At 41.0% G+C, this 245,167-nt stretch overlaps 4 protein-coding genes across 7 annotated transcripts in view; 2 read left to right on the forward strand and 2 right to left on the reverse strand.

The window, feature by feature from the left end:
• Positions 1–25,350: 25,350 nt before the first annotated feature.
• Positions 25,351–146,372, reverse strand: UMAD1 (UBAP1-MVB12-associated (UMA) domain containing 1). Of its 3 annotated transcripts, none has more exons than XM_026649437.1 (4): positions 146,198–146,372; positions 134,448–134,557; positions 59,075–59,160; positions 25,351–27,042 (listed from the first exon to the last, which is right to left on the reverse strand). In XM_026649437.1, the coding sequence occupies exons 2-4, from the start codon at positions 134,527–134,529 to the stop codon at positions 26,785–26,787; spliced, it is 426 nt and encodes a 141-aa protein (XP_026505222.1). In that variant the 5' UTR covers positions 134,530–134,557; positions 146,198–146,372; the 3' UTR covers positions 25,351–26,784. The 3 variants fall into 3 exon arrangements, with proteins under 3 accessions (XP_026505222.1, XP_026505221.1, XP_026505220.1); XM_026649436.1 differs by having other exon boundaries at positions 134,448–134,553; positions 146,191–146,372; XM_026649435.1 differs by having other exon boundaries at positions 146,191–146,372.
• A 106-nt stretch (positions 146,373–146,478) lies between these two features.
• RPA3 (replication protein A3) lies at positions 146,479–157,197 on the forward strand. Its single transcript, XM_024212906.2, has 4 exons — positions 146,479–146,653; positions 153,591–153,665; positions 154,960–155,068; positions 156,470–157,197. The coding sequence occupies exons 1-4, from the start codon at positions 146,555–146,557 to the stop codon at positions 156,550–156,552; spliced, it is 366 nt and encodes a 121-aa protein (XP_024068674.1). The 5' UTR covers positions 146,479–146,554; the 3' UTR covers positions 156,553–157,197.
• A 19,978-nt stretch (positions 157,198–177,175) lies between these two features.
• On the reverse strand, positions 177,176–197,556 carry MIOS (meiosis regulator for oocyte development). Of its 2 annotated transcripts, none has more exons than XM_024212875.3 (11): positions 197,517–197,556; positions 195,307–196,678; positions 193,709–193,807; positions 192,052–192,309; positions 191,326–191,495; positions 187,095–187,160; positions 185,824–185,982; positions 184,207–184,359; positions 182,728–182,932; positions 179,947–180,076; positions 177,176–178,461 (listed from the first exon to the last, which is right to left on the reverse strand). In XM_024212875.3, the coding sequence occupies exons 2-11, from the start codon at positions 196,601–196,603 to the stop codon at positions 178,365–178,367; spliced, it is 2,634 nt and encodes an 877-aa protein (XP_024068643.1). In that variant the 5' UTR covers positions 196,604–196,678; positions 197,517–197,556; the 3' UTR covers positions 177,176–178,364. The 2 variants fall into 2 exon arrangements, with proteins under 2 accessions (XP_024068643.1, XP_024068642.1); XM_024212874.3 differs by lacking the exon at positions 197,517–197,556 and adding an exon at positions 197,243–197,480.
• Positions 197,557–223,433: 25,877 nt separating this feature from the next.
• Positions 223,434–245,167, forward strand: part of COL28A1 (collagen type XXVIII alpha 1 chain) — a 143,847-nt gene continuing 122,113 nt past the window's right edge. The window contains exons 1-10 of the mRNA XM_024212907.2: positions 223,434–223,513; positions 224,349–224,511; positions 225,039–225,598; positions 227,934–227,954; positions 228,868–228,924; positions 231,465–231,518; positions 232,762–232,803; positions 233,619–233,645; positions 238,665–238,709; positions 243,231–243,275. Coding sequence (XP_024068675.1) covers positions 224,385–224,511; positions 225,039–225,598; positions 227,934–227,954; positions 228,868–228,924; positions 231,465–231,518; positions 232,762–232,803; positions 233,619–233,645; positions 238,665–238,709; positions 243,231–243,275 — 978 coding nt within the window. The 5' untranslated portion in view covers positions 223,434–223,513; positions 224,349–224,384. The remainder of the gene's footprint in view (positions 223,514–224,348; positions 224,512–225,038; positions 225,599–227,933; positions 227,955–228,867; positions 228,925–231,464; positions 231,519–232,761; positions 232,804–233,618; positions 233,646–238,664; positions 238,710–243,230; positions 243,276–245,167) is intronic.

Here is a 245,167-nt window from a genome sequence, read left to right on the forward strand (position 1 = left end):
GGTCAGGGCAGAGAGCTGGGGGGAGTGTGGGGGGTGCAGGGCAGAAGACTGGGGTGCTCGGCTTGTGGGGGTGCTCCCAGCCCCCTGCCCTGAGCGGCTCATGGCAGGGGGCTGGAAGGGATATGCCCTGTTCCACCCCCTTCCCCCAGGCTCCATCCCTACCTCTCTCTGCCTGCTCTACGGAGCAGCGAGCACGCTGCCACATGGCTCTGCTCCGCTCCCCCTCCCCCTCGCAAGGGCCATCGCCGGCAGGGAGAGGGAGGAGGAGGGACCGGAACGCACCTAGCTGTGGGAAGAAGCGGGGGAGGGGGAAAGCTTGGCTGCCACAGGACCAAGCTTCTGTCTCCTGCCCCCGCAGGGGAGAGCGGTGGGCGGGGGGCTGAGTGGGGCGGGGGGCCGAGACCACCCCCCACCGCTCTCCCCTGCCGGGGCAGGAGGCAGAAGCTTGGTCCTGCGGTAGCCAAGCTTCCCCCCTCCCCCGCTTCTTCCCCCAGCATGGCGCTTTCCGGCCCCTCTGCCCCTCCTCCTCCTCTCACCGGGCAGGCAGTGTGCCACTCAAAATCGGCGCGCGTGCCGTAGGTTGCCGACCCCTCGTATATCTCCATAAGATGCACCCATTTGTGTAGGTACTTCACTTCCCCAAGAGGCGATTGCTGTGTCAACAGGAATGCTTATCAACATAGCATGGTTTACACCAGGGGTTAGGTTAGTAATAGTGCATCACTTGGGTGTGGATATTCCACACCCTGAGCACCATAGTTATACCAAATACATCTGTAGTGTAGAGCAAACCTTAGTCAATGAACATGCTGTCTTCACTTCATATGTGGCTGGACTAATGTGTATGCTTTAAGCCTGAGAGTGCTCTGTTGTCAAAGAGGCATTGTGGTATGAAAAAAACTTTTCATATATTACTATTTTAAAGAGTGTTTTACCTTTTGTTGATCTAGAAGTTATGTATTTTTAACAAGCATATTCCATTTTGAGAAATTCAATATATATAACAGGTTAAGGACTAGAAGACAAAGCCCTAATACTGAGAAAAAAATATGGAAGACAATGATTATTTCCAGTCAGGTAATACATTAGTTTGTGGAACAAATATTTATTTGTAAATGTGGTTTGTTGGTGTGATAGCAATAAAACGTACTTTAATAACCAGCCTTAATACTAATTTTTATACAATAGAAGTGCACTTACATAACATTAAGGTACAAACCAGGAAAAACAAAGGAATGTACAGTTAACTCAAAAATGTAATACTGAGATGGCACCACATGGTGACTAACACATATGCTATCTTTCTGCTTTAACTGTGTGTTTCCTTGCTTTTGTGCATTTACATCACAACCTTAATTGCATTTAAAACTAGATTTTAGTATGTGAATTTCCTTTTCTTACATTTAAAAACTAAATAGAATGAAAATGTTAGGAATTGTTAAAAGAGACAAGGGAGGGGAACTGTAAGTAAGTTTTAGTATCTCCCAAGGGGAGAGGTGGGAACCTTGTTGCTTGAGTCATTTAATACCAATTGAACAAAGCACTGGAGAATAAACTGTAGGGCACAATTCTTCATTGACTGAGGGAAGACTAACTGGATGAATAGGTTTTTTCCATTTCTATCTTCTGTGATCATGTAGAATGTGTATGGCACTATGGGCTACGTTACAGATTATTTTTAATTGGCATGCAATATAGTAAAGAAATGATAGCAAAGGTAGCCTCTGTATTGTAAAGTAAAACTTCAAGTGCCAGGAGACAATATTTATCAGCAAACAAGGGAAAGACCTGTAAAGGTTAGTTACCAGCAACTAAGTTGTTTGATTGTATTGCCTTTGCATATGTACACATATGAGATAGATACCTCTAGTATTTCCGAGCTTGAGGATCTTTCTAGAAAGTTGTGTCCACTGGGACTGCATAAGAGCCCTCCAAGCACTCTGAGCCAAGGCTATAAAAGAGCAGTACAGATCCAACTACCTCAATTCCTTCTATTAAATCTTAGGTTACTAGAAATAGTTTTCTAGGGAAGTGTGAATCCTAGTGCAGGGATAGTACACTTGAAGAACTAATTTTCTGACCAGCAGTGGAATCAATGAGATTGATATAAAGGCATAAATATGATCTTTATATCAGTGTAATAGGAACATGTCTGTGATAAAGTACTGCCACATCATCCACAGGTGGAGTGTTATTCATTGCCAATCAATGTAGTAATGGTCTCATCTGTAGTTAAGCATAAGGTGTCACATGGAGGAGACCGTGAGATCTATTAATCTAAAGAGTAAACCTGATGATGCAGGTTTTTGGCTCTCCCTCAGGAAGAAGTATTGTTTAGGAAATATCCACAAGTCATTTCTTTGAAAAGAAAGACTTAGCTTTTAGGGTCCAGGATTGTTCCAATTAAATATATTTTCTGGATATTTTCCCCAGATTATCCATAGTATTAGGGTCAGAAGGGGTACATGGTACTATCAGAAATTCCTCCATGGCTTGTCATGTGCAAGCTTGAACTAGCCAGTCAGCCAGATATGTGCACATGTGGTTTCCTTGAGGTCTGAGATATGAAGTGAAAATATTTTTACTGAGCTGGTCTGACTGAGATTTTAAATCATGCATTTTAGGAGCCTTGAAATGGTCTTGGGGGAAAGGGTAAGAATAACAGAGACCTGTGTCAGCATGCAGAATTTGAACTTCTTGATGTAATTGTTCAATTTCCTAAAGTCCATGATGGAATAAAGGTAGAGTCTTTCTTTTTTCTGACAGAGGAAATATCTGAAGTGGAAACCCTCAGCAAATGGGAGCTATATTGATGAAAAGAGATCTGCACTCTCCTCCAATTGGTTGGGAGTGTTGGGTTAGCTTTGTGAGTCATCAGTGTGGAGATAACAATCGAAGCCATGCAAACAAATGAGATAATCTAGAGAAAGGACACAAGGGGAAAGGGAAGAGATCCAAGGATAGAGCCCAATGGAAACTCCATGAAAAGTGAAAGCTGGGAGGAGGAACCCTGCTGAAAGAGATGTTGAAGGGATCAGAAAGATAGAAGAACTAAGAGCAGACAGATTTGCAAATGTCAAGGAACAAGAAGATTTCAGAGTGAGAGTATTATCACTGGTGTCAAAGGCAATGGAGAGTTTGAGTCTGAAGATGGAGTACAGGCCAGAGATTTGATCAGAGAAAGAGATCTTGATGAAAGCAGTTTCAGTGGAGTGAAGACAGCAGAAACCACATAGGAATAGACCAAAGATGGAGTTGATGGAGAGGAACTTGAGATGTTTGTAGATGGCACATTCTTTGAATTTAGAAGTGAAGGGGAAGAAAAAGAAGAGATAGTAATGGAAGAGGGCAGTGGATCAACTGTGGGATTTTTAGAAGCACACTATGATTATTCCCTATCCTATTATGATGGGAAGTGACCTGATGAGAGTAGAGTTAAGAAGAGTATGGGAGGTGGGAAGGAGATGAGATAATGGAATCACTGGGAAAGGTGGCATGGTTAGAGGAGAAAAACAGGTTAAATTCCTCAGTGTCAGTGATAGGGGGAAGGAGGAGAGGGGACAGGCAGGTGAAAGGAAAAGTAGGAGGGGGCTTGTCATGTCTGATCTTGTCACTCTTCTTGTTGAAAAAGTCATCAATAACGTGGAAAAAGAGGACGGCGCATGAGTGGGGAAGGGCTTTAGGGGAGAGTTAAGTCATTCATTGCAATTTGGTAGGCAAATATGTTCTTAGATTATAAACAAGCCAGTAGCAAAAGAAATAATTTAATCCTAATTCTGCATAATTTTTTGTTACAAATGTATAGCTAAAGAAAATTTTTACAATCTCCATTTTAAAATTACATTAATTTGATTAGTCATTAGAATCCTCCTCAGTCTTAATGAATGGTTGCATGATGCTTAAGTGTTGCCCGGCACTTAAAGAACCCATTAATATTGAAACAACTATCAAAGAGCTCTTCTTTGTCTTCAGTTACACAGGAAAAATTGTGTGTGTAGATGAAGATGAGATGACAGCTTCAAAAGTGTTATTTTCTAGTATAAATATGACTATATAAACATAGAATGAATCAGCAGAGGTATCACAAAGATCAATTTTTTTTACTTTGACTATGCAAGTTTTATACATGTGTTTATACAAGTCAAGGTTCATTTTTCCTATTATTACTCTGCCATTTTCCAGCCATTTCCCACTTCTTCAGCAAAAGTGTGATAAACACCACCACACTAGTGACAAAGTTCTAACACTAGAGACTCAACATGCCAGTCCAGGGGTGAAAAGTCATTCAGGTATTATCAGTTTTATTTTTACAAACCTATAAAATTAGTTACTTACAAATGCCTGCATTGGCAGCAATGAGAATCAAACGCATTCTAGCTGGAAAAGATGCAGTATGTCTTGTCTACCCTACTGTCCCAAACCTGGATTGTTCCCTTCAGTATCCTGTAGAGTATTACATTTCTCTAGTGATGGAGAAATTAATTCCTGCAGAGAGTACTCCACAAATTAATAGATCTAACTGATTATATATATATAAAGAGAGAGAGAGAGAGAGACTAGCTGTTTTCCATATGTACAAATTAAGTGCAGCATCAAAGAGTGAAGTATCCTACTTTACTGTATATAAGTTAAAATTTTTAATCAACTAGCTTGGTATTAGCTTCTGTGGAATTGTTCAAGGTGTGTATGTTTGCAGCTGTGCAAATACCCTACATTAACACACTGCAAGAAATAAGTAAATATGGCCTTTATGAGGACAAAGGTCAAACTAGACCATGAGTTAGTCTTCAAGTCATGATCACTTTGATCCAGACATTGGAATGCTTTTAATCGACATCAGTGGGAGGTCCATGCATAGACTTAGAGCAGTTTGTCTCTCTCAGTTTTAGAACTCTATGATGGCATGCACACTGTATGGACTGTGTGCACCAAATTCTTGGCTGCATTAAGGTCGCTTTGGACTGATCTTGCAGTGCAAAAGAGATGTAAAGACCATAGATCCAGCCCTTTGAAGATTTCCCTTGTGCTAAGGGAATCTCTGTTTGGCACAGCGACTCTCAGGCCCAGATTCACAAATGTACTTAGGCACCTAAGTCCCAGTTTTAGGCTCCCCTGTGATTCACAAAATCCCCCCTCAACTACCACCTAACCTTGTAGGCACCTAAACTAACTTGGTCCCAGATCTACAAAGGTACTTAGGCATCTAAACCCCAAGCCTATGCACCTAAGTCTCAGGTTTAAGTGCTTAAGTCCCAGTTTTGGCTCCATTGTGATCCACAAAACTCCCATTGAACGTTGTAGGCATCTAAACTCACTCAGTGCCTACGTTTTCAAAGGAAAAGTTCCTAGGTGTCTAAGTTTCTGCCCCTGGACATATGCACCACTGCCTCCCTCTATGGATCTGGATACTATCTCCACCCAAGCCCCAGAGAGATTCACGAACTGGGGAAAAATATGCATTCTAGCTGCCTAAATTGCATGCAGGGCCCGATCCCATAGATGCTAGATGCTGCCTACTGGATTGGGCCCCATTCAAAATTTGGCTTGAGGAGGATGTGGTAGTGGTGTTACCCACCTTATAACCTTTAACCCAGTGGTTAGAGCACTTGCCTGGGATGTGGGAGATCAGGTTAACTTACCCCCTCTCTGCCAGAGGGGGAGAAAGGATTTGTATAGGGGGTATCCTGCCTCCCAGGAGAGTGCTCTAACTACTAGACTATGGGATATTCTGATGCAGGTCTTCTGCTGTGTGTAAATAATTAAAGAGTAGAGTCACTGGAACAAGGGCTGAACCCTGGGTTTCCGAAGGGGTTTCCTAACAATCAGGCTATAGGGCCATTCTCCATCTCTCATCCCCTCTCAGGCAGAGGGAGGAATTGAACCTGAATCTCCCATGTTCCAGGTGATTGCTCTACCCACTGGGCTAAAAGTGGATCAGGGCCCTAGCCCCCAACACTGGGAGTATTTCTAGAGGAAAGTGGGTTTGGTGGGGCATCCCTACGTCCCAGCCTATCAAAATGGCCCCTTGAGGTCACTCGCAATTGGGCTTATGTTAGAACAGCCCCAGACCAAGAGAATGTAAAAGTAGCTTAACATCACTTTTGTACCCCTTGCTTCTAATCCTGCTGCTGAGTGCAGTTTGTCCAATCAAGAGAATTTAGCCCTGTGAGCATCAGGTCGTGCCCTTCTTTCTAATCCTGGCTAAACCCTATTGTCTTGGTAAAAAGTAAAGGGATGTGCAAAACTGGCTAGTGGCTGCTTAAGAGCTTTTTTTCAGGGAAATAGCAAACTAGGGATTTCTAAATCTTCATGTTCTTTGTTGGTTCTTCTGGGTCCTAGGTGCATAACTCCTAAAGACCAGTTGTGTGTCAGCTATTCAGAGTAAGCAAACACCCTTACATTAAGAAATGAACCAATTAATCAAACCTTTAATTGACCTTAACTTTTAATAGTTGTGGACTTGTCTTGCTTCGAAGAGAAGAGAGGGAGTGAGGAGGGATGGTCCAGAAAAACTCCTGGTACAATACATATAAGCCACTCTGAAATATGAAGTGTCAGTCCTCTTTATTTCAGAGCACAACTCATCAAGCTATGTATGTTGCAATCACATAAATTCAGTTCCCACCTGTAGCAAATTGTAGCATGTAATGTCTCAGTGTCCCCAGCAACTTTACATGCCAAATACCATAATACAGAACCAAATGTTAGTTTAGCAGTCTTAACACTGTTCAAAAAAGAAACAAGGAATTTAGAAGTACAGATCAAGTTGTTTTAATACATTTAAGTTTGCCCTTAAGCCACCCACTTCCTTTACATAACCGCAGTCTACACCTGTGTACACAGATGTAACTGTGAAAAGTGCCATCTTCCCTTCCCCATCCCCCCCAAAAAACAAAACCTTCCCAAAATGCTTTTGTAGACATTTTTGTTTTGTTTTAAAGGATTCTGCAGTAAGTGAACTTGAGTTTTTAATAGAAAAACATTTGTAATAAAAGAGAGCATTGTGTGTTAAGAATTCATAAATATTCACAGGCAAGAAGGGAGATGTTTACAGCAGTCATATGGGGTGGGTTTTTGAGAAAGGTAAGGAAGTCAGTTGATTTGTTAAAGACAATACACCACTACCTAGCAAATATGAAAAGAAATATCCTCTGTATTTAGGGCAGTGTATAAACTGTTGCCACAGTTCTGGGCTTAACTGCATCTCTGCTCCCTCCCTAGTCTGCTCAAAGGCACCCCTTTTAGATCTCAGGCCTCCAGCTGTCACCTCTTTGTTGGTGGGGACTTATGTCCCTTTCCCTCCAGACGGGATTTAGACTTGCAGTCCCCCTGCAATTAAGAACATAAGAATATCCATACTGGGTCAGACCAATGGTTCATCTAGCCCAGTATCCTGTCTCCTGATAGTGGCCAGAGCCAGATGCTTCAGAGAGAATGAACAGAACAGGACAATTATCAAATGATCCAGCCCCTGTCATCTAGTCCCAGCTTCTGGCAGTCAGAAGTTTAGGACACCCATAGCATAGGGTTGCATCTCTAGCCATTTTGGCTAATAGCCATTGATGGACCTATCCTCCACAAACTTATCTATTTTTTTAACCCATCTATATTTTACTTAGTATATACACTATAGTACTTGTAGTTCACTGTGACTATCCCAGAAGATTTGACCTTAGTCCAGCACCCCATGGTTCTGCTTTCTCCCAGGGACTATGACAGTGTTTTCCCAGTGAGCAGCCAACTTTCACAAAGTACAGTACATTTATTTAGGACAAAAACATTACAGAGAAAACATATCATAAAATAATAAATAGTCTACATGCATGCTAAACTTACCAGGTGTTACCCATCTTCCACATGGAGAATCTGTCAGGTCACAGTCTTTCAAACCCTTCCAGCAGAGTTTTGCCCTTTAGGTTACAATCTCGTGTCACTTTTTGGATCAAAAGAGGATCTTTGAGTCAGTTCACGCTGACCCTTTATACCAAAAGCCCTTTGTCTCCTGGATCTGTTCCATTTCCCCTCCCCAGTCCCACTTTAAGGTGGTACTTCTCTGGAGTGGTTTGCCTGTCCCAGGAATTGCAGTAATTATTCCCTGCTGTTTTTAGTTCCTCGAGGAAGCTCAGTAACCCTCACCATGGAGTTATCATACAATCCTTTGCTCACAAAGATACATATAACATTTATAGGTACACACATTTAAGAATAATCCCTGGGCCCATTTGGCACATCTCAGCAAAATAGCCTTTTGAAGTTTCCATGCTTCCAAGGTCTCACATCTATCAGATGTATGCTGTATCAAAGGGGTAACATAGTCTCAGGATAGAACTATAATATAATAGTCAAGATTTGTTATAGTCTATGGCTTATTTGCGGAATTTTTTTTTTTTAAAAAGATCATTCAAACTCATATAGCCCAGTTCAACTCTTTTGAGTTTGGATGTGCACCATGTGTACTGACTAATATGTTATATGCATAGGTAAAATGTACAGCAGTGGATCTCATTTAAGAAGCATTCTGATTTGAATAAACGTTACCAAATCAACCATATATGGACATGTGACTACCCATTTTCTCCATTATGTACATCTACAGCTGACACCATGAGTGACTTTGGCACTGGTAACTCATACTGTCTATTTTGGAAGGGTAAAGAACAGTTACTTACCTACAGTAAGCATCTACAGTGGTCCTGTGGAATGTTTGTCTGTGTACATCCCCACTCCTGGCATAGTGTCCCGTCGGCGTTTTTTTAGCCTTAGTTTTCCCAGCTTATTGGTCAATGTCAAGACCTCCTTTTACCTCTTTGCTGAGGAATACACTACCCCACATGCAGCAGATTTACATTCATTATGGATGGACACATAAGGTATCTATTATGCCTTGGAGAAGGTCATATCCCTGATCAGTGTAGCATCTGCCCTTCTCCAATCTCATCCGTCATGCTAGAAAGAATTACCTCAAATTCCATCTCTTTAAGCAGGCTATGGAAAAAAAACATCATACTGTGAACAACTGGAGGTTCATCCTCCTAATCTCAGACCCATGACCAGCGCTTTGGTAGGGGCTTCCATTTTAGAAATACATCACAGTACAAATGCCTTCAGCACTATTAATGTACACCATAGGGGTAACTTGCACTATAAGAAAGTAACAAAGGAATAACTTGGTTGTTGGATAGCCTATTCTTATTTTCACTCTAATACCACCTCTTTTGTCAGTGAATTTTGTCCTATACATACTTCATCATCCTTATGGATATTTAAGTGTGCAGGAGAATTCTAGCTAATTAACAATACCAATTTACATGAATTGTAAACAACAAGTTAGATGAATTTACTCATCAAAACTCATATGTGGCATATATTTGTTGACACATGTGGGCCCATAGTGGCAACTTTATCCATCAGCAACCAGCACCTATCTCATAGGAGTTATCAGAGCTATTGGTCAAAGTCAGATTATTTTAATGGAAAAAAGGTTGTTTTCCTAGTTTAGGAAATTACAAGCAATTAGGTCTCTACAAATTAAGTGTGCTCTATGATTTTTGCAATGTTGGTCCCAGGATATTAGAGAGACAAGGTGGGTGAGGTAATAATTTATTGGATCAACTTCTGTTGGTAAAACAGACAAGCTTTCAAGCTTACGCAGACCTGAAGAGCTCTGTGTAATATTAAAAGCTTATCTCCGTCACCAACAGAAATTGCTTGCATAAAAGATATCACCTCACCCACCTTGTCTCTCAGATGATTGCTCAAATAAAGAGTTGAGTGACTTTTCCAAGATCAGGATGGTGATTCCCTATGTAATCCCTTATCAAGACCAGCAGGAAACTTCCCTCTTCCATAGCTAAAGCCCCTTTCCTGCAAACTCTAAGAGTATGTCTGCATTTGAACTGGAAGTTGCGATTCCCAGCTCATGTACATACCTGTGCCAGCTCTGCTCAAGCTAGCACCTAAAAATAGCAGTGTGTCGGTGGTGGCATAGGCAGCTGCCCCAAGTACAATACCGTCCAACCCCCTCGGTATGTACTTGAGCTGCCACCCATGCTGCCATCAACACACTACTATTTTTAGGCGCTAGCTTGAGCGGAGATAGCATGCGTATATCTATGCGAGCTGGGAAATGCACCTCCCAATTCAATTGGAGACATGCCCTAAAAGGCAGGTATAGATTATAGAATAGAATTTCTTATATTTAACATAGCAAATTAGGTCATCAGTTACACCTGTGCAATGTACAGTCTTAAATTTCAACTCAGTTATACCTGTGCCACTCCTTTGTTTTCAGTGGGGTTGCACAGGTTGAAAATGAAAACAGCATTTAGCTTTGGTAGTTAATTAAAGTTTTGTTGTTGATGAGCAAAAAGGAACACTAGAAATGACAGGTGAATTGGTTTAGAGAATCAGAACATGAAGCAATGGCACCCATGCTTCCAACCCCCTCATCTGAGGAGAGAGAGAAAAAGAATACTGTTCTCAGGCCTCTGAACCCTACCAGTTGTGGAGGTAGAAGGTAAATTCAACATGACCCATCACTGCCTTACACCTCCCTCAGAGGTTCCTATTCTTTCCTTTCCCTGAAGACTGCCTCCTCAGTCTGATGCTGTTACATTGTGTTACCAAGACCAATAAGGTCTATTATAATGGTTGTGTATTAAGACTAGTAGCTGGTAAGAGGAAGGATTTAGTTTCTCAATCTACATAGTGTTACAGTTGTTTTCTCTAGGTACACTCCTATTGGTTCAATCTTGCTTTTAGATGTGATCTCTGTAAACAATAATTCACACTACTACCGTTACTCATCTCCATAGATCATTCTTTCTGATGAAGATTTATATTAATTTATGTTAATTTGCTTAAAGGCCCATGTGACTAAGCCTGTAATGGGAAAAAATTAAGAGTGTAAAATGATCAATACACTATGGAAACACGAACATGATCTTTAGCAGTGCATTTCAACAACCTCAACAAAATGTCAGCATATAAATTTACTGGCATGTTAAAACAATTAAATATTTTTGGGAAAAAATATCAGCTTTGAAGAATAAGTCATTTGGCTAGAGGAAGCTATGCTGACAAAACTTTATAAAAAGTGGGAATTGAACCTACATTTTAAAGCCCTATCTTGCAAGCAGTTTAATGTCTAAATGTGTAACATGTAACATTTTAGTTTTCTTTAATCTTATCCAGCTTTGCACATTTTACAACCTATTATTCTTATTTAGGAAAGAATCATTTGAAGGTCAAAACAGACTTTTTGATATCTTAAACCAGATTATTGAACATATTTTTGATATATTTCTCATGGTAATTTTCCACTTGACTTCACTTTACAAACTATTTATCACTTTTATTCCTCACTGACACATTTACTTGGTTTCTGCTTTTTTTCTTTTTGGGGGCAGGAAGAAGAGGGGGGTAGTTATTGACAATAGCAATATTTAAAGCTCTCATGTTTATGTGCCGGGATATTACTGTTATTTTGTTTTATAAAAATGCCTTTCAAACAAAGCCCTGTAACTCGTTTAATTCTTCCTTTATTTTCACCAGCCTTAGGATTTAACAAAATACATACATACACACATCCTCCTTTCATACTTATAAACCATGGTTTCTGCAGCCTTGTGTGCACTTCTGTGCCTTAGACACTGGACCCCTTTAATTTGCTAATTAGGGTCCTTTCTTGGCTAGAGTAGCACTTGGCTTCTCCACTTAATAATTTTGGCTTTTCTATGTACAGAAGCCTCTGTATTTCTATTACTCGCTCAGAAACAGGCCGATAGGAACAAAGTATTGGAAAACTTTGTCAGTTCTATTTTTGTTTTCCATGTTTTTTATCCTCTAGTAGTTGGTGGCATCCCACTCCCTTGGGAGCAACCAATAGATATAATTGATAGGATCAAGAAGCAGGCCAGCGGGAAGTAGGAGTACAAGGGAAAAGCAAAATGAGATGCATATGCAGTCTTCTGTGAAGGTGCCTGTGGGCCCAGAAAATCTTTGAGAAGTAGAAAAGGAGGATGGAAGCAGCATGCAGAACACGAGAATACTGGCAGAGCTGAGCAGCCATGGACTAACGGTTTAAGAGTATGGAGGAATGACTGGGGAAGGAAGCATAGTTGAGATCCATGGAAGATGTCTGTACCAGAAGAAGTCTTGTCCTTCATCATAACTAGTGAGGATAGCTAATTCCAATGTAGGGTTGGTAAGTAGATGGCCAACATCTCAGGGCGTGGTTTGCAGCAGAATAGAGGCTCTATGAGGAAGCAGCAGGGGGACTAGAGGCCACTAAGAGAGAAACAAAGATTAAAATGGAAAGGCATCAAGGGTCTGGTGGGAAAATGTAAAGGAATGGTAACAACAGAGGCAAGGGGCCAGATTTTTAAAGGTATTTAGGTGTCTAAAGATGCAGACAGGTACCTATCTGCATTTCTAGGCACTTAAATATCTTTAAAAATTTGGCCTTAGGAAGTAACTGGCAAAAGGAAACACAACTTCAGATTAGTTCCAAAGAACGATTAGACATAACATCAACTTAATTACACTTCTGTCTGAAAACTTTATGTAGCTGATCCAAGTAACACTTGAGATTACTGTAACTAAAATATCAGATCCAAAATATTCCTCTATTTTATCAGTCTCTTTACTTTGAGCATTTAATATCTCTTTTAGTTTAGGTAGTTTCATTGTTTCTTCTTTATAATCACTCAGTTTCCTTTGTGGGTCTTTCACACAGCAACAAAGAAGAAATAAAAAAACAACCATAGGAAAATGTGATTGTACAACCACAAAAGTTGGCAGAGTATTTCAGAGGCAGAATTAGTCCCAGATCCACAAAGGGATTTGGGTGATGAAACTGAGCATTGAAACGACTAACTTTTAGGCACCTAGAAAATCACTGGAACAACGTGATCCACAAAATCTGTGTTAGGCACTTAGGCTCCCTATACAATGAATGGGGAGAGATAGGCACCTATTCTACTTGCGCTACATTGATGACATCATCATCTGATCCATGGAAAAGAAGCCCTTGAGGAATTCCATCATAATTTCCACCCCACCATCAACCTCAGCCTGGACCAGTCCACACAAGAGATCCACTTCCTGGACACTACAGTACTAATAAACGATGGCCACATAAACACCACCCTATACCGGAAACCTACTGACTGCTATACTTACCTACATGCCTCCAGCTTTCATCCAGACCACCACACCACTCGATCCACTGTCTACAGCCAAGGTCTACAATACAATCGCATTTGCTCCAACCCCTCAGACAGAGACAAACTGTCAAGATCACTACAAGATCACTATCAAGCGTTCTTACAACTACAATACCCACCTACTGAAGTGAAAAAACAGATTGACAGAGCCAGAAGAATACCCAGAAGTCACCTACTACAGGACGGGGCCAACAAAGAAAGTAACAGAACGCCACTAGCCATCACCTTCAGCCCCCAACTAAAACCTCTCCAGCGCATCATCAAGGATCTACAACCTATCCTGAAGGACGATCCATCACTCTCACAGATCTTGGGAGACAGGCCAGTCCTTGCTTACAGACAGCCCCCAAACCTGAAGCAAATACTCACCAGCAACCACACACCACACAACAAAAACACTAACCCAGGAACCTATCCTTGCAACAAAGCCTGTTGCCAACTCTGTCCACATATCTATTCAGGGGATACCATCATAGGACCTAATCACATCAGCCACACTATCAGAGGCTTGTTCACCTGCACATCTACCAATGTGATATATGCCATCATGTGCCAGCAATGCCCCTCTGCCATGTACGTTGGCCAAACCGGACAGTCTCTACATAAAAGAATAAATGGACACAAATCAGATGTCAAGAATTATAACATTCAAAAACCAGTTGGAGAACACTTCAATCTCCCTGGCCACTCGATTACAGACCTAAAAGTCGCAATATTACAACAAAAAAACTTCAAAAACAGACTCCGAGAGACTGCTGAATTGGAATTAATTTGTAAATTGGACACCATTAAATTAGGCTTGAACAAAGACTGGGAGTGGATGGACCATTACACAAAGTAAAACTATTTCCCCATGCTTATTTCCACCCCCCCCCTAGTTCCCCCCCCCCCCAGTTCCTCATATCTCCTTGTCAATTGCTGGAAATGGGCCATTTTCATTACCACTACAGGTTTTTTTTCTCTCCTGATGATAAAAGCTCACCTTAACTGATCACTCTCCTTATAGTGTGTATAGTAACACCCATTGTTTCATGTTCTCTGTGTAGATATATATCTTCCACTACATGCATCCGATGAAGTAGGCTGTAGCCCACGAAAGCTTATGCTCAAATAAATTTGTTAGTCTCTAAGGTGCCACAAGTACTCCTGTTCTTTTTGCGGATACAGACTAACATGGCTGCTACTCTGGCACCTAAGAATGCGATCCACAAAAGTCAGCAAGGTTGGTAGGGAGCTGCCTAAGTTAGCCAATGGGAGATGCTGATAAGAGGACATGTCCTAAGCCCTCCCCCTCTCATGAAGTTAGGTGCTTAAGTCTGGGCTGCAAGGAGGCACCTATCTTTGCTAGCATTCCACAACCAGATCCCCTCTCCTGGAGTCATGTGGCTTAAGCATCTAAGTCAGGGGTGGGCAAACTTTTTGGCCCGAGGGCCACATTGGGGTTGCAAAACTGTATGGAGGGCCGAGTAAGGAAGGCTGTCCCTCCCCGAACAGCCTGGCCCCCGCCCCCTATCCGCCCCCTCCCACTTCCTGCCCCGACTGCCCCCCTCAGAACACCTGACCCATCCAACCCCCCCTGCTCCTTGTCCCCTGACCGCCCCTAACCGCTCCCCGGGACCCCATCCCCTATCCAACAACCCTGCTCCCAGTCCCCTGACTGCCCCAACCCCTATCCACACCCCCACCCCGACAGGCCCCCCGGGACTCCATGCCTATCCAACCCCCCGTTCCCCATCCAACCCCCCCGTTCCCCATCCCCTATCCTCACCCCTCCCAGAACCTCCGCCCCATCCAACTGCCCCCTGCTCCCTGTCCCCTGACTGCCATCTGGGACCCCCCCACTCCTTATCCAACCCCCCAGCCCCCTTACCATGCTGCTCAGAGCAGTATGTCTGGTAGCCACGCTGCCCGGTCGGAGCCAGACATGCTGCTGTGCTGCTCGGCAGGAGCACGCAACCCCGCCGCCCAGAGTGCTGCCCGCGTGGCAGCGTGACTATGGGGGAGAGGAGACAGCAGGGGAGGGGCCGGGAGCTCCCCGCCCAGTCAATCATAATTCTCCATCCCCACCTATGCCTCTCCCTCACCTCCTACCTCTGCCCCACTGGTTTTCAGTCCCAATCTCCTTTCCCAACCTGTCTCAGTCTCTCCTGCCTTTCCCCTCACCAGTCTCTAATCTCAGTTTTTGTCTCCCCCTCTAGTCTACTCCTTCCACTCACCTGCACATCTGGCTCTTGTCTCCTCTGCATTTAGACCAGGCAGCTTCATCCTCCTTGCTGCCTGGGCCAAGAGGGGGTTACTGAGAAAACAGATAGAGAAGGAATGCTCTTTCCTAAATTCAGATGCTCAAACCCAGATATGCCAAGGCCTGTGGCAGCCCAAAACTGCAGTTGCAGAAAAAGTCCTGCTCAGCCCTGGGCTGGTGTATAGTTATACACATGGAATCTTCAAGGAATTTAGTTGTAAAAATCGAAGTCTCTATTGAGCATGTGCAAATTGTGATTTTTCAAAAGCTTACAACTAGTGAAATTTGGGCAGATTTTCATGGGGACAACAGAAGCCACATCCCTGACATAGAGGCTGCCATCTTGACAAATTTTAAATCCCTGTTCCAAAATGGGGGGGAGGGGGGGGGAAGGGGACAGAGGGGGACGAGAGCTTTTTAAAGAAATGATAATCAGAATTTTTTTAAATGGGCAAAACAATGTACGTTTCTCTTAGCTTCATTCTTGGAAATAGTGGAACTATTTTGGCTGAAATTTTCAACACATTCAGCCTAAGACAAATACTCAGCATGGAAAACTTCAGACCAAATGGTTAAAGTTTGGCTAAGTTATAAGCAACTGAAAACTTATCATGGGAAGTGTTGGGCAACCTTAATAATAGGCGCTGATCCTAGCCCTGCCATTAATTAGTGAGCACTGTATCCCTGGCCAGATTCTGCAACTTTTACTCACTCTGAGTAGCCCCATTGATTTCAGTGGTGCAGTATGAAGAACAAACTATTACAGAATGTTAGTAAAGGTGGCAGAATTTAGCCCTCAGTGATCAACTTCATTCCTTGGTAGAGAAGTGTCCCTGCTCTATACACTGGCATAAATTGATAATTTTGCAGTTAAACAAGTGTAAATTTGGAGTAACTTTGCTGAAGTCAAAATTTGAGCTAGAATGTTTTGCCCTTTTGGAGTTGCTCCTCTATCTCAAAAGATCTCCTCTAGAGTGAAAAAAAGATGCAAGAATCTTTTGCATGATTTTCAGAAGTATTGAGCAAACCCAGCTCTATTAACATAAATGGGACTTGTGAGTGCTCAGCATCTTTGAAAAAAAATCAGGACACTAAACTGCAAATACTGTTTGGTTGGTTTCATTGTCTTTCAGTTACACACAGTAATGCAAATTTTTTTCAGATGAGTCCATTTCAGAGATATAGATCATTAGGAATTAGTCTTCCTCCAAACCATTCCATCTTTTAGTGTTGTCCACTGCATTTTGAGTATATAGTATTAATGAATGGAAAATCTGTTTTACCTGAGAATTTATTTTCTTGGAACAGTGTTTGAGTGATTTTCTCCTCTCCTCTAGGTGGCTGGCAACAGACCAGGCCTTTTATCATATTGAGGGCAGAAGATCATCCCACCATGCTTTCCCAGAATTGTAGTTTTCAGGGGTACAAAATACTTAAACTTCTTGTTATCAAAATACTTAATTATAAATAAAAGTAAACTAATTTCCATTTTTAACAGGGCCTTTCATTATCAATAACAGGCCTGAAGACATGGACATTAATTCTGCAACTATTCAGAAATAATCTTCTGTGGGAATCTGATTCTAGGACATGAAGGGTCTAAGCAAGGAAATTCTCAGGTAAGAAATGTTCTCTCCTCTCTGTTCCCTTAATGTCCCATCATCCTAACAATGAGATGTTCACAACAGTAAAGGACATTTCTGGCTCAGAAAAGGATAGGATCAATAGTTATGTACAATAATGACAGAGCAGAAGAAGCCAAGGGATTACGGAGCTACCACATACTTGACTCTCCTGATAGATGCTCAATCCACAGGATACCTACTTTACAGTGTCTCAGACATGTGGACAGAAAGTCAAGTTGCTGCCTTCCATTTGTTTTCATGCAAATCATTTGACATTGCTGCCAATAATGTTTCAGCTCCCCCAGTTTAATGAGCTGTGATGATGATGTGTGGAGCTGCTACTTTCGCCTTGTATGGTCTCATGATTCAAACATTGATCCAGATCGCTGTGGTAGTCTTATAGGGTTTCTTGCCCAGATATCAGTTTTGAATGGTCTCTCAAACACCGTGGGCTACTGGTTTGGAGGCCAGTGAATAAGTCACTAACTTCAGAGTCCAGGGATATATCTGTTGCAAATGATGCTTCAAAGAAGATATTTTTCAGCATTGCCTTCATTTTCTTGTTCTTTGGGGAGGTAGACTGTCAATTTGTCCAAACCATGACAGCTCTTTCAAACGTAATTCGTAAGTGTGAATGGAAATAATTTAGAGCTAAAAGACAATTTTGGGTAAGCAAAGGTTTTATTCCTAGAGTTGCTCTTAGGTATGTACAAATTAACAGCTAGGGAAATTTCTAGTCAGATTAAGTTATTATGGTGATAAATTTAACGAGGGTAGAAATAGTTTCACTAGATATTCTTTTAATTAAAAAAGCTCATTGATCACCTTTGCTCATCTAACATAATATTTTAATCATGTATATAAACGTAATAAAGATTTAAAACTTACTTTCATTTTAAAATTTGGAGACTATTTTTGTTGAAATTCATAGGTCTATTACTTTTTAGTGGTATAAAGCATTTTAAGGTCTATACTCAAAATGGCAATTTTACTAACCAACAGTAGCATCTATTATTCTCACATTGGGGAAAAAAAAGGTGATCACAACTTTTTAAAATCACTTTTAGTTTCCAGAAATCTGTTACTTCGTTTACTTTATCTGTGGGGAAGAATGGATGCATCTATTGCACAGTACATGCAACATAAAATAAAATACAGAAATGCCTATAGTGAAGAGTGAGGATTTTTCTCCCAGTTATTCTAATTCCAGAAACACGAAATCTAGGAAGGTATTTTAAATTCCTTCCTTAATGCCACATCTGTTGCCACTATTTCCCCCCTCTCCCAGAACATTAAAAAGTTAAATAATACAGATACAGGGCTAATACCGTAAGCCAGATTCTAGTCTAAATTACACTAGTAACATCAGAATCTGACATAATATCTATAAATGATTCCGTAAAATTACGTCAGAGTAAAATGCCATAGTGTATTAAAAATCTGGCTTTCCTTTTTATAGTAGATATTTAAATCTACTCCACACTACCATTTAAAAGGAGGCCATACGTAGTTTAACATTAAGCAACATTAATTTAACGGAAGGTAAGATCGAACAAGAGCGAACTATATTTTGACATTATGGAAGAGACAAAAAGCAAAACAAGTAACAATAGAAAGATCCACAATACCACTTAGCCAACAAGTCTATCTAAAAAGTTAGTGGTGCAACCAAAACTGTCTCAAATCTTTGGGCGAGAAGAACAATTTATGCTGATACATTAGTAGCTCATAATGGCAGCTGAAAGGAAGGAAAGTATGGCACAATCCAAAAGCATCACATATTGTGCAACTTGCTTGAGGGAAAGCACCAGTGGGGATATTCTTGCTAAAGTGATCATGCAATAGCTAGTCCAGCAGAAATAATAACTGGGTGGGTAACAGTCTCTTACCAGGATCCTAGTACATGTCCTTATGTCTACTTTATGGACCTTATACAATTCTTTAATTCTAATAAGACACCTGTCTCTTTAAATAAAATATTTTCCATACCACTTCTGGAGGCCTGTTTGCTTGGACTGTCTAGACTATCTAAATGCCATCCTTCATGAGCCTAAGATTCTTTGAATGCTGTACTTCATCTTTTTTAGAATTCTTTTCCAGTGGATTTAGATGAATGCCCAGAACTGACCTTTACAAACTGCTATATAAATATTTGAGTTTGAATGGATGCACTGAATGTGTAATGATTTCTACAAATGGTTGCATGTGAGATGTTAATTACAGAGGTTCATATATTTGTTGCTTACTTATAAGCAGTTTTCTTTACGTCTTAATACTGATGTATATGTGTCAACTGACTTAACAGGACATCCTTGCAAGTAAGATCTTTGATCTCAAGAGTTTATTTTATCTCTGCAACAAAGATAAAACTGAATTGAACTGGCTGGCTGAACTAAGCCCTCTATTTTCTCTGCACTACAGCTACTGCCTTGTTCTGGGGATATCACAACTTCCACCGACACCACCAGATGTTGCATTTTGTTGTAGAACTAGGAAAGGTCTTTCCAACTTCTTCACATAAGCTAGGCTACACACTGAAATCTTCACAACTGCTTGTTTATTATAAAAAAAACAATTCTGAGCTGCCCATAAGCCTTTGCTTCTCTGAAAGAATCTGTCAGATTTGTGCCTACTATGTACCATGATTAAGGAAAATCTAACTATCTTTGAGCTACTCCTTCATACTGACGGGTAAGTAGTAAACCTTATTAGAATATTTACCTTCATGTTTTGGTATGTTGAAAGCATTCAGACCACAAGCCTGCAACAGAGAGGGCTAAAGATAAAAACAAAATAACCAAAAACTCTGTTGACAGGATATATGCAATCAATTAAATGTTAACTCCATACTCTATTATTTACATTACAGTACTGCCAAAAGGCCCTAGCCAGGACCAGGAGCTCTTTGTGCTAGGTACGGTGCAAATACATAAAGAATCTGTCCCTGTCCTGAAGATCTAGACCAGTGGTTCCCAAACTGGGGTTCATGAACCCCTGGGGGTTCACGAAATGTTACAGGGGGTTCTTGGGAAAAAATTCCCTAATGGCGGACAGAGCTGTCCATAGGGACCCCATAGGGCCAGCAGCCCAGAGCCCCTGGACTTCTAAGAGCTAAGCAGATCAAAGCAAGCATATCTATCACACTGAGATTTAAATTTCAAGACGCATTATAAGAAATGGAAAGGGAAGTGGATATTTTTTTCTGTTTTTAAAATTAAATAGGCAGCTAGTGTTCTTCATAATAATTTTAAAAACAATAAGTTTAAGCTTTGTTGTAACATGCGTTGTTTGCCTGGACTGCTCAAGACCTGAATGCTTGTGTAGGAGGAACTCTTCAAGTTGTCTTCTTAAATACCTTCATGCTGTTTCACATCTGATACTCCTTGATGAAACATAGGAGCCTTGTCTTATAACAGGCTTATTCAAAGTGATACAAGCTACGAAAGGAAAGTGAGGTCTTGGAAGAGTGTTTCCGTTTTCATAATGTAATAAAATACTGTAATGATGAATAATAATTAATAATAAATAGTGTGTAATAAGCATGTCATAAAAACAAATTTTATATTTCCAAGATCACTACTTTTATAATTTATACTCAGGTAAAGGAGAAAATCCCTGGATATATTCATTTTTAGGAGGGGGTTCGCAAGACTTGACATTTTAGTGAAAGGGGTTCACAGGTTGTTAAAGTTTGGGAACAACTGGTCTAGACAGAAACTGTGGCAACAGCAATTTTGGTATAATGAACAGGAGGATGATAGAAGGGAGGCTATAGCTGATATTGCTAATTTTCTCTTTGAAAAAGCCTTCAAGATCTTGTTCACAGAATGAGGCGGGGACAAATGCCCCAATTATTTTCTGACTTTAACCTCCCATATGCCACGTTCTGTCCAACTGCACTTAATTTCATTCGTACGTTTCAGTTTTGGTTAGTTATGTCTTCTACAGCAAAATGATATGCAATGAAAATTGTGTCTCATCTGTTAATTTCTTTTCTTCTATCTTCTGACACTCCTACTGTGCATCCTCCTTTCCCATGCAGTTAAAGGACAGAACAAGAGGTGCAGGAGAAAGCCTTGTCCTTTCATAAGAAGCTCCAGACAGCATTGCACTCAAAGCTGTAACAACACTTAACTGTTAAATATGAATTAATTCATAACTATCTGTAAAGAACCAAACAACATTTTAATATCCTGAAAGTGAGTGAATGGAAAAAAACAAATATATCTAAGGATATCCCAGAACCCATAACTAAGGTGGGGTAGATTCTCAGATATGGCAGTAGGAGAAAAGAAATTAGAATTTTCAGACACTCCTACTGAACGATTTAAGAATTAGTGAAAAGCAACAGAGGGTCCTGTGGCACCTTTAAGACTAACAGAAGTATTGGGAGCATAAGCTTTCGTGGGTAAGAACCTCACTTCTTCAGATACAAGTGAGGCTCTAAAGGAGAGGGAAATTCAGAGCAAACCAGTTGTTTTTGGTAGAGTAAATCTGGATAAGAGATTAAACTACTGAAGGCACTGCCCATTGCAGAGTTCTTCTATCAAAAGTTGCATCCACAGAGGACATCATCTATTTGGTAGTGCTTTGGATCTCACTGCTTCTTCAGGAAGACTGTCAGACATGAAAGTGTAGAAGAATGGAAATGTTGTTTTGCCTTTAGCCTAACATAAGTGTGAGCAGAAGAGCAGCCTTGCAAATACCGACAAAGATTTCATGAGATCTCTCTGCCCCAGAAATAGCCAGTGACCTGGTTGAATGAATTGTAATTCCTGGAGGACGAGATTTGCCTCTGACCTTGTCTGCTTCTGAAATACACATCTTAATCTTGAATATCAATAATTTAGAAAAAGGTTTCTAAAAATAATTTAGAAACATCTTCCCTATAACTGACTGGCAGTACAAAGGGAATCTGAACAGAGAATTTGCTTCCCTTTAGATATGCATATTTGCTTCCCCATAAAGTTCACATCTTTCTTCTTTACGTTGTTTTAGATCCAGACAAAAGAAAGGCAAAACAGTAATGTGGGGTCTGTGCAAATGGATCTTTTTGGGGAATGAAGGCTGGGATAGCTCTCAGGCCTGAAGGAGACCGTGTCATTGTGAAAGATGCTGAGTTGTGGCTCACTGACAAGGTCTCCAATTCTGAAATTCTTCCGAGGTGATTCAAAGGAAGAGGATAATTACCAGACTTAATCACCAGGTAAGGAACATGCAAGATTAATGGTGGAAATATTGGGGAAATAGGGAAGAAGACAAACTCTGCCACTTCAAGGAATCTTTTTATATATTGATAATAGTAAAATCAGACCCTGTCTGCCTAATTCTAGTAGTTTATATAAAGTCGCTACATGTAGCTTCAGAATGTTCAGCCTAAGGACCTAGGATAGATACAGAAATGGAGAGGCATTGAACATGCTTTGCTTTTTGTAGTCCTTTGCTTAGCCCTGTTAAGCCTTCTTCCCTGCTAAAGCATGCTAGAAGAACCTTCCTTTGAAATGGTTTATGAAGGGGGAAGTTCTTCTTTAATAGTTTGGTCAATATCTTAAGAACTTAAAAAAGTTATACTTTTAATTTTGCTACCTTGTTAATGTAACAACACTATATCTGGCAATGCTCGAGTGGGGGTGCAGGCAGGAACTGTTCCCCATCCAAAAAAACCCTGAGAATTTGGAATTGTTATGTTGCTGTTGAATGGGTGGAACAATCTGTAGCTTCCTATGAAGGAAAGGGCTTATATCCCCATAGTTTCAGGTCTGATTCTTCCCCATACTAGGTGTAGAGAGAAGAGAAAACCCAAAGCAGGATTGTCAGACGTTTAATTCACAAAAAGTTGTTTCTCTGATATACATTCTAGTCTTTTGTGCAAACAGCGCAGTCCTCCTGGATAAAAACCTTGTAGCTCTTAAGAATTTACATTTTTTTCATCAATTTGCCTGTTATCCATGAAGTTAAAAAATAAACTATATATAAATCGTATATCAGTTTGAAACACTAGTAATTACACTCTTGAATATGCTCTTTGCCTTCTTCCTTTTATATTTGTTCCAGGACCAAAGCCTATACCTGTAGTCACACAAAGGGTAAACTTGGAAACTACAGCACTGAGATGTCAAGCTTCAGATTGTACTTTCCAGGAAATAGCAGCAACTGTGTCTGTGGCTGTCTCCTTGGCAGATTTCTTGTACACCCTATTATCTAGTTCCATTTCTGGTTTTGCTTGTCGCTAAAGAGCTGTTTGTAGGGGCTGGTTCATGATCAGCCTGCTGTCGGGCTGTTCTGGATGCAATTATTCTTTGATTTACCACTGAACATGTGGACTTCGCTCTTTTTTCCTACATTTTAAAATTAGGCCTTTCCGAAGTCTTAGTCACATCTTTTTCAGACGAAATAAAAGATGTTTTGTTAAGTTTGATTTATAACAAAATATTCATAAGGAAGCCATCACACATTATAGAGGATATCCCTTGCAAAATGAGGTTATGTTAACCATAGATTACACTCAAAGCCTCCCCTGAAAAAAAACAAAAGGGACTCTGTCTAGGTAAACTGTTTATTAAAAAATAAAGGCCTGTTACTGCACCTACTGAAGTCAATGGAAAAGCTTCCATTTTCTCCAGTGAAACAGGATCAGACCCTAAATGTCTATAAACATTAGCTTTTGAGATGACAACTCAATTTCTCTTGAGAGATTATTGGTACTGTAAATGAAAAACTTCAAAGCTATCAAAAATCGGCTCAGATACATAATACACATAAAACATCATTTTGAATTGTTCCAGAATTTTTTATATTGAACGTGTAATAGAGCAACTATGATACCTTATGACACTTAAAATATGTTATTAACTATCTCTGCTTAGAAATTATTAAAATGATTATTTTTGTATGCTGCTTTAAATTAAATTTCTTCATTTATGGCCAAATAAATATTCAAGCCACACTGTATAAAACAGTTTGGTATTTGTTAAATTGACAAACCAGTGACAAATATAAATGTATTCCAATGTATATACATCCATCTACTAACCATTTAACATGTATGCTCATTAAACACATACATAAATACGTATGACTCTCTTCAGTCTAAGGTTTGAATGGAAACAGCTATATTCTAAAGCATTTAATTTTCTAATGATGTAATGTCGTCATCATGTTAGTAGTGGGCAAGTGCTCAGGAGCTAATGCACATAAATCGAATTATTTCCTAATAGATTTTTTGGGGGTGTATTTTCCATCTCCCAGTGGGAAAATTTACTTTGACTGTCTGGATACCATTAGGATTCTGTATACACTTTTTATGGATGATGTCAAGCAAGAGAGTGATTTGAGCCCCTAGGCTTTTTAGAGAGAGGGTAATGAGGAATATTGCTAGCAGGTTTGTTGTATGTAAATTTTACCCTTCCAAAGAGATACTGTTATGGCTGTAGGTGAAATGTTTGACCTACTAGCTGTATTTCATGTCGTGGCTGTGTACTTTCCCCTCCTGTGCTCATCTGCTCTTCTCCTATGCATATAGAGGCATATTGGTCTGTGAGCATTTGAGAGCAGGATTCTAGTAAGGAATGTTTTAATTTAATAAAATATCTTGTAGGCGAGTGGAAAAAGTGTATTTACAAGTCTACTAATGTGGAAAGAACCAGTTCTATGGGTTTGTTGGATACTCATCTCTGTTTTGCAATTCTGCTCTTGGAATGGCCGAGTTGAGGACAAATATCAGTTATGGGATGAAAAACAATATGAACAGGAATATGCCATTTTCAAGATAGGTAAAAGTTTAAAGGTTAAATGCAAAAGAAACATGAGAATTGAGTTTAGCACTGAAAACCAGAACTTAATTAACGTCCCCACTAGCCAAGGAATTCGGCACAGAAATAGGTTCTAACCAACTTATTAAAAATCTGTTTTCCCTCTCTGTGAAATCTTAGCACTTCTTGGATCACAAAAGGTAACCTCAGAATACAGTGTCATCAGTGCCAGATGTGCCACTGGAATCTATGGGCACAACACAGAAAATATAGTATAAACTAGATTATTCATAATGTCCCTTATGTGAAACTCCATTTTGTTAAAAAAAAAAAAAAAAAAGATCATACCCCTGATATTTATTAGTGACACTGAAAATTCTCTTGGTTATCCAAACTTATTCAGTATCCCCCCTGTTGTTGGGATAATCCTGACTGTAATGTACTATGTATGTAAGGATTAGATAATAATGGCATTCTCTTATATGTTTAAAAAGAAAGACCCACCATGTTAATATATTATTTAACCACAGCTTTTATTTAAGTGCAATATAGATACTTTCCCTGAAAACAAGTAGCTCAAAACATATTTATAAACTTAACAGATACAGACTGCAAACAAACTAATGAAATGCATAGGTTTTCCAGAAAAAAATCTGAGAAAATATGATCATTTTAACAAACCAAAACGTAATTACAACATAGCTTCTCTATCGGTTGTGGTATTTATTATCCCAAACATCTTAAAAGCACACAAATGTGAAAACCTGTACATATGTTTTTAAATATCCTATGTCACACATTTCTTATGAAAATACCCACTTACAGTTGGCACAGTAAATATATTTTTTCCTGATAGTCAAAACAAATTTAATCTTGCATATGGCACAGAGAATTATTTACACACACCACAAAAGACTTCAGTGAGCAGTTCATTGGGCAACAGCAATTTAGTTAGGGTTTAGCTATAATAAAATATGCATATTCAAGGCTTGAAATGAATTTTTAGGTATTTAGTTGGGTATGGAACAATTTAATGTTTTGTAGTAGTTAAACACTGCCATCTGTATCTTTGGGCCACAATTAAAAAAACAAGGGTATGACCATTAAAAGTACATATCCTGAGATTTCTTTCTTTAGGGGGCACAAAGGTTAAAAAGGAAAAACTGATCTATGCATAAACCAGGAACACATGTGGCAATGAGAAAAAACAGCAAATGCAGGGCAGTTAGAGAGAAAACCCTTGAGAAAGACAGAGAAAGAGAGAGACCGAAGTGACATGGTAAGATGAACAGCAAGGTCTACTGGAAAAAGGAGAAGCTGACTAGCTTTATGTTTTGAGTATGGTAAAATCTACTCAATCATACTAACAAAGTTAAACCTGTAAACTTTCTTCAGAAGTTTAAAAAGCAGCATTTAAGACTGGAGCATCAGTTGCCTATTATAATGCAAAATAGCATGACTTCATTTACAATCAGCATTCATTTCCATCCCTGGAAAAAGCAAAGACAGTCTAAAAAGAAATATGCACAACAGGCTTTGCATTTGTGGCATCAGAGTAAAATATCAAATGCTGCAGAAGTCCATGACATCACAGGTAAAAATAATGAAATGTGTGCATATACAGTCCACTTATTGACAGTCACCAATTAATGTATTAACAAATGGATCTCTTACTCAGGATTAAACAAAACTAATAGTTCTGCTTGACTATTTTAGGAACAAATTCAGTATTTCTGAAAAGTTACTTAAGTGTAATGTAAGATGCTATGTTAAGGAATAAAACAGTATGAGATTTTAATTATTTTTGTTTTTATGCATGTGTTATATAAATGGCATACCACAAAAACATTTAAGCAGTTAAGTTACAAAACAAAATATTTGTGTAATTATCTTCAAGTTGTTACGGTGCACATTCAAAGGGACAGAAAGATAAAGACATATTACAAATCACAAAGCACTGAATTTTCAAGTGTAAAATCATACCAAAATCTTGATAAATTATCATTGATGTTGTAGGAGAGCAATTGGTCTGGAAGGCCATTAGAGGTGTCCTGTGCTGCTAGCACATGGGGTGCTAGGGTGAAGGGTACATCACTGAGGAACTCTGACATGAAATGATTGCTTTCCAAATGTTGACTTGTCTCATTTCCCTCCTCAGCACCCACTACAGTCAAATGTGAATGTTTTTCTGTATTTGGCTAAAGAAAACAAAGGAACAATAATTTAGACACTACAAATTACAAAGTTTAAGCTTTACACTTGAAAACATGATGACCTACTTATAATATGCAGTAGTGGTGTTTGGTTGGGGTAGACTACAAATTGAATTCTTAATGCCTACCATGGCAATTCCTTGAGTCAAACTTAGTTTAGCCAAGGCTGTATTAACAATGGATTTTTCTGAATGAATAATGGCAGTTTTTCTGGCCACATAATTCTACTATACAATTGTGAACACTGATTGACAAATATACCAATGTAGACTAATTTAAAATGGAAATTGCCCAACTAGTTGGGTGTGCCTGTAATGACCACATAAAGTGATTGTTTGTTTTTCTTGTTACATGCACTAACAGTTTTTGCACAATGTGACCATCATAGATTATTGAGCAAGTACTGATAAAAAGAAAAATCTGGGCAGTTTACTTCAAAATCCTGCTATGCAGATTAAACAAATTATATGGTCCATTAGATAGGGTACTGGATTAGGGGAGACTTGAGTCCTGACCTGTTGTGACACCTTGGATAAATCACAATCTCTATCTCAAACTATGGTCCACAGACCACTCCTTTCAGGTGGTCTGCGGATAGATCCCTCTAAAGTGCGCGCCTGGGTGGCCGCACATGAGAGAATGAGGGGGCACCCACCTAATTAGTGGAGCCGCGCTGGCGTGGCTCCACTAATTAGGTGCCTGGACCCTGGAGAAGAAGCACATGTAAGGTGAGGAGGTGGCCTTGGGGGGAATAGGGGGTAGGTGGGAGGGGGAAGTGGGGTGAGAAGAGGGGGTGGGGGGAATTTAGGATGTGCAGGGCTGCGGCAGCCCGAGAAAGAGGCGACTTTCCCCAGCTCCAGGGCTGGGGCTGCCAGGGAGAAACAGCCTTCCTCTCAGCCCCAGCTCGGGGGCTGCCACGGCGGGGGAGAGAGGGAGAGACGGAGAGACCCTCACCCCTCCTTCCCAGTCCCATTTCGGGGGCTGCCGCGGCGGGGGAGAGAGAGCGCATCCATCACATTAGAAAGGTAAGACTACTGATATTAAAACATGAGTTGTGTGCTTTTATATGTAGAACAAAAACACATTATTATTAAGCTTTTTTTACATCGCGCTTTACAATAGTTAGCTAACAGTACAAACAACATTTGGAAAGATCATTAAGTGGTCTGCTGAGACCCTCAGCAATTTTCAAGTGATCCGTGAAAAAAAAAAAAAAAGTTTGAGAACCACTGCTCTATCCTATAGTTTTGCCATATTTAAAACAGAGACACTAAACCCTCCTTCCTTTGGAAAGCACTTTGAGATCTATGGATGAAAAATACTCTACAGGAAGTAAATATTATATTGCTATTTATATCTTTAAAGCACTGTACAAACATTTGTTAATAATTCACAGCATCTCTGCGAGGTAAGTGATTACTGTATCTCCATTCTATAGAAGGGCAAACATAGAGAGAGATGTTAAGTGACTTGTTCAAATCCAGTTAGTGATAGAAGGGCATAGAACAGAGCTCAAATTCGATTCCCAGCCCCGTGTTTACTCCTTTAAACCACTCTCATATACAAGTAAATGCAAATATAGAAAAAACTAAAGAATATTTTTATTACTAAGGAAGGAATGTAAAGTTATATGATCAGCGTGAACATAAATTTTCAAACAGTTGGACAAGTTTTTAAGATGCATGACTCCCATTAACTTTAAAGGGAGTCAAAGCTAAGATGAGCAATGCCAGATTTCTGTGTCATCTGCACATAACTATAGTTCTTGTGGAGAAGCTAAGGGTTGTGGCTGCTGGCAGGGGATAGTTCGGGCTTTTGGTTCCAGCAAAATTATAAGAGGCAGTTGAGTCTTTTGGCAAGGGGATGGGGAGGGGTGACATTTTCCCCTTGTGGGCAGGACTGGAGATGTCTTGAAAGCAATCTGATAGCAAATAGATGATTCTCATCTAGTAATGATGGATAAACAAACACTAGATAACTGTCTACTAAAATGATCAGCAGTGAAAGAGTTAACATTTACAATTCATTAGGTTTCAGAGTCATCACACTGCTGAGATTAATAAGGAAATGCTGACCTCTCAGAACTACTGTTTCAGAATAAGGAAGGAAGTACTCAAACACTTACATTTGGTTTGCATTTGGAAGGCTTTCTTTACAATGATAAAGGCTAGACATTTAAAACTTAAGATCTACCGCACAAAATCCACAATCACAGAATATATATGAACACTCTCCTTGGGTTTGGAAATTTTATGAGATATCTAATATCCAGATGAACAAACGTAGTAGCCAAAATAGATACAAAAGATGGCGTTCCACTGTCCATAGGCAATGCCCAGGTGAAAAGAGAACCTTCCACCCAGCTGATGGGATTCACTCTAGGTGGCTACCTTTGAACTTAAGTTGTGGTCTCCCTCTTTCATACCAGCCTCTGGTGTCAAAGCTGAAGGCCCTATCTCCTTGAAAAGAAGGAATATTCTCTCTCTTCTCATATCTCATTCTAGAGCCTCCTGTCAACAGAATATGCCTATGGTTGGGTTTCTGCTTGTCTAACCCACTCTCACCCAGCCCCTTGGCTGTTGCAATATGGGTGTGTGTCTGCTACTCAGCTCTTCCCTCTGCTTTCTAGCTGCTACAATGGATGTGTTTCTTTTATTCTTCATCCCATCCCCAGACTCCCTTTTCGGGTTCTGCATTCTTGTGAGTAGCTCCAGTACTTGCTTGTGCTGTTGCTCATGGTTTTGAAAAGGATTAGCAGAATGAAACAGACAGGGTCCTGGTCAGTTTCTTTCTTTTGCCTCTGGGATCTAAGTGACAGCAGTGAAAATTAATAAAAGAGTATGTTCAATTTTAACTCTGCTGAAGGTTTCCAAAGCTGCAAGGAACAGCTGAGACAATGGAGCTGTATATCTGCAAGCTCAGTAAGACGTTCTTGCACCTGTTTATACTCCATTCCATTATCTTTGCAACTATCAAGGCCAGCAAAAAAAAATTTATAAAAGGAATCTTAGATTATACAGCAGTTCATCTCATTGGGAAAGCTTCCTACTTGCCGAGAGCAAACAGGAAAGTGGATTTTCAAGCTCTGCACGATAAAAGAATTCATACTGAAATACAACTATCCTGCCTATATAGACACTTTCTTTTCTGAGAACTTTGATTATCAGAAGGAAGCACACTAGTTTAACAATTCAGTTTCATTTAGAAAAGAAGCAATAAAAGACCAGGTATCTGTGCCTTTAATTTCTAACCTCTAAATAAAAAGGCATGTTTACCTTTAAACTGTACCCTGCACAAGCATCACAGTCACTTTATCTCTCCAGATAATTGTCCTATTTGGGCTTTTTTAGAGGTGCTGGTATCAGCTTGCATTACATCAGCCTCATGCTGGCAAGCACAGATCTGAGTCAGAGACAGTAAATGGAGGTTAGGAAAAGGTGGTATTGTAAGAGTTTGGTTATAAGGGGTCTTCATATAACATTTTTTCTCACCTTCCTAGGGAAAAAGGAGCCCTCATTTGCTGTCCTGATCCTATGGCCTAGATGATAATCAGAAATCCCTAGACTCCTATGTTTGTTTGGAAGACTACACTCTTAAGAACATCTGTTTACATCCTAATTGGCCCACAAAGTGGATGAATTCAATTTACAATGCAAATTAGAACATTATGTGCCAAAATTAGTTTAAAATAAGATGAAAAATACAGGCACGTGGTACACAGAAAGACAGTTACATATCCCCCCTTCTTCCATGTAATAAATGTCATGCCTGTGAAAGGTGCAAATTGGTAGCACTGGAAATGTTAGTGCAAGATTAAAAAAATAAAATAAAAAAGGACTGCTAATTTACTTCAACCAGTGGTTGGATTAAGAGGAAAATAAATTGACAGTATTTTACTCTTAAACCCCATTTTCACCATACTCCCAATCCCCACAATTGTCATTCACCAAATCCACCTTGTCAGGTATTTCTGTATTACATAGATATGCATGCTATTTAACTTATAAAAACAGAATTAAAGAATAGCTCTGAATAGCTGGGAGCAAAGCAGCATGTGAAAGATAGGAGCTGAAAGAAAAAATACTGGGACATCAAACCTGTTACTGGAATAATCTGATCCCTGGCTTCAACAATGCCGTGGAGAGAGAGCCTCAAGTTCTATATGGGTAAATTGAGGCTCAGAGAGGTGTAAAGTGGTTTGTCCAATGTCACAATGCGAGCCAACGCCAGAGATGGGAACAGTGCATGTACCACTGGAACACAGTCTCCTCAGTGAAAACAAGTATGTGTTTTTACTATTTTAAAATGTTCACATTCATTGGTTTAGAGAGAGTCACACAATACACTAATTTGCTGAAAGAATTCCCACCTCCTGCTGTTGTGGAGAAATAAATGTCTCAGGGGGATCACTTCTCTGCAACACCTAAGCTAAGGTTAGGTGCCATGGATAAAGGGGGGCTTACAGAGACCTGGTCACTGTTCCCCGATTCCACTCTGCTGGGTCCTGGCATCACTTAAACCTGAAGGGGGATTCTTTACATTGTGCTGCTGGTATGACGCCTTCTGCCAGCAGAGAATCAGATGGAATGGAGCCTGGTTCTCCCCCCCGACATGTCTTCTCCTTATGCCAGCTCCAGTGTAGAAGGTGGTGGCAACGCATGATAAAGCCACCACTGCCGGTTTTACACTAGCTGAAAATAATCCCTACAAAGGGGGAAGTCCCCAGGGGATTTCTCAAACAAGGGTAAATTCACTTTACATTGTGTAAGCAGCACAAAGTGAACTTAGTCAACTGGAAAATCCAACCCCACGTTTGCACTTTTTAACCCCTTCAGTACTGTTGAATACATCCAGGTATCTGGTATAAAATGCAACTCCATTCTTTATCATCATTTGTTTTATGATAGTTCCCATCTATGTACTACATACTGTACACACATATAAGGAAAACAACTCTCAGCTCTGAATAGTTCACAATTTCAGAAATGTTTTTTTCCTATATTTTTCCTACATGTAATCATGGTCCTTTGCAGTAAAGAAGTTGCATCAGAATGCATGCAAGAGAGATTAGGTAAGATCTTCCACATACAACTATTATAAAGCTAGGAACATTTTTATGCCCCAGAACCTTGACAGTGTCCTTTAACATTAAATACATTCCTCTCTCTCTCTCTCTCTCTCTCTCTCTCTCAGACTCTGGACAAATAACAGTAACACCTAGGATAATGCCCTCAACACCCAGATTTTATGCCAACTACAGCAGCACAACAAAGAGAACTGGACTCTCTAACAGAGCACTTTTTCAGTTTGTTAAAATCACCAAGCCAGTTACAATATGCATATCATTACAAAACTGTAGTATACAATCAAAGTTGAGGTTATAAAATGGCTTATGTTTTCATGCATGTATCCTTCAACTACATTATTTACAGCAGCAAATCTGAAGAATTTGATATCCCACATTAGTCACACTGGTTTCTATTTAAACTTCTAATTTGTTTATCCAGTTTACACAATTTCTGAAATACAATGCATTTCAAAGAATATTCTCTGGACATTTCCTAAAGAAAACACTGCCATATTGTGGCACATCATCCTACTAAAACAATATAAATTAAATGCATTCAGAGTATCAAACAATGTACGTTTCATCAAATGAATTTACAGGAGGAAATGGTTACACAGAATTAACTCACATAAATGGGGCCTTTTCTTCATCAGTGAGCCAACATATTTTTTTCAACATCAAAAGGCATAAAATAGATGGCATTTGGACAGGAAAGAAGAGATACACAGTATACAGGTATGGAAAATGTTTAGCCATCATGAGTTAGCGAACAGGAGCAGCAAACAGGGGAGTTTTGCAATGGTTTTCGTCAAACTGGAGCAGAAGGAAACAGTCCCAGAGTTGGGATCCTCCTTCCAGATGCTGTCATGGTATCCTCTCACACTAAGGATACCTCTCTAGGGGATGGGACTCTTGTTATTAGGGGGGGGGCAGGGAGGGATAGCTCAAAGGTTTGAGCATTGGCCTGCTAAACCCAGGATTGTGAGTTCAATCCTTAAGGGGGTCATTTAGGGATCGGGGGCAAAAATCTGTCTGGGGATTGGTCCTGCTTTGAGCAGGGGATGGACTAGATGATCTCCTGATGTCCCTTCCAACCCTGATATTCTATGATTCTAAGAGACAGGTAATAGTAATGGGGGATTTGATTGTTAGAAATACAGATCGTTGGATTTGTGATGACTGGGAGAACCGCATAATGAATTGCCAAATGGGTGCAAAGGTTGCAGACCTCTCAAGACATCTAGATGGACTTATGTGTAGGGCTGAGGAAGAGCCAGTTGCCAATGACATACAGAAAGATAGCAGAGAGGCCCTGAAGACCAAATTTAGGCTGCTAGGTAAGAGACGAAAGTCCAGAACGTCCATGATAGCATTCTCTGAAATGCTTTCAGTTCCACGTGCAGGGCCAGTTCCACCTAGGGTGAACAGACAGCAAGTGTGAAAAATCGGGACGGGGGTGGGGGGTAATCGGAGCCTATATAAAAAAAAGACCCAAAAATCGGGACTGTCCCTATAAAATTGGGACATCTGGCCACCCTAGTTCCACAGGCAGAACTGCAGTGTCAACACATAGATGAGACGACTGTGTTCAGAGGAGGAATTTAGGTTTGTTAGGAACTAGGGAACCTTTTGGGAAAGGAGGAGCCTACAGAGGAAGGAGGGGCTCCTCCTAAACCAAAACAGAACCAGATTAAAATTAAAAAGGTGGTAGAGGAGTTTTTAAACTAAGAGCTGGGGGAAAGCAGATTGTGCAGAGGAGCACACAGTTCGGACAGACACATCCCTTAGGGAAGGATTTATTAAAGGGGATATAGCCTAGTAAAGAGAAGAGGACAGAAGCTGATAAAGTACAGGGCAAGAACTGAAGAGAAACAGTCAAACGAACGAGAGTCCCATTTAACTACATCACATGCAGGCAGACGCAACTAAATATTGACAAATTTAATAAGTGCTTGTATACAAATGCAAGAAGTCTAAATACTAAGATGGGTGAACCTTGAGTGCCTAGTGTTAAATATTGATATAATAGGTATCACAGAAACTTGGTTGAATGATAATAGTCAATGGGACACTAATACCAGAGTACCAAATATAAAGGAATGACAGAGTAGGTCATGCTGGTGAGGGAGCAGGATTATATGTTAAAGAAAGAATAGAGTCAAATATAAATCTTACATGAAACAAACAGTACCTACCACAGAATCTCTATGGATAGACATTCCATGCTTGAATAATAAGAGTAGAGCAGTAGGACTATACTACTGCCCACCTGATCAGGATAATGACAGTTACTGTGAAATGTTCAGGGAGATTAGAGCGGCTACAAATTAGAAAACCCAATAATAATGGGGGATTTAAACTATCCCGACATTGACTGGGAACATGTCAACTCAGGATGGAATGCAGAGATAAAATTTCTAGACACCATTAACAACTGCTTCTTAGAGCAACTAATCATGAAACCCACAAGGGGAGAGATCATTCTTGATTTAGTCCTAAACGGCGCACAGAATCTGGTCGAAGAGGTGAATATAGTTGAACTGCTCAGTAATAGCGACCATAATGTAATTAAATTTAACATCCTTGGGAGTGGGGAGGGAAATAGGAGGTAAACCAGAGAAACCCACCACAGTAGCATTTCATTTAAAAAATGAGGAAGATAGTTAAACGGAAATTAAAAGGAACAGTCACAAGAGTGAAATGCCTACAAGTTGCATGGAAACTTTTAAAAAACACATCATAATGCAAGCTCAAATTATATGTATACCTCAAATTAAACAAACAAACAAAAAAAAGTAAGAGGACCAAAAAGATGCCAACATGGCTAAACAACAGACTAAAAGAGGTGGTTAGAAACAAAAAGTCACCTTTTAAAAATTGGAAGTCAAATCCTACTGAGGAAAATAGAAAGGAACATAAACTCTGGCAAGTCAAATGTAAAAGTATAATTAGGCAGGCCAAAAAAGAATTTGAAGAGCAACTAGCAAAAGACACAAAAACTAATAGCAACATTTTTTAAAGTATATCAGAAGCAGGAAGCTTGCTAAACAATCAGTGGGGCCACTTGATGATCGAAATGCAAAAGGAGCACTCAAGGAAGACAAGGCCATTGTGGAGAAGCTAAATTAATTCTTTGCATTGGTCTTCACTGAAGAGGATGTGAGGGAGTTTCCCACATCTGAGCCATTCCTTTTAGGTGACAAATCTGAGGAACTGTCCCAGACTGAGGTGTCATTAGAGGAGGTTTTGAAACAAATTGATAAATTAAACAGTAATAAGTCACCAGGACCTGATGGTATTTGCCCAGGAGTTCTGAAGGAACTCAAATATGAAACTACTGAACTATTAACTGTGGTATGTAACCTATCCCTTAAATCAGGCTCTGTACCAGATGATTGGAGGATGACTAATGTCCTATCAATTTTTTTTTTTTTTTTTTTTAAAGGCTCCAAAATCGATCCTGGCAATTACAGACCAGAGTGCCTAACTTCAGTACCAGGCAAACTGGTTGAAACTACAGTAAAGAACAGAATTATCAGACACATAGATGAACATGATATGTTGGGGAAGAGTCAACAGGGCTTTTGTAAAGGGAAACAATGCCTCGCCAATCTATTAGAATTCTCTGAGGGTGTCAACAAGCATATGGATGAGAGTGATCCAGTTGATACAGTGCACTTGGACTTTCAGAAAACCTTTGACAAGGTCCCTCACCAAAGGCTTGTAAGAAAAGTAAACAATTATGGGGGAAGATCCTCTCATGGATCAGTAAGTGGCTAAAAGATAGGAGACAAAGGGTAGGAATAAAAGGTCAGCTTTCACTGTGGACAGAGGTAAATATCTGGGTCCCCCAGAGATCTCTATTGGGACCTGTGCTATTCAACATATTCATAAATGACCCGAAAAAACGCTGAGCTGACAAAGTTTGCACACAGTACAAAATTACTCAAAATAGTTAAGTCCAAAGCAGACTTCCAAGAGTTACAAAGATCTCACAAAACTGGGTAACTGGGCAACAAAATAGTAGTGTAGTTGGGATCATGTTTTCCAAAGTGCATTACTTTGCATTTATCAATATTGAATTTCATCTGCTATTTTGTTGCCCAGTGGAAATAGAACCCAAATCTCTTGAACCAACTAAGCCACAATTCCTCTTATTTGAAGAATGTTTGATTGATCATATGCCTATTCCCTCTTTGTACACAGGAAGGAAGTGCCAAGGGGGAGAGTAACAGGGCTAGCTGAGCCCAGTCTCACAGAGGCCTCAGGGAAGAAAAGACCTCTGCTCCTCTCAGGTCCAGAGGAGAGGGCCTAAAGCACACGGGACACTGTAAAGAATACTGTTGCACAGGACTGTAAGCATGTCGATGGAGGGAACTGAAATAAATGATGGATATACTACCAGCAGAATCACACAGTTTCTGTAATGGAGGCAGGTGCAGGGTCCATCCTGCTACACGCGCACACACCTAAGTGTACCATGGAACATTTCCTCCACTAGGCACATTAAGTCCTCCGGCACCCCATACTGGGGGTAGCAGTATCCTCAGTGCTGCCAGATGCACTGAGTAAAAAGCGACCATAAAGTCCATAAATGCGATGTTACCTTCCTCCTTTTGCTGCTCTAATAGTTTTTCAATAACATTCTGTAAGTGACCTGTGCAGAAACCACACTGGTTAGCTCTCATTTTTGGGCTGAGACAGTATTTTACTTGGTTCAGTAGTATGAGCATAAACACCTTCCTTGGGACAGACAGCAGCATCATTCACCTATGCTCTCCTTAAAAAAAGGATGATGCAGCCCTTTTTCCAAACTTCTGGAATGTAACTGGTTTCTCAAACTTAAGACAATGCTATGAAAACAGTGAACTAAATCTGGACCTCCACTCTAACAATTCTGCTGCAATACCGTCAAGACCAGGTGCTTTATCCTTTCATAACTGTTTAGAAGAAATAATGTTTGTGGTCAATGTCACTGGCCTGTTTTCTGCCAGTAAACAGGATTTTGTCAGGGGTGTTTGGGGGAGGATGTACGTGTGTGTTTTTTCATGTCAGGAGTTTAGGGAGGGAAAGCTATGACAGCCACAGAGACAGCAGTGGTAGTGACCCGAAAAATGGAACAAACACTTAAGATGACTGGATTGTGGAAGCTGTGGGGTGTACATTATTCTAGAAAGTGTACCTGACAAGTGCTTCATCCAAATGAAGTGCCACCTGCTAGAACTGACGGAAGAGAAAATCTGAGGTATGGAGATGCAGCTAGAAACTATGGCTGAATTTATAAGAGGATTTGAGCAGATGGAGGAAAGGAGAGGCAACTGAAGGGAAAACCCAAGACTTGCAGATGCATTCTGGATAAGAAAACTGTGAGGGTAAGACTGCTGGATGAAGAAAGTGGTCTATGGAAGCATGTGTCTATAAGAACAAGGCAGAGGAAAAGACCCGCTAGTGAAGAAGAAATAGAGCTGAGGAATAAGTTTGCTGAGTTCCAAATGAAGGAGAGAGGCAGGCAGGGAAAGGAAGAAGAGAAAAGTAGTGAGTCCTACAAGAAGAGGGAAGAGACAATGGAGATAGGTAGACTTTGGAACTGCCGGAAGATAGAGGATGACTCACACAAGATTGCAAGTGAGAACAGAAGACAAGGTGACATGCAGCCAGAAAGAACAGAAGAGGGAAGGCCCGAGAATTGCATGAACATGAGGAAGAGGCAGGTCTACATAATTGGGGACTCCCTATTTAGAAAAACAGACAAGCCTGTCACCTGATCCGCACCCCCTGCCACCTATAAAAAAAAAAAAAGCCGCTCAGACTCCAGCCCGAACTGCCAAAGCAAAAAACAAACAAACAAAAAAAAAACCAACGCTCCTCCTGCCGCGCACCTCCAAGGATCCTTTTGCGCACCCCCACTTTGGAGACCACTGATCTATAATACAAATGGACAAGAACTATTATGGAAAATATAGAGATGTGTGAATAAAGTGGAGATAGTTATGTCTCTTTTTGGCAGACTTAAGTCTGGTTGGTTATAAACAGATGGGAATGTATTTTTCACTCTTTCCTTCAGAGATGAAAAATTTGTGGATGCATTAGGCAGGAGCACATCCCAAGTCTTTCTTTTAGTATTATTATGCTGTGGGTATTGGAATGGACATGAACAACATTTCTTGAAGAACAACAGTTACAAGAAGGTGAGTAAGCCTTTTTTCTTCTTCGAGTGTTTGTTCATGTCAATTCCAATCAAGTGACTCCCAAGCCTCAGTTCTGGAGGCGGAGTCAGAGATGTCCACTGATTGGAGCACTGCTTTACCGAAGGCCGCATCGTCTCTGGCCTGCTGGGTAATTGCATAATGTGCAGTGAAAGTATGTATGGAGGACCATGTCGCCACTGTGCATATTTCCCGAGTGGGAACCTGCACCAGGAATGCAGCTGGAGAAGCCTGAGCCCTGGTGGAGTGCGCCATGAGCAGAGGGACAGGTACCCCTGCCAGGAGGTAGCACTCCCGGATGCAGGACGTGATCCACAACGAAATTCGTTGGGAGGAGACTGGAAGACCCTTCATCCTGTCTGCCATGGCCACACACAGCTGAATGGACTTTCAGAACGGTTTCGTTCTCTCAATATGGAAGGCCAGCTCTCTGCGGACATCCAATGAGTGAAGCCTCTGCTCCCTGACACCTGAGTGCGGCTTAAGATAGAACACAGGGAGGAAGATGTCCTGGTTGATGTGAAATTGGGAAACAACCTTCGTGAGGAAAGCTGGATGTGGCTTGAGCTGAACCTTGTCCTTATATAACATGGTGTAAGGAGGCTCTGATGTTAGGGCCTTGAACTCGGATACCCTCCTGGCTGAGGTTATCAGTACCAGAAACTCCACCTTGTAAGAGAGAGGGAGCATGTTGCCAGTGGTTCAAAGGGCAGTCCTGTCAGTCTGGAAAGAACCAGATTGAGGTCCCAGGCTGGGACCAGCTGTCGGACTTGCTGGTATAGCCTGTCAAGACCTTTTAAGAAACAGCTAACCATAGGGTTGGCAAAGACCGACTTGCTCTCAGCACCTGGATGGAAGGCCAAGGTAGCAGCCAAGTAAACCCTTATTGATGACATGGACAGCCCCTGCTGCTTGAGGTGGAGAAGATCATCCAATATATGCAGTATAGAGGCGAGGGTGGGTAATGAACCATGTTGCGTCGACCAGATTGAGAATCTCTTCCACTTGGCCAGGTAGGTAGCCCTGGTGGAGGGCTTTCTACTGCCAAGAAGGACTTGTCTGACCAGGTCCAAACAGGAAAGCTCTATCGGGTTCAGCCATTGAGCTTCCATGCCGTGAGGTGTAGCGACTCGAGGTCCAGGTGCTGGAGACGACCATGATCCTGGGTCAATAAGTCCAGGAAGAACGGCAAGGTGGCTGGGGCTTCCATGGACATTTCCAGGAGCGATGTGTACCAGTGCTGGCGAGGTCAGGCTGGAGCTATCAATATCACCGAGGCTTGCTCCCTTTGTATTTTGAGCAGTACCTTGTGAATGAGCAGAATAGGCGGAAACACGTATAGGAAATGGCCTCCCCATGGGAGGAGGAACGCGTCCACAATGGAGCCTGGGCTGTGATTCAGGAAGGAGCAAAACTGCTGACACTTCCTGTTGCAGAAGTCCCAAAACATGAGGACTTCCTGGCACAGGAGAGTGTAGCGTGCACCCTCCTGTTTGTTAATATAGAACATTGCCATGGTGTTGTCTGTCATTACTGACATACATTTCCCTGAAATGTGGGTTTGGAAAGTCTGGCATGTCAGGAGCACCAATCTCAGCTCCCTGACATTGATGTGGAGAGTGAACTCTGCCCGAGACCTGAGGCCTTGAGTCCTGAGATCTCCCAGATGTGCTCCCCAGCCCAGTGCTGACGCATCTGTCACTAGTGAGAGACACAGCTGAGGACTGGTGAAGGGGACCCCTGTACATACTACATGAGGGTCAAGCCACCACCAGAGGGAGTTGAGGACCTGGTGAGGCTGGGTCATGATCCTGTCCATGCTGTCCTGAACTGGCTGATACACCAATGCTATCCACGACTGGAGGCAGAAGTCTGAGTCTGGCATGCTGCACCACATAGGTACAAGTGGCCATGTATCCTAGAAGTTTCAGGCAATTCCATGCTGTGTTGGTGGGGAACTGCCTGAGACATCAAATGATGTCATGCTTCCGGGAGATATGCCCTGGCCTGTGTAGAGTCCAGCACCGCCCCAATAAATTCTATTCACTGAACTGGGGCAGCGTAGATTTCCCCACATTCAGGAGAAGGCCCAGTTTGTCGAACATCATTCTTATGAAGTCAACCTGTGCCTCCACTTGAGCCCTGGTGAGGCACTTGATGAGCATGTCATCGAGGTATGGGAACACCTGTACCTGCTGCCTGTGCAGGAATGCAGCCACGACTGCCATGCACTTGGAGAACACTCGAGGTGTCGCTGACAGGTCGAACGGAAGGACTGTAAACTGATAGTGGTTGTTCACCACAAACCTGAAGTTCCTTCTGTGGGACGGAATGATTGCAATATGAAAATACGTGTCTTTCAAATCGAGGGCGGCATACCAGTACCCTGGATCCAAGGAAGGGATGATGGAGGCCAAAGAGACCATGCAGAACTTGAGTTTCTTCATGAACTTGTTGAGCTCCCGCGGGTCTAGGATGAGCCTGAGCCAGCCTTTGGCTTTCGGTATTAGGAAACACCGGGAATAGAAGCCCTTGCCCTTCTGCTCCTGAGGAAACTCTTCCACTGCCCCTATCAATAGGAGCAAGTGCACCTCCTGTACAAGGAGCTGCTTGTGAGAGGGGTCCCTGAAGAAGGATGGGGAAGGGAAGGTGGGGGCACAGAATTGGATGGAATATCCCCTCTCGACTGTGCGGAGCACCCAACGGTCCAATGTGATGCGGGACCACGCAGGGTAGAAAGGGGATAGTCGGGACAAAAAGGTAAGGCAGGGGGATCCAGTCCTTGTGCCGATATACTGTCCTCGATCGCACCTTCAAAAGGCCTGTTTCGGACGCGAAGGTGGCTTGGATTGGCCAGAGCCCTTACCTGAGGACAGGTGTGGCCTCTTCTTACAGTTCCTATTCCTCCTCCTGGAATCGTCCTGTTGGTTCTGTTGTTGGTAGAACCGCAGTGAAAGTTGCGGCCTGAAGTGTTTCCGCTGCATGGCGGGGGTGTGAAGGCCCAAGTACTTGAGGGTGGCTCTTGAGTCCTTCAGGCTGTGAAGCCTTTTATTCATCTTTTCGGAAAACAGAGTCACACCCTCAAAGGGAAGGTCCTGTATTGTCTGTTGGACCTCGTAAGGGAGACCAGGAACCTCTTCTCATAGCCACCACCTTCATGGCTGCATCAGCTCCGTCCAGCACAGCCTGCAGGGAAGCTCGGAAAATGAGCTTACCCTCCTTGACCAAGGCTGACAATGGCCTGCTGATTCGAAATGCGAAGCTGCAACCCGCCTGTAGAATAGACCTTCCTCCCAAAAAGGTCGAGTATTTTCGCCTCCCTGTTCTTAGGGGAGGGTCCCTGGTAGCCTTGCCACTCGCACTGATTGGCAGTGTCCACGACAAGGGAATCAGGCGGCGGGTGCGAGTACTGATGCTCATAGCCCGGAGATGGCACAAAATCAAGCACCTTTCATTGCGCTTAGCTGTAGGGGGCAACGAAGATGGGGTCTGCCATAAAGTTTTGGTCATGTCTGATACAATCTTGATAAGAGGCAGGGCAGTGCGTGCAGCTCTGGAGGGGGCGAGGATATCCACCATGGGATCCGCGTTCTCCACTACCTCCTCTGCCTGAATACCCAAGCCCTGGGCAACTCGCCACAGCAACTGCTGCAACACCATGTTGTCCTCTAGGGCTGAGGCTATAGCGGTGCCTGCCAGCGCCTCATCTAGCGAGGAAGCAGACCCTGAAAAGGGCGGTTGTTCACTTCAGTCGGCACCCAAAGGGTACCGCGAATCGTGAGGATCCCGGGCTGGTGACAACCCGGACAGTGCCATGCCCCTCGGTGCCGGGACAGAAGACACCCATGCCGGGGCTGTAGGTGGCGCTGTCGGTGCCGCTGTAGGCGTCGGTGCCGCTGTCGGTGAGCAGAACTTTGAGCCACTGCTTCCTCTCTTTCAAAGTTCTGGGGCGAAACCTGTGGCAGATTCTGCAACGGTCCTTTTGGTGATCCTCACCCAGGCAGCTTAAACATGCGGTGTATGGGTCACTTTTTGACATGTGCTTGGCGCAGACCTCACAATTTTTGAAACCCAGGGACCACGGCATACCACGGCTCCGGGGAGTCGGGGGGGGGGAAACCTCAACGCACTCTAAACTAACTGTAAACTACTACTAATTACAGAAGAACTATAAACAAATGACACAGATAAGGCCCTTGCTAAAGCAAGAGCTATGGGATGTTCCAGCTAACAGTCACTGGTGGTAAGAAGGAACTGAGGGGGTGGTGGGGTCGGCAGGCCTCTATATTGAGTGCCATGAATGCACGACACCAGGGGGCGCCCAGGCTGACCTGACGGATGCTGTTACAGGAAAAATCTTCCAGCTGCCGTGCATGCACGCACACACACACACCTGATTGGAACTGACAAGAACAGAATTTTCTATTGGATTTTATTGGTGAATTTATCAACAGCATCTAAGTGTGATATATTGTCATCCAGTGGCTATATCTGTTCAAGAGAATAACTGTGCATCAAAAAAAATGGTGCTTACTTAACCGCATTGTTCCAACCAATAGCCTATGCAAAGTGGTTTTTAGGAAGGTGAAACCACAAGAGAGCAGATCTGTCCACTTGGAATAACTGGCATTTCACCGATCCTTTCAATCTATTCTTTTATACCTCCACCCCACTTCCTAATCTGTGCTGAAGCTACAACATAGCACTAACTGTTGTGGCAGGAAAAGCAGAAAGCCTTCGTTGAAGTGGTAAATCTGTTTTATGTCCAGTTATTGGAAAGGAGACCTAAAGAGTGATGTATCCAGCATTCTCACCTTCATTCCACTGGACAGTAAAAAGTCCTATATTTGGACTGTACAGAAAAAGTAGGGTGATTATTTGAGAAAAGAACTATGTAAGTAAAAACAATTTCACAATACAGATGTAAGAGGAAAATCTTTTAGTTAAAATGTTTTAAGATAGGGGAAGGGGGAAAAAAAACATCAAAAAATCCATTAGCAACTGCACCACGTGGAAAGTCAACTACTAACCTCTAGTTTAGGCTATGGTTTCAAGAAAAGAACTAAATTTCTCCTGAATGACCTAATCTAGATAGCAAGTTATAAACTAATGAACAACATCCATTTGGGTCTCTCACTATGGAATGTGACTATCAGAAATTGCTCATTACACAGCCAGTCACAGAGATATTACAAATATTACCAATATGTCTATCAAGAACAAAGATAAAGTTAGAGGAAACAGAAAAATTGTCTTGGACTTTTCAAAAGTGCTTATAAGCTTGGAGTGATTTACAGACTATGTTGACTCCTTTGAATCAAGGAAAGGCTTGTTCAAGAGATATTTAGTGAACAATCATCTCTAGGCTATGAACTATGGATGAAAATAAGTTTCCAAGGAGAAACTAAATATGTTCAGAAAGGACAAAAAGGAGGAAAAAGCAGCTTAGTTATCTTATGGTTATATCAGAAAAACCACCATTTTCCAGACCTTCTTTAGATATTTTTTCTATTAGAAAAGAAGATTACCTACTATAACGCCATTTTCCTAACAATACTTCTAATCAGTCTGGAAATGACTAAATAGTTCTCTGAAGAGGATACATGAATAGAGAGATGCTTTTCCAAATGTTTTAAGCTAGGATTTCATTTAGCACTTTTAAATCCAAAATACAAGGGTATAGAGCTGTCATGACATCTGTTGGTTGCAAGCTTAGACATTTCTGAAATTTGATTATTTGAGCTGCTTCAAACCTCAATCATAAAAGGCTATACTTTAAGGGTACCACAAAGATACTCCTTAGAGATTAAGGCTATGTCACATGAGTTAGTATTGAACAGAGACAACTCGCAAGTACCACCTAGGGACTGGAGTTATAGATTCCTTTATTGATTAGCTTTAAGAGATTAACCCCCCTAACTTGTGGCTTCTACTTTTTCCAATTCAAGACATACAAAATATTTGCTTAAGTGAAAAGCATTAAGAAAACTGCCAGTTATTATTTCTGAGCAAAGCATATGACTCTACATTCTTGTAATATTTGAAGGCATTGTTGTAACTCACTGTAGTTCAGATTTCTCACACGTTTTCTTCATAGCTCTCAGTTTTCATTTGCTCATAACTTTCCAGAACTAAGCTTTAGGGCTGAAATTTTCTAAGCTTGATTTCTGTCCGAAGATGAATATTTTGGATGTTTGATCAAGCATTTCAGCCATTTTGGAATATGACAAAAGGAAAATTAAACTTTTTGAAATCAATGAGAGTTAGGCATCTAGGTGTTTTTGAAAATCTCTAGGCACCTAAATACCTTTGAAAATCTGACCTGTAGTCCATTGCCAAGCATAATTTTGTTGGCAGCTGAATCCTACAGACCAATACTATGTTGGGAGGTGGGGGTTGGTTTTTGGTTTTGTTTTTGCTCTGCTTGTGAACCAAGGAGTTATAAAACAACATGAGCTGCAATTACTTTATTAAAAATACACGATATTTCAAACTAATCAGGATGTTTATGAGGTAGTGTGAGACTACAATGTTTTGATTCTTTTACTTGGCACTAAATTTTTTCAAGTATTTTCAAGACTATTACTATAAAATAATACCAGAGGGGAGATATATAAAAGAGTATGTGTGTGTGTTGGGAGATTGTCAGCAGTAAGACTGGAGAAAAAGCTACCACACAAGAGAAAAATCCATTTTAAAGAAGAGTAGAAAAACAACCAAAAAAGCTACCCTTTTAAACTGGTATCAGCATTTCTATAAAGACCAGTGAGTGCTGGGGCAAGCCATATGTAACAAAAAAATTACATTTGTCTAGACATATTCTGTATCCTGCTAAATAGAGACCTGATCGTGCAGCCCTTACTCATGTGCATAATCCCACTGGAGTGGGACAGCAAATGTGAGTAAGGATTGGAGGAATTCTCATTGTGTAAACTGAAAAGGGCACATGCTGTTATTTAATTGCAAACATACATAGGGTGACTACCTAGATGAAATAAAACAAAGAATGCTCACACACTGCCAAGTCAACCAGGTAGAAACCTGTTCTCTCTATTTCCTCCCTACCCTGTGCATAGGTAAACGGAGGGAGAATACAAGTGAAGCTGCAGCAAACAGACTCCCAGAAACCAAATTGTGTAAGATTTACAATCTACAAATATTTTCAATATAAAAACTGTTGTTTACAGGCATTACAATTTAGACTTAGGAGCCAAAGGAGTAAAAATATGGTGATTTTGGAAATAATTAAGGAACACGGGATTAGAACAAATCAGTTGCCATCATATAGGTATCTCTCTCAGCCTACTGGTTCTCTAATTTGAAATGTAGGCTACTGAACCATGAAGAGAGAACAGAAGCATCTTTTTCCCTGTGGCATTGAAATTTATTTTATCCAGAAAATATAAATACAATATTTATTAAACATTAAAATATCTTGCATTCAATTTCAAATAATGTGGTCATTAAATTAAACCAAAAACATACATAACAAAGAAGTGTTAAAGTGTGAAAAGTTCCACACAATACAAAGTCCTTTACAACTCTGAGTAGACTCAGAACTTTGATTGTGTTCTTACAAGACTTTTTGATGGACTGTAGACTGATATAGCTGAGTAGATATTAGCACAGTCATATCAACTTTTTGTTTTTTTCTGGCAGAGGTGCAGAAACAGCACGTTGGCTGGGCTGCGTTTCTGCTAGCAACAAACTGCATACAAGAGTAGAAAACTCATACTCCTGGTTTACCAACACCATATGGATGTTTTGGATTGAAACATGCCTAGTTCTCACTGAATTGCTTTTTCCTTCCTAATGCAGTGGAATGAGCAGTGCTGCTTCCTTTTACTTCAGTTTTCCCTCAACTGGCAGCAAACATTGTGATTCTGTTGTTCAATTTCTGTTTAGGGTTGTGTTTCAGTCACCATTTTATGCAGATGTGTCATGTTGCAAAGGTCATTGTAACATGATGTTGTATCATGACATCAGGCTGTGATGACACTAACAGCATGTATGTATTTCAAGACAGTTCAAACATTTGGAAAGCCTTGCGGGCACTTTCAAAATTCACTCACAAAATCAGGATGGGTAACAACCTGACTGGTCTGCAGCAGGACAGTGAGCCAGCACTACGGGGTTGCTCCCAAATGTGAGGAATACCACAATCCATATTTCGGAGAAAAAAGAAACTACTGATATTGGGGAATTAATCCTATTTGGTGATTAATTTAACTGGAAGTTTCCAAAGAGGCGGCAAAGGCAGAGAAGGTTCTGGATCAAATCTGTAGAATTATACAGTCATAATTTGGGTGCTCAATAACTACAAATAAGCATGCACAGTAATTTGCATAGTTATATGACTATTTAGATTCATAATGGGTCATTTGTGCAGATATGCTTGAACCTTTGAATGTAATATTCTAAAACTTTGGTTCATTAATTTTTAGCACATCAATTCCCCCGTTCAAATTCAGCCTTCACAATATCTGTTTTGTCAGAGAACCGAACACTCTTTGACGACAGCTACCTATCAGGTTAATTATTACTGTGTGTGCTTAATATATACACATAGAAATGTGTTGATAGGCACAGTGTACAAGCCAAAACAATGAACAAAACATGTCTCCTCTAAGTAGTAGTGCAGTCCAATAGTCTCCCATTGCTCAAACCTGTTCTCTCATATCAACTGTGGAGCTGTCTCACAGGTTCAGTGTCATAACCATTGGTGAAGTAATTAATGTCAGTCTCTCTCTACACGAGTCTCTTTTCGTTTTTATACAGTTTCAATTTATAAATCACCTAACTAGATAAAGGGTTCTTAAGACCCTTCCAGGAAATAATCCAAAAGTTTAACATTGACTGCAGACTATCTAATGATTGGAAGCAAAGGATAAACAAGTGAACCTTAAGTTTTGATATAAATAAATAATAATAATACTTCACACTTATGCAGAACACAACAGCTTTGCAAAAAGGGGAATTGTCGTTATCTTCATTTTATAGATAGGCAAGTCACTTCTCCTCATTAAGGACACAGAGCAGGTCAGTGATGAAACCAAAATACAAACACAGGTCTCTGGACTGCCAATCCGGTGCCCTATCTCTTAGACTATGTTGCTTCCCATAAAATACTTAATGGATGCTTTACATCACTATATAAGGAGCTTCAGAGAAGGGTTGCTAAATGACTGAGGCAACAGTGTAGCATATGTTGTCACTAGTGAAATAAGCAGTCTAACATCCATCTCAGACTGAAAAAACAAATGGTTTTACTCTTCCAAGATCAATTCACTGGTCAGTAGATTTTGTTGATCTTTACAATATGATTGTCCCTCTTTCTTGCATAGTTTGATCAACAGTAAAATAGGTAATAATGCACATATTTAAATTATCATTAAGATTCATAGTTAATACTACAGAGAACAAACATGAGCAGTTCTTACCTCTCAAAGATATAGTAGAAGACTAGCTGCAGAATGAGACACACATGACTGCATTGGTTTACATTCACCTCATATTTTGAATGCTATTCTCACAGCCATACAAAAAAAAAAGACAGTGGGACAAATCCTCAGCTGGTGTAAATCAGCAAGGCTTCATTGAAGGAAATGGCAATATGCCAATTTACAGCATCTTACGATCAGGCCCTATAATTTTAAAAAGAAAGCTGTGATTCTGATTCAGAACATGATATCATTCAGAGAAAAGTACTGGGTCACTGAACTGTTGTAGGTGGGCCCAATTCAGCCCATTCTAATAGCAGATGACTTCAGCATGTAGTTTGTGGTGTAAGGAATAACCAAAGCATAGACAATTTGGACCAACATTCTGAAAGACTTTGTAGGTCAAGAGAAGCCCTAAAAGTTAATATGGCATATGACTAGCTAGTAGTATAACCTAGCCAGAAACAGAATTCCATTATATGCTCAATCATGCTTGTACCAGACAGAATCCAAGCACACTACTTTCTACCGTCTTAAGTCAATTAATTGTGTTTGTATGGGTAGTAGCAAAGCCATTACAGTTGTCTATAATGGGGAAAAAAACAAACAAACGACATCAGACAGTAGTCCTCAGACGGTAAACAACGTATTTAACCAGAACAGATGTCTATTATTAAAATGTTACAGCACATCCAGGCTAGGACTTTCATCTTAAAGTTAACCATAGAAATAGGCCGTATAATCATCAATCATCATCATCATCATCCCATTATGCCTCTGAAGTTTAGGGCAGCGACGAAGTTCCTCCACTCCTGTCTCTTTCTGGCAAGTCTTTCAATGGTTCCCCAGCTGTGGCTCAGGTATTTCAGCTCAGCTTCAACAGCTCTTCGCCATGTTGTTTTCAGGTGGCCTCATTTTCGCCTGCCTTCAGGGGTCCATTTTATTGCTACTCTGGTGATGGAATCAGTTTCCAACCGAAGCACATGGCCAATCCATCTCCAACGCCTCCTGGCAATGATGGTGCTTATATCTCCTGGCTGCACTGGGTCAATAGATCTTGGTTTGAGATTGTTCCTGGCCAAAAGATACAGAGGATTTTTTTCTGAGGCAGGTTGTATGGAATGAAGATAGTTTGGACATGTCATACTTTCTCATTCCCCAGCATTCTGCACTATAAAGTAATGTTGAAAGTACGCAGCACTGATAAATCTTGAGTTTGGTTTTGGATGTTGATGATTTCCAGACTGTATTTAAGCTCCTGAAGGTGTTCCTGGCTTTATTGATTTTGTTCTGGATGTCCTGGCTTGTTCGACCGTCCTGGCTGATGGTGCTGCCCAAGTATGTGAATGTTTCTTCATTGGTGAGAACATAATCCTCTATCCATACTGATATAATAGAGCTCCCAAAAAGGTAGGCTAAGGGTATGTCTACACTACGAAATTAGGTTGAATTTATAGAAGTCTATTTTTAGGAAGCGATTTTATACAGTCGATTGTGTGTGTCCCCCCACTAAGTGCATTAAGTCAGCGGAATGCGTCCACTGTACGGTGGCTAGCGTCGACTTTCGGAGCGTTGCACTGTGGGTCGCTATCCCACAGTTCCCGCAGTCTCCGCTGCCCGTTGGAATTCTGGGTTGAGCTCCCAATGCCTGATGGGGCAAAAACATTGTTGCGGGTGGTTTTGGGTACATGGTCGTCAGTCACCCCTCTCTCTGTGAAAGCAACGGCAATCGTTTCGCGCCTTTTTTCCGTGCAGACGCCATACTGCTTTCAGCAGATGGTGCAGTAGGACGGCTAACCGTCGTCATCCAACCACCGCTTCCGCTGCAACTCTACTCTCCTGGTGCCATGAATCCACCTCGCAGGTCCTCTCGTCGTTCTTTATAAATATCTAATCATGTGGCATCCCGTCGTCATCCACTGCTTCCGCTGTAACTCTGCTCTCCTGCTCTTGCCTCGATAGTGAATTTCTCCATGTTGTCTGTCATGGGCTCCCGGGAACATGTGTTCTTCATCGGGAAATGTGCACAGTGCTAACCGTCGTCATCCACCGCTTCCACTGCAACTCTGCTCTCCTGCAGATGCCATAACACTGCAAGCATGGAGCCCATTCAGCTCGCCACTGCTGTTGTGAGCGTTGTAAACACCTCACGCATTATCCTGCAGTATGTGCAGAGCCTGCAAAAGCAGGCGGAGGCGGCGATGACAGCGCGATCACGATAGTGATGAGGACTTCTCTCAAAGCATGGGCCCTGGCAATTTGGACATCATGGTGGTAATGGGGCAGGTTCATGCCGTGGAACGACGATTCTGGGCCCGGGAAACAAGCACAGACTGGTGGAACTGCATAGTGTTGCAGGTCTGGGATGATTCCCAGTGGCTGCGAAACTTTTGCATGCGTAAGGGCACTTTCATGGAACTTTGTGACTTGCTTTCCCCTGCCCTAAAGCGCAAGAATTCCAAGATGAGAAGAGCCGTCACAGCTGAATTACCGTTGGGGATGTTGAAATGCCTACAGTTATTCTTGGGGACCCAGCCTACCCCTTAATGCCATGTCTCATGAAGCCATACACAGGCACCCTGGACAGTAGTAAGGAGCAGTTCAACTATCGGCTGAGCAAGTGCAGAATGGTGGTAGAATGTGCATTTGGACGTTTAAAAGCTCGCTGGCGCAGTTTACTAACTAGGTTAGACCACAGCGAAACCAATATTCCCATTGTCATTGCTGGTTGCTGTGTGCTCCACAATATCTGAGTGTAAAAGGGGGACGCGTTTATGGCGGGGTGGGAGGTTGAGGCAAATCGCCTGGCGGCCGATTATGGTGTGACAGTTCTGTTTGTTTCTCCTTGATGAAAACCCACCCCCTTGGTTGACTCTACTTCCCTGTAAGCCAACCAACCTCCCCCCTTCGATCACAGCTTTCAGAGGTAATAAAGTCATTATGGTTTCAAAATCATGCATTTTTTATTAATTCATCACACAAATAGGGAGAAAACTTGCAAGGTAGCCCGGGAGGGGCGGGTGGGGAGGGAAGCACCGGGTGGGTGGTGGATGAGGAGAGGAGGGAAGGACAGTGCCACACTACAGTTCAAAACTTATTGAATACCAGCCTTCTGTTGCTTGGGCAATCCTCTGGGGTGGAGTGGCTGGGTGCCCATAGCCTCCCACCCCCCGCGTTCTTGAGCGTCTGGGTGAGGAGGAGGATGTGGAACTTGGGGAAGAGGGCAGGCGGTTATACAGGGGCTGCAGCGGCTGTCTGCGCTCCTGCTGCCTTTCCTGCAGCTCCACCAGACACCTGAGCATGTCAGTTTGCTCCCACATTAGGCTCATTAGCCTCTGGGACGGAGATGATAGGGGGAGCGTAGAAACATTTGCAGCTGCAGGAGGAAAAAAAGGGAGAGTAATATTTAAAAAGATACATTTTAGAGAACAAAGGGAAGACTATTTCACACTGAATCAAGTGATTCACATTACATAGCACATGTGCTTCACTCCCCCCACCTCCACCGCGTGGTTAGTATCAGGGAAGATCCCTCTCAGCCAAACGCAAACAGCTCAGCATGAAAGGGCCTCCACCCACTGCGTGGCAAAGGCTTTTAGAGTACCTCCAGGAGAGTTTCATGGAGATGTTCCTGGAGGATTTCCGCTCCATCCCCAGACACGTTAACAGACTTTTCCAGTAGCTGTACTGGCCGCGAATGCATCCCAAGTCTTCAGGGCAAATTAAACATTAAACACGCTTGCTTTTAAACCCTTTATTATATTTACAAAGGTACACTCACCAGAGGTGCCTTCTCCAGCTTCATGGTAAGGGAGTCCGCTTTGGGAAGGTTGGGAGGGTATTGGCTCCAAGATGATGAACAGTTTCTGGCTGCCGGGGAGAAAGGATTCTCCACTTGCCTGCTGTGCGCTTGCCTGCTGCATGGATTCTTCTCCCCATACAGCGATCAGATCCAGTACCTCCCGTTCGGTCCATGCTGGAGCTCTTTTGCGATTCTGGGACTCCATGGTCACCTGTGCTGATCAGCTCGCCACGCTGGCCAAACAGGAAATGAAATTCAAAAGTTCCCGGGGCTTTTCCTGTCTACCTGGCCAGTGCATCTGAGTTGAGAGTGCGGTCCAGAGCGGTCACAATGGAGCACTCTGGGATAGCTCCCGGAGGTCAATACCGTCGAATTGCATCCACATTACCCCAAATTCGACCCGGCGATGTCAATTTCAGCGCTAATCCCCTTGTCAGGGAGGAGTGCAGAAATCGATTTTAAGAGCCCTTTAAGTCAACAAAAATGGCTTCGTCGTGTGGACGGGTGCAGGGTTAAATCGATCTAACGCTACTAAATTTGACCCAAACTCGTAGTGTAGACCAGGGCTAAGAATTGAATGGCTGAATCTAGACACCTACATCCTACAGGCAATAGCTCTTGTTTCTTTCATTAACTCATTAAAAAAATAATCCAAACAGCCAAACCTGGATATATCATTTAGGCAAGCTGACAGCCCAGTCTCATTGCTAAAAACAAACGGGAGAGATAATGATAGCACTGTCCAGCCTCTGAGCTTAAATCAAACAAATGATTAAAAAGGTGACCAGCTTAAGCAAATGTGAAAGTCTATCAACTTAAACACCACGTGCTATTACCCCTAAGATCCAAATAAAATGGACGTTAACAACAAAAATCTCACTTTGTCCTTTTTGGGTCTCATGACATCCAGCACAAACTAATCATATTTGGGACTAAGCCAGACAAGCAAGCACAGTTTACAGAAGTCTCAGAATCCTGGAAGATCACAATGCTGACAAAGAGCTCAGCTAAATATGTTTTTTATAATATTGTCTTGTTTTGCAGAAGTTCTCCTACTGTTAATATATGCTCCCCAAAACGTTGCACATTGCATTACCAGCATTTGACACACAAAACTATAGACAGTTTTCCACTTGTTCCAGATCAGAGAGGATTTCTGTCTCTGCCATTTTCATAGTCTGCTGTACCAAATGCTCCAAGGAAGTTCCAGTGAGCCATACTGTAGTCTTCCACATGAATTGTGATACCTAGCTATAATTATGATTATAAGTATCTTACAAAGGTATATAATTAAAAATGTCTAACAATATATAAATTGGATAACTAGGGATTAAGCAATCCCCCGAGGGAGTCATTTCCCCCCACCCCACAATAAAAATGTACAAGAAGCTCTCCAGACATAGGGGAATAGACACTAAATATTTGAAGGGAGTATGAAGCCCATGAAAGGGGAAATCAGCAGAACAAACAGTATAAAATTAATATGCAAAATTCCTTTAATTTACAGACCCAACATAGCTCACTTTTAGTAGTTTCTTTTAATACAATTACTGTTATTACAGCTTCTGCCCATTAAATTTGATGACATCTGTTGGGTAAAGAGGGCCTATTGGTCATCAATAAGAAGTGCAATATCAAATAAGACATGAGCAGCTTTACAAGATGACAGTAGGGAGATATGAAGAACCAAAGTTATTACTATAAATATCTCTTTTGTTTCTCGTATCAATTTAACCTCAGGGTGTCCTCAACACCATAGACAGAGAGTAATCTTTATAAATCCTAATTTACAACCATACCATCTGTCAAATAATATTTTATATCGGTCTCCACAAGTACATACTAACATAGTTGTCAAAGAGCAGCAAAAAAATATCTATATAATTTTACTACCTTTCCCTGCCAATGGAATATTACCAAAGCTTCAAAATACTATTAATATATCTAAATAGTCTAACAACAATGCTGATGCTGGGATGCATTATAATCTTAATTTTAGAATCCCAATGAAAATAGGTTAAGACTGAATATTGACAAATTTTGTAATAAAAATGCAAAAGCTACAAACTGAAGTACTGTGAAAACTGATAAAATCATGGTATTTCCTATCACTGTAATACTGCAACTAAACTTCATGTTTCAGAAGCAAAGATTATTTTATGGGTACAGTTCTGAAAAATTCGGAGAACTCTGGCCCTTATCCAAAGCACAGCATTTAGGAATGTGTTCAACTTGAGGTATGTGAATAGTCCCACTGAAGTGACTTAGTGAGACTACACAGGGTGAATTGGAAGTGCTCAGCACCTTGCAGGGTCATGCCCCTGTACTTGAAATTCCTCTGGCTGCATTTTACATAGTGTTATGCCACTTCAGAATAGTGAAGACTGGGAATTGCTGAAATCTAAACAAGTTCCCTTGTGATATGTTGAGGACAGAAAATAGTTATCAAGATGGTTGTTTTTATTTAGCTCTCACTTATGCACTATGCAATTAAGTTTTATATTAAGTTAAGCAAGAACTATGTAAAGTGGATATCATTTAACTGACATGATTTAGAAATTTGTAGTCTTGTACCATAGTGTTCCCAGGATCTGACCGATGTGGTGGTTAGGTAATATCTTTTGTTGGACCAACCTCTGTTAGTGAAAGAAACAAGATATGAAGGAGAGCTCTGTGGAGCTCGAAAGCTTGTCTCTTTCACCAACAGAAGTTGATCCAATAAAAGATATTACCTCACCCAGCTGGTCTCCCACAAGATTTAGAAAGACACACACACACACACACACACACACAAATCTAAACGGAGAAGGAACAGCAAAAAAGACAAAAAGTTAACGGAGAATCTGTAAAAGGTATTTGCTTCAAGAACCAAACTTTTCATAGTTTCACCTCTGAATAAGCAAGTTACCTATGGAAAATGACATGAAAATAATTTTCATATTACCATTTTCCCTGTTCCCCCAAGTACAAAGCCCACATATTTTAAAATCTAAATCAGATAGTGTTTAAAAATAAAAGCCAGTTTGCAATGAGAAAATAAGGCTTTGATTCCTTTAAACAACTGAACACCCCATGTCAATTATGCACAACAACTATTTGATGCCCATTGTAGTTTAACTGACAAATAGCTTTAAATAAATTACAATATCTTTGCAGAATATTCTTCGAATTCATGTACTATCATTAATGCAAGAGTAAACAAGTTGTGTAATACTGTGTCTCTCTCTCACTAACACCACATTAAGTATATAAGATGGCAATCTGCAGTACAGAGTTAAATACAACAATTGTATAGTTTTTAGGGCTGTCAAGCAATTAAAATAATTAATCTCTATGCCTTAATATTTAAAAATAAAATAAAAGATTTACTCCCCCAGTAAAATCCAATATTTAATTCCGGAAACTTCTCTCCTCCTTCCTCTAAACACGTAAAACACTTTGAAATAATGCAAGATTGAAGGCACATTTTACATAGGTTATTAAGAGTTATGTTGTCAGCCATTGTTGAGAGAAAACTTCAGGAAGGTTTGTTTTCTCACATCCCAGCCATAATTTACTGAATCTTCTCCAGTAGAGACAACATTGTGCATTTGACCTAGAAACCCAGATGGAACAACACATATTAAGGGTGAAATTCATCTTTTTGCAGGGATCCCTCAAACCAGGGTTTAAGTGGAACTTAAGTGGTGCACAGGTCTTGGGCTGCACTTCTTCACAGGGATGAATTTCATGATAAAGGTAATTTTCCCAACATCATGCTCAGACGATCTGCATGGCTCTGAGATCAGAATAGAGCCCAGCAATGATGTATATAGAGTCCAACCCTTGTCTACTAGAAAGTATGTTAAAAAAAATATTTAAAATATATACTGTTTTACATACTGCATTTCTTTGTCAGTTGACACAGAGAATCCTAACCTGAGATGGAACCATTATATTTGTTTTCATTCTGACCATTGATCGGTACAAGAGCCAGATTATGTTTTAGGAAAGTTTACAGACAACTCCCTCTTCCTCCAATGGCCAAACTAAATAAAAATGTGCACTTAAAATACACAGATAAACTATATATGTCACAATAGGTCATACAAGTAGCATCTGTAGCATAAAGGGAGATGAAGAACATTCCAATGAGCAAATTGCAAAGAGAATAATCAAGCCAGGGGCAGATGTGACACTCAAGAAGAAAGATTCCATTGTTTTATTAGAAAGGGAGTAAGGATTCATTGAAATGGATCCTCGTTAGATGATTTAGTTTGGTTGATAAACCTCAAAAGGACCATAGTTTTAAATGTCTTTTTCCTTTAAGAATAAACACAAGATCAGTTATCAAAAATAATCAGTAGTATGAATAAATTATAAATCAAAGTTATACTACATTTTCAACCTTGGGACTCATGTTTGTTTTCTTGCTTAATCTTCTTCCAGCTCTTTTCCAGAAGCCTTTTCTACCAGTTCAGCAAATCAGTTTTTGGTTGCTCATTATTTTAAGCTAAACAACACTCACTAGTGACGATGAATTAAAGATTACCATATCAGGCACAGTTTTTAATCCAGATTTTAAAAAACCTGCAGACCTTATTTAGTGTCACCCACTATTAAACGAACAACACTAACATCATGCAGACCTCCAAGATACCAAGGAATTACTCAGACCAAGGCCTTCATGGTAATAAATGTCACAATGACACACAGAAAGCAGAAGGAGAAATAGTTCCAAGGCTAAATTAGATAGCTTTTCCTAAACATTTTATGTATGATGGTTAACAGGAAAAAAAACCAAAACATTTCATTGTGGTACTGCATATATTTAAAACTATAGGACTATGCAGAGTAGGTTCATGTTTAGAAAAACATCATTTATTTATGAGGGGGAAAACTGAAGTGCTTGAGTGCGTACCATGTACAACATTTTTGGGGTGCAAATGCATTAACATGACATATGGATAGGTTCATCTTGTTTATCTGTAATTGCTTCTGTTTCAATGCCTAACTTATCTCGTTATAATTAATTACACCAACATATTTATAACTTGTACCTTACCATTACCAGAGAGCCATCTTTAAACTTTGCTAACAGGTTCCCTTTCAAAATCAATACTGGAGTGCATGCTGAACATAGTATCACAGTCTTAGCTATGTCTCCATCTAATTACTAGTAGTATCATTCTTTTCAAGCTGGAAAACAGGTAAGGGCTGACAATTTATGCCCAATCACAGAGGATACGAGTCTGTTACAGCTCTTCTCTACAGAGCTCATTTGTTCAGCTTAAACTGTAGTTGCTCAGGCTTTCAGTTCTGGGTGACTCTGATTCAATTCTTAATGTGTTAGCTAATATAACAATTGACACATTTTCATATTCCACACCTGACAAAGTTAGTGGGAAAGATCTTCTGATCACTTAGCCACATGTAGACAAGACTTCAAATTTGATTGCCAAAAAAAAAAAAAAAAAAATTGTTAGATTTCTCTGCATTCTTCTTGTTCTTGACTATTGTCCTAGAGTTTCTCATTTTTATTTTATTATTTTGGCTTATGTAAACCTTACTTGATCTTAAATATTTTCTTTAGTCTTCACTATTGTATAGATTAAATGTCCACTGCTACCAACAGACTAAGACAGAGTCAGAACTATTATGATGTAATAATTTATTTCAAATTCTAGTAAAAATTTTCAATACCTAATACCATGTAGGTTTCTAATCAGTTTTTTTTATTTCAAACCTATCATATCAAGCTGTACTAGATTAGTCCTTCGCTAGTGCTGTCTGTTGTTGCTATCAAGTGTTCATACTGTGACTGGGTTCATAAAATACATGGTGCTCTTGGTCCATCTTCAAGTCAGTACCATATAACCAGATGGGGCTGGAAAAAATCTATACTTGGGCCATTCACTTATAATGCATCACGTACTGGAGCGTGCTTTGCTGTATATGTGGGTGCGAGTTTGTTTTGATTAAGTTCATTTTGAAAAACTCACATTCTATCTTTGTGGCGTTTAGGACAATGAAAACAGTATTTGCATCAAGGCCTATATATCATGAAAGCTTTGTTAAACCTTTACTTGCACTATCATTTGTTGAGGATTTGGTGGTATTTACATAAACTTTTAGATGCACCACTGATGCAAGGCATTCTTTTCTTTCTCACTTAACACTACTCTTCTGGGTGACACCCCAAGACAGTTTGGGCATCAGCTCTGCCTAGCCTGCTTGCTGGCCCATTGAGGACCATCAGCTATACAACTGACCCATTGAGAGAAGGCAGATAAACCTTATGACTCAGCAAGGCATGCAGGGGCATGCCTATGGACAGAACTCTAAGGCTTTCAAGCCATGTGCTGGGCAGCTTGTGTTTGAAACAAAGGAAGCACAGGCCACATGGCAAAAAACTATAAAAGGCAGCTGCATCTTCTCCATTTTGTCTTCAAACCTGCTTCTTACCTCTGAAGGAACTTTGCTAAAAACTGAAGCTCTGAACAAAGGACTGAATGACCCATCCAAGCTGTGGATGTGTTCTAGAGGGACAGCAAACTCACCAGTACTGCTAGGAACCTGATATACGGACTTTGAAGTTTTTGTATGTATGTGACTGCTTTACCATTTAGCATCTCTCTTCTTGTTCTTTTTTCTTTATTATAAACCTTTAGTTTTAGACACTAAAGGATTGGCTGGCAATGTGGCATTTTGGGTAAGATCCAAACCTATAGTGAGCTGGTAATGTGGCTGACCCTTTGGGGTCAGAAGAACATTTTGTATATGTGAGCAGAGTTTAAAATAACTTCTCACTGTACTGGACCTAGGTGCTGATGGGGAGCCAGAGACTGGAATGCAATAGATGGGGGGCTGTGTGATTTCTTTTTTGCTTCTTGATAACCAGTGTGGGAGATCAGAAGTGCAGTTGTGACTGCTTGGGGGGAGTTTAACTTCAGTGTTACTCCCAAGACTGGTGGGTATCTCTCCCTTTCACAGTCTACCCTGACCTTGGCTTTTCCAGCAAGGGCTGCCCCAGGCAGATAGTTCAGTGGTTTGGGTGCTAGCCTGGAACTTGGGAGACTCAGGTACAATTCCCTACTTTGGCAATTCATGTGTGACCATGATCAAGTCATTTTCTCTGTGCCTCAGTTCTCCGTCTGTAAAATTGGAATACTACTACTTTACAGCTCCATGGTGAGGATACAAAGATTACAGATTAAGCAGCACTCAGATGCTATGCTAATGCAGGCGATATAAGAATCTTAGATTGATAGAAAAAGGCGTGAATGCAACAGCGCTATTACAGTTGTGTTTCTCTACCATACTGACTCTTCTTTGACTCTCAGCAGGACCTCAGTTTATTTAGTTTAAAAAATTCAATCACATCTATGCCCTTGTCTGCAAAGCTAGAGCAAAATCTACTACCTAATATCCTTAGAAATCTCTGAAACAGCAGCAGTTTATTCAATACTCTTCTGCTAAGAAATGTCACCAAAGACACTTAAGGAAATGTAGTCTCTTTTACCTGAACAGGTTGACTGTATGTAGGTCCTGTCTCAGGAAATGAGTTTTTATCTTCAGATGCTCTTCTCTGTTCATTAATTGTATCACCTATCAAAGCAAAAAAATAAATTTATTTTAGTGAAAGGTTTTCCATTTTCCACACAAACTAGTAAATCAATTTCTAGAGTACTACTCTGTAATTATATGATTCACTGTACAAGGGAGAATTAAGTCTACATATAATATGTCATTTCCACATTTATATTTTCCAACTTGAAATCAAGGGGAAAAAAACATACACATGCATTTTGGAAAGCAGTCCACACAGTCATAATTAGTGGTGGTCCATGAGACAACAGATTAAGATGAGACCCAAATTATGAAAAAAAATCTAGAACCCTTGTTTTAGATTGTTCTGGGAATATTCCAGCAGAGCCAGTCTGGAAAAAGCAAAAACGCTGTCAGCCTTTGAGAGGCAGCAGCAAAGTGGGGATCTGGAGCCTAAGCACATCACACACACACAGTTAAAAGGCATGCACCAGCCAGTTGTCTTCAAGAAGATGTGGTGGATGCCACAGATGTAGTAGGCAAAATCACAGTAAAATTCTAAAGACTATGAACTTGAATTGATCTTGAGGAGCAAAAGTAAAAATAATAATTTTAATAAACAATATAAGAATGGTGAGGAGATAATTTGGAAAAGTGCAAAAATTATTTTAGTCAGATTATCCTGTATACGCTCAATTATCCAAATAGCATATGAACATAAGAATGGCCATACTGGGTCAGACCAATGGTATATCTAGCCCAGTATCCTGTCTTTCAACAGTGGCCAGTGACGGATGCTTCAGAAGGAATGAACAGAATAGAGCAATTTATCAAGTGATCTATCCCCTGTAGTCAAGTCCCAGCTTCAAGCAGTTAGAGGTTTTGGGGACACCCAGAGCATGGGGTTGCGTCCCTGACCATCTGCGCTAATAACCATTGATGGACCTATCCTGAATGAACTTATCTAATTCTTTTCTTAAACCCAATTGTACTTGCGGCCTTCACAACAAGTTCCACAGGTTGACTGTGTATTGTGGGAAGAAGTACTTCCTTATGTTTGTTTTAAACCTGCTGCCTATTAATTTCTTTGGGCGACTCCTGGTTCACGTGTTACACACTTCCTTATTCGCTTTTTCCACACCATTCATGATTTTATAGTCTGCTATCGTTTCCTCCATTAGTTGTCTCTTTTCCAAGTTGAAAAGTCCCAGTCTTATTAGTCTCTCCTCAAATGGAAACTGTTCCATTCCCCTATTCATTTTTATTGCCCTTCTCTGTGCTGCTTCCATTCTAATATATATATTTTGAGATGGGACAACCAGAACTGCACACAGTATTTAAGGTGTGGGCATATCAGGGATTTATATAGTGGCATTATGATATTTTCTGTATTATCTGTCCCTTTCCTAATGGCTCCTAACATGGTGTAAAATTTTTGGACTACCACTGCACATTGAGCAGATGTTTTCAGAGAACTATCCACAATGACTCCAAGATCTATTTTTTGAGTGGTAACAGCTAATTTAGAGCACATCATTTTGTATGTGTAGTTGGGATTATGTTTTCCAATGCGCATTTCTTTGCATTTATCAACACTGAATTTCATCTGCCATTTTGTTGCCCACTCACCCAGTTTGGTGAGATCCCTCTGTAACTCCTTGCATGTTGGCTACTTTTGGGGGGCTTGTTAGGGCTTTTAAAGTAGCTTGTTGCTTTTTTTTTATTGGCTCCCAGGCCCAGCCAATCAGAAAGCTTGAATGGTGATTGGCATTTGGCTCCAGTTGCTGCATCACCTGCGTACCTGTGTGTGGTGATATGAAGATAGGGTGATCTGAGGTGCATGTGGACCCTGTGCTTTGTTAAAAAACAATTTAAAGATCCTGCCTGACTCCCGTCCCAGTGCCCGCCACTGTGGGTTGCACAGCGGCTCCGTGCACCATGCCGGACAGTGCTGGGGCAGGGGAAGGGTGAGGCGGGCCAGCTGTGCTTGGGGGGGGGGAAGGGAGAAAGAGCTCAGGGGAGGAGCTGGGCCAGGGGCTGTGGCAACAATTGATGCTGTGCTGCAACTTATCCAGGTCCAGGAGCGAAACTTTCTGCATAATCCATGTGAATGGGGTAGGTGAGGTGGCAGGGAAAGCCAGGCCGGGGCGGCAGGGGGAGCCAGGCTGGGAACAGAGCCGTGGGATACCCAGGCTGGGAGAGGGGGGGAGCCGAGCTCCAGGGGCGGGAGGTAGAACAGGGCACAGGACTTCGGGGCAGGGAGTGGAGGAACCAGGCTGGGGGGAGCCGGGCTGGGAAGGGAAAAGAGCGGGAGGGGGGCAGAAGTAGACAGGGATGGCTGGGGGGGGGAAAGGAGGAGGGAGGGGCAGAGCCAGGCACAGGACTGCTGGGAGGGCAGAGCTGGGCTGAGCTAGGGAGGACTGGAGCATGGCTCAGGGGGCAGCAGAGGTGGGCAGGGATGGTGGGTAATTGGCAGGGGGATGGGGATTAGCTGGAACACGTCACAGTTCTGTTACCTAAAAATGGTGGCTCAGGTGTGGGAATCTCCCTCACATCCTATTCAGTGAAGACTGATACAGAGAATTCACTTAGCTTCTCTGCAATGGTCTTGTCTTCCTTGAGTACTCCTTTTGCACCTCGATTGTCCAGTGTCCCCACTGACTGTTTGGAAGGCTTCCTGCTTCTGATGTACAGTACTTATATTTTTATTTTTTTGCTATTAGATTGTGTGTCTTTTGCTAGTTGCTCTTCAAATTCTTTTTTGGCCTTTCTAACTATATTTTTACACTTGTCTTGCCAGAGTTTATGCTCCTTTATATCTTCCTCAGTAGTATTTGACTTCCAAATTTTAATATCTTTTTGTTTCTAACCACCTCTTTTACACATTTTTGGTCCTCTTATTTTTTTTTATTTGGGCTACATACATATAGTTTGAACCTCTGTTATGGCATTTTTAAAAAAAGTTTCCATGCAGTTTGCTGGTATTTCACTATTGTGACTGTTCCTTTTAAATTTCCATTTAACTAGTTTCCTCATTTTTGTGTAGCTCTCCTTTTGAAGTTAAATGCTATTGTGTGGGTTTCTTTGGTATCCCCTTCCACTCCCCATGGAAGTTAAACTTAATTAGATTATGGGTGCTACTTATGGTTACTACTTATTACTGCACAGAACCTTATTTTAGCCAGTTGCTCAACTGAATCACTCCCTTCTTCTTCCAATACTTTAGGACTGCTCCTTGAACCAAAAGGGCAGGTCTCTCTAGAACTGCTCACTCTGAAGTTCATATTACTAGAGTCAATAACTTCAGCCCAATGGGTGGAGAACTGAGGCACCTTATTATCTTGCCACCATATATGCAGTTTTTCCAGATACTGTAAGGTTAAATTATTCCTACAGTGTTTACCGAGTTTTATTATACGCTGTCCTTCTATCCCAACCCTTTAGAATAGGCAACTGAATTATCTCGGTGTGAACTCAAGGTTTTGTTTGTTTGTTTTTTCCATCTCATTCTCAAGGTTTAGGAAAGTTATTTGTCTGTTGGATAATCACCAATATGGAAAAGCTATTTCTAAGACCCCCATTGATATACAGTCTAAGCATTTGTCTAACCTATGATCAATCTTATTGTCCTTATCACCTGAGTGTCAGGGATCATTCCTCTAGAAGCATTCTCTGGTTCCTGGGCAGTAAGGACTGAGGCATCTGTTGTAGAAGTGTGTAAGGTTGTCATGTGGACTTCCCCACACACCATTAAGTCTCATCAGCTGGACCTTCTGTCTGTGCAGGATACCCTCTTTGGGCAAAAGACACTACAGGCAGCACTTTAAGGTAAGCCCTCTTCAATGGATACTGCTTCCTACACCTGTCAATTGTCTCTAATTCTTTTCCCTAGGGTTGGAGAGAGGGATACATGATGACTATTTCTCACTGGCAATATATATATTTTTTTAAAATAGCTCTCCAGCATCCTCTTGATTTTTGATGAAGGGTGACACTGTTTTGCCCTCTCTACTCTCTGATTCTGCGTTGGCAGTACTGTATCTCACAGAAGAGAGGAGGGGTTGATATACTGAGCTCATTGTCACAAAAAACCTTTGCCTCCTTGATTCCAGGTAAGGGGGAAAAGTTGATGGGAAGAATGGGACTCAATGCTTTACTCTTACTGTCTTCCAGTAGGAGAAATAACAACAGAGTATTATCTGTGAGCAATATCCCCTTGTATTTACTTTTTAGTTTTACCATTTTATGATTTCTCATTTTCTCTAATTCAACATTCTTTGAAATTAGAGTTCTACAGCCCCTACCTTAGTTTACAAGGCACAGATGTTGTTCAGCAAAGAATACAGGTTATCGTCATACAACTCTATATTTCACCACAAGACAATTTCTACAAAATTCAACAGTACAGATTTTTTGCTTTTTAATGAAGTCACTTTCTAAGTGATTAATTCAACTGCAAGACAAATCAACTGATCAACCTGCAAGACTTGTATGAGCTATTCCACAGAAACTACATTTTTGTATATTATAACAACCTGAGACAGCATGGGCTTTGCCAACTCTGCACTAACTGAATTTAATCCTAATGCAGTAGAAAAACTTTCTACTGTGCACATCTTTTGGATCTCTCTCCCCATCTGTGCAAATTGCTGTGTCTCTCCCCATATATACGATGAGTAATTCTCAAAAATTTCATTTTAAAGTTCAACTTAAAACTGTATCCAAAGGACAATGACATATACACATGGAAAGGCTCTCAAAAACTCACTGACATAATATTTATGGATGGCAATATTTGTAAACAAATATACAGTTCAATTTGTGACTCTGAACTCTGAAAGTGGAAATTCTGAGGCTCATAATCATGATATTCTTATCCAAAATTACATCACTACAGTACACACTTTCATATGGACGGGATGGTACTTTCCTAGTACCATCTAATCAGATCAGAATTCTTGTACCATCAAAGATCAGAATTCTTGGTTTCTATCCTTGGTTCTGTTATGAGTCACGGTGTTACTGAGGCCAATCATTTAACCTTTCTCTGCTGTTTTTTGTAAATGTACGTAAATATGAGTTACCTATCAAACAACAATGTTCTAAAAGTGTTATGTTTATACAGTATTTTAAAATTTTCATATGAAAGGAGCTACGCAAGTGTGAATTATTATGAAGTTAGACATAAATTACAATGCATTTTAAAAACACTTTCCTTGCCAGTGCTACAAATTATGAAGTGCTTAGCTTGTTCATGGATTAAATAGCATCAAAGAAGCAGGAAAATAGGAAGATATATAGTAAAGAGAAAGAAAAAACCACAAGAAGGAACCACAATGAGTTTAAAGGAAAGACAAACTAAGAGAGGAAGATTTTTTTTTAAATTAAAAAACAAAAACAAAACCCCCACATCACTAGACAAGAAAACTTAAAGTAGTGGTTCTCAACCTTTTCCAAATCAGGGTCTCCCTGGGGCCCTTCTTTTAGCAATATGGGAAGGAAAGGACAGTAGCAACCACCTAAAACCTGTTTGTGGTTCCCCAGGTTGACCCATGTTCTGAAAAAAATATTAGAAGACAAGAACAAAAGGGAAAAATGTGAGTGTTGTGAACATTGTACAAAATATGGGAAAAAACATGGGCTAATGAAACTGAGGGGATACAACTTTGCTCAAATCAGCTAACTATTTAGACACTAGACAGGTCTTTTTTAAAGCTCTCACTGACCGCTTGTACATTCATCCGAACAACAAACTGGGGCGGCTTTGCAGCACCACAAGGAGATACTTGCACAGCGCCTCATTTGATTTAGTACTAATAGATTAAAAATGACCTATTATACTTGCATGTAGTTGCTCAACTTTTTCCTTTAGATATTTTAAAATTAACAACATAATGATATATCTGGAAGTAAGAGAAGAATATACAATAGCATAATTCGATCAAACTGAGGGATGAGAATGAAGAATGAATCTTCTAAATAGGCAATATTTTTATATGAAATACTGTATAAAAACCTCTCTCCCCACAGTTATTATCCACTATAATTTGAAAAGAACTCTCCTACCCTACAGCCAGCTCTCCATACATGCGCCACAAAAAAAATAAATAAATAACGCAATAAGCTTTAGAAAAAGCAATTTAAAAACTGATACACTATAGCCTGTAAACCAAGTCTATTGTCTACATTTCCCAGGCAAGAATACTTGTAGATCAAGAGATTGTGTCCCTTCCTACCTACTACTTAATACAATCTCTCTCTAAATTGCAGCCTCTTTCAAAATCATAGGATTGCAGTGGTGAATCCAGAGATCTAAGATTCTAATGGAAGGTTTATGTTGCACCCATTGCAGCATTTGCATACCATCACGACTTTCTTTGTGGGAAGATCAATGTTACTCCCAGGTTTAGAACCCCAAGGAAAAGCAGATTCTTTTCCTCTAACATAATATTGCACAATAATCTACTTCTTCCGCCAATAATAATCTCCTGAAAACTCCTGCGTGTCCTAAATGGTATACAGTAACATGAAACCATTACACAATGACAACATATGAAAAAAGGAATTCCGAACCGAAGACAATTTTACTAGACAGAGAGAGGGCATAACCTTTCCGCAGTACCAAAAATATATATATTTCAACAGCTAACAAACACTAGTCTTGGTCTCCACAATAAAATTAACAGTAGTAATACACTTACTAACTTTAGTGACCTGATGTACTTTAATTTGTGTGAAAAACTGGCTATTTTTCCCTATTTTCATCACCAAAATTAAACATGTGTGTCTAACCTGTGCTCAGAAACAGTGAAAACAACATCCAAAACCAACAGAATAGCTAATCTCTGGATCAGACTTCTTTCCTGCATAACCAGCCCCATACAACAAAAGATTAAGTGCTACATTTTTTAAAGAGCAAATAGGTCAATAATGTGTATTAACTGGGATTAGTGTTATTTTCAGATTACTTTTGTGCTTTAAAATGGTTTAATATTTCTAGGAACTTCACTTTAAGGCCAGTTTTGTAAAGGAGACTCTGAACCAGGGAACTCCTCATTTACTTTTATCCTCTAATATAAATTTATTTCCATATTGTTTATCAATTTAATTTTATAATTAAGGGTTTTTTTAAAAAAAAACATTTAGTAAAATTAGTTATGAAAAACCCACAGATTTTTCATATTTATCACTTTGATACATAAGAAACTTGCTAAAAACTGTTGATTCATTCTTTTTATTTTCTTGTTATACTTGGAAATAGAACAGTACAACTTCCTTAGAAAAAACTCTGACCTTTAAAATACTGGGATTTTACGCAAGTCTGCTGATCATTTTAATGGAAATCATACAAAGATAAAAACAAACAGATACTTCTTAACAGAATCAAGGAAAATTTATTATAATTTCTCTGTAACTAGACAATTACCATAGACAAGCTATAATTTAGAGAGAAAATCAAGGTGAATGATCACTAGAAGGCTAGTACACTAAAAATCCATGAAATACAGGCACCTTTTCAGCTGTGTCTTCCAGGTAAATGTGAAACAAAAACACCACAAAGTATGAGCTGCATTTATTTCATAGCTTTAGCAACAAAGAGTTCATACAACAAAACAAATGCATTTATGGATTGTTTGGATACTGCATAAACAGATATAGCAAAGTTACTACCACCAAAAGCTTTATTACTTGTATCATTTGTGGACAAATTGAAAAGCTACCATAACCACAAATCATCGAACACTTATATTACAGTGAAGTATAATGACCACAAAGAGCCTGACCAGAGTCAGTTGGAAATTTTCTGATGGAATACTTTCAGTCGGAAAATGCCAATTCATCAAAATCAAAACATTGCTGGAATGTGCTGATTTCAATTACACTTACGATGGAAACCTGCCTAATTTCCTGCCAGTTCACCTATCCCACCTTCACAGACTGACAAGGCTTCCAAGCTCCTGGCTCCTCAGCAGCATGCTTTGCTGGAAAGCCTGAGCATCCAGGCTCCACACTCTTTGGACGCATGGGATCCTCTAATTTCCTGGCTCCCAGTCTGTTTGGCAGAATGTCTGGCAGGCTATTGGAGAGTCCAAGTTCCTTTACAACAGTGGCTCTCAAACTTTTTTTTTTTAACCGGTGACCCCTTCCACATAGCAAGCCTCTGAGTGCAACCCCACTTATAAATTAAAAACACTTTTTATACATTTAATTCCATTATAAATGCTGGAGGCAAAGCGGGGTTTGGGATGGAGGTTGCCAGCTCGCGACCCCCCCCCCCATGTAATAACTTTGTGACCCACTGAGGGGTCCCGGATCCCCAGTTTGAGAACCCCTGCTCTACAAACCACCTGGCAGGCTGCAACTGAGTAGAATCTCCCAGGGCTTTCAGACTCCTGGCTGCTTCATAGCCCATCTGACAAGCTAGCAGGGAGACAGGGCTCCCGGACTCCATGGCTCTCAGCAGACTGGGGCTACGAGGGCTTCTAGTTCACCAGGGTCTGCAGCTCCTCAGCAGCCCAAGCAAAGGCTCCCAAACTCCCTGACAGCCTGCCTGTAGGAAACCACTGGGCAGACTCCTGGCTGCCTGGCTCCCAGGCTCTGCTCCTCCACTCTCCAGACTGCTCTTGTCCTAAGATGACCAGCTGGCAGGATGCTACGGAGCTCTGGCTCCCAGATTCCAGGGGCTGCGTTGCAGGCTGGCTGGCCAGCTTCATAGGCTCCCAGCTGGCCAGTTCCCTGGCAGCTAATCTGGTGAAATGCCAGTTAGCCAGGGCTCCCTGAGCAGCCCAAGGAGGAAGCTAAAAGATTTCTGTTTTGGTTCTCCCAAAAGGTAGTAGGTCCTGTTAAAAGAAAAAAGAAAAAGAAAAAGAAAAAGCTTCCATCACAATTTGGTACAAATGTTTTTTCTTCAAAATATGAATGAGCCTTTTCACACGACAGAAAAATTGTTTCCCTGTCATCTCTAAACCTGATCTCTGGAGGAAAGTCTTCTTCTATATATTTAAATTAGGCCTGATCTTAGTTGCACTAATTTCAAGGTTTGATTTTAAACCAGTTCAATTAAACCAACACAACATTGTATATGGACAGTCTTAAAGTCCACTTAAACTTGGTTAATAATGATTTAATCTGTGTTAGTAAATTACAAGTACAAACTAAACAGGACACTACCAGTTTTTAAACTAATTTATGTTTAACCATGCAGGCATTTACACCCATTTAACGAAAACTTCTCTTTAAGAAAATTCTACCACCATAACATTTAACAATTTATTTCCTTACTCTCTCAAAAAAGTGAAAGATTAGGTGGTTTCATAGTTTAGAACCATGAAATATGCTACTGGTTTGCATATGACATTATTATATAGTAAATCAGAGGATCTTATAGTGTACATCACATCTCATGCCATACATCTTAATACTGTGGATCTGTAATTTGTAACCAAAACTGATGTTGACAGACAATTAACTTGCATGCAACTGAAGGAGAGAGGAAATGCATGATATGAATTAAAGTATTTCACTGCTTCAAATGGAAGAAACATTCAGCCCATCATCTATTTGGTGGTATTTAACTGTTAACAGAAATGCAGGGGAGGTTTGGAGTTTCCAGTTCATTCCTCAAATGCAAGGAACAACTGACCAGCTTTAAATTTTGGTTGTTCATTTGGGTGCAAACTAGTATTTTTCTCCTTGTCATGTCTTGTGGGATACTTAACATTGTTCACTTCCTTCTCTGAGTCATTAATAGCATTGAAACTACAGATATGGTAGTACTGGGAATTCAGACTGTGATGAGTTTTAGTAAATTCAAATCATGTAGATTGTTTTTTTTTTCCTCCCTCTAAATGAGATCTTCATTCCTATAAATATATGTCAGAAGATCGAACACACTAAGCCCGAGATTACAGTTCTTCAAACTTAAACCCTTGCTTGTGATTTTTCTTTTTTCATTTTCTCTGCCAGAGACTTTATAGGACGATACCATAAACACATTGCTTGATAGTTATCTTAAACAATATCATCTTTTATTACTAACATTCTAAACAAAACAAGTTTTGTGGTTTATTTTGTATGTGGCTAGACAGCCATTGTTTTAACCCAAGGGTAGGCAACCTATGGCACATGTGCCGAAGGTGGCGCACGAGCTGATTTTCAGTGGCACTCACACTGCCTGGGTCCTGGCCACGGGTCTGGGGAGCTCTGCATTTTAATTTAATTTTAAATGAAGCTTCTTAAACATTTTAAAAAACCTTATTTACTTTACATACAACAATAGTTTAGTTATATATTATAGACTTATAGAAAGAGACCTTCTAAAAACGTTAAAGTGTATTACTGGCATGGCAAACCTTAAATCAGGGTGAATAAATGAAGACTCGGCACACCACTTCTGAAAGGTTGCCGACCCCTGTTTTAACCACACCTATCATGTTACATAATGAAAATATAATAATAGAATCTGCACTACAATGATATTTTTTATATTGATTCATCAGTCTATTTAAACAATTAAAGCTACACTACCAAATGAAACCGCTAACTTTGGAGAAGTGCTCCTGGCCAATTTGTACAAAATGAGATTAAACAGTTGCAATTCTGTTTTACTGTTCACATTACCCAGTACAGCAGTGATCTTTTAATTTTCTTTGTTGACAGAAAAGGTTCTAAGTTTCTCAAATCTCAAAGAGCCCTGCATCCCAAAACTGAAGATTCCATTACTCCATAAAGCTTTTGAATTCTCATATTCTTAGTCATCTTCCTAAGCATATTTGGTAATATCAAGAAACTGCAATACACCTAGTCAAACCTGCAACCACTACCACATTGAGACAGATCTAAACACTAAAAGGGTTAACTATTTGCACTTTAAGAAAGAACATTAATTTTGAAAAATTTGTTTCAGAACTTCCAGAAACCTACTGTAAGGGTCATTATAAGCAAAGTCTCAAAGCAAATCAGTTTACCTAGAAGTACCATTTCGTTTGGGTCTGAGTGCAGATGACAACAGAAGGAAGAAAGACAGAAAGAAAGAAAGAAAAGGGAGATGACTGAACTTCAGTGCGAAGAGGAGTACCATAAAAGGTACCTACACAGATAGAAATGGATGCACTCAAATGAGTATCTGTAGAGTGGGCACCTTTTACAAGTAAGACTAGAAGGGGAAAGCATGGCCATACATATCTCCCTTCCTTTGTTCTGAACTTAGTATCTAGCTGGACAAAATAGGCCAAAAACTGCCATCCAGTCATGTCTCTCTAGTACAAGCTAAGTTGGGCATCGTGTCCACAACTGAAAGATGGAAGTCTATGTAAAATGATATTTGAGACTTGGGGTGCATGTGCATATTCCAGTGCACCTGCTTTGGTCCTTTAAAACTGGAAGCTGAAGTTCTAGGTCACATGCCAACTTCTAGTCATGTGCCCCAGAGGAAATTACTGTAATGGATGGATATGTCTGTGTCAAATTGTGAACTCTATCTTGTGTTGGGAGTATGATTTTTGTTCAAGGGCTCTACTTTATACTGCAACTTTCATTTGGGGGGTATGACCATAGAATCATAGAACCATAGGGTGAGAAGGGACCGCAAGGATCATCTAGTCTAGTTGCAATCTCCTTTATGGATTAGAGCAGTGGTTCTCTACCTGTGGTACACGTACCCCTAAGGGTACATCAACTCATCTAGATAGTTACCTAGTTTTACAGCAGGCTACATAAAAAGTACTAGCGAAGTCAGTACAAACTAAAATTTAATACAGACAGTGACTCGTTTATACTGCTCTATATACTATACATGTAAGTACAATATTTATATTCCAATTGATTTTTTTTATATAATTCTATGGTCAAAATGAGAAACTAAGCAATCTTTCAGTAATAGTGTGCTGTCATACTTTTGTATTTTTATGTCTGATTTTGTAAGCAAGTAGTTTTTAAGTGAGGTGAAACTTGGGGTATGTAAGAAAAATCAGACTCCTTAAAGGGGTACAGTAGTCTGGAAAGGTTGTCTCTCTCTGGATTGGAACATCTAGTTTGTAGTGGAGACTTAATATCTAGTAGGAAGACTATGTCTGACAAGATACTGTGACATTGCACCCCATATTCTTCATAGTTGAATGATTATGATGTAATTATGGCACAATTATGACATTTTGTACAAGATGGGTCATATAAGGTGCCATTGGAAAAGTTATGATTTGCTGAATATGATTATCTTATTTGTGTACATGTATCATTTTTGTATCTAAAGTTATGAATATTGACTAGGTATTTCTGTATTTCAAATGTAGTTATACCTGGGTCACATCCACTAGGCAAGATGCTTCCAGTCTAGATAGCTGGTTGGGAAGGACCTATTCAAGGTAATGGGTTATCAGGGGAAACAACAGGCCTTATAAGAAGCTTATCCCCCACCTGGTGAGCCTTCCTGAGAATGTCCTCCAGACAGCCTGTAAGTAATGGCTGCTATGACTCAATAGGGCATGCAAGGGCATGTGACCAGACCACATGACACTGATCTCCATTTTGGGTACCTGTATTGTTCCACAAACTGGTCTGGAAACCAAGTTTGAAACAAAGGGTTCCTGCCATATGGAAAAGCTATATAAGGCAGGGAGTGACATCATCTGGGGTTCTTCCCTCCCCACAACTGAACACCTGAGAGAAGCTCCAAAAGAAAAGGACTTGGAACGGGGGTTGGGATCCCAAAATGCAAAGCAAGTGCAGCTTGTGCCTTGAGAATCTGCAAGCCTGTTTGTATCATCAGTCAGGGTGAGAAATTGCTAATTCATATCCAATCTTTCTAGTATTGTAGGCTTAGTTTGCAGTTTTGTTTATTTACTAGGTAATCTGCTTTGATCTGTTTATCACTTTTAATCATTTAATCTATCTTTTTGTAGTTAATAAACTTGTTTTATGTTTTAATCTAACCCAGTGTGCCTTTGACAGAAGTGTCTGGGGAAAATCTCGGCTTCGTTTAACACAAGCATATTGTGCATATTCTTCTCCACACTGAGGGAGAGGTGAACTGAATAATAAATTCATACCGGTTGTGGTTTCCATCAGGGCAGGACAGTACAGCTCTGGGGTCCTAGGCTGGGGGTTATTTTGGCAGTAGCCTCTCTATTGTTGGTTCATGCAAAAGTGGTTGGTCAGCATCATGTAACTGCAGCTGGGTGTGTCCCTGAATGTGTGAATGCTGGTGGAAGTGTAGGACCAGGAGTGGTCTATAGCTTGTCACAGCAGCACAGTGCTGAGAGGGAGCCCAGGCTGGTGAGTCAGAGGGCTCAGTGGTACCCCAGTTCCAGGTGGCACCCTGGGGGAACCCATCACAGCTATAACAGAGCAATCAACCATCAATGTTGAATGACTCTCCCCTACTGGAATAAGGGGTCTTCTACCACTGAAGCCATTGATTTTGAATGACTCTCTACACAGAAGCTGATGGGCAGAGATGGAGACTGGAATTCCCCCAGAGGAGGCACATGGGCTAAAGGGAGACAAGGTGTTTTTTTTTTTTTTTTTTAGTTAAAGCAAGGGTGACTACTGCAACATGCAAGAAGACCAAGCTAAAGAAGACAGGAAGAGCTACATAGCATAAGAATGCTGACCAAACTCAGGATTCACAGGAGGGTTTGAGATCAGATTTGTGGGGGGATGGGGAGGTGTGTTCATGATTTGCTGTTTTTCAAAGATCTGTAACCCTCTAGTGTGCTTTGTGGTTAAGAAATTCCTTTGCTAAGCTTGGGTTCCTAGTTGTCCCCGAAGGGTTTACCAGAGAGCTTCCCACTGCTAGCTAGACTCTGGGAAATTATCTAAGCAACTGAGGGATTGGAAGGGGTTCCAGAGTATAAGGCAACAAAACTTAGGGCTGGTCTATACTTAGCCGCTAGTTCGGCGGCTGGAAATCGAACTTCCTGGTTCGATTTATTGCGTCTGGTCTGGACGCGATAAATCGAACCAGGAAGTGCTCGCCGTCGACTGCGGTACTCCAGCTCAACGAGAGGAGTACCGTGGAGTCGACGGGGAGCCTGCCTGCCGCGTGTGGACCGCGTCTGAACCGCGGTAAGTTCGAAGTAAGGTATGTCGAATTCAGCTACGTTATTCACGTAGCTGAATTTGCGTACCTTACTTCGACTTGGGGGGTAAGTGTAGACCAAGCCTTAGACTCTGTTTGTCAGAGGGTGGAGATGGATGGCAGGAGAGATATCACTTGATCATTACCTGTTAGGTTCACTCCCTCTGGGGCACTTGGCATTGGCCACTGTCGGTAGACAGGATACTGGGCTAGATGGACCTTTGATCTGACCCAGTACAGTCATTCTTATGTTCTTAACTATGGGAATCCCACTGCCCAAGAAGGATGTCAGACAGGAGATCTGCACTTGGGAGCGTGCCTGAGAAATCCAGAGCATTACTCAGACCCAGGTGGGCTTAGAAGCATGCGGGATCCAGCTGTTAATGGACACACAATGTACTGGTATCCATCCATCTAAAGATGGTGACTGGACCAGGTTGTGAAAACTGCATATATGGCTTTCTGCCTCTTGGGAAGCAGAGAAGACAGGAGAGATCTAAGGGCATGGAAGGATTTGTTTGGGGTACTCTGCATCGGTCAGGCGGAAGACCTGCAGGGAACAGGAGCTGGCTAGGGAGAAGCCTCAGGTGGGGAAAGTCGTGAAGCCATGGAAGAAGGGCTAAGACAAGACTCTGAGATTGCTTTAGTTTGTTTTGATTTTTTGTTTCTAAATTAATAAAGAAAATCCTGAGAAAAGGAAATGGAATTGTACAATTGCTTGGAGCATGATTTCGCCTTCCCTGCATGGTAGATCAGCCCATTGGCCTATAGTCTTAGTCACAACCAATTGTGTACTGAAAGCATAAACCACAGATTAGGGTCTCTGCTTACACTGTCCCAGAATCATGATTTAAAAGCTCAGGAAAGACTAAAATATCAGAAATACCTACCACCATGTCGATACCTGGCCACTGATCTTCTCTGGCATCACTTTCCCATGCCTTTTGTGATAGAAATATGAGGGGTCTCAACTCCTAATTGGTGCATTATTTAAGCTCTCCAGATGCCTAGCTACAGGCAGTGTTCTTTCATCTTTTAGATCAGAATACATGGCCCTCAGAAGAGCACATCTAACGTAGTGAGCCATAGAACAGAATACAGAGGACAACCTGGCATACCCCCAACTGACATCTGCCACGTGTGATCAGTTTGAAATTATAACCCAGCACTACCAATCCTCCCAATGAGTCCCTCAGCCTAGAGGTCCAATTAGGGAACAGAATTTCTCTCTCATCTCAACCCACATGACTTAGATATGTCTTACTTGTATTAATCTGTGATCAGGCTGTTCTAAGTCTAAGCCAGCCCTGGCGACCCCTTTAAAATGGGGTTGTGACCCACTTTGGGGTCCCAACCCACAGTTTGAGAACTGCTGTTCTAACCTATAGAGATCAACAGTGGACCCAGCAAATCTGTCATGCATATAAAGATTGCAGAGTTCAGAATGAGGCATACAGCTCCAAGTTCAGAACTGGTATTAGCTTTGACCACAAAATGTTTAAAAAAAACCAAGAAAACCCTTTTAAATGTCCAGACAGCACTTTCTGGATTGTGATTTGTGATGCGAATCAAGGTATTTCTATTCTTAGCTCAGACAAACATTGCTGCTTAGAAAAAAATATACCATTCCCTTCTAAAAACAAACGATCAGTCTGAGGCTTCACATTTTACTAGATGGAATATTTTGCCACATTGTTTACTTACACATATAGCATTAATTTTTATTAACTCGCAGAGGCACATATAATTTAAGTTACTACTGCTCTGGGAAGCACTATATACTCATATTTAGAAGATAAAACATGCAAGTGTCAGTATAAAAGTTCAGTGTACATCTTTCCCTTAAGATAAATGATGTATCCCAAGTGATTAAAAAAAGAAAAGAAAAGAAAAACAGACTTCCAATATTCTTGTAATTACATATTTTGAGGAAATTGAAACATGTTAATCAATTTCCCAAAATACTGGATTATCAAAAACATTTGTAATAAACTGCTGTCCTGAAAAACTGTTCAAGATAAACAGACCTCTATAAAAATTATTTTACCATCACAGCATAACATTTGTGACAACAGCAAATGCTCACTAGTAAGCTAAATTTATAAGCTTTTCATGTTACAGCTAATTATTTTAAGAATTCATTTACATAGTTTTAGTGAATATTCTGCTTTTCAGAAGTAAATTTATTTTAAAGTATTTAAATTTTCTTTCACATATTCTCTCAATTATACTACAGCTGTCTTGCATGGCCCAACTGACCACTTCCATCATGAAAACAAACTGTACCACAAAATCTGAACTTCTTGATTAAAGAGCAAATGTTTTTGTGAGCCGAGCTAAAACCAGTGCAGCTGCTCCATTTCACTAAGCAAGCACCTCTTCTCCATTCAGCTGTGAAGAATGGCACTGACTGTAAATTGTTCTCCCTGATAGGTTCCACAATAAAAACAAACCACAATACTTTCAATTTTTCAAAGCCATTTTTTTAAAAAAGTCTGCAGTATACTGGAAACAAGTGTTTTCTTTTGATTCACAGCCTTTGATTTCTACATAAACGTTCCTGTATGCATGCAAAAACAGGTCCCTGCAGGATACTCATAGTGACCGTTTATATTAACTTACCAGATGTACGTAACTAGACAGAAACTATACTGGCTAATTTAAAACAGGCTACTATTTAGCAACTTAAATAATCTTTGACTAACTGAAAAGTATGATTGTGTTGGCTTATAGGATAACTCATGAAAATGTTACTATGTTACAATTTTGTGTGTGTGTGCAATTTCTCAATTATTCAGGGTTTTGTCTGAAGCATAGGCTCCAATTCTGTAGAGACTTACACACATGTTTAACTTCACACATTGTAGAACAGTCCCACTGAAGTCCATGTGCAGATATGTTTAAATCTTTGCAAGACTGGAGCCATATTTAGTAAAATCTGGAATGAATTACTTTTGTATGTATTTTATTTCACATAAAAATAATTTCATTATGACCTGTGGCAGCACTGATGTGCAGATGCATTTAATAAGTCATCAACAGTAGAACAGAAAGGCATGAAACATGGTGTCTCATAAAAAAAAGTCAATCTACTTGAAAAGCGTTTTCTTAAAACTGATTTCTGCCATTTTAGAGGAATAATGGTTCTCATAGTGGATCTTCATTATCCTATTACCACCTTCTTGTGGAGCAAGGCAATGTATTATCAGGAAATCCTTCACAGCTGGATTCATTTCTATATGCTAAGAACAGTATGAATGGTTATAACAAAATTACAACTAAATGTGTAATCAGAGAGAAAAAAAATAAATAAAAAGGGTAGTGATCAGAAATATTTTTATGTAGCAGAAACACTTTTCATTTTAACATAGTGGAAAGATTTGTTTTTTTTTCCTCTGTAAGCTAAGATCAACTATAACCCAAAATTTAGGGCCTAGTCCTGCAAGCCACTGAATGCCTTCATCTCCCATGGAAGTCTGAGAAAGTGTTAAGTTCCTTGCAGGATAATGCCCATTAAAAGTAATTATTTTCTCAGTATGCAAATCATTAATTTCTTCCCTTCATCTACTATAATAGTGACATTTGAGATGGATGATGAATACCAGGTTCCTTACACACTGCCTTGGAACGTTAAGTTTTTAGCATTAGACCCTTTTTTCCACTTGACTCCCAAAGTTAGTCTTTTTTCCCTCCATTCTTGATTTTGCACCCCATTACTGACTAACATGTTTTAAGTTTTGAACCACCATAATGCTTTAAACAGTCTAAAAGTAAGTTCTGCAGGAACTGAAAGAACAGTACTTAGTTTGCTCAGCAAAGTGTTTGGGACAGATAATATGTCAAGAAGCAAGCTGTAATTCTATGTACAATGTGAAGTCCATTTTGAAACCAATGTTTTCAATTTAAATTAACATTTCTGGACTCTTCTGCTGGAGCCACCCTATAAACTGAGTTGGGCCCGATCCAACTCCCACTGAAGTAAATGGGAGTCTTTTAACTGACTTCAATAGGAGTTGGATCAGGTCCACTGGCACTATGACATGATAGTGTCAGATCTGAACCACTTTCCATCCTGCTGTAATACTGACACAATCAAATAAATATGTATTCTAAATATTTTACTTTCTTACATAAATCTTTATTATCTGCAAATAACTGTCTTGGTAACCATTAGAGTCAATTGTGTCAAAGTGGTTTGCCATGCACTAGTACAAATTGCCAAACACAGCCTGTCATGTAAGAAGGAACAAGTACCTTAACTTCAAGAGAGCTGCTTCCTCATGTACCATTGGCTAAATTCAGTCCAGCAGCTGCATATTTGTTGTTTTCTCTTTATGCAGTTGAGTTTACTGAGTAAAACATTATCATCTCACCAACATTTGATATCTATTAAAATTAATGTTCATTTGGCAAATATCAAAATATTTTGTCAGAGAAAAAACTATAACATACAAAGAAGTCAACTGGAAAACCTCATTATACATGATAATAGGAATTATTTGCTTAATTTCACTTTTAATCTTAAACTGCTTTGATGTAATAAACAAAAACGTTAATATATATAACTTTCAATTTTTTTCACCTGTATAACTTAAAACCACAAATTTATTTAAATTAGTAAAAAAAAAAAAAAAAAAGCAAAAATACAGAAATATTAAAATTTTTAATTAAAAAAAAAAAAAAAAAAAAAATTTTATAAAAAATAAAAAAAAAAAAAAAAAGGCAACATTGCTGCCACACTGAAACCTTATATTCAAAGTTTCAAGCTCAATCAATTTTTATGGACAAGTTCTGAACCCCTGAAAAACAGGATTTACAACAGAAGTGCTGACCTAACTTTAATGACATGAATGGTGCCATTATGCTACTCTCAAAACTCTCTTACACAAAATTAAGTTCATGTCCTGAGACAGTTGATTTAAAGCCTTGCTTTAAGAAATTAAAAAAAACACTTCTACTGGTTTCACCTTTCTTATGCCTCAGAGCAACCTCAGTATAGAATTTTCACATTAATTACCATTATTTTGCACAAGTACTTACGTATGGGAAAGTTTACTTCTAGCAACAAGGGTTAACATTTCAGTTTTACATTTAATGGTTTGTATATTTTATTTGTATATCTCAAGTACTAGTGAAGAGAAAAAAAATTGTTCTCCCCCAGCACATTTAAAACTCTAATATTTTATTTATTTGAAAAAGGAGGAAAAAAAATACAGTCTCTAGACCAGGAATCTGATGCCAAGAGAGACAACAAAAGAGGAGTTACATGAACCTGTAATTCACCTTTCAAAATTCAGGTTGTGAGTATTCTTCTGGTAATTTAATGTAAGCCTTTAGTCTTTCTGTACAAGCTACCTATTTTACCAAGAATGCACTGTATTTTCAGTTCTGTGTACTCAGAACACAAACATGAATGATCAGTTGGGATGGAAATATTTCTTTCTGCAAAAGTTTCTCAGTGGAGCAGAGGAGCAGCCTCTACTTGGCTGCTACTTGATAGAGCCTTGACTCCTCCACCCCCCCGCAAATATGCCAGCCAGTGCAGCTTCACTGGCTTTCTATAGTTTCTACTGTTTCCAGTAGTGCAGATTATTTCCTCTCTTTTAGTGGGGTAGAGCGAGGCAAGGAGGAGAAGAAAAGAGGGAGGAACAGAAAGCAGATGATAGGATGAGGAGCTCCAGCATCTTCTCTGGTTTAATTTTCTACTTTCTGTATTAAGAAAATTTCCTCTGTAAAGTTTAAAAATATTCATGATCCATGTTCAACTGTATGTCATCCAATGGATGTCTGTGTAGTTGAAATTTCCTCTGAGACCAGTACTGGTAGTTTCCAACTCAGAGGTATTCAAGAAATCACCTCTCTTCTATCTCATCAACACATCATTTGGCTTCCAGCATTAGTTTTTTCCTCTTTGTTTGCCCATGGCACTGAAAATATCTCTGGAAAAATCATATATTTGACAAGTCGCTCTTTAGGTCTCTTCCCAAATTCTTCCTCAAATCATCCCTTATTTTACAAGTCTCTTGATATTCATATTGTCATTGCTTCCCACGTTGGCTACAAGTAGAAATTCTGCTGAATTCTTCAGACTACCATTGGCCATTTTGTCATTTCTCATTCTGTCATCTGAGAAAGTAATATTTTTTTTTCAAATAGTCCAATACACATTTTTTACTAGCAAATCACCATTTAAGACCACTGTCAATCACTGATGGGACTACTGTCCATCTAAACCTTTTCTTAGTGTGATAAAACGAAGTTACTTACTTGTAACCAGAAGTTCTTTAAGACATGTGGTACCTCTCTGTATTCCAAGGAGGATTGTGTGCATGCACCATGCACCCTGAGTCAGAACTTTTGACAGTAGTACTCCTCTTTGGCAGTCCATCCATGCATCCCTGCATTGCCTCATGGTTTTGCCCGACAGGATAAAGGGTCGGGCGGGCCGTTGAGGTCTCCAGTGTCTTCTCCACCACAGACCTATCAGATCCACATCAGAGGGTAAGGAGGGTAGGTTTGGAATACAGATAGGGATCACACATCTCAAAGAACTTCCAGTTATAGGTAAGTAACTTCATTTTCTTCTTCGAGTGATGGTCTCTACTGTATTCCACTGAGGGTGATTAACAAGCAGTACCTATGTAGGAGAAGGGTGCAAGGAGAATGACGGGACTGTGGATCGGAGGACTGCTGCTCCGAATGAGGCATCTGTCATGGAATCATGCACTAGAGCACAGTGTAAGGAAAAGATGTGTACTGAACTCCACATGGTCACCTTGCATATGTCTGCAAGGGGCACGCTATGGAGTGCAGCTGTGGAGTGGGCCCAAATCCCGTCTGGTGGGGATGTTCCTGACAATTGGTAGCCGCGCATAATGTACCTTGAGACCCATTTAGCGATTTTCTGGGTAGAAATCACTTGTCCTTTAATTCTCTCTGCTATGGCTATGAATAGTCTGGGAGATTTCTGAAACAGCTTTGTCCATTCTAGATAGAAGATCTGCAAATATCTAGCGAGCAGGACCAGCTCTAGGCACCAGCAAAGCAAGCACGTGCTTGGGGCGGCACATTTCCAGGGGCAGCATTCCGGCCATCCTTTTTTTTCGGGGCAGTTGTGCTCTCGGAGCTGCGTCACTTAGACAGGGCGAGGGCGCTGCGCCCCCGTCCGCTGCGGGAAGGGGAAGCCCCAGCCCCGGGATGCTGAGCTGCCAGGGCCCAGCCACTACCTGGGGAGGAGAGGGCGAGTCCTGTCGGGGAGCTAGGGCTCCGCCGCCTCATCTGTGCACTGGCTGCTGCGCTGCCTCGTGCCACCCCTTATATCGGGGCTTCTCTGCGCGGCCAGGCGGGGGAGGGGGTAAAGCCCCTGCAGGCGCTGGGAGAAGATGACATCACTCCCTCCACTTCCAGCATCGCCTGCGAGCCCCAACCCCACCTGAGCTTGGGGCGGCAAATTTTTTGCTTGGGGCAGCAAAAAAACCTAGAGCCAGCCCTGCTAGCGAGTGAAGTCATCGTTCCTCATTAGAGCCGTGAGGCTTGGGGAAGAAGGCAGAATATATGGATTGATTGAGGTGGAATGGGGAAACCACCTTTGGTAAGAACTTGGGGTGCAGCCGTAATAAGACCATGTCTTTATGAAAGGTCGTGAAAGGGGAGTTAGTCATCGTGGTTCCCAGTTCACCAATCCTCCTTGCTTATGTAATGGCAACGAGGAAAGCAACTTTCATGGAGAGTAGGGACAGAGAGCAGGAGGCTAGAGGTTCAAAGGGAGCGTTCATTAATGAGGTGAGAACTAGGCTGAGGTCCCACTGGGGAGCGATAGGCTGAATGGGTGGGTATTTCTATAGAAGGCCCTTCCAGAACTTACATCAAGGGGTGGGTAAAAATCAAATGGCCTTCCACTGGAGGGTGGAAAGTGCTAATGGCAACTGCATGCACTTTGATGGAGCTGAGAGCAAGTCCTGAATTTCTTTAGATAGAGGAAATAGTGTAAGAGCATTGGGATGCTCACAGCTTCAGAGATGAGGCCTTGTTCAGCCCAGGAAGTGCAGCATGTCCATTTGGCTCGATACAAGGCTCTTGTGGAGTCTTTTCTGCTGTTTGAAAGGACATCTCACACTGCTAGTGAGTACTGTAGTGCTAGTGGAGGTGTCTATCCAAAAACAAAGCTGTCAGTTAAAGTGTGCATGGATTGGGGTAACTGAGTCTGCCCTTGTGTTGAGGCAGCAGCTCTGGAAACATCCAAAGTCTGAGTGGAGGGTGCTGCAACATGAAGAGGAAACCAGAATTGGCAAGGCCAGAAAGGGGCGATTAGGATGGTTGTTGCTCTTTCCCACCTGACTTTGTGGATGACCCATGGTATGAGAGGTACGGGGGGGGAGGGGGAGAAGAGTAGTTCATCTGGTCTGACCAGTCAATGACCAGAGTGTCGCCCTGCAAGCGAGCCTCAAGTCTTCCCCTTGAGCAATACTGGGTGCATTTGGTGTTGGTGTGTGGTGTGAAAAGGTCTCTTATTGGGGTCCATCATTGACCGAAGATGTCGCCGATTACCATTTCATGCAACTCCCATTCATGGCCAGTTGCAAAGTTCCTGCTGAGAGTATCAGCAATTACGTTCTGGATGCCTGGTAGGTAGGCTGCTGTCAAAAGGATATGATGTGCAATGCACCATTCCCAGAGGCATACAGGGCTTGGGACCTCATGCCGCCTTTTTTTTTTTTTTTTTTAATTAAATGTAGTAGACCATGGTAGTATTGTCTGATATGTTCAGGACGTGGGGGCCATGAATGGCTGGTGGGAACATGCAGCAAGCGCTGCACACCGACCAGAGTTCCAATATGTTTATGTGCATCCTGGCCTCTTGTGGGGTCCAGGTGCCTTGTATCATGCGGTCTCCCATGTGGGTGCCCTAGCTCATGACAGACACTTCCGTTATGAGCATCACGCTCAGCAAGGACGGAAGGAAGATCATCCCTGAGCAGATTTGTAGTGGGTCTGTCTGCCATTTTAGTGAAGAGATAACTTTTGGCGGGATGCTAAACAAGATGTGCATAGGTTGGTGCATAAGGAAGTAGACTCTTTATAGTCATAGTTGTAGACAATGCAGGTATAGTTGAGTGAAGGGCATGACATATGTGCATGCCGCCATGTGCCCCAAGAGGGAAAGGCAGGTCCTGGCTGAGACCAGAGGGTTGGCAGTCAATAAAGTTACTGTTTCTCGCAGTGTCTGGAATCTGTCCCATGTCAAATAAGCTCGAGCGGATGCTGCATCGATGTGAGCTCCTATGAACTCCAGGACTGTGCAGGACGTAGTTGATTTTTTGATATTGATGCTGACTCCTAGGGAGAAGAGGAGTAGAAGCAGCTGGGACATCGATTCCTGGGCCTCTTCTTTGGATTGTGTTGCTAGCAGCCACTCATCTAGATAGGGAAAAATGAGGATACTCTGATGTCAGAGATGAGCTGCCACCACGGAGAAAAAAAAAGCTTTTGTGAATACTCGTGCGGCAGTGGTAATTCTGAATGGGAGAACCCTGTATTGGAAATGTCAAGGTCCCGCCTTGAACTTCAGGAACCTTTTGTGAGTCGGGTGCATGTCAATATGGAACTAGGCATCTTGTATATTGAGAGCCATAAACCACATGCCTTTTTTGAGGGAGAGAATGATTGCTGCAAGCATGACCATGAGGAACCTTGGTTTGCAAATTGAATGGTTGAGGCATTGGAGATCCAAGATAAGTCTCCATCCTCCTTTCTTCTTCGGTACTAGGAAGAAGTTTGACTAGAATCCTGTGCCTTGAAAGGGTACAGGGACTGGCTCCTCTCCAAAAGAGGGACTCCACCTCTATGTGGAGAATCTTGCAATGGAGCACTCCCACAACATGAGGATTGTGGTAGAGGGGGTGTGTGGGAGAGAGGTGGGGTGGGGTATGGCCAAAAACTCTAAGGTATAGCTGCTTTGGGTAACATCTAGGACCCAGTTGTCCATTGTTATAGCTTTTCATGCTGGCAGAAAGAGTTTGAGGTGGCCACCAAAGGGGGTAGCCGGTAGGGGCATTGGTGTATGGAGTGGGTGACTGCTTTCTTGACTCAGAAATACCGTTTACACGATAATTGGGTGTGTCGCGTGGATGACTTAGTTGTTGATGCAGACGGATGGGTCTTGTGTACCAAGAGTTCTCACAACAAATTTTTGGGTGGCTTCCGAGTGCGGCCACCAACTCTTGCTGGTGGCTGCTCTGACAATTTTTCCTAAAATACTTAATTAACTTTAGGAAAAACAAATAAATATGCGCATATAATGTGCAAATCCTCAATTGTGTTCTCCACCTCTGGGGAAACCTGAGGAGTGTAACCAGGATTCCCTACTCATGACAATTCCTGTTGCCATCAAATGCGAGGTTGTGTCTACTGAATGCACTGCAGCTTGAAGCATGGACCTGGCAAGCAGCGTGCCTTGCTGTAAAACTGCCTGGAACTGGTTGCGATCTTGAAGGGGTAATTGATGTAAACTCAGCCTCTGTCCATAGCTGATAAAGTCAAAACTTGGGCATTAAGGCTAAGTAGTTGGAGATATGGAATTGGAGTCCAGCCAAGGAGAAGACCTTTCTGTCCAAGAGGTCCAGTATCTTGCCCTCCCTATCTGTAGGGGTAGAGCGCAGGTGATGTTGTTGACTGCTCTGATGCCGCCTGGATGATTAGTGAGTTGGATGGAGGATGAGAGAATAGAAACCATATGGCCAAGGTGTGCTATACAGTGCATGCCAGTTGAAAGATGGCATTGTTGATTGGTAGTGCCAACCTCTCTGGTACTGATGTGTGTAGGATGTCAAGTAGCTGGTGTTGACACTTCTGTACCTCTTCTAATGGGATCTCAAAAGTGTTGGCTATTCTGCACAGTAGCTCCTGGAACTGGTGAAGTCATCTGGGGGAGAAGAAGGGGCTGATGAGATGTCCACATCTGGGAAAAAATGATGGGAGTCTCTCCGGATCAGTCAGAGATGGGCTGATTGGTGAATCATCATCTAATGCTATGTCTGAGCATCTATCTGACGAGGATTGTGGGTGGTGACGTGGAGGACTCTTCCTGAACCAAGTAGGACCATTCCAGAAGTGACTACTGTGTCCATGAGCTCCAGTATGACCAACCCGGTTGATCCTGCTGTTGTTGAGCATGTGTCCAGGGGGCCGGGTACCAGCCTTGCTGGTAAGGCAAGGTGGGGAACTGCCACAGTGCAGTCGGAACCATGCAGTAGTTGTGCTTCCGGAATGGGAACAGTGGGCTGTGTCGAACAGCCGTGTCTCCAAATCGGAGGAGTCAGAGTCTTCCATGAATGGTAGAGCCACCGGAATGGGGGGTGGCAGGAACATAGAAGGAGACCCTGGTGGAGCCAAAGTAGGCAGAGTACCAGGATCTGTGTTCAGTATTGATGGATCTGGTGATCAGTGCGGCCTTTTCTCACTCTTGTGGGACTTGGAACATGTAGTTCCTTCATGGCTGGAACTTGTGGATGGTGCCAAGTCCTTCTTGGACTTGGAGGAAGACTTACTGCCATGCTTATGCGTATGCTTCCTTGGCCCATGGCTAGGCTCTGGCACGGGGTCCTTAACATTGGTACTGGCGGAACCTGATGGAGGCTCTGTGGTAGGGTGAGAGCTCTTCACTTGCTCAGGCTAATATACGGGGGGTGAGGGAGTTCCCTGGGCAGGATCTGATGCCAGTTCCATGGCATCCTCTATGAGTTGCTTCTTGAGACGGAAAGCACAGTTTTCTCATGTATGGGCAGGAAGGAGAGGCAGATACTGCACCTAGACATGATGTGGAATTCCCCCAAGCAGTACAAACAGTGCTGGTGGTCGTCACTAATGGAAAACAAGCCAGGGCAGGAAGCACAGATTTTGAATACCAGCATTTTCGGCATGATCCAGTACCCAGGCCCGGGTACTGGTGGGGGAATGTTTGGAAGGAAAACCGCTGAAGTGGAATCCCAAGCCCTTAATCGTATAAAAACAACTTGAAACTAGAAAGTTTAGAACAAAAGCAATACAATCTTAACTATCAACAATAATAAAAACAGGTTTCTAAAAGATTTGGAAAATGAGTCACCAAGGACAAGAGAAGCTCCAACTTGAATCATGCGAAGGTGAGAAAGAACTGGAGACACCTCTGGCCCGGCCCGACTTTTATCGCCTCGGACGAAACTACAAGCCAATGCAGGGACGCATGTGAAGACCATCCAACAGTACTACTTTCAAAAGCTCCGGCTCCAGGCTCATGGCACATAACTCTCAGTGGAATGCAATAGGGACCATCACTCAAAGAAGAATCTTTTAATTCATCAACAATAGAAAAATCTATACATACGTATATATCTATAATCTAGATTTTGATTTAAAGACTCATCTGAGTCAAATTCTGTCTCTCTGTAATCAATGTCAATTTTTATACAGGAGGAACTGTTCTTTTGGAGGTTGGACACTTTTGATTTGAAGGGAAGGAAAAGGTTAAGCTATCACTCTATACTTTAATATCGTAATGGCTGTCTTTTACTCATATCCCTCTCCCCCCGGAGATTTTGAGTACAAGTGCAGAATCATCATGAGGATGTAAATTAAACAAGCTCTCTGTAGCTTTAAGCATTGTACAGTATTAGGAAATAGCCTTTTCAGATTTTTTTTCATTTGATAAGTTTTCAATTAAACCACATATGAGATCCAGGCACTAGAGCAATACTAGTAAGAAAAGTCAGGTGACATTCCTTAAAGGCTCAGAAAGGAAGCTTATAAAGAGCATTTAAAATGAGGTCAAGAGTCACAAAATAAGTTCTTCATGAAATAACTGTATCAATGAAAGCATTTCATATTTTGCTGACTTGCTTCAGACACAGGGAAGAAATTAATACTGAAAATTGGTAAGGCTCAATATATCTACTGGAACACCAAAATGTACCACGTACAATAGTCAGTTGTGGGGTCTGAAGAAGTTTTATTTATCTTGGATGTCATAAGGACATAAAATACTTTTTCTGAAATCTCATCTTTTTCAGCTTGATATGGATTTGTTAAAGTACAAGGCACAACATGCTGAAGTCTAGATGCTAAGTCAGAAATAAGCAGAGCTGGCAGAAAGTATTTCAACAAGATAAAATGTCTTTGGATTCAACTTCCACTGAGATAAGATACCCAGGCTGTCAATTGGATACTCTGATGAGCTTTCATATGAAGTAAATCCTGAAGGCATACCTAACCACTGTAAAGCATTTGTTGTTTATGAGGAAAATTTCTGCTTTTCAGGGTCCCATCCTCTGCTTATGATGCTATATTACCAAATGGTCTCATTTTGATTTTTTTTTTTAAAAAGGGTCCAGAATTAAAATTTATTGTTAAACATGGTTATTTAAAGCACATGGAAGACTTTTTTCTCCATAATCTGCACTTTGCCTTTTACCTCTAATTTGAATGCATATAATGCTGGCATCTGTTATTTGACAAAGTATAACAGTCTCACAAATTCAAATGTCAGAATGTAATTTTCCATTATAAAAATCCCTTATAACTTTACAAAAATATTTCTATGTTGGACCAATTGAGAGAAGACCATAATTTCATGAGGTGATAGTTTGTCTTAACACTACTGAAGCTAATGCAATTAGACTGAAGTAATGACAAATATAGTAAAAAGTTCTGCGACAAGAGAAGTTATGATACTGTGTAATTGTTATCTAAATCCCTACCCCCCATCGCCTGGTTTGTTATTATCACCAGTGTATTCAGTGTTATATGGTTGAAGCCCCAAGTTTACAGCCTAAAGCAATAATCAGTTGGAGACTCAGAGGGAGGCAGCAGTGGGGGAACAGAAAGATGGGGCCCAGTTCAGTTTTTTATTGTGAGCCCTCTGCCCCCCAACATTAGTGAGTATAACACTTATAGAAAAGCATGCCAATTCAATTGTTCAATACTTAATATTTAATTTTCAAAATGTTCGCATGTGAAACAGTATATGACAACATATAACATTAAAGTTTTCTACTTGAATCACCTTTTGCATGCCTTTTGTTCTTCCAGTCTTTTTTTTTTTTTTTTTAAATATGTACCTCAGATGCAGGAAGCCTCCCAAACAGTCATTTTCTGGGGAGCCATGTCAACTGGGGACATTCACACCCTTCTCCCATTCCTCTCTCTGTGGGAATCAAACCTATCCAATGAGTTCCCCAGACATTTAGGGCATATAGGGGGTCCAAATGATCAGACTATGTTTCACAACTCTTTGACTTGATGGGCAATCAACCACCTATAGTTGTCCAAGTGTTCTCAACCAGACCTAAGGCAGCTTCCATAGTATGCCTTCACATTGCCTTCAACACAGATTGATGCACTGATGCATAGCTGTTACTTGCAATTCTGTACATTCTTTCGCCAAATTTCTCTGAGTCTTGATTCAGGAGAGAAAGAGGTGTGGTTACTTCTAATATGCTGTTGACATGGCATCCAGAGTACATAATTTTGGCAGCTCTGCTGTCCTTATTCATCTGCGCCTCCTCAGTGTACCTCCCTGGTGTTGTAGTGCATGCTAAACTAATATGTAGAGGCTGCTGAAAGAGAATGGTTATTTATCATTAACTGGAGTGGTTAGAAAATAGCCTCTGCATAGTCATGCTTCTCAACATTTTCCCCATTACTTCAGAGTCTTTTGTTAAAACTTCCCAAACCAGTTAAAGGCTCAGAAGGGCATGTTGGGCTACTCCCCTTTTATGTCCTCAGAACTCTCCATGAGGGGATGGAGAGAAAGGGTGAAAGGCCCCCAATGACACTACTCACCAGAAGATCAGGCCACTTGAAGAACCACCAAACCAGATCTGGAAAAAGCAGAGGGTTTTTTTGCCTCTCAAAATACAAGTATGTTTGTAAACTTATGTAGATGGAATCTTGCCCAAGACATGTTCACAGCATTGGAAAGAGCCAAGCATGCTATCAGTCACTCAGCACTTTCATAATAACAAAAATGAGTTTGGGGATAAGGGTTGGGGTAATAAGAGAACAAAACTAATCTTAGTCCATAGAATCACTAACTGGCTGCAGGCTTCCTCTTAACTAACAAAACATTTATTCAGTGAGCCATCTATGTGTAAGTACTCTAAATCCAGTGGAAGTTATGCAAACACCCACACCCTATTTCAAGGTCACCAAACTTCACATTAAAGGACAGCAAATTCTGCCAATGTAAATGAGATTGTAATCTCAATTTTTTAAGTTCCAGAAACATAACATTTAACAAAGTAGAGAACGTACCATACATAGCACTACTAGAGTCCATTGAGGATATTTTTAATTGGGGACTTTCTCCTACTAATGATGGGGACAAAAAAAAAAAAAAGAAGGAATAAACATTCAGAAAGGTCATACCCCATCACTTCTCACTAATCAACTGGCTTTTCCTAAAGGCAGTACTACTCGTCTTTGATGAGAGGCACTGTTCGCAGCTGAACAAGTCATTTCTTGTGGTTGTTAGTTATCTACTTCTCAGATTACTGTCTTCTCTTCTCAGTTTCCCCTTCATCTGTCTCTCACTTTCTCAACATCATGGCCAGTTTCTAATACACCCTCTCTCCCAATGACACGGCTACTTCCCACTCTGAAGTTTCATTAGTACTTTACATCTCCCACTGTTACTCATCTAATAGGAGTAAAATTACTGAGTTCTCCTAGTATAACTCTAGAAATACAAGCACTTCATGGTATCTCCCTTTCATTTCACTTTATACAAAGTTTTTTCCCCTCTGGAGTTGCATGGCTTTTACTTTTATTTCTACAAGTTATTTATTTCTGCAAGTTGTGTGTTATGCAGTCATTCCTAAGTGGCAAACCTTTGGAGTTAAACACACTAGGTCACTCTCTGTGTTATTCATAAATTATCCTTCTTCCCTTCACACATGAAGAAGAATGTCATATGAGTGGACAATGTATACAACATCACACTCAATTAGACAAAATGTATTCAACTTAATATTCAAGTACTCAAGTCACAAAGGTCCTTTTTTTGGTATTGGAGGTCAGTCATTTTATACTGTGTGTATGTATATATATATATATATATATATATAAAAACATTGGAGTGGATTTTCAAAATCACCTAGATATTTAAAACTTAGGTGCTTTTGAAAATCCCACCCTTTATTTTTTAATCATCTAAAAAACTGACACTTTCCTTAAATAGCTCTACAGCATTTAAAAGCTGATTTCTGATATAGAAATAGCCTGTACTGAGAAGTAACTAAGAGGTAGAGAAGTACCTTTAAATATGCTTTGCTTTGTTTATGTTCAGTGGATTCTGTATTACTTTTCTCAAACTCAAAAGCCACACAACTAAGAACAGGAGCATTGCACATGTGCACACAATGTAATTTAGCTACTATTTCATTTAATAATTTCCTGAATTATTACAAAAGATCTGATAAAGAGATGTTCCTACTGCCCTTCTGCTAATTAAGATGGGGGGTGGCGGGGAACGGAGCAGGGAGTTACGCATTTAAGAACTGTGCATGCAAAGTACAGATAACGCACAACAAAATTACATCAGTTCTAAGAACCAGGCCATATACTCTGCTGCAACAGATCTAAAATATAAAACAGTTATCTACCTTTCGTAACTGCTATTCTTCGAGATGTGTTGCTCATATCCATTCCATTCTAGGTGTGTGCACACCCACATGCACAGTTGTCGGAGATTTTTGCCTTAGCAGTATCTGTAGGGTCGGCTGTGGCGCCCCCTTGAGTGCCACACTCATGTGTCGGTATATCAGGCACCGTCGGCCCTACACCCTCTCAGTTCCTTCTTGCCGGCAACTCCAACAGAGGGTAGCGAAATGGACATGAGCAACAGATCTTAAAGAACAACTGTTACAAAAGGTAGGTAATCGTTTTTTCTTTGAGTGCTTCCTCATGTCGATTCCATTCTAGGTGACTCACAAGCAGTAGCCAAGAAGGTTGGCTCAGAGTTCACAGACATGCGCCTTGTAACACTGCTCTACTGAAGCCAGCATTGTCTCGGGCTTGCTGGGTAAGCACATAGTGAGACATGAATGTATGGATGGACAACCAGGTGGCAGCCCTGCATATATCAGGAATTGGCACATGGGTTGGGAAGGCTGCCACCAAGGCTTGCACTCTAGTTGAGTGGGCGGTTACAATCGCTGTTGGAGGCAGCTGTGCCTGATCATAGCAGAATCAGATGCAGGCGGTGATGAAAGTCTCTTGGTGGACAACGGATGACCTTTCATCTTATCTGCTACCGCGACGAACAACTGCGTCGACCTGTGAAATGGCTTGGTCCTCTCGATGTAGAAGGCTAGCGCTCTCCTGACATCCAGGGAGTGCAACCTATGTTCCTCCTCAGACTTATGAGGTTCTGGGAGGAATATGTCCTGTCTCATGTGAAATTATGAAACCACCTTGGACTGGAAAGCCAGATGCGGCTGCAGCTGGACCTTGTCCATGAAGAACACTGTATAGGGTGGCTCCAATGTAAGTGCCTTAATCTCAGAGACCCTTCGGGCAGAAGTTATTTCCACCAGGCATAACACCTTTCAGGAGAGCAGAAGGGAACAGGACGCCAAGGGCTTGAAGGGGGCTTTCATGAGCCGCACGAGCACCAGATTCAGGTCCAATGGAGGGACCGGGTCCCGGACTCGGGAGTAGAGCCGCTCCAGACCTTTTAAGAACTGGACCGTCATGTTCTGAACGAAGACCGACCTGCCCTGGAACGGAGGGTGAAAGGTTGATATAGTGGCCAAGTGGACGTTAATTGATAAAACGGACAAGCTCTGGAGCTTGAGACGCATAAGGTAATCCAGGATCAACAACATCGAGGCCTGTTCAGGTCTAACCTCTTGGGCTGAGGCCCACCACATAAATCGTTTTCATTTGGCCAGGTAGGTTGCTCCAGTGGAGGGCTTTCTATTACCCAGTAGGACATGCTGGACTCAGGCCAAGCACTCCTGCTCCTCAGTAGTTAACCATGGAGCAACCAAGCTGTGAGGTGCAGCTCTGCCAGATTTGGATGCAGGAGCCTGCCGTGATTCAGCAACAGGAGATCCAGCCAGAAGGGCAGCTGCATTGGAGTCGTCACCAACAGGTCCATCAGCATGCCTAACCAGTGCTGGTGAGGCCAAGCCGAGACTATCAGGATAACCCTGGCCCTGTCCTGCTTGAACTTCATGAGGACTCTGTGAAGCAATGGCACCTGCAGGAAAGCATACATCTGAGCCCCCAACTATGGAAGTAGGAAGGTCTCCAACAAGGAGCCCCTATTGACCCCCCAAAATGAGCAGAAAAGGTGACATTTCCTGTTCTGATGAGTCACAAACAAGTCCACCTGGGGAGACAACCACCTTTGGAAGATCTCGTTGACCACCTCAGGGTGTAGTGACCATTTGTGGCGAGACAAGAAGGCTCTGCTGAAGTGATTTGCCAATACGTTCCTGGTTCCAGGGAGGTGCGCTGCCAAGAGACGAATGGCATGCTGCACACACAACTCCCAGCGCCGGAGGGCTTCCTGGCAGAGGGCTGACGACCTGGCTCCACCTTGTTTGTTGATATAAAACATCGTGGCAGTCATAGGCGCCTTCCTCCTGCTCAACCCCCCGCCCCCCCCCCCCCCCTCCTCTCCCCCCCCTTCCCCCACCGCCCAAGGCCCCACCCCACCCTTTCTCCCAAGTCTCCCCCCTTCCCGCCCAGTTTCACCCCCTTCCCAGAGCACGTCCCATCCCTGCTCCTCCCCCTTCCTCCTAGAGCCTCTTGCACACCACAAAACAACTGATTGCAGTGGTCGGGAGGCACTGGAAGGGATGGGGAGGAGTGAAGCTGGTTGCCAGTGGGTGCTAAGCACCCGCTAATTTTTTTCCATGGGTGCTCCAGCCCTGGAGCACCCATGGAGTCAGCGCCTATGGTAGCAGTGTTGTCCGTCAGGACTTTAACCACTCTGCCTTGCAAGTGGGACCGAAAAGGCTGACAGGCCAGATGAACTGCCCTGAGCTCCCTGAGATTTATATGGAGGGAGTGGTCAACCCCCAACCAACGGTCTTGGGTACTGAGCTTGCCCAGGTGGGCTCCCCAGCCCAGGTCCAAGGCAGACAACACCAGAGTTAGCGAGAGGGACGGAGCCGCGAAAGGGACTGCAACACCGATGCGGGGTCCAATCACCACTCCAGTGATGACCAGATGTAGTCCGGCACCTTGACTACCAGTTCCAAGTTGTGCCTGTTGGGGGATGTAGACCGACGCCAACCACGCCTGCAGCGGCCGGAAGTGAAGCCGGGCATGCCAGGCCATGTAAGTACAGGCAGCTATGTGGCCTAGCAACCTTAGGCAAGTGAGGGTGGTGGTGGTGAGCAGAGGACCCCTTACATGGGAGATTACGTACGACATGGCTCGGAAATGGGCCCCGGAAGGAATGCCCTTGCCCATGTTGAATCGAGGCCCACCCCGATGAACTCTATTTGTTGTACTGGTATGAGGGTCAATTTCTTTTCGTTCACTAACAGGCCCAGGTCACAGCATGTATAATGCACCAGATTGAGGCTTGGCTACTTGCTCCAACGCACACATAGTCTCTTCACCTCAGCTTCACTCCACGCCTACCCCTACAATCCTCTTTTCTCCTGCCCTGTCCCTCTTCCTTCCCTTTTCTTCCCGTTTAGCTAACTGCAAACTAAACCCACCTTTAAAAAATTCATTTCGGAGCTAATAGTTGTTGCTGTTTGCTGGCATCACATTGTGCACTCTGTGTGTTCTTCACCCTCCCTGTGTTTGTCCTGTCTACTTAGATTGTAAGCTCTTAAGTGAAGGGACTGTGTACTACTCTATGTTTGCCTAGAACAATGGGGCTCCATTCTTGGTTGATTAGGCAGTATTGCAACAAAAACTTTATTAATAATAAAAGGAAGGAACCACTTTCCTGTGGCATTCTGGAAACTGGTATTATTTTAATACACTTCTACTTGATCTGAGTTGTACGGGAAAGCACTCCAACAACATAGCCTAAAAAAAAAGCCCAACATATTCTTCAAATAGTCTTTCTACCTAATAGTTTTTCATAATTTTTAACTAATGATGCATCGTTTCTAACACACTGTTGCACTTTAAAATGGTGTCATATTAAAAAGAAAAATCAACTGGAAAATAAACATCAGAACAGAGGTTCTGAAACTTCATTGCACCATGACCCCCTTCTGAGAACACAAAATTACTACACGACCCCAGGAGGGGGGACTGAAGCCTGAGTCCACCCTAGCCCTGCGTGGGGGGGCCAAAGCCTGCACTCCACTGCTCCAGACAGGGGGGACCGAAGCTGAAGCCCCAGGGCTTCAGCCCCAGGCAGGGGGCCTCTAACCTGAGACCCGTCACCCATGGCTAAAGCCCTTGAGCTTCGGCTTCAGCCCCAGATGGTGCGGCTTGGGCTTCAGCCCCGGGACTTAGCAAGTCTAAGCCAGCCCTGGCGACCCCATTAAAATGGGGTCCCGACCCACAGTTTGAGAACCACTGCATTAGAAGATTCAAAACCAGAAAGGAAAACAAAACAAATCAGATGAACGTATTTCTGCCCCCATTCCTCCCCGACACTACCCTTAACAACAATGATATACAAGACATGGATATCCTCTCATTGGGCTTGACCCTGTTCCCATTCAACTCATTAACTTTAAAGGTGCAAGATCTATATAATATAGTGCTGCATTATCTTCCTGCATCTACAGTGGACCTGATCTTGCACCTTTAAAGTTAATGAGTTTATATATTATATATATCCATCCAAAAGATCTTTAGACAAGGTGTCTAGATTAATAAGGACTGCAAGTGCAAAGCCACCCAAGCACAGGCCTTGTGTGTTGGCAACGCTACTTTTGACACTAGATAGTTTCTCTTGTTTGTTTGTCTCATGTGTTTCTGATTCTTCCTCCAGGGAAGTAAAAGGCTTTTATCTTTGTTGTTGTATTTCACTGTAGCTCTGGTAACTGCTTTACAAGATTGTAACCATTCACACAAGACTTTGACTAGCTTACTTGAGTATTTCAATTTGACTCTAGCAAATAGCACTCAGATGTGAACTGAAATTATCTAAAATTTATGTGATGGGGGGCATATGCATGAAAATATACGCCTTTTAAAAATCCTATGTAAAATATTACAGCCACCAAACTTAGAAGAAAGGAAGGTGGAAGTGTTCAGTGTCTCCTTGCTTACTAACTATGAAATGGCACGATTGGGACCCTGTGGTTAGTGTGGAACAGAGATATAGGTTGTTCCATGAATATCCAAGACTAGGATTTCATTTTCTACATTGTGCGCCATGACATGCATATTTGGCTATTCCTTTTTAACCTCCAGGATTGTCCCTTACAACTGATACTTGTTTTTTAAATGTTGCTGTTTCTTTTATAACACAAAATTATTAGGATTAAAGTTTAAACATTGATTTTTACATCTGACACTTCCCTTCTCACAAAAATTGAAGTTTTGTGGATGAAAGGCTGTTCCTTCTTCAAGGAGTTTCCAAAAATATGTGAATCCTGGAACAAGCATTCATGGAGCATCCAGACTAGCATGAACTCAACTTCACAAATCAGTTAACTCAAGTTAAAAACCTCTAGCATACACATATCCTAAGAGAGTGTATCACCACACAGATGGAAAATCTCCCTCATTTTCTTTTGAAATGAACAGTCTAATATTTAAAAAAAATTAGAAATTTTGTAACTATTTTTTTTCTATATATTCAAATATGTATAATATACTCATCTAACCTCATAGGCCACACAGAGCGCTGGCCAAAACTGATTTAATGCACTGTTAATAAAACAAGTACTTCACTAAAACATGAGATGTGTTTGTAAATGACTCAGACAGTCAGTTGCAAAGCAATACAAACCAACAGTTACCTCTACTGTTGTGTAGGTTTTTAATTCATGAATTACACTCCATGAATTGCTTCAGTTTTGTGATTCTTTGTATAGTCTTCACACTGTAGTTGACAGACGATGTTCCTTTGTTAACTACTTTGCTGTTTCCCGTTGTGAGAAATTAATTGACTGTTACTATTCAGGTCTTAACAAATGGCATTTCTACAGTCCTTTGCTAATTATGCTGTGCCTGTGTTTTACATAACATTTCACACTACATTTATTTTTCCACTTTGTATTTTAGGGCAGCTTATTTGTAAGAATGTGCATTTGTGCTCATATTATCTTAACCTAACAGAGCAGATATGATTGTGTTGTTTCCAAGCCAATTATTCACATACATTTAACAAGCATACATGCAGTACTGCATGTTGGTATGAAGCATGAAAAATTAAACTGGGCTGACACTTAAATATTCACAACTTTCTAACTTGTTTTCAAGTGTAAAAACAGGTATTTTAATGCACATTGCATGTGGGGCCCATTAGTGACATAATTGGGACTAATGCCCATGGGATGATATTTTAATTCACGATATTACTTCAACTAGTTTGGTTAAAAACAAGTTCAACGTGATAGGGAGAACAAGTACCAGAATTGTGTTACAGAAAATGGTCATTCAATATCATGATGTGGGGTGCAAAATAAAAATAATCATTTACAGTTAATTTTTCCTGTATATATTCAAGTGATCCAACTTCAATGTATTTAACAAAAATATATGAATAAGTCTGGAGTCTATTAATTCTACTTATCTTATTCTCTGTTAATCTGTATATTCATTGTACATTTCTTGTTTTATTAAAAATATGGGGCTGGAGACGAGGTATCTGGAATTGCTGAGACTAGGAAATAAGTTCTTACGAAGAAGTGAGAAGGAAGAAAGAGGGATCCAGGCTTGTTTCCAGGGTAAAATGCCAGGAAGAGCAGGGAGGAAAGATTATAACTTGAGGAGGAATACATGTATCCAGGAGAAGAGAATATTAGTTGTCCCATGAGAGGAAAAGATTATTAGGACATTGTGAAGGGTAGAAGTCAGAAAAAGAAGGAGCAGAATTTAGACTTGCTGGAGGAATTGTTTAAAGCATGCAACGGAAACTGGAGGTGGGCATATTCAGATTCCGAAGTGTATGTCTACACAGCACCTGGGAGGGTGCATCACAGCATAGGTAGATGGATGTGGTAACTTTGCTCAAGCTAGCACACTAAAAATAGCAGTGTGAGCACAGCAGCGTAGGCAGTGGCTCAGGCTGACCACCTGAGTATGTATTCAGGGGTCAGGGAGGTTTGTATTTGTGTGGGTAGTCCAAGCTGGAACTTATGTTGCTGTGACCACACTGCACTTTTTAGCATGCTAGCTCAAGCTAAACTAGTGCACGTCTGTCTACCCGCGCTGGAAGGAACGCTCCCAGCTGCTATGTAGACATACCCAAAGGAATAACCACAGGTGAGACATGCTGCTAGATTGTTGAAAGATGGACTGGAGTCTTGTTTTTTATTGTTGTTTCACCTGGGTGAGGAAAGGGGCGGGGGGGAGGGGGAGGAAGAGGTGGAAGCTCTGACTAGAGTCCTGTGTGGGAAATACAAAAGGATTTGTTAACTACAGAAAGGCAAATGAGTGCATAGTGGAAGTGTAGACACAAATAATATGAAACTGATTTAAGCCATTTTACTAACACCACATACACTACATTAAACAAAAGCATGAAAACAAAGTGGGACTCCCCCTGCTAATGGACCAGAAAACTAGGAGATGGTTCTGAAGTACAACCTTCCAAACCGGATAAAGATAATAAAGGAGGCAGAGGTGGCCTGATGATTACGTAAGTGGCATACAGTTAAGGCTGCCACTGCAACTCCATCCAACAGTGTTCCTTTGAGAGGTGGAGGGAAGACATAGCATAGGGTAATGCATGAGCATGATTACGTCAGCATGCTGGCAAACATGAACACTCAATGCACAAGCTAGAGTGCCTCCATTTTTATACATGTTCAGTTAGAAAAAGACAAACTTTGAACTAAATATTGCACAAAGACTATCTGCTTTGAAAATATTTTTACAACCGTACATACAAGGGCGTCACAAAACAAACAACCCAGAAGTAGGGGAGACTATGTACCAGCAGGGAAACTGAGGCACAGCAACATGCTGACACTGGAAAGGTAAGAAACCTTTTCTCACACCGAGATAACCTGTGAACATGAATTAGAGTCTCTGCTGTAATGTGTATGGAGAAAAGGCAGCATTAACATTGTGCATTCAAGCCTTAAGTTTTGCATTTCTAAATCCAGTCCTCTGTTCTATAACAGGAACCAGTTGACAAAGGCCAAGAAATGCCTAGCAATGATATGAGTAACCTGTGCACTTAAAAATTAACAGACACCCATCAGCCAAAGTTCAACTAGAGTCTGATAGTAGTACAGTCTAAACACACTTTCCCACAGATATACTTGAAGTGTTAAGTTAAAGAAATCCTTATGGTAGCATAACTTTGCACTCCCTATTTGTACCCATTTGCTAAACTTGTTTGGTTTTTGTGTGCATTTGTTTTCTGCAATTTAAACCTAAGGCTTTAGTCACTTAATCGGAGACTGATTTAAGGCATTAAAGCAGTTTGTCACTTTTAAACCCAAGAAAATATTATCTAAAAATCTCCACAATACAGAAACACAAGGGAAGATGGCTAGGTGCAAGAAGCAGCAGGTTAAATGTCACCTAAAAAGTATGTGTGGGGGGGAGAGGGGGGACACAAAATGCCTTTTTGCTCCTGTTTATTGTATAAAAAACAAACGTCTCAGAGGTTTTTAGGCCAAGAGGAGCCACTTTTCATGAGCTCAAAAGGTGCTGCTCCCCCTTTGTCCCGTATGTGATGGATGCTAAAATGGCTCTCTCCTTCTGTCTCTGTTTCAAGAGTCAGGAAGGCTTCATCCCATCATGATTGTTAAGTGGTCTTCTCCTCCCTCTCGTTTAGCTTGATAGCTGGGTTTACCTTATATGTAAATGTATTTTTCAACTGTCCTCTGAGGTATTACCTGGCTCCATTTACACTGCAGATACAGGAAAACAGACAACATTCCTTTGCTTAGGACAAGCTGAGCTTATGCACTGTTTGCAAGATACCCTTTAAGAACATATTTCCAGCACATCTATAATTCTTCATACACCACCCTTACAAAAATCATGTTACTAGTTTGCATAGGATACCTTACACGATCCCTTTGAGATACAGATTATGACAGAGTGTATTGGGGCAATGAGTGTGACAGGCCTGATGTGAGTTATGGTATTGTGTAATGTGCCCTCTGCCACTGGGCACTGAGGGACTCCCTGGCTCACACTAACACAACGGGGCCCTGACTTGGCTGGCCTCTAGGCACTATCACTATATAAATGTTAAACAATAGCAGCAGCAAGCATAGCACTGACTACCATGAGCAATCCTGCTGAAGTGAAGGTTGGCAAATAGCTTTTATTACACACACGGGTTGAGGGTGAAGGGGAGGGGAAGAGGAATGCAATTATTGTAATAAAGATTTTGCAACACATTTTCTGAATCCTATTTGTTGCCTTTAGAAAACTGCCATTCAGGTAACTGTCCTGCTTAGGGCTCTAATATAACAATGTCCATAGAAAGAAATAATATCAGGTTGTTACTTTTTACCTCCATTTCTCACTAATAGACTGTTTCCACCACAGACCAGGTCCTCTAAGACACAAAATCCTGAACAGGTGTTTTACTTCAGTAAGTATTTCAGGACTGGGCTTTCAAAGTAATCCAATGTCAATGCTTCTATTGACTACCCAGCAGGAGTACTCATGTTAGGCGTACATGGTCTACTTCTGGGAGTAATTTAATATGCCATCAATTCTGTGGATAGTGATAGTGCCATAATTGAAACTATAAAGACAAATGATTATGAACTGGGCATATGTTTACAAAACTTTGACACAAAATAAACATCAAGATTTATTGTTCGACCTATGCCATGCAAGGACATTGCATATACAGTTAAGGTTCTGAACAATGCAAGCAACTGAAAAGATTTCTTAAAGCATGCATCTTTCAAATATAGTGTTTTATATTTCTTAATGAGCTAACAATTTTTTCAGGTTTTCAAAAACAAACAAGGAAAAATCACAATAATTGATTATTAGAGAGAAGCTGGATAAGGTAGTATCTTCTACTGGACCAACTTTGGTTGGTGAGAGAGACAAGCTTTCGAGCTTACACAGAGCTCTTCTTCAGGTCTAGATTTGTGTGTAATGGCCAGAGAGTTACAGATAGTGAGACGTCAGGGGACGATGTTTTGTTTCTTGCATTTGTTCAGGAAGTAGATGTTGCTGTTAAGTTTTGCTTCCTTTTTCTTTATGTTGTGGAGTTTCCATTTCAGATGGCAAAGTTTGAGATCGTCCATTGTTATATGCAGCATTGTTGTAGCTCTGTTGGTCCTAGGATATTAGAGAGACCAGGTGGGTGAAGTAATACCTGAAGAGCTCTTCTTCAGGTCTAGGCTCTGTGTAAGCTCAAAAGCTTGTCTCTCGCACGAGCAGAAATTGGTACAATAAAAGATATTACCTTATCCATCTTGTCTCTCTAATATCCTAGGACCAACATGGCTACAACAACAATGCATAGAATAACGGATTATGGTGGTTGAATAAACACCATTTCTATATATCAAGTGGTGATGATGCAAGGGAAATAAAACTGCCTGGAATTATTTTGAACTGGCACGTGGATGTTCCCCCTTGAAAGATTTATGAACAGAGCTTTGTGAAATCTGGAATTTGAATACAAGCCTGGACTGAAGCCCAGAGATTTATATTGATTCATTAAAGTAGCACATTACATATAATGTCACCTCAAAAGAAAAAAATTTGAGGAATGATAATTTTCACCCTATCCAGTGCTGTAGACTCAAAAATATTAAAGATAGAAGCCCACATAAATTAGCACATCCCACAATTGTTCTCACTACCATAACCAAATCAAAATTAACCAGGCAGAATATTAATCAATTAAAAAATAAAAAAGAATGGCCTGCAACATAAACACACACCAGCTCTCATCACGTTTCCCAAAAAGTCCCCTGTTTACACTGCAACATAAATAATACATTAAAAAACTAAAATGAACATACGAGTTACATCCTTAGACAAAGAAAGCATCTTTCCTGGCAGTTAAGGAACATTTACATTAATTTGTGTTTTCTTTTTCATTCATTTTCTAATCTACTGCAGTTATGCATTTACTTGTAAAATTTAAATTCTTGCTCAGTTTTCTTTACTGTGTACTTTTATTTAAAAGTATAAGTTAATGTGCAAGTTAATAATGAAGAATGGTAAAAAAAGTGTGTATTTTAAACAGGTGTGCACAACTCTTACAGATGACTAAGTGGTTTTGGAATTAATTCTGCGTCAGAGAGTTAAAATTATATTATATTAGAGAAGAAGCCCTGCTAAAGTGAAGATTGAGAGTCACTTACTCTTTAAAAGTGCTCTAACATCCACATGCTGACTTGGATTGTCTTGAAATATGCTGTGCCTCATGGGAGCGCAGGGTAGGGATTAGTGGTCCAAATTTGGGCTCATTTGAGCCAGGAGTTCCCAAGAAGCATTTTACAAAATCACTTGGCTCTTCTGACTTTGTGTACACCTGGCGCTCAAACTATGGCTCTGATCCTCCCAAAACCTCTCTCAGGTGCTTAGGACTTATATTCGTTGGTGCACGGCACCCATTGCCCCCTTTGGGGGAGGGGCATTACATGGCAGAAGTTATTCATGGTTATGTTTAGAATTCCACATGAGCTTTAGCCAAAGAGAGAATGAAATATGAATGGGCAGTAAGACTAAGGGGCCATTAACAGTCTATATTTCCTGGTTTTCAGAGGTTTGAGCATAGCTGAATTTGACATTCTAGAACAGTGGTTCTCAAAAACCTTTGTACTGGTGACTCCTTTCACATAGCAAGCCTCTGAGTGCGACTCCCCTTATAAATTAAAAACACTTTTTAATATATTTAACAGCATTATAAATGCTGGAGGTAAAGCGGGGTTTGGGATGGAGGCTGACAGCTCACGACCGACCCATCATGTAATAACCTCGCAACCCCCTAGAAAAACCATGAGACACCACAGGGCACCCTTAACTCTTCATTAATGAAGTTCTGGGGCATTTCATTATGATTAAAAACAAACAGTTGAATTATTAGCAAATTTATTAAAAAATTAACACTAAACAAGTTATTTAAACATCTATTGTAAAAAAATCTGCACACAAGATATTGCTAATTATTCACATTCTAAACTACCTTAATCTACCTTATGAGTCAAGGAATTGGACTAGATGACTCAAGAGGACTTTTCAGCCCCCGTACTATTTTATGAAGGAATCAAAACTCTCTTCAGATTCACCACCTCACTATTAGTCATTTGTTCAAAATGTGATACTTTTTAAATCTTGCAACAAAGGGGAAGATCTTGCCCTATTTGGTGCATGGATAGATCCTTGCACCTGTACAGAACCCCAATGAAGTCAATGGGCTCCACATGAGCACAGGGATCCATCTGTGCACTGTTTACTGCAGGATCCTGATTTAAGTTTCCTCTCTAGTTTTGCCTGCTGGTTCTACTGAAATAAAAGTCAGACTAGCAAACTAGATCACAACAGTGTTAGCTTTACTGAGCCACTGTACTGTATCAAGTCCATGAAACCAATGCTGCCATTATACATGCAAAACATAACTTAAACTTCATTTCCCTCCCCCCATATATGCATGCTATTTTGCAATTGTGGGTTTATTAACAGTAATTCTTAAAATTGCTGCTACTAAATGTACAGAAATAGTAAGCATCAGTTCCAGTTTATAGTAAAACAGGCATCCAATCCCTCAAATACAGTATCTGCATATTCTTGAACATTTAAATATTCCAGTAGTGATTCTCGGAGGTCTTAATTTCCGCTTTCAATGACATCTTAATCTTTGTCATTTCAGTTAAATGTAGATTTTATTGACCTTTTATGGACGTACACAGGAGAACATTAAAAATAATAAGTGAATTAGAGATTATTTAAAAAAAAATTACCTTCATTCTGTTTTACAAATGACAAGATCCGTTATACAAATAAAACACATCAGCAAATAGTACTCATCTCCATGCAAGTGTAATTCACTATTATTTTTATTACTGCTGAAGCACGACAGTAAGACTTTGCCAGCTATACTATACCATGCACAATAAAGTTAGATTTCGCACTCCATGTGATAATGCAAATACTAATGAAGATTTTATTTGCAACCTCCATTTAGGGTGACCAGATAGCAAGTATCAAAAATTGGGATGGGGGTGGAGGGTAATGTTCTTATGTAATAAGGGCCTCTATAACAAAAAGCCCCAAATATCGGGACTGTCCCTATAAAAATCGGGACATCTGGTCACCCTACCTCCATTTCAGTTTATCTACAAACATTAGCAGACTTCAAAGGAAGCAACAAAAACATACCTTTATCCAATATGTTACGGTTACACAAAAACAGCAGCAAAAATGACAGTTATGAAAAGAAACGAAAGGGTCTAAGGCTCTTATCTCTCTCATGTACCAAATTCATGCACAGGCATGCATAACAGTGTTTTAGTAACTGTAGAAAAACCCATTCATTAATTACTATTTTTAGAAAGGTACATCTCCAATCCAACAATGACTGGACTAGTCATCTTAATCTTGTTAAAAAAAACCTGCATGCTTGTTTTTATACTACTTACACACACATGTACGTTAGGGCATCTTAACACATTCCACTGTAAGACCCTGTTTTCACTTGCTTACAAAGCTTAGCCAAATTTCAACTGTTGAGGCTGAAATTTTCCATGCCAGGTGTCTGCCTCAGTATGAGGCGTTTGGTTTTTTTTTGAAAGTTTCAGTAAAAACATTTCAGCTGTTTCACAAAATGAGGTCTAGAGAGATGCACTGTTTTGCGCACGTTAAAAAATACTTACAAAAAGTTCATTGATGAGCTATAGTGCCTCCATGTGCTGAAGCAGGGACTTGAAATTAGGTAAAGGTGTTCTCTTACCATCAGGGAGGTGCCTTTTGTCATCCCCATGAAAACCTGCCCAAATCTGGCCATGTTATAAATTTATGAAAAATCTCAGTTTTCATCTGCTCAGTAGAGATTTGTTAGAGGCTGACAGCATTACTCTCTAAAGATTCAATTTGCACTGGGCATACGCCATCCTCACAGATCTTATCACTGACCAGACCACACATACATCATTCTCACTGACCAATCTTATCCCAATGTTGCAAGGTTCGAGCAAGACTTTTCCCACAATTTCTCCTCCTGACTGCCAGTGGCACCAAGCACTGTCACTGAGACCAGGGAGACTGTCTCTCCTGTACTCTCCATTACCCCACTGCTAACACCCAGGCAACATGGAGGATAAAGAGGAAGCTGCTTGACTGGAATGAAAAGGGGAAAGGATCTATAGCTACCTGAGAACATTCCTCTCCAAAACCTCAAACTGAACCCAGCATTCATGAGTCCCAACATTCTTCTACAGCAGGGGTGGGCAAACTACAGGCCGCAGGCCACATCTGGCCTGCCAGCCGTTTTAATCCAGCCCTTGAGTTCCTTCTGGGGAGCGGGGTCTGAGGCTTGCCCCGCTCTGGAGCTCCAGCCGTGGAGTGAGGTCTGGGGCTGCTCTGCGTGGCTCCCAGAAGCAGCGGCATGTCCCCCCTCCGGCTCCTAACATGCGGCAGCCAGGTGGCTCCACTCCGCATGCTGCCCCCACCCCAAGTGCTGCCCCCACAGCTCCCATTGGCTGGGAATCACAGATAATGGAAGCTGCAGGAGCGGTGCCTGCACAGAGGGCAGCGCCTGCACACAGGGCAGCAAGCAATAGAGCTGCCTGGCTGCGCCTCCGCGTAGAAGCTGGAGGGGGGACAAGCAGCTGCTTCCAGGATCCGCTTGAGGTAAGCGCCACTCAGAGCCTGCACCCCTGAGCCCCAACCCCCTGCCCCAGCCCTGATCCTCCTCCTGCCCTCCGAACCCCTCGGTCCCAGCCTGGAGCACCCTCCTGCACCCCAAACTCATCCCCAGCCCCACCCAAAAGTCTGCACCCGCAGCCGAAGCCGTCACCCCCTCCCGCATCCTGAACTCCTCATTTCTGCCACACCCCGGAGCCCACACCCACACCCCTCACCCCCTCCCACAACCCAACCCCAATTTTGTGAGCATTCATGGCCTGCCATACAATTTCCATCCCAGATGTGGCTCTCGAGTCAAAAAGTTTGCCCACCCCTGTTCTACAGGCTAATATTTGTGAATCCAACTGGCAAAAATGTTTGTTTCCACCCCCACCCCCTCACTCCCGTAGTGGTTGGTCCACAAAGAGGAAACATTATTACCACCAGTTACTCAATTAGCTCAAAGGGTCGAGCTCCATGCTGTGAATCTAAAAGTCCCAAGCCCTGTTATTGACTTATGTAGGAATTAGTATGGTTCCACATCATAGAATTGCTGTTTTTTTCAGTTTGCTTTTTTAAAAACTTGGCAAATTTTATAAAAACTACATTAAGAATATTAAGGTGAAAAGTCAAACACTCTAAAGGTAAGGAAATGCCAGCAGTAAGGTTGCATCTGTGTGCGTTCGCATATTCTCTCTCTCACACACACACACACACACACACACACACACAAATTGCAGATTGAACTTTCAACTGTGACACAGAACTTTGTCAATGCATACTGTGTGAAAAGAAGTAACCTCACTTGTATAAAACAACTGTGGATAAAAACAAACAAAAAACTGATTTTTTAAATTAAAACTGGATTTTTTTATTTAAATTAAATACAAGTTTATCTTTAAAATTAAATAAAAAAATAATATTAAGCAGTACATGTTTGCCGCCAAATATTAAAGAAAGTCAAACCACTGAACTCATGGAAGTCAGTGGTTAAGCACCTGGAACCAGAGTGCACTGACGTGCTAAACCAGCTTTTGACAGTAGCAGCCTCTTCCACAGATGCGGAGAGAATGTGTTCTTCATTTCAGTTTATTCAGCTACTTAAGCTGAATGACTAATTCAACGTTAAGAAGCCAACTGGAGTTGAAAAACCAGGAAAGCTAATTCCCCTCATCCAGTCTAGAAATACAAACGAGGTGTGAAAATCAGATGTGGAGATTACTCTTTACTCCTGGGGGAATTCTGTGCTACTGCGTGTGCACATAATTAGTGAGCCATGCATATTTTTATTTTTTTGTGCAGAAAAAAAGCTTCTGCTGAAATGTTGCTGTAGTTCCACCTTTTAACCACCAGAGGGTGCTGTGGAGCAAGAACAGCAGCAGCTCCCAGCAGAAAATAACTTATGAAGTTCTGCCTTTTGCCCACCAGAGGGCACTGTGGTGATCGAAAACAGCAGCGGCTTCCAGCCAGCGAGGGAAGAGAACGAGCCTGCCTTTTTCACAGCGCCTGTCAGGCCAGGCCAGGCCAGGAGACAGGAGCTACGGGGAGACCAACAGTGTGGGATACTGGGGGAGGGGGGGAGATGTCAGACAGGGGCTCATAAGGGCTAGTGTGGGAGGACAGACAGGGGTAGGGGCTGAATGGGAGTGGAGGCACAAGGCCACAGGGAGGGAGGGAGGGGCAGGGCCACATGGTGATTGGGGAGGGAATGCAGAGCTACATTGGGGTAGGGGAGTGGCTGGGTGGGGGCACAGACACCTGGGGACAGGAGGAGGGGGTACAGGGGCACTTAGGGACAGGGGAGTGGCTGGGTGGGGCACAGAGATACATGGGGACAGGGACACATAGTGAAAGAGGAGTGGGTGTCAGTGGGGGTGGAGGGGCACATGTGGACAGGGAGTGCAAGGACATATAGGGGTGCAGGAACACCTGGGGACAGGGGCAGATGTGCCTGACTAAATTGGAGAGGCTAGGGGTCAGCCAGGGTCTACATGGGGATGCTCCCTAATAATCCCTCCCCGCCCCCTCAAAAAAAACCTGTTTCATACTTTCTACACCCATACCCAACAACCCTCCAAGTTCACACCCAGGCTCCTTCCCAGCAATTACTTCCCATTCCCTCAGCTCATCCGTTACCCCAGACTCCCCCAAGCCTTTACACTGCTTCTGAGGGGTGCAGGAAGTACAGTTCTGTATTGTGGATTAAATTAATTATTATTCAGAGTTCTGAATTAATATGCCTAGTAAGGAGTCTATTTGTCAAAAAACATTTCCTGAATCTTTTTTGTTGTCTTTATTCTTACAGGTATACTTGCTGACAATTATTTTGAAATAAATGACCAAAAATAAATAAAACGGGTGTGATTATATTGTGTTACCTTGACAAATAAAATATGCAGAATTTTAAAATATTGTATGCAGAATTTTTAATTTTTTTGGTGCAGAATTTCCCCAGGAGTATCACTTGTAACTGGAAGTTCTTACAAATATGGTCCCTATCTATATTCCAGATGTGGGTACACATGAACACCATGCGCCTGAGATCAGAGATTTCTAGCTAGGAGTGCTTGTTGGTCCGCACCTGCACAGTTGCTCTCCTTATGATCCAAACAGGGATAGTGTAAGGGGTAGTGCAGACTGTTGCCTCTCCAGTTCCTCTTCTTATCATGAATCAAATAAGATCCAAAGCAGAGGGAAAGGAGGGCAGATAGTGGAATACAAATAGCGACCACATATCTCACAGAGCTTCCAGTTACAGGTGAGTAACTTTGAGTGCTGGTGCCTGTAAATGTTTCATATATAAAAGTGACAGGAAGAGGGGGTGGGAGGATGCTGTTGGTATAGAGGCTGATAATTCTCCTGTCTCCATCGCTGCATCTGTAGAAGAGGTCTGGACTAACGTATAATGCTTGGTGAAAGTATGGCTCAAGGTAGCCACCTTACGTAAAACTCAGAAATGACCTTAGGGATCATTTTCAGGAGGAGGCGAAGGGAAACCTTCTCCTTATGAAATGTGTTCTATGGCAGACCTTCCATAAATGCTCCATTCACTCACCCTTCTAGCTGATTTGATGGTGACTAGGAAGGCAACCTCCATGGAGAGGCAGGACATGGAGCAGGTGGCTAACAGTTCAAGGGAAGTCTGATAAGTATTGAAAGAACAAGATTAAGAGCCCAATGCATTGTTGGTTTCACCACCAGTGGGAAAATTCTAGTGAGGACCTTCAGGAATTTAATGGTCATTGGATGAGTAAAAACAATATATCTTCAACTGGAGGATGGAAGGTGCTGACTGCTGCAAGGTGGACCCGGAGAAAGCTTATGGAAAGGCTTGACAGGTGAGGAGGTAGTCTAAAATAAGGAATTCCTGTGGAATTTAGGGATAATTTATTCTATACCGTCTATGTTAAGAAACATCTCTATTTGGTCAGATAGCATTTTCTGGTGGAGTTCTTTCTGCTCTGAGTGAGAATAGATTGAGCAGCCTCTGAACAGGAATGCTCTGGGTCTAAAGCCCATCCAAATACCAGGCCATGAGATGAAGAGGGCCTGGATTGGGATGTCTGGTCAAGCTGCTCTCCAGACTTAGTGACTCAAAAAAGGGTTGTATGCTGATAGGTCAGGTTGGCATTCACAGAAAGTCTGAAAACCAAAGTCACCCGGGCCAGTTGGGCAGGATGAGAATGACCTGACCTTTGTTGTTTTGAGTAATTCGTAGAACTTATGGTATCAGTGGGATGGAAGGACAGGCAAACCTGAAGTAATGTGTCCAGGACAGCAGAAGGGCATCACCCTTGGAGTCCCGGCCCAGAGATGCTCTGGAGAAGTACAGGGGAAACATCTTGTTCATCTGGGAAGCGAACTGGTCCCAGGATGTTGTTCACCACTGGATGAAGCTCTCATTCAGGACAGAATTGGGTGTCTCGCATTTGTGGTCTGTGGAAAAGTGTCTGTTAAGATTGTCCACCAAAGAGTTCTGCATACCTGGTAGGTATGTTGCTGAGAGTGCTGTATGTTTCTGATGCACCAGTTCCATATGTGCACTGCTACTGCAGAGAAAGGATTTTGCTCCACCATGTTTATTTATGGAGAAAACAGACATTGGTTTTATCTAGATATGCAGTGATGTTGTGGTTGTGTCAGTCCTAGGATATGAGAGACAAGGTGGGTGAGACAATACCTTTCACTGGACCAACTTCTGTTGGTGTGACAGAAGATTTCGAGCTTACACAGACCTGAAGAAGAGCTCTGTGTAAGATTCTGTTATCCATGAAAACAGTTGCGTCAAGCGGGGGTGTAAAAGAAAGTGACTCTCACATGCACTTGTTCTGGGTTCATCCCCCAAACAAGAGAAGCCGTGACCTTGGTGGGAATTGTTACCCTGGTATTCATGTTGTCTCTGCCTGGTGAGTAAACAGACCAGAACCAGGCCTGTAGACAACAGAGGTGGAGCTTGGTAAATAGTGTTATGTAAGTACAGGAGGCCATGCAGACTACTAGGGAAAGACAGACTGTGGTCTGAGGGTGATTTGTTCATAGCATGGAATCTTTCCATAGGGAGGTAAAGCCCTTGCTGCGGTTGAGTCTAACGTCACTCTGATTAGTCTATGGCCTGTGATCACTGGGAGCTGCGGGCGGCCGTGCCTGCGGATGGTCAATGTAAACAAACTGTCTCACGGCCCACCAGCGGATTACCCTGTCGGGTCACAGGTTGCCCACCACTGATCTATGCCAATGAGACCATACAGAATTTTGATTTTCAAATAAAGACATTAAATTGATGTAAATTGAGGATTGGTCTCCATCCTGTTTTTCTTGGGAACTAAGAAACATGAGGAGTAGAAACCTTTCCCTTGATGTTGAGGTGCCACATGCTCTATAGCCCCTCACTGAAGAGTTTCTACTTCCTGATGGAGAACTCCTTGTGCAAGTGGTCCCTGAAAAAGGGTTGGGAAGAGGGTTTGTGATAGGGAAGTGACAGACTTGATCACGTAGCCAGAGTGAATGATCTTGAGCACCCATTTGTTTATTGTTATTGCCCTCCAGTTGTGAGTAAAGTGAATGAGGTGGATATCAAAAGTTTAGGGGACAATGTAAGATGGCATCACTAGAGAAACACAGTTCTCCAATAAAAGTTCTCCAAAAGAAACACAGTGAAACCAAGACTTGTTCTTAAGAGGGACAGCTACAGCTGTTGTCATGAAGCAGTCTCAGTGGCATCAACTGCAGCCTAAAGAGAGATGTTTTAGCTACCAGTTTGCCTTCGATGAGGCCTTGGAATCAGGTGCTGTCCTTCTGAGGGAGCTTGTTCTTAAAGTCCAACAATGTGAAGCAACTGGTGAAATCATACTTTGCCAACTAATAGGCTTTGTTAGCAATTCAAAACTGACGGTTGGTAGAAAAATATCTTTTTCCCTAGGAAATCCAGCAGTTTAGTACCATTATCAGTGGGTGTTGCCATGGGATGCTGAAATCTAGACTTCACAGTGGCTGCTTGCACCATCAGAGAAGTGTATACTGGATGTATCAACAGAAACTTCGCTCCCTTGGCTGGTAAAAATAATGCTTATTAGCCCTTTCTGGGTGGGGTGCAGGAAGAAGGAAGTATGCTAAAGTATCCTGCTTGTTTCCATAATGGCCTCGTTCATAGGAAGGACCTCCCAACCTGGAACACAAGGTTGCAGAATGTTCAGGAGCCTAGTCTGACTATCCTGTATCTCCCTGAGTTGGATCTGGAACTCAGTCACCACCCTCTTCAGGGGCTCTTGATACTTCCTGTAGTCATCGGGTGGGGAAGGTGAAGATGGGGCAATCACCTCATCTGGTGAGGAGGATACACCCATCGGAACCATTGGTCCCAGCAGGCCTGGCTCAATTTCTTCTCCCTCATACTTCGATGGAGCTAGTTGGCGTCTACTAGGAGAGGGTAGGTGGCATTCATGCACAGATCCAGGGTGTTTTGTATAGAGATCCCAAGTATTGCTACAATGCCAGTATGAAGAGTTGACTGGTAGAAGGGAACCCGATGACACTGGGTACCATCAGCCCCCCAGATAGTCATGATGACGGATGCCAGACCTTCAGGTGCCTCTGCTGGGCTAGCCTCCTTGTGATGGTTACCAGGTGATGTTCTATCCGGAGCCTCTAACTTGGCAGTCAAGAAGGTAGGCTCCCATTCAATCATCAGAGCTGTCGGTACCGGTGAACAAATGCTCCAGCTAGATGAAACAGGGGAATATTCCCTCCTATTCAAGGAGGTTTCTTTCTCTGAAATCATGTCGTCTCAGTAGGGTTGGACCAAAAATGAGCAGAGACTGTGGATAAGGTAAGGTAAAGAGATCCTCTGGGGAGATGTAAACTTTCGGCCTTCCCCAGAGCTCAGGGTGTTCCCATGGTCAGGACTGATGGTGCATCTCTATTTACGGTGGACGGCAGATCCTTGAGGGGGCGGGCCATTACTGAAGCAGGGTCTATAATTGAGCTCCTACACAGCATCAGTCCTTTAGCTTATGATTTCAAATGATCCTTAATTCTTCACACCACACCTTCTTGTTCAAGGAGTTTGAGCAAACCTAAATCCTTAGACTCTGTGCGCAAGGAGTCACCTGGACTTGGACAGAGCCAGGGAAGGATCTTATAATTTAGGAGCAGACTAGTCCTCATGTTTGTGAGAGTGCACAATATTCTCTTGAGAAACCCCCGTATCAATTCTTTGGACTTGACAGCTATGGTAGCAGCAGCTGAGCTCATACTCAGAGGGGTGCTGTCCACTGAGTGGGACTGTTCTGCCAGGGGTGGGGTTCCTCCCTGGCCCAGGTCCAACTGAGGTCTCATGACCTTATACATGAAATGCTCCTTTAGTCAGAGCTCTTGTCCATCATGCATATGGGGAGGAGCGACAAATGCTGCATTTTGCAGAGCTGTGAGCCTCTGCAAGGCAGTATAGGCAGAACTGGCGCTCATCACTCACAGAGAGGGAAAAGGGACAGGAGATGTTCTTAAACCCTGGGCATAGCCCTTGTCTCTGGGGAAAGTCTCCTCAAGGCAGGGAGAACTAAACTAAACTACACTAAGTAGACTAAAACACTACTAAAAATAATATAAAAGAAACTCTTTACAAATATATTTAAAGGTTACATCAGACACAGAATTCCTACTCAGGCCACATGGCAGTAAGAAGGAAATGGAGAGGCATCAGTCCCGACCACCCCCTATACCACTAGTTCAGAGCACAATGAGCGCCAGTGCACAGGTGCGGACCAATGGACATTTCTTGTTAGAAATCTCATCTCAGGTGGTTGGTGCACATGCGTACCTATGTACGACATACACAAGGACAAGAACTCAAAGAAGAGCTACAATTTCAAAAATCTTGAAAGACATCATGGGATCAGAACAATCAATCAGTCCAATTCACTAATTACAACTAATGCTCTCTTTGTTTAATAAATCAATTAGTTTTAAATGCAAAAACGTGTTTTGATAACATTTGTTATTTTATTCTTATATATCTGCACATTTAAGGTAGTTTTATATCATAAAATTTAAAATGCTGTTTTATACATTTTTAATTGCATTTGAATTTCCATCAAAACAGACTGACACAAACAAGTAAATAATTAATCTTCTAGTACAGTGGTTCTCAACTTTTTTTATTTGTGGACCCCCTAAAAATTTTTAAATGAAGATGTGGACCCCTTTAGAAATTTTGAATGGAGGTACAGACCCCTTTGGAAATCTATTATTATCTGTATATAGAGTTGAATTCTGATAAGTCATTTTTTCAGTCTAAGTCTTTTGTGGACCCCTAAGACACAGCCCGACCACAGGTGGAGAACCACTGTTCTAATAAATAAGAAATGCATCATTCGTCTTTTACTGACATGATAAAAAATGTAAACATTCAGTATCTGAATAAATGTAAGTTAAGCTATATAATTGTTTAAATAAAAAAAAGTGTATAGATATAGTGTATTCTCCTGGTTAGTAAGAAGAACCACCAAATTTAACATAAAGGCTATAATTAGTTCCAAATCAGCATGTTTTGATGGTTACCAACCAATGAAAAAAAAAATCAATTTTTCTATAGTACAAATGCAAAACAATTAAAATTGATTATTTAAATAATGGTTTTCTGCTTGCTGATTTAAATCATGATTAAAATCAGTTATTTAAAATTCTTTGATTTAAAAATCAATCCCGCTGATCTCTTCACTGCCTAAAATTATGTCTTCCTATGTAACCTAGATTAATAGAACTAATTGGAAATTTTCAAAAATTTTGAAATTGTGATGAAAAATAGCAATGTTTCCCATGGAAGTTTTTTGACCAAGAACCTTGCATTATCTCTAAATTTGCCATTCTATTGCATTTGAAAACAACAAACAAAAATATTTGAGATTAACAATTAAGAGTCAGATAAGGCTACATTTTACTAAAAATACCTGTGACTAAAAGTCATGGACAGGTCACGAGCAGTAAACAAAAATTCACGGCCCGTGAGCTTTCCATGACTTGTACTATATACAAGTAACTAAACCTTGGGTGCTCTGGTGCCGGGGGCAGCCCAGGGGCATGGTGGGTGCTCTGGGGGGGATGGCCTGGGACCCCCCCCCCCGCTGCTGCTAGGAGAGGAGCGGGGGTCATGGTGGCCCAAGACCCCTGCTGCTGGTGGGCGGGGCGGTGCAGCAGCCCACGACTACCGCTGCTGCTGCGGTGCGCAGCGGCCTGAGACTGCCCCAGCAACAGCCCACGGAGCTGACCCAGGGGCTGCCCGAGGTGCTCATGCAGCTCCCAGGCCAGCTGCCCAGGCCGCTGCAGAAGTCACGGAATCCGTGACACACTCATAGCCTTATCTATCATATACAGATGCTCGCCGACTTATGCAAGCGTTCCGTTCCGGAAAGCCTTACGTAACTAGCATTTTGCGTAAATTGGAAACGTATACCCAACCATTACGCAAAAAAACCAACCCCTTCTATTTCTAGCTTACGGAACTTTTTCCATAAGTGCGGATTTGCATAAGTTGGGTTTGCGTAACCTGGAGGGCGTCTGTATGTTAGCATTTGTGTATAGCTACGAACAATGTAGAAACTGTTAACAATAAACCTACAAAGGGGACAACAGCAGAAAGTTATAATCTCATTACAGCTGAGGCATATCTACTTATTCACATATTATGCATAAGCCTTACAATCATCCTGTGAAAACTTCCCAGTCCTGGCACAAAAATCTATTTGGTTATAGAATTGTTGGTCTAATAAGTGTTTTTTTTTCTTATCTTTTCAAAACACCATTAAATTATAAATGTTTTTGTATATCAGAGATTAATACTGGTTCATGAATTTTTTTATTTTTTTTTATTTGCCTTTCTGGGTCACCATTTTCCAAGCAAACGGTTAACACTTTCTGAGCAGATGTTTGCTCTATCTGAAATCAGGTGATGCAAGTCCAGATCCCAAGTGTCTGCTTCTCAGGAGGCACCTTCTCAACTGGCATGCTTCATGACAATAATGTTATCTAGTAAAAAAGTATCCACCCAGACCAACCCAAACTAAGTTTATTGCATCTTTATGTCTTGAACCTACCAAACACAAATAGGATGAATTTGAAAAGTAGTTAAGAGAGCCACATTGTGTGCAGACATTTATCAATATGGCAAAACATAGGTACCAAACTTACTGAAGTTTAAATCTGCAGAATAGTTGTAAAAGTGTAAGATCAGGTTGTAAGACAGCAATATTCTGAAGTTAAAAGATTGATCATCCCCATCAAGTATTTTGTCACTCTTCCTCCTGTATTCAGCCCCCAAAAAGCTTATATGGTATTTCATAATAAGGAAATCTTTGGAGAAAGTGGATGAAATCTGAAAAAAATTCCATTTGAATCCACATAAAATATTTGAAGTCTGATTCTGTTAAATTGGTTAAAAATTCAATTACTTGCTACTAAGAAGATAATGCCATAGATGTCTCCACAGGAACCATGATTCAAATTTGAATGAGTTCCTAATCAAAGAGGATTACCCAAGAATGACTAGTGAAACACCGTGTCAGCAACAGATTTTAATAAAGCAAATTACTATCAGTATCTTTGTTTTTCAGGAGTAGCTGAACACAAAAATGACAACTAAAAAGATCAAAAGCAGGACCCTTTGCTAACTAAACATGCTTAAAACAGGACATCACTGTCTGAGAACGAAGAGCATTCTGAGATGTAGCCTCAATATTTGAGTATCACAGCACACATCAGAGAATACTATAAAATACCTGGCTTATTAAACAAGTCTACACATTTCAAAGAAAACTGCATCAACTTAAAGAACAAACAACTAAATAAAGAAAGACTGAAGCAAAGCATTTAACAATAAGGGTCTGGCCCTCAGTATCAGTGGGTTTTTTAAAAAAAAAAATTATAGACCACATTTGATCAAATACATGCTGTACTCTAAAATACAAAATGTAAATGATTTGGATAATGACGTGAGAGTACACTTTCAAAGTTTGTGGATGATATTAAATTGGTAGGGTTGCAAACAGTTTGGAGGATAGGTTTAAAATTAAAAATGATTCTTACAAACTGATGAAGTGATCTGAAATAAACACGGTGAAATTCAATAAGGACACTGCAAAGTACTACACTTAGGAAGGAATAATCAATTGCACAAATACAAAATGGGAAATGACTGCACAGGAACGAGTACTACAGAAAAAAAAAACACCCAAACATCATTCTGGGATATATTAGCTGGAGTATTGTAAACAAGACATGAGCGGTAATTTTACCACTCTCCTCAGCACTGAAAGCCTCAACTGGAGTATTGTGTCCAGTTCTGGGCACCAAACTTTCGGAAAGTGGGACAAATTGGAGAAAGTCCAGAGGAGAGCAACAAAAATAACTATAGAAAATATGACCTATGAGGAAAGATTGAAAAAACTGGGTGTGTTTAGTGTCAAGAAGAGAAGGCTGAGGAGGGACATGATAATAGTCTTAAAGCATGTAAAAGATTGTTATGTATTATTCTCCTTAACCACCGAGGGCAGGACAAGAAGTAATGGAGCTTAAAATTACAGCAAGGAAGATTTAGGTTAGACATTAGGAAAAACTTCCTAACTGTAAGGGTAATTAAAGCACTGGAACAAGTTACCTAGGGAAGTGGTGGAATCTCTGTCATTGGAGCTTTTTAAGAACAGGTTAGACAAAAACATCTAGATCAGTGGCTTTCAAACTTTTTTTCTGGAGACCCAGTTGAATAAAACTGTTGATACCCATGACCCAATGGAGCTGGGGATGAGGGGTTTGGGGTGTGGGGGGGGGCTCTGGGCTGGGGCAGGGGTGCGGGAGGGGATCAGGACTCTGGGCTGGGGGTGCAGACTCTGGGGTGGGGCCAGGGATGAGGAGTTTGGGGTGCAGGAAGGGGCTCCAGGTTTGGGGGGCTCAGGGCTGGGGCAGGGGATTGGGGTTGGGGCACTGACTTACCTCCGGTGGCTCCTGGTCAGCAGCGCAGCCGCGGTGCAGAGGCAGACTGCCCGCCTGTCCTGGCACCACGGACTGCACTGTGCCCCAGAAACGGCCAGCAGCAGGTCCGGCTCCTAGGCGGAGGTGCACAAGTGGCTCCGCCTGGCTCTTGCTTGCAGGCACTGCCGCCCCCCTCCCCCCAACTCCCATTGGCCGGGAACGGTGCTCAGGGTGGGGGCAGCATGTGGAGCCCTGTGGCCCCCCTGCATAGTAGACGTACCCGCTGCTGGCCGCTTCCAGTGTCAGAACAGGTAGGCACTAGCCTGCCTTAGCTTGGCAGCACTGCCAACGGGAATTTTAATGTCCCAGTCAGTGGTGCTGACCAGAGCGACCCAGTGCCTTACATGCCGCGACCCAGTACTGGATCGCGACCCGAACTTTGAAAACCCTGAACTAGATAAATACTTAGTCCTGCCTCAGCACAAGGGACTAGACTAGATCAGTGGTTCTCAACGAGGGGTATGTGTACCCCTGAGGGTACTCCAAGGTCTTCCAGGGGGTATACCAACTCATTTAGTTATTTGTCTAGTTTTACAAACAGACAACGTAAAAAGCACTAGCTAAGTCAGTACAAACTAAAATTTCATACAGGCAATGACTTGTTTATACTGCTCTATATACACTATACTCCGAAATGTAAGTACAATTGATTTATTTTATAATTATAAGGTAAAATGAGAAAGTAAGCAATTTTGCAGTAATAGTGTGCTGTGATACTTTGGTATTTTTGTCGTCTGATTTTGTAAGCAAGTATTTTTAAGTGAGGTGAAACTTGGGGGTATGCAAGACAAATCAGACTACTGAAAGGGATATAGTGGATGCAGCCAAAGCCCTAATGTCAATAACTTTTAAAGTGTCCTCATTACAATACAGCAATAAAAACCTCTCATCCTTTTACAGACTATGATAGTAATAGAAAAATGTATCCGTGCAAACCTGAAAATTTCCTCTTTGGTAACAAGGGCCACAGATCAATTACAATGCCTACTTGCAGCTTGGGAGCAGAACTAGACCAGTTAGTCCTGGGGTCTGGGGGATGTCCTGCCTCCTGAAGTTCCCTCCAGGTGAACTTCTATTATAAGGATAATTCAAAACTATTTTCTTAATTACAGATTGTATTATGGATTTTTAGAAGAAAAAACTATTTCTCCTATTGCAGAGCATGGTAAATTCCATCTACTGCCAAGACAAATCTTTGGATGTTAATTTCGGCTTCTATTCTGGATGAACCAGGGACCTTATCACTCAAAGAAAGGAAATGTTCATGGAAAGCATGGATAAATTTGCCAATTCTTGTTAATGTTAAGCTCCAAACATCCATTACAATGAGATTTTTGTAGCAATGTGCCTTCAGGGTGTGAAACAGAGATGACCCATGACAGATATAGCTCTCTCCTATCATGCTTTAGCACAGGTTGAATCTGAGCAAACTACAGCACACAGAATTTAAGTCCCATGCCATAACTATCCAGGAAATCAGGAAATGTTTTAAAACACAATTCCAATTGTTTCTATCATCTTTTGTCTTTCTACTGAAGGAACAAAACTTGAAAGTTTCAGCACATTGGCTAAGTGGTTCTGGAGACTTCAATCTTTCATTTCTACAGGGAAGATGTTAATCTAGATCAGGTGGAGCAGGCACACAAGTGGAGAGGGGAGAGAAAGCTTGCAGTGCCACTAACCATGGTACACCTGTTCCGTATATAGAGGCATGTGCTCCTGTGATATTCTGAGATGTAATGGGATTTATGGTCTGGTGTGGCAATCCAGTATTTTTCTTGGGAGACAGCACCTCTCTAGATACCCTTTTCATCCTGCATATAGCATGGATATGCTAATAATGCTGCTCCCAGTCCTATAGTACTCCTCCTATATCACATGGAAAAGGAGAAGCAGGAATATTAATCTAATGACAGGAATACCATGACAAGAGCCTTCAACACAAAGAAGTCTGGAGAAGAAAAGGGAGCTACACAAGTTCAAAATTATATAAAGTAACATGTGTCGCCCACACACAAGAAAAATTAAAACACTGGCATACCAATAAAAAAGCACATGCTCAACTGACCCACGTGTTCATATTTAAGAAAGTTATTCCAAGCAACAGAGAAAGAATGATAAAGTGAACTGATGAAAGGCATGATGCGTTCCATTCAGTGTATTTCTTAATCTCTTCCCTCCAAAATAACTTCATTGCTTTCTTCTTAATACACAAAAAATTTCTTAAAAAAAAAAAAAAGGCATACCACATGAGAAACATTTTATAGGGAAATGTAAAAAGAAGAATCAGAAGAAGACTATTCAGGGAGAAAAGTTACAAAAAACACCAAAAAGAGAACATTCATATTCTATATGACTATATTTTTCTTTTAATGAAAAGTTTCTCCTTTCAGAAGTAGTATGAGTTATGCATCACTGCATCCTACACCTCGAAGATTTACTTTTTACTGAGTACCAGAATTATTCATCTTGTAAAAGTGTGTAAAATGCATCGATTGAATAGATGTGATCTTCAAGTACCACATCATCTATATGGAGCTTTTTGCCAATGGGTCATCTGAGTTACATGCTTAACGAATTACGGTATTGCAAAATCCTTTTTAGTTGACATCTGATCAACTTCTACAAAAATGAAAAAATAAATAAGGGTGATTATTTTAAATATCCCACACATTAAATGCAGAAACTTTATATCTTAGTCTCTTCACTACAGAGGATGCTTAAATTTCATACCACTCTAAATATCTGAATTTAATAAATCTGATTTATCTTGGACAAGATGGACATTTATTTCTTCAGCACAATGCCTGAGCCACTACAGCCACTTCAGTACTTTGAATTTGTTGCATAGAATATAAAATTTAGTTTTTACTACATCCTATAACATTTGCATCATCTGTACTGATCCATTCTCAATAGCCAGTTAGAGGGCACAATTAAGGTTGTGTTGTGGAGATGGTGTGTAGTATAACTTTGTATTTCCTGGTTTTAAGTTTAACCACTCACCACATTCTTCGTTGTTTTTAAGGGCCCTTCCAGAAAGACTGGTCATCAAAAAATAATATAGATTAGAAAGTTCAGAATACAGAGAAGTTAAAAGGTATTTTCCTGAATTATCTGGAATGGTTCAGTCACACTAAATTCAATACTATGGTTTTTGGTTTTCATTTTAAGCATTGAGATGCATACCGCAGTGTATAGAATAGATTTAATCACCTTTGGATTCACAGTAATGCAGAAATTAAACACATACAAGCTGTTTTCTCCCAACAATTTCTTCACTAATGTTGATGAGTTTACTTTGAGAAGGGAAGTTTTATCAAGATCTAATCCTGAAATTGTTTCAATTGTCAACAGCCATATATTTGCAGAATATGTCCCTGCACAAAAAGTGTCCGAAGATTGAACTCAGATATTTTAAAGCAAAATTTTCACACTGTATCCAATTGGTATCACTTAAAATACTACCAAAACCAAGATAAATTAATAGCAACATAAAAATGATAAATGAAACTGAAATTCTGCTTTGACTTTTAATTAAGCCAAAACTGTAATCACAACAGAATATTTTTGCGGAGGGATCTAGAAGGTCTAAGAATTTACCCAGATTTATTGTTTCCTTTAAGGTCTGAGATATTACCAAGAAGGAAATGTAAAGATGTGACTACTGGTTACCTTATCTGCAAATTATCTTCTGCTTTGATGCATGACTACACAATATTCTTCTCTCTCTACACATAGAGACCCCAAAACTAGCATAATTTACAGGAGCCTAACCACGGCTCCGATGTAAGTAGGAGACTAGTTCAGTGCACAGACAGTCCAGAAACATGAAGCAATATAAGTTGCTGTGAACATATCTAGGTGCTCAACTTCTGTCCCCAGTGCCACTCCAACCACCCCACCAAGTTCCTTGGATACAGGACTACAAAAGTATAAATATAATAAAATAAAGAAAAATAAAGTCAGAATGTGTTTCCAAGAAATAAAAATTCAAAAAGCACAAAACTTTGTTAATATGGAATTCAGGTTGCTAAACTCCTAGAAGGAGTGAAAACGACTGCAGGATTCATAGCTATCTCCCAGGGCCAGCTCCAGGGTTTTGGCTGCCCCAAGCGGCGCAAAAAAAAGCCACAATTGCGATCTGTGGCAGCAATTTGGCGGGAGGTCCTTCGCTCCGAGCGGGAGTGAGGGACCGTCCACCGAATTGCCGCCGAATAGCTGGACGTGCCACCCCTCTCCGGAATGGCCGCCCCAAGCACCTGCTTGGCAAGCTGGTGCCTAGAGCCGGCCCTGCTATCTCCTATAAATTGAATTTGCCTGCATTACATAGATGCACAATTTGTCTTAGGTATCAAACCCAGTCTGCTTTTATACAATGCAACATGAGAATCTGTCAAGTTATCCTTGTCACCTCCACACATGTCTACAATTCAGCATTAACAGCATTTCTCAGGGTCTACTCTGGCTCTCAATTTATTTCTGGGTGCAATATATAAGAGCTTTATAGAATAAAGCTAGCAGTTTTATGGTTTTGGTTCTTGCTACTTTAGAGAGTACATGCAAAATCCTGGACCCCTACTCTTGTCTTTGAAGCATCAGAAAGACAAGGACAGAGGGCTGGTTTAAACAACAAGGCGAAAATTCCCTTTGTGTGAGCGAATCTTCACATGGCATAAAGCCAACATAGACAGCTCTATGCCACTTGTTCCTGGCCTCCAAGTGTAGTGGCCGTTTTGGGGTCACGTCAAGGTCAGGAAGGGTAAGGCTAGAGCACACTGCACTCCAGCAATTCTGGGTCAATGGAACAGTCCTTCGAAAGCCATTCCAGATAGCACAAGTCAAAACAGTCTTATGCTTCTCTAGCTCACATAGAGCCAAGCCAGCTCCAGAGTTTTTTACTCTGAGTTTATTTTTATTTTTTTAGCCTCTCTAATCTCCCTGAGCATTTCACAGTCACCATCACCATCCTGGTCAGGTGGTCGGTAATATATTCCTATTATTAGAGCATGGAATTACTATCCATAGAGATTCTATGGTACAGTTTGGTTCATTTAAGATTTTTACTTCATTTGATTCTACGCTTTCTTTCACATATAGTGCCAGAAAGAGAAGGTTAGAAAAATCTGACCAAAAATACAAACATGAATTTAAATGTAATTTAGAAAATAAGACTATAAACCAAAAAGAAATTATATTTGTAATTTCTTAATGGAGGAAAGAACAATCACCTCCCAGGATTTTTTTGTCACACTTCCAGGTAGTTACAGCTGGAAATAGGCGTTGAGTACTTCATCATTTCTAGTTTATAGAGGTTTAGAAGTGGAAATAGTTACCAACAGGAAACTGAAGAATTATAACATACATAAAATTAGAGAGAGAGCAAGATGTAAACAATCTCTATGGTGAATCCACACAAAAGCAGTAAAAATGAGAACTCTAGTTCTGAATATCTACATTGATGCCCATTAAAATAGCTAACACTAAATTCTGCCACAACTTGTGTAGGTATAAGACAAGTAAGTATTCCAGCAGTCCTGACAACCACCTATGAAGACAGAGTTAAGTAGAATCAAAAGGAAAAGTGATTTGGTGTTCAAAGACACAGCAGTGGGAGTCAGCTCTGGAATGTTTCATGGGTGCCTTCAGATAAGTCAGTTAATCTGACTTAATTTCCTTATTTGTAAAATAGATATAATGCTTACCTACCTCACATGATTGATATAAGGTGTGTTTTGGGGCTAAAGTCAATGGTTGTAAAATGCACTGAGAAATCCTTAATTGGAAGCATGACTTCTTTAAGAAATATATCACAGTACTTCCTAACCTAAGTGGAAGAAATGCTTCATACATTCAAGTACTAAAAATTAATATTCACACTGAGGATACACAGAAAACTAGCTCTCTCTTTACTCTGGATCTCACTGGTCCTTTCTTTTTCCTGGAGTCAGTATCAGCAACTGTATATATCACAGCCACTAGGGTCAAGCAGGTTGAAGAGCAAGGGTTTCTTGCTCTAGACTAGACATTTAAAAAACTGTGTATATAATGTAACCCTGAAAGAAACAATCACTTCAATAAGTTTGCTTAATGACTTGTTTAATGGACAAAAGGAATCTGAAGACTAGTTCTGTAGAAAAATTCTTTCAATTCCAGAAAGAGGAACAAATGTGCAATTTTATAAAAATGTATTTTTCACTTCCTTTCTTTTAAAATACATAGTTTTATATGTAAAATATATGTAGAAGGACATGGGTATGAAGAGAATAAAGAAGTTAAAAAACAAACAAACAAACAAAAACACCACAGCCACCCTATTACATGTGGTAGGCTTATGGTAGACTTACCAAGACAATACTTGAACTCTGGAGTTAAATTCACATGACTGTTTCATTGCTGAAGCTTCTGACGATATTAAGATGACATTTTTACAGACTTTCAAGTATTCATGGTTTGTAGCAATCTTAAAAACCCAGAATTAAGATGTGCCTTCCAAGGTTATCCTTTTTGTAACAGGAAAGGATCTGGGTCCTTTTTTTACGAGCCAGTGTTATCAATGATAGCAGCCCCCTCTAGGACTGGTATGTGCCAATTATGTCACAGAGGCAGCAGAGGAAGCATGAGACTAAGGGTATGTCTACACTACCCGCCAGATCGGCAGGCAGCGATTGAGCCAGCGGGGGTCGATTTATCATGTCTAGTCTAGACGCAATAAATCTACCCCACAAGCGCTCTCCTGTCGACTCCTGTACTCCAACACCATGAAAGTGCAGGCGGAGTCGACGGGGGAGCGGCAGCAGTCGACTCACCACGGTGAAGACGCCGCAGTAAGCTGATCTAAGTACGTTGACTTCAGCTACGTTATTCACGTAGCTGAAGTTGCGCAACTTAGATCGATCCCCCGCCCTAGGGTAGACCAGGCCTAAAACAACTTTTGTTTATGTCCCTCAGAACTAATGGCTCCCTCTCCAACGTACACTTCTCAGCAGCAAAGCAGGAATTTTTTTTAGATATTTAGAATCCGTTGAATAGTCAAAAATAAGTTTAAAAGAAATTATCCTCCTCAACCATTTTTCATGATTTTTTTTTCCCCTTGTTTCTTGAAGGAAATTTATCTATTTAGGAAGTGTAAAACTAATGTAAAAGAACCACAAAGAAAATTTAGTACTGTTGACGAAAAATCTATTCAATGAAAAAAGTGTCATGTTGCTACTAAACAAACTTAACATTGTATCAAGTGTTTGTTAGATATACTGTATTATCAGCAAGATTAGTGGATCTACAAGATATGTGGTTCACAGACTAACCAAGACTAGGATTTTATGAAGCAAATAAAAATCAGAATGTTTTCAACTGAAGACAGAGGCGACACATAACTGTTGCCTGGGGAGGAGAGCCACAATTTAAAGGTTCTGGGGGGGCATGTGACCGCCCCACACGTCACCTCTGGATCAAAGTGGTTGCGAAATGGAAGACAGGGAAAGCCCTGCTGCAGCGTGAGGGGAGCAGTTTCCCCTGGGTAGACCCCCTGCTATAGGAGTGGGAGAGCAGCCTCTGCCCTAGGAACAGGCAAATGGCATTCACCCCACGGCGGTCTGCAAAGCACTGGGACTCCAGCAGCAGAGAAGGAGAAGCAGCCCCATGTATTGAGGGGGTGGGGGTTCAGCCCACAGCCAGCCATCCTGCTGCTTTCTCCCTCCCCGTGCTGCATGGGCACACGAGTGTGGCCGCCAGGGGGAACTGCTGCCTTCTCGCTGCTGGGCATCCCAGAGAGAGGTGGCCCAAGGCCTTGCCCACGCCCACTGCCTTTGGGGCAGTGTCTGCAGTGGCTCCTCTGGATAGGTCACCTTGGAACATTTAACTGTTGCTAAATGGTAGGCAAATCGGGGGGGGGGGGGGGGTAGAACACATGTGGATCCTCCCCAACGCATCACCTCTGACTGAAGATACCACTTCCTTTAAAATAAGCAAGATTTAATCTATTATGTTACTCAATTTGTAAAGAATTTTATTTCTTAGGTTGAATGCATCTCACCTAATAATGGGATTAACAGAACGTTTTCATGAACTGTAGCAACACCCCTCAGACCTCTAAAAACAATTTTTCTGATGAAAAGGCATGTAACAGCTTATTCTAATATTTTTAAAATTACATGACAGAAAGCAGCAGGTATTAGCTATGCAAATGCACCAATAAATCAAAACTTTCCCATTCCCACCTTGTCCCTCCCCATCAAAACATCTCAGTATGGAGACACCTGTTAGTGACTACGTAGATATGGTTGTATTCCAAAATGAGGTATATATTTTTCTCTCTGAAAGTGAATATAAGTTTTCAATTGGTGTGAAATTTTACCCAAGGTTAGCTTTTATGTCTTTTGAATTTTCTATGTTGTTTTTGTTCAGTTTCTCATTAAAGTTTTAATATATCTTTGAACTTGGGTTCAAACTGAAGTTTTTCTTTGGCAGTCCTATTTTTATTGTTGACCAATATCTCTTAAATGCATTGTCTATCTGCATAAAACATGGGAGGAAAGGGAGGTGGATCCTAAGAAGATTTGATATGGTGGGAAGATGTTTTAAAATGTTGATACAAGGTAATTTTTTAGCCATTTTTCATGTTATAACTGAAAGTTTATGCATTGTGCATACAAGCCAGTTTGACTGATGGGGGTAGGCTCACGAAAGTTTCCCAGATCAATGAGTTTCTCAGATCTTCTGTTGGAAGAAACGGGTTGAATAAGAGACTGATTTTAGAACTGATGTCAATATTTTGGAGTGCTGTTGTAAGGAGCCCAAGAAGTTAGAAAAAATATCAATTGGACAAACTGAAACAATACTAAAGGGTGTGAGGGGAGACCAGAAAGGTCACATCTTTGACAACCACTAGGAGTGTACTTTAGTAGCAATGGAACAAATATCACTGAAGAGAATGATTGACTGGATAGCAAATCTTCCCTGTTAGTGCTTTTTCTTCAAGCTTGGATGGAAAGATTTTGGCTTACATACAAGGAAAATAGTGACTACAAACAAGGCTGGCTGTTCAAAATAAAAACACATTTTATAGATTAGAAAAAAGTATGCCAATTTTATATAAAAGGAATTTTGGGTGCCCAGACTCCTGAAATGAGCTTGATTTTTAGAGGGTGAATGCAAAGCATGTTCCCCTCCCCAAAAAACCAGGCTTCTTTTAGGTGTATAGCTACATGAGGCAATCAAGGCTCCGGCAGGAGGCAATGGGGAAAGGCTCCAGCAGCTCCTCCCTGCCAGAGCCATTCTCCACTGCCTCCTCTCAGCTAGAAACTTTCTGTCATAGGTTTCACCCCCACTCTAAACTTTAGGGTACAGATGTGGGGACCTGCATGAGAACCCCAAGCTTAATTACCAGCTTAGATCAGTATGCTGCCACCACCCAAATCGTTTAAAACAGCTGTTTGAGTCATTTGGGAAACTCTGTCTTCCCCCCCAAAAATCTCTCCCTCCCAAGTACTGTAACTCTTCCCTGGGTAACCTTGAGAGACTTCTCCACCAATTTCCTGGTGAACACCGATCCAAACCCTTGGGTCTTAAAACAAGGAGAAATTAATCATTCCCCCCCTTTCCTGGCAGGATCTGAGTTAATTTCTCTGTCCCCCACCAATTCCTGGTGAGTCCAGATCCAACCCCCTTGGATCTTAAAACAAGGAAAAAAATCAATCAGGTTCTTAAAATAAGACTTTTAATTACAGAAAAGGAGTAAAAGAAATACCTCTGAGATTAGCATACAAGCTACTCTCACAGACAACAGATGCAAAACACAGAGGATGTTCCCCCGGGCAAAACCTTAGTTACACAAAAGAAGACCCAATTTGATTATCCCTCTAATGCACAAGACAAAAGAAAATAAACAAACTAATTTATTCCTTCTCTAATACTCACTACTCTGATAAGAGGCTGATTCCTGGATCTTTTCTCTCTGGCACAAAACTGAAACTAACACTGAGACAAAGGAAAACTTCCCTCCTTCCTCTTGAAACATCTTGGTTCCTCTGGTCAGGTGTCAGCTAGGCTATGTGAACTTCTTAACCCTTTACAGGTAAAAGAGGCATTAACCCTTAACTGTCTGTTTATGACACTTTCCCAGCTGCCATAGTCTTTCACCATAGTCCTTCCCATGGCAGGGAAAGGCTCCAGTAGCGAGCAGGCAGCCAGAGTCTAAAAATAGCAGTGGGCGCTTCCATGGGGCCTGTAGAGAGCTGTGTAAGGTATATAGGTGTGGAGGCCACTCTACTCAACCTCCCCAAGCAGTGCCTCACCATCTACATTGTTATTTATATGTATGCTAGTTGGACGTACAGTGACTGCCCTCTACACGCCATCATTAAATGTACACCTATCCTAACTGTTATGAATGATACTCTGACATAATGCCAACACCTATACAATAGCTGAGCTGAATGCTAATAAGTTATAGCATTAGTGAATCACAGAATCTTGCTTACACCTTCATGGTCATTTTCTTCAAGTGCATGATAGGTTGTCTTTTCCTCAAGTATATATCATGTTTTTAAGAGTATGAATAATTAAATCAAAGATTCAGTTTATGCAGGACAAGTGGGCTCATGGTATTTTAAACCAAAATACACTTGTTCTATAATCAAAACAAGTTTACATAGTGCCACTGAGATTCAGTGGACCATACATTAAATGGAAAAAATATTACAGACCATATTTATCCCTTCTCCACCCCCACCCACCCCGAAAATACAAACAAAACACATTACACTTACATTAGTCTAAATTCTGCTCGTCTCATTCTCACTGTAATGACTTGCTCCATAAACAGGACTACTTCTTACTATAACTCTCCTTTCTATAATGCTTTGAAATGCACTGATAAGTGCTATATATGAGCTAGATGATATTACTTGGGGAGTAAGATACTACTGAATGTGAATAAAGCTAGCAGAATATAGCTGTTGATAGACCATTTGAACACTACAAGCAGAAGAGAAAGAAATCAGAACAAGAAACTAAGATAAATAAAAATACATAAAGTGTAGAACAACCAACGTTGCAGAATACACCCATTATGACGAAGGAATTCTTTATCATTTATTTTTGAAAAATGGTTTTGATAATAACTATTCAACATTATTTACTTTCATCACTCCTTATTTGCAGGACTTAGAAGAGCAATGTCAAATACTCCCATGCCCAAATGTGGGCATGTCAATTAAGCAATCTTTATAGGTGTTTCAATATATAAATTCTCCAACATGAGAACTGTAAAGATGCATTCTGCAATAACTCAATTCTGGAAAATGCTTGCGGCATCTACTATTTTATTCTTAGGAGGATGACCTCTCTTTCTTTCAAAGTGGGGGTGAACAGTCAAATACTCTGGTGACCTCAAAACAATTTTTTTGTCAGATGACAAATTTATTTCAAAAAGCTTAACAGCCATGCAATCTTGAAAAAGATGCTACTCCAATTTTAGCAATTTTTCTTTCAATCAGACAACATAAATACAAGACCATGCTTAACATAAATGTTTCGAATAACATGTTAAAATGTTTATTACATTGGATGGACCAAGGAGAATTTTCAATGGGACAGTGAAAGGAAAGTACACACATTTGCTTGAAAGTCCTAAAACAACTTATTCTCTTTGGTTCCAACATGTTACATTACATTCTTCTGAAATTAAAATCACAAGCAGTTAAAAATAGGAGTCCTCGTTGGTACAGTTAATATTCAAAAACTGGTATATTTTTTGAAACATAATTAGGATTAAGGGCTAACCAGCTACATCTAGTCCACCCAGCACTATAAACAACAGCTGTTCTTTACAATATATTGTTTATATTATGTTACAATCATTAGGAGCTACTACAGACATGTCAAATAAACTTGATTATGCACATTAACATTTTAACAGGAACATTTTAAAGCTAAAAAACAATTATGAAGCTTACATGTTACAAGGTATGTTGGAATATGACCTGACAGATTGAACCCTAGAAAGTAAGAGGCAGGGGGACTATAATATACATGACTAAGTAATATTTTTCAAGAGCTAAAAAGCTTTCAGGGTTTGAATTTTGACTGAGGAGAAATTTTTTTTTTTTTTTTTTTCTCTATTTAAAATACAACCCTAAAGATATACAAGAAATTTTCCTAGTGTGCAGGCCGCAGCCAATGAAATGATATGTTCTGATCACAGACATTAAAAGTCAAACCCATTTGAGTTACAGTGAAATGTAGATCTCTATTTCCTGTGTTATATGAAATCTAGAAAGAAAGAAAAACATATATACTGTTTTTAAGAAATACACCTGCTTATACTGCAAAACAATGAATTTCTGTTGTTCTGTAACCTAATTCCTTTAATCTACATAAGAGATGCTGACCAAGTTCACTCAACCAAAACACAACTTGCTTTTAGAGTACAATCAACACATGCTTTTCAACAGTATTAATATAGCATGAAGCTTGTGCTCCCAATTATTCATGTTGTTGCATTGTTACTTTCTGCTATAAAAATATGCAAATTCATTCCTTTGTGTTATGTAGGTCTCGTGGCCCTCAACAGATCTCTCTTGGAAGGAATTACAAGCCAACATCTAGATAATAGCTATCAACATTTAATAGTAAAAAATGAAATCTGAAAGTGCCACTTCAGTGATAAATTTAATGTTACAAAATGTTTGAAATAAAGCTTTGAACTTATGATTAAAACCTAGTCTAATTACTGTACTGTACTCCACTGATTTTTTACAGTAGCAGCAGAATGCAAGGAAAAAACTACCACCTAGTGATACAAGTGCAAACTGCAGTTTGTTTTTGTGTGAAACAAGTACCCAAGAGGATTACTTTGACTTCATTACTGAATGAGGAGGTAGCCATTATCTCCTTATGGTGACTAGAAAGACAGAGGAGAGGGCTGTTATTTTCCTGGGCCTGTTCCCTCCTCCTTGCTCAGTAAACTCAGACTGTAGTATTAGACACCTAACAGGATTAGTAGCTTAATTTCGTTTATGCATAAAAGACAGAAAGCAATACACTTTTTTCAGATGTAGGTTAATGACACATCAAGAGATTAAAAAACTTCTATTGTCAGAAATTTTGACCAGACTTTGCATGGGCACAGGCTTTTTTATTTAATGGTGTACTATTCAGATAGTGCTTTTTATTTTGAAGACTACACCACTCATTTTATTGTAAAACAATTTTATGGAGATGAAGCAGTTTGCTTTTTTTGGGAGGGCAGTAGTTGAAACATGAACCACATGATGGATGCTGCAGCTTCATTATGGGGAAAGTCACAAGGGACTTTGGATGAGAGAAGCACAAGCCCAACTGGCATCCTGCCTAGTGTATTTAATGTACTTTTGCTTAAAATACAATAAACGAGTACCACTAACCCTTGCTTATTAGCCCCATTGAGAGCCCCTTTAGTATTAAGGAAGAAAACATTGTCGACATTGACATGGTTCTTCTGCACACATATTAGCAAGTCCCAAAAAACAAGCAACAGCATCAAGAGCTAACACTTCTATCGCCATGCCATTGATCTTCCAAGTAAAAACAAAGTTGCACTAATAAATCCAATTGTACAAATATTGAGAAATGATCAATTATGCTGCTGTACTAGAACTATTACTAGAACAGAAGTAATTTTATTTATGGACTTGTACTTTTCATAATACATTTGTTTGAACAAAAGGATATTTAAAATGCATGTATTTTCTTCTCATTGGCAAATTCTGATCAAAATAAACATATCTGGGAAATGGGGTCCCATTAGATATTGGTGGTTTCAACCAAACACTACAGAATAGTTTAAAAAGTTTTGTAAACAAAATCTACTTCTATCACTTTCCGATTGCCTTCATCGTTTTGGGTCTTTAATGTTGCAAGGAATATAATACACTTCTGGCTTTGTGTAAATCTTGATTTCAGGAAGGGCATGGAAATCATGAAAATGCCCAAACTGTGATCTTTTAAAAAGTTTTTAAAAAAGAAAAATGTCTATTAAGTCTTTAATACAAAAAGTTACCTTAGCTTACAGTGCTGTTTCCAAATTTTGGGGACAAATAGACTGCTGCGTGCATGCAACACAACTCAGCTACACAACACAATGAATTTTACAGCTAAATTTAGTCTACTGAACTCATTCTATCCTGGGAGTATATTAACCTGTAAAATTCAAATCGTGCAAACTCTGTGAAATTCAATACTTTGCCCTTTACACTATTATGAATGTTATAAAAATAAATATTAAAAAACCAATCATGATTTACACCGGGCCCTAATTATACTCTATTTATAACGGAAAGCTACACAGCCCCACTAATTCCAATTTGTAGTGTATCCAATTCTTCCTTTCACTGCAAACAATACTTCAGGCACTTGTATATCTAGAATACGCTGTAGGAAAATAAAGGTGAGAAAAAAATACTTAGCTTTTTCGAAGGACAAAGTCAATATTTTCTGGACAGAAAACTGACTCATGTTGCATTGTTTTTTCCTCATATGGAAGAACTTCAGTGGATTCAAGAGATTATTTTAAAATATTTTCTGCAACAAAACTGCAATTCTCAAAAAAACTAAATATTAAATCTGCTGTACACCATTGTAGACAAACCAGTTCCTGTATGCTAGGATACCAACGACTGAAGTGAACTACATATGACCTTTAACATAGGAATTACCATAGTGAATCAGACTCATGGTTAAGGCTATGATTTAGTCACAGAGATCACGACAGTCACGAATTTCGTGACTTTACCAAACCTCAGTGACTTCTTCCGCTTCAGCTGTCAGCAGCTGACGTGGGGGCTGGAGGCAGGACTGTGCACCCCTGCCCTGCTGCAACTGGGGCTGGATGGCTGGAATCAGGACCCTGCAGCCCCTGGTTTTCGGGCAGTGGGGGGACTGCAGCTGGGCTGTGCACCCCTGTCCCGCAGCCAGCTCTAGAGTGGGGGCTGCTCCCCCTGCTGCGCCCCAGTCCCACAGCTTCCGCCAGGAGCTGCGGCCAGGGCAGTGTGCCCCCTTTTGGCTGCGGCCGGGACTTAGCGGGGCCATAGCTGGGGCCACACACCCCGTCCTGCAGCTGCGGCCAGCTCCGGAGCAGAGGGCTGCACGCCACCACCCCCCCAGCCCTCCCCCATGGCTGTGCCCGCCGCTGAAGCCAGGGCTGTGTCCCCAGCCATGGCGGGGGTCTTGGCCTGTCAGTTCCCCACCCACCCACGGGACTCCATTCCTCCACCCTATTTAGCCCTGCCCCTGGTTATTTTTAGTAAAGTCACAGATAAGTACGGGGTCCATGAATTTTTGTTTATTGCCCGTGACCTGTCCGGTAACTTTTACTAAAAATAACCTTGACAAAAATCTTAGCCTTACTCATGGTCCATCCAGTCCAGTATCCTGCACAAGATACAATCACAGTTGGCAGATGCGGGATGATGTGTTACATCCTCTGACCCCAACAAAGATCTCATCCCTAGCAGAGATTGGCTTAAAGCCTGAAAACAGGAAGTTTTCTCTCTTTCAAGATTTGGAAACATTCACTATTATAACTCTGGATATTCTGGTTATTTAATACACATCTAATCCCTCTTCGCATCTTGGTAAGTTCTTGGCCTTAACATGTTGCAGAAATGAATTCCACAGTCTGATTATGCATTGTATGAAAAAGAATGTCCTTTTTATTAGTTCTGAATTTGCCACCATTCTGTTTAATTGACTATTCCCTTGTTCTTGTATTACGAAACAGGGAGAATAGAACTATTGGCATAAAACAGCTTCCAAACACTTAGGGAATGCTAGCAAGTAGCATTCCATATCTTTACTGTGATCATTTAGTGTTCATTTAACAATTTTATTGTGAGAGATCACCACAGTATAGAAGTGTGTGCGCAAAGGTGGTGTTCTTAGCACAAGACAACACTCAGCAACAAAATATACTTTTTTGTTGTTTTAATTCCACAGAGAATAGACTTCTCACTCTTTATCCAGAGATAAAAACACTATTGGCTTGTGGCTGTGATGCATACATATACAGCAACGGGCCTCATGGGAAGGAGTGTTGAGGACTTCTTTAACCTGCTAGCTAACAAATTTCACATTCACAACTACCTGTGGAAGGTGCTTACCTCTAGAGGTAATGCAATGGACGAAACTGAGAGATGGAAACTCTCAATTACGACCCAACAAGGAGTCTAATGATATCCATGTGTTTACATTCACCCACAATTTATTTTCTAACTTTGTTTGGCCTTTAGGAAAGCATGGCGAGAGGAGGAGGAATGAGGGAAGGGGGTGGAGTTTATTTGGTGATTCCCAATAACTGGTTTTCCCTGAACCCAATCGACATGGTGAAAGCTTATGCTATGTTGCCACTCATTCCTTTGTAGCACTGTTTAGAATCCTGCACCCACCTATTTCTTCTAGGGTACTCTTCATCTTTTGTAAAAATCCCTTATCAGGGCAATTGAACCTCAGCAAAAGCCCTGCAGAAGACAGCCAAACTCAGCTCTGAGACACAGATCAGAATTAGAGACAGACACAGAGCCAAAAATATTAATGTAAAAATTTGAAATCAAGTTTGGAATTTCCCTCAGAAAAGCTATGCAACAGAGAAGGCTCGCTGAGCCACTGGCCACTATGGAAGCAGAGAAGACTGGAGGGGAACTTCAGGTCAGGCATTCCCTTGCAGCCAGTGACTGACAAGTCTGTTTCTGCCTCCAACTCGCAAACAGACGAGGTATCTCTTGCAACAGATCTGTGGACTTTAGCACAAAGAACAATGAATAATTACCTCTATAAATTTGTGTACTGGGATCACCCTTTCCTTATAAAACCCCATTCAGAAGTACTTTATGAGGATGTCTGAATTCTCACATGCCACAGAATTTAGCTGAAGACTTATAGTGACAGAAACTCTCCTGACCACAGTATCACGTTTGACCTGGGGCTCTCCCTCCTTTTTCCCAGTACAGAAAGAACTATCCTTCCTCCCTTGGCGAAGGAGTTGGAAAGAGACTCGGTTTCTTAAGTTATTTACTCTTGTATGCCTTCGTTAAAATCCAGACTCCACTGACAAAAAAAAAACCCCCAAAAAAAACAAAAAAATAAAACAAGATTTAAAGGGCCTAAAGTACTTTACCATCAAATCTGAAAAATAATTTTAAGAAAAATCACCAAATTAAAACCACACAGGTAGCTAAAGTTTCTAAACTGCTGCTGCTCTGGGATAAATGGAGACAGAACTCCTAATGACTTCCTGAAGAAGGCATTCCTTCCTGTGACAGCTTCCCCTGAAGTTGACAGTTTTGTACCTGCTTCCATCTATAAGGGAATGATACCTTCCACTGTCAGGACTACTGGACATTCCTTTACAAGGGAAAGAAATAATTATATGGCAATCTATTTTGAAGTAATTTGCAAGGTTAACCACTGTGTTAGTTTAAAACAAAACAAAAATTACAGTCACCACCAGGATGTATGTGACATGTAAGACACTTCTGCCCACAGCTCTTCACGCCTGGAATTGCAGCATTGACTCTGGGACTGCCTCAAGCTATATAGTCATTACTTCTGAAGTGCTTTACAGAAGCTTTTGAAGAGATTTTTTTTTAAAAATGCAGGTGTCAGAATTAATAGATTTAGCTACCAAAACTGAAGTTTGTGGATACAGGGCTGTAGCAGATCAAGTAAGTTTACTGAGAGGCCACTGTTAAACAGGACATTACAAAAGTAAAAGTTATATCCTTGAAAGTAGACCTGCCCTAACAACTTGCATACCAATAGGTGTCCCAACTACTTACAAGACAAACAGTTGTTCTGGAAGCTACTGCCTAATACTTCCGTTAAAAAATTTCTTCTGTTATGAAATTTCCTAACCATTCCAGTGATAATACTCGTTACATCCACAGGGAATCTCTCTGAAAAGGTTAGAATCAGCACAAATGGAAGAAACTCCTAAATACATCCACAGTAACTGAAATACTCAGTATTAGTAGGAAAAAGTCAGCTGCAAATAGAGAGGTGGAAGACCTCTGGCAAGAACAAATCAGTAAATCAGGATAATGATGGCATCAGAGTATTTATAATGACAGATTTACACAAGGATGGAATTAATTGCAATAAGAAATAAAAGATCAGTTGCAATACAAAGGTAATAAAAAACTTGATTTTCCTCACATTTGATCCCTCTTACATGACCATGAAAGACTTGATTAAAAAATGTTTGACAAATTCATAGATTAAAATGAGCAGAATTCCATTTTATTTCTGGAAAATCCAATTTATAATAACTGACATTTTAGGAGACTAAAGCATTACTAACTTCTTAAATTTTCACCAAAGTACTCAAGTGCCAGATTCTGAGAGAGAAGACCTACATTTCATATGTGACTATAAATAACATATGTAACATGCAGACATTTCCGAGTTAATATCTGGAAGACTTTGGTAGCAACTGAGTTTATAACAAATAAATGCTTAAGAAGAGTAGTTCTCCCTTTTAATGGGGGAAGAAAGTGTTGAAATTATTCATGTTTTTCAGCAACACAGTGTTCTTATTTTACCTCTTTCATTGGGCAACCAGCTAAGAGCCTTAGTATTTAGCTTAAAGTACCCATGTTTCTCTTTATCACAATATATGAAATGAAAGCAACAATTATAATCTTGTTTAAAGAAATAGAATTGTGTGCATATGTTCAGTGTTTTGACCAATTTCTGTTCCTCATTCTGTTTTCATGTAAAAATTTAAAAAAAAAGTACCAAATTGACAGTAGTAATATTATTAAAACACTTTATAAAACAGTATTACATTAGAATCACTTACCCAAAAGAACAAATCCATCTGCCTCTCTTTCTGGCAATGACACCTTCTTAGAGTCTTGGCTTTTTCGGAAAAAGTTGAACATATCTTCTTTTCCCCAAGCCTCTCTCTAACTGGAAAATATTGTTAAATAAGTATGAAGCAATACTTTAGCTTAGAAAAATTAACAAAAAGATAGTACATTACATATATTAACTCTGAACATGCATCTCTAGATTTGAAAAATCAGATTTCCTTGTATCAAATGGATTGATATACTTTGTTGAGAAAGTCAACACTACAGACAGAGGTACAAAACAATTATTCACCTTCCCTCACTAATAACTTTCAGTCCAAACAGACAATTTTTCTGCAAGTTTCCATGTTTGGTCTCTACATTTCTTCATAAAGTTGAAGGAAAACCCTTTGGCTGTTTTTGATGCATGTTTTCACATTCTCTCACACCCACTTTTGTCAATGAAAAATTGCTATGCCCTCCCTAACTCACCAGACCCAGATAGAGTTAATCCAAAACTAGCTGAACTTTGAAACTTGAAATACAGTAGGTATTTAATCCTCACTATGTATGCTTGTCACCAAGTTGGAACAAATTTTGCTGCAAGTTAACCAATGGCCCAATCCCATTGAAACTTACACATATTACTTCATTCGCACAAGTATCTCTATTGAAGTCAATTGAATTACCTGCATGAAAGTTACATGGGTTTGAACAACTGGACCCCAAGTTATGAATTTCTGAAAACACAAACTAGGTATGTGAGGAAAGGGATAGCTCAGTGGTTTGAGCATTGGCCTGCTAAACCCAGGGTTGTGAGTTCAATCCTTGAGGAGGCCACCTAGGGATCTGGGGCAAAATCAGTACTTGGTCCTGCTAGTGAAGACAGGGGGCTGGACTCAATGACCTTTTGGGGTCCCTTACAATTCTAGGAGATAGGTATATCTCCAGATATAATTCACAATACAAAGTTTCAGTTTTTCAGAGCTTACATTCCTAGAGAACCGCAAAGTACCTGTGTAACTTTTCCAGCAGCTTTTAAATACCATTTTCAAATATGGTGAATAGCAGATGACTGGTAATTCTTAGTTAGGCCAGTGTGCATTTTGCTAAGAAACTAAGCAGGCAAGCTTAGCATGGTTATTTTCTCACCAAAAGAAAACCTATAGACTGACCATTCTGGGCCAGTTTGTCACATTTAAAAACAAGCCAGTTAGACATGCTAGTAGTGGAACAAATGATTTGCACAGCAACTGTGGATACCCAAATTACCATCCAAGCTTTGCAATGTACAATCTCAGCAATTTTGAATAGCCACTATATTCATATACAAAACTGAATCCTGGGCAGCTCTTCACATCTCTATTCATTATAATGTAACCTTTGATCATTTCAGGCAGTGTATTAGTTAGATAAAAGTTGATGAAGACTTAATGTGCTATGAAAACACTATCAAAAATGACTTCATGAATAAGGCACAGAACAAAAGGTCATGAGGGGAAAAAACCCTCACTTTTCCGAAGTTTTCAACCAAAACTAGAAGTCGACTCAGGATGACATTCATTTGAACCATGTCCACAAGCTCTCCCCTCCTTATCCCAATTTACTTTGTTCTGAGAAAGCCTCGTTTAGGAGATTTCTTTGACAGAAGAAAAAAAAAAAGTGACTTTTTCCATTACCCAAATATTTATTTAAAATGTTCTCTCACATCTTTTATGAAAAGAAGCGTAGATGCAATCTTTCTTGATTTCATTTTTAATCAAGCTACCAGCTAACAAAAAATCGAACGATATATACAGTATCAATTCAAATGCCGTCTGCATGACTAATAAAAAGCATACACTTACGGTACAGAAACGTTGAAATCAAGTTACATGTATAATTTATTCCATGTTGAGAGGTAGGAATCCAATAAAAATGTATTTTTTTTTCCCTCCTGGAAGGTGGGATTCCTGTAAAAGTATGAATTCCCCCACCACCCATGATAAGCAGCAGTTTTGGTGCATTTACTATAGAAGGACACTGCAATGGAAAGCAAGAGACTGCCAGTTCCATCAGCCTTTGCAAAAGGACTGCACGACACTTTAAGCAAACAAACAGTTAATAAAAATTACAGCCTAATTAAACCACATCCAGGTGTCTCCTGTCCTTCTTCCGATATAGCTGGACAATTACCGGTAAGTTCAACGGCTGTGAACCACCATCTATAGTATGTCTTCAACAATTACAATAGTAAATCTAAATAGAGTTCCCCTTTAGTATATTTTCTTAATTTTATGGAAAAAAACAAAATTAAGAGTTCATTAACATGCGGCTTCAATTCTCCATTATTGTAAAAAGTTGTGTACGAAACTATTAAACCATAGTCCCTTGACATGCAAGACACACTTGGAACCCCAAAAGCTTGTATGTACATGTTCAGGTTATTTTATGGTCCACTGAAAAGGTGTTGCATTATCTACTTTGCTTTTCCTTTTTGCCTAAATTGCTCTACTTTCCATTGAATACAGTATTGCCATTTTTCAAACTTTCAATAAAACAAACAGTCTGTAAAGAAGTTCGATTGATTAGGTTCTTTTCCTCTGATCCCATGTGTCAGGGTTCCCCCTCACTCACTCTGAACTCTGGGGTACAGATGTGGGGACCCGCACGAAAGACCCTCTAAGTTTATATTCTACCAGCTTAGGTTAAAACTTCCCCAAGGCACAAATTCCTTTCCTTGTCCTTGGATGGTATTGCTGCCACCACTAAGTGATTTACACAAAAATTTAGGGAAGGGTCACTTGGAATCCCTATCCCCCCCAAGCTCCTTCACCCCCCTTTCCTGGGGAGGCTTGAGAATAATATACTAACCAACTGCCTTAGCAACGTGAGCACAGACCAAACCCTTTGTCTTCAGGACACTGAAATCAATCAGGTTCTTAGAAGAAGAACTTTGTAATAAAGATAAAAGAATCACACCTGCAAAATCAGAATGGAAGGTAACTTTACAGGGTAATACAAAGATTTAAACACAGAGGATTCCCCTCTGGACTCAGCTTCACAGTTACAAAAACAAAAAGATAACCTAATGCATTTCCTTGCCCTTCTTACAATTTCTTGTGGTTTTAGATGGATTATTCCAGGTATATTTTCAGGAGATATTGTACCTGCTTGGCTTCTCCCTCAGTCGGAAGAGGGAACAACAAAAAGAGAACAAAACAAAACAAATCCTCCTGCCACAGATTTGAAAGTATCTTCTTTCCTCATTGGTCCCTCTGGTCAGGTGCCAACTAGGTTATTTGAACTGCTTAACCCCTTACAGGTAAGGCAATCCAGTACAGCTGCCAAAGAAGGATTTTATGCTACTGCATACATAAAGGTTGCTATCCTTCCCCCTATATTTATGACACCATGTATATAGGTTTTCATTCTATTACTTTATATTAAGTTAAACTTGGGAAAGTCTTTGGAAAAGAACATACAGTGGTGAAAGAAGTGAAAGTTTAGTGGGGGCCTACCAAAACACGTGCTTGAAGGAAATACTGAGTTAATTATTTTTAAGTATTCATTCCAACTTCTGCAACATTTTTCAGTAGTATTAGCAAAGTCTGTATGCTGTGGCTAGTTTCCTAGATTTATTGAACAAGTGCTGGTTATTCACCATATATGAACTGCCCGACACATTCCGCTGTTCTTGAATTATTAACCAAATCTATGTATTCATGTTCAAAAATCACTGATATAGCAGAATTTTCTAAAGCTTTCAAAATCCATTGTTAGCTTTGAACATTCAAAAGCTGATCTTCCTAGTGATCTGCCACACATCATCCATCCATCTCCTCACTGATTATCCTGCACTCTGAAGACCCTCCACCATTTCTTTACATAATTTTCTCAAGGTTATTTCCATCTCTATGCCTAATGTGACCAAAGTAAACAAGTTTGCATCAGTTGATTTCCAACATAATGGTCTGCTTCTCTTCAATAATATTTCTAACACAGGCATTTGTCTTCTCTTCCATCAGGAGATACGCAAGAGTCTTCATCAGCACCATATTTCAAATGCTTCAATTTTCTTCTCGTCAGTCACATCAACTTCCCACCATTCACATTCATAAATCGCTATGGAAAAAGTTAGGTATTTCACCAGTTGCACTTTTGTACTTTGAGATGCCAAGGTTTTTTCCACAAATGAGGCCATGGCTGAGCAAGCCACCCTATCCTTCTTCCAATTTCTTTGGAAAAGCTGTCATGTTTGGCTATATATGATCCCAGATAACTAAATTCATCTACAACTTGCCCATTAATCATGTCGTCAACTTCAATCCTCTTTTTGTTGCATGTACATTGACAACTATTTTGTTTCAGTCCAGTTGTATTCAGTTGGGAATAGTCCATATTGCTCACTAACTGTTTTTACAGATCCCAACATTTGTTGGATTGCATCAAGGGTTGTAGCAAAGAGTATTGTGTTATCAGCATATCTGAGCTTGGTTAAGTGATGTTCACCAATGGAAATCCCAGCTCCTTCCACTTTGTCAAAACTTTCCAAGGCTTGTCTCAGAATAAATTCTGCATATAGGTTAAAGAGGCTTGGGCCAAAATTTGTCTCACACATTGGGCAGCAATGGAAAACCACTTACTGTCACCTACTGCTGTTCACATTCTGGTGTGTTGGCAGAGACTGCAGTGAATTCAATAAAATGCTTTGGAATCCTTGTCAGCCAAAATCCTTCAAAGATAGTCATGTTGAATGGTATCAAATGCTTTTGATTAGTCAATGAAACAAAGGATCAATGGATGACTGCACTCTACATTTTTCAATGATTGACAGATATTCATGATCTGTCATGTGTGCCTTGGCCCTCTCCAAAACCAGCTTGTTGTGATGATAGTTCTGCTTACATCCTTCGTTTAATGCGATCCTGGATTAGGTAGAGCAGAACTTTGCTCGTGTGCAACATCACGTTTTCAGAGAACTATCCACAATGACTCCAAGATCTCTTTCCTGAGTGGCAATAGCTAATTTAAATTCCATATTTTGTATGTATATTTGGGATTGTGTTTTCCAGTGTGCATTACTCTGCATTTATCAAGGCTGAATTTTGTTGCCCAGTCACCCAGCTCTCTAACATCACATACTACAGGCCACTACCCTCTGATCCCACTGAGGGTTACCAAAAGAAACTACACCACTTGCTCAAGAAACTCCCTGAAAAAGCACAGGAACCAATCTGCACAGACACACCCCTAGAACCCTGACCAGGGGTATTCTATCTGCTACCCAAGATCCATAAACCTGGAAATCCTGGATGCCTCATCAGGCATTGGCACCCTGACAGCAGGATTGTCTGGCTATGTAGATTCTCTCCTCAGGCCCTATGCCACCAGCACTCCTAGCTATCTTCGAGACACCACTGACTTCCTGAGGAAACTACAATACATTGGTGATCTTCCAAAAAACACCATCCTGGCCACTATGGATGTAGAAGCCCTCTACACCAACATTCCACACAGAGATGGACTACAAGCCGTCAGGAACAGTATCCCCAATAATGTCACAGCAAACCTGGTGGCTGAACTTTGTGACTTTGTCCTCACCCACAAATTTCACACATTTGGGAACAATGAATACCTTCAAGTCAGCAGCACTGCTATGGGCACCAGTATGGCCCCACAGTATGCCAACATTTTTATGGCTGACTTAGAACAACGCTTCCTCAGCTCTCGTCCCCAAACGCCCCTACTCTACTTGCGCTACATTGACAACATCTTCATCATCTGGACCCACAGAAAAGAAGCCCTTGAGGAATTCCACCATGATTTCAACAATTTCCATCCCACCATCAACCTCAGCCTGGACCAGTCCACACAAGAGATCCACTTCCTGGACACTACAGGGCTAATAAGAAATGGTCACATAAACACCACCCTATACCGGAAACCTACTGACCGCTACACTTACCTACATGCCTCCAGCTTTCATCCAGACCACACCACACGATCCATTGCCTACAGCCAAGCTCTAAGATACAACTGCATTTGCTCCAATCCCTCAGACAGAGACAAACACCTACAAGATCCCTATCAAGTGTTCTTAAAACAACAATACCCACCTGCTGAAGTGAAAAAACAGATTGACAGAGCCAGAAGAATACCCAGAAGTCACCTACTACAGGACAGGCCCAACAAAGAAAGTAACAGAACGCCACTAGCTGTCACCTTCAGCCCCCAACTAAAACCTCTCCAGCGCATCATCAAGGATCTACAACCTATCCTGAAGGACGATCCCTCACTCACAGATCTTCGGAGACAGGCCAGTCCTCGCTTACAGACAGCCCCCAAACCTGAAGCAAATACTCACAGTAACCACACACCACACAACAAAAACACTAACCCAGGAATCTATCCTTGCAAGAAAGCCCGTTGCCAACTCTGTCCACATATCTACTCAAGGGACACCATCTTCGGACCTAATCACATCAGCCACATCATCAAAGGCTCGTTAACTTGCACATCTACCGATGAGATATATGCCATCATGTGCCAGCAATGCCTCTCTGCCATGTACATTGGCCAAACCAGACAGTCTTTACCCAAAAGAATAAATGGACACAAAAACCAGTCGGAGAACACTTCAACCTCCCTGGTCACTCAATTACAGACCTAAAAGTCGCAATTCTTCAACAACAAAAACTTCAAAAACAGACTCCAACGAGAAACTGCAGAACTGGAATTAATTTGCAAACTGGACACCATTAAATTAGGCTTGAATAAGGACTGGGAGTGGATGGGTCATTACACAAAGTAAAAACTATATCCCCATGCTAATTTTCCCTCTCCTGTTACTCACACCTTCTTGTCAACTGTTTGAAATGGGCCACCCTGATTATTACTACAAAAGTTTTTTTTTTCTCCTGCTGATAATAGCCCACCTTGATTGATTAGTCTCATTAGAGTTGGTATGGCAACACCCATTTTTTCATGTTCTCTGTATGTGTGTGTGTATATATATATCTTCCTACTGTATTTTCCACTGCATGCAGCTTATGGCCAAATAAATTTGTTAGTCTAAGGTGCCACAAGTACTCCTTGTTCTTTTTGCTGATACAGACTAACACGGCTACCACTCTGAAACCAGTTTTGTGAGTAACCCTTTACAGTCTGCTTTGGACTTAACTACCTTCAGTAATTTTGTATTGTCTGAAACCCCTGCCACTTCACTGTTTACTCCTCTTTTCCAGACAGTTTATGAATATGTTGAACAGCACTGGCCCAGTACAGATCTTTGGGAGACCCCTGGTATTTACTTCTCTCCATTCTGCAAACTGAACACTTATTCCTATGCTTTGTTTCCTGTCTTTTAACCAGTTACTGATCCATGAAAGAACCTTCCCTCTTAACCAAGTAATTAGTCATAGGATAAGAGTCTTTGGTGAAGGTCCTTGGCCTTTCAGAAAGCCTTTGACAAGTACACTAAGAAGAACAAGAATACTGTGATGGGGTGTACCTACCCCACAATGGTTCAGAAGGGGTTAACTACACTCTGTCAGCCAAGAAAGCCACATCCCCTCGCCCCTGCTGGGCATGCTCCAGCTCCAACAAGAGCAGATGTGTTTTGCAGGCTCCTACAGGGAGACTGCCGGAGCTCCAGGACCCAGAAGTCAGCTGGGCTGAGGCTTCAACAGACCACCCCAGCCGACCGCCAACAACAACGGAGGAGAGACAGTGGAGGTCACGAGACTACCAGCCTTGGAAAGAAGGGTAGGAAGTGACCCAGGGAGCGGGACTGAGGTACTGGGTGACTGAGACTGGTTGTGGAAGCACCAGTTCCCTAGGGCTGGAGCAGGGGCAAACCATGCAGCAGGACTGCCGTACTGACTTTAGTCACTTGGTCGCGCCGCCTTGCACCAAAGGGAGACAGCACAGATTCCAGCTACTGGACTACCCTGCCTTGGGGGGCCCGGGAAGCTGTGGTAACACAGGAGGCAGGCCACAGGATGCTAAATCTCCACTTTGATACCCCCACAACCTGACGCCCTGTGAACCTACCCTGCGACAAATACCTTAAAAGAACTAGTTTGAATTTATTTGGGAAAAGACAGGGAACTAGTGTAGGGATGGAGAACATGGACAACGAAACACAATTTTGTCTGTAGCATATCCGATAGATTGGAGACTAGTAGCTAGAGGCTGGAAATGAAGAAATCACAGTAGTCCAAGTGAGAAAGAATCACTGCATGAATCAGAAATTTGGCACCTGGGGATGGGTACAAATGCAGCAGAGTATAGAAATGTCATAGAAAACAGAAGAGCAGATAAGGACAAGATCTGATGAGAGCCTGGATTTGAGGAAATTATGGGTTCATAGACAAATAAGATCACAAGAATGAGTGCTGGAAAGGATAGTCCAGGGAGAGTTTAGCAAAGATATGTCAGTGTGATATGAAGAGACACAGTCATGGACAGACAAGAAAGTGTCAGGGGTAGAAAGGTAGAATTGTGGATTATCAACAAAGATGGGGGGGGGGGGGGAAGAGATCAAAGAAGCAGATGTAGATACCCAGGAGTGCAGAGACACCAAAGGGATGGGGGACCAAAGCCCCTCGGGAGCACCAACAGAAAGTAGCAGTCAACAAGCTCACAGATGAGCAAGGAAAGAACACTCAAAGTCTCAAGTAGGAGAAGAACTCGAGGAGAATTGGATGGTTGATGGTGTGAGAGGCAGAAGGAAATGCTAACTAGAATTAACATGGAATAAGGATCCTTAGCAACTACAAGGACAACTTCAGTGATGGTGGAAGATTGACTGGATTGGGAGGAAAGTCAGTCAAGGCAGAGGGGCAATTTTGCACACTGGGCAGTGAAGGGGAAGAGAGACCTGGCACTGGGTGTCCCCAATGAGTGAGGCAGCAGGAAAAGCCAATTGCACCCACAGACCCTGAGAATAGCAGCAGCTCTCCCTGGGTAAAGGAGACCCAAGCACAGCAGAAAGCCACTTTTAAAGCACAGTATGGGGGAGCAACTCCCAGGGCTGGCCTTTGCAGGTCCATACTGACCACTTAATTTTAATTAATGGAGATATCCTATCTCCTAGAATTGGAAGGGACCTTGAAAGGTCATCGAGTCCAGCCCCCTGCCTTCACTAGCAGGACCAAGTACTGATTTTGCCCCAGATCCCTAAGTAGCCCCCTTAAGGATTGAACTCACAACCCTGGGTTTAGCAGGCCAATGCTCAAACCACTGAGCTATCCCTCCACCCCACTGATTTCACCTATTAAATTAGAGAGCCTCAAAATGTGAAAGTAAAAGCAGTTTATGTTTTTAAAGAAGTGGTTAGCCCTTATCCCTTAAAATAACATCTTCAAAGAATGAACCAATTCAGCTCCATCAGTAGGGAGTAAAGTTTGTCTCCCCTCCCATCCTGAAGATCTAATTCCACCTCCAGCCTCATCCATCAACAGCCTTTATCAATTCACACTTCCAGTTCCGGGTGAGGCACTACACTCCAGACAGAAAAGCGCTCACATCAGTGGGAGCTTTGTGGCCTGAGCGCCCAAGGCACTACTTGTTTAGGTGAGTGAACTTTCACCCCCTTGTAACATTACACCACTGGAGTCAAATTTACTGCACCACTGTGAAGAAAAACAGTAAGAGTCCGGCCCAACACTATATGGACCCTAGGTCCAAGCACTTCCTTCTGGCTGGGCATAGAGGCTACATCTACACAAGAAGTGCTATATCAGCACAGCTGCATAGCCGTAGGCCAGGGTTCTCAAACTTCATTGCACTGTGACCACAGGAGGAGGGGCCCAATTTTCTGACAACAAAAATTACTACATGACCCCTGAAGCCTGAGCCCACCCAAATCCCACCACCCTAGGTGTCGGGGCCAAAGCCAAAACCTGACCTCACCGCCCCGGCCGGGGGGCTCAAAGCTGAAGCCCAAAGGCTTCAGCCCCAGGCAGGGGGCCTGTAACCTGAGCCACGCCACCCAGGGCTGAAGCCCTCAAGCCTCGGCAAGTCTAAGCCAGCCCTGGCGACCCCATTAAAACTGGGTCCCAACCCACAGTTTGAGAACCACTGACTTAAGGCATGTCTACACTTACCAGGGATAGACGCTGCTGAAATCAATGCAGCAGGGGTCAATTTAACGGGTCTAGTGAAGACCCACTATATCAACCGCAGAGCGCTCTCCGGTGGACTCCAGTACTCCACCCAAACAAGAGGAGTAAGATAAGTCGACGGGAGACACAGCACAGTGTAGACACTGCAGTAAGCAGGGCTTTGGAGCTGTGCTCCGGCTCCACTCCGGCTCCAGGCAAAAACCTGCAGCTCCACTGTTCCGGAGCTGCTCCGCGCTCCAGCTCCGGGCTCCGCTCCAAAGCCCTGGCAGTAAGTCAACCTAAGCTACATTGACCTAAGCTACATAGTGTAACTTAGGTTGACTTACCCCAGTAGTGTAGACAAGGCCTTAACTCCAGCCCCCATAAGTGGCAGGAGTTAGGTTGGAGAGAGAAACTCTCCTGCCAACATGGCACTGTCTACACCAGCGCTTAGGTTGGTATAACTTACATTGCTCAGAGGGAGAACTTATTCACACCCCCGAGCAACTTCAATTATACTGAAATAATTTCAAGTGAAAACATCCACTGCAGCAGCAGTCAAAAAAGCAAACAGAATGTTGGGAATCATTAAGAAAGGGATAGATAATAAGACAGAAAATATCATATTGCCTCTATATAAATCCATAGTATCCTCACATCTTGAAAACTGCGTGCAGTTCTGGTCACCCCATCTCATAAAAGATATATTGGAGCTGGAAAACTTACAGAGAAGAGCAACTAAAATGATTAGGGGTATGGAATAGCTTCCATATGAGGAGAAATTAAAAAGACTGGGACTTTTCAGCTTGAAAAAGAGACAGCTAAGGGGGGATATGGTAGAGGTCTGTAAAATCATGACTGGTGTGGAGAAAGCAAATAAGGAAGCGTTATTTACTCTCTCATAACACAAGAACGAGGGGCCACGAAATGAAATTAATTGGCAGCAGGTTTAAAACAAAAAAAAGGAAGTATTTTTTTCACACAACACACAGTCAACTTGTGGAACTCCTTGCCAGAGGATGTTGTGAAGGCCAAGACTATAACAAGGTTTTAAAAAAACCTAGATAAATTCATGGAGGACAGGTGCATCAATGGCTATTAGCGAGGATAGGTAAGGATGGTGTCCCTAGCCTCTGTTTACCAGAAGCTAGGAATAGGCAACACGGCATGGATCACTTGAGGATTACCTGTTCTGTTCATTCCCTTCTAGGTCATCTGGCACTGGCCACTGTCGGAAGACAGGATACTGGGCTAGATGGACCTTTGGTCTGACCTAGTATGGCCGTTCTTATGTTCAAATGTAGATAAAGTCTGAGCAGCTTCTCACAGCCCTTCACAAACCCCTCCTGAAACACACCCACATGGAGACATGACCTGGCTGCCTTTCATCGAGTTGGGGTCACGGCTCTGATCAGAATAGGGAAGGGTTAGTGACGGGGCAGATCAGCCACCCTCCATCCTCAGCTCTGCGCAACAGGTGTGTGTGTGTGTGTGTGTGTGTGTGTGTGCGCGCGGGGAGGGTGAGACGAGACCAGTCGCCCCCTAGCACCTCTGCGCACCCAGCGCTCCAGGGGGTGGGGGCAGGGACAACCCCAAGCGGCTCCCCTCAGCTAGGGACTGTGGCGCGCGGCGGGGAAGGCTCAGCCCCGCTCCGCTCACTCACCGCGTACCCGCCTCAGACGCTCTCCCGAACCGAACCACGACACCTCCTGGCGCTGCCGCTGGCGCCTTCGCTTCCGGGTTCAATCTCCAGGCAGTCCCCACCTGACCCTCACACCTGACATAGACACCACAACCGCCCTCCGTTTCCTACGCAGTAAGAAGCGCCGTTTGCCCATGTCACCAGGGCGTCGGTAATTCATTTTGTCCCGTTCGATTGGCGGCCTGAGAGGAAGCCCCGCCCCCCCGCCTCCCCTGTTGCCAGGGTGACTGCCGGGCTCGGAGAGCGGAAGTGCTGGTTTCCCGCCGCTCCAGGGAATCTGTGGCCTGTCGCGGAGTGCGCGGCGGGAGCCTCGGGACTGCTCCACATGGGGGACGTGCACGAGGGGCCGCGGCCCCGCATCGCCACCAGCCACCTAGCGCAGCACCTCGGGAAGCCCGTTTGCTTCGTGGGCCGACTGGAGAAGGTAGCGGGACCCCCCGGCGCTGCCAAGGCCCTACCCCCGGCGCTAGCCGCTCCCTGCCCGGTTCCTCTGATTCCTCAGGCCGGAGGGTTCGGAGCCCGCTGCCTCCCTGCGTGTCCCCGGGGTCCAGGCTCTGAGGGGCTATCGGCCGCTGCTGGACTCTGCTCGAGGGCAGCATGAGGCTCCGGGCTGCGCGGCTCCCCTCGATCGCAGGTTCGGCGACGCGGGGCGGGAGGGGGCGGCTATGGGTCCCCTCACAGCCCTTGCTGGGGATCCGCTCCCCGGAGCCAGGCAGCACCGGGCCAGGCTCTACCCACGTCCTGGCCCGAGGTGTCGCAGACCCAGCGCCCAGTGTAGCTCCGTGCCGCATCTCCAGCCCCGGCGTCCCTGCATGGCAGCACCAGCCCCGCGGGGTCCGCTCTGCACCGGGTACCCGCCCGCTACCTGTGGCTCCTCTCCCGGCTGCCTGCGCTGCTTACGATAGGGGGGGCACCAGCAAATTCGGATCTAGTGGGTCTTTAAAAATGAATTGCAGGTAGTTCAAATTATATCTGCCTAATGCTACGATATTTACGCAGCCCCGTGCTGTTGCATCTGTCAAGTATATCCAAATAGAAATAACAATGCCAGTATGTCTCTGTTCTCCCCGCTCTCTCTGAAAGAATGAGTCTCTCCCTGTGGCTTGTTTGCTTTCAGTGTTATGGTCGAACATGCTAAGCTTGATCTTGACATAATTTTTTACCTGGAGAACTATGGTGGTATGGTGGGTGTTTTTACCAACATAGTTTTGCCAGTCAGCGCCCTAGCATAGACACATTTAAACCAACGTAAAGTATTTTATACTAGTATAGCTTGGTTTGCTTCACCAAACTGCAATAAGGTGGAAGTACTATCATACTGTTATAAATGCGTCTACGCTGCGGGTGGGAGTTGCCACTTTAACTATGCCATAATAATTAAAGTACGAAAACTTTTAAATGTAGACAAGGTTTTATTGAAGGAGGCTGTGGTTGTGGAGGGAGAAACAATCCCTTAGGTAAAGAGGGTTAAACTCCTGAAGGGCTTTGAATATACAGACTGGACTTTTAACTGGAGATAGAGAGCTAGTTTTGAGCCTGGAGCCAGGTGATGTATTCCTAGCCTTTGGGACCTGTGCTGCTAGGCAGATAGGCTACTGCATTTTTGTACCAGTCAGATTAGCATTTGGCTTTATTCGTAGGCATAATTTGCAGTAATCAAGACTGGAAGTCATGAATGCTGGTCTCAAAAAGACAAGGCACAATCTTCTGGCCAGTCACAGTTGGTGTTTTGCTGCTTTAGCTATTTGGGTATCTAAGTGCATGGAGCTGTTCAAAGGACCCCATGCTGTGGACCAACTTAATAATCAAGGACCTTTGATAATGGGAGTATTTATTGAAGCGATAGGAAGAAAGAAGTACTTCAGAACCAACCAGCATCAATTCGGTTTAGCCAGCTGCTCTTCATCAAAAGACTGACTTTGTCTAAGTATTGAGAGAGCTGGAAGGAGTTGCTGTTTTTAAGTTTGATGTAAATGAGATGTCAACTTGAGCACAGTCTGCATACTGTTGGCACTTCAGCCTGCATTGTCTCCTTAGCTCTTCCAAAGGCTTCATATAAAATCAAACAGTGTGGAAGAGAAATTGCTATTGGCAATTCTTCGGATTTACTCTGAAAGGAAAGACTTGAGCCGTTTCAGGGAATTTTGGTCTATCCCCAACCTCTGCAATTTTTTGGAGTCAGGCAGAAGTATCTGGTTGATCAACCACATCAAGTAGCCCAAAGATGTCTAACATGATGAGTATGAATGTACTTCCTTTGAATATGGACACAAGAAGTCATCCACCAGCACAAGTGCTGTCTGTTGTGTGCCCTGCTTTGAAGCCCGACAGGTTCAGGATGCTGACAGGTAGTGTTTGAAACTGTTTTTTTTTCCCCCTAGCTTCTAAATTAGCTTGTTTAGAAAAGGGATGTTGGATGCTGGAGGACAGTTCATGACTGAAGGTTTCTTTAGTATAAGTCAAATTTTGCATGTTTGAGGATAGGTGATACATTTGCTTCATCAAAGGAAGTTTTAAAATCTGTAAGTGTGATCTTAGATACTGAGTGGATTTGATTTAAATCACTAGTCAGGAAGACAGGTTTCAGAGTGTTAGTCTGTATCAGCAAAAACAACTCCTTGGGTTTTTTTTAGTCAGGAAGACTTGATTTAATAATGGATTTCTACATAAAAGTGCATTCTTGTTGGTTGTTATAACCTTAATACATATTCTTCACAACTCAGAGATAGATGTAGGTTTAATTTTTAGAAGGTACACACTATACATTACAGGGCTTTGGAGCGGAGCATGGAGCAGCTCCGGAGCAGTGGAGCTGCAGGTTTTTGCCTGGAGCTGGAGCAGAGCCGGAGCACAGCTCCAAAGCCCTGATTTTTAAAGTGATTTATTTTGAAAACTTTTCAGATTAGTTTTACAGCTATATCAGAAAATGAATGATTGTTTGGTTATTCCATTTACCAAAGGTAATTGAAGCAGATGTTTATGAAGTCATTGGGAGGTGAACTATCTTCAATTCAACAGGTTAATCATTAATATTTGGAGGATTTTCTTGCCATGCTGTATTAGGAGGAGAACATCACTAGACAGACATTTACATTGTTTTATTTAACTAAAACAACAATGTTATGTATTCTGGATTTTTTTCTTCAACAGCAAACATATAATATTTTAACAAAACAAGCATATGAATTTTTGAATTTAGTTAAACATTCAAGTTTAAAATCAGGTTTGTTTTTGTTAAAATTGTTTTTAACTAAAATAGTTAAATGAAATTTTCAAAAACAAAACAAAATTTAAATCGACTATGACAGCCAAGTCAATGTGAGAAACTTAAAATATTGGCTTCTACAGTTAGCTCAGTCATCTTCACCTTCATTTTCCTGTTCGTTCATAATCTGGAAAAGAAAAACAAGCTTTCTTGCTTTTTCAGGTCCCAAACTATTTCTCAATTTGGAATGAATTAGTCCAAAGGAAGAAAATATTCTTTCTACACCAGCAGAAGAAGCTACTGCTGTTAAAAGTGAGATTATCACTTCAGCAGTCTCTGAATCCAAGTGCTTATGTGACTTCCACCAGTTCACTGGTGTGACTTTCTTTAAAACATCATCAGCAATCATATATTTCTTGAATGGTTCACTCTTAGCTCTGAAGTTTATTATAGTTCGCATTATGGAGGGATGATTTCTGGATGTCCATGTCCATGTCATAGCCAACTCCTCTTCTTCAGCAGTTAAGGTTTGACCCTGGTACCGAGTATTGAGAATATTTGCAAGAAAATAAGCTGGAGATAGTGCTTGCCCATTTGTTTTTTTAATGCTTGTAATTTAACTCTGTCATTGCATATTTCTCTTTTTAAGATCTCAATCAGTTCCTTCCAAATTTCAACAGCTTCAGCAATACAACAGCTATCTCTCTGCATTTTGTTCAAGGTTACAGAAATAGGCTTCAGGGTACTCAGCGTGTGTTCAACATTTCTCTTAAGCCCAGTGTTGAGAACTTCGGCTGTGACAGTGCCATCTAGTTTTTCACGATTTTGTTCACAAACTGTCCTCAGATTAGGCCAGTTCGTGATAAAGTGCTCAAAACAGTCCACTACTGAGTTCCATCACATGTCTTGAGGGAGAGTTAGCTTGGTTCCTCCCACTTTTTTTTTCAGTTTGTTATAGCTTTTACTGCTACTTCTTGTAAGTATTCTGCTGGGTGTGCATTTCCTGATGTATCAATTGTTTCTGTAAGGAAGACATTCCCTTCTTCTGTTGTCACACAAGCACATACAACAAGATCATTGTGGACATTGCTCCACCCATCAGGACTCAGGTTCACAATTTCACCCTTTAGACCTTTTGCACACTGCTCAATTTCTCTTTCATACACTTTATTCAGCAGTTTGCCTGCAACAGCTGCTCTGTTGGGTGGACTGTATCCTATTAATAACTGAACCATGTTAATTAAGTGTGGGTTCTCAATCATATGGAAAGGAGAGTTTGTTGCATAAACAAACTGGGCAATTTTTTCTTTTTGCTACAGGTGATATACTGTGGCTGTGTCACATACATGATGCGACTGAAACACCATCATCGGCAGATAACTCTGAAACTATAGAAAATTATGATCTTGAAGGTGGATAGTCTTCAGAATCCTGTATGTTGAGGATGGACTCTCCTAAACAAAATAAGTCAATGCAGTTATTTAATTATTATTACCGTACTGCTCATTTAGTATTGCTCATTGCATTCACTGACATTCAGTACTACTTTAAAGGTGAAATTGTAAAAGGAAGATCTGCCTATTTCCAGCTATTTATTTTTTATCACAACTGCATCTAAAATGATAGTACCATAGAGTAACAACTATATTTTTTGCTCAACCATAAGAATTCAAGAATAGTCCAGAAGGAAGACAAGCAATCCTTAAGAAAGAAGTATGAAATAAAAAAGTTTACCAACCTTTCATCATCTTCAATGCTGCTTCCTCCTGAAAAGGAACACTTCTCATGCTGTTTCATTCGGGCAACCAGGCCTTCCATTTCTTTGTTGCGCTGTTTGCATTTTGCACCCATGCCTGTCTTACCCACAGGTAGAGGAACTTCATAAAATATTCCCAAACTGGGTCTCTTTGACGACCTGTTGGCAATATAGATTTTCCCTTCTAGCGAGAGAATGGTATGGTAGATCTCAAATCAATGAAGGCTACACTAAGAAAGAATTCAAGACTTCTGGAATATGCTGCTCAAACAGTTTCACTTTTGTTTCTACTGCCTATCCCTCCCTTCTCACATTTATCTCCAGACTACTTGTCCTTGCCCAGATCTATTCCGCCCCCAACAATCTTCTATTCATTGAACTTTTTGAAACTTTGCACTTTTAGAGAGAGGTAAGGGATTGACTCTGTGTACACAAATTTGCAGAGGGACAATAGGGTTGAGGTCTGTTATTTCTCACCTCTATATTTTATTTATTTATTTATTTATTTATTTGAAAAACATTTTTGCTGTTAACAAGCATGTTATCTCTGGAGACAAATCCACAGTTTGAGAACTGCAAAACTAAGCATCTCTGATGGTATCTTCTAGACTGAGCACTGAGTCTCATTGGGTAGATAGAAAGATTAACCTAAATAATCTATACAGAAGCCCCTGGAACCACATATGATTGGGTCTTTAATCCATGAACTATTGGAACATGATGAGATCGGATTTTTTTGATAAAATGCTTTTTGAGGAAAAAACCTATTTTAAAAAAAATCAGATTTTTTTTATTTATTTTTAAAAAATGATTTTTATCCACCCTACTTAGATATCCTTTACTCTCTGATCATCCAGAAAGGGTAGGGGTCAGTCACAGATGAATGACCTGATGGCCCTGAAAACTTCCATGACTACACCATAACCCCTTGCTAACTTTTGTTGTCTTACTGGAAGATGGAGTTGCTTATTAAAATGACTCTCTCCCCTGGTGCTGTGTGAAACCTGTCTATAGAGAAGCAATGAAATAACTTCAGTGCACTGGTAAGGGGAAAGAATAAGAGGGGGTAAGGGGAATACTCTAATATTTTTAGTTGTAGTAATATTAGGGACTGTCATCTGTACTTAATTTTTTTTTAATTAATCTTTTTTAAAAAATCAAAGAGATCTGTGACTTTTTAAGGTTAGTGGAAGCACTCAGCAGCTGATAAAGTTGAATATCAGTCTGTGTCTGAAGTTCTCAGTGGCACCCTCTCCACTCTGGTATTTATTACTTTGTTGGTTTGATAGAACCCAGGTGTGCTGACCTTCAGAGCATGATCCATGCCTTATGTTTTAAAAACACAATCCACAATACAGAAACACAGACCTAAGAATGGATAGCTTATGTTTCAACATGAGTCGTGGGTTTTTTCTTAAAGTTAGAAAATGTGATCTCTACTGGCTGTTTTGGATAAATATATAAGATGAAAATTTTCTAATTCTTAATTAGCATCTAAAAGGTCACTTTTTAATAACTACAATAAAAATTATTTAATACTGTTAGATGGCATTATTATAAAAATATTGTAAATAAAGCAAAAACATCTCTTGCATTTCTTCCATATGTAGCAAACACTTCATTGTTAATGTATCTAATGCTATGCTGTTATAGCAATGTCATAATTTTGATTTTGTTTAAAAGAGTTTTACAGAGCCTAACATCAATATATATATTTGACTTTTTAAAAAAACTTTTAGTGAAAACCATACTTTTAAAAATAATGCTCTGTTGTGTTTGCATCACAAGCACTGTACTTTAAGAAATTAGGCTATATCTACACTACAAGCTAGTTGTGCTTCCTCTGCTCGTGTACACATACTTGCATTAGCTCTCATTGTGCTAGCGTGAGTATAAATAGCAGTGTGGCCACAGTAGCACTGGTTGCGGTAGCAGAAGCATGGCTGAGCTGTGCTGAGTACAAACCTGCCTGAAACTATTGGGTATGTACTCAGCACAACTCAGCTATGCCTCTGCTGTCATTAGTCATACTACCATGGCTACACTGCTGTTTATGCTTGTGCTAGCTTGATGAGAATTAGCATGAGTATGTGTACACAATCAAGGGAATCACACCCTAAACTCATAGTGTAGACATAGCCTGAAAGTAGCTAAAAACAAGTGATGCCTTTTCAATCGACTATTCTGACAGAAAGGGGGAGGAAAGTAAACTGGTGGTAAAAAGTAAGAATTTTGATCTTAAAAATATTTTGAAGCTGACATGGGGAATAATTAACTCTAAACACTTCTACTGTTCTTGAATGTGTGATATGTACAGTACAGAATCAAGTTATAATTCAGAAGAAATTTGCTTTGATAGTTTGAAGGTATGTACTTAAAGACTTAATAATCTCTTTGTAGATTCACCCATCGGGGAAACTTTTCATCCTTTCGGATGGAGAAGGAAAAAATACAACTGTTGAACTGAGCGAACCTGTAAGTTTAAGTGTCATTTTGGAAGTTACCATTATTGGTCCTAACTTTTTTTCTTTCCTCCGATCATGTACTGAAAGGGCAATAAATGCCTAGAGGGAGCTGAGGCCTACTCCTTTTTGGAAACCGTTCTCTGGAGAGCGATGGCTGCTGGCTGGGAGCCCAGCTCTGAAGGCAGAGCTGCCACCAGCAGCAGTGCAGAAATAAGGATAGCATGGTATTGTATTGCCACCTTTACTTCTGCACTGCTGCCTGCAGAGTTGGGCCCTCAGTCAGCAGCTGCCACTCTCTGGCCACCCAGCTCTGAAGACAGCACAGAAGTGCTGACCCCCCTACAATAACCTTGTGACAAACCCTCACCCCACAACTCCCTTTTGGTTCAGGACTCCCAATTTGAGAAATGTTGGTCTCCCCCGTGAAATCTGGTCTCTTGTGTGCTTTTACTATATACTATACAGATTTCATGGTCTGTGATGTGTTTTTCATGGCCATGAATTTGGTAGGGCCCTATATATATATTTAAATAAACACTCTCATATATTACCTTTGACATATTCCTTTATTCTCTAGCGTACTCCCTTGTTCTAACATATATAACGAGAGGCCCCTAAGGTAATCTATCCTTCTGGAAAGAAAGTCCTGTTTTTCATAGTCTACGAGATTCATTGGTAGGTTGGAAATAAATTCTAGATGTTCAGAAATAATGAAATGGCTTAAGAAAGCACTTACCTTTTGATTGCCAACCTTGATGATGATTTTTCTTTTTCTTTTTGTAATCTTCATTACCTGGGCTCAAGCTACTCACTTTTAGGTGCCTAAACATAGGGTCTACATTGTAACTCCTGCATAGGCACCTATAGCTGAAACACATGAAGAGCACTCCTTTCACAGTCTGGGCAAAAGCCTGTCACAATTGTAGCAGCGCACTCAGAGTACAAAAACTCTTCTCCTGCTGCACCTCTGGTAAGCATGGCATCTACGTGCCCCTTGCACCAGCCTGCAGTGTAAGCCAGCTGTACTGTAAAGGACATAACCCACCCAAGATTCCCATGGGTTGCTGCTAATCGGTGTGTTCCAGACAATACTAAATCCTTTCTTGGTTATAAAGCTGTAGATCTTTTAATTAACGAATTAGGTTGTAGACTTATTTTTCAGTAGTACTGTATTGTGTGAAATGGAACAGACAAATTACAGTAACAAACATTGTTTTCTAAACTGTAGCTGGGTGTGTAACTAGTGACATGCAGGAAATAGTAAACCTAATCTGGTGACTATTTAATTTCTGTGTGTTCACTAGTTAGATGAAGAACTCTCTGGTGTCATTGAAGTAGTGGGAAGAGTTACAAATCAGGCAACTATCATGTGCATGTCATATGTCCAGTTCAGAGAAGATAAAAGCGCTTTTGGTAAGTAAAAGATAAGCCTTCCAAATAACGTACGTAACTTTTTAGATTATAAACGTTTCCACAGTGAAGGAAGGGGCATGTTTGCTAATCCCTTCTCATGAGTCAGGTCCGTCTGGGAGTTGCCAGTGTGGTGATTAGAGCTCTTTCTACACGTTCACAAGCTGCTACCAGAAATCTCTGCTACTGATACAGAGGGTTCCATGCAGTGCCAGAGCTTTGTTCCAGGGTTAGTGACCATAATGCAATATTCTCAGAGGAAAGATCATACCAAAATGTAGTATTATGGTATTGAACTTTGGGGTCAGAGAGGAATTTAGGGAAAGCTAGTTAGAAAGAACCTAAACAAGAAAGTTGCTAAAAAACCCTAAAGTCCTTAGACTTAAATATGGAGGCTACATAAGTAACTTGTCTTAATTACAGAACCTTGAACAGAAAAGAAAGCAGAAAGATAAAAATAAATACAGTAATGTCAATGTCCCTATGCAAGAGCTGGTTCAAGCCAAAAAGAGTATTCTTATGTAGATCATTTGTACCACTCCTGTCATTGGTTTAAGCCTTTGGTAAAGTCCCTCACAAGAGGCTAGTCAAGAAACAGTAGTCAGATAATGAGATAAATCTTTCTCATGGATTAGAAATTTGAGAGACAGCAGGAATATATGGTTCGTTTGTTGGTCTGTTTCACTGGACTTGGAAGGAGTCTAAGAGGGGTGTACCCCCACCCTTTATTGGGTTTGGTGGCAGTAAAGAAATGACTTGATAGAAGGGCAAATATTGAGGTAGCAAAATTTATGGATGACGTGGGTTAGTCAAGACTAGAGGATTGTGAATAACATCAGAAGAATTAAATTTGGTCACCCCCCTCCCCCACTCTATAAAGAAATAGACCAGGTAGAGAGAGGGCAACAGAAATGATTAACCATGACAAGGATTTCCCAAGAGAAGAGAGCTTTTTAAAAAGAAAAACAAAAAACCTAGTTTCAAGAGGAGACCCAAGAAGCAATATGAGGCAGGTAAAATAAACAGACGTTGTAGAGAAAGTGGATAAACAGTAGCACCCACTTTCATAATACAAGGTTCTGAAGGTTAGCAAGACTAATACAATACTTTTCCAAACCATGGAGTACCAGCATAGCTGCTAAGGAATTACCTTTTTGTTCCCCATCACTTAACTACTAACATGCACTCTGGACTACCACCTCTTCTTAATATTCCTTTTCACCTGTCAAAGGAAATTATAGCTAAAGAGGCCTAAAAATGGTGAGACTTAGCTGAAGGAGGAGGAAGAACTTTCTCAAACTCCGTAATCTAAAAATAGAGAATGTGTCAACCTTGTTATATTAGGCTAGTTAGCATTTTAATCCATTTGTCACAATGTCTTAATATTTTCTGTCCCTCTTTCAGATCTTGCGCTTTACAATGAAGCACTGAAAATTATCCATGAATTTCCTGAGTACTTCCCCTTTGGTGTTATAAGGAATGATTGATACTTCTTGGCACACATCTTCCAACTTCAGAGTAGACAATAACTGCATGGTGTAATCTTATTGTTGAGCAAGGAGGCTGAAATTATTTCCAGTGGAGGTGCTCAAGAGATGTCTGTTGGCCAACTGTTATTTGAACTGGACACTGTGGCAAGGTACTACTGGACTTCTATTTCGTACTTGCGTCTTTACTAACAATCCTAAGTGCAGCCAATGAAAAAATGTAGTTTTGTTGGAACTGAGAACTTTTCAGTAAGAGGTAAAATATTATTTTGACTGTTTTTCAGGCATTTTATATATATGTAATGTTAGTGTATCCAGAGAAATGTTTTTGTAAGCAAATTGGTTTGTTTTTAAAAGAAAAAAAATTAATGTTTAAGTTTCTGTGTGCTTCCCCCCCCATACCGCATGTATCAGGTGTTCTGTATGATACTTACTTTTAAATACACATTTCCTGGGCTGTAGCTTTAAACAGTATCTTTAAACTTGGATTATGCAAGCTTGGATATGAGTTCTTATGTCTTGGAAACAGTCACTTTCCTTAGTTTGGCAATAAAGCCTCAAACCTGACTTGAATTAAATGCTACGACTTGTCTATTTTTAACATAACCATTTCTTTGTGATAACAACTAAATAAAATCACATTCAACTGCTGCCTCACGTAATTTTTAATTTAACTCTCCAACACAAATCAGCGAGAGCACCTATAAGATACCTAATAACCACTGTGTTGATAAATAGTTTTTAAAATATTGTTTCTAGTTGTCTTTGCTAATTTCAAATGGAGTTGACCATATCACAAAACCTACCACAGCCTGCACTCTTGTTGGCAATCTAAGCACAAGCACCAAGAACTGAAAAGATATGAGACTGTATTATTTTAATTGCTAAAGGTGGCCCTGAGACTAACATTGGCAGGAAAGTTTGCACCGCCACTACCTATGTTACATGTGTTTTGTGAATCAACAGGAGTCTTCAGAGCTTTTAAGTTAACATGGTCTTCAGGAACAAAGTCTCAAGGAAAAAGGAAAAAATCTGATGCTTTGTATAGTCTGCTCCCTAATTCACTGCTTCAGAGACTTGTCGTTTTGGTTAACAAACCTTGTTAAGGTGTGTCCATGATGAATAAGCTCTCATATGCAACCTTTTCTAAATTTTTTAGTGCTCTATACAGACTGAAATATTTGCCAATTTTTATGGCTATTTGCCACCTGCAAGAGGTATGTTTAAACATTTGCAGTATTTTCATTTTGGGTAGTGGAAAAACAAATATTTTCAAAGACAGTTTCTTCCTCAGGGGCTAGTCACTCAGTTTGAATCTTCATGACACTACCTAAACCATATAGTAATTATCGGAAGCTGTGCTGTTAATTTTAATTAAAATTATGTATCTGGAGGGAGTAGTCCCTGAAATAAGATGGAACACTCTTCACCTGTAGACTGCTAGTTCAAATCCAGATCAGATCACCAATAACAGAGTTACTGCCATCTGAGAGTTCTTCAGTCACCTGTGAGAAATGAATCCATCCTGGTTCAGTTGTTACCCAGGGTTTTCAGAACCCACAGCAGTAGTAACTTTACTGTTTCGCTCCAGACGGTGTCAAGTATAAATCATTAGGAACACAGCAATTCCATCTGATGAAAGATTAATACAAGTAAGCATGCTCTATCTAAAACTGCAGTTTATTAGCTTGAAGCACACACAGACATAAGCAAAAGGTTTAGAACATCCCAAATATTTAACTAAAATCTGGAATGGTATTGAGTAATTAACAGCAGGTTCGCAGTGGCTAGTTGTTCACCCGCCGGAGAGAAAAGGTGTCAGGAAAAACATCTCTTAAGATGGCTTCAGAGGACTGCTCATAACTAAATTCTAAAAACACATTGGTCATAGTAACACCTACTAAATAATCACTTTTCCTAACTTTCAATAAACTACTTAACAAACATTCCTAACAATCTTAATCATAATAATACTTCTAGATCAAAGGTGCCCAAATTCAAGGTTCTCCATCCACTTACTTTCTTTGTCTCAATTGTTGACTTTTTCTCTCCCCTCCTCCCATTCTGCTCAGCAGAAACCGCCAGCTAGTTTTGACTTGGCCTTGAAAAGCCTGCTTATTCAAATTAATCCTTAACTCTGTGGTGTTCTATTTTATTAATCTATGGTGTCTGAATGCACATAATATGGTTGCAGTTAGCTTGATCACATTCTGGGGTACACACACCCCTCAAATCCACTGTAACACAGTCCCTAGTGGACAAGAGCCACCTCAAACTACTTCAGTTAGTACAAGTGGAGAGACTCTTCGCAGAGAGATCAGGGAATGAATGGACTAGGGATGTACATAACATATAAAAACAATAACCGTGTAACCGATTAAAATTCTCTTGGTTAAACGTTTAACCGGGGAACTAGGAGTGTGCTGCAGCACCCCCCCCATTTTAGGGGGGCTCTGCTGCCAGCCCCATGCCCAGCATCCTGGGGTCCCAGCTGCACATGTCTTACTGATTGTACCGTGTCTTAAATTTAAGTATAATTTTTTGGGGTCTGGCACTTTGCCTTATTGGCCCTATAAAGCATCTTGCATATTTAAGTAACATATAATTATCTCTGAGATAGTTAAGTATGATATAACCATTATATGTATGGGTAAATGGAGACACAGAAGCTAAGATTACATAAATTCACATAATGAATCAATGAGAAGGTAGGCAAGGTGAAAGCTTTTATTGGACTAATAGTTGAGGTAATAGCTTTTATCTTGTGTCTTTCATATTCTAGGACCAACATGGCCACAACAACACTGCAAACAATAATGAATCAGCAACAGATTTAGGAAAAGTCATTGAGTTCCGAATCCTAGTTTCCTGCTTTAACCATTAGACACACCACTAGTTCCTTTTATAATCCTGGCATAGTATTTCAGTAACTTTCAGTTGCAGTGAATACCATGTGCTGAAGACTATAAATTGTGTATAGAGAAGTACTTTATGAGATTTAAGTTTACTGAATTTTAATTTCACTGACTGCCCCTTCTACTTGTATTATGTGGAGGGGTTAAAAAAAGACTTCTGTTTTTCCTATACCTTTTGTGATTTAAGTACTTCAACCAAGCGCCTTTGGTTTACTTCTTTCCAGGCTAAGTAACCCTACTCCCGCTCTATTGTCTCACCATATTTTCTTAGTTCCCCTTCACTGTACCTCTTCTTAGCTATGTCCCTTTCCTCACTGAGCAATGGGAACAAAACTAGCCATTCGACTGCATAGAATTTATTAATTAGATGTGTAAGGTGCCTTTTCTGGTTCTCTCTCATGTTCTTTGCTATTTCAGTTATGATTTAAAATCACAATAAATGGAGGAACGAACAGCAATCCCATGGAATGACAAATAAAATAAGCCATGCACAGCACAGAATATAAAAACCCACCCTAAATGCTACCCCTGAGCAGCATCTTCCAGCCTAGAACTCCCTCAAAAGATAAGCCTTACATTTAGTATAGCCTTATATAGCATCCTCAAGGAATGACAGTAGGCAGATCTTGGGGCCCTAAATGGAAAATGTCAGTACTCTGTATATGCAGTGGTGGGGTAGCCGTGTCAGTCCCAGGATATTAGAGAGACAAGCTGGGTGAGGTAATATCTTTTATTGGACCAATTTCTGTTGGTGAGAGACAAGCTTTCAAGCTTACACAGAGCTCTGCTTCAGGAAACACTAGGAAACTTACTTAAAAGTGTCACGGCTAAATACAAGATGGGAGCTTAAATTTATAATTTTGCTAAACACTAAAAGTCATGGAATGACACTGGATTTATGGCTTATTACAACAGTCCATAACCCACTAACAACCCTCCTAGCTGCTTTTCTCTCCCTATGACTGGAGGAGGGTCAACCTTCACCTTGAATGATCCTTTGAAATACGCATCAACTACTTATGCCAAACAATCTGTCCCATCTTGTATTTAGCTGTGACACTCAGAATAAGTTTCCTAGACCTGAAGAAGAGCTCTGTATAAGCTCGAAAGCTTGTTTCTCTCTGCAACAGGAGTTGGTCCAATAAAAGATATTATCTTACCCATCTTGTCTCTCTAGTACTTGGTATAGTAAGGTTTTAAAAAATAATGCCTATTTAATTTCATGGTCCTAAACAGGCACTACATACTGTGACTTTTTAGTGCTTTTATTATTTTTTTAAAGGCTCTGTCTTAATGTCTTTATTAAAATGCTAACCACTTCTAGCTCAGACTCACCATGGCAGAATCAATTTCAGTAATGATACTGATGACTTCTATATGATCTATGAAGCCTCTATCATTTGGAACATTAAAAAAGTATGAATGATTAATGAGCTGCCTATCATTCATCATTTAGATTAATATGTTCATTTTTTGATAGGGTGGTGCAGGTGAGCATTGCTCACTGAAATGAGAAAAATACCATTTGTCAAATTTTATGCATAAAAACTACAGAACTTCAAGTTTCTTTGAAGATGCAACTATCACCCTTCTCTAACGATTTAGCCAGTAGACAGTGTGCAGGTATTCTGTTTGGAATTATCCATTTTTATTTATGGCTTCATTACTTGAGACCAGATCTTTGGAATATGCCTCAAAAGTTTAAAGTAGAGTTAGGAAAATGTCCGTTTCACATTATATGCATTTATTATGAAGGCACCAATTGCAGTTCTATAGTTAAGGTTTGCACTAAAAATCAGGGGTTCAATCTCTTATGTATGAAAAAAATGTGTCCTCTCCAAAATTATAGCATGTATTTTTAAATGATTAATTTTCTGAGAATTTACACATTAATTAAATAATTTAGGAGTTAATTTCAAATTACATCCTCCCCCTTTAACAATACCATGAGGGAGGGAAAAGGTCTTTAAAAATCAGTGTAATCAGCTATGGGACCACAAACACTAAAATGCCTTAATCATATGTTTACTGCATGATATCACTACAGGACTGAGTTAAGGTTGTTTGGGTGCTGGATCTGTACATGTCCATACCTGAATATGTTGGGATTTTCTTTAAGTTTAACCTTAATTCTGAATTTTCTGGGTTCATAATGCGTGGTTAGGGATATTAAGTCATCTTTGTAATGTACTTTATCCTACATGAATAATGTACTCAATCTTAATTTTGTCATAACAGTTTTTGTCTGAATATAAATATATAAAGCAATTTGAGAGGAATTAGAAAGCAGTATAATACACAAATCAAGTATTCTTTAAAATATCATCATGCAAGTTTAGCAAAGTAGAAATACATTTTCTCTAAATGCAACAGGACGTGTTAGCAACTGGAATAGCCCAAGCACCAACAGTCTCTTTGATCTGTTTTCCAAGCATCTAATCTTCTCTTCAGATTAGCAGGATGCTTAAATATTTTGTCTAGATCCAAAGTCTTAAATTTAAATAACAGAGGTCTGAAGGTTGCCTATCTCAGCATGAAAGGGAAGCAGGGAAGGCTCAGCAGTGCTTTGGGATTTTTCAGGATGAAAGGTATGTACTTATATAAACATTAACATAAAAATTATGGTCTGCCCACTGGCTGAAGGAGGGAAGTCTGATATCTTAGAATGTCACATTTCTGTCTTTAAATTTTGCTTTTACTAACACTAGGAACAGACTCCAAACACTATTTGTTGACTTGTTACAAAGCTACCAAAGTTCTTCGTAGGCAAGTTAATAAAGTGACATGTAAAATGCTCTCAAGAGCAGGCTGAATTCCCCCACAACTCCCCCGTAACACTACTAATGTTGAATTTCTATCCTCTAGTTTGGAACCTTTTTGAGAAACAATCTTCTCCTTTAAAGAGGAAATAAATGCTAAACAGTCATGTCTCAGCACCAACTCCTCCTATGGCCAACACTGGGGAGGGAACAAGGATTCCAGCAAGGTGTGTCATCTGTTCTGTAGGATACGATTCCATGGGGAAAGCAAGATGACGAAAATACTGGTGCTCTATTGAAGATGAACAGTGTGCCACCCTGCTACCACCCCTTCTTCTTCAAGTGCTAGTTCCTATGTGTGTTCATGTGCTCTATGCAGCCAGAGTTAGAGATTTTTTGCAAGCAGCATCCATTAGTCCATGCATGCACCCTTGCTCTCCTAGTGCCTCAAACATAGTGCATGTAGTGCAGAGCCAACTGATCACCCTGACCACCTGGGTCAGAACCTCCAGTGTCTGGAGCTGCTGCTTCTTTGTCATTCTTCAATCTGAAAATATTTCAAAGTTTGCCTTCAGTGAATTGTGTACATAACTCCCACGGCAGGAAACTATTAAACTAACTCCCCACCACACATGCACATACCTGTCATGGGTAATGGACTATGCCTAGAACTCTAGGCTTCAAAAACTATTTTCTGCCCTCATTCCTTCTCTGTCAGCAACACCCATCGACGCTGTCTGTACTGTCCCAGGGGGGCAAATGTCATGGATAAATGTGATCTCTGTCGCTATTTCCCTAGCTGTATTCCCGTGAGGTGTGGGAACTCTGACTTAGAAAGCACCTCATGGAGAATGCAATGAGGCTGCAATCAGACCAAGGCAGAGGCCTCCCTTCCCCCACTTATATCAGCCTGAATCGACATGAAGTGTGTTTCCTGCCATGAAGTGTGACTGGTGAAAGGGAATCCATATCCATGGACTCTCATCAGGAAAGCAGGGAACACTCCATTTAAGTCTGCTTTGAAGGTGACCATTACAATTCTGCCTAACTTAAGCAACCCTGCTTATTCAGCACATAAGGACTTAGGATGGTCTAAGTCCCATGGCCATGACACAAAAGCCCATAAAATCAGGCTTCTATTGGTACTGGACCCCATACCAGCAACATTGATTCCACTGGTACCATGCAAGCTGAAACATCGGGAGCCGTCAGTCCAAGCAAGAAACACCCAACCAGAGCCTCAACTACTGACAGTATCTCCAACCCCATCAGCACCAGTGAATCAGGATCCCTCAAACTCAGTGGAGGACAGAGACTTATACTATACCAGAAGATGTTTTTGCTCTTTGCAATCCTCAATTTCCCCCATCATCTGGACCTTCTCTCACAAAAGAGGTCAAAACTCCACCAGGGGATGTTACCTATGAGAGAAGTCTATTACTTCTTCTGTCTACCAGCCTTGCTTTTCTCCATCAGAACAGTAGGCATCTCCAATAGATCCAGACCCCATTTTCTCTTCCTTGTGAGAATCCGAGCAACCAAAAGAACCATCATCTCCTCATCCAAGATATTCTAGCCTTTACAGGAGATCCAGAGCCTCTGGCACCAACCTCCACTAAAGCATTTACCTAAGGACCAGTTGTACCCTATGCTTTGGGAACCTCCACAACCCTCTTCTGACCCAGCTTACGGGCATACTGGGGAATGTGGGATCTGTACACCAGATATGCAGAGCCAGTCCATTCTGCTAGGGAGTCACTCCTCCATTTCCTCTTGAGGGAATAGCCAAAATTCCTTCCTGACCCCCACGAAAAAGGAAGATTCTGAGCCAATTACAAAAAGATTGTCTTTATCTCCCAATGAAGCAGTGACCCTGGTGTCTCTGTCCCCTCCAGAATACCATAAACAGTTCCAAGAATTATTATGCACAGGGAAGAGGAACTCCAGATCTCCTTAGAGGAGGTCCAGGACCCTCAACGCAAACTGTGGGATATACTACACACTACCGGATCCAGTTGAATAGCACTTCCAGTTAAATAAGCTATTCTGAAACCTGCTAGAGCTACACCAGCCACATGTGCTCCTACCTCCAGGAGGGCAGAGAAATGCTGTTTCATTCCAGCCAAGGGAGCGGAATTCCTTTTTATCCATCCTGCACCTAACTCTGGTCATCCAGGCTGCCACAGAGAGATCTAGACAACATTCAGGATTCACTCCTCCTGACAAGGAGGCTATAAATGTGTAGACTTGTTGGGGAGGAAAGTCTTCACATCCACTAGCCTTCAGTTCAGAATAGTGAACTATCAAGTGATGTTAGCCAAGTACGACCATTTGAACTATTCCAAGTTCACAGACTTTGTAGATAAGGGTCATAACAAGACAGAGCTCAGTTCCAAGCTCTTATTGAAAAAGGTAGGCTGGTGGCCAGAACCACACTTCAATCAGTGGTTGATGCAGCAAACACATCAAGGTCAGTGGCAACAGCCATTGTAATGTGCCATGAGTCACGGCTACATGCTTTGGGATTTCCCAGGGAATTCCAAAACACGGTAGGACTTGCACTTCGATGAAGCCCACCTTTTCAGAGAGAAGACAGATGAGTACTTAGTATTCTGAAGGACTACAGGGCCAGTCTCTGCTCCCTAGGAATATATTTACCTGCTCCAAAGAGAAAATATCACAGGCAGGTCTACAAACCTAGATTGGTTATTCAGCAGTTTTACCATCAGCGATCTTACACTCCTCAGAAAAGACAAAGGGTGCAGAAGTCTTGTTTCCATTGTGACCAAAAGCACCCATGTATTCACACTCTACACACTATTGTAATAATACGTGTACAAAATTTACCTTGTGAAGTATCATTTGAAAAACTAATAACTTGCTGGTCAATATCATGGTGAAATGTATGTACAACATTATATGTAAAGTTATGAATTCCCACGTATGATGTTGTTAGCACATGTTCAAACGCACACAGCCCTGACTAGGCAAAAGTTGTTAAACAGGTCTATCCTAAGCAAAGGAATGTGTTTTTACCTCAATTTCCATATAAGTAGTAAACAGAGTCCTTGAGACAGCAAGAGGAGGAAATGGCAGGACACAAGGCAAATCGGCATTTCAGCATAGCCAAGCGAGAAGAAAGTGCATGGAGACTCCTTCGCCACTGGACTCCATGTCGCCTTCTTTACTGTTTTAATAAACTTCACTTTGAGGGGTAATCCTCAGAAGAATCCACTTCAAAGGGTGACAAGACAAGACTATAAAAGTGAGGGACAAACATACCCCCAAGGCATCTCTCCCGCTCTCTTTTTCACCTAAGATGACAAAGGAACCAGCCCTTAGACTCTGGGAGGAGCTCCTGACCAGAGAATTTGGTCAACTGGGAACATGTGATAAGGATTTACCTTGAAACAAGTTTAGTTTAAGTTTTAACTACTAGACAGCCTTTTATCTTTATTTCTCTTGTAACCATTTCTGACTTTAATACTTGTACTCACTCAAAAATCTACTTCTTTGTAGTTCAATAGACATGTTTTATTTTTAAAATCAAAACTAATCCAGAATTATGTTTAAACTAAACTGGTAAACTCCAGTTAAAGTAGCAAACTGCTGAATATTGTCCTCTTATAGGGGCAACGGACCTCTAACATCTGAACTGCCCAGGAGAGGGCTGAACAATGCAGCAAACATGTTTTTGGGGAAAATCTTGGACTGCGCATATGTTGAGGGGCCCCCTCCTCCAAATAGTAATCAAGGCTGGTGGAAGCCAGAGTGTGACGAGCATTGCTGACAGGCTGCAGAGGTCAGAGCTGCTGGGCTCTAGCTATACACAGACACTCAGGGTGTGACCTGCATGCTGTTAGGCTATTTGTGAGTGGCCCAGGTTGGGAGCTACAACAGCAAAGCATTGTGAGGAACCCAGGGTGACGGGGCAGGTGGTGACACAACCTCTCACGGGTCTGGATTCCACCCTGGAATGTGACAACAATCTCCAATATAAGAGATTTTCAATGATGCCACCACTACTTGATCCCCACATATCATTTGGAGGTTATTCAGCACTCTCTTTGCACAACTGGAGTGCTGTGGCAATGGACAAATGGGTATTAGATATCCAATCTGACTATGCAATAGAATATTTCCCTACCTCCTCCAAAATCCCCATCCCTTTTCAGGGACCATTCTCATGAGAGGATTCTCAGGCAGGAGGTGGAGTCCACCCTTCATCAAAGAGCAATAGAGCATGTACTTCTCCAACACCAGGGAGCAGGCTTTTACTCAATGTACTTCCTTGTACCCAAAAAGAAGGGTGGTTTGAAACCCACTCTCAATCTCCGCAATCTCAAATGCTTTATTTGCAAGCTGAAATTCTGCATGATCATATTGGCATCAATAATCCCCATCCTTAAAAAAGGACATTTGAATTACTGCGCTCTATATGAAGGATGCATACCTTCACGTGGACATTCATGCTGTCCACGGGTATTTGCTCAGATTCATGGCGGGCCCCAATCACTTCCAATACAGAGTGCTCCCATTAGGCCATGCCACCACCCTCAGGATCTTCCTGATAGTAGCAGCTCATTTCAGACAGAATGGTCTCAGCATTTTCCCTTATTTCAACAACTGGCTTCTTGATGCCATGACAGATCAAGAAACCTACATAAGAACAGCCATACTGGGTCAGACCAAAGGTCCATCTAGTCCAGTATCCTTTCTTCTGACAGTGGCCAATGCCAGGTGCTTCAGAGGGAATGAACAGAACAGATTCATTCCTGAAATACTTCCACAGGTTGACATGTCAACCTCAATAATGCTTCAGCTCCTATCTCTCTAGGAGTCAGTGTGAACTTGGGGGGGGAGAGGAGAAATCTATCCTCACTGCAATGCAAACCATCAACTTCATAGGGGTGATTTTGGACTCAGTATCCTCTCTTCCAACAGTGGCCAATGCCAGGTGCTTCAGAGGGAATGAACAGAACAGGTAATCAAGTGATCCATCCCAACTCCCATTCCCAGCTTCTAGCAGAGGTTAGGGACGCTTCAGAGCATTGTTTTGCATCCCTGCCCATCCTGGCTGATAGCCATTGATGGATCTATCCTCCATGAGCTTATCTAGTTCTTTTTTTAACCCTGTTATAGTCTTGGCCTTCACAACATCCTCTGGCAAAGAGTTCCACAGGTTGACTGTTTGTTGTCTGAAGAAATACTTCCTTTTGTTTTAAACCTGCTGCTTATTAATTTCATTTGGTGGCCCCTAGTTCTTGTTTTATGAGAAGGAATAAACAACACTTCCTTATTTACTTTCTTCACACCAGTCTGATCATTTTTGTTGCCCTTTTCTGTACCTTTTCCAATATATCTTCTTTGAGATGGGGTGACCACTTCTGCACACAGTATTCAAGATGTGGGCGTATCATGGAAATATATTTTATAGAGGAAATATATTTTGTCTTATTATCTATCCCTTTCTTAATGATTCCCCACATAGTTAACTTTTTTGATTGCCACTGCACAATGAGTGGATGTTTTCAGTGAACTATCCACAATGACTCCAAGATCTCTTTCTTGAGCAGTAACAACTAGTTTAGATCCCATCATTTTATATATATATAGTTGGGATTATGTTTTCCAATGTGCATTACTTGCATTTATCAACATTGAATTTCATCTGCCATTTTGTTGCCCAGTCACCCAGTTTTATAAGATCACTTTGTAACTCTTCACAATCTGCTTTGGATTTAACTATCTTGAATAATTTTGTATTATCTGCAAATTTTCCCACCTCAATGTTTATCCCTTTTTCCAGATCGTTTATGAATATGTTGAACAGTACTGCTCCCAATACAGACCCCTGGGCGACACCACTATTTACCTCTCTCCAGTCTGAAAACTGACCATTTATTCCTACCTTTTGTTTCCTATCTTTTAACCAGTTACTGATTCATGAGAGGACTGTCTCTCTTATCCCATGACAGCTTGCTTTGCTTAAGAGCCTGTGGTGAGAGACCTTGTCAAAGACTTTCCAAAAATCTGAATCATCCTTATCCACATGCTTGTTGACCCCCTTAAAGAACTCTAGTAGGTTGATGAGGCATGATTTCCCTTTACAAGAGCCATGTTGATTCTTCCCCAACAAATTGTGTTCATCAGTGTCTCATAATTCTGTGCTTTACTATAGTTTCAACCAATTTACCTACTACTGAAGTTAGGCTTGCAGGCCTGTAATTGCTGGGAACGCCCCTAGAGCCTCTCTTAAAAATTGGCATCACATTAGCTATCCTCCAATTATCTGGTACAGAAGCGGATTTAAATGATAGGTTACATACCACAGTTAGTAGTTCTGCAATTTCACATTTGAGTTCCTTCAGAACTCTTGGGTGAATACCATCTGGTACTGGTGACTTATTGCTGCTTAATTTATCAATTTGTCCAAAACCTCCTCTAATGACCCCTCAGTATAGGACAGTTCCTCAGATCAGTCACCTAAAAAGAATGGCTCAGGTTTGGTAATCTCCCTCACATCCTCAGCTGTGAAGACGGATGCAAAGAATTAATTTAGTTTCTCCTCAGTGGCCTTATTTTCATTAAATGCTCCTCTAGCATCTTGATCATCCAGTGGCTCCACTGGTTGTTTAGCAGGCTTCCTGCTTCTGATGTACTTAAAAAAAATTCTTGCTATTACTTTTTGAGTCTTTGGTTAGTTGTTCTTCAAATTCTTTTTTGGCCTTCCTAATTATATTTTTATACTTCATTTGCCAGAGTTTATGCTCCTTTCTATTTTCCTCACTAAGATTTAACTTCCACTTTTTAAAGGATGCCTTTTTGCCTCTAACTGCTTCTTTTACTTTATTTTTTAGCCACGGTGGCACTTTTTTGGTCCTCTTACTATGTTTATCTATGTTATCCTAGTTTATCTACCAAAGGACTGGTTTAGCACCATGAATGACCTGATTGTTACATGTAACCTGGTCCCTCAAACACCAGTCAGGACTTGTCTTTCCCTTCTGGGTTGTGTGGCTTCATGCACTTATGTTACCCCATTCACCAGCTTCAGCTTGCATTGCCTATAGGCATGGCTCCGAACAGTGTATTTACCAACCAAACACATCATGAATATCATACTGACAATTTCTTCCAGAGTAACGTCATCTCTAATGTAGTGGAAGGATCTCCATCAAATAAGTATGGGCACTCCCTTTCTGTTCCCTCACTGGGCAAATTATTACAGCTGCCTCCCTCTTGGGCTGCGGGGGGTCCACATGGACAACAATATGGCACAGAGCACTTGGACACCCCAAGAGGACAGGATGCTCATCAATCTTCTGAAACTTCAGGCAGTCTGAAAAGCTTGCAAGGCCTTTCAGCAATTTATCTGATTATTATGTCGAACAATAGAAGTACCAACTTTTCCATCAACAAACAAGGAAGGTCAAGACCCCACTATGTGTAGAAGCAGTCATCCCTATGCAATTGGTGTATCAGGAATTGAATCACCTTGTCGGCAGCTTACCTTCCAGGAACTCAGAATGTGTTTGCAGACACCCTCAAAAGGCATTTCATCATCAATCACAAGTGGGAACTGCATGATTTGGCAGTGATAAAAGTTGAATTCCTTGTGGCCATCACCTCAGCCAGAAAGGTAGGTGAGCTTGGAGCCCTAACAGTGGATCCGCCATACACTATATTCCATAAGGACAAAGTCTCATTACAACTACATTCGAAGTTCACCCCAAGGTACTTCCAGAGTTCTAGAGCCAATCCACTTACCTGTCTTTTATTAAACCACATTCATCTTAGGAGAGGAGACGACTTAGTTCCCTCAACATGCAACGAGCCTTGGCTCTTTACCTATGAAGGAGTGGGTAGGCAAGGTTCTGTGGCCTGCAATGTGTATGAGGTCAGACTAGATGATCATGATGGTCTCTTCCAGCCTTCAAGTCTATGAGGACAAAACCAATCAGAAAATCACCAAGACTGTTTCTCTCCAGAGCGAACTCCTCCAACGTCAAGCTGTATCTTCCCAAAAGATCTGTAACTGGATCTCAGGCTGTATCCTACTCTACTACCAGCTGTCACATCTTCCTCCCCTGGCCTTTGCAGTCTTACTGGTTTTGCAACCCTTCAGTTCTGTCTGGCTCAGTTTTCCCTTTCTCACGGCTGGCCGGGGTTTGAGATCCAGGCTTCTGGCTGCTTGGCAGCAGAGAGCTTGTTTATGTGTGCTGGCCTTGGGCTGCAGTTTCATTCCTTATCTTCGGGCCTATCTGGATCATTGAGTTAACCCGTTCCTTTCTCCCTTCCTCCCTCTTTGGCCTCTTGTAACCTGCAAAGGAATCTTCCATTCCACACTCACACCTTTAACCCTTCCCAATGCATATAAAGGCATTAGCAATATACAACGCTGGTGCTTACCCAGGGGACCCTGGGGTGGGGGTGAGGGGGCATTTTATTGTGACACTGTATCTGATTATTACTTATTTGTATTTCTCGTATGATTTTGGAAATATAAATAGAACTTTATGAAAGTTTGCTGCTATTGCCTAACCCCCTCTTTCTACCATTTTCTGCTGATTTTCTTTCCTCCTTTTTATGTATATAAAACACACACACCTCTTTAACTAAAGTTTACAAGTGGATGCTAACAAAATCTAAACAGGTATTATAAAATGGCTTTTAAAAATAGCAATCACAAGGTTTTGACTCTGCAAACAGGTTTGCCTGGAATGCTTTTGAATGGTGTGTGGCTGGCATATTTAACTTAAAACAGGCATATAGGAAGTACCTCTACTTGACATTTGCAAGGTAGATATGTGGAGTTCCATCACAGTATGCTCTAATACAGGACGCCTCCACTGATGTATCTTTTAGGACAGCGGTCCTTCAGCAGGCTCTGCCATCTGCATCCTTGCACCCTCCTCCTATTTGAATATTGCTTGTCAGTCACAATCAAATTCATATGGGGACCAGCACTCAAAGAAGAGTAAGTTACTTACCTTATAGTAAGTAGTAGTAGTAAATAGGGTCTTCCAGATGTATGATTCCTATCTGTATTTCACTACCTGCCCTCTGCTTTGCATCATTCCTGGATTTGCGGTAAAGAGAGGTAGACAGTTCACTCTGCCCTTTATGCCTTTGGTTTGGGGCATGAGAGCAAGGACACAAAACACGGACCAACAGACACTGCTTGCCAGAATTCTCCAACGCAAGGTGCATAGAGCACTTGCACACCCACAGCCTCCAGCTTTCTCAGTTCTATGAATCTCTGGTGTGCAGCTTTTGCCTCACTTCTGCTTTAATTTCTATCTGTTTTAATTCCATCTCTTATGCATCCTTTTGTTTTCTTCTACTTGCAACCTGTGGAGCTCCAACTTCTTGGTAGCTTCACTTTCACTCATTTTCCTACTTTTCTGTCCCTACTTCCCTTACCCGAAATAAGCAAACAAAAAATAAACCAGTAACCACTTTGTCTGTTCTCCAGCCAACACACTTACAACTCACTTAAATCACAACCAGTGTGTCAGAGCAATAAGCTGTGCACATTTTCCTGCCAACTACACCACTATGACAGTTTGGACCCCCTTCTAAGGTGCCACCTGATGTGCTGGGGTGCCACTCAGCCCTCTGGCCCTGCCAGCCTGGGTTTCTCTTGCACTGGGTTGCTGTGCCAGGCTCTCAAGCCCCTTTCCAGCACACACCCAGGCAAGACCACACCCAGCTGCAGACACAGACCGCAGTCAGATCTGTGTGAGAGGATTCACCCAGCCCTCACATGTACACACCCTTTGGGAAATAAACCAAAAATACTACTGTTTTGTGCTGTATAGAAAGATCTGCACAGCGCAAGCACATAAAAATTCACCCTCTCCCTCAATGTGAGGAGAGAGATTCACACCTCCTTGCCCCCCCCCCAAGTTAGAAATTGCACAATCTGGGTTTCATAATAAATAAAACAAATGTATTAACTATAAAAGGCTGTTTGCTATCCCTTATCAGAACAAAGCAGATTACTGAGCGAAACATACCAAGCTTAAGATCTTAAAGAGACTGGTTTCAAGAACTAATTTTTCACCCTAAATGTTATTTTTAGGCAAGTTACAGAATTTCTGTAATTTACAGTTCCAGTTATTTCTTCTTACAGACTGGACCCCTGCCTTTCCCCTCAGATTAGTTCCTTTGTCCCTTCAGATACTTTCAGCAGTTTTTCTTTTGGGTAGGCAATGGAGGAGAGTCCAGATTAACCCCCTCCCCAGCCTTAAAAAGGATTTACTTAAGGAGGGAAACCTTTGTTTGATCCCCATCCCCCTACAGAGGAAAAGTACCATCAGTGTCCAAGGTGGTGTTTTGTACCAGATGCTCTTATCACCTGACCTTGCAGTGTCAAAGCAACTATGAAACCAGGTTTATTTGCAAATGTCCACAAGAAGGCTCTTCAGGGAGATGGGAGATCCACATCTTCAAAGACTCATTGTCTTTTTCTAATGGCCCATTAAGTCTGATTGCTTACTGTCTTGTGGGCATTTCCCCAAGTATATGCACAGTTATAATTGTTATAGTCAATATTCCTAACTTCAGATACAGAAATGATACATGCATACAAATTGGATAATCACATTCAGTAAATCATAACCTTTCCAGTGATATGTTACATGAGCCATCTTACATAAAGTATATCTTAGTTATGCCATATTCATATCATAACCATATTTCTATGAAGAATATGGGGTGAAATGCCTAGAAAAGAATGTAAAAAACAAAAACAAAAAACATTTCCTGCATCTCTTTCGTGGTCTGTATTGTTACAGACATACTTGCGGACAGGTATTTTGAAATAAATTACTAAAATAATTGAAACTGGCATGATTATATGATGTTATTTTGCCAAATAAAATATGCAGAATTTTAAAATATTGTGTGCAGAATTCCTAATTGTTTGCAACAGAATTTAATGTTTTGGTGCAGAATTCCTACATGAGTATAAGATTTTTCTCTTTAATGCTTTTTACTTTAAGAATAAAATAGGCTTGGATAGGAAGTGCTGCGTGGTAATTTATAACTGTTGACAGTCACTCTATCAGTCTATGAAGAGAAAGCAAGCAGATGTCTTTGAGAACCTCTCTGTGCTGGTGAAGGCAGGGATCTGTTCAGCCTGGAAATGTCCTGGTCAGAAGGGGGAGAGACATAGTTCTCCACTCAGAGAGGAAATGGCTGGAGAGCTGAAAGCTGAGAGAGAGTACCCTTGCTGAACCACAGAGGGGAAATACAGGTGCAGTTGGCCTGAAATGTGACAGCTGAATTCTGGGATTCCAACCTTGTGTTCAAATAGCACACTGAAGAGGGAGATCCACCCCCACTCAGCCACCCCTCCCTGTCCCCTTGTGTCCCTACACCCCCACTCCTATTCAGACCCTGCCCCAGTCTGTCCCCCTCACTAGCCCTTCTGAACCCCAGTCTGTGACCTTCCAGCATCCCCCTGTGCCTCATGCCATCCGGCCCCCCATATCCTTTGCCTCTGACCTGGCCCCGCAGGAAGGATGCTGTGAGGAACAGTCTCTTTTTCTTCCCTAGCTGCAGCTGGGGCTGCTCCCACTGGCAGCTGCTCTCTGTTCTGGCTCCACAGTGGCCCCTCATGGTCAAAAGGGGTAATTACAGCACCTTTCTGGCAGAATGTATTTTCTGCAGGAAAAAAAAATTCTGCATGCCCCATGAATTCTGCGTGTGCACAATGGCACAGAATTCCCCCAGCAATAATATTAAAAATATTAGAACGTGTTGGCTTTTAAGCTTACTGGAATTAACCCAAACCCCAACATAAATTCTAGCAGGCATCCTTCCAACCCTCCCCTAAGGATTGGGGCCCTCTGTGGTTCAGGAAGGTGAAACCCAGACTATTTATCCAAAAACCCTTGCTTTGTCTGAATCAAAGCTGAACTAGTATATGCCTAGCTCTCCAGGAAGGTGGTTGCTCTGGGGATGTTACAAACAGTGAATTTGCCTAACCACCCCCTGCTGTTCTCCTATTTACCCTTCCCATAGAAATATCTTCAATTCTATAATAACATATACAACTGCATTTTTAATACAATGGACCCTGAATGTATTAATTTAATTCAACAACATTCATTCAGAATATTATAGAAAGCGTCAGTCAGAGCTGCTGTACTGGAAGGAGGTTCTGGAAGAAGGGAGAAGAGACTGCTGATGTTCAGGTGTTTATCGTCCCAGCTGTAGTTCACCCAAAAAGCAGAGGGCAGGATTTGCTCTTTACAAGTTCTAAGTGAAAAGTAATTAGCACCCAGAATTGATAGAGCACCAGTAAGGAATGGCATTTTTGTGGGAAAATTTTATTGCTTAATATTAACAGTTTGGTGTCTACCTGAAGTGAGTTACAAAAATGAGTATGTAATAACATGTCCTTCACTGTACATATGTACATTATAGCTTCAGTTGTCTTGTCAAACCCTCATTTAAGACTCGTAGTTTCTGCCAACTGCTTAAAAACTTATTCATATGGAGTCAATGGGACTATTCATGAGACTAAAGTTAAGTAGGTGCAAGTGTTTGCAGGATCAGGGACCTGTCTTGTTTCTATGAAGGGACTATTTAAGGCACTCTAAAAAGCCATAATGAATTCTGTATTTATCTTCAAAGGATGAAACACTACTAATAATGTCAAAACTGTCAGCCAAAAACACATTTGCTATCCACAGGTTTGACATTTAGAGCCTAGAGATGAAACTTGTCAATCAAATCTGTTGTAAATGGATGTGACACCAGTTCATAGGTAAAATGTATTTAACTGACAATTTAGGTGTGCAGAATATGCCTGTTTTGGGGAAACTAAGGGAGCCGCAGAAGGCTGGTTCGGACTGGTACCGAGAGCACGGGGGGCAAAGGTCCCTGGACGAAAACACCCCTGGAAGAACCCAGAGCTTAAAACCCTCCTGAGAGCCGAAGCAAGTCGGAGATTTACAGCGGACCCTAGACAACCTGTGCACAGGGCAGAACTCTTCTTCCCCTTTTCTTCTTATGATACACCCAGGCTTGGCCAACCTTGGGTTGTGCATGTGTATGTATGAAAGTGGGTTAGGGCTTGGGCACTAATGCTTTCTTCCTCCCTCTGAGTAATGTGGGGCACACCCAGCACTCACTGTTGTTATTTGGTTAATAAAGCTTTAAACTTAGTCACTTGGTGTGCTCCTTCATCTCCTCCCCTAAAGATCCTGCGGCCTCAGCCTGATCACCTGAAGTCCCAGGCAGATTTGTTACCAATCTGTCACAACAGTTGTTTCCAACCTCAGGAAGAGTAACCACTGAAGCTGTACAATCAGCAAAACATCTAGAAGAACAGCAGCCTTGTTATAGTTACACACAATTAGCTCAAGGTATATGGCTGTGGGAGAGAGGAGGCCTAGACAGAGCACACTGTACTCTCTCTCTGGCTGGCACTTGGAGCTATAGCCAGCATTGAGGCCACCCTAAAGTATGCCAGGGATAGGAATGGCCACCCAGAAACTGTTTCTTTGCAACGCCTCTCCCCGGCTTCTGTATTTAGTGGCTTTTTCTGAGGACTGAGGCAAAGATTTTTCCCTCCCTATTTGAGTATCATTGTTGTCAAACTCCATACAAATTACTATCCCCATCCCATGTTAATTATAGGAATTTCTAATGAGATATAAATATTCACATTTGGTAGCAAATGGATATGAATCCAGTATAGAAACCTAAATAAATGAAAAAGAAGACTGAAAAAACCAAATTCCATTAACAGAAATTGCATGTATTTGTTCTTTGTACTCCTACCTTCATCGGCTGTGGTGTCAGTAGAATGCTAAGGAACAATGAAGATAAAAACCACTAAGAAGCAATTCACGTTAAAGCAGCAAATCAGACAGACAGAAACCACAACTTTATTATTTTAAAACCAGCACAGGAGAAATAGTGATAATGATTAACAAGATTAAAATGTTGAAGACATTGCACTTCTCGTCCTGTACTGAAACGAGGGTGTTAAAATATAATGCATTTGCCTGAAAGCTTGAGCACTGACTACATGTGCTTATGCTGTATCAGAATATACAAACATTCTTAACTCATATGATTTAAAGAGATGAAGAGAATCAAAGTAAGCTTCTAGTTTCATAATGATAGGATTTGACAATTCAAAATGAGAACTTTTACATGAGGGAAAGATGACAATAAGTAGTCATGCTGTTGTTTATACTGAATATTCCAGAAAAAAAAAAAAACAACAACAACGAATTGTTACTACTATGGTGGATTCAAAATAAAAAATTGACAGTCTAAAATCCAGATTCCTGTGAAACTGAAGCCTAAATATTACATTGCCTGCACTATATCATCAGAACAATACCTTATGCATTAAGCTCAAGTTTACATTTATTAATGGAGTACATTTCAGATTGGCAGAAGCCCCTGACAACATCAAAACAAAGCGTGCAAAATATAATTGGGTAGGTAGAAATAAATATTTGCTGCTAATAAGACAAAAATCTTTCCCCCTTCCAAGTAAGGCTTTGTACAAAATAATCAAATATCAAGTACCTTTTACAAATTAGTTTAAAAATAAGACTACCAATTAGGCAACAATTTTAGGGTAGGGTAAAGTAATTAAATGTATTAAAACATTAATAGGTTTAATCAGAAAAAACAAACAAAAAAAACCAAACAGTCCCTGGTGAGACATCATATACATAATTTACATTTGGCTTCTACTTTATTGCCAATACAGTGGAATACTGGTAACCAGTTGCATCTTACAGTATGTTCTGTTTTTTAAAGACCAATTTTTCACAATACTGGCAATAAGATACCATTTTATTGCTAGTGTTCCATCTTTTAACATTGGGGGGGGGGGTTTTTCAGTGACAATACGAGTGTTAAGTAGCAATTTTTATTCACCAGTTAAAAAAAAAAATAAAAAACCACACACACACACACACACACACACACACCTCTTAAAGCAGTTTCTTCTAATTCTGTGAGAAATTTGGTGCTTATAAAAATCAAGGACAAACACTCACTAGAGCCAAGTATAGTGTTGCCAGATGACACTCAGTGCGCCACTAATGAATTTTATTACTGACTAGCAACAGATTATGAAACTGCTCTTGACCAGAAACTTTAAAAAATTGTGCAATTTTATGAGGAGGGCCAACGTCCACTGGTAATCTGTAGCATAATTTGAATTAGTGCATTTCACATTTCAACACATTTTACAAGAGCAGGTAAACCCAGATTTTCTAAACACTGAATATTCAAATCTTCATGTTATCTGAAATTTATATTGGTCCAATAATCATAATTTGAATTTGATTAACTTTTACAAAACGTCAGTTTTGATAATATTTTGGATGCACACAGAGTCCTTCATAAAAATCAGGATTTATTTGTATTCTGTTTTGAAGTTGATATTCCACCTTTTATGAAATAATTCTTCAAACTGTTTCTTGTTAGGAAAAAACAAATTAAAGATTTTACATTCAAAAACAGCAAGATATAAGTGTAAACTTGCATTGAAAGAGTCTTGGTATTAACAAAATGTGAATACAGAAAAAAAATTACATGAATGCAACTTTTCTTTCAAGAAAAATCCGTAAGGGAAATTAAATGTTTTAATAGCTGGACTCTTGAAAGAATTTCAAAGAAAAAGTATCCTTTGTACATAATGAGCAGTGATGAATGAAAATAGAAAGCTACAGCATAACTCAGGGATTTTCTCAATAACAGTCTTCAATTATCTATTTTGAAAGCCTAAAACTCGTACTAGTAACAGTATATAACACTGGCTCATTTCAGATGGCAGATTCATGGATTGTTCAGTGTTACTCTGAAAAAAATTCTTCTTGAAGGGTGCTTTGAATTTCAACAAAGCCTGTGGAAGTATTTCTAAAAAGATCTGCTTCAACACACTGACTATAGTCCACATGGCACACTTAAAAGGTTCATTGCAGCAACACCTGGCTCTGAAGCACATATAAACTTCACACACACCAAAACTGCTGATCCAACAGAATGATTTATTTTTCCACTATGGGTGATTCATGCGTTACTTGTTTTGAGGTATGTATTTAGGCTGAGAAGGACAGCTATTAGCCCCACATTTTGAAACTCCGTTGTTTTATGGCTGAACAGTCTCTGCTGGGATGAGATTCCCTGTAGTATCCAGCTGCATACATTTACATGAACACGCAGAAACTGGACACTCAGTATGGTCCCTGGATAAGAAAGGAAACGGGGGATTATAAAATTGTAAAGGAACAGTTTTGTAATCTCAGTCCTGTATTTCCCAAAACGTAAATCTGTGTAGCAACATGATCAAAGAAATCAATAGCTGATCATAATTTGGAAATAGTAATAAAGCATACAGAATAAATCAGCAATAAGTTATCTGAAAGCAGAAGATCAATCCTTTTAAACTATGAAAATATAGGCAGAAAGGACAGAGGCTCAGAAAGTAAGTTTCACACAGTCAACTTGAAGTAGATAAAATTAAAACGACACTCTCGTCCTTGTCCTGTCTGCATCTTTGAAAATGATCTTTCTAATATGTAAAATGGTGCCATATTCAAAGTTTAAATTCAAGACAGGGAGTCCAATATAGTGTGACAAATTGGGCTCAAATATTGCCAGCAGTAGGCACCAACTGCAGGAGGTATAGCATGACATCTAGAGAGAGGAGACCTGAATTTAATACATCCTACAGTTTAATGGGATAAAAGGCTACTAACTGTGCATGACACAGAATAATTAATGGGCAACATGCCACATCTTGCAATAAATCACGAGGCAACCTAGAAACTAATCCTAGCCATGCTGCTAAACTGTCAGAATAGAACTCCAATGAACCTGACATTTGACACCTGTCATCACATGAGAAAATAGAAAGGAATATGTTTTTAAACACAGTACACAAAATTTAAAAACAAGACAGTCAGGACTGTCAACCTGAAATCGCTATTTACATTTGTGAAATTAACACACTCTCCTAGATCCTGAGCAATAGCTGACCCCCAGTACCATGATAAAAAGCAGCCTTTTGTCCAGCTAGCAAGTTCTCCACTTTATCAGACTGCTTCCGTAGGCTGCCAGCTTCCCTTTCCGTTGGGCCACCCCTAACAATGGCTGCCCCCCAAAAGAATTTGCCATTTCTTTGATCCCTATGTCAGGACAGATCTCCCCCACATCTTTCCAAATCAAACTATCAAGCAGTACCAATATGCCAAGACAGTCATGGAAAAGAGAAAGTTTGTTCACACCTACAGCTGTTTCTAGGCAGGGCATGGCTTTCAGCACAATGGCACAGGGGTTAATTGGATGACTGGCCATTACTGGTTATAGTGTCTTGTAATCACACACAACTGTCTTGAATCTCAAGCAAATGCTCAGACTCTCCACTGTGGGATGATAGCAGCAGAAATTTGACTCTGCTGACATACATTCCATGCAAAAGCTAGCGTTAATGCAATATTAAGACTTGGAAATCATGGATTCAAAAATCAGGAGATGCAGAGTTAAAGCTGAAATCTCAACCTTAAGCTTGGTTCACTTGTGTGTATGCCTGGCTTAAATTATATTTTTACGTAATACCAGACAAGTAAATACAATATATAATAAACACGACAGCCAAGGAGGTATGTCCGATATGGCACATTAGATATAAATTTATGTGAGAGGCTACATGTTTAATTTTGTCAGTTTACCTGAACCAGCTGAGCATGTGTCCAGCATGACCACCATGCCTGCAGTTGTGGCACCATGTAAACCAGTTGTTGAACTGGGCTAATTTCTTGTCCTTGCTAAGATCCACCTTTTCATCTGACTTTGATACTCCTATGGATAGGTAAGAAACTTTCAGTCAATATCTGTGCTATATTGGAGTATTAAAGAACTTAAAATTGAAATTAGGAGCTTGATTTGGAAGCAGAAATAAACTGATAAATTAGTTAAGAAAAAGTTATCACCCCAAAATAAATGAAAATTACAGTTATTTCACCAATGATTCTATCTTGAAAGCGTGAACATTTTTCTTCAATATGGTATTTCTCATTTGAGCACAAATATTTTGAAATATTATAGTTGTTTACAGTGTTACCATGTGTATTTTACATGACTTTTTGGTACTCCCAATACTACTAAGATCTTACATTCTGGCTTCTCAGGAGGTTTCATATGAGAGTATTTGCAATACATTTCTATTCTGAGATTTTATAAAATGACTTCCACCCCAACAGGTAATTAGCAAAATTAATAAACAGGAAAAAATGTTAATATACAGGAAGTATAAAACAACCAATAGAATTATATTGCTAAGCTACTGTTTTAGCTCTTACTGTCACAGTAATTTCTGCTTGCCTATTAATAGCTTCATATCACACTATTTCTTTTGCAATAACTGCTACATTTTCTAATGTTACCTATTTCATTGCGAGGATTTCTTTTCTGCTTTGGAAGAGTGTTACTCTAGAACCGCATAGTAACCTATCAATAAGCTATAAATGGAAACAATTTAATAAAGAAGTCTTAAGATGGACTGGTGAAACAGTTGGGAAAGATGTGTGTATGTATGACAACACAATACTATATTCTATGTCTGTAATATCACAATACTGAACTATAAGCATGGTTAGTGAGAGAAAGCATGAACACAATTTGTTTAGCATTTAACCAGTAAGACTGAAGGCTGTTACAGCCATGAAATAAACCTCATGACAGTACAGTGGAGGACATATTATTAGTTTGCTAGTTAGCAATAAAATTTTTGCAGACAGACATACATTTTACATATGGGGGATCACCACAGGATGGCTGGCCCTTTCTGGGGAGTCAGGACCCACTCTACCCATGACAGGCTTCTTTAAGGAGAACGAGCCCATCTGTAAGCAATTAACTGCCATGGGGGGTCTGGTTAGCAGCTAACTAATGAGCACCTGGACCTGACAGGAGGCTATTAGAGCTCAGTTGGAGGAGGGTGCTCCTGGAGAGAGGAGCTCCCAGAGACTCTAGCAGGAGAACTGCTTGCCTGTTAACCTCTCTAAGGTGATAAGTGAAAGGACTGCGTAAAGAGGGGCCAGCTGGGGAGAAGCTAGCCTGAACTCTAACCCAGCTCCAGGACGACAGTGGAGAATTCCTGACCTAAGGAGAGTGAACCTGTTTTGAAATACAATCCAGCAACAGGAAAGCTGTGGACTCTTGATTTAAGGAGTGTGAGTCATTTAAGCTATAACTCTGCTCCAGGAAGAGTGGCTGTGGACTCCTGAACTTGGGAGAAGACACTTGTCAATATTAACCACAGTATCAGCAGTAGGGTTGGACTTGAGGGACTAACAATGAGGTTTTTGTACTCTGTAAAAAAAAGTTAATGAGTGCCCACAACAAGAGGTGGGGTGGATCTTGTTCTCAGTACCAGGTCTCAGTGAGTGATTGCAAGCACCAAGAGGGAGCTGAGGGCTGTATAACTGCAGGGCCAAAAGGGGGCATGATCAAGGACACATCCCTGTCACAGGGAAGAGGAGAAGAGAGAATAAGTTTTACTATAATTACATTTTAGAAATATAAAGTGCTTTTTTTTGTTTCAAGGCATGGATTAAATCTTATTCATGTCGCTGTAAAATGTAAACAGTTAGCTAAAAACTTTCTAGGGTACACGTAAGTAAGAAAGAAGCGCATAGTCTCTTGGATATATTTAATGGCTTTAACTTGCTGCCATTGTCTTTGTTTTTCACCCTACACTTACAGATTTGTCAACAATAATAAAGATACAATACTACCATTTACTAAATTTGTATTTTTACCTACTTTTTGTTTATAGCATGAAATTCTTAACAATTCTATAGTATATTTCCATCTTAGGATCAGCTTGTTTGTAAAGTGATCCCAATAACCCTGTGAAGTACATAACTAAGTTTTAGTCTCATTTTACTGAAGCAGAGAGGTCAAGTCACTTGCCCAAGGTCATAAAGGAAAACTGTGTTAGAGTCAGGATTAGAAATCAGGAATTCTTAGTTCTTCCCTGTCCTGTGTTCTGACTACTAGACTCTCACTTCTCCCACATGTGACTAGACTCCAGAAGACTGAAGTCTTGAGTCATACAATACATACATCTTCATAGGCAGTAGCAGCAACAGAAGAACAGTAGGCTGCAATGCAAGAATGTACCTCATCTACTTGGGAGAGCCTACTCTCTAGCAGTGACAGGGTAACCTCCATGTTCATTGAGGGAGTAGGTATCTTACAGGCAAACGGTCAGGAACAACTAATTTCCAAACTGTCAGGCATCAAACAATTGTAATCAGGGGTCTCATCACTGAACTGGGTGGGATTTGAACCAGTAAATCTTTCACTCAATGAGAGAGGTATTTCAAAATAATAAGACTAGAAAGAGATACAAATGCAATGTCATTAAACAGGGGCCACTAATCATGCACCTTTAAATAGTACTGCATTTTAAGATTAAAAAGGAATTTCTTAAAATTGTGCCATACCAGGGCAGCTGGAAACTGGAGTCCCCATATTTATTAGGCAAAGTGCACAGCGAGGAAGGGGTTTCCGACAACCAGGACAACTTGTAACCTTTGACTTGGTTGGTGAGCCACTTACTCCATATTGACTAAAACCTCGGCCCTGATGAGGTATGGCTGAACAGCTATAAGAGATTGATTTCCCACAGAAATTGCAACTCACAAATACCTACAAAAACACAGACAAGAGCCAAAATTAATAATAGGAATGACATACTTGCAATAGGGTACAACCAATAAATTCTAGTTATGTTCATGAATTGACAAGTTTTGCTTTGCTGATTTAAGATAAAAGGCTAAAATCTCATTAGGAATAGACAGTTGGCCACAAGCTACAGAATTATAAAAAAAACAAAAAAAAAAAACCCACACCCACAGTCAATAACAGCAATGTATTGGAGTTGAAATATACTTAAGAGGAGTGCCCATCTGAGGTTCTAAACAGAATATGAAGGTAAACAGATACAAAAGTTTCGAATCTTGAGAGATACAAGGCTGTAGGACTCTACATGACACTATTTTAGGGAAAAAAATATTGATTCTTATGTCTTTAGCCATGTAAGATAGATATATATATATATATAGATATATATATATTTTTTCTCTCTCTCTCTCTCTCTCTCTCTCCCTCCCTCCCTCCCTCTCTCCCTCCCTCTCTCTCTCCCTCCCTCCCTCCAAAAATGAGCTTACTTTAATAAAAAAACTTGAAAGCTTATTTCATTTCCACTGTTTTGTAAGGGGAAACTGGATTTTTTCAGTACTATTTTCCCTCATCTAACAATCAGGATTGCAGCTTTTTGTCAGACAACTGCCACCCTGCCTGCCCTAGACACATTTAACAGGCTCTTGCAGCAACATTTTCAGCATGGCCTTAAACCAGGCCTTCCTTTCTGCTGGTGGAGGCCAAGATGTGGCTAACAAGGAGTATGTGCCTCTCTATGCATGTGTGACGGACTGACAATATCCTGAACAAATCTTATGAATTAAGTTAAACCTTATTGAATACCTTTGGGGTACATTGCATTAAAAAGGCAATTGTGTATGTGTTGTGGCAGCATGTACCCTCTCTCATAGGGAGGAGGGATGCTAATACACTTCCTCCATTGTCAGCCCTTTGAAGGTACCCTCTGGAGAGGCGTACATATACTAGTTCACACTCGATTTTCCAGGGACCAACAGAAAGACAGGAATTTTAGATAAACAGCCTGGTTTTAAAATGCCTCACAGCCTTCTTCCCCAGCAAATGGACAGGACCCCTGGGTCCAAGAAGGTCCCAAATCCTTTAGAAAGGGTTGGAAGGTCTGGACCTACTGAAGACACAAGGCTGTGCTAGGTCTGAGCAGACGCTGTGATGAACGTGTGAAAGGAAACCCTATGGATGAGGTGCTGAAGGACTAACTTTTTACCTTATTAAATGCTCACAAAAATATAATTCATGTTCACCTGTGCTAAAGGTTTTGAACTGGGATCCAGCTTACTCCTATGGATGTCAAATTCTGCTCGTTTATGCCAGAACCTCCAAGCATCCAACAAATTCCTGTAATTCTCAATCCAATATTGAACCCTCTCATCCTTAAGTACGTCGGACGGAGAACCCTAAAGCATGAAATAAACCAACATACACAATACTAGGGATGTAAATAGAGTTTTTAAAAGTACCCGTTCAAATTATATTAGTTTAAATAGTTAACTGTTCAATTGTTAACACAACAGCGGTCAAGGTCTGGGGTTGGGGGCTGCCGCCAATTTGTTTTAAATGTTAACCGCAATATATTAACGGTAAGACTAATACATATTTTACATCCCCCCCACAATACAAGTATTTCTTCAGAGGGTTTCACATGATTTAGTAAAAGATATCTGAAGCAATACAATGTAGTATGACTAAAGGAAACATTCAAAATTATTAAATAAAAAAATTCAGCAAACATGAGCTATAATGCAATACTACGCTTTAGTACTGTTCAGAAACCCATGTATCTTATAATTGTACCAAGCTTTGTTAGGAGCATGATATGCTTATTGTCCAAGTATTCAATATTTTAATTCACAGTTTGATTATGATTAACAACAAAGTTTTGTTTTTTACATTTCTACATAGTGCTTTACAAGTGCATAGCACTTTACACAAACATGATCCCCACTAGAGAGCTTGCAATTTAATCAAATAAGATGGACAGGACACGGAGGTATAACATCAGGAAGGGGAGGACGACGTAAAACAAGTGTGAAAAAAACTGTGCTTTCACACAGTTGCTATAGTAACATGGTACACAATGTTAGGGTAGGTTTTTTTAAACTAGTATTTTCATTGTGTGTATTGTACAAGGGAGGGAATGTGGGAAAAGGCAGAATTGACGAGAGGTCTGAAGGGGAGAGGGAGTCAGCATGTGTACAGGATCAAAAATGTAGAACACAGCAGAAGGGGGGTAATGACATGGCAGGATACATTCAGTCACATACACTTTTCAAGCTCTGCACCACTGTATCTAATACTTACCCCAAGCTTAAGTCTTCTTGTCAGGTAGAAAACACTTGTACTCCGATATCCCTTAACCCAGACCCACAGGACTTTAAAAGTAGAACCAGACATCAGAAGACTAAACTCACTATCCAAAAGGTAGGTATGAAAGTCAATGGTGGTGGTGACAGCAACTCTGCCAACACAATCCAGAAGCAATGACATGGTAAGAATCCAAGTTCCTCTGCCACCAGTTTCTGGGAAGTAAGGAAGGTACTGGGACATTTCTCAGAGTACCATCCTTGGATCCTGCTTGGGAGCTCAATCAGTATCATACTGTGACTAGGTGTGCCCAGCCCAGCTAGTGGAAGGGGAAAGGAGTATTCCATGTCTTTCCCCAGAAAGAGCAATGAGAACCTCTGCTTCTAAGGTGCCAAATGAAACACTGAAAGTAAACTACATAGGCTATACATGGTATATCTCATTTTTTTTAATACATGAGAAGAAGTACTTTTCAGTTCACTATATAAGATTTATTACTATAGTGCTGAAGAATAATGGAGGAGTAACCTGAAATTACTTCAGAGAGAAATACTAACCTGGAGCATACAATAGCTTGCTGTCTGGACATCCCCGGTTCTATCAACGTAACTTTCCATTAAGTCCACTCCATCTTTTGTCAGTCCTGTCAGCAGAATTCCTTCCAAGTTCCCAGCATCTTTCAATTCATTTGTCAGCTTTTCAATGAATCTATTCAGCTACAAAAATAAAGGATTTCCACCTTCATTTTCTTCTCATGACCTTTTAATGTGACCAATTAGCACATGCTAACACTCCAACTTTTTGATTGATTTTCTCCCTAAGAGGTATCTGCTGGAATTTATGCAGAAAAATGAGTCTAAAATACAGAAACATCCACTTCATTGCATCAGAGTCAAAATCCTGGCAAACATACTCAAGTTTCCTCACATGGTGGGAAAACAAAAAAGATGAGCCACCATTTCAGTAATTTAAAAATACCCTTTCCTACTGTCAAACAACCTATCTGATTTCTCTTAACTTAATCTGGAATATAAGAGTTTGCTGTTCTACCAGTACAGAACATGCTCTGAAGTCAAGTCTTAGAGATTAACACACATTCTCTTTGAAAGAGCTTCTTCACAATTAGACAACAATTTATGGAGCATTTAAACAGCAAAGAAAGAGTTTGTGTAGCTTAATCAGGTTAGTTTGTTACAGGCATGTAAAAAAGTCTTTAACCATTTCTCATGAAAACAGATTAAACAAATTCACATGCCTAGATAAGATCACTAATTGAAGGATGCTTAATTTTTGTTTGCTAACCTGACCATGTGTATGTGAGCCAGACAAAGGAGAAGGAAGGGCAACCAAGAGACAGATTGTGAAAACCTCCTCTACACAGTTTGGTCCTGATCCAGCCATTGACACCATGCAAGCAGAACTCTGTCAGCATGAAGCACCACTGAATTAAATGGGAAATCACCTATGCAAAATCAGTTGTGGAATAAGACACTATAATTATAAAATTGCTAGTAAAGATATATCAGGGATTATAAGGACTATGGCATTAACAGTATGTGTATCCTATTAGAAATACATTCACTATTTTTATAGCATGTTACTATGTTAAAGTATTAATATTGACCTTAAATTATCACAATTGGAAGTCAGACTGAAGGTATAATCCGATTTTCAGATTATATAATAGTTAATATATTCCTTTTTATTTTCAGGAAAGGAACACATTGTATCATTACTTCCATTCACACTTAGAATTTTCTATAAAAGGTTCTGATTAAAGATACAGGATGGCATATCAGCTTATGCTAATATTCAAACACACACTCACCTGTGCATCATTGAGGAATTTACAAGCAAATGCCACTCTGTCTCGTACTGCTACCTTATTCTCATACTGTGGGGAAAGATAGATACATATGGCAATATAAAGCTCAAATTTCCAAATCACTCATTGTTTCTAAACAGAACAGTAGGCTTACTGTATAAATAATGACATGAATTTCATTATGCACATGAATAAGAGGTGTCCTCACATTGTGATATTAACTCTTTCAAGTACCAGGTTCCTTTTTATGCTTAGGTTTAGTCACAAAACCATTACCAGGGGCAATCTACCACAATGGCAAAGAGCCTGACCCAATAAATTGCACTTCAGTCTATGAAAAGCTGGCAAGTCACAGTGCTGGTCCATACTGCTTCCAGCATGTATAGTGGAGAATACATCCGAGCAGCAGGGATACATGCAGGGTGAAAAAAGGAGAAGGCTGGAAAACATGTGCAAGTGAGAGAAGAAAGATGGGAGGAGGTGCTGAAGTGGAGAGGAAAAGTAGACGGTGCTATTAAATTGTCTCTTGAAAAAAAAATCATATTAAAGGCATTAAAATAACCTCAATACTTCTGTTATTTATTATTGGTATTACAGTAGCACTAGAGACCTCAAATGAGACCTGCGCCCATTGTATTGGGCACTGTACAAACAGGGTAAGAGACTCCCGACCCCAAAGAACTCAGTCTATTTAAACAAGATAGATATCTCTTTCTAGCTGTTGGCTTATAGGTACAAATATTCAGTTATTTTACACCTCCTCTAATCTTTCATCCATACAGACCAAAAGCCCAAAGTTAGAACTCTTAACAGTTACAGATTAACCTATAAGCATTCTGTGGAAAACCAAACAGTTAAACCAAGTTTATGTCCTAAACAGGTTCAGAGAACAATTGTGAAGGTACCACATACTGGCAACATAATCAGAGGATAACCACACAATTGCTTTCTACAGTCACACATTGTAAGTAGGGCTGTCGATTAATAACAGTTAACTCACGCAATTAACTCAAAAAAATGAATCATGATTAAAAATATTAATCGTGATTAATCACTGTTTTAATCGCACTGTTAAACAATAGAATACCAAGTGAAATTTAATAACTATTTTTGGATGTTTTTCTTCATTTTCAAACATATTGATTTAAATTATAGCACAAAATACAAAGTGTACAGTGCTCACTTTATATTTATTTTTGATCAAATATTTGCACTGTAAGAAACAAAATAGTATGTTTCAATTCACCTCATACAAGTACTGTAGTGCAATCTCTATCACAAAAGTTGAACTTACAAATGTAGAAATATATACAAAATATAACTGCATTCAAAAAATAAAACAAAGTCCACTCAGGCCTATTTCTTGTTCAGCCAATCACTCAGACAAAACAAGTTTGTTTACATTGCAGGAGATAATGCCACCTGCTTCTTGTTCACGGAACAGGTGTTCTCATGGCACTGTTGTAGCCGGCATCGCAAGATTTTTACATGCCAGATGCGCTAAATATTCATGTCCCTTCATGCTTCAGCCACCATTCCAGAGGACATGCATTCATGCTGAGGACAAGTTCTGCTTGATAACAATCCAAAGCAGTGCGGACCAACATGTTCATTTTCATCATCCGAGTCAGATGCCACCAGCAGAAGGCTGATTTTCTTTTTTTTTGGTGATTCACGTTCTGTAGTTCCCGCATTGGAGTGTTGCTCTTTTAAGACTTCTGAAAGCATGCTCCACATTTCTTCCCTCTCAAATTTTAGAAGGCACATCAGATTCTTAAACCTTGGGTCGAGTACTGTAGCTCTCTTTAGAAATCTCATATTGGTACCTTCTTTGCATTTTGTCAAATCTGCAGCAAAAGTGTTCTTAAAATGAAGATGTGCTGAGTCATCATCCGAGACTACTAGAATATGAAATATATGGCAGATAAAATAGAGCAGGAGATATACTACTCTCCCCCCAAGGAGTTCAAATTTAATTAAATTTAAAATGTCTTTTTTTTTTTTAATATAATGAGCGAGATCAGCCTGGAAGCATGTCCTCTGGAATGGTAGTTGAAGCATGAAGGGGCATAGGAATGTTCAGCATATCTGGCACGTAAATACCTTGCAATGCCGACTACAAAAGTCCCATACGAATGCCTGTTCTCACTTTCAGGTGACGTTGTAAATAAGAAGCCAGCAGCATTAACTCCCATAGATGTAAACAAACTTGTTTGTCTTAGCAATTGGCTGAACGAGAAGTAGGACTAAGTGGACTTGTAGGCTCTGAAGTTTTACATTGTTTTGTTTGAGTGCAGTTATGTAACAACATCATCTAGATTTTGTAAATTGCACTTTCACGATAAAGAGATTGCATTATGGTACTTATGAGATGAATTGAAAAATACCGTTTCATTTATCATTTTTAGTGCAAATATTTGTAATCAATTGGTATTCTATTGTATAACAGTGTGATTAAAACTGCGATTAATCAATTAATTTTTTGAGTTGATCATGTGAGTTAACTGCGATTAAATCGACAGCCCTAATTTAAATTACAACACAGAATACAAAGTGTACAGTGCTCACTATTTTTATTACAAATATTTGCACTGTAAAAATGATAAACAAAAGAAATAGTATTTTTCACTGGGAATTCCAACCTGTCTTTATTTTATTTTTTTTAATTTTAAGGTAAACCGGGGGGAGGGGGGAAAAAAATCTAGACTTTTTAATTTTCAAGTATACCTTTTATTTAACACCCACACACAACTTATTTATTATCCTTCCCTTTATCTTGTTGGCCCTGTTTGTGTTACCTTTTGCCAATCCCTTCTTAGACCCCTGTGACTGGTTTTTAGTGTTTTGGTGGATTATTCTATGAACTGCTAACCCTCCTTAGATTTCCATTTGCTCTTATTCCCCCACATCCTGGAGAGAGAGTACACATTTGCTGAAAGGGAGAACATTCATCTCAGCCTCACTTTATGTCATGACTGCTTTCCTTCACAATGTCTGGACAGCTATCCCTTTGATGCCAGTTAACACCGATCCTTACACTGGCCAGAACAGTTTCTGTTAAGTGATGCACGGCACTTTCTTGCCCCCCTTCCCCCAATCACTGAGGGACTTGACCCCAAAAGGAGTTGTGAGGGTGGGGGGGGGGGGGGGGGCAAAAAAAATGGGGGGGGGGGGGACCCTTACTTCTGCGTTGCTGCTGGGGACGGCGCTGCCTTCAGACCTGAGCAGCTGGAGAGCGGTGGCTGCTGGCCAGGAGCCCAGCGCTGGAGGCAGAGCTGCCACCAGCAGCAGTGCAGAAGCAAGCATGGCATTGTAGGATATTGCCATCCTTACTTCTTTGCTGCTGCTGGGGCACTGCCTTCAGAGCTGGGCACCTGGCCAACAATCGCCCCTCTCTGGCTGCCCAGCTCTGAAGGCAATGCAGAAGGGTGGCAGTACCATGACGACCCCCCCCCCCACAAGAAAGCCTCCCTTTTGGGTCAGGACCCCCAATTTGAGAAACGGTCTCCCCCGTGAAATCTGTACAGTATAGGGTAAAAGCACACAAAAGACCAGATTTCATGGTCCGTGATGCATTTTTCATGGCCGTGAATTTGGTAGGGCCCTATGCATAGGATTACCCTATTCTATTATGCCAGCTGTTAAGAAATTTTGATTTGTTTTTCCAGAAGATAGCCTAAGCAAGGTAGTCAATCTTTTAAAAGATCCGTTTTTTAAATTTGCTAGAAAACAACAAAGACGACAATTGAGTGAATTGGAATGCTCACTTAAGGGAAAACATGGGGGGAAATTTGATGAACTTCTCTACTTTCTCAATTTGCTTTCCCTTCCCTCCCCTTTTACAATCTTCTCACTCATTTGCTTCCCTACCTGCTTAAGTATTTTCTTAACATTTTCTTTTATTGTTTGAAAGACAGAAGATCCTAACTATAAATCTAAAGGGTTATTCATGTAGTTTTGTATAGTTTTACAATGAGTTTACAATTAAAGAAAAAAAACCTAAATTAACTCTTAAGTTTTACTATGAAGTGAACTTTTACATTTTTAGCTAGAATTTTATTCCATCTTTATAGATTATTCATGAATATCATAGGATTTTTTTTAAAGGAAATATTCATGAGAAAACAACAATGAGCATCAGGAGGAACTAAACAAGAATACATTCTAATTAGAATTAAATTCAAAGAATTCATGTATACAGTTAAAGGAGGTTTAGTATGACAAATTTGCTTACCAAAACTCCATCATACGAACCAGATTCACTTGTCAGAAAAGCAAACATGGCACACAAGTAGGGGTTGTTTAGTTGTAATCTTAGAGTGCTGCACATTTCTCTCCAAAGGGAGTTTTTCTCATCTGTATATCCTGATAAAGCCATTGCTACTACATTGAGGTTCAGATCACCTGATTAACAAAAACCACCAAGTATAGGGATAAAAATTTTGAAGCACTTGTCCAATAAGAACTTTAAAATAATCTGAAATAGCCCACATATGCTGACATTCAGACATACTTTCCTCGCTTCCTGCATCACTAAACATTAAACTAATGAAAAGCAATCTATTTACATAATATAAAACTGAAACACACCTCCATAAAAGAAAAAGATTGGTCTTGGGTATTGGACTAGATATCAGCATTTTTAGGGTTCTAGTGGATGTATTTTGTACAGGGCATGAGATCATCCCTTACTCTTTCAAGAGACTAAGACCAATAATGCATTAAAGAAGGAAGCAACAGATTAGAATTGGTTAAATACTAGATAATGTTTTCACCCCTCACTAACATGGGGCCCAATCCAACCCTCACTGAATTAAGTGTATCAAGGGTGGGTGTTCACTTGCTGCCATTAATGTCCTGATGGGGTTTCTATGGAAGGGAAAACTGATGTAGTAACAGTAAGGCAAGTTATCTGCAACCAAAAAAATAAAAATAAAAAATTAGAAGGTACAAAATATACCTTTTTCAGAAGAAGCTCCTTTATTTAGGATCTGTATTGCTCGCCGTATGTCCAAGTTGAAGAGTGCCACAGCAGCAGCTCTCTCCCAGTCTCCTTCTTGTTCCAAAGAATTTAGAAAGGGTTCCACATCTAGATCTGTTCCCTTCTTTATCCACCCACAGAGCTGCAAGGCCAATGACCTCTCCTCACTTAGATACTGAATAATATCTGCCTGCCTATCGGACCCACTCCTGCTATGCCTCAAATTCTCTGTTGTTCCTAAGAAGAAACACAATTTAAATTATTTGACCGACAATTTGCAACATTTTAATTTCAGGCTTCATTGAAAACAAAGTTAGTTTTACAAAAGAACATTTACTAAACTTTTGTTTTAGCATTAATATAGAATAGAATTTGTTGTAAATACATGGCTTCTTAGCATGTACATCAAACTGATACTTATTTCCAATCAAGTCTTCTTACCAACACAACATTCTGGAAACTCTTCATTGCTCCTCTGAACTTTGAAACAAGATTTTCAGATTTGAAAAAGCAAAAGATAAGCTTAAAAAGGAAAGAGGTGACAGAACAGCACATGCTTCTGTTATTACTAGTATTCTACGGTTCATTATTCTGACTTATACAAAGAAGTAACCAGTACAAAGTCTATTTGGCTGCTGCTGCATTCTTACTCAGAAAAAAATTATATTGTCAAATGATTACAGAAAAAGAATCATTTTCAAGCTTTTACATAACATCAAGAAAAGCAATGTTTGAAATAAATCTTCATGACCTTTTAAATAAGTTGAAACCCATCTTGCACTACGTTAACAGACTTTCAAAGCAAACCAGAAATTCTGGGTGCTATTGCAAGAAAAATTATGTTTCGTTTCAAATTACCATATATACTCGTTCATAAGCTGAATTTTTTTAGCAAAAAAGGGAAGCACCAGAGACGGGGGTCGGCTTATGAACGGGTATAAAGAGGGAGAGATGGAACACAGTCCCCCCCCAACAGAGGGAGCAAGGAGAGGCAGCACAGCCAGCAGAGACAGAAGGGAAGAGGCAGAGCCAGAGTCTCTCCACTTCTGGCCACACTGCTCTCCCCCCAGCCTCCAAAGCAGCTGCAGCACCAGGGCTGGCAGGCTGTGACCATGCCGCCCGGGTGCCGGAGCACGCTGCGTTCACGCTGCCCGGCCCAGCCCACTGGAACATGCTGCGGCTGCGTGGCCCAGTCTGGCCCGCCAGAGCAGGCTGCAGCTGCACCACCCAGCCTGCCAGAGCAGCTCCAGCCAGGTCAGAGATCCTCAGAGACACCAGCAGCTTATCCTGATGGCCTGGGAGCCAAAGTTTGCTGACCCCTGAATTATAGGGTCGGCTTATGAACGGGTTATAAAAATTTTCCATTTTTACTTATCCATCTTTTGGGGGGGGGGGGTGTCGACTTATAAACGAACTGGCTTATGATCGAGTATATACGGTATTTATCCAAGAGCCAATTAGAAACTAATGTTTACTTGTGCTTCTGCATCATCTTTCTGCATATTCATTTTTTCCATATACTGTAACGTGCGTTCTAACAAGTTAACAATTTTGTACATGTGACAAACCATACCGGTCTCCACAAAGTTTTTGTAAACATGCTACAGTAGAATTATTAAAGTAGTAATGTTCTTACCCAAAGATGACTTCACAATTGATTTAATGCCTGCATAAACTAAGGACCCTTTGTTTCCTGCAAGCTTCTGATCCATATCTTCAGTATACTGTTTCATAAGTATTCACACGTATAGGAAACATGAAAAAGTCTTAATGTTTAATTACAGGAAAAAGACCCCATTCTTTCAAATGTGCTTCTATTCAAGTAGTCTTACGTACCAGCCTCTCCACAATAGGATGGTCACCGGCAGATCACCACACTAATGGAACATTGTAAGCAAAATGAACTACTACATTTTAATAAATTAACATGATGTAAGAAAACGGTACCATGCACTGCTGTCAAAGAAGATTTCCTTACTTGCTAATTTGTTTATGGGTTGGCTGGCCCCAGCTCATTCACTAGGATTCTGAATAGCACCCCTCAATAAAATGAAGGGCAGGTACAGTCTACATAAGCAAAAATCTAAAGGGACTAAATTTAGGGAAAGAGTGAATGGAGAAAGGTCAAGTCTTTTCAACAAGAAACTTAATTAATGGATTCTCCCCTTAAGTGCCTACCCAGCATCCAAAAGTGTCAAGCGCTAAATGTTGAGGTCTCTTTCTATACATGAAATTATTCCTGAATAAGTCCATGTGTAGACACTCCTATTCCAAAAGTGCCTTGTCGACTTTCAAAGTGGATGTAACTAAACAGAAAGAAGGCATATTCTGGAAGAGCTGTTTCTGAATAACTGTATGTATATAGACAAGTCCATAGCCTGTAAATATTCGTGCTTATCTACATGGGGAAATTTACAGGTATAATTATAATGGTATAACTATGCTGGTAAATCTTCCCATGTAGACAAGCCCTTAGTGAAAGTGCGCAGGGAGCAAAAGGTGACTGCTTTTTACAGTTTGTCCACAAACGTGTGTTGCTTTTCACCCAAATGGTAGCCAGGGATATAGGAATGGACCCAGTTTCCACTAGGCAGGGGGGTACTTGTACATTCTGAAGTATTTAACTGCCTCCAGGTTTGTAAATGTGAATGGGCCCTAAATCAGGAAAGTATACAACTGTCTAAAATGTTTGGAACTATTCAGGTAGATTTTTAGAGTCCTATGCAATCATGCATGAAAACAAACATTTAGCACTTACATACTTTTAATCTTCAAAGTGCTTTACGAACATTAGTTAGTCCTTACAATACACTCTGAAGAGTAGATATTTCACTTGTAACAATGAAACATTTCCTAAAATACAGTTACAAAAAATAAAGAGACCATATTTAATTTAAATGAAAGGTAAGCATTACCCTGATCATGCAAATAGGTATTGGATTGCCTCTAAGTGAATTTTGAAGTGTCCTGGGGAGATGAAGGACATAAACACACGTCTGGAAAGAAAAATACTAGGACAATATGTTTTTTCCTCCATTATTTTTTCCCCTGGGCTTTGGAAAAGTAGAATTTCAATTCTTATGTTTAATATTCAGAAAGTATTTGCAATCTCTTGCACGGTTTACATTATAAGCTCTTTACACATTCAGTATGAAATACAAATTGTTTATATAGAGACTGATCTGTATATAAGGTTCCTTTACAACGTCCCTTATTTTACATTTTAAAGGATATAGTGCAGAGTGTACCAAAGTGACTTCAGCTGAGAATCTTCATTTCCAGCTAGAAGATGGTTTCTCCAGACCTGTTCAGTATCAAGGCCATACCTGGATAAAGCCCTGAGACGCATTTTAGTGGCTATGTCTTTTTCTAAGGAACTAGCCTTTCCTTCCTCTGTGCATTCATATAAGTGTCGGCCACAAGCCCACATAAGAGATGTAACTGGACTCCATGCCAGAGAAATCCTTTCAAAAACTGTGAAGTCAGACATAGTTCTGTTGGGAGTCACAACTACCATTCGATTTTGACTTGTGGGATGCCATGCAAAGGAAGCAATATAATTTTCACATGGTTGCACACTTCGTTCAATTATTGTAGGTTCAGTTTCATCTCCAATAGGTGTGGGAGTATGCTGCATATCATACAATCTAATAATATTACTATCCCTAGTTAAAGTAGCTAGCAGTCCAGTTCTTGTTGGACACCAAGCTACTTTTGTTAGGGGCTTTGGTTGCTCTGTCAGGGTCAAAACAGGCTTTTCAAATTTTCTGAGATCCCATATGGCAACCTGACCTTCATAGAAGGAAGCCACACGATCATGGAAGTATGGGTCTACAGTCACTCCCTGAACTGCCTTGGTATTTACAAACATTTTTTGGCTTGTATTTCTAAGGTCAAAGATAGCCAAGTTTCGGTGCATTCCAGCTAAAAGAAGTTTCTGGTCCCGTGGAAGCCAGCAAAGAGAAAGACAAGCATCATTCTGTCCCAATTCATAAAGCGGCTTTGTCACTACCAGCCCAGATTCAGTATCTCCAGCTGAAAGTCTCACTTTCTCTGTGGCAACAGCACTCTCTGGAGTGTATTTGCTACTTATATCCCAGATCAATACTGAAAAGTCAGCTCGATGTTTATCTAGGCCAGCAGCAAGCCAATTGCTGTCCAATGGATTCCACGCTAAGGTATTACATTGCCGTGCATGTTTTGGAACAAATTCTTTTCCTATCAGCTCTTTGGACTTGGAGTTGTGATCCTGGCCCAGACTGGTAAGGACAACTCGACCGTTTGCTTGTCCAACAGCTAGAAGACATTCAGGATCATATTTAGGATACCAAGCCACACATTTCATGTATGGCGTGTCTGAATTTATTGACAACAATGTAGCTGTAGTTTCTTCTGATAATCGCAAGGACCCTGCTTTGAGTTCTGAACTCACAGCAGACTCAATGTGATAGAGGCTCAATTCTGAGTCACATACAACAAACCTATCAACATGGTGTGGAGCCCAGAGAATATCAGGTTTGGAGCCACTCATGTTTGCAATTACAGATCAATGCAAGTGATTTAAAATTCTGTAGGAAGACTCAGGTGATGTCCATCCATATGGAAACTGTTAAGAAAGGAATTGTAATGGTTTTAGTAAACACAGATTTTTATATTTGTTCTTTAGTTGCCTAACTCATCTTTAAATTAAAACTAGGACAAGGCCTTGAGTTATTTCTAAGGCAAACAAACATTCAAGCACTGTATATACTTAAGCTGAGATTGTAAAATTCTCTCCCATCACCCCAAGGTTCCATTCTCAACCCTCTTCTGTCTGTCTGTTATTGATGTATCTACTGAGAAAAAATATCCAGCTAGCCTTCTTTGAACTGAAAACAGAATTTCTCATGTGTATGAAACCTTGTCAATATTACTCCTTTATTATACTACCATGAGTATTGAGGTATCTCAGCACCACATGATCTCAGACTAAAGTTCATCTCATGTGGCAATATGAAAAAATTCCATCAAAGCACAGATGTCTTCTCTGTAGCAAGAAAGGGAGGAGAATGCCATACCAACTTGCAAAAATGTAATGTCTCATTAAAAAGACTTAAAAGAAACCAACTCATATACAGGATATAGTATTAGGAGCACATACACATATTATAATATTGTCAAAGACACTTACAAAACTCTTAAGCAGCTCGCTTCTTTCCGCTTTGCAAGACAAAGAGCTTCAGGACGGTTTTTTCCGCAGAACTGGACTTTAATTCAAACATTAATTCCCACCTATTATTACTCTGCTACAAAGAACCTTCACACATTAGTGGGAGGAGGTTTTTTGTAGCTTTCCCGCCTCAGAAACACTCGTTCTATGTATCATTTTGAAGAAATCGCCTTCCCCGGAGCAAAGTGGGCATTTCTGGAAACCCGCCCCGCCCCGCCCCGCCCCGCTCACTCACCGCGCACCCGCCTCAGACGCTCGTCCGAACCGAATATGACGCTGCCGCTGGCACCTTCGCTTCCGGGTTTGGTCTCCGGACAACCCCAACGTAGAGACGCCAAGCGCCCTCCGTTTTCTACGCAGAAAGAAGCGCCGTTTGACTACGTCACCAGTGCGTCGGTAACGGATTTTGTCACGTTCGATTGCTGGCCTGAGAGGAAGCCCCGCCCCGATGCCGCCCCTGTTGCCAGGGCGACTGCTGGACTCGTCGGAAAGCGGAAGTGCTGGTTTCCCGCCGCTGGAGGGGGCTCTGTGGCCTGTCGCTGAGAGCGCGGCCGCGGCGCGAGCCTCGGGACTGTTCCACATGGGGGACGTGCACGAGGGGCCGGGGCCCCGCATCAACACCAGCCACCTAGCGCAGCACCTCGGGAAGTCCGTTTGCTAGTTGGAAAAAAATCCATTTAGTTGTTGATTGGAAATTTTAATTGAAATTGAAACATTAATACACACTTTAAAGCAGATATATGATAAAATACTTGTAAAAAGCTTAGTAGTTGTGAAAAGTATGAACAAAGACTAGCTTCTTCACACAGCTGCATTTGTTATGACAACGGCACATTCAATTCAACGATGTTGGTTGGCCTAATAATTTCAAATTATGATTGATAAACAACAGTAAATCATCAGATTCAAAAGCTGATGTTTATTGGTGTTTTTGATGTTTAAAATGTGGGGCTGAGAGTTAGCACCAAATCACCTTGCCAATGAAAACATACAAAACTTGCTTACAGCAACCGGGCAGCCACAGTAAGTTTAACTCCTTTTTTTATTGATATGTCATTAAAGTTTATACATATATGGAAGGAATTAATATACTTTCTCATTCTTGGGACAACTTGATTTAGTATGTTTTAGTGAGTTTGCTCCAGAATGCTAGATTTGTGACTGGAAAACTTATATAAATGCACGTTTCCTAGTCGGCCAAGATTTTTAAAATGCATTATTTGCCAAGGTCGTTATCTTGCATCGTCACTATCTCAAGAGGTCGTTCTCTCAGGGAGTTTCTATACTAAACATTTGTATTATATTATAATAAATTTTGTAGGTCAATTTAAATTAAATATTTTTTAAAAATTTTTAATATTTTTTGTTTTAGAAATCTAAAACTTATGTGTTTTGGTTTAATTTGCATTATCCTATCAAAACATTTAATTTATTCATATCTGTTTTAAATGTTGCAGGTCAAAATTAAAATGAAAAGATAAAAAACAACAGTTTTTCCACACAAAGGCCTCAAAAACCAACCAAGATGAAGAACATACCAAGAACTAAGAATATGCCAACATGTCATCTGAAGGTTCTAGTGGTATATCCACATCTGAACAGCCCGAAGTACAAATCCAGCTATCTACTAAAGAAACCGTGTCGCCACAGTCTAAAGGCAGTTCCTGATGTTTGTCAGTCAAACGTTACCCATTTATTGAAGTTACAAAAGATGGTTACTGGTGTACCTCTTACAAAGAATCTTACGAAGAAGGAAAGCTTCCTACTGCAACAGTTGGTAAAACTGGAGGAGCTTGGTTTGCCAAACCGATCAGCAAAGCCAATGCTGACAAACTATGTGAAAAGGCTGTAAAACACCAAGCCTCTGGAGTGCACTGACATGCAGGAAGCCTTATAAAAAACATGGCTGCCGCATCATACTTTCTATTTAAGCAAAAGATACCACACACTACAAACTGGAGGCCAATATTAAGTGCATTGTTACTTGTTAGCCCTGAAGTTGGACACTGGTTCCAAACAAGACTGGCAAATGCTCATTATCCTTCTGCAAGAAACTCAATTGACTGGTTAGAAGCCTGCAGTGCAACAATGAAAGACTCAGCAGTTGAAAAAGTGAAGCATTCTCTCACCACATTCAAAAAATGTGCATACCTGGCTGATGAATGCACCAATGCAAATGGTCATCAAGTATTAAGTCATAGCGTATGTTATCTTGATGTCAGTGGTAGGCCAGTAGATGCATTTCTAGATGTTCAGGTTATAGAAGACACACTGGCTGCATCTCTGACAACCCACATCTTAGAAGAGTTAAATGCTTGTGAATTGGACCCCAAACAGATGTCAGCTTGTACATTTGATGGAGCTGAAAACTTATCTGGAAGACATGGAGAATAAGCTTTGCTCAGAAAAAAGTGTAACCCTAATCTCTCCTATACGCACTGCAAATGACATCTACTCCAACTCGCACTAGTTCGAGCTGCAGAATCTTCAGAAGACATTTTAAAAGCCATACATTTAATGTCTTTGTTATAGACTTTTTTCAAGAAGAGTCCAAAAAGACTGAACATTGTGGAAAAAATAGACAATGCTCTGGGACTGAAGTTTAAATTAAGCCAACCTGCGAAAAAAACCCGGCTTTCTCACAAGCGATCCTTGGCTGGTGTCTTAAAATTACTGCAACCATTATTGCAGAGAAGACAATCACCATTCTCTCTCTTGTAAGTTTACTGTTGAAACCACTTGGGTCATTAAACAATGTCATCCAGGCATCCGCTACAAAGTAGTAGATCTTTGTCTAGCAATACAAGCTACACTTGGATCAATCAGAGAGATATCAATTAAAAACATACTGGAAGATGCAAAGACTTCAGTCCAGAAGTTGACCAATGAATCCTTAAGTGAAGTTGACAAAGAACTGTTCGTTAAGCCAGCTGAAAGAGTACACAGACTTGATTCTTACAAATCTACAACAGCGACTTCTGGGTTCTACTTTATCTCTGTGTAGCTTTTACAGATGCCTATCTTATAAAACATGGACAGTTGAGTGGAGCGAGGCACTACCAGCAATGGGGCTGCTATGTGATCAGGACAGAATAGAGAATTTGAACATATATGTCATACGACAAATGAACGAAGATTTGATTTCAACTTGTTCTTTTTTATTATCACTAGTGGCTCGACCTGATCTTTTTGCTATGTTTGCTAGGATGAAAGAAGTAGAAATTCAGCTCTTGATACTCCCAGTCACAACAGCTACAGTTAATGTTCTTTTTTGTCATTGAATAGAATTTTGTGTTCTGAAAGAAGTCATCTGCTGCCTGTAGTATACAATGTTGCATACGTCTCTACCCCTACTTAATATTCCTCCACTTATACATCCAATGATCGTGTTAGCCCCCTCAGCTACAACATCACACTGGGAGCTCATATTCAGTTGGTTATCCATGATGACCCTTAAGTCCTTTTCAATGCCACTACATTCCAGGATACAGTCCTTCATATTATAAGTGTGACCTACATTCTTTGTTCCTAGATGTATGACCTTGCATTTGGCTGTATTAAAACACATTGTTCTAATTCGTTTTTTCCCCCCTGCCCCATAAATGAGGAGATACTTGGACAATCCCGGCAAGTTGCAGTCTTGCGCCAGTTGAGAATAAGACGACTGCAATGGTGGGGTCATGTCCACTGTGCAGAAGGTCTGCTTTTATAGAAGGTTTATTGAGCTGAGATGAAAGGAAGCAGAGCATGTGGCCGACCATGAATGAAGTTGGAAGATGCAATTTTGAGGGATTTAAGAAGCCTAAACCCTCCCATACTGATTCTTTCCAAAGAAAGAAAACTTGCAAGAGATCATTCAAGATGGAAGTCCTTTCTATACACCACCATGGCTACGTCATAGCCATCTGAAACTGCTGCTGCTGTTCAAATTAGCATACTTTACCAAGTGATCCAAATCAGTCTGTATAACTGGCCTGTCTCTATCATTTACCATTCCACCAATTTTATGTTATCTGCTAATTTTACCAACAGTGATTTTATATTTTCTTCCAGATTGTTGGTAAATATATTGAATAGAATTGGGCCAAAACCATATCCCTGCCGGACTCCACTAGAAACACCTCCATGCGAGAATGATTCCTCATTTACTGTTAGTTATTGTCAACTTTCAGTTTAATATAGACTTCATTGATTTTGTATAGTGCTTTTTTAATGAGAATGTTGTGCAGGACTAGGTTAAATGACCTACAGAAATCTTATATCAACACAGTTACCTTTATCAATCCAACATGTAATCTCCTCAAAAAGTGATATCAGGTTTGTTTAACAAAGTATAAAGCCATGCTGATTGGCATTAATTAAACTACCATCCTTTCATTCTTTACTGATTGATCCAAGACAAAATCATGGAAAGGCTGATATGGGACGCAATGTTGGAATAATCAGTCGATGGTTTTCCTGATCATCACATTCATCCTTTTAAGATACTGGCACAATATTAGCTTTTTATCCAGTCCTCTGGAACCTCGCCACTGTTCCAAGATTTGTTAAAAATCAATATTAATGTTTAAGGAAGCTCCTGAGTCAATTCTTCTAATATTCTTGGGTACAAATTACACAGTCCTGCAGATTGATAAATGTTTAAGTTTAATAATTGCTATTTAACATCCTCCCTAGCTACTGATGGAATAGAAAGTATTTCATTATCACTGCAAAATATGAATACATCATCCTACTTCTTTCCAAATACAGAACATAAATATTTATTGGTTACTTCTTTTTCTGCATCATAATTGACTGTTTTACTGTCCTTATCCTTATCTAGTATCTCACTTAAAACATCAGTTTTTAGTTCAATTCATCATCTGTTAGAATAAGATCTAACATAAAATGACATCAAATCGGTGTCATTACTTTTTGTACTGGAAAATTGTCTATCATTTTTAAAAACCCAAAGGATGTTCTACTAGCGACAGCATGAGACTTCCAGCATATGTCTCTGCGATAGAGTATACAAACCCAAATTGGGAAAGAAGGATGTGATGGGTTAGATCACAGAAACCCCCTTGGGAACTGCCAGCTGATGTGCCAAGACTACTTCTGCCCCTGCTTTCCTGCCCTGGCAGCTTAGAACTCCAGCACCCTGTTTTGTTGAGCCAGACACACCAGTCTGCCCAGACCCAGACACAGGGTCTGAACCACGTGCTCCAAAGCTGAAGACTTAACTGAAAGCAACTTACAGAAATGTTTCTGTCTTTAACGCTCAGATGCCCAACTCCCAATGGGGTCTAAACTCCAAATAAATCCGTTTTACCCTGTATAAAGCTTATACAGAGTAAACTCATAAATTGTTAGTCCTCTATAACACTGATAGAGAGATATGCACAGCTGTTTGCCCCCCCCCCCCGCTCCCCCAGGTATTAATAAATACTCTGAGTTAATTAATAAATAAAAAGTTATTTTATTAAATACAGAAAGTAGAATCTAAGTGGTTCCAAGTAGTAACAGACAGAACAAAGTGAATTACCAAGTGAAATAAAATAAAACACGCAAACTAAGTCTAATACAGTAACACAACTGAGTACAGATAAAATCTCACCCTGAGATGTTTCAATAAGTCTCTTTCACAGACTGGATGCCTTCCTAGTCTGGGCACAGTCCTTTCCCCTGGTACAGCCCTTGTTCCAGCTCAGGTGGTAGCTAGGGGATTCCTCATGATGGCTGCCCCCTTTGTTCTGTTCCACCCATTTATATATCTTTTGCATAAGGTGGGAATCCTTTGTCCCTCTCTGGGTTCCCACCCCCTCCTTCTCAATGGAAAAGCACCAGGTTAAAGATGGATTCCAGTTCAGGTGACATGATCACATTTCACTGTAAGACTTCATTACCCACTTGCCAGCACACACGTATTACAGGGAGACTTACAAGTAAAACAGAGCCATCTGCAGACAATTGTCCTGGTTAATGGGAGTCATCAAGATTCCAAACCACCATTAATGGCCCACACTTTGCATAATTACAATAGGCCCTCAGAGTTATATTTCATATTTCTAGTTTCAGATACAAGAGTGGTACATTTATACAAATAGGATGATCACACTCAGATGGATTATAAGTTTTGTAATGATACCTTTCAAGAGACCTTTTGCATATTTTCATAAAAGCTTATAGAGTGCAACATCACAAAGGGGTTAAAAATCAATACTGGGCCCAGGTAGCCCTGCTCCTAAAGATCTGCTGAGCATGCTCCCACTGGAGGAGTGGGTTAAAAGGAGCTCAGAAGCCCAGGCAAAGAGAGGTGGAGAGGCTGCAGGAGAGATGAATCCTTCTCCAGGAAGCCAGACAGATGGTTGAATCTGAGGTGGGACCCCGAAGTGGGTGAGGCCTTCAGGAAGTGCCTTCTCCAACCACCACCACTTTTAAGAACCAGCAGGTCCTGCGGGGCCCTGCTTATTTGGACTCTTTAAGCATTGTTTGGTGAAAAGGGGCCATGCTCCAAATTAAAGGGACATATGGATAGGAAATAACCCAGGGCGGTGGACTTAGACTCTCTGCAGGGATGACCCTGCTGGTATTGCTTTCCACAGGGCCCTGGCAAAGTGGCAAGGAGCCAGAGGTAAGGTGCACTAACTGATAGGCTGCCTGGCCTTTTGAGCACCCTATCAGACATGGCGGAGAATGCGGGCAGATTAGTATCCCAGGCCCGAAAGTAGGCCAGAGAAGAGAGGGGAAAAAAAAGCAGAAATGGATTTAGAGAAACTGCTGAAGTGAGTCCTGGAAAACCAGCAATAGCAGGCAGCCAAGGAACAGTTACTATGATTAAACAGATCATTATACATACAGATATGAATAAAGTTCTTAGGTCAGTTTCATAGTAGAGATGGCGAGGCTGCTAATTTGTAAAAGCCCTTCCAGAGTCAGTTCAATAGGTTATATTCCAATAGGCAGTCCATGTTCAGAGTTTGTTCAAATTCTTCCAGGGTAGACCTGGAGACCTCAGTCTTGCGACTTGAACTACCCCTGACAAAGTTTAAGCAGATCTGAGATAGTAAGGATCAGGTCCCAAAGTTTTTTTATAGCTGAAGCTCAGCTGATAAACCTCTTGGCAGCAAGTGATCACACCAGGCATTCTTTGGATGAAGAATGGGTAATATACATTGTTGCTTTGAAGTAATTTCTATTTCCTAGGCATACTCTGGTAACTAGTTGCCTTCATTAGCATAAGGCAATTAATCATTCAGGCAGTTCACAGCTAGTTTTACAATGTGGCATCACACATTTTGAAAAGAAATGAAGATATTATTACACCATCAGTTCCACTTAAATTCCTTTTTGATCTCTGAATCAATAGAACATAATAATGAAACATTACAGACAGGAACTGAAGTTTAGTATCTACAAGCTAATTAGATCACATTGTTAAACTTCTAACAAGACGTAGGTAAACACAGACATCCATTGATTCTCTAACAATACATGCATACGTATTAAAGAATTCAATCCAGGGGGAGGGGAAACAGGTGATAACAGGGCAAATAGCGAACAAGACAGGCTGTATCAATAGGGAACTGTACAAGCAGACACACAATGATTACAATACCATCTCCAGCAGCTTGTGGTACCGATGTCTCTCTTCTTCTTAGGCTGGCACAGCGTGGCAGGTCGCTGGATCCCCTGGATGAAAGCAGGATCTTGAAGCAGGGCTGGACAAGCTTCTTTGAGGTAAGTTGTTGAGTTCTACCCTCCCTCTGCCCTTTACCTGCATCGTCATGTATGTAGTGAGCGAATCTGCATCGTCGTGCATGTGGTGTGTGAATCTCCCAGAAGATGGAATGAGTGTGTGTAAGAGAGAAATTCCCTAACAAGAATAACCCATGTGAGGTGAATGGCCTACCCTTAATTGTCTGTTCTGCACTCTGCCACTCAGACGGGCAGCCCCGATCTGATCTGAACACTACCTTATATAGACTCCCAGTTACTGGGCAGATTGTGTGATTGACAGTTCCATTTTCCTGCCTAAACCAGAAAAGGGCGCCAAACTGGGGTGGGGAAGGAACAAGAAGGCTCACAAACATGGACGCCTAGTTGTCCTTTAGAGGATCCAAGATGGCCTCAAGATTTTTGCCTCTACAATCCCCTCCTTGGCGACAAGGGGAAGTAACTATTTACATAACCTGAAGTCACCACATCCTTAAGGCATACTAGGATATTTAAACCGATATTCGACCCTTTTTAGCTTGGCCTTGGTCCAAATGCATAACCATACCAATAAGATAAACAGAACTAACTGTACAAACAATATTATAAAAAACGGATGCACTAGGAAGTGCCACTTCTCAGAGACACCGGTTGGATCGGAGAAAAAGGAACTCCACCAATGAGTTACTCCTGCTGTTTTGAGCACTCTATTTAAAACGGCACCAATTTGGTCAGAGGAGTGATGGACAGCCAACATAGTGACCCTGCCCTGCTTCCACATGCTTTCAATTTGTTGGGCCAAATCCAGGTGATTAGCAAGATCTTTTAAAAGAGAAGCATTGATGCCCAAACTTACAGGCTCCAAATGCTCGTATAAGCGATAGGCTACTCTTATAGTACGCGATGTTAGCTTTTCTGATTTAAATCTAATATCACATCCTTCAATCGTCAACACAAAGCATAAACATAGATTAGGTTGAACAGGGTTTGACACATTATAATGATAATTAATGGTAAAATATTTACATGTACTTCTTATGCAAACACAATGATCATTAACAACTGCTAATTGTGAATAAACCCTTGGTTGTGGACGCAACTCATAATGGCACCTTCCTTCCTTTGGACTTAAACAAATATGAGCCCCAGGTATTACTTCAACCGGACAATTGTATCCTACGGATTGCCTCCATAGGCAGGAACTCACGTCTATAGCTTGGTATTCTTCACCCATGGGAGTTACCCATTTTGGGATGTCGGTTGGTAACATGATCGAGTTTAAAGCTACTGTACCCAAGGTGAGCAAAGGGTGTGCCCAAAGGACAGTGGCATTAGTGATTGTTAGGATTCTGGCAGTTATCTCTTGAGTGTCGGGGAGGAAGTAGAAATCAATAAGCTCCCACCAGGCCGAGTATTGTTTTTCAAAGGGGGAGACACTTCCCATCACCTTATTTTTAATTTCTATAGGGAGGATCCCTTGAAGTCCGGATCTTAGCATATTACTTGCAATAGATTGTAGCCACAATTGCACCTGAACACATGCAAGTGACCAAGCAGAGGGAGCTTTCCAAAATTTCAAAAGCCTCTTCTACCCGGTGCCAATCATCCAATTGCTTGGCATACCACGACTTGATTACGTTAGTGATGTTCTATGACAGATCCACCACCTTGTCAAGGGCAGACGTCAGTGGCTGATTTAAAGATGCCACCTCATGTCCTAATGTTCCCATTTTTGCTGACAGGGACCCCACTCCAAGAGCGCTGACAACTCCCAAGCCTGCCCCTGCACCTCCCAAAATTTTGGCAGTTAAATCCCTTTTTCCCCCGATGTATCGGGGTTTAATACTTAGAAGCCATGATTCCCAACCTGAGACGGATGGTGCTACAAACGGGGTGCAGTTGGACATAATACCAGAAATTAGGGCCTGTGCATCCACTATTACCCTTTTGATAGAATATATTGGATTGGAAATGACCATGCGTTTTAGATTTTGATTAATAACCAGAGGGCCAATGCGATTAATATACGGGGGTGGTACTACAGTTACCTCCATGGTTTGGAGTAACCCGAAAGGACCCGCTAGGGACCAGATCCCAGAATCCTTAAATGTTATATTGGCCACAAGCTCACCGGTACATTTAAGTATGTATATTACTCCTGGTTCTTCACTTGAACAAAAACTATTTTTAACACTAGAGGGATTACAAACTTGGGAAGGGCTACTACCACAATTAACGATAACTCCATACGACTGCACAGCAGTATGCAACCTTATATACATAGATGACTGGTGAAACTGAGTACGGATGGCAAATTTAAATCGGGAGACTCCCACTTCTATGGAAGGCTTAATATCAGAAGTCAGGCACATACACCATTGGTAGTAACTTGATGTGACTGGTCCCCCAAAACATTGCTGTGCTGGTAAGGTTAGGTTCTAGATACAGCTATTAAAAGGCAACAAAACCTGTCCCAATGGGCCAGTCTCACTAGTTTCCACGTTACGGGAAATGGGTTTTGTACCATATACCTTGCCTGCAATATTTTCAGTCTCCATAACCCAGATTAGATCACACTGACAATCGTCCTGAACCGTATAAATCATTACAGGAACTGTATTGTTAATATGATTTATACTACGGACAGCTTCCAAAGCTGCAAGAAATTTGGGAGGAGCCCACCCGGTTTTTACATCTCATGATAGTTTGATATTACAAAAATGATGTTCATTAGGCTGTACATACACATTACTATTTACATATGTTACAAAAGTGAGCATCCAGAATGTTCGACGGATGAAGTTTTCCTGCAGATGGATAGAAACAACATTTGTTACTGATTTAGGACACCTGGCTCAGCTCCCTTCCATGGTTTTAACTGACTTGAGTGGAACCATTTTATATATTTTCTCTTTTTATCAGGTATTTCTACCTGATACACATTGGGGCTGGCCTTATTGACAATTACAGCTGGGCCTACCCATCTAGGACTTAGAGCGTGACCCTTGTCAGAATAGTACTTATACAGAACTTTATCTCCTATGTCCCATTCTATAGCCTTTACATGCCCTAATTTCCTATCCATGACCTTAATGTTGGCTTTTAATTGAGCAGCTACTTGTCGCTGTATATTAATGATGTCATGTAATATACGAGTCATGTAGGCATCTATTTTTGATCTAGGCTGGTACTCATCTGGGGGCTGCCCTCCTACCCACCAATGCTCTGGAGCTCTCATGGGTCTTCCCATCATGGCCTCAAATGGAGTAAAGCCATGAGAAGCTATGGTTGATTTAATAGCCATAAGAACAAGAGGGAGTTTTATATCCCAGTCCTTCCCTTGAAAGGAGATGACTTCCCTCAGTGCAGTTTTTAGAGTTCTATTAGTCCTCTCAACTGAGCCAGAGCTTTGGGGATGGCCTGCAATGTGTAATCGTTGCTTTACTCCCAAAGCTTGGCACAACACCTGAGTGATCTCACCAACGAAGTGGGGACCTTATCTGAGTCCATTTCCAAGGGCAACCCAAATCTGGAAAAGGTCTCTTCTAAAAGGACCTTAGCCGTTGTTTTGGCAGTACAATTCTTTGTTGGATAAGCTTCTACCCATTTGGTAAAAACGTCAACGACTACTAAACAGTATTTATGGCCTCTGCCAGTGCAGGGAAGAGGGCCAATATAATCGATTTGGATCTTGCACCAAGGGCCTTCTATAAGATGGTGCTGCAAGGGTCCCTTGGCGATTCTAGATGTTGCGTTATTCTCTACGCATCTTAGACAGGATTGGATGTGGGTATTGACATCCTTCCAGATCTCTGGTCACCAAGCCACAGACGTTAAGTGCGCCATGGTCTTTTCTGGACAAAAGTGGCCCTGCTGGTGGGCTAGAATGACCAGTTCTTTTCTTAGACTGCTGGGCATCCCCACCACCGGGAATGCATTGTTGTCATTCTTTCTGCAGGCTAAAATAAGTCCATGCTTGTCTGTGTAGGTAGAGTACCCCTTGCATTTTCCTTTTCCCAACAAGCTTTTGATTTGTTGATCTTGTTGTTAAAGCTGTTTAATGTCAAGTTGACTATTCACATCAGGATCCAACGGCTGAATCTTGGAGATGCGTGGTGGTGTATGTCTCCAGAGATGGCTCTCATCTAATAAAGCGGCCTCCTTGGCTAAGAGATCCACTTGGTGGTTTAATTTAGATGCTTCCGTATGGTCCTTACAATGAGCCTTCACTTTACACATATAAGTACGTCCTTTCCTGTCAGATGCTAGATTCCAGGCATGTTGGAGATAGTTGGCATACTTTATGGGTTTTCCGTCTGACGAATGCATTTGGTTCTGGATCCACACCGGCATCCAGTCGCTCAGAGCCCGAATCACCCAATCTGAGTCTGAGCAAATACACACATCTTCTTCCTGCTCCTCCTCCTACAGAACTGCTACCACTGCCACTATTTTAGCTGCTTGAGCCGAGTACGGTCTTACCGTGCCTTGCAGTATTTTTCCTGAGACTGGTTGTAAAGCAGCATATCCGGCGTCTTGATGATAACAACTGCCATCCACCATCCATATGGTCAATTTTAATTCCTTGATTTTTAGGAAGCTGGTTTCCACCTTGAAGGGAGATTTAATCATCGGAGTTGACGGTGGTAAAGGACACTCATGGTCCTGCCCTTCCGACAGCAGTGCGTAAGGAAGGATGCTAAACTGAGGCGACTTGCATACCATGATGTCTCGGTTTACCAAGCTTAGGGTCCAATTAGCGAGTCGAGGGGAGGACACTCGTCCCTCGTTGATCTTCCCTGATACGACGTATTTAATGGGGGGGTGTGATGTTCTTACAATAACAGGAGCCAATCCCATCAAATATTCCCAATGGCTGATTGCCCACACCAGTGCTAGGACCTCCTTTTCACAGGGGCTGAATGTCCGTTCCACCTGGGTGAGAACTCTCGATCCATAGGCGACTGGTCGTAGTCCGCTACCTTGATCCTGCAACAACACTGCACTAATTCCATCCCCATCTGTGGCCAGCTGTAGATGAAAAGGGTCTTCTGGCCTAGGAAAAGCTAGAGCTGGGGCCTTTGCTAGTGCTTGCTTCAGGGTTTGGAATGCGTCTTGGTGGATGCTTCCCCACTCCCACTCTTGGCCTTTTTGAAGCAGTTTATAGAGGGGTCTCGCGATGGCAGCATAGCCTCCTATAAATTCTCTGGAGAACCCTGTGAGGCCTAAGAATGATCACAGTGTTGTGATATCCCTGGGCGCTGGGAGCTTGCAAATCAGCTCAACTCTCTGTCTATCTGGCTGTTTCCCATTTGGGGATAGATGGATGCCTAGATAGGTGACCTCAGGTTGCACAAGCTGGGCCTTTGTTGGGTTAACTAGAAATCCGATGGAATGGATTTTATCCAGGAGTACTTCGAGAATTCGTAGATTCTCCTCCCGACTCTCCGTGGCAATCAGGATGTCATCCACATAACTCAACACTTGGTCCTGATCTTGCATCCCTCTCCATATGACGATGACATATACTCGGGGCGTTGTGTAGGCCCTGTGGAACACGGGTGAAAGTCAGCTGGCGTCCCTCAAGGGTGAAAGCGAACTTATGCTGTGACTCGATGTAATGGGATGCTGAAGAAAGCATTGGATAGGTTGAGCACTGAGAAATATCTGGCACTTGCGGTAATGGCGGCCATGATATCATTGAACTTCACCACTACTGGGGCTAAGCAAGGGGTTATCCGGTTCAATGCCCTATAATCCATGGTGAGGTGCCATGTTTTCTTGTCCACCTTCATCACCGGCCAAATGGGCGAGTTGCAGGGGCTCTCTACTTCAACTAGCACCTTTTGTTGCATTAGTGCCTCGATCGTTGTCTTTAAACTTTCTGCAGCTTCTGTCGGGTACCGATATTGTTTCAGAGATCGTGGATCAGGTCCATCTACCCTTACTTCTGCCTGTATCTGTCCACACTGTAGCTTGTTGCTCGCGAAAGCTCCAAGGTGTCTTTGGACTAGATGCTTAACGTCAGTTGAGGTATAGCAAGCTCTTCAGGGGCCTTTAACGCTGAGACCCTATGAGAGTCTGGGATAATACCATATTGATTGTCTCTGTCTCCTATGGTTAGCTGTTTGTTAGGAAGGTACACTACTATGTTTAATTTTTTTAGGAGGTCAATGCCTAAAATCCCTTGGCTGTCAGGCAGTTTCTGGATACCAAAGGTAGCCTGAGTAGTCACTGCTGCTATTGTACATAGTATGGGTACTGTGAACTGTAACCCCCACTGTAACCCTCCAGCATTTTGCGTAACAATATCAGAATGTGATTGACCTTGGGGTCTCCACAGGAACTTAAGAGGGAGACTGAGGCGCTGGTGTCAACCAACATTTGTCGATGGAAATAACCAAACCCACCCTTAAACGAAGCCGTAGTAATAGGCCGTCCCCACTGGTCTAAGTCAATTGGCGCCTTAACAGGGGAGCAAGGGCGGGCTCGGCCCCTTCATAAGAGGTTTGGAGATGCTGGAGACTGCAGGCTCTCGTGGGTTTTTCTATGTCTGATCAATTTTTCCAACAGTTCATTAGTTGACAGCCCATCCGTGTCTTCCTTACGCTCAAACTGGAGCAGTTGTCTCCAGATCATGGTTCGAAAGGACCTGGCGTCTTCTCTAGACGGACCTTCCCCGAGAGGTTTAGATGAACTGTGTCTTTGGGCAGCAGGGCTCCTGGGGTGCTGGAGATTCCCTGTTTTGGTCTTGGAGCTTCTCGTGAACTCCTTCCCCTTTTCGGCGACCACAGACACCCGCTTCTTGAGAACAGTGGGGAACGCTTCTCTCTGTAGCTCATAAGCCGTTCTCACTTTATCCTCAAGTTCTTTAAGGAAAAGGTTGGTTGGACTTATGGGTCCTAAAGTGATCCTCATAGTCGATGTTAGACCTTGGAACGCTGTTTCCACAAATTCTGGGGTGTCGCATGACTCTGCACCCGCTAGCCAGTATAGTAACTTTTTACGGCTCAAGTACTTTTCAGGCCACTCTCCAGCTCGCTGACGCTCTGAATAGTAGCGTCCTATTATACTCTGACTAGGGTGATAAAACTTCCATATCCCCTCATATAGTTTCATGCAGGATGGGACATCAGCTACCTGTATATACATGGGGAGAGCCCCAAAGTCTTCCCCAGCCATACATTCCCTAATTAGTACTGCTACATCCTCCTTGATGATCTTGGGGAGGGCACAGACTTTAGCTAGCCGGTCTAACACTGTTTCAAGGGGCCTAGAGCTTTTCCCATAGCACGGACCTGATCAGGGGTATATGCTTTTACTTCCTGCCTGGTTTCTGTTGGACGATTAGCATCAGGGCCAAAATTGATCACAGTGGTAGTCACTGGGGCCATAGGAAGGCTTTTCCCCTCCTCGCATGGTTCCTGCGGTGGAGCGGTTGGCAATGCTGCTGGTTTTCCTGCCTTAAGAGGAGCTCTAACGTACTCCTCTTCCGATACTGGGAAGCTACTATCGTGGCTGCTGTGAGAGGATTCCCCTCTACATACCGGAGCTTTACTGACGCTTCTTAAAAGACCCCGAGTTTTCCCAAGCTTTTTCTTTAGCTTCCTTAGTTCATGCTGGCACTCTAGGTGATCAGCGGGTCTGCTTTCCCTGGAGCCCAGCTATTTGAGGAGCTCCCTGATGGCTGCCTGGGACTGTTTGCTGGGTATGAAGGGAGAGAGCTTCCTTCTCCCTCTTTGCCAGTGAGGTTGTTAAGTCCTGGACTTGGAGCTCTAAACGTCCCAGTTGTGACACATAAGTAGTGTTTTGTGCCTCTAGCCCTTCTAACTTATATCCCAACTTTTCTATTTCCTGATCCCATGTTTGTAACTGGGATCTGAGGCTGCTGATTTTAGTGGCCTGCGTTTCTCCATTCTTATGGAGCTCCAGGCCGGCCATATATAGCCCAGATATCAAAGCCCTCTTCTTTACGTTCCGAGAAGGCTTAGGCTTATCGTCAGCCATAGCTTCCCATCTACGGGATAGCACATTAAATGCTTCCCACCCTTTAAACAACCCTTCGGACCACGGGTTTTTGCCTTTCCCAAAATGATGGACACCTGCACATAAGGAGTTTTTATTTTGTTCTGCTTCCCAGCCAGTTGCTCCTAAGGTCCACATACTCATGGTCAGCCCGAGTCTTTCCGGCTACCAGGACCTAAAAGACTATTCCAGCTTACTGCTGTCACCTCTGCTTGGTGCAGCAACTCCGCACTCCAAGCCCCTCCTTGAGTGCGTCGGGGTATGTGAGCCCCTGGGACAGTGTCCGAAGCTGTCCCCCCCTCCCGGTATAAGGGAGTCAGATAATCTCGGAGTCACAACGGGGTAGTCCCGCCCTCCGTAGGCCTACTGCCTTTCCCCGACCCTGGCGCGTTGCCTGGGCCCTGCCGGATAGTGATCCAGCCACTCGCTCAATCAAGATGGCTGAAGCCAAGCGGGATGTGACTACACTCCTCGTGATCAGCACTCAGGCTGCCCGCTGCGGGAATCAACGGCCTGTGCCACCGGCACGCCTGCCTACCCGCTGGTCTCTGCTCCGAGTATGCTGCGGAGACAGAGACCTCACCCCACAACCAATGGGTTGTCACCCTTACAGCTGTGTCTAAATAAGAAATAAAAATAAAAGGGAGTTTTACAAACCAAATTGGGGTCCTGCCGCGGTCGCCAAAACTGTTGACCGAAACAGAAGTTGCAAATAAAAGTAGCCCAGATCTTTCAGTCTTAGGTTCGCCCCTCCCCCCCTGGTTATTTTTGGGGTCCTTGTCATTTTCTCCCTTTAATAAACCTTGTTGCACCTTGATTCTGTGAAGTTTTCTATAAAATACAAACCCCCGGTGACAGATACGGGTAGGGGGTGAACCTAAGACCGAAAGATCTGGGCTACTTTTATTTCCAACTTCTGTTTCGGTCAACAGTAATATGTAACCCAAACTTTGATCTCCACATTTATATATCAAGGAACCAAACTGACTGATGTTTCTGAACAGGTGCTTGTGACAGGTTCGGTCACAGAGACTCCCTTGGGACTGTCACCTGATGTGCTGAAATTATCTCTGAGCCTGTTTTCTCTGATGGCTTGGGACTTCAGAACCCTGCCTTGTTGAGCCAGACACGCCAGTCTGCTGCAGCACAGACCCAGGTCTGAACCACGACCCCAAAGCTGCAGGCTTTAACTGAACACCATTCAGGTTACCTATCTCCAGCACCCAGACACCCAGCTCTCAATGGGATCCAAACCCCAAATAAACCCGTTTTACTCTGTATAAAGCTTATACAGGGTAAACTCACAAATTGTCCGCTCTCTATAAAACCGATAGAGAGATATGAACAGCTGTTTGCTCCCCCGGGTATTAATCACTTACTCTGGGTTTGTTAATAAACAAAAATGATTTTATTAAGTATAAAAGTAGAATTTAAGTGGTTTCAAGTAATAACTGACAGAACAAAGTAAGTTAACAAGCAAAATAAACCAAAACATGCAAGTCTAAGCCTAATACATTTAAGAAACTGTTTACACCCTCAGAGATGTTCCAATAAGCTTCTTTCACAGACTAGACTCCTTCCTAGTCTGGGCCCAATCCTTTCCCCTGGTACAGTTCTTGTTAGTCCCAGCTCAGGTGGTAACTAGGGGGTTTCTCATGACTGGCAGTCCCTTTTGTTCTGTTCCATTCCCTTTTATGGCTTTGGCACAAGGCGGGAATCTTTTGTCTCTCTGGGTCCCCACCCCTCCTTCTAAATGGAAAAGCACCAGGTGTAAGATGGATTCCAGTACCAGGTGACATGGTCAGATGTCCTGTGAGACCCCAAGCCTCCATTCTTTCTGGCCTGACTCACATAAACACAGGAAGGCTTACAAGTAAACAGAGCCATTTATAACCAATTGTCCTGGTTAATGGGAGCCATCAAAATTCTAAACCACCATTAATGGCCCACACTTTGCATAGTTAAATAGTAGTTCAGAGTAATACTTCATATTTCTAGCTTCAGATACAAGAATGATACATTCATACAAATAGGATGAACACACTCAGTAGATTATATGCTTTGTAATGATACCTTACAAGAGACCTTTTGCATAAAGCATATTCCAGTTACATTAAATTTACACTCATAAGCATATTTCCATAAACATATAGAGTGCAACATCACAGTGCTAGTGGGCTGAGACAAGAATTTTGTTTTAGACGGTGATACAAGTACACCATGTTCACATCACTTGTCAAAATAATCAAGTATTAAAAGAGTTTTAGTATAAGCGTATGTTGACTGAAGTGAGATGAAACTTTAAATCAGCCTGCTGTAATGGACTGAGCTCGCAAATTAATTTTCAGACTATTTTTTTGTGTACATCTGAATAAAAAACCAAAGTTTTGCATGTGTGGTGGTGAGTTATGACTTTCATTAGATTAATAAAAAAGAAATTTTGTGAGAACCAGTCCTTGAAAGGCACTTAAATAGCTGACCTGATAATCAAATTATATACAATCTAAACCCACAAGATGGAGCCCCAATCTCCTTGTTTTGCAAGACTGAATAAGAAAGCATTTTTCTACTAATGAGTTTGATCAATCAGTCCTGAATATTGGAGAAAGTATTAGCAAAATATAATTTGACATAAAATTCAGAATGTCTTAAAACTGATGTTGTGAAAATATCAAATTTCCCAGTTCTTAATCTAAAAGGGAATTTTGCAGTTAAGGAGGAGAGTTTTTAGAAATTGTAATTTTAAAGTTGTCTAGAAGTTTCCCCTGGGGCCTAGTACAGTCACATAAGGTGGAACAGGGCAATTAGTATAAACAAATAATATGGATGAAGTTGCTTAAATAAATCTCTCTTGGTTTATAGCATTTTATATTTAAAACTACATTCTAAAGCTAACGTGCTTCAGGAAGCCTAAAAAAGAAAAGTAGACCAATTTTTATATACGCTTTCAGTAATTCTCAGAGTGACCTGAGAAGAAGTCTTAGTTGTGTCCAGGAAATCATAATATCTTTCCACTATAAGAACTAGAGATCCAACATACATTGACAATAGCTTAATCCTAAGTACAGTGCACTGAAAAATATCAAATCTAGGTTTTAAAAGGCATAAACAATCTCTAAGTAAACAAGGATTCAGTTGCCATTTAGCGAGGAACTAGGAGAAGTCAAAAGGATACATTTTCAAGGAAGGATTTTAGCCTAGTCTTACTGAGGTCAATAGAAGTTTAACCATCAACTTAATTGGGAGCAAAATTGGGCCCTGAATAAGTGATCAGCAATTTCAGTTTAATCTGTCAGACAGATCTGTATGTGACAGAGCTACATAATCTTATCTGCTCTATGAAATAAAGGAAAAAGCAACCCTGAAGTGAGTAATTTGTGCCAAAATATAAAAATAAAAGCCACTGGTTAGTGGACAAATAGTATCTAGATATCCAATTACTTAAATCCTTAGAGCTTTCTTAATAGGCAGAATAATAGATCTTACCACTAAAGATTTACCAATGAAGATTTTGGTTGAAATACTAAACCAGAATAACAGTATCAGGGTAGCTTACTAGAGATTAGAAATGGAATAGGGAAGAAAGGAGGGCAATACGTTACAGCTATCTAATCCACATATGAGTTAGCTGGGACAAAAAGAAGGTTCTGAGGGAAGAGGGGCTTGGGGAGAGTTACAAGCAGTATATGATATGTTATCACATAACCTATATTTGCAAAAATGTAATTCAAGTGTACATTCACCCAAACATAGATTATGAAAAACAAAGCAACAAATAATGTGAGAAGTAAAGGGAAATAAACTTAGAGACTAACTTTTCATACCAAGAGGTTACATTGTGCATTTGATACAGGAGAAGCTGCATATGGTACAGGTATAACCCACTGGTCAGTGGGATCATACAATCTGAGCATGCAGGGAGCCCTAGCTAGATGAACTAAAAAGAATATTTGATGTGGTGCAGACAGCTATTGCAAACATGGTTGCTACACTTGATAGTTTGGTAAAGAGAATTAATAATATTAAAGCCAGATCTTAAACCTGGAGATGGACACTCTTCACATCAGATTTTGATTTTTTTTTTAAATGCAAAGACCTGATCAGGCTGAGTAGATGAAGAAAATAAAGTACTGAACTGTAAAGCTCTCATCCTTAAAAATCAATGTCTATATTATATAGCTCCTTGGAGTAGCAAATTGAGAGGAAAGGCAAGAGCTGGGATTATCCTTATAGAATGGTTTCACAAACTACAAAGATGACCCATATATGTGGAACAGATTTACAGACTTCCCAGCCACAGATACACAAATACAATCAATGCTGACATCATTGTTGCCAGAATATCAGATGTTCATGACAGGTGCCAGATTTTACAAGCACTCTGATAACTGGAGGACATTATGTCCAAGAATTGTAAATTTTAATATTTCCTGAGCTTTGTGTGGTTAAGGCTCAGATTTCTGTGCCCCAAATGAGCTAAAAACTATTGGAGATGGGCTGAAAATCCATTAAATCAACTCTCCTTTGACTCTACTGGCAGTGAAGTAACTCTTGAACACAGTCAAAAGTATACAGTGATTTTCTCTATGAGGGTTGAGTTGATTGAATGAATATGCTACTACATGTGTGTAGATCTAGGCACATGTAGGAACACACACATAGGAAGAAAAATATGTTAATTGGGAAGGTCAGGGGCCGGCAACCTTTCAACGAAGAAGAGCCATTTTTTTGTTTTTGTCTTTGACCAAAATATTTCGAGAGCCGCATCACACATAAAGCTACTTGTAAAGTTAGAATTTATCAACTAATAATAATTGAACATATTAAAGTTATTACTAGTCACCAATATTTTTAATGCGACTTCTGGAGTTTGAATTTGAATATGAACAGGAAGGGGCTCCGGGCTGCGGCAGGGTATTGGGGTACAGGAGGGGGTTCTGACCTGGGGTAGGGGGTTGGGGTGCGGAAGGGGGTGTGAGGTGCAGGCTCTGGCCAGGAGGCACTTACCACAGGCGGCTCCCAGCCAGCGGTGCAGCAGGTCTCTGACTCCACGCCGCTCCTTGAAACGGCTGGCTGCTGGCATGTCTCTGCGCGCCCCTGGTGGGAGGGGAGGCAGCTCCGCCCGCTGCCCCCACCCCCAGTATCATCCTCACAGCTCCCATTGGCCAGGAGTCGGCCACTGGGAGCTGTGGGGGTGGTTCTTGCGGGCGCGGGCAGCGCACAGAGACCTGTTGCCCCCCTCTCCCCAAAGGGCGCGCAGAGATGTGCCAGCAGCCAGCCACCTCCAGGAGTGGTGTGGGGCCAGAGCCCTGCTGCGCCGCCGGCCGAGAGCCACAAGGGGGCAACCAAAGAGCTGCGTGTGGCTCCAGAGCAGCAGTTGCTGATCCCTGGTATAGGTGATATATATACTACTTAGTTATATGAATTGTATCTCAATCATCACTAATGTCATCACTATCCCAACAGATGTTGGATGCTGGCCTCTATTAGTAATTAATACTACATAGTAATACTATGTAATATTAATCTTTAGAACAGAAAAAGTAGAAAGAAAGAGGAAGAAACAAAGTATAAAGAAGAGGAGAAAGTATTGCAAGATTAGGTGGCCATGTTACCTATAACATAGAAAAGTCCATTGTACGCATTCATTATTGGCAGCAGGAAAATCATTTAGACCATATAAATCAGAGACAGATAAAAGTTTATCCCGGCCTGCTCCCTGGCAATGCAGGATTGTTACCTACAATACATTTTTAATATTCTCCTGCTTAAGTAGTTTTAAATGGTTCAGGTGATGGGGCTTACACTGTTTTTCTTGGGAGACTATTACACAACTTGATAGATTTGGACTTTTTGGCTACTATATCACCTAGCAAACCATGGTGTCTGGAACAGTCTGTGTACCACATTTTAAAAGACTTGTAAATTGCAGCTGGAGTTGTTGGAGACTGACTTATGAATGCAGTGGGCTGGATGTAGTTTCTAAGTATGGTACCATTCTGTGGTCCATCTTGATTTGTTTTTGTTAAATGTTTTCTTGTTGTTCTGATTCTCACCTAGTTAAATTCAGTGTAGTTCATTAAAAAGACATGTCTGGCTTCCTTTGACCTGGAAACATAACACAGACTTATGTGTAATTTGTGGTCCACTTTTTCCCATACTGGTTGATGTCTTTTAACATAACTGGCTTTGAGATTTTTCCCTCTCACTGAATACATTTATTTTGGATTATTTTCCCGATATATTTTTCTATGCTAAATCTCATTTTGTTATTTTCTGCCCCTATTCCTACCTTTCTAAGTCAGGGGAGGGCAAACTACAGCCTGCGGGCCGGGTCCGGATTGCCAGCCCTGTGGTGCAGCAGGGCTAAGGCAGGCTTCCTACCTGCCCTGGCCCCACGCCGCTCCTGGAAGTAGCCAGCACCACATCCCTGCAGCCCCTGGGGGAGGAGGGGAGAGGGCTCCGTGTGCTGCCCTCACCTGCAGGCACCGCCCCCCGCAGCTCCCATTGGTCGGGAACGGGGAACTGCAGCCAATGGGACCTTCAGGGGTGGTACCCGCAGGCGAGGGCAGTAGACAAGTAGAGGTCATAAAGAACATTCTCTAATGATGTCATAGAGTGAAAGTAAGCACCGCGACACATTTCATAGCAAATAACCAGTGGTCTGGCCCTATGGTTAATAACATACATAATTCCTCCCAAAATATCCCACATCAAAGTTTATATTAAACATTCATGAAATGAACTTTAGCTATGCAAAGGCTTCAAGTTAGCCTGTCCCTTGACTATTGTTTAAACACTGGAGGAAAAAATTTAAGCACATTTGGGGGGTCCCCATCCAGTGCAATTGCTGTACAGTCCTCTTAAAGGGAACCAGAAACGGGGCAGTGAGACAGGATTATCTATACTACATTACAGAGGCGGTAGCCTGTCAAACACGATCTGCTGCAGTTCATGCTGCCAAGAAAGTCAAACACAATCATGAGTAATAGTTTAACATTTAGAAAAAGCCCCAAGTGGTAACATGTATAGCAGCTTCATCTTTGTTCTTTGGGTTAAATCCTCATCTTTCATGTTTGATACTACTAGGAAGGCTATGTGTTTGACTGGAAAAGCCCAAGTAATTTGTTTCCTTTCTTTGCACAGTTTTTCCCACTGAAGAACACTGAACAATCTGAACTCTAGAAATGGTGTTACTCTAATAAAAGGATTGATTCTCTCCCCTCCCCACTTACAGTATTTTTCTTTCTTTCAAGCACAATGTAACACTTTTGTCCACAGTAGGTAAGGCTGTATGTTTGTCACAGCCATTACTTTTATTACCAAAAAATGGGACTTTTAGACATTCTCAATGTCTCATCTTGGTCAGCCTGCCACTGAGCAAGACTCCTCAATGATTTTTTACAGAGTTTGTTCTGTATATGTTGAGTGCATTGAATAGAAGTACTTAAGTGGATTTAAACTATCAGTTACATATTTTTTAATTTTTTACACATTTTTTATTATTCAGTAAAGTATATGTAAAGTATAGTATACTAGTAGTATACTAGTATACTAGTATAGTAAAGTTTTTCATGAGAAACAACTTAATATTAATTTTAAAATGTGCCATAATTTCTATCTTTTTATCTAAAATTATTACTTTATCTTTTTTCGCCATGACAGTTTTCCATTTTTCTTGTGGCAAATAACCAGCCTTAATAATGGAAGTGTAGGAATTTTTTTAATCAGGTGACTAGGATGTTGTTACTGGTAATCAGTTTGTGTACTATAATGTAGCACTCCAGCAGCATTCTAGGGGCCTAAAAATTGAAGCAGGGTGTTGTTGTGAAAGGCTTCAAGCTTACTTGCCTTAGCATCCTTTGGAACGCTTGTTGTTTTAACAATGTAGTTATGTGTACCTCAGATCAATAAACATCACTAGAAGGACATTACAATATTCTGCAAGTGCTTGCGTAGTCTCTTCTGTGCTGGAGGTATATGACACATATTGTTCACAGAAGCACAGGATTCATTCAGACTCAGCCAAATAAACCAACCACACCCAGAAGTCTCAAGACCAAAAAAGACAGGAAAGGTCTATGTAGATTATTTTTTTGTATTCACTCCATTTTCTTTTCCTTTTGTCTCTTTCAGATGCCCTTCTCCTAGAAAGCTAAGAAGCCGGAACCATGTGGAGACAATCCATACCCATACTCAACTCCATAGACTTTTAAAGTATCCTGTAAATGGATTAATAATGGGGCCAAATTCTTACCTTTAGTACCCATACACTGCTCCTACTGAAGTCAATGGGAGCTGTGTGCACTCAGTATGTTTGAATATACCTTAATTCTTTATTTGACTATAAGTTTAGTTATACTGGGCCTGTCATGGGGCAGGCTCAACTGGGGCACCCTCTTGCATCAAGCCATGGCAGAACAGGAGCACCTGCCTCAATTTCCTCTCAGTCCAGCCATAAAAAGAGCACAGTCTCTCAGACTGTCCAATTCAAAGTTCAACCCCTGGGCAAAATTTAGTGACCCGAGCACGGAGGATCTGCAAGCCCTAACAGAGGCCTTCTTCCCCGATGACCAGGACGACCCTCTACAGAGCCAGGTACACCATGAAGGGGAGTTGGGAAGTGGCCCAGGGGTAGCCGACCCCTGTCTGGCTGCAACACTGACAGCAAGTGAGTCAGCATGTTGGGGTCAGGATCCCCGCTGTCCCGGTGGCAGACCGCTCTACCACTGCTAGGGCCCTGGGCCAGGACACAGTGGAGTGGGTGGGCCTGTGTCCCGCCTGCCACCCCAATCCATAGGTGGCAGTCTCCTCCTCCCTTAGGCAAGAACCCTGTGCTTGTCGGCCCTTCGCCAGAGCTAGGAGGCCCAACTGTTTGCTGCTCAGCCTGAGTGCAGGCCTGAGCCCTCAGACTCTCTACTGCCCCGCCCTGATCAAGGGCCTGGGCTAATTGACTGTTTGCTGCCAAGCCTGACTATAGGCCTGAGCCCGAGACTCTTTGCTGCCCCGCCCCGACCAGGGGCTGGGGCTCCGTAACGGTGTTTGTTGTTCGGTCCTGATCACAGGCCCGAGCTCATGTCTCCCATTGCCCCACCAATTCCCCACGTCAAGCGACCCCCGGAGACGTAGTGAGGCGGATTGGCCGCCCACAGACGCGAAGGAGGAGGAGCCACTCCCCCCAGTGGACTAGAATGGGTGATGCCATTGCTGGAATACTGTGTCCAGTTCTGGCGTCTACAGTTTAAAAAGGATGTTGAAATACTGGAGAGGGCTCAGGAATAAGCTACCAAAATGATCTGAGGTTTAGAAAACATACCTTGCAATGAGAGACTTTAGGAGCGCAATCTATTTAGTTTATAAAAGAGAAGGGACTCCTATCATGGAACCTCTCCCCTCACTAAGAAGGGAGAAAGAGTTGCATCATGGGATATGTAGTCCAGCCTGAGAGCCCAGCCCATAGAGGAGAATGGGAGCACAAGGTATCTAAACTAAAAATCTCATGAGGCTTTGAATCAAAACATTTCAGTTTTTGGATGAAAAGTTGAAAAAACTTTCACTGAAAAGTTGAAATTTTCTGTGGAAAAAAAAAGAATAGATTTTTCCGAACAGCTCTATTGTTAAGTACTTGCCCAGAGAGAAATGCTAGAAATAGAGGGCTGTTTCATCTAGGAGATAAATACATGAGATACAATAGCTGCAAGTTGAAGCTTGAAAATTTGTAGCTGGAAATAATGTGCACATTTTTCAATGGTATTAACCATGGAACAGGTTAAAGGGATATGGTAAATTCTCCACCGCTTGGAATCATTAACTGAATGTCTTTCCAAAACTTTCATCCACAAGTTATGGGACTCTGTAGAAAATACTGGTGAAATTCTATAACTTGTTTGTACAGGTGGTCATGCTAATTGATCAGAATGATATCTTCCTGCCTTAAAAGCTCTTCCTCGGCTGTTTTTTATTTAACACCAGAACTGTCTAATTTTTCTCTGTAACATACAATTTGCATGCAAGATATTATGGAACATAAAACTGTATTGTTTTGGGGCTCTATTCTACCTGGTACTTACAACAGGTGCTTTTCCATACATCAGCACAGAGGAAGGGAGAGGCATAGATACAGATACAGATAACTGATCATTATTATTACAGGTAACTGATCATTAGTATTTCTATATAAAACTTCAATTATGGAAAACAAAAAACACTCAAACTGTTCTTCAAATAACTTGTAAGACTTTAACATGTTCATAGGACAGTGTCCCTTTAAACTATTCCCACCCAGATCTGTAATGCTGGCTAAATGCCTGGCCACTCTGGATTCCGTTTTGACAAACAAAACATGAATAAAGGACAATGAAAGAACTAGATGCAAGGTAACCCTTATTTACAACTGGACAGATTATTTATTTACAAATTGCCTTATTTTCTTAAACAGAAATGTATTTTTCAGTCACATTTATTTACAGTTTTTTAAATCCCAAACTTGCTGTTTGCATGATTTATAAGGTAAGTCATAAACAATTTAGAACACTTATCAAATTGAAATAAACTCATCTGAGACTTGAACAGAAACTGTGTAAAACTGATTGTGAAGCTTATTATAATTCTAGTCATTCTATTATTGTTTTGTTTTGTACATTTTCCCTTTTATCTTCTCAGAAGAGTACATTAATGATTTTAAATGTGTAGGTACTGAATGGAGTTCAAAATTAATATTTAACAAGGACTTTTATTATACAATTATGTACTAGCAAGTAATCTTTAGTGTTAATGATTAAAATGAATTGCTCTAAATTATAGACCTTTTTTGTAATTCAGGTTTAATAGCTATCAGTGCATTGTGGAAATTAGTTAACACACTGACTGAAGGAAATTTTTTAATGATATATTCAGTTTACCATCAGATATCATAGATACAATCCCATAATGGTATTTTTATAAACAACATTGTATCCATCCTTTTAGAAAGAAGTGATAAAATATTAAGTTGTAGAATTTCACTGGTAAACTATTGCCTTTATAAAAAAAGATAAAGAGTAGGGAACATTTTGTTTGTCCCATCCCACATGGTTTTGTCCCATCCCACATGGTTTTTCTCAGTAAAACAGAACATAATGTCCAAGGATGTGTGAGCTATAGCTGACACTGCAGTGGCTGCTGTGTTTTCCTACTTGGGCACAGAATTATTTTGTTTTAACTTCTTCCTCGGTAAATCTTTCTGAGATACTGTACCTAGAAACTGAAAGATGCTCAATACAAAATTTTGTTCTATATATACACAATATGTTTCTATTAATCTTATTATTGAAGCATTAATAGATATTTTGTTTTCTATTAATAGGAGTAGTAAGTCATCTGATTTTGGATCACAGTCACTATGTGGAAAAAACATTTTGCCTTTTGCCTTTTATTTTGGGCTGTCGCAACAGACCATGTAGCCTATGGACAAAACAGAAAGAAAGGACAAAAGCCAAATCCTCTTGCAAGAAAAGATGATTTTCAGGGTAAAACCTTTTTCTTAGAAATTGCAATAGGCTGTATAAAATGTTTCCTAGAAGTTTTCCAGGATAATTTCCAAGGAAATGAGAAATTATACATGTGTGGGATTATTTTGTTTTTTGTTTTTTTTGTTTTGTGTTTGCTACTGAGTCCTGGAATATATAGCAGCACATTTCATATCTACATTGTATTGTAATGTGATCCTTTGTTTTCATCTAAATATATATCACTTCTGAATGATACACATTATGAGAAATTGAAAAACCATTTTTCATATTGAATTTGCGGTCAGAAAATTTATATTTTGATGTAATATTACTATGATAAAAATAATCTGTGATGTAAGTGTGACCTAAAATCTGAAATATTGGGCTAATGAAGTACTATAGAGCAGAATTTGTCTCTATCTCCTAAAAAAAAATGATGGGGGAGGTTTGGGAATGTTGCAGTGGCTTCCTTAATTTAAAATCTTGGAAGCAGGTATATACCCTTAAGACAGAATTATTATTGTAACTTTCTTATTCCATTACAGATCCTGTGTGCTTCATTGACATGGTCTTTATCTTGGACAGTTCTGAAAGTGCAAAAAATGCATTGTTCAGTGAGCAGAAAGATTTTGTTAACAACTTAAGTGACAAAGTTTTCCTAATAAAACCTAGTAAATTCCAGAAGTATGATGTCAAACTGGCAATCATGCAGTTCAGCAGTACAGTCAAAATTGAGCATTCCTTTGTAGCCTGGAAAGACCTAAATAACTTTAAGCAGGAAGTCATGAAAATGAACTATATTGGGCATGGCACCTACTCCTATTATGCAATTTCCAATGCCACTCAACTGTTTAAAACTGAAAGTCGTAAGGGAAGTGTAAAAGTGGCTTTGTTGATGACTGACGGTATTGACCATCCAAAGAGTCCTGATGTCCAGGGGATATCTGCAGCAGCCAGAGATCTTGGAATATCATTCATTACCATTGGACTGTCTAGTAAAAAGGCCAATAAATCAAACCTACATTTGATATCTGGGAACTCTCCTAGTGAACCTGTTCTAATCCTAAATGATCCTAATCTCTCAGAGAAAATAAAAGAGCAATTGGTAAGTAACTGTGAATGGTTACATTTCTCTTCCCTTTTATTAGTGGCAGATTTTGTCGTTGATGATGATATAGACACATATTAATTTGAAAATAAGGTACAGTCTTATTTTCTTTCTTAAATTTCTAGCCCTGCTGGTTGCAGAGAAAAGTTTGAAGACATTACATGAGCGTACCTGAAAAGTTCAAAAACCAAACAGCAGATAAAAAAGCCAACTTTTTTTTTAATCAAATGATTTTAAAAACAATCTGATGGTTTTTTAGGACCTGTCTCATGATGGCTTTTGAATACTTAAGGTTAAGCAATGCTGCAGGAATAGGTGGAGTGGTTCAGCTGTGAAAAAGATCTGAGGCAGCATGAATCCAGTTCAATTCACAGGCCCAGCCTTCGGTCAAACAACATTTTGGGCAATGCAGAATTTTGTGCCATCCCTCAATATAATTTGGGGGATAGTTACTCATAATTCCAGTGTGCCTCCTAGTTTTCAAGGAATTGCGCTGTACTTAGATCTATCTGTGCTGCCAAAATAGCCTTGTACTCCAAAATGCTTGCACGCTAAAGCCCCAGTCCTGTAATTTTTATGTTGTTACTAGTAATTTTGACATCAGGTCAATCAACATTTTGATTTTGATCTAATTATACAAACTCACACACAAAAGTATGGAGACTAAAACCCTGATGCTGCAAAGACTTATATACATACATAACTTTATGTATTGTGTGTAATTCCATTGAAGTGAATTAGATTATTCACAAGCACATGCTAGGGGCCTGATCCATTGCGCATTGAAGACAATGGAAGTTTTTTACTGACTTCAGTAGGCATTGGATCACAACTTAAAAGCAGTGTAAGTCTCCTACTGTTCTCGTTTAGAAAGCACACTAAAAAATCCAATGTAGTGCATACATACAGTAAGCACTATGTCCAAAGTTGTTTTAATAGCTGACAGTAAATACCAGCACAGTTATGAAGTTGGTGTGGCTGGAATTAGTGGCACTGACTTGTGAGCTCTGGTGGAATAGTCAAAGAGTTTAGATAGGCTACTGTGGGACTTCTTTTCAAGGCTACTGAAAGTATTTTCATGTGGGATAAGAGGTTGTAAATAATAAGCTAAGATAAATAAGGGGAAAACATGTTTAGAATTAAATTAGCTTTCCAGTAATTACACAAGAAGAAATATTGTAAGGGTTTTTGTAATGTTTACATTTCACTAAGTCACTTTAAAAGCATGTTAAAACTAGTTTGGAAAGTTTTAAAACCAGATATAGTGACTAGTTATCACATATGTGTAAAAGCACATGGACAAGCTATGCAATTAAGGAAACATCTGGAGACTTCTCAGACACTGATGGCAATTGGTAAAAGGCAACTGTAAAAATTTTACTAATTTATGTCTTGCCCTGTGTTAGATAGATGTCCTTTGACATATTTATAGAACAAACATTTTAAAATCAAATCCACTATATTGTATGTTTTAATCAATATGTAATGGGCCAAATTCCTCTCCGAGTTACACTGGTATAAATCTGGAGTTACTCTCTTTATTAACTGGTGCATTTTCATGATCTCTTCATACATTGTGCAATGAGCCAAGATCTCAAGTTTAGCTATTTGCATTTTGACTCTTTGTCCTTCTTATCTTTGCTACTTTTCCAAGGTAAAGATTCTGACTAGCTGTTACATACTAACATTGGTGGCCCATTGGTGGTATTTTCCTGGCTGATGCTACATTATACATATTTTTCAGTACATATTCCTAGGCATCAGTATATGCAGCTGAAAGTTCCACACCTCCTCCAGCCATTCTGTGGGACCTATTCTCCGCCTGCTGGATATGAGTAACTCCCTCTAGAGGGTGGATAGGATCAGAGTCATTGTGATTTAAGGAAATTTAAGCAAAGAAATATGAGATCTTTGATGGCCCCCTAGAAAACAGGGTTTTCGGGGCTGGCATAGTACACTAGCTTGTGCAGAGCTAGTGTCTGGCTGTGTGTGTGTGCTGTCAAGCATGCTTCAAGCTGCAATGTAAGACATACCCTAAGAGAAGCTACACAGCAAAACACTGGTAATTCATCTGCTTTTGGAACTTATGAAAGTGTCAGGATATGTTCCTATGATGCTACATGTCTCTCTCAGTGAATATGGCATGAGTAGGCCTACTAAGTGTTCATCAGTGTAAGAATTGCACACTTAAAGGTTGAAACCATTCACTTAATTTACCATTCTTGGAATGGTATTTGGAACCAATATATTTTATAGCAAACACCTTGGTTAAATTAATAAACTGGTATATTTTACAAGAGAATATATTTTTCTTCTTCTTTTTCCTTCCCAGGTTGCCTTATTTAACAAGCGGGTAAGTGTTACAAGATTTGACTACTGTTAGTATATCAGTGTAACATGTTTTAATCAGCACATCAAGGCTGTGCCATTTCCTTCACTACGGATATCTGAATACAAATGTAGTAGTGCTATGTTTTTATTTCCTCACAGAACAGAAGAAGAATTTTCTCAAAAACCAGTGTGTCAGAAATCAGACAGTTTTTGATATTAATTGTTGGGTCAGATTCTTCTACCTTTACTTACACTGAGTAATACTCCTTAAGCAGAATCATTGGGATGGATGGGACTACTTGAGGAGTAAGGTACTATCCAGTGTAAATAAGGGTGATAAAATCTGGCTCTATTATTTGTATAGAAATATGGTGACTTTTATATTAACTCTCATCCATTCCTTCCAGCCCTTCTCACCATAAATCACCAAACACTGCTCATTAGTGGGCGATATTCAGTTTTACAATTTAAGAAACTTTTCCTTTGAAAGGGTATCGGGGCTACTCCGGGTATAAGTTACTTGCCTGTCTCATAAAATGTGGCAGTCTACTTGCCTCAAAATTGAGATTCATGTCCAAAATTGGTGGGTAACATTACATGCTATGTGTTCACTACCTGAAATGTTTATATTGTATAACAGATTTGGCTATTAAGAAAAACATTTTTCAAAATATTTGTAATACAGTATGTGCAAAACAAAGATTGAGATGGAACAGATTTAAGGGATTATTTTAATTGAGATTGTGCAGTGTAGAAGTGGTGTATGGTTTGTTACAGGAAGGCTCATTTTATAAGATCATTTATTTTCTGACTGCTTGACTGTTGTGCTTCAGCTAGCTCATGTCCTAGCCAAAAATACTGATTTAAAAGTGCTTCTAAAATTTGAAATGCTAAAATCTGAATATATTTCTAAAATATTTCTATTAACCCTTTAGTGTGAGCGGAAGTCCTGTGAGTGTCAAAAGGGAGACCAGGGACCACCCGGCCCTTCTGTAAGTATATATATTTTTTGTTAGGAAGCTTCAGAACTATGAATTCTAATCAGAGGTCAAGGCAGAACATTATGGATGTTTGTCAGAACAGTCTTTTAAAATGGTTACAGTTTGTATGAAAGCAAGATCTCAGCCTTCCATATGCTGTAATGTAAATGTTTAATTTTGTTTCTATGGTTTCTGAAATTATGGATTTCATATACCCTAATGAAGGCCTGAAACCTCCAAACAGAGAATCTTCTTAATGATGTTTCAAAAAAAAAAAAAAAAAATGAACCCATATACTATGCTGAAATCTAGGTTGGCTAAATTGGTACCTAATTTTGAAGCACAAATCAAGAAACCCTAGTTGTGATAGAAGGCTATTAGGGCTCTATGCTACATACACCCACAGCCTGTCTCCTCCAACTTAGAAGGACATCACAAAGATTCAACATAGAAATGGATACAAGCCAAAAGTCTGAATCTGAGCACCCCAGACTTTGGGGCAATTTGAATCCAAAGTCAGAGCTGAGCTTTACTGCTCAGGCAAAGATCTCTGTCTCTTATTCCATCTTTCGGGGGAGGGATAGCTCAGTGGTTTGAGCACTGGCCTTCTAAACCCAGGGTTGTGAGCTCAATCCTTGAGGGAGCCACTTAGGGATCTGGGACAAAATCAGTACTTGGTCCTGATGGTGAAGGCAGGGGGCTGGACTCAATGACCTTTCAAGGTCATCCCTTCCAGTTCTAGGAGATAGAATATCTCCATTATTTTTTTTTTAATTTAATTTATTTATTTCTGTGGTAGCTGGCTTCTCCATGGCTAACAGATGCAGTTGGTGTCTGAGTGACCCAGAAAATCTTAATGTTGTATGCTGAGTGATCGGCTGTAAAGTCACAGCATAATATTATAGCTCTTCTGCCTAATCTTAGCCAGATGCCGTGTCAGTCAGATGATGAAGCACTTAAAGATATATTCGGCCAACAAAAAGATGATGCTTGGGATTGTCAAAGTATTCTGTAAAGCTGAGAACCAGTTCAGTTTACCAAATACAATATTTATGTAGCTCAGGGGTAGGCAACCTATGGCATGCATGCCAAAGGCAGCACGCTAACTGATTTTCAGTGGCACTCACACTGCCCGGGTCATGGCCACCGGTCCCGGGGGCTCTGCATTTTAATTTAATTTTAAATGACGCTTCTTAAACATTTAAAAAACTTTATTTACTTTACATACAACAATAGTTTAGTTATATATTATGGACTTATAGAAAGAGACCTTCTAAAAACGTTAAAATGTATTACTGGCATACGAAACCTTAAATTAGAGTGAATAAATGAAGACTCGGCACACCACTTCTGAAAGGTTGCCGACCCCTGGTGTAGCTTTTAATCATGCATTTTATGTACTTTATAGAACAGAAGCAAATTTAGAGTTGGAGCAATTCTAGCTTATAGAATCAAATCTAGACCTGGAGCAATTCTAGTTAATAGAATCAAAATAGAATTTGGTTTTAGTTTCTTAGCTGACCAGAAAGTACTTTCTAAACTATTTAGTTGGATATTGGGAGTGCAGTGACTGTTTGGGCTAACAAAACACACAGTAGATGTCTAGCAATATCTGTTTCACAGCCTGAAACAAATAAACATTTGTTTATAATGAATGAGAATGAATGTTGTCTAGGATACTAGGGTATTCATGTCCAACTTGTGAAAAGTGCCAGTTAGCACTGTTTTTACTTTTTTCTTAACCTAGACCATCTCATAGGCTACACCACACCTTATCCACTGGACTAACTGGCCAGCCCTGGTGGAACCAGAATATGGCGGCAGGCCTACCATCCCATACTACTGCTGGGTAACACAAGTCCAGAAATGAGCCTTCCTGACTTTTTTGTAGTCTCTAATCAGAATTTAATATCTAAGACGTTTAAGTTATTTTGTCCAAAATTATTAGATCACAGTACGGTATGTAACAAGAATCCCAGGACCTCTGCTTCCTTTTCCAGCCCAGCCCTTTGCACAAGCCACATCACACTTGGTCTCATGGACCAGGAAGGTGGTGGGAAAAATTCTTGGCCTTAGAGCTGCAGAATATTGGCATTAATCTGTTCTGTAAAATATATTATGAGCAGAGACAACCATATGGGCTAAAACAAGTCATATTCTGTATGTGACAGTACTAGTCAAAAATGACTGGAATGTCTCCGAAAGGCAGCAGCAAGGAAATGTGTTATGTTTTCTGTTGCACCTTAGTTCATTAGGTTTACTAGGATTCTGTTTTGCTAATGTTGAAGATGGAAAACATATTTACACTGGGCATGGGTAAAGAATCACAGCCAGAGTCATGTCTTCTAATACTGAGCAAGGAAATGTATCAGACTAATGAGAACAATCTTATGCCTGTCCAAGGTCCTTCTCCTCTGTCTCTCTCTGCTTCACTGTAGAACTTTTGCCTAAACCTTTTCCCTTCGCCATTGTTCCCTTCCTTCCTGGTCCAGTTTTAAAGAAACCAGAAACATATCATTAGGATATTCATAATATTTTCCTGTTTTGTTTAGGGAGGACTTGGTAGTCGAGGCGATAAAGGTGAGCGAGGACCAAAAGGAGACAAGGTAAATTGACAGAGTTTTCTCTTTAAAATGAATGCCAATTTCTTCTAGTTTTATTCAAACTATGCAAATGAGGAAAGCAGAGAAAAGGTACAGTACAACATGCCATAAATCAATATTCAAGCATGGAATTCTGCCCTCAAAGAATCCTGTTGAAATCTATCAGAACTGCATACAAGGATAGTATTTGAATCTAAATCCTTATCAGACTGAACAAATTAAGATGCCAGTTCTTCAAGCTCTTCTCTGCAGGCACACCCCTGCGCCTTTGTGGAGCTGTATTAAAGTCAATGAGGCTCTGTGTGGCCTCCAGGCTCTGTTTATTAGGAACATTTCGCAGGATTGGGGCCTAAGATCAGGGGTGAAAGTAACTTAAAGGATTTACCGGTACTCCGGAGTCCTGAGCAGGGGTTGGGGCCTCAACCAGACGAGGCGGGGCCTTTAAATCCCCGGGTCCTTTAAATCAAGATTTAAAGGGCCTGGGGCTCCGGCTGCGGTAGCGGCGTCTGGGAGCTCCAGGCCCTTTAAATCACCCCCAGAGCTACCAGCTGCAGAGGCGTCTGGGAGCCCCGGGGCTCCAGCTGCCACAGCGGAGGCCTGGGCCATTTAAATAGCTGCCTGAGCCCCGCTGCCGGAGCCCCCGGGGTAACGGCGGCAGCCCAGGGCTCCGGCAGTGATTTAAAGGGCCAAGGACTCCCGGCCCCCGCTACTGCAGTAGAGCCCCGGGCCCTTTAAATTTCTGCCAGAGCCCTGAGCCTTGGGGTAGCGGTGGCAGCCGGGAACCCCCGGGGCGGCTCCGGCGATTTAAAGCGCCCGGGGCTCCGCTGCGGTAGTCGTATCACCGCCGTAGCCCTGGGCCGCCGCCGGGGCTCCAGCAACAGGGCTCCAGTGGCGATTTAAAGGGCCTGGGGCTCCCTGCAGCGGCCGGAGCCCCAGGCCTTTTAAATCGCTGGCCTGGGGAAGCCGGTCCGGTCTGGCACGGCGTATCGGCTCTTGCCGGTACGTCGTACCGGACTCTACCGGCTTACTTTCACCTCTGCTTAAGATCCCAGGCATCTAATAACTGTGCTTTAGTTTTCTGTGTTGTCAAAGTTTTGCACTGTATATGCTTCATTGTAGAAGAGAAGATGGAGCCTTTTAAGTTAAAATTGGTGTTGATTTTCAATCAGTATATCTTGGTTCTAATTTGGTAATGTTTGGTAAAACAGTGCTGCATATTTTGATTGGGTTCCATTGTTCCTGACAGGGTGATTCTCAAAAAGGAGAAAGTGGAGAAAAAGGTGAAGAGGTATGTAGATGACTTAGTATTTCCTTATTAAGATCTATTCTTGAGAATATCATAATTTAGAAAGCTAGGGCCAGATTGTTACCTAGTATAAACTGGCATAGCTCCAGTGACTTGAAGAGAGCTATGTTGATTTACACTAACTGAGAATCTGGTCCTAGATTTCAAATTTTTATGCAGATGTTTCATATTATCATTTATAATATGTATCTGAACTAGCTCCTGATTCAGAAAAGCATCTGTATTCAGGCAAGCACTTTAAGCACCTGTTTAAGCTAAGCATGTGCTTAAGTGCTTTCCTAAGATGGGGCCCTTGTGATAACAGGAACTTTTGAAATGGCAGTGTATTGCATTGACCAGCATTATAGTTATCTGCAAGGGAGAATTGAAGTTCACATAATAAAGATCTCATCTGCATAGTTGCCACGAATAGGTCCCTCATCTGGTATTCCCTCAGTTTGAACTCTTGAAGATTCACAGTCAATAAACTTGACAGTAATGCAATAGTTCAATCTAATTTGAAAATCAGTCTAGGGTAGAGATTATATTTGCTAGGAATGCAGTAGAAATTTTTTCTGGTAAAGGACATATTTGTCTATCTACTGTTATGGGGTGGGAGGAGGGTGTGTATGGAGCGGGACAACACCATTTCTTGAAGTCTACAGAAGATGACAACTTAAATGGACTTTCTTATAACTATATTTAAACTTCATTATACTTGATAAGATTATCTATATTTTTCCTGTTAGTAATTTAAGTATGTCCTGTATCTTCACTTTATTTTTTTAATCTTTTTTTATTTATTTTTTTTTAAATAGGGAGATCCTGGCAACAGGGGAGAAAAGGTAAGATCTTTGTGAAGAACCTAAGGCCAGATTGTCACTTGATGAAAATCCACATGGGATACTCAGCAGAAGGTTCTGTCTTAAGCCCTGAACCTACAGACACGTATGCAGATATAAATGTTACTACCATGAGCAGTCCCACTGAAATCAATAGGACTATTCATGGCAATAAAGTTAATCATGTGTGTGTTTGGAGGATTGAGGCCCTCACTGGTCCTTGATGTGGTATTTCAAGGGGGTCTCTACAGCCCTTTGACTGGCTTTCTTTGGTTAGCCCCTGGGTAGGACAGTTCTTGGCTCCTGGCCTCTCATTAGGCCAAGTCGTCTGCTTCAGTCCCTTTTGGCTGTGTTTCTGAAGGCAGCCTGGTGTTCTGCCTCCCTTACTTCTCTGAGCTCTCTCCTTTTATAGCAGGCCTTGTTTCAGCTGTAGGTGCCTGCCTCCATGATTGGCAGTTGTGACAGCTGCATGGAGATGTGGTCAGGCTGCTTGCCTGTAGGTAGGAGAGACTCCTCTCCCGCTTCTGCCTCTGCTCAGTATGGGGTTTGTAAACCCTATTACAGATCCTCCCCTGCAAGGCCGAGGCCCTGCCTTGGCTGAAATATGCTCCTTCCCAGAATAGAAAATCAGCGTTATAGTGCAACCTTCCCGCCAGGTATTGTATTCAAAAGGTGTAAGGCTGTAGTGACAGGTAGCATCTCATGATCCTTGGGTTTGTCTGCTTCATCACATTTTGGCAGCACAGACGCACGTGGTCCATAACGAGCGTGAACCTGCTTCCTAGGAGGTAGTACCATAGGCCCTCTATTGCCTATTTGGCAGCCAAGCACTCTTTTTCTATCACTGAGTATGCTTTCTCCCAGGGGAAGAATTTCCAGCTGATATATACTACTGGGCATTCTTCTCCATTGACATCTTCAGAAAGGACCACCCTAGCCCTACCTCTGATGCGTTCGTTTGTAATATGATCTCTTTTTCTAAATTCCGGCTATACAGTACTAGGTGTCTGCAGAGTGTGGTCTTGAGTTCTTGAAAGGCCCTTTCACAAGTGGGTGTCCACAACCCCCATCTTGGGGCAGAATCCTCAGTCAAATCTGTTAGCACTGCTGCTACGGTTGCACAATCAGGGCTGGCTCTGGCTTTTTTGCCGCCCCAAGCACACACACCAAAAAAAAAAAAAAATCGGGGCAGCCAGAACGGCAAAGCAAAAAAAAACCCTGCGGCACAGCCGGAGCGGCAAAGCAGGAAAAAAAAAATAAAAAAAACCTGCGGGGCGGCCGGAGCCAGGGTGCAGGGGGACTCCCTGCACTGCAGATGTGCCCCAGCTAGCGGGGGGGAGGGGGAGGGAGCGAGGGGTGAGAGAGAGAAGGGGGGCGGCCAGGGCTTCAGTGGAGCGCTCGCCACGTGGCCCCGATCACCGCGCCGCCTGCCGGGAGGGCTCTGCGCCAGGGAAGGACGCAGGCTGCCCTGCCGGGCTTGCTGCAGTCCTAGCACCAGCTGGGGCAGACGGCGCGCGCAGCCCGCTCCCAGTAGGGCGCTCCTCTCCTCCGTGCTGCCGCCCCCTCCAGGGCGGCCGGATCGGCAAACAAAACAAAACAAAACAAAAAAGCGGCCGTGCCGCCCTAGGATTGGGCAGAATGCCGCCCCGTGGAATCTGCCGCCCCAAGCACGAGCTTGCTCGGCTGGTGCCTGGAGCCGGCCCTGTGCACAATGAGGTATGGATCGGTGGTAGTAGACAGCTAAGCCTAGGAAGGCATGCACTTGCTTTTTGGTCATGGGGGCCTTGTATGCCTGTTAGACATGAACCTTGTCCACCAAGGGGCAGTCGTGTCCTCCACTGAATTTATGTCCCAGGCTTCTTCCTTCCCTATTGCACATCTAGTAGGGTTTGCTGTTAATCTGGCTTCTCTCAGTGATCAGAGGACAGTGGCTACCATGTCCAAATGGGAGTCCCAACCTTTGCTGTAGATAACTACATCATCCAAGTATGCCGCTGCATATTGGCTGTGTTGTTGGAGCAATTGGTCCATCAAATGTTGAAAGGTGGCCACTGCCCTGTGTAACCTGAAGGGCATGGTCTTAAAATGGAATAGACTTAGCAGTGTAGAAAAGGCTGTCTTCTCCAGACACACTGGTGTTAAGGGGATCTGCCAGTACCCCTTTGTCAAATCTAAAGCGGTGATATATTGGGCTTCTCCCAGTTGGTCTAAGAGCATCCACTCAGGGCATGGGATAGCCATCAAATTTAGAAATTGTGTTCACCTTCCTGAAATCTATGCAGAAATGTAGTGAGCCATCGGGCTTTGGCACCAGCACTATAGGATTGCTTCAGTCACTCTGGAACTCTTCTATCACTCTTGAGTTCCAGCATGGTCCTGATCTCTTTCTCAGTGACCCCCCTCAACTTGTTGAGGATCAGTTAGAGCCCTTCTTGTATTACCTTACCAGGTTTTGTATTAATATGGTGTTGTGTTCGGAATGTCTTCCCAGGTAGGGCTGAGAATACCCATGGGAAAGCGGCCAGCAGATGGAGTGCCTGTTCGCTTTGCTTATTTAATTTTTTCCCTGAGGATCACTGAACCTTTTAGGCAGTCTTTACGTTGGGGTCCTAGTTCCAGTTTTCAGGGTTTGTTGAGATAAAAAAGTTTTCTCTGCCTTTCCAGGGCTTCACTACATTTACGTGGTAGATTTGTTGTTCCCTTTTTTTCCTGGTTGTCTGATCAAGTATTCCACAGTTTCCACTTTCTTTATCACCTCATAAGGGCCTTGCCACTAGGCCATTTGCTTCAATTCTGAGCTTGGAAGAAGCAACAGGACTCAGTCACCCAGTTGAAAGACATGCATCCGTGCCCCTTTGTTATACTGTTGTTATTGTCCCTGTGCTTCCTTCAGGTTTTTCTAGCATACGCCCTTATAGCCTCCACTCTCTGACATTTTCAGCTCTCAGTGTTTGTCTCTCTCAGGTTTCCCATACCAGGTTGAATATATGCCCCTCGGTTGTTGTCCATTTATCAGTTTGCAGGGTGAAAACTCTGTGGAAGCTTGGGGCACCTCTCTGATGGTAAAAAGTAAGGCTGTGAGTAGTTGCCAGTGTCTGGTGTCTTGAGCCCCCCTTAAGTGTCTGGTTGAACCTATCTGTTAGGCCATCTATATGAGGGTGGTACATGGATGTCCACAGGGCCTTGACTTTTAAGAATTTCCATATTTCCTTCATCATCTGGGACATGAAATTCATCCTCTGGCCTGTCAGGACCTCTTTGGGAAACCTGAGCCATGTGAAGATCTTCAGCAGCTCCTTGGTGATAGTCTTAGCATCTGTAGAACATAGTGGTATGGCCTAAGGGTACCTGGTGGCATAGTCCACGATGACAAGTATGTGCTGATGCCCTGAGGTGCTCTTTTCTAGGGGACCTATAAGGTCTATTCCCACTCTTTCAAAGGTGGTCTCCACCAAGCGGAGAGATACTAGTGGGGGCTCTTGGGATTCCCTTGGGGGCTGTCAATTGACATTCAGGATGAGAGGTGCAGAAATTCTCAACTTCCTTGAAGACTACTGGCCACAAGTATCTGGCCAGGATCCTAGACTGCGTTTTGCCTTTCCCAAGATGCCCTGCACATGGGGTTGCATGTGCCAGGTGCAGCAACTCACTGCGATGTATGTGAGGTACTAACAGGTGCATCCGTATCTCTTGTGTCTACATGTCTTGGTCTACATGGTATAATAAGTCCACCTTGAGGGCAAAGTGTGGATACTGCTGGCCCTTTACGGGGTCTACTCTTTGCCGTCCACCATGGATACCTGTTCGAAGGCTCAGCTCAAGGTCTTGTTGTTCCTTTGCTCAAGAAGTTCCTTGAAACTCAAAGAATCCAATTAACTTCTCTGGATCCATTTGCAGCAGTGGTGGTATATTTGGGCTCATGGATGGTCTTTCTCTGGGGTCATCATCGTCAGTGGCATCAGCTCTGGCCTCTGTGGTCCCTATTACGGCCATGGTAGGAACCACATCTGCCTCCTCCCTCCACTCTCTCCCCACTACCAATTTTTCCTTCCAAGATTTTCTTTCCTTGGGTTGGCAGGTGAGAAGGTCAGGGTTCTTAAAGGGGAACAGGATGCCTAATACCTCTTCTGAGGTATCTTCCTCGAGTTCCTGGGCTAAGGGAAGCTTCTGCAAGAGCTCAGGGAAATATGACCAGTCTCAGCCTAATATTACAGGATAAGGTAGGTCTGCAGAGACACATACTTTCATCTGGTCTTGGAGCCCATCAAAAATCTTATTGTCCTAGTGGGATACCTAATAGAACATTGCCATGGATACATTTAATAGGGATTTTTCCCTTCTTGGGTTTCCCTGTCGCCTAGGCTACCTGTTCTTGGATAAATGTCTGGTCATACCCCAGAGTCTGTTGGCCTTCTACTTCAGTGGGGATTGTGAGTTTTTCTGGACTTTTCCTGTGGGCCCTATTCTTGCCAGTCCAGACCTGCCCGAACTTACACTCCATCTAGGGGAAGTCTTAAAATGAGTGCCCCTGTTGTCCACAGGAGTAAAATGTTATCACATCTGTCCCTTGTTTTCTAGCATCTGTGTCATCTTCTTTCTGGGTTTCAGTGGGTCCTTGCTCCTGTGCAGTTACGGGCCAAGGAGTCAGTCAGTTTAAGGGAGCAGGTCTGTTGTCATGGGGAAATCTTACCCATGGACCCGGAGATGCACCCGTCTCTTACGTTGACAAGCCAGCAAGGATTTGTCAAGAAAAATATCATGACAAACCAACCTATTAGCTTCCTTTGACAGGGTAACAAGACTTATGGATGGGGGAAAGTGGTAGATGTGGTATATCTTGACTTGTTATGTTATGTATAGTCTTAGGAAGATAAATTTAGATATGCTGAGTAGAACTGAACTTCTGCAGAACTTGATATAATTACAGTGCTTACACATCTTCAGAAAATACCAAAACTTATGTAACGCATTTTATTTAATCAAAAAAATCTTGTTCAATTATAAAAAAATTAATTTTTATAGGGTGAAAGAGGAGAATGTGGGACACCAGGGTTAAAAGGGGACAGAGTAAGTACAACTTTTTAATTAAAATGTTGTCCATGGTGTTAATTGTGGAGCACGTATATAAGTACCATCAACCTGTGCACTAAATGAGGCAGGTGGGGATCATGTGATTAAAGAATGCATCATTATGCATATACACATGGGGGAGGAGGGCTGAATTGGGGTTGCATGGGCACCCTTAGATCTGGAATATCCTAACTTTTGACAGATTGACTTTGAAACCTTAATAATGTTACTTTAAAACAGTATTTTTGTGTGTAATTTCCTAGTTTTTCAAAAAGCAAACTAAAAAACCAGAAATTCCATCATGTGGCATTATTTTGGAACCCACATGGGTCACCAGCAGGGCTGGAACCCTTAGATCCATCTCACAGACCTCTGCCACTTGACCTAATGGAGTATGGTAAAGTGAGGGTGGTAGTACTTGTCATCCGCTATGTGGACCAGCACTCGAGAGGGATGAGACATTTTGCCTGTGAGTTTGAAGATATTTGCTGTTGGCAGAGGAATGGTGAGACTCAGGAATCTTGGGTTCCATTCCAGGCTCTGGAGGGAGTGTGCTAGACCCTTCTGGCTGTTCCCCATAAGCTTGACCCTTTCTACCCTATCCCTCCAACTTGTCCCTGTCAGAGTCCCATCTATTCCCCACCCCAGTTCCTCATCTTACTCCCAGTCTCCTCACCTAGCCTGTCCCAGTCTCCACTGCTCAGGTGTTTCATCCCAGTCCCAGCCTTCTTGTCCACACAGTTCAGTTCCCCACTCCTGTCTGATTTCTCTCTCTTTCTTCCCTTCACCCACATTCTCCAGTCATACTAGTTCCCAGTCCCAGCCTTCTTTCCCTTATACAGTTTCACGGTCCATCCCATTCCAGCTCCTAGGCCCAGTCTCTCTGCCTGGAAAGTCCCAGTTCTCCAAAACATGGGAGCGCTAGAACTTTTCAAAGAAAAGGTTACCAAAGCTTTTTAACATGGTAATATATTTAAGTAATATATTTTTCCCTAGCCTCATTCTCAGAGAGAGCTGAACTGCTTGAGGCAGATATCCAGCATGAAAAATTTCAGCCCAAACAGTAAGAGTCTGGCAAAATTATAAGGAACTGAAAGTTATAATTTCTAGTGTTCAGCAACCATAATAGAAACTGCTACCAGCCCTATCTATAAGGCGCTCTCCATAAATTCCATAACACATATTTTGGTGATTTTCAAGACTCACCTACCCCTTGTAACACTCTGTAACACTGAAACAAACATGCAAAATTAAGGACCCCCGCTATACTTTACCTAATTTATGCCCAGCCCCTAATTATACACATACACACACACACACACACAATATATATATATATTCTGTCCCTATTTTTGAATATATCCTGTAAAGGGAATTACAGATGCATATAGGACCTGAGCCATAGCAGTCATCCTGTTAACTTTATTGATTTTAAATCAGGCCCATGGGAAAGATAACATAGCCTATCCCTTTCTATATAGACATGCATTATGATTAGATTGAAATGGATTTGACTTTTATATAAGCAATTTAAAATCAATTGACATAAAAGGAATAGTGGTCACTCTTAAGAGGCATTAATTAGCTTTGTAATGACATCATATTACCAAAATATTTACAATTTTTCTTCGGTATTAGTCTCTGTAATATGTACACCTTATCGGATGCAAAACTGGAAAGTTTCTTAGTGCCTATAGAGCAGTCATTTGATGTAAGTTAACAAAGCAGATGTTTGTGAAACATTTCCGTTGGCAGTTAGGACATACTTTTAAGCAATAAGATTTGTCACAAAGAAAGACCTACCAGATCATGTGAAATAGCAGGGGTTCAGAAATCTCTTTAAGGACAAGTGAATCAGAAGAGATAATGACATTAAAGAAATAGAGGAGTTGCACATCTCACATGAAAAAAAGAATACAAGTTTGGGCAACATGCAAAGTAGTAGGAGGTTAAGTGAAATGTGTATTAAGATAAAAGGAAGTTGTTCAGAAGCTGGCAAATAACATGGACAAAGCAGCCCAGGAGATCGGACATAAAAACCATATGCCAAGACTACAGAAAGCTAAGCAGAGTGTTCCTCTGTTATTTAATTTCTATTAAGGACAGTGATGAAAAAAAACATTTGACATCTGTAAACGATCTGTAAAGAAATTATAATGGATTAAGCACTTTAAGAAGTTACTGAACAGACCAGAGTTATATTACTCACCCACAGAATTACCAGCTCAACGCACATTTGAAAAAAAATAGATGAAGATCTGCCAACCACCTCTCAAGAATTAAAAAAAATAAAAAATCTGTGCCTCTGGAAAAATTATCAGACATTGAACACACATAAGAGCAGTGTCAAGAGCACAACTCCAATATTCAGAAACAAATTTAGAAGATGCAGTAATTGGCATTGCAGTATAATAGGCAGTATTGTTGGCTGTCCAGGAGGAGGGTTTATTTTTCTTTCTTCTAATTTAATTAATTACACTGACTTCAACAGAGCATCTGATGTTTCCCACTGCCTGCAAGTTGGGTTTCCCTAAATGCAAATCAGACTAGAATATAGACAATGGCTCAAAATGCAGAAAACTTGTCTTGATTTGAAATCGGAACTGTTTCTAACCATTTATGCATATTCTCAGTGTAGGTTTGATTCTACACACATTTACTATCATGATTTGTTTCATTCTAGTGGTTGCTTTGCCATATCTTCATGTAATTTTGCAAATGTGCATCAAATCATTGTGGCTACTCATGGTAGCAAGCACTATACTCAGTAGTTAATCCCTGCAGGATCAGGCCCTCAGGTGCTGGGATACATACAATGTCTTGAACTTTTGAATCTATTTCAAGATGAGGAAATAGTGACATTTAAAGCATTCTATTCCATCAGCTGCTTTATTCATCAGGACAATTACAAGATCAAAACAAGACACATGCTGTGGAAAGGACAGCCAGATCCACTGACTTCTGTATATGTAGAAATATAAAAAAATGAAGAGAGGATGAGGAGGAAAAAAACAGGGGAACATCTGGATTGGCCTAAAATTCTTTTTTACTTGGGAAGCAAATTGTAATTGAGCCAGATGGGAGTTAAACACTAAGTGTGCATTCTGGTAAATAGTGAAAAACTAGTACAGCAGAAAGACAGATTTATGAACTACACTGGAACTGGACAGTAGCTGTAACTAGTAAATTTTTTTATGGAGCATAAGTATGTCAGCTAATAAGATAATAGATAAATGCACGTTTACTTTTGAAGATAAAGGTTTTTATGATTTTTGAAAACGATAAGTCTGATTCTGATGCGTAATTTGAAGTAACTAGGTTAAAGTCAATTGAAGTTATGGCAGTGTAAAACTTATTCAAGTGAGATCAGACTCAACCCCTGTATCACAGAGATAACATGATCATTGCTGGGTTTGTTAAAGATTTTCCATCAGATATATCAATAGAAATTGAGATTCAGGACATGTATCAGATGACAACCAGCTAAGCAACCAACTAACTCTTATCTATCAATAGGGATTGATTTCTGAGGGTACAGCTGCACTGCAATATAAACCCAGGATTAGTAGAACTCGAATTAACAGACCTTGGGCTCATTAACCTAGGGCTTGAGGATCTACATGCATTTGTAACCCCAGGTTAGGAATTGTTGAACCCTGGGGCTCCAGCATCTACACTGCATTATGTGGGTCTGAGTCCAACCACTCATATCCCAGACTTCCTATCGCTTTCCTAAAACGTTGCCACTCTAGCCCTTTGTTCATGGGGCAATGTAGGAAGATTTGACTGTCTAGAGGACAAAAAAGTTAGCTTGTGGGATTGTGGGATACTATTGGCAGACTTCAAGAGCACTTGTCCAGTCGAGCTGCATCTAAACTGCAAACCAATAGAACTTGAATCCTGGGTCGTTGGTCTGAACCCTGAGTTAGAGTGATTTGTATGTAGATGGAAGGGGGGGTAGGCTTGAGCCTGAGTTCAAACTATGGGCTTACATTGCCATGTAAACATTCCCTAAGCCACCTTGTATATCTCTTATAATAAAGGTGTTTGATCAAACATCAAGAGACAATTCAAAGGAAAAACAGAATTACTAAAAACAAAACAACAAATTCATACCCCTGAGGAAACATAGCTATACCGACCTAATCCCCGGTGTAGGCAGCGCGAGGTTGATGGAAGAATTTTACCATCTCTTGGGGAGATGGATTAACTACAGCGACAGAAGAAACTCTCCCGTTGCTGAAGTGACTGTCGACACTGAAGTACCACAGTAACGCAGCTGCAGGGCTGCAGCTGTGCTGCTGTAGCATTTTAAGTGTAGACATAGCCATAGTGGAGCAGGGAATGAAATCCAGAGGAAATTCATGAGTGGAGACATGGTATAAACAAATCTGGTCTTTTTGTATATTATAAAGAACAGAACAATTTGGGCTACATTTTTAATACTATGCTTTAGCAATATGTGGTTCTAAATGCAGTTAGTTGATAAAGTGTATTGCTACCTTCCCCCCCACCCAGGGTTTAGAAGGCCCTCTTGGACGAAAAGGACCGCGGGGACCACAGGTGAGTAAGCTGAAAGTTATTAAATAATGAAGAGTACTACTTATGCTGTTCTCTGTAACGTTGCTCTGTATTTATCACACAATCCATTTTATTGCTAAACTCTGCAAAGTTTCACATTTTGACAAATAAAGTAAATCATGGCAACTCTATGAATTTCAGAAAATTCTTTATGTACCAAATCCTGGCCCCTGCTATGTATCTGGCACAGAGCCTAGCCAGAGCTGTGTGGCTCAGTTGGACTCCTCAACTGTAGAGCTTTCCACATACTGTGGGAGATGTTTCTCCTGTTAGACTGACCACATAGCACCTATGTAGCCGCCAAATCACCTAGCTAGAATCTAAAGGCTTCACCCCTCAATGACCATATATGGCAGACTCCCCAATATGCCAACAATATGGGCAGAGTACTGCCCAGATGAATGATAGCTGGAGAGATGGAATTGGTTGCGGAGCTCAAATGCCAATATCATCATCAAATGTGCATAGTCTACTGAGGACCCATTGCATCAACCAGAGTGACCACAGTTGATGGCATCATACTAGACATTGTAGAGTAAAATTCCCAGATCTGGCTCAGTCCTGAAAATCCATGAATCTCTGGGGCAGCCCCACAGGCGACGCCATGTAGGGTCAAGGTACGCATGCTTTTGCACGCTGATGGAGAGTCTGAGAGCGTGGTGTGCTGGCATATTTTTGTCCATCCAGGTGACATGGCTAAAGAGCATGCAGTGCTGCTTTGAATGTAATGAGCAACTGGAGGAAGGCTAGATCTCTGTGAGATTTTGGCATTTCACACAAAGTCAAACCACTTTAGGTTCAGGATTTGGCACAGACAGTGCCTATGGTGTGTCTCTAGCTGCTCCAGTTCTGTCTAAGAGGTTTATGACACATATAGCAGTGCAGGCAGCACACAGGTTTGATAGATCCTGAACACTAATATGACAGTTTCAGTAGCAAGAGTGATTAGTCAAAGTAAGGTCCCATCCCATTGGGAAGAAAATGCTTCTTGTTGCTTGAAAAGGGATGATGGACAATTCCTTCATGGCTGCCAATCCCCCAGTTCCAAGCTCACTTATTTTTAATTATCTGTTGTAGGAGGCCCATATCTTGCCTTTCTCTCTCGGGGTTACTGGTAACCTTGGGTTCCAGTAACTTCCACAGTCCCTCTACAGAGAAAGAGTGAGGACAGGGATCTGGAGATATTTGCTTAGTATGGCAGGGACCTCAGGAAGTTACTTGTGTCTCCCTAAAAAGCAACAGAGAGTCCTGTGGCACCTTTAAGACTAACAGATGTATTGGAGCATAAGCTTTCGTGGGTGAATACCCACTTCATCAGACGCATGTCTCCCTAGTGCTGGTACTGTGGAAAGTGCATAGAGTTTTTCCACTCCACTTCTGCACCCAGCCCAACTATTTCTAGATAGAAACATCATGAATCAGAGAGATTTAGACCTATCATAAAATGAGACAAATCAAATAATCACCATTTCCCTACAGAAACTAAACTCTCCATACAGTGTGTGTTCAGTTATGCATCTTTTGTAAAATACCCACCAGCTAACTGTTGCAAATTGAGCCATTTCTGAATTCTTGTAAAAAATAACTTCGGAACAATTTAGTAGGAAAACAACCCTATTATTTTTAGGTGAAGTCATAATGAACTGAACATTTTTTTCCTTTCAATGTACAGTAGTCAATGTAGTTTTTAGTTCTGTGATACCCTTGTTTCAAAACTAATGTTGGATATTGTTAATATTATAGTACATTATATTAATGAATTATATTATATTTATATTATAGTAGGGTTACCATATTTGGAGTGTCCAAAAAGAGGACACTCCCCGGGGCCCCGCCCCCGCCCCCAGCCCCGCCCCCGCCCCAACTCCGCCCCC

The sequence above is a fragment of the Terrapene carolina genome, unplaced genomic scaffold, assembly GCF_002925995.2.
Source record: "Terrapene carolina triunguis isolate 2854851 unplaced genomic scaffold, T_m_triunguis-2.0 Scaffold84, whole genome shotgun sequence".
Taxonomy (NCBI): domain Eukaryota; kingdom Metazoa; phylum Chordata; order Testudines; family Emydidae; genus Terrapene; species Terrapene triunguis.

Coding starts and splice junctions, on each gene's coding strand:
- UMAD1 (XM_026649437.1), bottom strand. CDS start 134,529: ATGTTCAACTTTTTCCGAAAAAGCCAAGACTCTAAGAAGGTGTCATTG. Junction 59,161..134,447: donor AGATGGATTTGTTCTTTTGG/GTAAGTGATTCT, acceptor TTGCTTTGATAG/GTGATACAATTAATGAACAG. Junction 27,043..59,074: donor CATACAGTCAACCTGTTCAG/GTAAAAGAGACT, acceptor TGTTTTCTTTAG/CCAAATACAGAAAAACATTC.
- RPA3 (XM_024212906.2), top strand. CDS start 146,555: ATGGGGGACGTGCACGAGGGGCCGCGGCCCCGCATCGCCACCAGCCAC. Junction 153,666..154,959: donor CTGTTGAACTGAGCGAACCT/GTAAGTTTAAGT, acceptor TGTGTTCACTAG/TTAGATGAAGAACTCTCTGG. Junction 155,069..156,469: donor AGAAGATAAAAGCGCTTTTG/GTAAGTAAAAGA, acceptor TCCCTCTTTCAG/ATCTTGCGCTTTACAATGAA.
- MIOS (XM_024212875.3), bottom strand. CDS start 196,603: ATGAGTGGCTCCAAACCTGATATTCTCTGGGCTCCACACCATGTTGAT. Junction 191,496..192,051: donor AGGAGCTTCTTCTGAAAAAG/GTATATTTTGTA, acceptor TTTGTTAATCAG/GTGATCTGAACCTCAATGTA. Junction 182,933..184,206: donor GTTCAAAACCTTTAGCACAG/GTGAACATGAAT, acceptor GTGTTTTTGTAG/GTATTTGTGAGTTGCAATTT.